Source organism: Scaptodrosophila lebanonensis, unplaced genomic scaffold (assembly GCF_003285725.1).
Source record: "Scaptodrosophila lebanonensis strain 11010-0011.00,11010-0021.00 unplaced genomic scaffold, SlebRS2 tig00000061-arrow-pilon, whole genome shotgun sequence".
In the NCBI taxonomy this organism is placed as follows: domain Eukaryota; kingdom Metazoa; phylum Arthropoda; class Insecta; order Diptera; family Drosophilidae; genus Scaptodrosophila; species Scaptodrosophila lebanonensis.
Window position 1 is genome coordinate 6534387 of NW_022060554.1, and position 240082 is coordinate 6774468.

The 240082-nt window shown below is 38.6% G+C and overlaps 28 protein-coding genes, 2 long non-coding RNA genes and 7 other non-coding genes across 53 annotated transcripts; 22 read left to right on the plus strand and 15 right to left on the minus strand.

Moving 5' to 3' along the window:
* The first annotated feature begins 1607 nt into the window (after positions 1-1607).
* On the plus strand, positions 1608-3598 carry LOC115624695. The gene is made up of 4 exons (XM_030519508.1): positions 1608-1716; positions 1775-1860; positions 3252-3384; positions 3438-3598. The coding sequence occupies exons 1-4, from the start codon at positions 1608-1610 to the stop codon at positions 3506-3508; spliced, it is 399 nt and encodes a 132-aa protein (XP_030375368.1). The 3' UTR covers positions 3509-3598.
* A 22-nt stretch (positions 3599-3620) lies between these two features.
* LOC115624694 lies at positions 3621-4395 on the plus strand. Its single transcript, XM_030519507.1, has 4 exons — positions 3621-3750; positions 3833-3918; positions 3975-4110; positions 4169-4395. The coding sequence occupies exons 1-4, from the start codon at positions 3636-3638 to the stop codon at positions 4240-4242; spliced, it is 411 nt and encodes a 136-aa protein (XP_030375367.1). The 5' UTR covers positions 3621-3635; the 3' UTR covers positions 4243-4395.
* On the minus strand, positions 4395-5093 carry LOC115624696 (extensin). Its single transcript, XM_030519510.1, has one exon. The coding sequence runs from the start codon at positions 5085-5087 to the stop codon at positions 4491-4493; it is 597 nt and encodes a 198-aa protein (XP_030375370.1). The 5' UTR covers positions 5088-5093; the 3' UTR covers positions 4395-4490.
* Positions 5094-9395: 4302 nt separating this feature from the next.
* LOC115624693 lies at positions 9396-10285 on the plus strand. Its single transcript, XM_030519506.1, has 5 exons — positions 9396-9455; positions 9529-9689; positions 9743-9831; positions 9904-10036; positions 10094-10285. The coding sequence occupies exons 2-5, from the start codon at positions 9566-9568 to the stop codon at positions 10162-10164; spliced, it is 417 nt and encodes a 138-aa protein (XP_030375366.1). The 5' UTR covers positions 9396-9455; positions 9529-9565; the 3' UTR covers positions 10165-10285.
* Positions 10286-10623: 338 nt separating this feature from the next.
* On the plus strand, positions 10624-11137 carry LOC115624881. Its single transcript, XM_030519727.1, has 3 exons — positions 10624-10762; positions 10837-10919; positions 10979-11137. The coding sequence occupies exons 1-3, from the start codon at positions 10654-10656 to the stop codon at positions 11135-11137; spliced, it is 351 nt and encodes a 116-aa protein (XP_030375587.1). The 5' UTR covers positions 10624-10653.
* Positions 11138-14511: 3374 nt separating this feature from the next.
* Positions 14512-15212, plus strand: LOC115624953. Its single transcript, XM_030519805.1, has 4 exons — positions 14512-14607; positions 14665-14747; positions 14803-14938; positions 15000-15212. Exons 1-4 carry the CDS (start codon positions 14574-14576, stop codon positions 15077-15079), a joined length of 333 nt encoding a protein of 110 aa, XP_030375665.1. The 5' UTR covers positions 14512-14573; the 3' UTR covers positions 15080-15212.
* Positions 15213-15639: 427 nt separating this feature from the next.
* On the minus strand, positions 15640-17950 carry LOC115624742 (caspase-1). The gene is made up of 3 exons (XM_030519569.1): positions 16823-17950; positions 15877-16288; positions 15640-15822 (listed from the first exon to the last, which is right to left on the minus strand). Exons 1-3 carry the CDS (start codon positions 17907-17909, stop codon positions 15759-15761), a joined length of 1563 nt encoding a protein of 520 aa, XP_030375429.1. The 5' UTR covers positions 17910-17950; the 3' UTR covers positions 15640-15758.
* Positions 17951-19534: 1584 nt separating this feature from the next.
* LOC115624662 (organic cation transporter protein) lies at positions 19535-27631 on the plus strand. 2 transcript variants are annotated; one of them, XM_030519448.1, is made up of 11 exons: positions 19535-19641; positions 22786-23589; positions 25245-25584; positions 25698-25942; positions 26062-26182; positions 26244-26337; positions 26411-26431; positions 26985-27085; positions 27156-27236; positions 27295-27405; positions 27463-27631. In XM_030519448.1, exons 2-11 carry the CDS (start codon positions 23084-23086, stop codon positions 27556-27558), a joined length of 1716 nt encoding a protein of 571 aa, XP_030375308.1. In that variant the 5' UTR covers positions 19535-19641; positions 22786-23083; the 3' UTR covers positions 27559-27631. The 2 variants fall into 2 exon arrangements, with proteins under 2 accessions (XP_030375308.1, XP_030375309.1); XM_030519449.1 differs by lacking the exon at positions 26411-26431.
* Positions 27628-28417, minus strand: LOC115624663 (transmembrane protein 186). The gene is made up of 2 exons (XM_030519451.1): positions 28371-28417; positions 27628-28309 (listed from the first exon to the last, which is right to left on the minus strand). The coding sequence occupies exons 1-2, from the start codon at positions 28411-28413 to the stop codon at positions 27681-27683; spliced, it is 672 nt and encodes a 223-aa protein (XP_030375311.1). The 5' UTR covers positions 28414-28417; the 3' UTR covers positions 27628-27680.
* A 270-nt stretch (positions 28418-28687) lies between these two features.
* Positions 28688-30642, plus strand: LOC115624722 (aquaporin-11). The gene is made up of 4 exons (XM_030519543.1): positions 28688-28836; positions 29455-29662; positions 29753-30166; positions 30259-30642. The coding sequence occupies exons 2-4, from the start codon at positions 29485-29487 to the stop codon at positions 30456-30458; spliced, it is 792 nt and encodes a 263-aa protein (XP_030375403.1). The 5' UTR covers positions 28688-28836; positions 29455-29484; the 3' UTR covers positions 30459-30642.
* Positions 30643-32353: 1711 nt separating this feature from the next.
* On the minus strand, positions 32354-36039 carry LOC115624600 (nipped-B-like protein). The gene is made up of 4 exons (XM_030519341.1): positions 35934-36039; positions 35686-35876; positions 34904-35623; positions 32354-34832 (listed from the first exon to the last, which is right to left on the minus strand). The coding sequence occupies exons 1-4, from the start codon at positions 35994-35996 to the stop codon at positions 32441-32443; spliced, it is 3366 nt and encodes a 1121-aa protein (XP_030375201.1). The 5' UTR covers positions 35997-36039; the 3' UTR covers positions 32354-32440.
* Positions 36040-36195: 156 nt separating this feature from the next.
* Positions 36196-37382, plus strand: LOC115624948. The gene is made up of 6 exons (XM_030519799.1): positions 36196-36332; positions 36391-36535; positions 36604-36729; positions 36788-36937; positions 36993-37255; positions 37311-37382. The coding sequence occupies exons 1-6, from the start codon at positions 36205-36207 to the stop codon at positions 37318-37320; spliced, it is 822 nt and encodes a 273-aa protein (XP_030375659.1). The 5' UTR covers positions 36196-36204; the 3' UTR covers positions 37321-37382.
* Positions 37383-37542: 160 nt separating this feature from the next.
* Positions 37543-41128, plus strand: LOC115624578 (origin recognition complex subunit 3). The gene is made up of 3 exons (XM_030519313.1): positions 37543-38438; positions 38917-40154; positions 40926-41128. Exons 1-3 carry the CDS (start codon positions 37614-37616, stop codon positions 41020-41022), a joined length of 2160 nt encoding a protein of 719 aa, XP_030375173.1. The 5' UTR covers positions 37543-37613; the 3' UTR covers positions 41023-41128.
* LOC115624577 (valine--tRNA ligase) lies at positions 41121-45864 on the minus strand. Of its 2 annotated transcripts, XM_030519311.1 has the most exons (8): positions 45816-45864; positions 45528-45757; positions 45196-45363; positions 44581-45135; positions 43818-44525; positions 43441-43458; positions 42344-43370; positions 41121-41793 (listed from the first exon to the last, which is right to left on the minus strand). In XM_030519311.1, exons 2-8 carry the CDS (start codon positions 45702-45704, stop codon positions 41294-41296), a joined length of 3153 nt encoding a protein of 1050 aa, XP_030375171.1. In that variant the 5' UTR covers positions 45705-45757; positions 45816-45864; the 3' UTR covers positions 41121-41293. The 2 variants fall into 2 exon arrangements, with proteins under 2 accessions (XP_030375171.1, XP_030375172.1); XM_030519312.1 differs by lacking the exon at positions 43441-43458 and having other exon boundaries at positions 45528-45858.
* A 147-nt stretch (positions 45865-46011) lies between these two features.
* On the plus strand, positions 46012-70963 carry LOC115624987 (probable lysine-specific demethylase 4B). Of its 7 annotated transcripts, none has more exons than XM_030519849.1 (9): positions 46012-46600; positions 57844-58359; positions 58432-58770; positions 58834-59156; positions 59225-59481; positions 59562-60011; positions 60723-61196; positions 63286-65500; positions 68297-70963. In XM_030519849.1, the coding sequence occupies exons 2-9, from the start codon at positions 57910-57912 to the stop codon at positions 69507-69509; spliced, it is 5721 nt and encodes a 1906-aa protein (XP_030375709.1). In that variant the 5' UTR covers positions 46012-46600; positions 57844-57909; the 3' UTR covers positions 69510-70963. The 7 variants fall into 7 exon arrangements, with proteins under 7 accessions (XP_030375709.1, XP_030375711.1, XP_030375712.1 ...); XM_030519851.1 differs by having other exon boundaries at positions 59565-60011; XM_030519852.1 differs by lacking the exon at positions 68297-70963 and adding an exon at positions 66521-67078.
* A 1274-nt stretch (positions 70964-72237) lies between these two features.
* LOC115624526 (1,4-alpha-glucan-branching enzyme) lies at positions 72238-76268 on the minus strand. The gene is made up of 4 exons (XM_030519245.1): positions 76129-76268; positions 74998-75167; positions 73994-74934; positions 72238-73223 (listed from the first exon to the last, which is right to left on the minus strand). Exons 1-4 carry the CDS (start codon positions 76218-76220, stop codon positions 72357-72359), a joined length of 2070 nt encoding a protein of 689 aa, XP_030375105.1. The 5' UTR covers positions 76221-76268; the 3' UTR covers positions 72238-72356.
* Positions 76269-76988: 720 nt separating this feature from the next.
* On the minus strand, positions 76989-79174 carry LOC115624688 (serine palmitoyltransferase 1). Its single transcript, XM_030519494.1, has 6 exons — positions 78857-79174; positions 78299-78795; positions 78099-78228; positions 77840-78037; positions 77412-77780; positions 76989-77357 (listed from the first exon to the last, which is right to left on the minus strand). The coding sequence occupies exons 1-6, from the start codon at positions 78902-78904 to the stop codon at positions 77193-77195; spliced, it is 1407 nt and encodes a 468-aa protein (XP_030375354.1). The 5' UTR covers positions 78905-79174; the 3' UTR covers positions 76989-77192.
* A 992-nt stretch (positions 79175-80166) lies between these two features.
* Positions 80167-88379, minus strand: LOC115624530 (heterogeneous nuclear ribonucleoprotein U-like protein 1). Of its 2 annotated transcripts, XM_030519252.1 has the most exons (10): positions 87980-88379; positions 87009-87752; positions 86093-86923; positions 85557-86035; positions 84726-84854; positions 83365-83536; positions 81739-82589; positions 81504-81678; positions 80516-80586; positions 80167-80447 (listed from the first exon to the last, which is right to left on the minus strand). In XM_030519252.1, the coding sequence occupies exons 1-10, from the start codon at positions 88128-88130 to the stop codon at positions 80274-80276; spliced, it is 3777 nt and encodes a 1258-aa protein (XP_030375112.1). In that variant the 5' UTR covers positions 88131-88379; the 3' UTR covers positions 80167-80273. The 2 variants fall into 2 exon arrangements, with proteins under 2 accessions (XP_030375112.1, XP_030375113.1); XM_030519253.1 differs by lacking the exons at positions 80167-80447; positions 80516-80586; positions 81504-81678; positions 83365-83536 and having other exon boundaries at positions 82375-82589.
* Positions 88380-88725: 346 nt separating this feature from the next.
* Positions 88726-88797, plus strand: Trnaw-cca. The gene has a single exon. It is a non-coding gene; the product is annotated as a tRNA-Trp (tRNA).
* A 1431-nt stretch (positions 88798-90228) lies between these two features.
* Trnag-gcc lies at positions 90229-90299 on the minus strand. Its single transcript has one exon. It is a non-coding gene; the product is annotated as a tRNA-Gly (tRNA).
* A 191-nt stretch (positions 90300-90490) lies between these two features.
* Trnaw-cca lies at positions 90491-90562 on the plus strand. Its single transcript has one exon. It is a non-coding gene; the product is annotated as a tRNA-Trp (tRNA).
* A 432-nt stretch (positions 90563-90994) lies between these two features.
* Positions 90995-106593, minus strand: LOC115624631 (GTP cyclohydrolase 1). 4 transcript variants are annotated; one of them, XM_030519390.1, is made up of 5 exons: positions 106395-106593; positions 96652-96861; positions 92996-93161; positions 92822-92938; positions 90995-91501 (listed from the first exon to the last, which is right to left on the minus strand). In XM_030519390.1, exons 1-5 carry the CDS (start codon positions 106591-106593, stop codon positions 91372-91374), a joined length of 822 nt encoding a protein of 273 aa, XP_030375250.1. In that variant the 3' UTR covers positions 90995-91371. The 4 variants fall into 4 exon arrangements, with proteins under 4 accessions (XP_030375250.1, XP_030375247.1, XP_030375249.1 ...); XM_030519387.1 differs by lacking the exon at positions 106395-106593 and adding an exon at positions 97504-98028; XM_030519389.1 differs by lacking the exon at positions 106395-106593 and adding an exon at positions 97573-98028 and having other exon boundaries at positions 90997-91501.
* Positions 91651-91721, plus strand: Trnag-gcc. Its single transcript has one exon. It is a non-coding gene; the product is annotated as a tRNA-Gly (tRNA).
* On the minus strand, positions 94384-94455 carry Trnaw-cca. The gene has a single exon. It is a non-coding gene; the product is annotated as a tRNA-Trp (tRNA).
* Trnag-gcc lies at positions 94609-94679 on the plus strand. The gene has a single exon. It is a non-coding gene; the product is annotated as a tRNA-Gly (tRNA).
* On the minus strand, positions 95057-95128 carry Trnaw-cca. Its single transcript has one exon. It is a non-coding gene; the product is annotated as a tRNA-Trp (tRNA).
* Positions 99409-100207, plus strand: LOC115624632. Its single transcript, XM_030519391.1, has one exon. It carries the CDS (start codon positions 99466-99468, stop codon positions 100123-100125), a length of 660 nt encoding a protein of 219 aa, XP_030375251.1. The 5' UTR covers positions 99409-99465; the 3' UTR covers positions 100126-100207.
* A 1648-nt stretch (positions 106594-108241) lies between the features above and the next one.
* Positions 108242-111585, minus strand: LOC115624536 (general transcription and DNA repair factor IIH helicase subunit XPD). Its single transcript, XM_030519260.1, has 8 exons — positions 111434-111585; positions 110916-111376; positions 110735-110865; positions 110453-110673; positions 110018-110399; positions 109460-109741; positions 109123-109401; positions 108242-109027 (listed from the first exon to the last, which is right to left on the minus strand). Exons 1-8 carry the CDS (start codon positions 111436-111438, stop codon positions 108476-108478), a joined length of 2313 nt encoding a protein of 770 aa, XP_030375120.1. The 5' UTR covers positions 111439-111585; the 3' UTR covers positions 108242-108475.
* Positions 111502-111822, plus strand: LOC115624539. Its single transcript, XR_003995475.1, has 2 exons — positions 111502-111644; positions 111706-111822. It is a non-coding gene; the product is annotated as an uncharacterized LOC115624539 (long non-coding RNA).
* Positions 111823-112121: 299 nt separating this feature from the next.
* LOC115624537 lies at positions 112122-113305 on the minus strand. The gene has a single exon (XM_030519261.1). It carries the CDS (start codon positions 113124-113126, stop codon positions 112215-112217), a length of 912 nt encoding a protein of 303 aa, XP_030375121.1. The 5' UTR covers positions 113127-113305; the 3' UTR covers positions 112122-112214.
* A 204-nt stretch (positions 113306-113509) lies between these two features.
* Positions 113510-121344, plus strand: LOC115624709 (SR-related and CTD-associated factor 4). 3 transcript variants are annotated; one of them, XM_030519530.1, is made up of 9 exons: positions 113510-113642; positions 113924-114532; positions 114690-115010; positions 115131-115283; positions 115346-115450; positions 116452-116788; positions 118572-119810; positions 120037-120303; positions 120362-121344. In XM_030519530.1, the coding sequence occupies exons 1-9, from the start codon at positions 113613-113615 to the stop codon at positions 121219-121221; spliced, it is 3921 nt and encodes a 1306-aa protein (XP_030375390.1). In that variant the 5' UTR covers positions 113510-113612; the 3' UTR covers positions 121222-121344. The 3 variants fall into 3 exon arrangements, with proteins under 3 accessions (XP_030375390.1, XP_030375391.1, XP_030375392.1); XM_030519531.1 differs by lacking the exon at positions 114690-115010; XM_030519532.1 differs by lacking the exons at positions 116452-116788; positions 120037-120303; positions 120362-121344 and having other exon boundaries at positions 118572-118799.
* Positions 121345-122537: 1193 nt separating this feature from the next.
* On the plus strand, positions 122538-137233 carry LOC115624705 (macoilin-1). 3 transcript variants are annotated; one of them, XM_030519520.1, is made up of 11 exons: positions 122538-122667; positions 130063-130437; positions 132070-132214; positions 132279-132405; positions 132462-132588; positions 132654-133465; positions 134059-134331; positions 134401-134505; positions 134569-135275; positions 135924-136116; positions 136175-137233. In XM_030519520.1, the coding sequence occupies exons 2-11, from the start codon at positions 130358-130360 to the stop codon at positions 136717-136719; spliced, it is 3114 nt and encodes a 1037-aa protein (XP_030375380.1). In that variant the 5' UTR covers positions 122538-122667; positions 130063-130357; the 3' UTR covers positions 136720-137233. The 3 variants fall into 3 exon arrangements, with proteins under 3 accessions (XP_030375380.1, XP_030375383.1, XP_030375382.1); XM_030519523.1 differs by having other exon boundaries at positions 132654-133231; XM_030519522.1 differs by having other exon boundaries at positions 122626-122677.
* A 1579-nt stretch (positions 137234-138812) lies between these two features.
* Positions 138813-139320, plus strand: LOC115624882. Its single transcript, XM_030519728.1, has 2 exons — positions 138813-138974; positions 139037-139320. The coding sequence occupies exons 1-2, from the start codon at positions 138902-138904 to the stop codon at positions 139318-139320; spliced, it is 357 nt and encodes a 118-aa protein (XP_030375588.1). The 5' UTR covers positions 138813-138901.
* LOC115624730 (high mobility group protein 20A) lies at positions 139079-140712 on the minus strand. The gene is made up of 2 exons (XM_030519556.1): positions 140242-140712; positions 139079-140189 (listed from the first exon to the last, which is right to left on the minus strand). Exons 1-2 carry the CDS (start codon positions 140694-140696, stop codon positions 139463-139465), a joined length of 1182 nt encoding a protein of 393 aa, XP_030375416.1. The 5' UTR covers positions 140697-140712; the 3' UTR covers positions 139079-139462.
* Positions 140713-140846: 134 nt separating this feature from the next.
* On the plus strand, positions 140847-147909 carry LOC115624576. The gene is made up of 4 exons (XM_030519310.1): positions 140847-141450; positions 141508-142404; positions 142697-143760; positions 143888-147909. The coding sequence occupies exons 1-4, from the start codon at positions 140964-140966 to the stop codon at positions 147869-147871; spliced, it is 6432 nt and encodes a 2143-aa protein (XP_030375170.1). The 5' UTR covers positions 140847-140963; the 3' UTR covers positions 147872-147909.
* A 2296-nt stretch (positions 147910-150205) lies between these two features.
* On the plus strand, positions 150206-151402 carry LOC115624828 (PIH1 domain-containing protein 1-like). Its single transcript, XM_030519674.1, has one exon. The coding sequence runs from the start codon at positions 150250-150252 to the stop codon at positions 151228-151230; it is 981 nt and encodes a 326-aa protein (XP_030375534.1). The 5' UTR covers positions 150206-150249; the 3' UTR covers positions 151231-151402.
* Positions 151403-228139: 76737 nt separating this feature from the next.
* Positions 228140-228432, plus strand: LOC115624970. Its single transcript, XR_003995503.1, has 2 exons — positions 228140-228246; positions 228313-228432. It is a non-coding gene; the product is annotated as an uncharacterized LOC115624970 (long non-coding RNA).
* Positions 228433-240082: the final 11650 nt, after the last annotated feature.

The window sequence follows — 240082 nt, forward strand, 5'->3', positions numbered from 1 at the left end:
TTAATTTCATTAATTAATTAATTTTTTAAAATATATTTTTTTGTAATTTTATTTTTTGTGGAGAGTACAGGGTATTTTACTGTCGGGCTTGCTCGACTGTAGCGTTCTATCTTGTTCAGCTCTGATGCATGCGGAGAGAGGATGAAGGGTAAAACTCGATTTTTGTGTCAAAAAATTAATCACAAGTTTGATCGTAAGTCACGTTGTACGAAACAAAGAAAGAACCAGACCCAATACTTCGATTAAAATAGGACAAAATATTGACTGCGTAATCACGAATTTTGGTTGGCCAACACGGTCGTCAAAATCCGAATCCCTAAGACCATTTTTGAAAAAGTATTTCCGAGTCCGAAAACCAACTTAAGATTTTTTTCTCATTTCATTTTTGTACTGGCGAAATGGAACTTTTACTGGTAGTCGGTAAGAAATTTACATTTCCATCAAACTAAGCTCGGTCAAAAGCAAAAACACGAGTCCTGTACCTTAAACCTCCTAATACCGTTCTTTGTTATACCTTTGCCAAAAAAATATGGTAAAAATTTTTCATCAAAATGACGAAACGATAATAAACCATATACACAAGAATGGAATGCTACAATCAGACAACTCTTAAATCCCCTGTAGCTATTATCACCAAACAAAAACTATATCTATTACAAATTTTCAGTTTCATAATTTTTATATATATATTTTGACTCTGAACGGGGAGCAGTACGGTCACAATGCTGATGAGGCTTACCCTGGCATTATACTGTAAAAACACCCAAAATATTATTGTATTTATTTTATTTTATTTTTCGAAATCGAATAAAATAAGAACACAAACTATATTAAATGAATTTCACAATTATTATACGAGTATTCGTCTATATACGATTTATCTTATCTATACAAAAAAAAAAATCAAAATTAACAAATCGCTTCAAGATTTATTTAGCTGTAAATAATACATATATTCAATACAAAATTTGAAAAAAAAAATGTATATCATTATTTCCAAATATTCCATTAAAACATTCTATTAAACATTTTAATATTTGACTAAAACAGCTACAGCTAAATATCATGGACATATTTTTTTTCTTTTTTAATTATTATCTTGTGATATTTTATTTATGAAACCACTCATAGATTTTTAAGACTATGTGATGATGTTAGCTACGTGATTCGAACTCCCGTGGAAGTATGCAAAAACAATTCCAGCTAATTGCCCGTTCGGATTGAGCAGTATTTTGTAAGAAAATTGATAACTTGTTGGCTATTCCTCTATTTCTATTTAATGTAGCATAAAACAACGACCATAACCTTAATTGTTCAATACTGTATGCCTAGTCTAAGACTTTAAAAATGCGGCCAAAACAAATAGTTAAAGAAACGTGAGCGGCATTTGATAGCTAGGGCAGTGACCAAAATATATTAACTGTAAATGAACTCAAGGCAACTAACTGTACATGTAGTTAGTTACATAGTAATGGGTCTTAGAATTTATGTGGCTTTGCTACCAACATTTTCAGCCAATCGGCAATATATAGTAGTTGCTTTGCGAGTAATTTCATAGCCTCATTCATAACTATTCACATAACATAAAAAATCGAGCACAACTCAGTATGATCTACACCGATGACTGCTGTTGTTGCATTGAATTGAGATGCGGTTGCATCATCATAGCCATTATTGAAGTTCTCCTGCGCGGCGCGGATCGTTACTTTGTAGATCGTAAGTAGGTACGCCTCCTACGACAATGCATTGAATTATAAAGGTCTACTTCTCCAAGGGGATACCTGGCTTGGTTTTGCATCTCTGATCATTAGCGGAATATATGTAATTTGTTGCGTACTCATGCTTCTTGGTGTCCTGTTGGTAAGGCTTTTTTGCATTTTTATATTTTTGGAGATTCAAGCGGGTGTATACATACATACACTAAATTTATTATAGGCTGTAATCCAAGTGTCTTGCTTACGTGAAAGGAAGTTTTGATTTAACCGTCTAACAGTATACATTTTAAAAATCTGTTTGTTGGCTCTGTTGAAGCCCCTGGCTATATTTGACTATGAATCAATCAGTAGCTGTATAGTATAGTCGAAATCATAAATAAACATTTGTTTTATCTTTTCAACAAGGCAGTCACAAACAACTCTTACATGGGATCATTTTATAAAATCATAATTACTAAAAAATGGAGTTAAATTAATTAAAGACAGGGAATTCCTTTTTGCTGTATAATATTTGTTGATATAACTAAATCAAAACTGAAGCAGAACTTGGAACGAAAAATTTTAACGAATAACGGTTTGATTTTATTGGACAGCTACTCACTAATAGCTGGTTTAAATGCAGTTAATTAAATTTATTAAGGTTAAACAAAACAAAAAAGAAAAAGAAAATATTCATACTCCAATCGCAGCGCTCGTACTTGTACGTTGAGATTATTATTACTATTTTGTATTAATATTCTCTACTTTATTTTTTTTTTATCCAAATCGGAGGGATGCTCCACCAGCACCTTAACTGTTTATTTAATTTTAATCTTCTCATCTTAACTATCGTTAACAAAGCTACGGGGGTTCTTGGTTATATTAAACGATGGTCCACAGAATTTAATGACCCCTATACCACTAAGCTACTTTACAGTGTTCCAGTACGGCCAAAGCTAGAATGCTGTTCAAGAGTTTGGTGTCCTCAATATAAATTGTATCAGGACCGCATTGAGTCGATCCAGAAACAATTTCTTCTTTTTGTATAGTTCTTGGATAGTTCTTGGTCTTCTGTTTCTCCACAAATTGATTATCGGAGATGTTGATTACGCTATACTCTTAGGTAGTATACATTTTTCTGTACCTACCAGGCCAACAAGAAACTTTTTGCCTACTTAACAGATGCACTAGTGATTACGTCATGCACAAGGGCGTAGGCAGTGGGGTGGCCGGGGGAGTAAAAAAAATGTCGCCATATGAACTCGACCAAACATTCATTCATCATTATTATCGCCTTAAAATGAAACTAAGTTGGATTTGTTGAAATCTTTTTATTAATCATATGCATCACTTATTATTTATTTATTATTTTAACGCATCGTGCATTATTCAATAAAAATTTAAAATCTTGCTAAATCCCCCCTCCAGGTCGGATTCGTTATTAGATATTTTTGTAATTTTTATAGGCTATTTTATTTCGTTAGTTTTATTTAGCTTAAATAAATAAATAAAGAAATTAAAATTGTTGCAGAATTACCCCCAATTTCTCTCCTACAGACTGTTTCCCTTCTTCTTTTACCTTATTTATTGGTGGCCTTGTTGCGGACGATTATTATAATATGGGAATGCAGTAACATGGCAATGGATGGCATTATATATAATTATATCATATTTGATTTAATTCAAACCGGTGAGACTGTTTTATAATACTTGAAGTAATAATCTTTATCAAGCCCTCAACAGTACTGGGAGTGTACTTTTGCCTGGTAGTTTATTCCTACTATTCGCGGTTGTCTGACTCGGAAGCGTCCTGAATGTTTCCAAAAGAAGGAAATATATGTTTATATTCGAGTATAAGTTTTCATTTTCTGAATAAAATTAACACAAATTTTTGCTTTGAACATTTTGACACTAAAATCATTTTTATTTTTTATTAAGAATATGGAAATTATCTATGTAAAAAAATGTTGTTTTTGTATAAATTTGAAAATAGCTTGCATTATTATAGCAATTTTTGATTGCATTCTCACATCCTTGGCTCACAAATTTGATGCTCGTAAGTTGCACACAAATCACATATCCAAGTATCTTATATGATTAACTAGTGTACTTATTTGAAAATGAAACTCCTTTCTCAGACGCTGATGCAGTACCCCATGTGGCTACTATTATCTTCCTTTGCCACTTTATTAGCTGCATATTGCTCCTCCTTGGTGGTATTTTAGTAAGTGATCAACTATAGATCTGCGTAATACATACTATACTTCCTCTTCTTTCTAGGAAAGGCCTGTACTCTTGCTCCTGTACATGCGCCTTACTGTCCTGCGGGTATTCTGGTCTTTGGTATTTTGTTTCTTGGCTGTTTGTGTAGGAAAAATTGCACTAGTGGCCATTGCCATTGAAACATTGATGATCAGTAAATATATCTCAGTATATGTTGGTCCTAGAAATACTAATAAGAGATTCATTTGCAGCGACGGGCGTTTATTTTTGGATAGTTGTCAACTCCTACTATGGACTGCTGGGTGGACATCAATATATTATTTAATAAGGAGAGCTCGCTAACTTTTGAAATTCAACAATTTGAATAAAAACTCACAGAGATTTTTATTTCAAATTTGGATGCTTACCAAAACCGAGTTACGAGTAGCTATCTTTGGCTTGAATCACCATGCAGGGCCTTCAATAAAAAGTTTATAATTTGGGATTTTGTTAATGCCGAAAACTTTATATTTTATATTGCACTATAAATTATATTTACATAGAGCATGGCACATTTTTACACATGCCTTATCACTAAAACTGTTCGATGGTACGCGGTGCTGGTGGTGCCCCGTATTCCTCGGCGGGTGCTGGGGGCGGCCCGTATTGGGTCGCTGGTTTCTGTTGCTGCTTGTACTTGATGAAGTAGACCTCCGGCTTGCTAGGCTCCGTAGGCGCTGGCGATGGCAAAATGATTGGTTGCTGCTCCTCCGGCTTCTTCACCAGCACGTAGACCAAAGTCTTGTGCTCGTCCTGCACGGGTGGGGGAAGCACTTGACGCACCGGCGTAGGTGGGTTCGGTGCCTTGATGAATATGATTTTGTAGTGCTTCTTGGGCACGGCTGTTTGTATGGGCGATGCAGCCGGGTACAGCTCTGGCTCTTCTGGCGGCACATGCACATAGACATTTTTTGTCACAATAGCTTCAGCGGTTGGAGCCGCTGGTGGTCCGTAAAATGGCGCTGGTGGACCATAAATAGGTAGCGGCTGTGGTGGTGCAGGTGGTGGTCCGTACTCTTTCTGAAGCGCTGGTGGAGCCCCATAACGTGGCTTGGGCGGCTCCGGCCGCGCCAAAACGACAGCCAAGCTGCTCAGTGTCAGGAAAAGTAGCACAAGTTGCTTTTGCATCATGTAGATGTTGATGAATTGATGTCCGAAACTCGAATGACTCGGATGTGCGGGTCAATTGTGCATTATATACAACAAGCGCCACTTGATCGCCGCAATCGTTTGTATAACCCCCTTTCGTTGTTTTTGCATAATATTTTTGATGGCTTCCCAATCGCATCGCGTCGGTGGCGTCCGCTCCGCATGCGCCATGCATACAAATGACTCCACGTCATCATCGTCATCGCGTTTGTCGACAGTGCCGTTGTGCCCATTTTATTTTCGATATTTCGATAATGAAAACGAAATTGCTAAAGTAAATGCTGGCCTTTTGCCCAGACTCGGGTCCCAGGCCCACGTCTGACTTCATGCCCGCGCACGTTCTTTTTGGGCTGGACTTTCCGCCTTTTTGGCCGTTATTTGCTAAATGTACGAACATACATATGTACAGACTATATACATATGTATGTTTGCATAGATATGTACGTCTGTTGGTTCATATGCCATAAAAATTCCTCGATTACGTTGCTTATTGTATAACTTTTTGAAGTGCGAGACATAAATATCATTCGGCTACTAGCGGTCATTGGTAAAGTATTTGTACATATACTATATACCATGCACTCACATACATATGTATGTGCAATGCACAGTGCTATCCAGAAAATTGAGAATGCAGTACTAAATATACTTTATAAAATATGAACTAATTCATTTCACATTGGACAGCTTGGTATTTATGATGCTATTGATAAAGTTTTCCTTAAAATCAAACAAACAAATACAAATGCTAGAATGGGTTCAACTCTAGTAGCTTTGCGGGAAGTGACCCCACAAAGTATATATATGTACATATTCTTGAGCAGTATGTCATGGCGAGTCGATCTAGCCCTGTCTGTCTGTCCATATGAATACTCAAAGACTTTAAGAGCTAGATACACAAAACTTTACAAAAAGATGCCTTATGTATGTACGCTGTGCAGTTTGATTTATTTGTTTGATGTACCCCACAGTCCCACTATTAATGATTTTCCAAAACTCCCTTAATTCATGGAATTTGTGATTACCTTCAGATAGTGATTATGAGTGTGTAATACACACAGTGTATGTCAAGTTTCATCGTAGAGCGATTTAACATTCCAACAGGCAAGACCTTCTCTAGACGGTCTTCATATTTTAACTTGCACAAAAGAAGCCGTTATATTTTTTTCATTTAAGTCCAGAGAGTTTTTTCTTAGAATTGTATGTTTTTTATTTTAATGTATGTTTGAAAACTCTCAGATCACTCATTCAAGTGATATTGACAGTTGAATGCAAAAAATAAAAAAAAATTCCTCAAATTGTCGCCAAAGAAAATGGTTTTGTTAAATTCACAAAAGTGTGTTTTTAAAAAAGTGGGCAAGCTCATAATTTTGTGGTGAGTAATTACAAAATTGTACTTGAGTTCTATATTACAAATAAAACAAACAAATAAAACGCGCAGGTTTTAAGCTATTTTCTTTCAAATGAAATTTGTCTTATAAATTTTGTCCGATCAATTGGGGTACATAGTCAATATCACTATATCTACAACTATTCAACGATTTTCAAATTATAGAAAAAGTGCAGCAACAACAAATAACATACAACAAAAAATATAAAACAGTTGGGGACAGCACATAAGTACACACAATTAATTAGAGATGAGCATTGTCGGTGCTTTTTGTTCGAGGCACATCGCTGCTCTGTAGTGCTGTGCGAAACATCGATGTAAAATCGATACATCGATGTTTTGCAATTTTTTCCAAACATCGATGTTTTATTTCCGATTTTCGATGTTTTTTACTACTTGTAAAAAAAACGCGGGAAAAGCTAGGTAAGTAAAAGCTAAAATTTGCATTTTTTAATAAAACCCCTAATATAATACAGAACAAATTACTAATATTATAGATGGATATTGGTGTTGGCAGTGCTTGGAAATGGAGAAGTTTTTAAAAGAATCTAATAGCAAAGGTAATTTTTATCTTGCAGCTGCAGTCTTATTTGTGTATGTGTATTTTCATTATTTGTACATATATTAATATGTTGTTCTATGTACTTAGATTGTAATGCAAACTCAACCGAAATGGATAAGGAACCTGAGGAAGGTGGTCCTAATAAACGGGTAAAATATGGAAAGTCAACTGTGTGGAATTTCTTCAATAAGTCTAAGGATGGCAAGTCTGCTAAATGCTTTAAATGTGGTAAAGTGTATCAAACATGTGGCAATACCACCAATTTATCTGCACATTTTAAACGAATGCATCCTACGTTGACAATTGAAGAACTACCAACGACCTCAAGCTCTATTTTGTCGTTTATAGACAAAAAATACGAAGCATTTTATTTACAGATCTCAAATGATAAGTCCCTTAAGGCATGTATATGCAAGTACCTCTGCGTTCCTGCAACGTCCACTGAAAGTGAGCGCATGTTCAGCAAAGCTGGACTTATAGTTAGCGAAAAAAGGAGTTCGCTTAAATCAAAGAATGTAGACATGCTCATTTTTATTAACAAAAATGAGTGGATCTCAAATAATTAGTCATGAATTATATTTTTTATGTTATGCTTTTCATTTTGTTATACTTATATTCTTTCAATTTATGAAAATATTGTTTTGTTGTTTTATCTGAAATTAGTCATTAACTATAATTTTTTATGTTATACTTTCTCTTGTTTTTAGTTTATTATTTGAAGTTATAAAAATATCGTTTGTTTTAAACCCTTTTTTTCCTTTATAAACAGACAAATCAAAACGAAGTGCCCTATGATGTATATTAATTTTTTTTTGAAAATTTGTTAGTGGAATTTCGATGCATCGATACATCGATGTTCTTCCTCCAAAAAAATCGAAACATCGATGTTGGCAAACATCGATGTTTCCCCACCTCTACTGCTCTGCCATAGTAGAAAGAGAAATAGAATATACTTGTAGTTAATAAATATATAATTGCAAGCAAATTGGAGAGAACGCTAGAGTCGAAAAAATTAATTAATTAATTAAAGGGAATAAAAAATTTTATTTAAATTTAAGAGGGTATACTAGTTTCGTGGGAATGTTTGTAAGACGCAGAAGAAGGCGTGGCAGACCCCAAAGAGTATATTTATTCTTGATCAGGATGACAAGAGGAGTCGATATAGTCATGTCCGTCTGTCTGTCCGTCTATCTAGCTGTAAAAACGCAAGGATATCAGAAAGTATAGGAGCTAAAATAACCACATTTGGTATCCACACTCTCCTAAGCCCAAGAAAGGACAAGTTTGTTGATTTTTTCGAGTGCAACCCGCAATCAGTGATTTTTCATAACTCCCGTATCTCTTGGTAATTACATGCGGCTTTTGATTATATGTCCGTATGCCAACTTTCATCTTGATAGATCAATTATAAAGAAAACAAGAGAGAACGCTACAGTCGAGCAAGGCCGACAGTGTAATACCCTGTACCCAGGTAAACTTTCGTCACTGAGTTATATGCGCCCACAGCAGCAGCAAAAAGAGGAAGAAGAAGAGCGAACTTGTTGCTGCAGTTTGGGGAGGTTGTACTGGCGAGAATTTGTTTCGCTAATAACTTTTCTTAGAATTGACAGAATTGAATAACATTTTGAACAACAGTAGACAATTATATATAAATGATGTGTGCAAAGTTGGTTTAGGTAGCATTTGAAATGTGGACGCTATTGGCGAAATTCTGTAGCGAGAAGGGGGGAAAATTAAATTAAATTAAAAGAAATCTCCTTTCTTGGACCTAGGAGAATCTGGATGCCAACTTTGGTTATTCTAGCTTTTATAGTTTCTGAGATCCTTGCGTTCATCCAGGCGGACAGACGGACGGACGAGCATGTCTAGATCGATTTCTCTCGTCATGCTGATTCAGAATATATATACTTTATGGGGTCGGATCGGAGATGCTTCCTTCTGCATGTTACATACTTTGCACAAACCTAATATACCCTTTTTAACCTATGGGTACAGGGTATAATTATAGCAATAAATGCAATCTCTGCTCAGCTGTGGTTGTTGTTGCTGCTTTGATTTAATTTAGTACTGCACACATACAAGCTTAGACACGATTCTGATATAAATGTAAGCTGTTGAAACTGTATATAGAAACTTTTGTGTTTATGTATTGAATATTTTATATTTTATTAATTAAATGATTTCAATTTAAAAAAAATTTTCTAGTTTTAAAAAAAAAATGTATGTGATGGGTACAGGGTATTTAAGAGTAGAGCCTGCTCAACTCTAGCATTCCTTTCTTGTTTTAAATCCTACTTTGCATTTGAAATCATTATTCATGAGTTATCGAAAACAAAACATACAAACACAATATTTTCAGCGAGTAATCAGGGAGTCATACAACATTACTATCTAAAGTGTAAGCGCAGCGACAGCAAAAATTTTAAACAAAATGTAAAATCGTCATTCTATGGCGCACTTTCATTTTTCAGAACTACAAATCGCATACACTGAGCAAACGCCAGGAAAATGATTTACTTACAGTTCTGCTGTTTCTGTGTTGATCTACGCATTGGAAGTATAATAATAGGGGTTCTGGACTTTATTCTCGATATCATAGCTACCATTTTCATAGCTATTTTCGGAGAGTCTGGTAAGTAAATATCTGGCATGTCAAAGTTTAAACCAATCACGCTCCATTTGTAGGTATACCCGACTTATGCCATAAGCTCTTCCTTGTGTTTATGATTATACACATGATCAGCATCATATTTTTAATAATAGGCGCCATAAAGGTAAAAGGGGCAAATGTCAAAACTTTAATTCAAATGCTAATATATATTTGTGATCATGCTTTTATCGTACAGCTAAGACCCAAATACATGCTGTGCTATGTACTGGTCAGCCTAATCAAACTTCCACTCATGATCATACTGCTGATAGCTGATATAATACTAAGGATATGGTATCCAGTTCTCTTATTTTATATCATTATGTTCGGTATGTATTCTAAGGTTGCGCTGCTATGACTTTGCTAATTTTATCACCACCTTTCAGTTGTCGGATTATATTTCTGGCTTGTCGTATATTCGTTTTATGCCGCAGTCGGAGGTCAAATATTTATGTGAAGCCTACACTCAGATTTATTAAATTCAATGTATCTAGTTTTTCATCAACATCTCGAATATGTAACTATATTAATGTAAATTTATTGAATTTATGGCAATACAAAATTTTGTTGTAAGATTCTGCGTACTTGTTGCTTTGATGCGTGTATGTGGCCTGTCGGGACGTTTTCACCCAACAAAAGCTCAAGCAGAGATTTATGGAAATAACTTCCTGTACTTGGCTTTATCTACTTATCTATTCATACTGATGAAGAATACATACATATATATTTTGTCAGCCACGACTACATACACTAATATACCCTTTTCTGACTTTAGTACAGGGTATCATACATAGCTAGAAATAAACGTATTACATCTTAATTAAAAGACTAACCTTTTGCCTTAGATTTACAAGTCAAGTACTCAGCAATTTTATGTAAATAAAAAAGATTCCCTAGTCCAAAAACAGCACGAGGAAATCTTTGATCTACCAATACAATTATCACCATGGTGCGTGTTAAGCGTTTCTGTTTCTGCATTTCCCTGCGAATGGGCTCTATCTTAATAGCGTTAATTGATACGGCAGTCAATTTGCTTTTGATCAATTTTGGAAAAGGTAAACAATGGAAAGTTCCTAAAAATCATTAATGCATATATAAAACCATTTAATATTCAAACGCCTCCACACAGATGTCTCCTCATACCATATAGAAAAAGCTGTTGCTATTTGTCATATTATTGGTTGTGTTATGCTTATAGTTGGGGCCCTAATGGTGAGTGAAATGATGAAGATGCATCTCGTAACTTCTTTCCAATTGTAAACTGTGCACAGAAAGCTCAAATTTTACTGGTCTTCTACTTAATAACAAGCCTGATAAATAATATTATATTGATTGTCTATACCGGTTTCGTGTTCACTGAGATAGGCCGCGCTGCTTTGTATTTAATGGTCCTGCCTACAGCGATAATAGTGCGTGAGTTTTGCCTATAGATATATATGCCACATAAATATCTGCTACTATTCTCTAGCCCTCAATATATACTTTTGGATTGTTGTATACTCTTTCAATGTGGAAGTTTCCAATGCTCTGGATGAATACGAGGCGGAAAATGATTAATTAAACAGTGCTCTTTATACTGTTGGAAATAAACCAATCGTAAAATGTATTGGGACATATCTTGTATTTAAAATTATTAATTCGCTAGAATGTAGATACTGGAACTTATGTATGTATGTGGGTAAATAAAACTGCCTTCAGAGCAAACAACCTTACATTTCTGGCAACACTAACTGAAATACGCAATTATTATGAGGGGAAGATCAACCACTATACTCGTACGATATTAAACACATTCATTACTATTGAAATTCTAGGAGCAAGATCATGTGAACACTTAAGACATTAAATTAAATTGAATAAGCGCATTAGTGAAAATAATTCGGTTCTGACTCATTCTAAAAAGGGCTTTGAAACTGAAAAAGTCGATCCGGAATGCAATTTGCTTAACCCATGCTACTGAGGGGTTGGGGTTGTTTCTCAAAATTATTTTAAACAAGCTAAGAAACTACACAGTTCCTTTATTCCTCCGCCTTCGTACAATCTACTTTTCATTAGAAATCCTTTTTCCCCTTTTACCTTTGATCATCCGAGGTCCAAACTTAGTCATATGAGCTGAGATTACAAAAAAAAACAAGAAAGAACAGTCGAGCAAGCCCGACAGTGAAACAGAATCACTCCCACAACAAAAATATTTTTTTTTTAATTTTTTAAGCTAATTTTAAAAAAATGAAATTTTTAATTAAATTTTTAAAAATATATTCAATACATACATTTACAAAATCCGAGGATAATTTTGTTGGCATTTTGGGTTTTCTTTTGAATTTATTACATTTATTACGATACTTTTTAAGTTTGTTTTTTGTTTAGTGGCATTCAATTGCAAAATTTGCATCAATTTTAACAGAATTAGAAGACAGCGTGCTTAGATAAGTCGATTTTGTATCGAAAACGATGGCCCTAACAGGAATTCAAAAAATTTATATTATTAGTTTTAAAAAACAAAACATCAAATATTGCCATATCTGAGCAAATAATGTGTAAAGAATTATCTGTAAGGAGATTTTAAGTAAAATATGAAAAAATCGAGAGTTTAGATCGAGAGTTGAGATCGAGAGTTTAGGTCTGGCAGCGGACGTCCAAGGATGAATAGTGGGCATTAGGATAGGAATTTAGTCCGAATATCTCTGCGCAATCGTTTTAAAACAGCTCGAGAAATTACTGCAGAATTTAAATATGGCAGTCATTAGGAAATACGTAAATGTCAAATGGCGATTAAAGAAAAATAATTTGAGGGCCTAAGATTCATTCCAACAGACTAAATTGGTGCAAATAGAGGATAAAGGTCAGGATAGGTCAGCTAATGGTTGGGCCAATATGATATTCTCTGACGAAGGCAAAATCAAGGGATTCGGAGTCAGATTCGGGAGTCATGGTTTGTCGTAGAGTCAATGAAAGATTCAGTGATCAATGCGTGCAAAGTTCTGTGTTGCATTCCCCATATAAGTATTATGATCTGGGGACTTTTATTGCTGGAAGGTACTATCAACTCTGCAGCCGATGTGGAAATAATAAAAATGGATGTTTTTCCTACAATCGAGGCTCAAAAGTGTTTTTTCAAGTCGATTGTGCACCATTCCACCGTTCGAAATCGGTAAGAACTGCCTGGATATTTTCTAACGTGGACCTGTTGCTTCAAGTTTTCCAAACATTTTATCACTAATTAACTATTTTTCTTGGCGTAGGTTAAGGAATTTAAAGATATTTTAGGTATAAAGTCCCTTTATTGGCCTGGAAACAGCCCAGACCTCAACCCTATTGGGAACGTTTGGTCCATTATTAAGCGAAAAATACGCCGTTATAAGACCAATAATATTGTAAACGTGAGAGATCATTGCATTTAATAGGTATAATGGAATCTTCGGGATTGTTAAGAAAATAATACGAAAGCATGCTTAATTGACTACAGAGCGTTGTAAAGGCAAAGGGCGGCCACACCCACTATTAAACAAAACATTAATTTTTATAATTCATAAAAACTGAAATAAAATGACAGACAAGTAATAACTACAATTTACAAATCTTTTTTCCCCGTAATAATGTGCTTTATCTGCTTTTTATGATAAGGTTTTACCATACAATAAAAAAGTTTTCGTAAAATATACTGACATCGTCATGAAATAAAATATTTGAAAATAAATTTGTTATTTGCAGAACTGATAAATCTCTTTAGTGACTTCAACAATATATAGTTTTAACATAATATTAACATTTGAGTGACATTTCTTATTAATATTATAATTTTTTAATATCCTGTACCCAAAGGGTAAAAGGCTATACTAGTTTCGTGCGAATGTATGTAACAGGCAGAAGGAGTCGTGGCAGACCCCTCAAAGTATATATATTCTTGATCAGGGTGACAAGCCGAGTCGATATAGCCATGTCCGTCCGTCCGTCTGTATGAGCGCAAGGATCTCAGAAGGTACTAGAGCTAGAATAACCAAACTCGGTATCCAGATTCCCATAAGCCCTAGGCAGGTCAAGTTTATTTTGTTTATTCTGATACACCCCCCCCCCCACTCCCCCGCAATTCGTGTTTTTTCCATAACTCCAGTAGTTCTTGGAATTTCGAAAAATTAGGTAGCTATATCCCGTTAGTGATTATGTGTCTGTATACCAAGTTTCATCATGATAGGTCAATTCTGAAGAAAGTTATAGCCATAAATAAAATCGCTGCTCAGGCGCTGCCCGCAGCTGTTGTTGCTGCTTTGGTTCAACTTTATGCTGCATACATACGCGCATATAAACACGCATAGGTACGTGATGTAAATGTATGCTGTTAAAACTAAACATAAACATGTATTCTAATTTAATTTAATTAATTAATTTTAATTAATTCATTCATTCATTTTTTTAATAATTTAATTTTTTTAATTTTGTTTTTTTGTGGAGAGTACAGGCTATTTTACTGTCGGGCTGGCTCGGCTGTAGCATTCTCTCTTGTTCTTGTTGCTGCTTTGGCTCAACTCTGTGCTGTACATACACAGCCACGCAATCCCGATGCAAATGTATCAAGTGAATATGTCACAGCCTTGTGACTGATCAATATCACTAACGGCCCTCGTCCGCTGGTCAATAACAACTTCGAATATTACCTCGAGGATGAGGAGCCGTAACTTTGTAGTACAAGTTGAATCCACCTGATTTACTTTGCCTTTTGTGTTATTAAGAAATCAAGAAAAATACCTCATATACTTGTATTTAGGTCACCCATCGAATTGAGTACTTTTCCAGATGTTCAAGGTACGCACCTGCTGCTTCTATATTGAATTAAGACTCGGTTGCATTATAATATCCCTTTTTGAAATAATGTTCAATGCGTTTGGTATCCTTTTGGGCGATGGTAAATACCACTGCAACAAAGATGTATAACCCTTACCGCAACTTCTGTGACCCTCAGAGAATGTAATAGGACTCATTGGACGATCAGTATATATGGTGCATTGTATTGGTAGCATACTGCTTTTTATTGGCGCATTTCTTGTAAGTATTCTTGTATTTTAAGTCTTTGGTCAGAATAATAATTGAACTCTTGCAGAAAATGTCGATATTTTTATTAATATACCTAATAACCGATATCTTGCATATCATCTTTGGCAGCATATTCCTGTTTGACTGGTGGCTGGAAAACCACCAACTGAAAACTGAAATAGTTATTGGGCTCGCACTTATAAGTATATAAGCTTCTAATTGAGTAGCATAAGCACTAACAGTGAGCCTTTTACGACTTTGCAGTGTGCAGCATTTACTTTTGGTTGGTAGTTTACTCCTATTATGTTCAATGCAAGTCCGAAGGTTACTACGAAGAAGACTAATTTGGATATTTAAAACAATACTCAATAACATTTACAAGACTAATCTTATTCCTTTCTTCTGAGTACACGATCGATTTTTATGCGATTTTAAAATCCTACAATGCAAAATCTATAGTTAATAAATGAAAATACATTTCTTAACAGAGCGTTGCGAAGTATCCTCATTAGTTCCTATTCTTTATGTAAAACTGGAAACTGTTAAAAGACTAAATAGCAAAATTAAGGAACTCATAGAAGAAGGAAAACGAACGTAAACAACATGAAAATATACATTTTTGATAATTCTTCCTCTTGTAATTTCCAAGATATCACTTATACTTGTATAGTCATTTGTACAGTTACATATCTGTAGAAACCTTACAGACTGAACTTACGACATCTTAAAACATGATCAGAATTTCTTCAAGATGTAAGTCAGTGCAATTTAGTTTAATTGTGTACGATCTCTAATCATAATATGATAAGTATGTATGTTTCACAAATATTTGGAATGTTAATGACGCGGAAAACTGGCACTATATTTATTTTAAGTAAATATTAAAAATAACCATTGTACCACTCACAATTTGTCAAATTATTGGAAGTTTACTCTAATTTATAGAAATTCTACGTATACATATAACAGTCTCAAAGGCACAACAGAAAAAAGGACAAATCGGTTGGTATACAACATGCTACTTCAATAATGTCCAAAAACATATTTCTGCGTCAATGTACTCGTGACTGATGGTATTTGACTGTCTCTGCAAGTAAAGGTTTTGTTAAACAAGTGTGATAATTGCATTACATATTCTTACTTTGTGTACGCCTTGACCAAAATGCGCACCTGATCCATGATAGCCGTAATATCGATAGACGCGCCCAATTTCTTCAGGGTATCGCAAAATGTTTGTATGAATGGCGAACCCTCATCCGTGCGATACGACACATAGCCCTCGAAGGTGCTATAACACTTTAATATTTCGTTGGGGCTACCATGAGGACGAGCGGCATCGGTATGAAATCCTGCCTGCTCCATGTCACCCTTGCATGCCTGGATAAAGAACATCTTGGGCTTATCTTTTAGCGTCTGGTTGCGAAGAATAGGAAATAATATTGAGTCATCTATAGAGTAATCTCCGTTTTTGGCGGCGATAATGCCGTGGCGAGTACCATGGCTCAATATAACAATTACCAATGCCGAACGCGACCTAAAGTCGTACACTTCAACTATAAATAGAGAAAGGAAAAGGTGATGTAGCGCACATGTATTGGTTCTTTAGTAAAGCCGTAGCAGAATATATGTTCGGTATACGGATTTTGTATAATACAAACTTTCGGCGCTGAGTTATAGACGCCCATAGTAGAAGCAAAAGGAGAACAAGTAAAAAAGTTAAAGTCGGGTGTCCCGACTGTGAAATACTCTGTACATATGTTTATAATAATAACAGAAATTTAAAAAATTAAGAGAATAAAAAAAAATTTTCGTCGATTTTACCTCTCTTGCAGTGCCGGATTAGCCACGTAGCAAGAGTAGCAAATGCTACGGGCCCCGCGAGTTTGGGGCCCCGTAATAAAAACAAGTAAAAAAGGTAAAGTCGGGTGTCCCGACTTTGAAATACTCTGTACATATGTTTACAATAATTATAGAAAGTAAAAAAAAATAAGAAAATTAAAAAAAAGCAAGATAGAACGCTACAGTCAAGCAAGCCCGACAATAAAATAGCCTGTACTCTCCACAAAAAAGAAAAATTAATAACTTACGCTTTTGGGCAGTACTGTGAACCGTTTGGACCGTAGCATTTTTTATTTCCTCCACTTTGCAGTTGAACTTTTCAAATGCAGATCGCAATGCTTCCATGTCCACATTTGTGCCTTTCCGGTCCTCATTTTTTTTAGTATCGAACTTCTCATGATTGAAAATATAGACAAGGGCAGGCTTTAGCTTCGACTTAGAAGTAGGCGGCGTCATTTTTACTAGTGTCGGTACTGGCTTTGGATTGGAAATGCCCTTGGCATCTAAGACAGTTGAATGTTTGGGAATGGCGCCAGTGCTAGAGTTGCTGCTAGGCCCTTGTGTTTGCGGTCTATTTGATGTTATTGTGGATGGTGAATAGCCAATGGAACGCAGTTTTCCATTATAGGGCGATATATAGGATTCTGTAGTGGAGCTTGTCCCACCGGTTGTGGTCTTTGCACGTGGTGCACCTGTTGATGTTGGATTTGTCGGTGGCCATGTACTCTTTGGTACCTGCCGCGACTGTAGGCGAATCCTTTCCACCTGTTGCGTTACTCGACTTCCACTTTTTTCTTCCACGCTCGACTCTATTACTTTTACCAGCGTGCTGTTGCTCTGCTTATCAGCGAATAACGAACTGGGTATTCTAAAATCATAATTAGCCGAGCACGGTGAATGTGGACTGGAGGCAATACCTTTGCTGCTATGCCTAAAGCTGGTAATCGAACTGGGCGCTAAGCTATTTAGTGTGCTAGGACGTCCGCGTGTCGTTGTTACGGTGGTAGTTCTTGAGGTGCCTGGTGGCATTTTATTGCCGTTGTTCGTATTTATTTTCCCAAACATTTCGATCAATTCGGCCTGAGTTGGAGTGCGCCGCGTATCTATTTGCATTACTCGTTCCTGACGCGTATGCGTCACCGTCTGACGTTGGGAAAGATAAGTGGCGGTGTTGTTGTTCTTGTTGATAATGGTAGAGTTTTGCACAGTTGTATGGGTGGTTTCTGTGGCCGCGCTAGTGGTATTGACGCGAGTCCGCGGATCCTGCGGCACCAGAGACATGTTGTTTCTGTCGGAAGAGCTATCCTTTTCTTTTTTCTTGCCAAAAAGCACCATTTTGTAGGTGCTTTTGTTTTATCCGGCCGCTCGCTTTCCAAACCGGTGTTTTTGCTTAAACGTATCAAAAGCCACTGAACATAAAGCTCTCGACGCCAGCGCGTTGTCGTCGTTTTACTCACACACACATATTCAAATATATATAGTTATAATCTGCAAGAGATAAAGAAGTAGTGGCTCTCTGAGAAATTGCGTATACGCGATATTCAGCAAAAGCAATACAAATATGTATGTATATATAAGAGAAACATAGCTATTTAAGTAAAGTTAAGTTATCAGAAGTGATATTTGTTATCAATTATTAATTAATATACACCATTTAGTCGAATTATGTGCGAATTTAATATGCGGCTTGCGGCTTTACACGACGACTGCTGATTACCGAATTCGCTTCTCTCTTCGACAGTCTGCTGACCTGCTCTCTGCTTGTTATTGTCCCTCTGCTTTGTACCTTTGTCGGTCTGATTGTATCGCCTGTCCCCTTGTATCTTTATTGCTTATCAATGGCTAACCAGTGTTTGCGTTTTGGCAAGACTGTCATACATGTAGTTGTTGTATGTACTGCGTGCATATGTATGAGTACTTGTGATTTATTTGTTAAAATTAAAACAAAAACCAACTATAAACGTACTATGTATGTGTATGTATGTACGAACATACATACATAGGGTAAATCCCGGTATTATTCACGAAATTTTATCATATATGTATGTATGTGTTATTCTCTTTCACGCTCCCAACAATATGCTTAACTTCAAACCATACATTTACACATGCACATGTACATATTCAATAATATACTATACATATATTAAAGTATCTTTTTTTTGGTAGTATCTACTTTGCAAAACTTTAAAATTTTAAGGCAACACTAGTGTTTTGACTCGAGTCGTGTTTTATTCGCTCTGAATTTCCAAGAACTTACCATAGCTTTTAACTGATCGGACACCCGACATGAGCGGCAACAATAATAACAAGACCCAAAGCAAAAGCTCTCCCTGCAAAAGCTCAAGAGCAAAGTTTTCTCTTCGCTTTTTTTATCGATTTTCTTCTTTATGCCGGCTGGCTTTTAACATGAGAACGCAGAAGCAAGCAAAAACAAAACTGACTATAAGTACAAAATTGCATCATACAGTGACCAGTTTGATCAAAAAATGAAATGAAATGATAATGACAACAGCAGTTACAATAGCTTAATTATGCGTTTTAATAACTCTCGTATCTAGATACACACATATCATATTCACGCGTTCAAAAACATAATGCACAACCCATTTGCTGCATAATTATAATTACTAGAATTTTGTCATAACTGTAATAAAAAAGAAGCTAAGGAGCACGCGAGGAAACGTGATATACTATAAAGGATTTTCTAATGAAAAATAGTTTTCCTTTTGGATTGGTTCAACGACCAAATAAAGCTGTCTTTATTGCACCGTCAGCTTTTTTATTACTGATGTTTTGAAAAAACACTTAACAAGACGCTGAAACCGAGAAAAAATCCAAAGCTGGTCCTTTTTCATTCGGTTAGGTTGGGACTTGAAACCACTGTGCAATTCGCCTGCAATCAAACAAAATGTAAGGAAAAGCTTCCGTGCAATTGTGCAATTCAGTGTCAAGGCAGGCGTCGCGTCGCTTGGTTATAAACTGCTGCCGAACCAATTATAAGCCGTAGAAAACAAAACAAGTGCCCAGTCATTTACGTTGTGGCCAGTTAATCGTGAATGAAATTGTATGATAATCGCCATAAGTTAAATAGTAAACCGAAGCTAGCAATCACTTTTAAACAAGCTGCAGTCTCTTCGTTTACTGATTCAATTTATTAATAGAAATATGAAATTTCAGTGTAGCTGCTGTCAATGATAAGATAAAGCTCACATAATGGGTCCTTAAGATTATCACTTTGTTAAGTCTGAGATAACCTTCACATGGGGAAAGTTCAATTTGCATTGGTCTAAAGCAGATGCGACAGTTCCCACTACCCTTATGAATTATATAGATGAAATTGAAATAGGTGGAGAGAAAACTTTTAGACGTCACGTAAATAAGTATAAATGCATTAAAGCTGATAACTAATTAACATACACACGCTATATATGCATATCTCTGAAACTTCAAATGACGACAACAAAAAACGTTGTCAGTCACTTGAGTACAATTACATTTATGTGCAACAATTATAAACGTTAAGATTAAATAAAAAAATATTCCAACATTTTATTCTATGTCACCCTCTATCCTTTCAAGTATTACATATTCTTGCCTAAACTATGCCATTGCTTAAATGATTGCAGCAGCAGGGTTCAATCTTGCGGCAATTTCTTCTATGCTGAAGGGAGCCTTCGCCTTGCTATTGCTGTTCCAAACCTAACTTCAGAAACAGTTGCAGTTCTAGAAAGCCACAGCAAATTTATTTTCAACTACCTTTGTTCTTGGTAGAACCTATGTTATGCTTATCTATTAACCCACAATCTAAAAAAAAATTTGGGACTGTACACCGAGGCATTTTATTTATTATACCCTGTATCTGTATATGTATACATATACATACATATATAATGGCAGAAGGCGTGGCAAACCCCCCAAAGTATATATATTCTTGATAAGCATGACAAGACGAATCGATTTAGCCGTGTCTGTCTCACCATTCGTCTGTATGAACACCAATATCTTGGAGACTATAAGACCTCAAGATGCAACATTTTGCACGCAGATATATACAGTGAAAACTCCCTTAATGGACACCTCTTGTATATGGACACCCCACTTAGGCGTACACATTTTTAGAACATTCGTTTTGGTGTAAGTTTTGAACAAGTTCGCCTCACTTGTGCGGACGCAAAGTATTTTTTGAAAAATTCCAGCTAAAGCCTCTCGTGGTTGGACGCGAACCTCCTAATGGACGTTTCAAATGCATGCTCAATAATAACGGCGATACTCTTAACCAAGTTTCATAATCCGTATTTTTAAGATATTACGGCGAGTGTCCGGCCAAGAGAGTTTTCACTGTATATATGTATATAATATAATTTTTACAAATATTTTTGATAGTGCTTATGTGTCAGAAATAAAGTTTCATGGTGATAGGTATATTGTTAAGAAAGTTATACCCATAAATGTAATCTCTACCAAAGTTCTGTCAGCAGCTGTTGTTAGACACAGTCCCGATGCACAAAAATATGCAGAAATACATCCTTTGAGTATGTTCGAATCCCAATGGATTTCTAATCCATCAAAATACATATGTGTGTTTTTATTACAATTTTGTTTATTGTTTCTTTTTCACATTTGTTAATTTTTTGATTGTGTTTAATTATTCTACACATACTAGGTACAGGGTATTTCAAAGTCACCCGACTTTAGCTTTTCCACTTATTTTTCAATGCCGCTTTTGCCTTATCGGTGCGCTATATCACACAGCTATAAGGAAGCGATGGAGTTTAAAGGCACATGAATAAATATTTGACCTTTCCACTTTCCTGAAGTTAAGCCTTTGTGCGTCTAATCATAGTATATCAGGAATGTGCATATGAAAAGTACAAGGCACCGATATTTTCTGCAAGACATAAATATTCATCAAAAAGATGATTTTTATTTGTTAAGATTTGTTTTGCCTTTTTTAAATAAAACCAACACATTACACTATCACATTCATATTGAGCACGACTTTTTTCTGAGTGTACACAGATAAATTGTCGGCACGCACATTGGCTAAATTTGTAACCGCCTAGCCCATATAACACCTAAAAAGACCCGTTCTCGAAGTGCACTCATCTGCCCCACGCAAATCGTTGCCGCTGACGCTGTAAAGAGAAATGTTGCAAACACTCAATGATGCGTGCAAGATTGCAACCAATGAGCAGCCAATTGTGTTTAATCATTTGGATGCCGACGCAGTTCACTAATTGATGGCAATCTTGTAAATGTATACTTATACATACTTTCATATCTGTACAGTGTACACATATGTATGCAGGTGTGTAAATGTAAATGCATATGTTGTAACGACCAACTGTTCTAAACAAACTGTCATAAATGTAAAAACTGTCGTGACTGCCTTTATGGTTTTACAAAACAACATTTAACACATTTACTTTAGTAATCAAACTTAATTGTGAAATGTGCGACAATTTGTATTTATTTACAAATGTTTACAAGAAAGGTGCACTCACCTCAGTCTTAACGCTTTATAGCGCTCTTTATTAATTTATCCATTGAATAATTTTTAATCGTAAATTAATTATTTTTGGTTTTTAAAAAAAGCAGTCCCAACTAGTTATAGTTAAATGATATACAATTGTTTAAAAAACGTGTTTTTCATAGTAACACTTGAGCATTTCAAAATATTAGTTTTAAACTTGAAAAGTCATTTTTAAGTTTAATTTTACTTAAATCTTAACTTTAATAAAATTCCAGAAAATAGTGTTTTTGCTTCAACAAATCCAACTCTTAAATATCCTGTACATACTTCTTCAAAAACTACACAAAAATATTTGTAAAATTATTTATTTATTTATACTGCGTACACGTATACACAAGTCATCTGTGTGCAAAATTTGGTGCCTCTTATAGTATATTCTCTGAGATCCAGGTGTTCATACGGACAAACACCACAATCCTAATAAAGTACTATATTTAGCTACGATTGCAAAATAAAAAGCTAAAATTATTATTTCTGAAAGCCGATAAGTATGTATTTGAAATGTACTTATTGTAATTATAGTTAACAGAAGTATATTATATACATATATATATGTATTTGTGCTTTTAATTTCACAGTCGGTATTATAAGGTTAATTAAGAAAACTCAAAAGAGCTTGACACTTGCTACGCGAACCGCTCTGCGTGACGCTCGTTGATTTTTTTCTTTTTTCAGAGAAATTTCTCTTGACAATGGTATAGAAGCGCATTAGTCAGGCAGTAGCTTCGTTATTTACACAGACACGCGACAATATGTTTTTGATTTTACGAATTGCCGAGCACAGATAAGAAGAGCAAGCGGCAAACCCCAAACATTTTCTGTTTTATTAGAGATCGGCGATTCCGACAGCGCTCTGCAGCGGTGCACTTCAGTGAGGAGCGAGCTCGCCCTAACGACGGTCACAGACACGGTACTTGGGCAAATAAAAAAGTGGTTACTAAACTCCTTGTGTGAAAAACTGTGACTTTTAGCCATGGCCGCGGCCCTTGATTTTGATGATATCCTAACTGAAATAGGCGAATTCGGGCGATATCAGAGACGCAATTACCTGCTCATTTGCCTGCCCGTGCTCTTTGCGGCAGCCAATAGCTTGTCGTATGTGTTCACAGCAGGCACCCCGAAGTACCGCTGCTACATAGCCGAGTGCGATGCGGATATATCGCCCGAGTACCAGACGGATTGGCTGGAGCATGCCATGCCAGGCACTTGGGACAAGCACCACCAATTTACGCCCGCGACGTGCGATCGCTACATGGCCAATGATAGCTCTTACGATCAGGCTGGACAGTGCAGTTCCTCCCAGTTCCTGCCACAAACAGAACGCTGCAATCAATTCGTATACGACGGCCAGGAGCAGACCATTGTACAGGACTGGCAACTGACATGCAAGGAAAACGCCTGGAAGCTTGCACTAGTGGGCACTATTCACTTTGCCGGCTTGGTTGTGGGCACGGCGCTCTTTGGCTACTTGGCAGATCGGTGAGTTAATTTCGAATATATTGACATATGGGAGTGTCTTGCAATTCCTTTCGATTTACATATAGCCAATCAAAAGCTAAAAGTTAGCTACTATATTAATATAGTGTGCTGACACAATGTGCTGGTGCTTTCGCTCCTACATGGACTGCCGGCATTATTGTTTTGGGTCGTACATTAGATTTTCGATGGCCTTTTGTTTAGTTCTGTTTGTCAACAGGCAGAGTCAGAACACCGTTCATTTGATCGGTTTTTCTTCTATGTTATCTTTGCCGTTAATAAGGATTTTCTTGAAGAAATAGTGCATATTCCTCATTCATTTTGTTTCTTAATTTGCTGACAACGGGATGAGATCGTCTTTAGCACCTATGTTGCTAAACGTTAAGCCGTGCTAAATAAATCAATATTATACCGTCCTGGATTGTAAGCAAACAATTGCTTTTTCAATGCCACCATTTGCCTGAGATTTTGGAAATGTGTTCTTCCTGAGTTATCCAAATCAATGTTTCTTTCTGAATGGAGAACTTGTTTAGTCCCTTATATGCTACCGCTTATGTATAACTTTTTGTTATATATTATGTCTTTAAATTATTCTGGGACAATCTCTCTTAAGTTTTAATTAACACTGTCCCGCTCTCTTTCGAATAGAACCGTATCTGCGTTCTGCTTGTGATTTGCACATAAATCTGTTCTTGCCAGCATTACGTCGCCTGATGCACAAGCCCTTCTGGGCTCTGCTGGCATCGTTGCGTAAGCTTCTACCGGCCTCTGCATTCAAGCCCTACAGAAATGAAAATGGTATTATTATACTATAGTTCAGTTTGGCAATTTTTTTTTTTTTTTTTTTTTTTTTGTTTAACAGTTGATTTAAATTTGCAATCTGTCCTAACGGACAATCAGCAAATTATACTGGAGGAACATTGGCATTATGATTTTGTATTATGTGTGGCTTTGTGGAGAGATGGATTGATGAGTTTAGCTTGTGCGATGAGGAAGGTCAAGCGGGTGGTATCTTCTCAGACGGCGGGTGGAGTTGCTGTTGTTAAGCAGGTTAATTGCGAGGGGATTGGTGTGCCTGTCCAGTCGCTCTCGTGAACCCATGGGACACCGAGTTCGTTCTGAATCTCCACGGTTGAGTGGAATGGGTGCGCATTGGAGATGGTTCTGAAGTTTGGCATTCGTTACAGATTTTTAGTCCTTGCGTTGTAAGCGTGGTGTTACATTTGGCGTCAGAAGCATAGCGATTTCCACCATATTACAATCATGCAGGATCATTGCAGAAGTAAAAATAAGAAGTGAAATGAATCAAATTTGTTCACTAATACACACCTTTTCTAAGAACGATTTTGATGAAGTGGGAAGGAGGGCCAAAATCAAAATAATAAAATTATCTCGTGTTAAATGATTAGGAGAGTCTACATTCAAAATACTTGTTGATTAATGTGGGTTGAGTTCATTACGAAATCCAGACAGGCTAGATTTTTTTTAACAAAATATATTTGCACTTAATTTTGTTCATCGTGCTTCTACTATACGCGCATATAGTATAACAATGCGTATACTCGGCTGTATTATTATATCTTGTTTATATAAGACTCATTTGTTAAGATAGGAAGATAGAAGACAACAATGTAGTCATTTCAATTAACTCTATTCAGGTTTGGACGCAAACTGGTGTTCCTATTCTGCATCATCTTCATGGCGGTAACAGGCGTGGCGCAAGGTCTAGCTTGGGACTACCCCAGCTTTCTGGTCTTTGCTCTTCTCAATGCAGTAGGCACGTCGGGCGTTTATCCTCTCGCCTTTATAATTGGCGTGGAGATGGTCGGAATACGTAAGCGAGAGATGTCATCCATTGTGCTCAACTATTTCTATGCAATTGGTGAGGCGCTGCTGGGCCTGGCCGCTTGGCTCCTACACGACTGGCAACTTATCCAATATGCGCTATCCATTCCCCCACTTTGCTTCTTCGTTTACTTCTGGCTGGTTCCCGAGTCAGTAAGTACAATCAACTCTAATAAATTAATACTATATAAAATATTTATGACATTTAACAAATTTCTGAAATATGGCGCTATAAACACACAAATGCCCGTTATTTAAAATCCTAGGTGCGATGGCTTCTGGCACGTAATGAGCACGAAAAGGCAGGTGTAATAATTAAAAGGGCAGCGCATGTAAATCGCCGTGAATTGTCGCTGGAACTTCTGGCGAACTTCAAGCAACAACAACTGGATGCGCAAAACAATAAACCGCAGCAAAAGTCACATGAAGAGCGCAAAATTTGGCTGGCCGTTAAGCAGGTCTTTGCCTCGCGCACTCTCGTCATACGCTACATCATCATGTTATACATCTGGTGAGTTGTGAATCGTTCCTTCCAACGTCCAACAACACGGAGAAAAATAATTTAAGAATTGAAAATTAGCAATTGTTGAAAATAATTGAGGACCTGAATTATGCTTCTTATACTTACAGGGCAGTCAATGCCATTGTCTACTATGGACTGTCGCTGAACTCTACCAGTCTAAGCGGCAATAAGTACTTAAACTTCGCGCTGGTCTGCCTCATTGAAATACCGGGTTATAGTCTGGCCTGGGTATGTGTTGTATCAAATAATTTCAATTAACGAGCTTACTCAACCGATGGCTCTAATACAGCTGTGTCTACGAAAACTGGGCCGTCGCCTCTCGCTGTCTGGCTCGCTACTCCTGTGCGCCATCACCTGCGTCACCAGCGGCTACATTACCCTAGGTAGGTCATGTTTCCAGTACTTCAGCCTTGTACTAATGTTAATCGAAAAATTTTCTGCCACATGTCTGCCAAGTGCAAAGTGATAAAGCCACACGTAAAGTCTTTATTATTTAACTTATGCAATTCATTAAACAAATGCACAATGTCGATGTTATATAACATATGTACATATGTATGTATGTATGAATGGATGAATTTATGTATGCACAATTCCTGAAGGAAACTTTGATTGTTTAGCTTACTATGTATGTATATTATATATACGAGTATGTATGTATGTATTTTTATTAATGCTAAGCGCACAGTAAAATGTTGAGGGCTGTTAACTGACCAACGGATAATGGGTGAGACTCGAAATGAGAAAAATAAGTAATAAGACCAAAGTCAGTAGTATTCGAATTAGTATTATTCGTTCAAGTCATTTAGATCATATACATATAAAACTGCAAAATACATTTATATACTTGTATGTATCTACACAGATAGTGTGGATATATTCTTGGTTTTGGAAATATTAAGATAAATCGAAACCATAAGTAGATCCTACAGTAGATTCACAAAACAATTACTTTATTTAAGTAAGTGTGCCACGATATTGCGCTTAGACCAAGCCTCTTATAAAACTCTGCATTGGAATTGTGTCACAGGTAACAATTGGCTGGTGATTACCCTCTTTCTCATCGGCAAGCTTGGCATTACCTCCTCATTTGCGGTCATTTACACCTACACCGCGGAAATGATGCCTACGGTATGTATATAAATATAAATATCTGCCTCCAATGAGTCTAGCCATTTCTTCTATTTCTATTTTTTTGCAGGTTATACGCAGTGGTGGTGTTGGCATAATGTCCACTTTTGCAAGATGCGGTGCTATGCTGGCGCCTTTTGTACCCCTGCTGGTGAGCTTAATGTACAGATTTTTCAACGGGCCGATGATCTAATCAAATTACTCTACAGGGTGGATATTATGAATCCTTGCCCTTGCTGCTCTTTGGTGCTTCATCACTGACAGCCGGGTTGCTATCCCTCCTGCTACCAGAGACCTTTAACAAAAAACTGCCTGATACGGTAAGATACTTGATCAGCAGTGAAATATTTTTACAGTCTACACTTATGCCTCTCTAGGTTGCTGACGCTATTGCTTTGGGTAGCAAGCGAATCGCGAGAACAAGTTCGAGCTCCAGATGCTCACATAGCCCACAGAAAGAATCGAACATTTGAATCTCGTTATTATTAAGTTCGATTCAATTTTTTGACTAAGTGCCTGGAATAAATGCGCTTTTACTCAAATTTACATAATTTTCTTTTAATATAATTAAATTGATAATATCCTTCAACCCAGCTCATTCCCCAAAAAGACCAACAAACAACTGGGGATCGGTTACAGTTCCTAAACGATGTAACAATTTGTAGCGACGATTTGAACAATTGGGATCACTTATCAATTGATAGAAACTAAAGCGAGGTGGGCCGCTCTGATCCCAAACTGTCGGTATATCATCGATGGCAATCAGCGTCTCCTTTCTACGTCCCCAAAAATCAACATAGGCCAACTTCAAATGGTCCTCCGGTTCATTTATATAAATAAAGCCAACTAGGTTTTTAGCAGCATAGCTGCCCAACGTAAGCGTAATGAGTCCGGTGACGCCAATAGAAGCACAAACACTAGCTGCATGAGTGGATATATGCCCAGCTTCCCCAAGTGCAAATGCCAGCGGTGTACCAGCGGCGGTAAGCAAAGCTTGGTAGATTTTCAATCGGTTGAAGGCGGACACAAGGCGTATAATGGGCAGTTTATATATTGTACGCCATTCAGTCGTTTTCTCAGTAGAGACCTCAGTCTTTGTTTTTATTACTGCCGGCTCCTGGACTGTGGCTATGTTGCGCCAGTTATGTTGTGGTTGTATTGCTGTGATTTTCGTTGTGCAGCTCACACTTGGAAACCAGGGCAATTTTGGGATGCGCCGCAACACTAAAAATGATTAATTTTAAGTTAGAAATTAACTGAATACCGCGTTCTTAATAGTACCCACTTATTAAACAACCTTTGCAACCAAAACAGAAACAGCTGCACATTTTAATCGATTTATTGCTTCTATCGATAGGTAACAGCTGTGCAGCTATAGCAATTTAAACTGCAAATGGCAATGCTGCAAACTAATTATGCGCGGCGCTCGCTTATTTTCAAAGCAAAGAGCACTAAACAGAAAACTGACAGCCATGGCAAGGACCCGTAAAAAGGATAATAAATAAATAAATAAGTAACTACTAAAGCTAATTTGGTGTTAGCTGGCATTGCTAGTGGCACGCAGTGAAAATTGAGCGGAAACTCTCGTATAAATATAGATCTAGTCGCCTGAGCACTCTCGCGCAAGCACCAAACAAATGTAATTTTTAGTCGTTAGCTTGTGCTCGCAACTATCCGATCACGTTGTGTGCCGTAGACACTTTGTGCCTGCGTGTTGCGTTTGCCAGATGACAATATATAGTAATCATATAGTACGTATTTGTTATTCATACATGTATGTATACACGAAAAGTGAAATTGTCTTTAAAATTATGGAAAAATTCAATTTTATTTCGCGCAACCAGCCCTATTGCATAAAGTGTGACCAATTGTAATTACATATAACTAAAATTAAAATACTTGATTGACAATACAAAGAAAATCTTGAAGCAACAAGAAAAGTACACAAAAATTTTGATTATTTTGTTGCAACTATTTATAGCGTAACTTTGGCGTAGTGCAAATACGAATTTTTTAGCGTAGATACATATGTACATACATACATACATATGTACATCTTTCTCCTGTATTAATTAAAATCAAAAATAAATATTTAAAAATTAATAAACTAAAAATTTAGAGGGAATATTGAGCATACTCGCACAATGGCTCCAGCCAATATTATGAAACCTATGCGGCGTATGCGTAATATAAAACGTATACATGATATGAAAGATGAGTTTACAAATGCAAATAATAAATAAATGAATTTTAAAATATATAAAGTTATTCCGCTTCAAACATTTTCGATATTATAAGTACAAAAGAACATTAATTTCCGGATACTTTAATATAAATGGAGGTTTTAATTCATATGCCATCCTCTCTAGAGCTACGTTAAGTAACAGCCCCTGTTCGAAATGTCGCTCGCCTCCCTAGGCATCAGCGCTGGCTTCATGGTCGGCTGGTGCATAGCCGCTCAAATCGCTCGTCGAGTAACCCGGCGCCTGCTCACCAACGAGGGCATTGTGCCGGTGCTTATGAATGAAGCTATAGCAGCCGCCGAACTGTGTGCTTGCTGCTTCGAGCTTATTATTGGTAGGTGTTTAATTTCAGAACAAGATTTCTAGCATGGAAAAAAGTGATAAAGTCTCAGAGGTCTCTAAACATCTCATCTCATCTACACAGTGGCAGACAATTTTGGCGTGGCAGCCTACGCAATCTTCCTGTTCATGCTGACCGTGTGGTGGGGCAAGGTTTGGGGCGATGCATCCGCCTGCCCCTACACCCACATGGAGGACATGCTTGAGGGGCGCACAACGTTTAAAGAAATGGCATTGCGAACTTGGGCGGAGCTGATGGGTGGCTGTTGCGTCTACCGCATTGTTCAGGTCTTCTGGTGGCTTGAATTCGCAGAAACACACAAAGGCCGGGCATTTGAGGAGTGTAGCGCTGACTTAAAAGTTAGCCCCTACGTGGGCGCCGCTATTGAGGGTGTGGCCACACTGCTCTGCCGCCTCGCCTCAAAAGCCATAAGCGAGAAGGAGCCGAAATTCAGCAGCTATATTGACTCCTTCATTGGGACCAGCCTGGTGGTGGCAGGTAAGCCAGCCCGCCCACGACGAGGCCATAAATACTTTGCCATGTGGTCTTTCTCAAAAAAGTTTACGCTTTTAACTATTTACTGCTTGCAGCTTTCAATTTCTCCGGCGGCTACTTTAATCCTGTGCTAGCCACGGCTCTAAAGTGGGGATGCCGTGGACACACAAATCTGGAGCACATCATTGTGTACTGGATTGGTGCGTGCGTGGGCGCAGTGTTGTCGGTACCTATCTTCAAGCTTCCAAAGGTGCGTCGCTTTTTGTTGGGCGAACAAAAGGAGAAGGAAGAGTAAGATGGATGATGTGGTGTGCAGGCTGAGATGACAGCAACAACAGCGAGTAGTTCTAGTCCATTATTTATTTATTTAACTTTTACGTTGTTAGTACTTTTAACTTAATATTTATAATTGTTTTTGTTAATACATATCATAAACATAATTAAAGTATATTTCTAGCTTGAATATATTAATACACATATAGCTTTTATGACAAAATTGTGGTATGAGACTATTATATAGTTCGAAATTTTTTTTCACATACCTTATTCTTGACAGCACTCCAATTTAAAACAAGAGAGAACGCTACAGTCGAGCAAGCCCGACAGTAAAATACCCTGTACCCAAACAAACTTTCGTCACTGAGTTATATGCGCCCATAGCAGAACCAAAAAGAGGAAGAAGAAGAGCGAAATTGATGCTGCAGTTTGGGGGGGTTTTACTGGAGAAAATTGGTTTCGCTAATAACTTTTCTTAGTCCGAAGTGGATAAAATTTTAAACTGAAGGAGATAACTGTACATTGATTGCGTGTTTACATAGTTTGGTGTATGTAGCTTTTGAAATGTAGAGAGTATTGACGAAACTCTGTAGCGGAGGAAGGGGGGAAAATTCAAAAAAATAAAATAAACTCGTCCTTTCTCGGACCTAGGAGAATCTGGATACCAACTTTGGTTATTCTAGCTTTTATAGTTTCTGAGATCCTTGCGTTCATCCAGACAGACAGACGGGCGGACATGTCTATATCGATTTCTCTCCTCATGCTGATCAAGAATATATATTCTATATGGGGTCGGAGATGCTTTCTTCTGCATGTTACATACTTTGCACAAATCTAATATACCCTTTTTACCCTACAGGGTATAAAAATCTGCTTAGACTTTTAAAAAGGTCTGCATACATATACAAGGTGTGTTCTAAAGTAAACAGGACTTTAAAAAAACAAATGGAACAAATGAACAAATGGTTTTTTCGTCATAATCAATTTATTTTATTCAAAATAGTCTCCTTCTGCTTCAATACAACTTTTTGCACGATCCAAAAGCATGTCGAACGAGTGTTTTAGCTCGTTGGCCGGTATGGCCGCCAGTATGCCGGTGCAAGCCTTTTGAATGGCCTCTACATCTGCATAACGCTTTCCTTTCATGGGCAAATGCATTTTTCCGAAAAGGTAGAAGTCGCACGGTGCCATATCAGGTTAATACGGCGAGTGGTTAATGGTTAAAATGTGATTTTTGGTCAAATAATCGGTCACAAGCGTCGATCGATTCTGAGCAATTTTTGGACGTCAGTCAATTTGTGCGAAACAAACCGTGCACACACCTTTCGTAAGCCCAAATGTTCGGTCAAAATGCGATAAATCGATGTTTTGGAGATGTTCAATTCCATTTCCATCAATTTCAATGATGATTTCGGCTGATTTTTGATGAATTCACGCACAGTTTCGATGGAATTTTCGGTGACCACGAATTTTGATTGGCCCACATGTTGATCATCATTTATGTCCTCACGGCCACTTTGAAAACGTTGAAACCACTCGTGCACTCTGCTACGGGATAGGCAATCATCGCCATAAACTTGTTCCATCAATTGAAACGTTTCGGCAAAAGTTTTACCAATTTTAAAACATAATTTAATGTTGGCTCTTTGTTCGAAGCTCATTTTCGCACCGATAACACAAACATACTGACACTTAAAACGCAATAACTTCACTTCTAATCGATGAAATGTCATGAAATTCTCACTGGACAATCGATAAAGAGAGCAGATTCTAACGCACCAGTCGACATATAGATAGCGCCACCAGGAGGGGTTACTAGGGGTAAAAACTAGATAATACGGGTCTGTTGCATTGCTGAGGGCATTGAAATTTCTTGTTCGAGGCTCCGTTGGTTTGAATTAACTTTAGTTCCTATTTTTAACATACACGTATTAAACATTTTATTTATCACAATAGTAGGTAATTTCATAGACAAATTTATAAAAAGGGTATTATTCTGTGCTAATTTTTCTGATCGACACTTTCAGGAGTTGGCGCTATACATCGCCTACGTCCTCGTCGTGTAACCCGTAATATGACCTCATCATTTATACGCTCGAATTGATAATCACTGTTGCCCAATGAACAGCGCTTAGTAATTAGGGTCTTCTCACTACGGTCGTAATCGCTTATGCTTGTATTATTTTCGGGATTCAGACTCGATGTATTGATTGTCTCATCAATGGTCACATTAAGGGAGTCAGACGCCGAATTGTCTGCAACCGGGGTTCCTGGGGTTTGCGGTACATAATGTTCTTCTCCACTATCGTCAGTTAGGTTTAGTTTGCGCTTCTTCAAGGGCGTCGTGTCACTTGTCTCGGGGGATATGATTTGCCCGCTCTCCTTGATTGACTCTGCTTCAGAAGCTATGCGCGCCCCCGGTTTCTTAATTTTTATTTTCATTTTCATGGGACTGTTACGCTCGATTTCAGCAACTCGCTCCGCGTTTCGTTCTTTTTTGCGGCCTGTGGTTTTTGATGCTGCTACTGGTGATTCGCTTAAGATTTCTAAAAGATCTTTTTTTGGTGTTTGCTGTAATTTCATTGATGTTGAGGTCACAGCGGCTTCATCCACTTGCGATGTTTGCTGATGCAGCTTCTGCATTGTCAGTTCAATGATATCAGCTTCCTCACCCAAATTGAAATCGCTCTTTCTGGGGGTAACCATGGTAATTTTGTCTGAATCTGTGATAAGCTCAATCATGGCAGCCTCGAGTGTGGCATCATCATCACGGTCGTCGTGTTGGTCAGCTCTTGTCGAGTCCGGTTGGGCATACATAATAGGTGCTGGCTTACTTTCGGCGACTTTTGAAGTAGTCTCTTTGTTGAGAACATCATTCTTTTTATCTTGAATTAATGCTGAAATTGGCTCATGCTGTTCTTCAAAATACTTCTCAGGTATTTTCTCTACGAAACTATCTTTCTCAAGGTCACCTTCATTGTGTTCACAGTTTTCGGAGCTTTTCAGTATATTACTTTTAGAATCGATGTTGGGCAAATTTTCGATTTGTTTATCGCCTACACCTACCTTTTTCGCTTCCAGAGCGTTGTCATGTACCAACTTACTATCAAAGCTATCCATCTGCACTGCAATATGCTCTATGTCCATATTGTTGGGTAAACGAATATCCTCAATTATCTGTATACCTTCAATAGGTCGTGTTGGTGAGGCCAGATGTTCGTTATCAAGCTCCATTTCAATAGCCGACAAACAATCTCCGGACGCAGGTATAACATCTTCTTGTACAATAACATTACGGTCTTTTACACTCTCACTATTACTATGAGGACTTGTTAGTATTTGTTCGGTATCGTCAGCAATTTTCTCAGGCCCATTTATTTGCAGTTCGTCTATATCATCACTCTTGAAATCCTTCTCTGCACCCTCTTCAGCTTTTAAGCCTTTCAGAAAATTACTTTCTCCAGTTATTTCAACACTCCGTTGCGTTTGTTTTGGCTTCGGTTCGCGAGATATATTTTCTTCCCCCTCGAGATGAGTGCTTTTATTGATATTAGTAGCTTTTGAAAGATCATTCCGATCCTCTTGGTCTTTTGCATCTATTTCTTGGCTTTGGTTCTTCTGAGTGGTTAGTTCTTCGGTAATCTCTGCACGCTGAACAACCATTTCTGCCGGCAGAGGTTTCTCATCCGTTCCCTCAAAAGTTTTACTAATGTCCACATTACGGAGCACAACCTCGCCACCTCCACTGTTGTTATTTTTTTCTGGTGCGTCTGACGTTTCTTTGTTCGGCATGATTTTCGCTGATTCAACTACCATTTGCCCAGTTTCCTTCATTTCTTCAGTCATATGGTCTTTCATATTATCAACAAACAAAGTAGGCTTCTCTTCTTGTGCAGTCCCCATCAGATCCAATCCCGGGATTTTCTCAGTTTTCGTTTTAGTGCTCCAAAAGCTTGAATTGATAATACTTGCTTTTTTCGCAACCAACGCAATATCAATATTCTCTAACAGTTGTGCAACACTTGAGGCAGCTAAAGGTTCTGTGGGATTTACTGTAATTGAAGAATCTTGCTGCAGGGTATTTTTAACAAAATAGCCATCAACATCTGCTTGGGTGGGGTTTTTTTCATTTGACTTCACATCCACAATATTCCCTAAATGTTGTGGAGTGTATTGCTCAATTGGCGTAAATGGAGTCACATCTTTTTCCAATTTGTCCAAAACAGCGGCAATGGTTTCACTGCTAATGTTGGTTGGAATAAGAGACGTAGGTGGTGGAGTTTGTCCAAAAAGCGATTGCAGCTTATCCGAATCCTTCGCATGGGGTTTAAGTGGTTCTCGAGTTAATTCGGGTGATTTGGATCGATAACGCTTGGCATGCCTATCGTGACCGCTGCAAATATTTAAATGAGCCTTTATATAACAGCAAAATTCTTGTGGCAAATGCTCGAAGCACCACCATACCTGGACTTCATGGATCTTGAACGAGAACGAGAGCGACTTCGTCGGTTGAAACGCGTTTTACTTTTACTGTCATGTTCCCGACTACGCAACCGGTCGCGACTTCGTTGCCTATCTCGGCTATTGTGACGTTCGTCTCTAGAGGATCGACTAGACGATTCATGCCATTGACTATGATTTTGTCCATGTCCACGTGAGTATATATCATTTAAGTGGTGTCTTTTTGGCTCCACATCAGATTGCTGTGTCTTTGATTTATTTTCTCCAGCTCTGTCTTTACTTTGTTGCGCCGGTGATTTAGTATATTTTTCACGTTTGACAGCGTCGCGTCTATTGTCTTCACCGAGCTGGTCCTGTTCCCGATTGTGACTGTGTTGCTTTTCTGTTGTTCTCTTCTCATTGTCTTTTTTCTGACGCGGGTCTTTGTCGTAAGAAGCTCTATCAACTGAGGGATGCTTCTTTGGCTCAGCATCTGACTTATGTCTGGATAATTTGTGGCCCGTTAATTTTTCCTGATAATCGCTTACATCCTTCGTTTTTTTATTAGGCGGCCTTTGACCTACTGACTCTGCTTTAGGTTGCGGGAGCTCATCAGCATCTTCGCTTATCTCTTTTCGGATCGTGTCCTCTGGCTTTTTAAGCAGGCGCTCCGTATTTCCAGTCTGCAAAGAACCTGGTTCGCCAAACTTGGCACGCTTACGTCGAAAACATATGTCATCCTTTCTGTAATAACAAACAGGAAAATATGAGACTATGCTCCCACAAAAACACCAGTCCTTAGTTACTCTTTCCGGAGCTCAGTTATAATTGTCTCCTTTCGCTTAATTTCTGCTCTGGCGGTTTCAAGAAGATTCTGAAGATTCACCTCCATTGTTTTTACTTTCTTATTCAGTGCTTTATTTAAGGACTGCAAGCCTGCAATTTCAACCTTAGCATCTTCGTATTTTTGTTCCCATGCCTGCAGTTCCTTTGATTTCTGTTGACCCACAAAAGCGCATTAATGAAGAAACGTCGTGAACTCGCCAAGACTCACCTGCTCTTCCACTTTTTGAAAATCGTCCAAATCATCATAAATGTCCAATTCATCGCCCAACATTTTTAACAATGCAGATGGAGGTAAATATTCGCTATGGACAACAGTGTTGTTAAATTTTATCATTGCACCAATTTATGGGCAGCACTTTGTACGTAACGCTCAATTTCAAATAGAAATTATATCATCTCATTCTCATTATTTGTCAGCAGAAATTTATTTAAATACGACATAAGCAAAACTATTTTTTAAGAAAGTTCTAGATAATGCCATGGGCGATCGTTATTCTCAACTGTATTACTACAAAAAGAGGCGACAAAAATTTGCATGTACAGTTTATATTCTAGCACTGGTATTTCTTATACTTGCATTCATTCAATGGTTTCTTTTTAATTATATGTAAGTACATTTATATAAACCTATAGTACAAATGCATTCAAACATGTGCCTCTTACAGCTCTGATGTAGCCACCATATTCATTGATTATTACTGGATAGGTATAATATTTTTTGTAATCGCGTTGATTTTAATTATAGTTTTCGTATTTTTTGAAAACTTACGTTTTCTAACTCCGTGTAATTGGATTTTGGCCTTCCTAATAGTAAGCACAAAAAAAATGTAATATTGTTACCACTTTTTCAAATACTATAAATACGAACTTTTCTTTAGATTGAATGCTTAATACTCGGCCTTGCTCCCTTGATTCCACGTCAGTATCTGCTTCATTTTGTAGTCAGTTTCATTATTTGGGCTGCGGTTCTGTGGCTTTTCATATTAATAGGGTCATTTCTACCGGTAAGGAGGTGTCTCAAAATCGACTGCTATTATAAATTAATGTTTTCTTCTAAAATAGCATGATTTAACTTTGGACGTAGTCGTGCTTTTCGTTATCGCTGTGGTGGCCATTGTAGGGGCTGTTTACTTTCTCATGCTTTATATTGTAATCAATGTACCCTATTCCTTTTTTGTGCATCGGGGATTTATAGTTCTAAGCATTGTATTGGTGCGTATGTCAACATTGTTCATACATATTTGCATAAAAAACTAACAGTTAACAGTTTGTCATGTATCATGCCCAAATTATTAATGGAAAACGCTTTGCCGAGATGCGTGTACAAGACTATTTGTTGGGCGCCATAATACTTTTTCTTGATTTTCTGTTAATGTTTTTATATTCATTCTACTTGGCACCAAAATGGTCGGACAAGTGCGACACCGAACGAAATGCTACTAGTTGGATGGTTATCAAAGAAAAAGATGACCATCGGACATATCCAACAAGGGACCCAAAAGCCTTTGAATATATGATGACTACATTGGAGTAAGCGCAAACTCTTTAAAATGAAATATTTTTCAAAATGTTTTATTACCCACAGTTACGATTAATTTCCTGTAATTCAAATGAATGCCTGAGCTTCAAAATTAAATAAAAAACCCTTGTTAGTTGATGGGTCGCACTGTTTTTGTACTTTGGGAAATTCTTACTTTACAGCACTGGCATTACTTTGGCGCATTTTCACAGCTGCTGTTGCCGGTTTTTTGTTGTTTCTTTTTGTTATTCTTATAAATGCGAATAAACTTTAAGTGGCACAACGCAACGCTGACATAAACAAAAAGTGAAGCCAGGTCACAGTTTATTAATAATTCAATCTAAGCTTGTGGTCAGTCCAATTGTTGCCATGGATCCCACAATTTCTGTTTCCAAAGGCTGTTTTGTTTATAAAAATAATGCAACCCGTGCTGGCAAAAAAACTCCCGCCAAACGTAAACACAGCAGTGTTCTTGGCCAGGAGATCACAGCTCAGCCGTTCTACTCAGCGTACTCAGAGTGCTGGCAAAAGCTGGAATCCCATATTGCGCAGCTGCAGCATCAGAGCTATTCGCGCACATTGGAGCATCTTATCGAGTACGTGAAGAAGGAGAGCGTAGGCATAGGGGACAAGGACGACGAGATTTTACCCACGGCAGCACTTCTAACAGGCATCAATCAGCCAGACCATCTAAATCAGTTCGAAACACTCACCCGGCGCTTACACTCAGAAAATGCAGCACGAGTTTGTGTGCTCCAATCCCGCGACTGTAGCACCCTCAAAGCAGCCGTCGAAGCCATGGTGTACAATTTAATCGAGGCACAAAGCGCCGGAGGTGCTCTCTCTGCAGAGGAGCTAGACTGCGATGAAGAGATCGAACGTGATCGAAAGCGCTTGCGCCGCACGCAATGCACAATGAAGCAGCTCAAAGCCTGGTATCTTAACAACTTCGATACCTCACAAAATCGTCGAGCTTTGGTTATCATACTACCCGACTTTGAATGCTTCAACACAGCCGTGTTGCAGGATTTCATACTTATACTTAGCGCACACTCCAGCTCTCTGCCATTTGTCCTGGTGTTGGGAGTAGCCACGGCCATGTCCGCAGTCCACAGTACGCTGCCGTACCATGTGAGCAGCAAAATCAAATTGCGAGTCTTTCAAACTCAACCGGCACCTGCTGGGTTGAATGAGGTGCGTATAAGGCAGATGAATTTTAAAAAAGGTGGTTACTACACGGCAAAAAAGATGTGATAGATAGCATTAAATGCACATATTCTAGATATATTGTAGTGTACCAGATTAGATTCCCTCAACATTCTTGGCTAATTGGGTGACACAATAAAAAAAAAGGTAGCTAATTAAGCATCAAGCTGAGCTACTACTATTTAGATTTATACATTTTATTTTGAGATAAAAGTAAAGTAAAAAAAAGTTGAAGTAATAGAGCAGATTCATTTGATTCGGTTTAATATTTTATCTACATATACTCGTATATAATTACAAGGGGCTTCAACCATAATTAATGTGAAATCTGTTTGCTTAAAACAATATATATTGTAAACCCAAAATCCACTCAACTAGGGAATGTATTTTAAAAACGCCAGGTTTGGTTTAATGTATGTATTTTGAATTTTGAACACGATGTATAAATGCACAACATTTTCCACAGATGCTCGACAAAGTGCTGCTCTCGCCTCAATATACCTTCCATTTATCCGGGAAGGCCTTCAAGTTTCTTACGTACATTTTTCTCTACTATGACTTCTCCATACAAGGCTTCATTCAGGGATTTAAGTACTGCCTCATGGAGCATTACTTTGGCGGTAATGCTTATGCACTGTGCACGGACTATAGCCAGGCACTGACTCGCATCAAATCCCTGACTCATGATGACATGGAAACCATACGACGCCTACCCTCATTTCGTCCTTATGTGGAAGGCATAAACGACTGCAAACGAATCATAGCCGTACTCACAGATGATGACTATTTGAAAAAAAAGTTGCCCCAGCTTTTACGCGATTGTATGCTCCATTTTATGCTCTTTCGTTGTAGCCTAGAATTCTTTACGGAACTCGTTCACGACTTACCGCGTTGCCCGCTTGGAAAACTTCGGCGTGAACTCTATGTCAATTGCCTGAACAAGCCAATCACACAGCAGACTGAGTACAAGGAATGTTGGCAGATGCTCGGCTTTCTCTCCAAGTATGAGTTTGTCACCAAAATCTCTAAATGTATTGCCTGCACCGAGCAGTTCATTAGCAATGATATTGAGCCACTGGAGTTGGGCGACGCATGCGCGTCTTCCATGCGCAACCAACTGAAGGAAATACAGCAATTGCTTACTAACGTGGTCATGGCTACCATGGAGACGTCTGGCCCAGCAGCCACAGCAGCGACAGCCCCTCTGGCAGGCAGCACGGATCTCACACATGTGGCTTCGCGGCATGAGCTAAAAGCGCAGCTATTGCAGCGCAGCAAGCAGGACAAAGAACAGCAGCCAACCACGGAGTATGCGAAAGCTTTACAACTCATCCTGCAACACATCGAAACGCATTTGGTAATGAAGTACCTACGGCCGCTACAAAACGCTCCTCCGCTCCACGAGCTTTATATTTTTAGCGACATTTCGACGGTGCGTCGCAATATAATTGGCGCGCCCCGCGCTGCATTGCACACCGCACTAAACAATCCACATTTCTATATGCAATGCAAGTGCTGCGAACTGCAGGACCAGTCGCAGCTGGTCAGTACATTACCCGATCTGTCGGTGGTCTATAAATTGCATTTGGAGTGCGGACGCATGATTAATCTGTTCGACTGGCTGCAAGCGTTCCGTTCGGTGCTGCGGGCCAGTGAAGACCTGAATGAAGATACGCAGCAGGAGCAGATCGACCCGCAAATACAGTAAGTAATACAGTAAATACAGTTAATTACAACATTTTCAAATCTGTTTTTTGTTATGTATTGGGTATTAGAGGTCCATGTTTTACACTCAAACAAATTGTATTTAAGCTCTGTACCTAAAATATATATAAAATGTATATATATATATATATATATATATATATATATATATATATATATATATATATATATATATATATATATATATATATACTATATATATATTCTTGATCGCCATGGTAAGACTATTCGATTTAGTTGCACACGGATGATTTTTAATTTAAACGATTATGTTCAATGTACAGTTTTGTATCCCATATACACATAATTCTGTTTTTACACGGTCTTTTCTTACACGGTTTGAAAATTAAAAATGTTATATATGGTTATACGACTTTATTCCATTTTCACGCTTCATTTTGCATATGATCAATGTCTTTTTTTACAAGGTTTTTTCTTACACAACTTTTTTAGGAACCAATCTACCGTGTGAAAACAGAATTAGGTGTATCAAGATAAGTATACCCCGTCATCGTCCGATTGTTTAACAATCGCCATCAACGAACAATTGGTGCAATTAAGTCTACAAGTATTTTAGTTGAGTTACAAATTAGATTTTAAACATAAATTATACAGAAAAGGCCAATAGGTAAACTTTTTTTTTGCCTTTATCCCTGCTAGTATTTAATTTATTGATCAAATAGATTTGTAAATTTCCACACCATATGGTTTCAATTGTGTAATCTTATTCTAAATAATAACTTTTTTCAGAGCACGCTTCACCCGCGCCGTGGCCGAGCTACAGTTCTTGGGATATATTAAAATGTCAAAGCGGAAGACCGACCATGCCACTCGGCTTACTTGGTAAACTTCATTCATGCAACGCCTTTTGTTGCGGTTTTACTGTTTTTTTTATCCTCTATTTGCATGTAATTTATGATCTTTTATTAAAATACCTTTTGGTAATAAATAGCCGTCAGATGTGTGTTTATTTAGCGTTTACTTTAGAAATTGTAGCTATAGGGTGCGTAAAATGCATTTAAATAACTTCGGTTTGAGACGCGAGTTTCAGAAACAATTAAAAACTATTTCAAATCAAAATATCATAAATTCCCATCGAAGGCGACAGTGGCGTCATTTTACATAAGCTTTAATGTCTCGATAGCCGCCGCTATGCGTTCGATTTCGGTGCGCGATTCTGCCAGTTTCGTGTCATTGGTTGTTTGCACCTCCACTGGCACCTTTGCGGCATAGTCCACTGCCTGCATGGCCTGCGTCAGTTTGCTCACAGTCTGCACCAGTCCATCGCGCTTCTTTTGCAGCTTAGCAATTTCCTTGTCCGGTTCTATTAGTCCCTTAAGCAGCAGATGCACCTCGCACTGGCCGGACACTGTGAGGATGGCACAGCCGGCAGGCGGGATGCTGTCAAACGACACAGTCGAGTAGGCAACTGTGCCCAGGTCGTTAGAGTAACGTTTGAGTATGTCATTGGGGGCGGCATCGGTGCAAACTATATAGGCCTCCGTCTTTGTTTTGTTCGGCAAATTGTAGTCGGAGCGCGCAGAGCGTATGATGCGGGCTGCCTTCTGCACGAATTCCACATCTGCTTCTACTTGAACGTTGCGCCATGTCGTGTTGCCTATGGATATAAAAAATGATATAAAATTGGTTGATTTAAGGAAGTAAGGGTGGACCTTAAAAAATATTTTTTTTTCTTTATACCCTATGAAAGCAGAAGGTGTGTGTACCCCCAAGGTACATATATGAACAGAAAGACTAGGCTGTCTGCTGTCCGTCCTTTTAGAAACATCAAGCTTGGTATATAGACATGCTTGGGTAAACTTACAGAGAAACTTTATTAAAGTACCACATATTGCCCAAATGGTGCAACAATCACTGTTGGTTATATAACTTTTTTCCTTGTAAAGATATGACTAAATATAGTATTTGAGTTTTGTACCAACAACTAGTTCAGTATTGGTATATTTGCATTTTTTAGTGCCGCATCATAATATTTTATCCAAATCCGAACATACATAATATTGCTGTTATAAAAACGATTCATGCAACGAAGTATGAAGGGCTGTTAGGAAAGAGGCAGTACATTTTTTTGACTCTAATTCTAATGACCCTTGGATAACCGAATAAAGAATCAATTACAAGATAATATTATACAACTGAATACTTACTTGGATAGTTGGCCACGCATATGCTGGGAGTGCTATCTGCGCGAGGCAGTCGCTGGTAGAGCTCTTCTGTGATGAAAGGCATAAAGGGGGAAAGCAAACGTAGTCCGTAGTCGAGACACACGTACAGAGTGCGTCGTGCAGCCGCCTGCTGACCAGCACTGCCGCCTTGGAAAATGGGTTTCAAGCACTCTAAGTACACATCGCACAGATCGTATAACCAGAAGGCATAACAGGCGCTGGTTGCGGCAGCAAAATCATACTGCTCAAAACCGGCGTTGCAAGTCTCGATAGCCGCTGCCAGACGCGATAGGATCCAGCGGTCCATTGGATTGGATTCTTCTAACGACAACTCGGTATTGTACTTCTCGTTGCCAGTGAAATACAACAACGCAAATTTCGTGGCGTTCCATAGTTTGTTGCAGAAGAAACGATAGCCGAGCACACGATTAATATCCAGATTGATATCGCGTGCCTGCGTGATGTAGGCGCAGAGGGCAAATCGTAATGCATCCGATCCGCATTCGGGAATGCCCTGCGGGAAGTCCTGCTTCTGACCAGCCTTGGCTTTCTCAATCTCGCGCGGATCCAAGTTGGAGCCCACGAGTTGCGCGTGAAGACCTTCCAGAGTAATACCGTGTATAACGTCCATGGGATCGATGACATTTCCAAGTGATTTGGACATTTTACGTCCGTGTGCATCACGCACCATAGGATGTAGGTATACCTCTTTAAAGGGCAGTTTTCCCAGCAGCTTCTGGCCAAAGAACACCATGCGCGCCACCCAGAAGAACAGAATGTCGTGGCCAGTCTCTAGCAGCGACGTGGGATAAAAGGCTTGCAGGTCGGCGGTGTCGTCGGGCCAACCGAATACGGAAAAGGGATAGAGGCCCGAACTGAACCAGGTGTCCAGCACATCCTCGTCCTGTTGCAGAACAATTTTGGAGGCATCTACATTAAAGCGGGATGAGGCCTTGGCTAGTGCCTCCTCCTGACTCCGCGCTACAATCCAATACTGCTCGTCATCCGACTAGAAAATAAAAGATTGGTTCGATTTCTAAAACTGAAACAATAACGATGTTGTATATATTTTATATTACCACTGTGCCCAAAGCAGTCTAGAAGATTGCGAAACTTGGTTTAACACTGACTCGTTAATATGTAGAGTTGTGTGACTTTCCTTTTCAATAGTTACACGATTGATCAAATTTAAATTTTATATGTTTTTAAGTATCACAGCCCAAAATTCAAAGCCCCAAATATACAAGCCATGAAATTAAATCTTTAAAAGTGGTATTGATCTTAATAAAAGTATTAGCTGAAGATGATCTTAATTAAAAATTGCAGTCTTTTTAAGTAACAGATTAGAAAATCATGTTTTTCAATCGAATTTCAAAAACGAGATCTGTGTTTCAAACATAAATGTTGAACGGAAACTACACAACTCTACGAATCTAAATTTATATCAAGCACTTACCGAGCCCCCCTTTAGACTGGCATCGTTGAAGGTCACATAGTAGGCGGGTATGCGATGACCCCACCACAGCTGCCGCGACACACACCAGTCGCGTATGCCATCCATCCAGTGATACCAGGTCTTGGTGTGATGCTCCGGTATTATCTTTAGTTGGCCACTGCGCACAGCTTCTGTGGCGGCCACGGCCATGTCCTCACAACTCACGTACCACTGTGGTTTGATCAGCGGCTCCACCACATCCTTCGAACGACTGCAAATAGGCACCACCATGGGATTGTTCACAGTCTCACGGTAGAGGCCCAGCTGAGTGAGCTTCTCCAGCAACACCTTTCGACATGTGAAGCGCTTCATGCCCGTAAACTCGCCGTAGTCTCCAATTATGAAACCATCGTCATTGAATATGGTGATGAATGGCAAATTGCAGCGCTTTCCCACTTCATAGTCGTTTGGATCGTGAGCTGGCGTTATTTTCACAGCGCCAGTACCAAAGTTCATGTCCACGAACTCGTCGCAAACAATTGGCAAGCGACGATCGCAGAACGGATGAATCACATGCTTTCCGTGCAGATGCTTGTAGCGCTCATCTTGCGGATGCACAGCCACAGCAGTATCGCCCAACATGGTCTCAATGCGAGTGGTGGCCACAATGATCTCCTCATCACTGCCTTCCACTTTGTAGGCAAATTTAATGAGGACGCCGAATTCTACCTACAATGGAATCTATTTAAGACTCAAGCTTTTGTAAATATTTTACTATTGCCACCTTCTCTTCGTAGCCCGGTATGCTCAGGAATGTGCGACCCGGTATCTCCACCTTGTCCACTTCAATATCTGAGATAGCCGAGCGCAACGAACAACTCCAGTTGACGAGACGGGAGCTGCGGTAAATGCTTCCTTCTTCATGCAAGCGGACAAATGCTTCCGTCACTGCGCGGCACAGTTTTGGATCCATGGTAAAGGCCACGCGTGTCCAGTCATAGGAGGACCCCAGCGACTTTAGCTGATCGTAAATGCGGCCACCCTTCTCGCGTCGCCAAGTCCAAATACGCTCAATGAATTTTTCACGGCCCAAGTCGTGACGGGAAAGTTTCTCATCTCGCCATAACAGCTTTTCCACCACCACCTGAGTCGCAATGCCTGCATGATCACATCCTGGCACCCATAGAGTCGTTCGTCCCTTCATACGATGATAGCGCGTAATGGCGTCCTCAATGGCATTGGTAAGTGCGTGCCCCAAATGCAGCGACCCCGTCACATTCGGGGGTGGAATGACCATGATGAACTTTCCATTGGGATTGGCTTCACCAATGGAGTCGCGCTGCAATCAAAAGTAGACCGGTTAAGCAGCTTAGCGTCTCGAGCATCAGCGAAGCATTACCCCATACTCTGGCTTAAAGAAGCCCTGCTTCTCCCACCAACTGTACCACTGAGCCTCCACGAACCGTGGACTGTAGGCATCCGGCAAGGCACCACTAATATCTTTCTTTTCACCCGGCGCAGTGTTAGCCGTGTAGACGGCAGCCTCTTTTGCCTCTTTCGCCTTTTTCTGTAACAATACAAAAATGACAATGAGTAAACTTTCACTAACCAATCACTGACAATAGTAATATGTAATTGCAATTTCCGTTTTTTACATTCACTTTTGAACAACAACAAAAACATAACCTGTGCAAGTACATGTAGTTAACACGCAAACATACGCTATAATACCTCGGGCTTTTCTTTCTTTTCGCTTGTTGCTGGTGCAGCAGCAGCCTTTTTGTCTAATTTCGCTTGCAGTTTGGCCAATTTCTCAGCCTTTTTAGCCTCCTTCTCCAACTGTTTAGCTGTCTTCGGAACACCCTCACCGGCTGGTGCTTCACCGTTTATATTTTGCTGCTCCGGCATGTTAGATTTAATATCTTCAGCGTAGCTTCAGTGACTGCTTCAATAATTTGAGTCTTTTATACGGATTATTTCACAATGCAAGGCTGATGCAAATTTTGTGTTATTACTCACTCCACTGCGAAATTATTACGGACAACCCACAAAACAGATGAAAACGTGTGCACTAGAGATGGACCATAACCACTTGAATGGCTTAGCCGGGACACCAACCTGAGCGATATGAGTTATATGGCAACGCTATTTAGCGACAGGTGGCAAGACTTTGCTAGTCGACTGCGATGTGGTATCTTCGTAGCCACCATCTTCAATAAGTGCAGAAATTTAGCCAATTAGTTTGTGCGTGTTGTAGTTCTGAAAAGTTGATAAATGCCAAATACAGGTAGAATAACATGTTCAACACCTGCCGCACATTATGTATAAGTGTGCGCGCTGAAGTGCAAGTGCGAAATCGCAACCAAATGCTTTGATCAATGTTCCAAAATGTTCGTAGCAGTCGAGTTGATATTGCCCAGCAAAGGACGGGCCTTCAAATTGCCGCTAATCAATGCGCACATAAATACACAATATTAAAAACATCTGCATGCTCAATTGCATAGACAGACATTCAGTTGTAAAATAACTACTGAAACGCCACACACACACTTGTTTTATAGCAGTAGTTAATCTATTGTAAATAAACCGCACTGTGCTATTGTGAATGCGCACTGTTTTCGGTCACGTACGCCGAGCGTTGTTGTCGGCGATTTGTTATTTTGCGTATGTATATTGCAACGTATAGCAGCTGCATTAAAAAGACAGAGTGTGTAAGAACAATTGAAAAACATTAGTTAACCCGTCCAGGCTGCTGTGCTGCATAAACGCTATGTAAAACGTGACACATATCTGCGGGGGAAAAGGTAAGTTATTCTCCGACCCTATCCTTAAGTAATAGCCCACTTTTTATTTGCAAATTCAGAATTTGCTAAATCGATTTTTCCAAAACTTTTTGACTGATTGCCTCAAAATGCTCTCAGTTCGGTTAAGCGCAGTGCGCGTCGCTCTTTTTATTAGCTTGTTGAGACTTTACGCGTCATTCTATTGCATACTTTTTCGCCATACCAGGAGAGCTGCCTTTGTACTACAAACCTAAGTGTTAATTGCATTAGGCTGTGGTTATAGGTTGTCTTTGGTTGGGGCCAAACATTTCCCATGCCAGCGAGAAGAGCACGCCCTGAAAACGACATCCTTGAAGCAGCTGCCACAATAAACAATGATTTGACGTGTTAATAGCTTCTTCTAATCAAACATACGACTGTCAGTGTAAACAAAATGCATTCAACTACAGCAGGCGAAAAACAAACAAATGTTTGGATACCTAAATGAAAAGCAACTGACAACCCTTATAAAAATAAAAAAAAGGCGACAGAAATTAAACTAAACTCTTGCGGCAGACAGAGACGTAGACAGGAATTGTCTTTAAAACAAAGGCCAGACGATGACAACGGCAACTGACCTGCGCCACAGAGCAGACGGGACGCTTGAGAAACATCTGTCCCTTGGCATCGTCTACCTGCACTGGCAGGACTCACAAAAGTTCAATGTACGCCTGCGCAGACGGTTCGCAAAGCGGCTTTACCCTGTTGTCTTCGTCTGGCAGCTGCGCCAGGACTTTTCAGCAGCGCGGAAGTTGTGATTTCGAACGTGAGCGTAGCTGGTTTTTGGTTTTGCACTTCCTACTTAAATACAAACGGAAATCTCAAATGTTGTAACAGTGTAGCTCCTCCCCACTCGCAACTTGTATGTAATCGCTGGGCCGATCACTTGGGTCGTTTCTCTGTCCTGTCTCGGCCTGCATGCTTGCCGCCCCGGTTCCCAAACAAGTTGCTCAGAACGCAATTTGAAACTTTTTCCATGCCTTACAGTTTGGGGTCCTGTGTCTGCTTATTGATTGGGGCGATCGCGCCTGTCTCCGGGTGGTATTGAATTACAGCCAAACCCAGCATTTTTTCTTCTTTTTTATGCTTCTTGGCTGCATTTGCACACAGGCCTGTTTGCTGGTAGGGAATATGCTGGCCTTTTTGTTTCATCGCCTGTCTCCAATTAAACAACTTAACCCACTACAAATACCAAAATTTCTTGTTTTTTGTATGCACAATTTTTCTTCTATTGCATACTACATGCCATGACCTCACCTTCCTCTTTTGTTTATTCTTTTAAAGTCTTGAGCATTTCTGAGCTGCAAAATATAAGTATGTAGATATTGAAAAAACAAACAGTTCTTGTGTTTTGAAATATTTTAACCATACATTTTGTTTGTTTTCAATTTTGGGCGTTTAATCAATTTTCTAACTTTCTCTCCTTAAGCTTTACAAAATTGTTCCACTGCGAAAAATCGTTGAGCATCCAATATGTACCAAAATAAATATACGACATCCGACTTTTTTTAAATGTGACCAAAAATATATTACATTTTAGCTTAATGTCAGTTATTAGATCATTATATGAAGATGTAGAATCTCAATTGGGTAATATCTATAGACCAGCTTTCGAATAGCATAAGCTGTAATACATATGTGTGTTTTGTTTTTCTGATGCACCCCCTACCCGCTAACTTTAGTTTTCTCATATGAACATCTAGATCTCAGAGACTATAAAGCTAGAGACACCAAATGCGTTATATGTATAGGCTCTACCAGTGGAATTTTTCTTTTCTCCATTTCATTTATTCGCAAAAAATTTGGTCATTAATTTGTGTGTTTCTATTAATTCTCAACAAAAAACAGTTCAATTGATAAGACCCGATTAAATATAAAGTATGTTTTTACATTTTATGAATGAACGGACAGTTTCTAATAACAATTGGATTGTAACATTTTTCCCCTTCCACTAATTCTTTAGTGATTTTCCATATCTACCGTAGTTGTTACATTTTTTAATGAATTTACATCCGACTAATGCTCCTATTAAGTTTTATTCTGATAGGTCAATTGTAAAGAAAGTTATAGCCATAAATGTAATCTCTGTCCAGGCTCCAACGTTTCAACCATTTCACCAAATGAAACACGAATTTATTAGTTAAATAGTAGAATCTGCCTTAACAAATTGCTCGAAAGGCTTATTTGAATAAACATACCGACCCCAAATCTAAAACGATAGAAACAGCGTTCATTCTATCCTCTTACAGCTCTTGTACCGAACAGATGCAAAATCTGTCCCGAAACGCCAAACCTACACAATGGCGTATGCCACAGGGCCAGCCAACCACACATTTCTAATCGATATGAAGGAACTCCAATAGCAACAATGAAATAAAAATACCAGATGTTTCCAAATGCGAGTTTCCTTTGGTCCTCTCTCTAATCAATGCAGCAGCTAGCATTCAAGCAATGTCGGGCATGCAGGCGGCGATTTTTGAGCTCGCCAGGATCCTGGTCCCTAACGAACTCGCCTTTTTATATTTCACTCCATGCAGCCGGTCGCATTTTGTGCCTATTACCTTTGCCTCTGTTTCGTGGCAACTGCAATAGCATCGTCAACATCTGTTGCCCGAAATGCATTTCGTGCTTGGTCGTCAGCTGCTCCTCATAAAGTACTCCCAAGTGTAGTTGTTGTAGTCCTCGGCCTTTACTTTGTATGCATGTTTGTTGCATTGGTAGGCTCCTACTTTGTGAGTTTCTTGTCCGACCCTACAATGCAGTCTGTCAGATGTGTGTACGTGTATGTGTATGTGTGTGTGAGGTTGGCACATGCCAAAATCATCAGCTGTTTTCCGCAATGTTTATAAACAAAAAGTGAGGCAGTAACCCTTAGACGACATGTCTGGGCTTATTTTTGGAACCACCACCAAGTGAGCGTCCATCCACCACCAACACACAGTGGTGGGCCTGTGGCAGTGACAGTCACGACGACCTACATTGAGACATTGGCACACTCGCTGGCGTCTGGCGAAGTGGCGCATTGGCGCATGGGGTGGTTCCGCTCACACGCACGTTTTCAATTTATAGGTGCAAGGACGATGCCACGTTGTGGGGAAGCCCCAACAAACCCCCAACAAACCTACCCCAGCAGCAGCAACAACAACAGCGCAACAGCACCACCAACAGTAGCAACCACCAACATCAAGAACGACACCGATACCGGCACCGACCAGCCGACGACCACAACGACAACAACCGGAAAACCAAGTGCGCTCTTAGTCATGTGTTTTACCCACCACCTTCTCCTTTTGGCAGAGACTGCTCCGGTCATGTGGCATGTGCCGGCATGTCATCAACATCATCCACATAACGTCTTCGTCATTTTAGGGGTTTTCCCAAAAAAAAACCAAAACAAAAGTGCTCGCTGGTGGTAGTTAGAATCGCGTCTCATTGATTGCGCTCCCATTCATAAACCATAAACATACCCTTGTACTGTTTGTTGCTTTTTTGTTGTTGTCGCATCTCTAGGTGGTTGGCTTATATTTCCGGGCATAGTCAGGTGTACTACCCATATATTTATAGATGTGCATACTACCCCCGATGTCATCAATTGACGTTAACAAGTGTTTTGTTGGTTGGCAATTCAACAAGTTGCTCCTCGGTGGTTGTTGGCCTTTGGATATTGTTTGACAGTCGGTCGGTCGGTCGGTGGGTGTTATGTTTGGTCCTATTAAGGGTAATTAGAATTGGAACAACTTACACCGACATTTTTGGCTATTGACCTATGAGGATATGCCGGTATTTTCACACAGGGTTGAAGGTCAACGTAATCGCTTTAGTTGGGTTATATAATAGTTGTAAGATATCAGAAAATACAGTAAATGAAATATCACGCTATCAATACTATTAAATAGAATAACAAATAAAATCATACGAACACGTGGTTTGTCTTCTATTTTTAGCTTTTGGAAAGTACAATATGGTTTAAAATTATTTCAACAATTTAACAACTTGTTAAAAAAAAAAAAAATGAGAAAGATTGTGAAACTAATTGGACTAAACTTCCCTAACCGATATTATTTCAATTGCAACGGACTGTTTACCTTGGAAAATAGTTCTCGGCATCGCACAAAATGTGTAATTCTGAGTATCGTCTTTAATTTTTTTAAGAATCTCACCAGATGCGTGTTCAACCAAAACATTCAAGAAATTTATAACTACGAGTCACGTAAATCGTTTTTCAATTAAACAACAGAATGGAATCTATTATTTAGAAGAAAAAAAAGATAGTATTAAACCAAACAAAAATAAACTGACAAATGTTTTCTATTTGCGTTAATAAATATTGTGTACAAAAGGCATTTAGATGTTTTTTCCAAGACGATAGTCTTGGTATATGCTCCTTAGATTTATATGGGCTTCCGCACTCTTCGTTGAAGTTTCAAATTACTTGTCAAAAGTAGAGCATTGTGTCTGTGAAACGGACACAGAAACAAATTTACTTTCTTGCTGCAGACTGGCAAAGAGCACAACACTTGAACACCAAGTGCTTTCTTCCTTTTGTTGTTGTTTTTGCTTATTTTGGCGCTGCCAGCTTTCCAAAATGGCCGTCCGTTGGAGTGAGGCGGGCTACCTATTTGGTTTGCTAACTACAAAATCAATGAAATGCATGTGAAGACAAGAACGATTGGGAGAGCAAAAGCATCAAAAAAAAAAAAAAAAAACGCTGACGCTGCGCCAAAATTGGCTAACAAATCAAATAGAAATAAAAGGCGGACATGGAAGTACAAAAACAAAAAACAGTACATAATTAGATTGCGGCAGCTGGGCGGCAATTGCACAGACGGCGAACCTAATAAAAGCCAAGGTGCAATAATGAGAGAGTCGGAAAATAACTGAGAGGGGGAGTACGCTTAAAACTAGTGCGCATGTACTCGTACATATACTATGTATGCAGAGAGCGGCAATGGTGTATGCATGAAAGAGAGCCAAAAAGTTGCTTTTGCTCGAAAACTGTATAGGCACAGCAATAACAAATAATGGCGGCCTCACGGACAAAAAGGATACCAAGTATACATACATAAATATGCATACACACATACAATATAGAAAAGTAACGAATTGTGCGTAGAAAATGGCAGCAAAACAAAGAAGGCGAATCGAAAACAGTTGTGCAATTGAGATAACAAAAACAACAGCTAGCGACGGCAACAACAATAGGGCGAACTTTCATACACATGTATGTATGTACGAGTATGTGTGTAATACACTTATGTATGTACATGCATATGTATGTCTGTATATGTATACATCAAAAAGGGGACGCGTGCTTTGCTTTTGCAGCGCCGCCGACAACGACACTAACGACGCGTGTGCTTGGCGGCCTGATCGGCACAAAAGGATATAAAACTCACACACACACACACACCAACACATAGAAGCTGCAAAAAAGCATAAATAATGTGTGCGGCTGCCGCCGCCAGCTGAGGTTGCAACCGAAATGAATTTTATGAAAAATTGTATTAAATTCGTGAATCACATTCACACACATACATACATACATACATACGTACAAAGGCGCAAAATCAGGCGCGTACTAAGCACACAAACTCACACACACACACACACATATGCATACGATGAAAATCAACAACGCGTCCAAAACTAATGAAAAATGGGGACGCGCATTATGGCCGTCTCTACGTGCGTTCGTTACGCCCGTTTCGTACTTTATGATGACGAGGACGAGGACGAAAAAGCAACGGCAAGGGCAGGACGACGTCATTGCCAGCTATTATTGTTGTTGTGCATGTTGTTGTTGGTTCCTGTTTTCGCTTTTTACAGTTCAGTCAATGACCACATTGTGTATACACACATACATACAAACATCGCGACATACGAGTATGTATGTGTGTTAATGTATATGTGAGTATGAGTCCTGCCGGAAGTTGACGCCGCTTGGTCACTCTCGTTGCTTTTTGTCAAGCTTACTAAGCCACTCATTCCACATTTCTTTCTCTTTTTCTCGCGTTCTCCATTTGCCTCTCGCATTCACGCAGTCTTGCGTTACGCTTGAGCTATTTTAAAAAAAAACAAGTTTCTGCTCGCGCAGGCTCCCCAAAACATGAGGCCACAATCAACAACAACAACAATAACTGTAAGTGCTTCCTCTTAGTCCTGCAGCGCATGTAAATGCTGCCCATGTCTTGTTGTTGCTGCTTTTGTTCTTACTGTTAACCGGCCTGCAGTTGCTCGCTGTCCTGTCACGCTTTGATCCTGCCCGGCAGCCGACTCGTGTATTGTTCGCCTCGTTCCACAAGCGTTGCTAGTTAATGACATGTTGTAAATTATATTTCTGCTGCATTTCGTTTTTTCATGTAATTAGTTTGGTTCTCTTTCCTTCCCTTTTACAGTGTGCGTGTTAGCTTCAATTGTGGGCCTTGTTTTCTTTTTTCGTTATGAAGAGACTTGGCTTTAACAATGTTAATCCACTGCTTATACACTGACATTGTGTACTGATCGAAGTGCTAAATAATTGTTTTGTAACAAACTTTACCTTCAAATGACTAGAGTTAATAAAATTGGTATCTATCCTGAGAATATGAAAGAGTATTTATACATACTTCAATTTCGTACTCTTCTCTTGCCTAATATTCCGACTCTTTTAGGATACAATTCAGTGGCACTTTAAATGAATCGAGCTTCCAATCTATACGAAGTATTTGAGGCATTTTCTAATGACGTTTGTAAAGATGTTTTTTATATATAACAAAGCTTGGCAACTATAATGGAAGGAATAGTTCCTGTAAGCAAAATTGGCTGAAATCAAATTTTTGAAGTGTTGTCGTTGCAAAGCATAGCTTTCAGATTTCTATTCGTGGTGAGCTTTTATCATAAATATCAGTTCATCCTAAGTCCCTTAAATTTAGTTCCATCATTAGAATAGAAGAAACAACGGAATAGAAGAAACAACCGAAATAAAGTGTAAATATTGAAATTGAATATCGAATTTATATTGAGTATTCAATTTGAACTCTTCAAAGATAGATAGATAATAGAGCAAAACTTCCCAAAAAATACGGGAGTTACGGAAAATCAGTGATTTCGTGGGAGAGGGGGGGTGGAGGGCAATTCCAAAATACAAATTTTCTGTGTATTCACATAAGGCATCTGGGACTATAATTTGGTGTCCCTAGCTCTTATAGTCTCTGATTATACGAATAGAAAATCGGGAAATCCCACATAGTGGTGAAGGGTGGGGGGGAATTATCTTTGGAACATCTTTGTGCAAAAATTTGTGTCTCTAGCTCTTATAGTCTCTGAGATCCAGGTGTTCATACGGACCGACGGACGGGCAGACAGGCATAGATCGCTCATCTTGTCATGCTGATCAAGAATATATATACCTTGTGGGGTCTGCAATGCCTCCTTCTGCCTGTTACATTTTTCAGTTCATGTACAGAGTATAAAAATCGTGTGCCCCAGGAAGTATACTATATTACTTGTAAAATATATAATTATGGGCGATATCTGCCAAGTCTGAAGTTAAGAATGATTGGGAAGTATACAGGGTGCGCCATCTTTTATGTCGGTATGTAAACATTGCATACCTTTGAAAATAAACAACCGATTTTCAAGTATGAGATATTTTTATTTAATTTGGTTCTGTACAATTTCTTGAACTGAGGTTTTCAACACTGGTCTACTCAAGTCAATCGGTTCACTAATGACAAAGTTATTCAATATCTACATACGGACATAAAAGATGGTGCATAACCGATCATCAATCTCTGAATACAGTTTCCTAAACCTTGAAAGGACTGATCTGCTCTACTTTAATGGAAAAAACAAATATACAAGTACTTCCTTCAATATAAAACCATACTATCATCTAAGGCATGAGTCTTGAATCAAATGGTTGATGAGGAGGAGAGATTATAGGTGCATACAGTGCCGATATAGATCGCTTAAATGTTGCGATACCTGCAACTGAGGGTTTTCAGCTGTAGTGCACAAATCTACCCAAGCCACATCCTAGATTAAAAGGGAAATAATCTATGCACAGCGATTACACTGCATAATTACAACTAATCCAATGTTGAATCCTTGCGCGCATATGCGTGCAGGTCTAGATAAAATAAAATCATTAGGACTTTCTATTGCGTACGCCATAATATATAGTGGAACGCTAGTAAAACCGAATACTATATTTATATGTACGTGTATACATATATATAGAGAAAGGAGGCGGGGTTGCATTGGCGGCTGCATTCGCATAGAGCTCGGAGCATTGCAAATTGATGCTTTGTGCATCATTCGCTGTGTCTCGTTTTTGGCAATGCCAACAATGAATTGTATTGTTATTGTTGTTGCTGTTGTTGGGTAGCCTCTGTTTGAAACAACTGCTGTCGCTTTTCTGCTTTTCTGCATTTTCCACGTTCATCCTGCCAAACTTGTTTTTGCGCTCTACACCAGTTTTTCTTTAACATTATGTTTCGGCCAAAGCGTTCGCATTAAAAGGACAACGCTCTCTGCGTTCAAATGTGTATGTCCTTCCTTATACGTACATTCATGTACGTGCATGTATTTCGTTTGGTTGCCTGTGTGTGAGTGTATGTTCTGTTCGTCACTGCCTTCGGCAACGTTCGCCATTCGCTGCTCGCTGTTCGTTGTCGCTGCCACCGTTGACGTCGCCGCTGCCGCCGCCTTCAGCAGCGCCTAACGAATAATTCGGCTTAGGTTTAGTTTATGCTCGCCGCTCAGACAGGCATGTTGTGTGTGCCACGCGTCCCGTGATTGTGTCTAGCCTAGTGTATCAGTTGGATTGAGGGTACCCCCAAATGACTGGAAAATATATATGTGCTTGTATATGTGGATATGTATATTTGTAAAGAAGCAGGACAACGACGCCATTGAGTTTCGGGCAAATGTTGCAGGACAACAATCATCAATTGCTTAGCAAAGTGTTTTATTTAAAGAAACAGCAAAAATACAATAGATTGCAAAAAATAAAATTGAATAAAAAATGTGCAAGAAATTATAAAAACCAATAGCCACATCAACACCAACAACAACACCAAATTGTGCAATTGTGCAAATACATAAAAGAAAACCCAAACAGTGTAGCACATAAAAAGGCTAACTTATAATAAATGAAAAAGTAGAATAAAGAAAATAGTTACTGGAAAACAACCATAGCCAAGAAATCAAGAGTGAATTATAAAATTGCTATAAAATATGTGCAATAAACTGCAAAGCCAACAAATTCAAGAATCTATATCTATACAACAACAACAGTCGAGTCATACTGGAGCTGGAGTTATAAACAGATCACTTATGCATTACTCCATATAGTAGATATTGGAACATTTGCCAAATTTTTGGATTTAAAAGAAAATCAAACACCGCTGTCGCAGCAGTCGCCGCCGTCACATACACATACAAGTGAGTTATAAAATTTCCTATTCACACACGCAAACATACACACACACACACACACACACACACACACAAACTCCGCATCAAATGCCACTCAGCCCCTTTTGGCCGTCTCTTCTCTCTCATTTTCTGTTTGTTACTCGTTACTCGTTGCGTGCATTTATGGAGCGCACATCATACTGTTTGTCCTTTTAGTCGTTACTTTTCCCACTCGTTGTTTCTCCTGTCGTCGTTTTCGTTGTCGTTGCTGCTGCTGCTGCTCCTTCTGCCTTCGCTTCTGCTGCTGCTACTGCTGCTGTCGTCCTCGTCATCGTCATCAATCGTCGTCGCCGTTTGGTGGTACAGTTTTCTGCGTATCCAAAATTGCGTAAATTTTCCTGCACGTTCGTCGCTAATAGTTATTATGTGCTTTTAATTGGATTTGTTAATCGGCAATTTTCTTGATATTGTTGCTGCTCATGTAAAAGTTGTAAAGGTTTGTGTGGTCTTATTGGACGCTTAACAATTTTCGTTTGTCTGCGCCATTTTTGTCTCGATTTTTTGTGTCATTGGGTTGGGTGGGGAGGTAACTAAATTTACTGCCTTTATCAGGCATTGAAATAATATTATAGGCCCTTCAAATGAACCCACAAGCAATGTATCTTTCAGAATACAGAGCAGAGAACACCAAGCCCTTATTTGTTCCATTAAATATTTTCAATGTTATATCGGAACAATTCATTTTATTTAATTGGGTCAAAGCTAATGATTAGATAGTATTTTAAAAATGATTTAAGAAGTATTGGAGCCCATATACTTGACCTTTCTCTTTCATAAAACTCTATTAGTATATTAAGGAATATAATATATTTTACATCTTAATGCAAAATAAAAACAAAAATATGGGTTAAGAACTCAAATATTATTTTTTTAACGTTTCTGGAATTCTGACCTAAAGTTTGTTTTTAAATCCTGCTCTACATTTATCAAATTGTGGTTTAATTCATATTATGCGTAAGATCAGTTTCTGGACCAAGTATTTTTGAGGCATATTAATTGGTAACATATTGGTAAAAAAAAACATTTAATATAAAACCCATTAATCCACGCATCCCCATGCGTTATGTCTGTTCAAAATCTATACCTAAAGATTTAAAATTAATAAAATAAATCCTCTTTCAGCATTAAAGTTCATTAAAAAATGCAAACCTTTTTAACTTTTCAGCTGGGTATTTAAATATTTTTATGTTATTTGTATGATATGAAACAAATATAAATATGGTTATAAATGTAAGATTAATGCACCATAATTATATTTTCCCCGCCTCAATTCCAACAGCAGTGAACAGCCGTAAAAATGCCTGCTGCATATACTCGTATACAAAAATTACAACAACTAGAGCCGCATATCCTGCCAGGCTATTTGTAGTTTGTCGATAGACTGCTGCCTCCGCCTATGCCACTGCCTCTGCCTGCTGTTACCGTACCCATCGTCGTCGCAGTCGCAGTCGCTGCCGCTCCTACCCGAAGAAGAAAGGCAACAGAGCGAGGGCCCATTGAAAAAGGCGCTTCAAAAATTGCAGCTGTTCCTTGCAGTGCCTGTGCGCCTTTGTGAGCGATCGCGCGTGCTGCCCTGACAACTGTTGTTGGCTGATGCCTAATGCTTAATAGTTGTCTGAGGCAAGCAGACTGGCGGACAGGCGGACGGGTGGACAGACAGATAGACGGCTGGCGGGCAAACAGGCTTGCATCTGTGACTGGATTAATGAAATTGAAGAATGCGTTAGCATTTCTTGCTTTTTTAATAGCTCCTCTGCTTTCCACAGATATTTTACAGCACTCTCAAAAATATAAACACACACTCGCAGCTCGTAGCTAGCAGAAAGCATTCAATGAAACAAACATCACACTGCAAAATGTCTGACATACCGCGCATTATGGTATTCCGGCCCACCTGGGAGGAGTTCAAAGACTTTCCCAAGTACATAGCCTACATGGAGTCTCAGGGTGCCCACAAAGCGGGCCTGGCCAAGGTGGTCCCACCACCGGAGTGGGTGCCCCGCAAAAGTGGCTACAGCGATCTCGATGCACTTAATGTAACCATACCGGCTCCTATCTGCCAAGTGGTGACCGGCAAGCAAGGTTACTATCAACAGATCAACATACAAAAGAAACCACTGACAGTGAAGCAGTTCGGCGAGCTTGCTAGCACCGAACGCTATGCCACACCCAAGCACTTCGACTATGAAGACTTGGAGCGCAAATACTGGAAGAATATCACATATGTGGCTCCCATATATGGGGCCGATGTGAGTGGTAGCATCACAGATCCTGATCAGGATGTAAGTAGAATTGGCGCTAGGTGTTCTCAGATGATGATGATGATGTTGTTATTATTGTGCTACCATTCACAGAGTTGGAACATCAATCGACTGGGCACCATACTTGACTTTGTGAATAAAGACTATAATATACAAATTGATGGAGTGAATACAGCCTATTTGTATTTTGGCATGTGGAAAACGACATTTGCTTGGCATACTGAGGACATGGACCTGTATTCGATTAACTATTTGCACTTTGGTGCGCCCAAGACGTGGTACGTGGTACCCCCAGAGTACGGACGTAAACTAGAGAAGGTGGCCAATCAGTATTTTCCGGCTAGCTACAAGAATTGCAATGCATATTTGCGACATAAGATGACGCTCATATCCCCGCAAATACTCAAACAGCACGATGTGCCGGTTAGCAAGGTACTATTGTCCTACTACTTACTTTCCATCCATAAAGCAATAAATACTTGATTTTGTCCATAGATCACTCAAGAATCAGGTGAAATAATGATCACATTTCCATTTGGCTATCATGCGGGCTTCAATCATGGCTTCAATTGCGCCGAATCAACAAACTTTGCCATGGAACGCTGGATTGAGTACGGGAAGCGTGCAACGCAATGTACCTGCAGCAATGACATGGTCAAAATCTCAATGGACACATTTGTAAAGCGTTTTCAGAGCGAACGGTATGAGTCCTGGCTGGAGGGTCGCGATGTGGGCAAGCATCCAGAGGATCCGCCCAATGGCGTGCCCACACCGGCACCTCTACCCCCGCACCTGGATGTCCTGCTATGCGATAAAAAGTGGGTTCCGATGCCTGACTCCCAACTCACACAACTTATTCTAATGTATTTTAATATTCTTTTCAAAGAATGAAGAAACAATGCAATCCTACAAAGGCGAAAAGTTTCAAAGAACGCAATCCCGATCTCGATTTGGATGAAATACAACAGAATCCTAATGTGCCTGACGATGTCAAGGCCATGCTGAAGGAGAGCGCTTTGACGCTCGATGCCAGCGAACTCGAGGGGGAGAACGAATATCAAAACGAGGATGCCATGAGTTTGCAGAGTCCGGCAGATTTGAAGACACGACAGGAATTGTTAGAGTACATTGACGACGGAACAGGTGGGTGGGAACCTTTAGTCAATTAGTTTTCATCTCTTACCCTTGCCTCTTTTCCCTCTATATTTCTCTCTTCCTCACAGAAGACGATGATGAGGAGGAGGATTTCAAGCGACGCAAACAAAAGCGCAGATACGATGCCGACTATGATGATGATTGGCTGGCTAGCAAACGACGCACTCACTCAAGGAACAGCAGTCGTGGTCGCAGTCCGCGAGCCAAAGACGATCGTTCCATTTCACCGGCCTCATCCACATCATCCACTTCTCGTGGAGGACGGGGTGCGCGAGGGGCTGGCAAAGTAGGCGGTAGTACGCCACGCAAAACTCCCACTAGGCGAAAAAAGGATAGCAAAGCAAACAGTAGTAGAAATTCCCCACTAGCATCGGCAACAGCAGCAGCAGCCGCATCACCAACATCAACTTCTGGAGCTGCAGCAATAACAACATCTACAACTTCTACAGCATTAGCGAAAGTGGCAGCAGAAGAATCAGAATTGAACACAACAGCGAGCGTTAAGAGCGGCGGCGGAGGTGAGCTTGGTGGCAACAAAACACAGCAGCAGCAGCAGCAGCAACATCAAAAACACGAACATGATCATGAACAAGAGCAACAACAACAACTGCTAATACAACCGCATCAATTTGCACAACCAACTAAACTAGAAACACTAGCAAACTAACAATATACAGCATGCCTACCATCTAATCATTTCCCAGCTAAACTCTCCCACACAGCATTGAATCACCAAAATTTCGAACTTTACACGCAGGCACACTCGCATTCCACTTGTCATCCTGTCACTGCTCTTTCTGTCTGCGCTCCACTTACATCCCACAGCCGCTAAAAGTTGTGTCATCGTCTAACTTTTATATGTTTAGTAAATTCATCTATCATAAGTATTTTGAACTGTGTCCAATTGTGTTTTAATTATAGAGGAGAAAATATATAAGCACGCTTTTAAAACCATGCTAAAATTCTAATCAGAACAAACTATAAAAAAATCTGTTTTACTAAACATATAAAGGTCTTGCTTTGGTATTCCGTTGCTGGTTCCGTTGGCCTGGGGCATGTTTCTCACTTTGATTTTGCCATTACTTGTTTGCCTCCACTTACCTTCCCATTTCTCTTCATATCCGTCTGTTTGTGTGTGTGTGTTGTGTTTTTAACACATTCTCATCAAACCAATCAACACATAATATTTTTAATTCTGAATAATACAAACATCGTCAACCTTTTTACAGATGCCAAACGCAGAATCAACGAACAGCAGCAACAGCTGCAATTCATGCAACAGCCACGCAAATTTGAAGGCAAAATACCAAAACTAAGTCAACAAAGCAATATAGCAACAATATCGGCATCAGCAACAACGCCACCCCCATTGGCCACATCCTCTAGTCAAGAACAGAAGCAGCAGCAATTTGTCTATACCACAATGTTGCCAGCGGCCACCACACTAAATGGCATTCCTCAACAACAGCAACAACAACAACAGCAGCATCAAGCGCCATCTCCAGCGTCGCAACAACAATACGGCGGTTGCAACAACAACAACATGACCACCGATGGCAACGTCTTTCAGCTGCAAAGTGAAATACTCTGTGATGCCAATGGACAGGCCAGCTCGGCTACGGCCACATATCAAGCAACAGCCAGTCCCACACATCAGCAACAGCAACAACAAAATGTCGCCACAAGCACTGCAACAGTTACCGGTAAGATTTCCCATTTAATGTACTAATATACATATATTTGTTTGTTGTTCGTAGTCTTTGTATAATGGTATCAAGCTATGTTCTGTTACTGCTACTATTCACATTGCAACGTTATTATTATTTTATTAGTTATCCATTAATAAAACGAACGCACCAATGATTCAAATTCGTATGATTGAAATTTGTGCGCCTTATTTATTTATTATTTTCATCTTTGTATACTCATTACTCATTTCATCTACTCACACATTTGTATACCTATTTGTGTTTTTTTTTTCTTTCTAATTTTTATTATTTATTTGAATTTGCAATTAATTAAGTTTTTTTTTTTAACATTTTGTGCCAAAATTTTTCTGCGCAATCTGCATTTCGATAAACAAATTAGCTACAAGAAAGCAAATCATAAACGGGCTGAAAAACTGAAAGATCTCACAAATTGTTTAATGCTGTCATAAGTTGAATGTGTTGGTTTTCCATTTGCGGTGTTTTGTAAAACTGTTAAATTCCTGGTTATGTAAAACGAAAACGAAAAACATACCGTATCATCGAGGCTATATCCATTCAACTATTTTCCACGCTCTATGTGTTTCAAAACCAAATCCATCAAACTTTCTATATAACAAATGCTTTTGAGTTTTATACACTATATGCATTTTTTACAATTTTAATATTATAACACTTTAACATGGCATATTTTCTATTTTCTGTATATGGATATGTACACATATGAAAAATTTTATATTCGCTGACAACAACAATAATAAATGCACAAAGTATTAAGCAAAAACAATGAACTAAAATAAAAGCGTAAATCAAACCAATAAAATCGTGGAATGCGCGTTGAAAAAGGCTCAAAACTATTGTAACAAATAATTTATTTTATTTTGTTTAAATTAGCGTTTGGATTTAGTTAGTTAATGCAATTTAATTTTAGTTAAATTATATTTAAGTTTTACCCGAAACTTTTTCCAATACATCATTGAGATGTTATCAACACTGGACGAAAAATGTTTTAAAGTGCTACCAATTTACTTTAAGTCCGAAGCGTTGCCACTTTTATGATATTGCGAGTGGCTTTGCAGGAAAGTTTAAAGTTGTCTTAAAATAATTTATGTTTTAAGTGCTTCTTGGTTTTTTGGATTTTGACAGCTCTACATGTTTGCCATTTAATTTCCTTACTTTCTAAATCGTCAATCATCTTACTCTCAAAAAGAGTCCAAATTTGCACAGCGTACGACCCCGTATCAATCGTTCAAATTTAACTGGAAAAATGAAAAGTTTTAAAGTTACCTCTTTATGATTGCCATTTAATTTCTTTACTTTCTAAATCATCAATCATTTTACTCTCAAAAAGAGTCCAAATTTGCACAGCGTACGACTCCGTATCAATCACATTAAACTGGAAAAGTGAAAAGTTTAAAAGGTACCAATTTCTTCTGAATCATCCATAAAGAAAATTTCTTAAAACAAGGTTTATAATATATATTTCCCTTTGAAATCAAATTACATTCTCGTTCTTTATCCTGTGATCCAATATTTTCGATATCTTCCGGTATCTTCCGTAAAATTTCCATTAAATCGATAGTGAAGTTTTCAACACAAACCAGAAACATGTTCACTGAACGTTTTTAAATTTTAAAAGTATTTCCCCTTGAGATCTAATACATTTACTTTATTTGTTAACTTGCAAGATTATGTTGCCATTTGTTTTTATTTCTTCTGCCTTATTTCCTGTATCTCTATAGCGTTGAATTGAAATGTATTGCAACTAAAAGTATTTATGATTACATATAGAACTTAGTAAACACAAATTCTACCAACAAACAAAGAACCAATTCACTCACGTTCTATATAAGTATTATATGCGAAACATATACATACATATATATATTTATACATATGTATGTTTCTTAATGCTATGACGATGACTCCGTCTCGTAATTTATCATTTAGCACTCCATTAATTTCAACTTATTTTGAGTGAATTGAATTATTTCCGAATTGAGTTATTGATTTATGCAAATATTACATTCAACACATCTTTTATGAACCAAACCGAATATGTATTTTCAAAAAATATAAACAAAAGACAATGTGGTCACAACTATTAGTTCGTCCTCCATCCTGCACCCGAACACCGGAGCGAATGCGATCACCACACATGCCCAGCAACAGCCCCAGTACCACTACATTACCACCACCGGCGAGGATGGCCAGACACCAACAACCATAGTGTTTGAGAACTACAACGGCGGCATGCCCTCAGTGACGACGGCCGCCACTCCCGTGCCCCAAAACAGCACGACCACGACGGCGCTAGTCAACAGCGATGGGACCATTATTGAGTTCGATGGGAATACATACGAGGAGTACCACGTGCTCAAGAGCGAGCCGGGCAGTAGCGACTGTCTGAGCAACGGCAGCAGTGCCGTGGCCGCGGACATAATCAAATATGAGCCACAGCATGGCAGCACGGACGACGACAACGCCATTCAAGTGAAGTACGAGGAGCAGAGCATGGATCAGGATCAAGAGTATGAAGAGTATCAGGTGATCAAAACCGAGGCGGAGGAAGAAGCGGAGCAGGCGGTACCCGGCACAACTACGTATACGATAACGACGACCACTCATGATGAGCTTAACGATCAGACCATAACCGAGACTGTGTCCAATGTGGTAAACAACTCAGGTCTGCCAAATATACTGCCTAAGACAGCCAGCAACGTTGTCAAGCAGAAGCGTAAACGCAAGACGCGTGTCATTGCCGAGGACGAACAGGGCGAGTACCTAGAGAAGATGAGCGTGCGTGGTCTCGACATTGCTCGCTACGAACACATTATCGATGGTGTTGCCTACTGCCTGGTGTGCGCCAAAAATGATATTTTTAAGACGTTTAAGAACAAGTACAGTTTCCAACGGCACGCCTATCTCTTTCACGAGGGTCAGAACCGCAAGATCTTCGCCTGTCCCATCTGTAATAAAGAGTTCTCACGTCCCGACAAAATGAAAATGCACAAGAAAGACAAGCACGGTGACGTGCCCATGCCCGTGTCTACACAAACAACGCCAAACAAGCCGGAAGCGGGCACTCCGGGGGCCAAGCGTTCACGTACCTCCCGCACACCACGTTCACGCAAACCCAAGGTGGGCGACAGCACTACGCCTGCAACGCCCAGTGCCACGAAAAAGCGTCTGGCGCAAATCGACCGTGTGCTGGACGATGTGCAAAACTCTGACGTGGTGCCGGTGACGACGCAACAGACAGTTACGCCGCCACAGCAACAGCAACAACCTCAGCAGCTGCAGACGCTGCCCTCCCTCGACTTCAGCGGCATGATCCTACCGGGTGGAGCGCAACTGGCATTGGCTAATCCGGGGGCCAGTAGCACTATGACCCTACAGCGCGGTTCCACCACGCCCAGTGGTACCCAGGCAGCGCAACCCACTACTACGCTCATTTATTCCAACCAGTTGGAACTGCAGCAGGCCCTGCTACAGCAACAACTGCACGGTCAGAGCATCATGATTCAGGATCAGGCGGGCAACCTGGTGCCTCTGCAGCTGGATGGCACGCAGACGATTTACGCAACGACTCCACAACGACCGCAGGCAACAACGGCCACATATCAGACGACAAGCCAACAGCAACAACAGCAGCAGCTTCAGCAGCAGTTGGTAGTGCAGCAACAGCAGCAGCAACAGCAACAACAGGTCCTTAAGGTGCCTACTAGTCAGCAGGCTCAGCAACAGCAGCCGCACTACGAGCTCGACAACGTGGCCTATCTCACCTCGACGACGGCTGCTACGCCCGCCTTGCCAACTGCCGCAGAACAGCAGCAACAGCAACAACAGCAGCAGCAGCATGTCATCGGAACCGTGCAAAGCTATCAGATATTGACGCCTGATGGCCTGCAAAGCTTCCAGCCTAAGCTTGAGGCGACGGAGTTGGGTGACTTGTGTCCCTACTCGATGAGCGCCACAGCCACTCCTCAGTACACGTTTACGACGCACGCGAGTGCACAACAGACATTGAACGCGAATGCGCTGGACACCCAGCAGCAGCAGCAACATCATCAGCAACAGTCGTCGGCGCATCTGCAACAGCTTCAGCAGCAGCAGCAACAGTTTGCCCACAATCCGCATCAGCAATTCATGGAGCTGAAGAACGAGCTGCTCATCAAGAGCAGCGATGCTTATGCGCTGGATGCCGCCTCCATGTACCACCTGCCCTTCTCGCCCACGTCGATGATCAATGCGGTGAACGATGTGAACACGTCGTCGCTGCTGGAAACCAAAGAGATTAGGTAAAGCTCTGCACTTGCAGCCTATGCTATGCTCTCTTATTTTCTCCTTTATCTCTATAATAGCGTGCTATTATTCTCTCTACTTTATCGTATTCTTCTATATTCTCACTTTCAGTTATTAGTTTCATTTGATGTACGCGCCTAGTTCAAAAATTTGTTGTGTAGTTTGCTGCGTTCAGCAACATGCTGCTGGTAATATGCGTCTAGAGTTGATATTCTTTATTTCTATTCCTATTCCTTTTCCGTTACGATTTCAATTTCTAATGTAGAGTTGAGAAACGCCGTTTTTATTGTTGCTGCTACAAAATATAAATAAAATATAACAAAGCTGCTCGCCAACAAACAACAAAAACACTTCAAGGCCTTTGTAACCACCAAATAAAACATCAATTTACACATTAACAATTTAGTTTAAAATGTATGACCATTTCATTTAGTAGATTATTTAAGTATCTTGACTCAATATATGATTTGATTATTTTACAAATAGTAGTCAACTGCATTTTAATTTACTAAATAATGATTATAAAGATTTGTATTTCTATTATTTATTATTTAGATTAGTTCTTATGAGCCTTTTTTAACGTATTCATTTTGTGCATTTATTATGATCGCATTTTGTTCTTTCTCTTTTTTTGATATTTCTCTAATTTCCTTGCAACTACAAGTACTGTGTATACATCTGTACGAAAATAAGTATATTTTTTTCTTATTCGGCGTTTGATTTGCTCGTGCACTCATTGCTTTTGTACGTATTGAAATATCGTCAATCTTATGTCTCAACTCTATTCCTTTTATTAACAACCCTATGTAATGGGCTTTTTAAAAGTTCACGTGTTTTTGTTTCTTTATGCAAAAAATGCAACAAAAAAATACATAATTTGTTTTACAATACGTTACTTCAATGCAATTTTTTCTTTTTCTTTCTTTTTTCTCTTGTTTTGTTTTATGTACACAAACCAAACCGAACCGATCAATCAACACAAAAACTCAACAAAAACCCCAATATAAAAACTATAGCTACGATATATCCGAAGCCGTGCTTTTAGCGCTCTGAAGAGCAACGCGACGGGAAAAGCAGCCAAAGAACCAAAAATTAAAATATCTATAAAATACATAAAACAATTAAATCCTGTTTCGGTGTTGCCCAAGCAAAACATACAACATGCTACATAACACAATAAAACAGCGCAAATGGAAATCGAAATCGTTTTCAATGTTAGTTTGGCGCAGAATGGAACGACATTTTAAATATACTATGCATAATATTGTATATGCATACATATATATATGTATATTTGTTTATAATTAATAAACGTATACCTGTAATACTCATTATCATCACACACCTCTATCAACACTTACTCACATCACTAAACCAGACGCATCTAACACCAATGTTATGAGATCGTCATTATCATCGAGGTCAGTGTATCAACGTCTGAACGCTACTCACAACAACATACAACAGCCACATGCAACACAACAACCACAAGCATATTTTCTTAAATTGGCTCTTTACGCGACATTTTCATTTCAATTGTTTTTAATGGGAATAACATATAAATAATAAATTTAAATGGATTTTTAGTGCAAGGTATGTGTACGTTTTATTCTCTTTATACGACATTTTCAGTTGACATGTTACTTTCGATTTGGCTTATATTTATTTTACCCGGCTCATTACATTAAGTTTGCCCATCAACTCAGTCTCATTCAGCATCTTCATTTACTTTAAAATCCTTATTGAGCTGCAGAATGAATCTTTGACGTGCAATTATAATTTTTATGCTGGTACATTTTTTTAATGATTGTATTTTAAATTTCTTAAATTTTTTTTTTTTTTTGAAATTTTGATTGTATGCGGTACATACATACATATGTCTTTGTACGTATGCCATGTTACTTAACACCTAACTATTCACATACTTTTACTAACAACAACAACAACAACACAACAAAATTTTGACAAAAACGCGCCTCATACTCTAATCATTTGCATAGGTATAAGGAAACATCATGATGCATCAATTTGAATTAATGTACATCAATATTAAGATAATTTATTTCATATGTTTTGTGTACGTTTTATTTCCTGATATGTATAACAACTTAACCTTCATTTGAATATTCTAACACTTAATTCGAAAGAGGAAGTCCTTGCATAAGAGAACGACAAAATGCTAATGAACATTTTCTTTTATTTTTCTTTTTTCCAAACCTTTTGCTTTGGCCCACAACCGACCACATAAAAAAAATGCTACCAACAACATTTTTTGCTTCTGTTGTTTGTTTATGTTTGTGTTCTTATGATTTGCACACAAAATTCATAAACATACACACAACAACAACATCAACAAAAACAACAACAACAAACGTGAACTGCATCAAACCAACAACAGGTTCTTCTAAACACAACAACATAACGTTCAAGAGGCCCTACACACCACGTCCAAACATAACAAACGTCCACAAACAAAACATGCACAACAAAAACTTCAGCAGTAATAATGAATTGCCACGACGGCCAACTGGCAACAACACCAATGTTTGCAACAGCAACAATAATCAAAACGACGCCAACAGCATGTTGCTACTACAAAAAATTTACCATGATGAGATTGTTGTCAAGGAGGCTAATGCCTTGGCACGCCGCGGCGACTCTGGCAGCAAACCCAGCGGGGCGGTCAGTTTCGTCGATAAATACGCTGACTTTGTTAAACTTAAACAACAAACGATAACCGTGCCTGACTCACACACTAACCTTGCTGTCTCATCTTCCCATTTTAAACACAGCAGTGGCAACGACACCACCGCAAGCACCACCAGCGTCTGTGTGAACACCACCAATGGCCTCAAAGTCGCCACCTCAAACGGCAGCAACAGCAGCAACAACAAGAAGGCACCTGTCATACTGCTGACGCGTGGAAACGCTGGCAACAGTAACAGCAGCGGCAAGCCCCATATCCTGAATGGCAATATCGGCAATAAGTCTGTGGCATCTTCGCCGCCAGCGGTTACATTGCTGCGCGTCAACTCGTCGGCAACGAACACGACTGGACGCTGCCGTTCGACAAACACAGCCGCTCCTAATGGCACCACCGTCATCATCACGCAGGATGCCTCCAGTATTTTGCAGCAGCAGCAGCAGCAGCAAGCAGCTCAACTGGAAGAACAGTTCGTTGATGATGAGGAGGACGATGTCGATAATGAAGATGACGATGCGGCGGCATTGAACGCACTCTCTTCCACAACTGCCCAAATCCTGCGCAAGTTCCGCATACCGAAGGGCACTGCGCTGACAGCTAAGCAGAGTGAGCAACTGCAGCAGCACAACAACTATTTAGCTATGCCCACACCCACACCCTCTCCACCTGCCATGGGTGCGGCCACTGTCGATGCAGCCACCTACATTGATGCTACCGATAATACGGAAGATATCATCGAAGAGCTCAACGAGGATGATTTAGTCGAGGAGATCATCGAGGAGGACGAAGATGAGGAGCCTCAAGAGCAATTGGTGGCACAAAACGACAGTGATGGCATCCATGACACCTGCAACACTGCCCCGACCGCAATGACAACAGCATCAGCCACCATGTTACTGCCAACCCAGCAACAACAGCAGGAGCAACCACAGCAGCAACCGGCACTTCAATTGCAAACGGTGGCCCCCAACGGCACTGTGACCTGCTTTAATTTGCCACCAAATACGATATTACTACAATCACCGGATGGCAGCATTATAGCAGCGACCACAGCGCCTCATCCCAGCAAGGCCGGCCATCAGCAACTCATAGCGCTTCCCGATTGGCCCTGCAATGCGACCGCGCTGGGCGAGACGGTTGCGGCTCCACAACCGCAGCCAACAGCCCCAGCCACACAAACGCTGCTGCTCACTGCCGACGGAACTGCCATTCCTATAATGGCGCAACAGCAACAACAGCAGCAGCAGCAGCAGCAACAACAAGCCGCAGCTGCGGCTGCCGCACAGCTCTTCGCTGCGTAGGGTTTAATGGGTGGCCAATTGGGTCGATTTTTGAACAATGCCACCATTATGCCAACCACTTATTTCTTCTAACCGTATTAATTAATTGAAGCACAAAGTTGGCCGCCTTGCAACATGTGGCATGTTGGAAAGCAACGCAACTTTCTTGCATCCTAAAATCGTAGAGTTTTTATATACTGCAACAATTTATTTTTAACTGGCAAGAAAAAAATCGTCACATTTGGCCACCGAAAAGCGTTGCTAACTTAAAAAGTCTTACTGAACATTTATGAAGAAACATAGGAAAGTTAAGTTTAACTTACAATTCATAAATTCAATATTACCATTACCGTGCATACTTCGTTGTTGTTGCACATAACATTTATTTTTCTATTGACCTAAAATTTATATGTAACTCATTAAGAATGCAAATTTTGCAAATGTTGTGTGCAGTTTCTAATCAAACGTTGTCTACACCCGCAATAAAAGTGTTGTAAAGTATCAAATGTACATTTTATATAAACAATAACATAAAAACGAACTAACTTATTGTTAGCTATAAGTCATATTGTTAAGTGGAAGGCAAAAGCAAAATCGATGGTTTATCGAGAGACACCCGAACCCAGTTAAATTTTTTGTCACCGTTAACAAAAGTTTGTACAGCGCAGGACAAAAATAATGTTAAGATATAGAACCTAGCTTAATTAAAACTATGGCAATTAACTTTTCATTATGTATTGAAACCACACTACTCGTAACATTATTTCCGCTTAATTGCTAAATATGTACTAAATACGATAATAACTTACTATATGATTTTGTTCCTTTGCATAACAATGAAAATGAGAAAGCAAAAATCAACGCAATCTTGTTGGCAACCATTTTATTTAATGTATTTCATCTAGCATTTTCGTATTTCCTAACTAAGTCAGTCCACCCATAACTTATTCTGCTTGTTACTTTGTATACAGCAAAAAACACTAGTTTTTATCATTGTTTAACGTGTTGTATTTTTTCTATGAATATATATATATATATAATATATATGTATATATGATATTTTCAATTTTGTTATGCCATTTATATATGCGTTGATTGCTAAACAAACCACATAATAATATTTATCATACATAAATACATATATGAAAAGCATTAAAGCGTAGCACTGACTTAAGTTGTTCTAAGCGGCACATAGTTAAGCAAAGTATTTTTTCATAAAGCAACCAAGCAACTACTTAAGCAAAGCAGTTTAAGCCTTTATATTATAGACACACTATTAACCTTACTTGCGTGCATACAAATATACGAGTATGTCATCATCAATCGAAGACAGAGGATACAAGCACTTTTTTGTTTTATGTATAAACGTGAATGAAAAAGTGAGTCAAACTTTTTGTAAGATAAACATTTAGTTTAAGACAAAAGCGATGAATCAAGCAATTAATTAAGAGACATTATTAGCATACGTATGTATAAATAACTACCAACAAAAATTATATATTTATTAAAAACAATAAAATAAAATTTTAAAAATTCTAAGAAAGCAAATAAAGCATATATAATTATTGATTACAAAACCAGGCGAATCATTTTTTAGCACTTAATTACATAAAAAACGGAAAAATCAGCTGTTCCTGTTACCTACTTTGAAATATTACATTTAATTAAAAATAGGCTACTATATATTGTTTATGGAGTGTACGTTAATGAGATGCAGAAGAATGGTATGTTAGGTATATACCTACAAATGTGATCAGTTTGACGTGCCGAATCCAAATCGGGTCTGTTGGTTTCAATATTTATTTAAAAAGATAATTTTATCCCTGGACTTTATATCCATCGTAATTCCTCGTCCCACTAAATAGTTCTTAGGGTTAGGTCACTAAACATCAATGTTATTGTGAACATCTGAATCAAATACTGCAAAGTATCTCCCAAATCTGAGCACAATCATGGAACTAAATTTTGTATTATTTCTTATTTGAGATAGATTGGTTATTAAATTTGATGAGAACCCGTAACTCCCAGCACGCTACTGCCATGATTGTCTATTCCTGCGAACCTATCCTCTGAATAAACTCACATTTCCAGAGTCTTACAAATTGAAAAACGACAAAATAAATTTATTTCTCTACCACTACCTTTTCCATGTTGTGTTGTTTTGGGAAATATGTAGGAACATGTGTATCAAAATCGAAAGGACGTACAAAACAGTTATTGGAAGAGTACTGAAACCATTATTTTAATCAAGCCGTTCCATTTAAATTTTAAAACGAATTTCAGCGTCTACTGTTCGAGATGTTCAAAAGTTGATGTCCCAGGTGGGTTAGCAGCAGCATAACGACAAAGTATCCGCTGATAGCGACGGGTCACTTATCAAGCAAGATATTCAACCAAAAAAAGTGAGATTCCGGAAAGCAGTTGATAACATCATTATCAAGATAAAATGATTGATCTTGTAAAAATTTCGTAAATTAAATCTAAGTTTATTGTTTGTAATAATGAAAAGTGAAATAAGCGTAAATTTTTTGCGAACAATCTACGTTTATTATTGTATTATCTCTTTCCATTTTAAAATCCCTTGGAAACGTTAGTTAAATGTGTCCAGATTCTACGCTATATACATACACTCCCCACTGTGGTGTACAACCAAATCGATGGTTACCTTCCGTAACCGACAAGTATCCAAAACATCGGTATGACACATTCTTAATTTTAACAAACAAATTCAGAATCTCAAAACATGGTATATGTATATATGTATCTCAGATTATATATTTTAATATTGTTTTCTGAATCGCAACTTTAACAAGTTATGTACAATTAATTCCGAACTTTGCTTAAAAATCGTAGCCCCTTACCTATATATTAATCGCTGACCCGCGCATAGACAACGCCCGTGCGAGCTGGGGCATAGACCTCAATAAAATTCGTGCGTCCCGCATAGCCCTCGGGATTAGATGGGTGCTTGCAATTGGCATCAATGCGATTGTGTCCACCATATTGTGGATCATCAGATGAAAGCACGGCTTGGTAAGTACCCGCCCAATTGGTGCCCACACGATAACCCGTAAAACTCTGGGTGGGATGGAAATTGAAGACAAATACAAGACCAGCGCGCTCAAAGGCAATAATCTTGTCACCCTCATGCTTCCAGCTGACATAGGCAGGGCCCGAGTGCAGCCAACCAAAGCGTTCCTCCAGCATATGCATGGCGCGATCGAATTCGTTTAGATATTTGTACTTCAATAGCCCGTCGTCCACCAAATTCCACTGGCGACGCGCATAGTGATAAGAGTCGTTGTTGCCAATACGGGGAAAATCCAGCCACTCGGGATGTCCAAACTCATTTCCCATAAAGTTGAGGTAGGCCTCGCCGCCTAAAGCGTGTGTGATTAAACGTATCATCTTATGCAGTGCAAGCCCACGATCTATAATGAGCGAAGGCTCAGACACCGTGGACATGTGTGTGTACATCTCCTTATCCATTAGCCAGAAGGCTATGGTCTTGTCGCCAACCAGCGCCTGATCGTGCGACTCGGCATAAGCCACAGTGTTTTCCATCCAACGTCGATTCGTTAATGTGTGCACAATATCTCCCATATTCCACTCATCGTCCTTGTGCTCCTTCAGTAACTCAATCCACTTGTCCGGTATAGCCATACCAAGGCGATAGTCAAAACCAATACCGCCTTCGGAAACTGGCCGACAAAGTGTGGGCATACCAGAAACATCCTGCAACACGAGAAACGAGTTAATAAGTATGTCGATCAAAAATACGTGTAACTAAATACTGGGCCAACTAGTACAAAAATCAGATAATATGCCGATCAGACTATTACAGTCGACCAGCTTGGGGGTTTCGTACTGCAGTAAAATGGTTCTCTAATATCTCTAAGTAGGTAAATCAGATTTGGGATTGGGACTCTAATCATTAAAAGGGTTATTTGAAAAATACATAATTTTTTTCATTCTCGCAATGATTAATTTCGAGTTATACTTCACAACAATGAGCCAAGAAGAACTACTATAATACAGTTTTGGGCTAAAAAAAAAAAACATTCTTAAAACAATATTTTCATTTAAGAATGAAATGTGTAATTGTTGAAGGACATATGTACATATATATCTTTTGTCCTTATTCCCTATAAAAAAGGTAAAATTTCAAAAATAAAATTTTAAGAATAATCATTATTTTATGTTCTAAAATTTAGAATCTAAATCATGGTGAATATTCGTAGATAATCCTAAGGATTTTGGTATAATGTTCGGTTTCTCAATGTTACTATAAGTGAATGATTCTTTCGCTATAAAAAAAACAAAAAATCATTATTTGCGATCCCTGCATTGGACCGTTCAGTTACTAGCTGTAAAAATGATGCACATTGGTCGGCCTTAATCTTTACCTAATTCTTTTGCATGTACATTAGCTTCCAGATTGGGTTTAGTTTGATTGTAATCCTTAAAGCGGATTCAAGCGGTGATTACAGTTTTCATCAACTAACCTCTGCAATGGTAATAACTTCGGAATCTAGTTGGTGTAGCATGTGATTAGCCAAGCCTAGGTAATTGAGTGCATCCGTGTCAACATTCAGGCCAAAGTACTCATTGTAGTCGCCACTGAAGCCCTCGCCAATACCACGCGAATGATACAACATGGACGTGACGCCATCAAAGCGGTAGCCATCGAAGTTGTATTCATCGTGCCACCAGCGCAAGTTGGAAAGCAAAAATCTGAGCACCTCGTACTCAACATAGTTGAAGAGACGGCTGTCCCACAGCGAATGCTCGCCACGTGCGCCGTCATGGAAGAAGCAGCTGTTTGTGCCATCAAACTGATTCAAGCCGTCCTGCACATTCTTGCTGGCATGTGAGTGCACCACATCCAGTAGCACGTAAAGACCAGCGGCATGTGCAGCATCGATCATACGTTTCAACTGCTCAGGATTTCCGAAGCGACTGGACGCAGCATAGAAGCTGGTCACCTGATAGCCAAAGCTGGCATAATAAGCATGCTCCATTATAGCCATGACCTGTATGCAGTTGTAGCCTTGACGCTTAATGCGTGGCACGATACGCTCTGCGAACTCGTCATAGCTGCCGACACGCGGCTCCTGAGAGGCGATGCCCACATGGCACTCATATATCCGCAGTGACTTGGGACGCTTCGGACGCGCATGCTTAAACTGATAGCGTTCGGAAGCTGGTGGCTGCCAAACATATTGCTTGTAGTTGACACCCTGATTGGCTTCCTTGGGTGGCTGACGCACGTATTTGGCCCAGGGTGAGAGGCGGTCCAGCAAATGGCCAGACTGATTTCGAATTATAACTTTGATTTCGCTCAGATGCTTAATCGGTGCGGTGCCATCTTCATTAGCCGGTAGATGCAGCTCCCACTTTCCAAAGTCCAGTTTCTTGAACGGGTGCGACTCCCAATGCCAGTTGTCTGTGTAAGAATGACGCCACATGGTATAAACTTAATCTATACAGATTAGCAAAATATACTTACTAAAGTCACCCGTTAGGTAAACATCCTTTGCTCCTGGCGCCCACTCGCGTGCTATTACCGAATTATCCGGCTGAAAATGCAATCCGTAGTATTTGTAGCCCTGCGAGAAGGTCTCCATGCCGCCCTCCAACTTGTCGATTTTGCCAATCCAATCCTGAAGCACCCCATGTCTGCAAAAATCGAGATAAATAATACATGCGTAAACTACTATGACCTTGAAGACTTTAAATTGGCGGCAATATTAGAGATGAGTATGTACATCGATATTTTGTGGAATTTAAATGTTAAAATATTCAAAGAATATTATGATCAAAAACTTAATTTAATATTAATTGTAAAAAGCCCCGAACGCTATAATAGATCTAGATCTTAAGGAGCCACAGAATATACAAATGTTACAGTTTATTACAATAATTTATATCTGAAAGCCAGAATAAATTAATATTTAATAGATGACCATAATATATAAAAATGTATTTCCATATTTTTCCCATATATTTATATGATTTATTTATTAAATATATTCATCAAAAAACTATGGTTGTGTAAAACACTTTAACATTTTAAATTTCATCAATCCTTACATACATACATATGTACATACATACCTACATATGTAAATATATAAATACATACATACATGGAAATAGGTTGTTGATGTCACGACCCACGGACTAACATTTTATTGAACGGAAACTACCACTCACAATGAGAAACTTGTGCTTAAAGATTTTTTCCTTAGGCGCTCACGACCAATTATGCGCTCTTCTTTAGGTCTCGCAAATAAACATTTATACCACCGTCATCTTTGTTACCAAGCGAGGGGCAGAAATTTCATATCTGTCACATAATTTTTAAAAAGCAATCGCTAACAGATACATAAATTATAATTAGTTTTTCCGCACACCCATTTGACCTTCAATTGACTTTGTCAACTTTCGAATTGCATGTTAAACCATGCATTCGTATTAAATTGATAGGAACATGCTGCACAACTACAAGTATCAGTATGTTGATCTTTTGCTTATCAGCTACAAATGCTGTTGGAGACGGTTTGGTGGTGGTTTGGTCCATAACGAGTATAGGGCGGCGGTCCAAAAGAAAACACAATGAAAATAGTTTAAGACTCACCGGCGTCGTATTTCGCGCTCAAAGGGTTTTAGATATCCATCGGTTGCGAGTAGCTTGTCAATGTCCTTAACCTCCACCTTCATGGCATCCATTTTTAGCAGCTCTTTTAGAATTAGCTCTTGCACTTACCGCCGGCGCCGCGTGCAAGTTGACAAACAACTGTGATGCGGATGGCAGCTGCCGGCGGTTGCAGCGCCAAGAAAAGCTTTTTACAAAGCTTTTTCATCGGCGTCAGCTGTTATCGCCATTTGGCCGTTCCACGCGCATTCGCGCATATAAACAATATTGTTTTCATGTTTTTGCCGCTTCATATCATGTGCTGATAACGACGGCGCCAAAAAAAGATGAGAGGGTGAAATAAACAACAATATGAATAATTGACATTTTTGAACTGAGCATGAAGAGGGCTAATTAAGTTCTAAGTAAAGTATTATTGACTTCCTGTACCCGTCAAAACATGCACAATGGAAAATATTACGTTTAAACAAACCATGGTATTTTTATAATTGTTTAATTTCGCACACAGTACATAAATTTGTACCATTTGCTTGTTTAGAAGTTTACTTTTCTTAGTCAAAAACCAATGCAGAGCATAAATAAATCTGATGAAAGGGGCTGGTTGAAGCATATGGCCGAAAGATCGGGACAGGAGAGGGTCCTCTAAAAGCTAAACAAATTTCAGAAAATTCTAACATTATCATCGACATTAAAAAGTAAACCAGGAAAAGATACATAAACGTATGCCAATTTTATTTAATATTCTGTTAGCGAAATGGAGAAAAAACAATTCGTGCTATATTCTATCGAATTTATGAACAATCCTGCGAGGCGGTTTTAATATATTTTCAAGCTTACCAAAATTTCATGTTAATATTAACTATTAAAAGCATTATTATTGATGTGCAAAGTCGTAATAGTTTTGCTAAATCTAACTCCAAAAATACATAAATAACAATGTATGTATGTATACTGAAATGTAAGTGTAAATGTGCTTATGACTAAAAAACGCAAGTAAATTAACACAAATACAGGAATACATAGAAGAATAATATTCTCAGTTGTGCTTAAAGCACTTCATTGGACACGCTCTCAATAATGTCATAGGCTCTGACAACGTCTGCTTCGTCCAGCAAACGGCTAACAGCAATCCGTAGACTGGGACGCACAGGTTTCCGCTCAATGTTCTGCAAGTAAGCTGCCTCAACAACCGCCACGCCCCGCGAAATGCACTGCAAAGTGAACGTGTTACTTAGCTAAATCCAAATAAAAAATAACGAATCTACCTTGTCCGCTACTTCAGTAAGCAACTTGCGCTCTGCCTCGAAGTTCTCACCCAAAGACTGCGACAAATACAAATGCTTTACAGGAGACAGTTCATTTCCACGCAAAATTAATTTGGAGAAGAGCCCAAACTTCTGCTGGACCAACCGTGCTTTTTCCTGTAGCTCCGCAAATATTTTTGGTTCACGTTCAAAACGGTCCAATGCCGAAATCGCCGCCTGTGCCAACATGGGTGGTAACGATGCCGAGAATATGTAACCTAAGCCAGACAACCGCTGATGCTCGGCGATGAAATGTGAGCCAACACAAAAACCACCAATGGTGGCCATAGCGCCCTCCATGCTGGCAGATATCAGGTCGATTTCATCGAGCTGCAGATTAAAAAGATGTTTTAATCGGATAAAAAATACGGTGTTTCCTTTTAACCCACGTCCACATTGAAGTGCTCTGTGACGCCATGACCCGTTTTGCCTAAAGTGCCAAAAGATACGCTTTCATCCACAAACATGCGTAGCTTGTACTTCTTGCGCAACTCTACAAGCTCGGGCAGCGGGCATATTTCCCCGGTATTCAAATAAATACCTTCAACAACCAAAAAGCGACGAGTTTTCGCGGCTTTTTTTGGATTCTGCGACAAGATCATTTAAATAAATTTTGAACATTTGAAAAATTCTTCAGTTAAGTTGAACCTTTTGATCACGCTTTTCCTGCTCAGCCAACAAGCGTTCCAAGTCGTTGACATCATTATGTTTGAAAAACATAATAGTGCTTCGGGATGCATCCAAGCCCTTCTGTATCGCAAAGTTCACAGACTCATCGCTGCAAATATAAAAATGCAAAGCGTATCGCATTTGTTCATTCTGATAGTTGCCCATGTAAAGTAACTTACACAAAGACAATATCGCCACGCTTCGCATAGGCGGGAATGGCACTGGCCACGGTGGAGAAGCCATAAGAATACACAATGGCTTCCTCCAGTCCCATAAACTTGGCAATGCGGTCTTCCAATTCCAAATGGACATCCATTGTGCCATAGAATCCGCGTGGCCCGCAAGAGCCAACGCCGTATTTCCGTAAGCTCTTGCAGGCATCCTCCAATATTGTTTCATCCTCCAAAAGGCCCAAATAGTTGTGAGAGCCTAAGTTGAGGCAATCGTGGCCATCGACTACAATTTGCTTGCCCACCCTAGACTGGACAAGGCGCTTTCGCAGCAGCGGATGCCCTGGATCCGTCTCGGTAACCAAGGGCTCCGGCTCATATTGTTCAATCAAGTAGTCCTCCTCTTCCTTAGTATATCGACGGCGTCCGCTGCCACGCTTATGCAGCACCAGCCAAATCACGGAGAGCAGCAGCAAAGCTTCTAAAACTAATGCAAATGTGGGCGTCTGTTGAAAGACGTTAGCAGAACTAATCATTCTGATTTCCAAAGAAAACTGAAAAACTTACGTTAAGGAATATACTGCCGATTTCGTTAAACAGTTGGATGGCAACCATTTTGAAGCAGCGATTGTGAAAAATCAATTGCAATTACACCTAGGTATGTGTCATTCACCAATGTTCGCTTATCTCGCCTGGTGTATTTGTCGTTAAAACAACACACTATGTAAATACATGTGCATATGTATGTATGTATGTAATCCAAACAATAGGTCTTAAGTTGGCCGCGCTCCAGACCACACCTACTGAAATTTATACACACTGCTAGAGGAGTCTAATTTAGATTATTTATATTTTATTAGTTTAAAACAATACGCCTCAATTCCGCGTGCGCATGCCAAAGCTGTCGCACCCCACAGCTGACTAATATTCGTGCTGCCAACTCATTGAACAAGGGCCATGCTAACCTATTGAAATTGTAAACGAAAACAAACATAAAACTCAGTTGTCTGGGCCCCACTTCATACACTTACAAAAATGGTTTTAAAATTAAATTGTTGTTACCTATTACCCTTCCATCTTCTGTAACATGGTATTGTGTTGATTGTAATTGTCACAAGCAGGTAAGAGTTGAGACCGACCAGATCCGATCACTCTCGCAGCCATTAAAACTACTTAGCTCCTTGTACCGGAGGGTATTTATTTGAAATTTGATCAGCCTAAGAAATGAATGACACAACCGCATGCCAGGACCACCGCCAGCTAAACTGCATCAGCGTTTTGCTTTCTTACTTTCGTTTTGAATAAGTTATAATACAGCTCCGGTTTTCCTTTTTTGTTGGTTACAAGGGCATTTCAAAGTTAAGATTGCTCAAGTGTACCATTACCTTAGGTTACTTCTGATTTTAGGAATTTGCAGCTTTTTCTTGTCTTATATATTTTTTAGATGTCTTTTCTTTTTTGCGAAAAAAAAAACAATGTTCCGTTTTAAATGTATTTATAATGTATAGATTGATTTTTTTTTTTGTTTTGTCTTCCAGTGTACAAAAATTAAAAACAATAATCATAATATATCGTTAAAACAAATTGTACCGTCTAAATACGTAGTTTTTAAAGTGTAAATAAAGTTCGCTACGTACGCAGCCAATGACAATTAATGTTTTGCTTTTCTTTTTCATAATTCAAAATTAAAAAAGAGGCCATTTGCCAATAAAAGTTGTGAAAGTAGATGATTTGGAATTTAAAGAGAGGTCGGTGCAAGGATGAAGGTTCTGTAGACTTAAAGTGAGGTGTATATGAGAAAGAGAGTGTGTGTGTGTGTTTTTGTGTGTTGGTTGCATTTTCAGATGCGTAGACTGGCTTAACTAAACTATGTAACGTTCGGTTCGGTTTCTTTTTATTTTTATGTAGACTATTAACTACCACGTAAAATGTGTTCATTTTTGCAAAACTAAAGTTGCCAGCTTTGCAACGAAAGATAGTCTCTCTATTTTTTCTCAGCGCCGGCGTTGGACTGTGTGGAGTATGAATATTGAGACCAATAATGATTGGCGGCGCCGCCGTCGTTGTTAGCACTGACAGAGGCAGCAGCAGCTGCATTTGCACTTCCGCTGACACTGCCAGACGCGGGTGCGGCTCCTCCTGCGCCGCCTGCTTGTTGCTGAAATTTAGCGGGAAATAAGTGAAAGTTCCAACTATGTAGGCAGGAAGGATTGAGTTGTTACTTACCGGCCACCACGACATCCACTGTTGTTGCTGTTGCGGGTCAGCACCTTGCCAGGCTTGCTGGTTGCCATAGCCTATAAAAGTAGAGAGTTGTGAGATAAACATAGACCGACAACCGTATATACAAGGTGCGTTCCAAAGTAAACAGGCCTTCTTGAATCTAGCGCCCCCTGGTGGCGCTATCTATATGTCGACTGGTGCGTTAGAATCTGCTATCTTTATCGATTGTCCAGTGAGAATTTATTGCGTTTTTAAGTGTCAGTATGTTTGTGTTATCGGTGCGAAAATGAGCTTCGAATAGAGCCAACATTAAATTTTGTTTTAAAATTGGTAAAACTTTTACCGAAACGTTTCAATTGATGGAACAAGTTTATGGCGATGATTGCCTATCCAGTAGCAAACTGCTCGAGTGGTTTCAACGTTTTCAAAGTGGTCGTGAGGGACATAAATGACGATCAACATGTGGGCCAATCAAAATTCGTGATCACCGAAAATTCCATCGAAACTGTGCGTGAATTCATCTAAAATCATCCGAAATCATCATTGAAATTGATGGAAATGGAATTGAACATCTCCAAAACATCGATTTATCGCATTTTGACTGTACATTTGGGCTTACGAAAGGTGTGTGCACGGTTTGTTCCGCACAAATTGACTGACGACCAAAAATTGCTCTCATCGATCGACGCTTGTGACCGATTATTTGACCAAATATCAAATTTTAACCATTAACCACTGCATTGCATTTGCCCATGAAAGGAAAGCGTTATGCAGGCGTAGAGGCCATTCTTGCACAGCATACTGGCGGCCATACCGGCCAACGAGCTAAAACACTAGGTCGACATGCTTTTGGATCGTGCAAAAAGCTGTATTGAAGCAGAAGGAGACTATTTTGAATAAAATAAATTAATTTTGCCGAAAAAACCATTTGTTCTGTTTTTTTAAAGTCCTGTTTACTTTGGAACACACCTTGTATATTCTGAATACCTACCCTGCATCTGATTATAACCCCAGTATTGTTGTTGGCCCGCGGTCTGCTGTTGTTGTTGCTGTTGGTATTGTTGTTGCATGGGCTGTTGCTGCTGCCAAGCGCCAGTCTGATGCTGCTGCGTTTGCTGCTGCTGTTGATGCTGAGCATAGGTACTCCACTTACCGCTCAGCGAGGACTGTAGACGATTTTTTATTATTATTTTAGGGACAAACGTTTCACCCTTCGTATGACTTACCTTTCCGCCGGGCGTGCCGCTGGACTGCTTGTATTGATCGTAGCCTGCATTCATGGCCGAATTGTTGCCGTACTTGGGCAACGCTTGGGCAGCTGACCGCTCATAGCCACCGCGACTATCTTCTTTGGTGTCGCGGTGGCCAGGCCGAAAATCCCGTTGTTGATGATTGCCACCGCCGGACCGATAGTTGCTTTGGCTACTGCCGCCGCCACTACTGTTACCCCGATTGCGATCATTGTTGTTGCCCATGCGATTGCGATCATTTCCGCGATCTCGATCGCGATAATCCCGTGAGCTGCCTCCCCCGCCATAGCCGCGATCTTCGTAGCCCCGTTGGCGATTGTTTTGCATCCAATTTTGTTGTCCGCCGCCTCCATACCCACGATTGCGATTATCATAGCCACGACCGCCTGCGCCGCCACCGTAGCCGCGATCATCATAGCGTTGACGATTGTTCTGCATCCAGTTCTGTTGTCCTCCTCCTCCTCCTCCTCCACCCCCGCCTCCAGGGTATCCACGATTACGATTATCATAGCCCCGACTTCCGCCACTGGCGCCCCCGGCGCTGGAGTAACTACCACCAGTTCGTCTGGAATCGTTCCAGCGACTGTCATTTCGCTGTCCGCCATAGTCGCGACGTCTGTCATCTCCATAACGATTGCGGTTGCGATCGTCGCGTCGATAGTCCCGACCACCCCTAGAACGCTTGTCCCGCGAACGGTCGGCATCGATGGCCTTCTTCCCCTTCTCGTTATATTTCTTTACCTCGGCCTTGGCTTCGTCGCCAGTCAACTCCGTATAGATGATGTCATCAAACCAGCCAAACTCAAGCGAGGGCAGCGTGAAATTGGCTGCAAAAAGAGTGCGAGTATTTCATCAGTATGGGACTCGATTATGAAAGATACGTACTTTACATGTAATTAAGAACATTTATCGAGTAGAAGGCGTATTAAGTTATAAAGGAAAAATAAAAAAATAAAAAATGGGCCACATTTGTGACCTTTTGTGTCACAGAGTGTATACATCCAAAAAGATCCAGAAAGAATACTAACTGGACGGACATACCAGTACGAATCCCCAATTGAGCTAAAGCGGACATTTGTATACTGGGTGATTATCGGATTGTTTATTGCGTCCCAGGCTTCTCAAGTGCTACATTAACTTTTTAAAGGATAAGCATTGTTCTCATGAGACATTTTTTAACGAGAGTGGGTAGATGAGAGATATATTTTGAAAAGCTTTAATGTTCCACACATAGAATGGAAGACCAAAAAACATTAATTTTAGGATGTCACCCATATTCTTTCTTGCACATACACCCGTAAGCTCAGTTGTAGGGGAAGAGGGGACGGGTTGGATTACAATAAAAAAAATGAAAATGAAAATATTTTTAAAATAAAGAATCTTAAATATACCATACAAATGTTCACATACATAAAACGCAGCTGCTTACAAACTAAATGGGAATTTCCTAAACTACACTATATATAACACTTGTAAGTATTATTTATAAACGTTTTCGAAATTGTTTGAACACTTTTTTTTTGGTGTACTTCACTATTTTCATAAATTGGAAATTATTATTTCGCTGCTTTTTGTTGTGTGGTTTTGTTGAACAATATTTACCTCGTAAATTATTAATTGTTGATTCTTTAACTGTAAAAGCATTTCCCTTTTCCTCTTTTTCGGCGATGCGACGTTTCAATTCATCCTCGTTTGGTATGCAAACGACGGCAATGCGTTTGAAGTCGTTAAAACCTTTCATTTTACGTCGCTGGGCCGAGGCATAGGCATTGGTCTACAAAATAATGTGTGTGGTTGGTACAAGTTGTAATTGTTGTTGCAGTTTTCTGTAGCCGTCGCTTGTTGAATTGTTGGGATAAGTCGTTTGAGAAACACGTTGATGATGATTGTTGTCGTTGAAGTATTGTGGGTGCCGGTTGGTGTCGTTGGTCGCAGAATCGACGACAGACTTCACGTTGTTAACCAAACGCAATTGTTTTGGATCTCGTTGTTGACTTATAGACTAACACATACCTGTTCTGTTACTCATTATACACATTTGATTTGTATGTATATATACAGGCAACTATGCCCGGTAGTTGATTTATGTGGGCCCCACAGGCCCAAACCTTTTCAATTCTACTCTTCTTTAAAATAGTAGAACAAACAACAGTTGACTTAATAAGGTGTTTTTATAAAAGTTGATTGTTATTAAGTAAGACAGTTATGTATATAGCAGCAGTTGTGGTTGTGGCAACGCTTAGTTCTGTGTGGATATACATATATATTTATATATAGATGGCATATTAGAGATAGAAAGACTTGTATATGTAGATACTAAAATGTGATAAGTAGTAGCCGTTTGCGGTCATTGGTATTTTTGATTTGTGTGTCTACTTACAGTGGCTTCCATGCCGCACGCTCCACAAATCCATATGCCATCCATTAACATCCTTCTTTCCATCATCATCCTCCTCATGCAACCACTGCTTATTTTCTCTACAGTCAACTGTTGCACCTAAAACTTAAACTTACATCTAAACGCATATACTTACAGCCAACAAACTTAGGCAAACTAATTATCGGACCAACTTAGAGGTCTAAACATACCTGCCCTTTTAAGGTGGCGCTGCAGCAATACGCGCATACGCTTGGGTCTTTAAATGAGCAAAATATATGATTGGATTTTGCATAATATGACTTGTACAAAACAAAACAAAAATAAATGTCCACCTAAAATGCACGGTGGACAGTTTTTCATTTCTTTTTTCTCGCAAATTTTGCAACTTTCCTGACCGGTCCCATGATCTCAAAATCATGGGCGGCACATCATCAACGCATAATTCTCGCTTTTTTGTGTTCGTTCGTTATGTGTATTTTTGGGTGTTTAGGTGTGTGTGTGTTTGTGTGTTTTGCATATATATAAAAATACATATGCGTGTATGTTTGTGTGCATACTATGCACACTCAGATTTGTGCTTTACCTGATCAAGTATGAAATTACGACGACGCTTCATGGCAATGTCTTCAAGTCCGCCCAGACTATTTAAGCATATTTCATAGACCTTGTCCCAGCGACCCTTGTGCACAGTTTTGCGCGATGCTCCATCAATCTGAAAAAGTAATAGAAACAAATAAATAAAATAATGCATCAAAATAATAAATTTTTAATTGATAAGAAAGCAATATTCTGATTTGAGTTTTGTATCCGCAAAATTACGGAAATGTAACATGATTCAAAGAGCACACATATTAAAAAAAAAAATTATTTAAAAAAGAGACAAACATACATCTACAATATCTAACAGAGATTATATTTATATAACAAAACATGCATAACAATATATACTTTCTTGCGGTCAACTCAGTGAGGCAGACCCCACAAAGTATATATATTCTTGATCAGTAAGATAAGACGAGTCTACTTGGATATGAAAATGTCCGTCTGTCTGTATGAACGCAAGGATCTCAGAAAGCATTAAAGCTAGAATAACTAAATTTAGTATCCAGATAAATTCGAATAAGTCAAGTTTGTTGCCAACAGATGAAATTATATTGTTGGAACTGTTCATGTCGCATGTTGTCAACTACTCACTATGATCTGAAGTTTAATTAAGATTAACTAAAACAATTAACGTCAGTACTTGTAGCTTTCATGTTCTTCTAGGAATCTCAAAAACACTTTGAGTTTGGTTTGTGAGAAAGGGTCTCGAAACACTAACATCTCAATATATTTCTAATGTGTTGGCTTCATTCTTAGGCGAGAATAATTCGGTTCAAACATAACTAATTCTTAAACAATCACTAAAGCTTACCGTCATCTTGGCTATGATTGCATCAGGTCCTATAATTTCATAGCGTTTTTCGGCATTCTCAGCCACGTGCTTTTGTGTCCAGTGTGTTTTACCTGCGCCAGGCAGTCCCACTAACAATATGACCTCACATTCCTTGCGCGATTCGGCACGTTGTGGGCCTGCAATCAGTTGTTCAACGGGTACGAGTGCGATCAGCACATAGCCTGGCAAAAGGGCAGCGGTCTCACGAGGCAAGGGTACCACGTCCTCGTATTCATCTTCAGCTGCAACAGATGACGCAGCTTCTTTCTCAGATTCATCAGTTTTGGATCGCTTGTTGGGCGATGGACCGTCCTCTTCATCGTCATCAGCCTGTTCGACTGATTTTTCGGTTTGTTCAGCTGCCGATGGCTCGCTTGCAGCAGACTCATCCGTTCGCTTCTCGCTGTCGCCATTGATTACGCCAATAGGTTCATCGGCTGCTTTCACTTCATCTTCGGCTGTATAAGCAAATCATTCTATTAGTTTTAATTTTTATGCACTTATTCTAAACATACCATTTGTTGCATTCTGGTTTTGGTCAGGTTCCCCGGTATCCATGGCTGTTGGGGATTCTGCTTGTTGCTTCTCCGATTGTTCAGTGTTCTCAGCAACGACGGACTCTGACGCCTCTTCTACTGTTTCAGCATCGCCTTGCTCCGTTTCCGGTTTTTCTTCCTTCTCGTCCTTCTTTTCAAGCTCATCATCGTCGGCAGTGGCCTCATCTAGCACCTTCCACTTTTCACCTTCATCGTCTTCTTTCACAGACTCTTTGCGTGGCTTGCGACGCTTACGCGTTGGTCGTTCTGCATTGACCAGCAAATTTTCTCCATCCGCAAAATTAACGATGTACTCATATCCTTTGGTAACAATATGTGGAAAAAGTGCATCCTCCTCACCTAACACACTTTTGTCAAACTCGAATGCTACACCAAGATCTTCGCCATTCAGCGTATACTTTATGTGACAAGGTGTGCTATCCAAGTCCAAATAACAGCCAATCACATCGTCCAATTGATATGGTTTGCCGTATTCCGTAAACTCGCTATTACTGGCCTTCCGGCCACTCTCACAATAGCCATAGGAATGTTCTGCCTCGCCCAACAGCAGTGAGGACTTTGGCGTGGAGAAACCAACGCGAAAGCCGCGAACATGTGGCTCATCGCGAAAATGATGGGAATTCTCCGGCTGCGACTCTTCCGATAGGCGCACTTCGTAACACACTTTGCCTTCGCGGACACCGTAATTGGCGCGAGCCCCGGACCAGATCAGCGAATATATTTCCGCATTCAAGGGTTTGGCCGACGTATAGTTATTGGCATCGATCCGTAAATGCAAATCGGAATCAACTGGGAAGGAGTTAAAGAAGCATATTAGAAATATATTTGATAAGTTTATTTAATTTACAAAAAAAAAAAAGAGTTGTCCACTTACGCCAACTTAGTCCGACTTGCTTATCTGCGATTATGGGCTCGTCCTCTGGTACAGATCGCTCTTCAACCACCTTGGAGTCGCGCTTATCGCCACTCCGACGTTTTGGCGAGCGCGATCCAGTGCGGGAGCGTGTGTGACTATGCGATCGCTTGCGCCGCTCACTGGTGCTTCGGGAGTCATCGTGCGGCTTGTCCGTCTTATCTGTTTTATCTTTCTCCTGCTCCTGGTCATGAGTGGAAGTCGCGGCAGTATCGCCATCCTGGTCGATCCCCTTCTCAAAATTATCTTCTTGATCCACATCCATCTTCTGACCATTTTCCACGGTAACTTCGGTTGCCCGTTGATCCTGTTCCCCAGATTCTTTGTATGGTTCGCCCGTCTCAGCATCTTCAGAAGATTCATGGGACTCAGTATGAACATTTTGCTCGCCTGCTGTGTTGTGTTGGAATCTTATGTCCTCATCATTATCCTGCTCATGTTCTGATTGTGGCCCAGCTTCAGCTGCCTGATCAGTTTCGCTCGCTTTCACTGCTTCCTGTTCATTCTCATAGTCATCGGCCTCAGCATGCGTTTCCACAGCTTCTTCCGCCTCGGAATCATCCACGATCTCTGTTGGCTGCTCTTCCTCCGCCAATGTTTCGAGCTCAGGTTCAGTGGCAACAGGCGCAGCTGCAACCGGCGAAGGTGATCGTGACATTGAACGTGTTCGACGTTGCCGTCTGCTCGGTGTGACTGGCGTACCGTCTGCCGCAACGGTAAAATAAAAGATTGTGTAAAATGACGTGTTCGTTAAGTGGTCAAGATGTTTGGTTATATAAGACAAATTTACAACACACAAAACGCGACGCGCTGTTGAGCCGCGTTACACACACACACGCGAGCACATTACCCGCGCAGAAAAAAGCGTATGTGCATACACAAAACACATTCACACATACATACAAACACGATGCATACACACACAAACTTACCTCCATCGCCGCCGCCGGCACCAGAACCTTCGACATGAGCTCGCAAACGCTCTACGAGAACGGCTTTTACACCTTTGGTGTCTAGACCACGCGCTTGCAGTTCGTTACGCAGGTCAACTACCTTCATCTTTTCCAGCTTCGCCAAATCCATTTTTATGTTTTAATTTTGGTTGGCGGTAGCAGCGCGTCACGCACAAAATACACACACACACGCGTGCACCGAGACACTGGTGTGGAAAAAGTTAGAACGCACAGGGGAAACGCTAAAGCGCGTGCTTTGGACGCGTTAATAATGTGTATTTAATTGTTAGTGGCGTTAATGCCTTTACTATGCATGCAAATTCAATTTGTTTTCGCGAAAAATTCACTTTTTCGGCCACAAACACGATTCGCGAATGTACAGAGCGCGTTGATGTGAAGTTGGCTGCGATTCGTAATGGTGGTGTAAAATATGCATCGATATATCGAAAGCATCGTTGTATACTTGAAATATCGATATTCGTTTTTGTAGCACTATTATCATATCTATACATGTTGGTAACATATATAAGTCATTGAGTCTTCAGATATACCAATTTCAACTGTGGTCTTTGAACGTAACATCGGTTCAGGTCAAAATTAATCTTGATTGTAACTTTTGCTTATATCGATATATTTGCTTTTTATTTTAGCGTCATACATGTACTTCAACAGATGGCGCATATGTAAAATACTTAAATGCGACCTTAGACAAGTAATAATATGTGGACTCCGTGGCGCAACGGTAGCGCGTCTGACTCCAGATCAGAAGGTTGCGTGTTCAAATCACGTCGGGGTCAGCAATTTGGAACCAGTTTTTTTTTGCTATTATTTATTTATAATCTGCAGCTACGGGCAGCGCTTGGTCAGCAAATATATTTATGGCTATAACTTCTCGTTAAATCGGTATACCATAATAAATCTTAGCATACGGACACATAGTCACTAACTGGGGGTATTTGCAAAATTTGAATTCCAGGAATTACGGGAGTTAGAGAAAATCACGATTTGTTGGTGAGAGGGGGAGGGAGGGAAATTCCAAAATACATATTTTGGGGGGAAAATTAAAAAAATAAAACAAACTTGCACAGCGTACACACATAAGGCATCTTTGTGCAAAATTTGGTATCTCTAGCTCTTATAGTCTCTGAGATTCAGGTGTTCATACGGATAGACAGACGGACAGACAGTAGCCCTGTCGACTCGTCTTATCACGCTGATCAAGAATTTATATACTTTGTGGGGTCTGCCACGCCTCCTTCTGTCTGTTACATTTTTCAGCTCGCGCAAACCTAATATACTTTTGTACATTTCATGTACAGAGTAAAAATATATATAAAAAGTAAAAACCAGTCGATATATTTGGGATTTGAATAATTTGTGGAAATATTTTGTAATGTGAAAAGTAGAATTATTATAGTCTTAAAATTTAAATAGTAAATTTGTATCCAAAGGGTAAACTCTAATGCGAATGTTTGTAATACAAAGAAGGAGGCGTGGCCAAGTCCGTCTGTCTGTATGCACGTAAGGATCTCAGGAAGTAAAGAGCTAGAATAACCAAACATGGTGTTCAAGCAGATAAAGTTTGTTTATTTTTATAGCCTGTACCCAAAGGGTAAAAGGCTATACTAGTTTTGTACGAATGTATGTAACACACTGAAGGAGGAGTGGCAGACCCCACAAAGTACATACATACAAGTATATTATTGATCAGGATGACAAGACGAGACGAGCTGTATGAACGCAGGGATCTCAGAAATTGCAAGGCTTAGAATAACCAAACTAGGTATTCAGATTCTCCTCCTCCCACTCCCCCGGAACTCGTGTGTTTTTCATAACTCCCGTAATTCTTAGATTTTGAACTAAAATGTGGTAACTCGTTAGTGATTTATGTGCCTGCTGGACACCGCCAACTTGTTTGTTTCAAATACGCAACGATGTTATAGTCTTATAATCTTCGTGCACAGAGTACAAAAGTTTTCCCAAATGTTAAGGTAGTTCTCTGTAGGGTGGCTATACGGTTTGTTGGTTGTGTAATTAAAAACGCCTTTCAATAATTAATAAAGTCATCATCATAAGAATATGATTGCCCATTTCAACTTATTAATTATTATATGGAGATAGAGGGGAGAAGTGGCTGTTGTAAAATGCCCTATCTGTTTCAATTATTTAATAATATCAAATACATACATATATATATGTATGTTTTATCAAAAAATAACGTGCATTCTTGCATCGGCCGGGAATCGAACCCGGGCCGCCCGCGTGGCAGGCGAGCATTCTACCACTGAACCACCGATGCCCATACACGGCTTTCTTCGGAGAATTGTTATTACTAAAGACGAATATTGAATCAATTGCACCCGACGGGGTTTCGTCTTTTATCTATTCAAGTGTTTGAATATAATAAAAGTAATTATGTTTTGATTTTAAATAGATTCTTTGTTTAATTAACAAATTTGTTGATCCGAAGTTGGTACCAGTTGCGCAAGAGACTCCGTGGCGCAACGGTAGCGCGTCTGACTCCAGATCAGAAGGTTGCGTGTTCAAATCACGTCGGGGTCAGGAAACTGTCTTTTTTGTTTTTAAAGGGTCAATTTTGGCAAGGTTTTGATGAAAAATATAATGGAAACACGTTTTTTTTTCTCATATATTCAACACGATTTTATTTAAAGCATTATATATTTAATTATTCGAGCAGTTTTATTTTTTCACAAGCAACAATATTTAAACGTATTTAACTTTTAACATTTTTAAACGTTTTTTTTTAAATTTTAATATATGTGTATATATGTATATGTGTGTATATATATATATATATATATATATATATATATATATGTATATGTATATGTATATGTGTATATACGTATGTATGTTTGAATTACATACTTTTATTTTGTAAATTCCCTAAACAGTTTGCCATAATGTCTCATGTTGTTTACTTAAAAATTATTATGTATATGTATATGCATGTGCAATTAAAGTGTTTATAAAATTAACGTACGTATATACCCAACACCAAAATATGCAGTGTTTTTAAGCTTGAAATACAAATGTATTATGTATTCAATATTTTATTTCATATATTTCGCTATTTAAAAATTTAAAATAAATCTTACACAATCTTTACCAGTTGACAACTGAAATGCCTGTAAACATTGCACTAACAATAAACGAGAACAAAACTATAAACATGAACTATTGGACCCTGTGTTCGTTGCGTTATTGTATTCGTTAAGATGAAATACATACTATATGTATGTATGCGCCTCCAAAAATATTACATTATTAAATATATTATTATTTTTATATTCAAGAATATTCTGTATCTTTCGTATTGTTGTTGTCTAATTCAGGTTTAATCATTACGTTTATTTGCTATTAACTAAATTTAGGAATTCTTCGCGTGTCTTTGGATCATCCCGGAACACGCCCAACATAGTAGAGGTCACGGTTTTGCTATTGATTTTCTGCACGCCCCGCATGACCATGCACATATGTCTGCAAAGAGATAAAATTGATGAAAGCCAGATTATTATTTATTCGCATTATGTTGCAAAAATCACGCTGCGTATGCGCACTTGGTGTAAAACTTAACTTAACTGAGAGGGTCATACTTTTAAAGCACATTTGAAACGAACCTGCAACAAGCATCGGTGGTTCAGTGGTAGAATGCTCGCCTGCCACGCGGGCGGCCCGGGTTCGATTCCCGGCCGATGCAATACAATTATTTTATTTTTATTTTTTGCTTATTATATGCTTTCTGCATTGAGATTCCTAAAACCACAAAACAGTGGTTAGAACGGACGGACATTAAGGCACACTAAACAGCCCTAGTCAATAACAAATAAAAATTAGGTGCACCTTTTCTTTCCATAGTGTTAGACTACCACTACTAAATAGCAAACCATATCTAATAGGCACGTAGGCTTACATCGGAAAACATCAAGAAGCAAGCCAAATGAAACAACTCATAAGCAGAAATGACGGGAAGAGAATAACAAAAAAGGAGATTAAGAAGTAACTTGCATTTGGTCTAATATGTTTGAGGACCAAAAGAAGACGTGTCAGACCCTATTTAATAAAAACAAGTGGAATAGCTAAAGTTGGGTGCCCGACTTTGAAATACGAACTCATGTAAACGGTGTATGTCTGCACATTTACATGGGAATTGGTTTTTCAGAACTACTTCAAGCAAATTGTAAAATAATAATTTAATAATGAATGTGTGGTCGACTTCATATTGTAACGGCTTCCCCTGCCCTAAACTAAACTTTTTCATGTGTAAGTTCCGGGCAGCTGAGTTTAAAAGTGGACGTTAGGTGATGAAAGGCGTCCGAGTGTTCCCATACATCAGGAGTTAGCATAACAAAAATCCATGAATTGCGCTTTGACTCTTTAACCACTCTCCCGTTAGAGAATTTGGTTAATACTGCCAATAATTGCGCAACTACAGATAATAAATATGTATATAATTCTCTACGTTTGATTTGAATTCTATCCAACTCGGTCAATTCTAAGAAAAGTTGTTAGCGAAGAAATACTATAACTTGCGCTGGGGGGGGGGTCACAAGGTAAAATGAAATGGGGAGGCTTTTAACTTCCTAGGATGCAGGGCGGCGAATACTTTTTGGAGGGATTAAAGAAGTGGGGGAATGGCAAGAAGAAGTGTCTTGACTGAGAAAAAGACTATGTTGGAAATAAATGTTTAAGAACTATTCGGACAAAGAATCAAGATGACAACAAAATTTGAGGATTTGAAACCCGATTCCTGTTTAATAATTTGATTGGCCAATGAGAGAGACTAGTGTTAATACTTACACGCCTTCAACAACAACCGCAACACCAGCTGGTTGCACCGCCTGTGTTACGGCAACAGCGATCTGTTTTGTCAAACGCTCCTGCACTTGTAAACGACGCGAAAAGATCTCCACAATACTAAAAAAGGAAAAATTGTTAAATTTATTGCTGTAAGAAGGCTGATTTTTCACTTACCGTGCCAATTTGCTTAGTCCCAGAATTTTGTTACAAGGTAAATACCCGATCGATACTTTGCCGTAGAATGGGACTAGATGATGTTCACACATTGAAAACATTTCTATATCCTTTACTACCACCATTTCGTCGTGATCCTCGTCAAAAACGGCGCCATTTAAAACATCTGTAGCGAAAAAAGTTGTTGTTTATTTCAATCTATGAAAAATCAGATGCTCAGCCACTGCTTGATATATTTTCAGGAATAGTTCTTATTGTCGCCTATTAATTTTCATTGGTCCAAGCGCTTATTTTATAATCTTAAACGATACTCAAAATCGGATCACAAGCTCCCTAGCAACGATCGGTGCAAAAATGAATCTTAGCATAACCTTTTTTTTTACTATATTGTAACCAAAATTGCTAGTTATTGGCTTTTTATAATAGCTCACCATTATCCAAAACGGTTTGCAATATCAGTTATATCGTAGGAAATATTCGTAGTTGAAAATAATATAGGCGCAGGATATTCCGTCTTCATCGTTTTTAGCTTCGGTCCATTCCCTTACGTTTGTTGTTTAGATATGCGCGGTACCCAAAGGGTACAAGGGTATATTAGTTTTGTGCGAGTGTACATGTAACACACAGAAGGAGGCGTGGCAGACCCCACAAAGTATATATATTCTTGATCAGCATGACAAGCCGAGTCGATATATCTATGTCCGTCTGTCCGTCTGTCTGTATGAACGCAAGGATCTCAGAAAGTATAAGAGCTAGAATAACCAAACTTGGTATATATATATACAGATTCTCCTGGGCCCGAGAAAGGACGAGTTTGTTCATTTTTCCCGATGCACCCCCCACTCCCCCCATTCAGGATAATGGAATACTTGGAATTTTGAACTAAAATTTGGTAGACACATCCAGATATATAAACTCACTATATATCCGTATACCAAGTTTCATTCATTATCATTCCTTTCTTGTTTTAATACTACAATTATCCACAAACTTCTGAGTCAAAATTACCCCACCAAATATTTAGTTCATTATTGGATTATACCGTGATACTATAGACTTGTGGAATTTCTAAATGAATAAATTGATTCTAATCTTATCCGGATTTTTTTAAATACGCTTTATCTTTTTGTGAGATACAGTGGTTAGGTTAATAAGGACAAAAGTTTAAACTAATAGAATTGATTTGTGTGGATAAAAAATGTCAGTAAAACAATTCGGAATATACATTTATAAAAACTATTTATACTTGGAAACCAATAAAGGCCTTACCTGTGAAGAATTATTTTAATTCTAATGTTGAAGAGTTAAATATTTCCATTATAAATAAATATATACAAAAATAAAATGTTTATAGGAAAAAAAAAGCCTCAGGAAGTGTTTTTTTCATTTGACCCCGACGTGATTTGAACACGCAACCTTCTGATCTGGAGTCAGACGCGCTACCGTTGCGCCACGGAGTCCTTATAATATGGTTGCCAAGATCAATTTCAAATAAAAACATTTTTAAATGGATTATATTTGATAACTTCACTAATTAGGGTATTATACCTACGATTAGTAAATCAATCAATATCAGCTTTCAGCCACACTAGTATTTCAAGGGGTTATAAAGAGCATCGGTGGTTCAGTGGTAGAATGCTCGCCTGCCACGCGGGCGGCCCGGGTTCGATTCCCGGCCGATGCAGCTTATTTTTTTTATAAAGTATGAATTTTTACAAGACATTTTTAGTTCCTCTACCCAAATTGAAAAGAGTATCACTAGTTATTTCCCAGCATATAAATTATAAACATACATAGGTGCCGTTTTTTAAAGCTCCTACTTAATATGAATATTTACTATGCGTTTTTAGACCATGTACTTAATTGGTAGAAGGTATACTGGTTTAGTTCGAATGTATGTAACGCTATATACTAATATTCTTCATCAGTCGACCGAAGATGACTCGCTATAGTCATGTCTACCTCTGTGCTCGTCTCTATATTTAATTTTTAGAAATGAAAAAAGAAGGATAAAAGGAAAAAAAACGATTGAAATAATCTAATCCGATTGCTAATCCGATTTGACCCCGACGTGATTTGAACACGCAACCTTCTGATCTGGAGTCAGACGCGCTACCGTTGCGCCACGGAGTCACTTTAACAAGCTTTTCCAATTGCCACATAAGTCACCGTAGCTATAGTTCCTCTTACAATTCTATGTTTTGAAGTGATTTACGTTTGATTTAATTTATGCGCAATAAAAATGCAAGGCATAACGAAGTAGCGGAATAGAATGCTTAAGTTTCTCAATTTTTTCATTGTACATACTTCCAACTCGCACTTAAGAGCTAATGTGATGGACATTGCTTGTGATGACATTGCTTAGTGCTGCCTGTGAAGTTTTCCCCCACTTGTTGTTGGCCATTCCTGCTTGAGCTTTTGCTTAAATGGCACTTGTTGGCTTCGAACTTTTTTTGCACCATTTTAACGTGTGCTCGACCGCTTACACCTACGCATTCAAAGCCTTTGCACGCAAACGCAATCCTTAAAAGCTTGAGGACGTTTCCTGTCAATTTGGCATAGCCACCTGTAATGCATATACATATGTACGTACATACATACATACGTATGTAGTAGTTTTGTTTTTGTTTTCAATGTCAGCGGCAGCAGGCGTTGAAGGTGCATGTGGATTCAGTAAAGCTTAAAGTATGTACTTTATTTAATGTCAGTTGGACTCGCATCTAAATCCAATTTAGACAATCAAGTACTACAAAATCGTGTATTTTTCAAGCATACTTTTGTACATATGTACGTACAAACATACATACAAGTACATATGTACATGCATGCGTACATTTGTGTTTTATTTTCGAAGGCTGTTAACTTTCGTTTATGTCTTTATCTTTGAATTTTTGCGTTTGTGTCTCTTTTTGCTTTCAAATGTTCAATGTTGCCGGGCCGCTTGTTTGATTTACATATGCGATTTTATTAGAACACAAACCAGCTTCGATCAGACCATTTAGGAACCGGTTTAGAGACAAATATGTACGAGTATTAGCAATTATCATGCAATAAAATTATACTGCGTGAGTAAGAATATACTTAAGTTGCAATGGCAATTAACTTGGAAATTCCCTAGGCGAGTCTTCGCGACGAAGTTATAGTAACATCTCTGGCTAGCGATACATATTTGATGCACCGGTTGTACGTCATAAATAGATACATCTACCCCATAACAGCCTATCTGCTTGATGTCACAATTGGGAACACTAGCAATTAGCTTAATGCATGGGTATGGACATGGGCGAGATAATGGTGAAGTACACTCGGATAGTGATTCACAGTTAACCGATACAAAACTAGTTTCATTTTCGGGCATGCGACTTGGGAAATGCCACGACTGTCTTATGACGCACCGAATGGATCAGTGACCAGTGCAGAAACTCCCCTGCTGCTTAAGCGCTTGGTTGTGATAATTAGCAAGACACTTTAACACGCAAATATTTATAATTACACTAATAAACAAAAAGTCGTTGCAAGTGGTAGGCTGAGTGTTTCCATACTTTCCAATTTCGGTTTTAAAGAACTCAGTTGTTGTAACACCGAAAAGGGCCATGGTAAACCCCACTATCGGACTCTGTCTTCATTATTTATTTTATCTAAGATTTCGTACTCACCCTCCAAACATTGGTCGTAGCCTTTGGTAAAGTAGAGCATTGCCTTAGCCGCACGTTCCGGTGTTTTGATCAGACCCTGGCGATCGGGATTCTCACCTAGTCCGCCAAGCAGCAGCCGATACGAGCGCGCCATGTCCGGTAGAAGTGCCTCACGCGTCGGAGGCTTGTGATCCAGCTCCAGATCATGATGGAAAGTGCAGTTCTCATGGCCTGCAAGCAGAACAAATAGGTAAGCGTCTTAGAAAATAAATCCATTCATATTTAACGCTACGCTGCTGCGATAAGAATCAGACCTAATCAGACTGCCAATGGCCGTTTCTTGTTGTAAGTAATAACAAAACAATAAAAAAAAGTCCACCATATCACATAATTCACTGAACTATTGACCCAAACGTGACTTTCTATCAGTTCAAAATTAGCTTATCTCTGCTGTTGGGCTGACTTTCGCTTAGAACATTTTCTTTCTAACTGAACATTTAATTCAATATACAACAAATTGCAAATAATTTCATGGGGGGCAATAAAATTAAATCTGCTAGATTGTTAAGGCATAGACACCATTGTGTGGGGTACACTATTCAACAGGAATTATTAACAAAATTATATTAAGTGTGATCATTTACCTCTAATCACTTATACACGTACATACCACAAAATATTAGCTGTACCATCTTAAGCACTTTAAGTTCTAGTTATTTTAAGATATGACAATATTATTAATTTAATATTAGACTTGTCGAGTCTATGATTACTGTTTGGTACTACTGTTTGAAAATAGACCCCTCACTCAGGCATCTCCAACTACATTTCACCTGCTGCTAGACATTTAAGTATTTTCTACTATACACCTACTACAATCCGGCACCGAACTACCTGGCGTTGTCGATGTGCGCGGTGTCATTGGTGTTTTCGGTTGTGTACCATCAGTTTCCGGAATAGTGCCATTCGTTTTGAGTATTAAACGTGGCCGATTTGTAGATGCAGGCGTAGTCGGGGATGCTGTGGCGTTCTCTGAAATTGCGCCCTTCTCCTCGGGTGATGGGGCTGCATTATTAGTCTCTTCGGAATGGGATAGCGCACGGTCAATCAGCGAGGAAGTACCAGAGGTGCTACTTGTTGAGCAAACACTATTGTTACGACCGCGCGAAAGGATGTGGGCCTGCGGAAAATTTGTGTCATCGATGGCATCGTTCAGCTCGCTGGCGCTCATTTCGGACAATTGTCGTGTGAAGCTCATAATGTTGTTTAAATATTTGAAGCACTTAAGCAAAAACTAAGCCAACTTTTGCGTACAGCCAAAATATAAATACACAAAAAAAAGATGTATTGAACGAATTATTGGTTGCGCTTCAACTCGTCGGCTTTTTAGACGTTGCGTCCGATTTGAAATGCTTTGCACAACTGACTGAGCGCAGCCCGAAGTAAGAAATTAAAATAAGAACTTCGAGCAGAGCTTTGGTGAGTGCCAAAGTTTGCCAGCAAGTTTTGGAGCTGTGAGCGGCTCTCAGCAATTACATGCGCGCTCCTACGCTTAAGGGTGAGCCGAAGAGAATTTCAAAAGTAGAGCGCAAAATTAACTCGAAAGCTTTGTTAAACTGAACTCTCCGTATCCCGAATGTCTTTAGCAACATGTTCCGATGAGAGGTTGCATTTGCAAATCCTAATGTTGTCATTATATTTGTTTTGTATTTATTATGCAACAAGTTAAAGCTTATTACTTTTAGGACTATTAATTGCAGATTTCAATATGAAGTATGTATTAAAGGAAGTTCAAAAATAAAACTGATTAGCTATAAAATTAAAACAACTTGCAAATAAAGATATCTTAAGTAACACATAAGGGTTATTATAGCTATGTTATATTTTAATATAACACTTTAATAGTTAATATTCATTTATATATTATTATTTTTGTGCCTTGGGTCTTTTCTTTTCTAAACTTTTCAGCCATGAAGATAAGGCTTCGTAGCAGGACTTATGCAAGTGTCCCATGACTGCCTAAACTATCAACGGACATCATAAAACTGCCTGCAATACTACCCCTTGCAATAGTGTTTATTATTTAGGAATACACTTATCGTAATAAAAATAATTGTATGCAAGTCTGCAGATTGTATTCGATGAGATATTGATAGACTAACAGGGTCATTACACTGAAACCCAAAAAAAAATAGCAGTAAATGAGAGTGGAGGAAGCCTTTGATAAAATTAATTGTTTTAATTCGACGAATTGATGAAATTCTCTCTGAAGAAAATGAACATAGAATCCGAACGAAGAAATCTGTTTAGAACTTAAAGAACAATGAACTAGATTGAAATGAGCGATGGTTCAATTCTACAGCTACTTCTGCTTTGGACCAATATATAATTGTATTGTACGGTCCTAAAAGGGCCTTTAATGGCACTTTGCTCTTTTTAACAAGAGCCATGGCACCCACCAGTCGTGACTTCTCACTGCAAAGTTGACACATTTTGTGGCGCCCATACAAGTATGTATGTAGTATGTGGCAAGTTCACATTTAAACTTGTTGCTTTCGCTGAGCGTTGGGCCGATGGGGCTGGTGGGCTGGTGGGCTTTTGTCTGCTTCCAACTTGAACCTGTCAAGGCTAATTTTTTGTGTAGACGATATAAAACCATTTTTGTTGTTGTAGACTCATTCAATGATAAATGGTCAAATATTTGCTTTTACCCAGCTGTCAAGTCCTTCTAAACTTTAAATACTCAACAGACACAGTCTGCATAAAAAAAAGAAATTCAAAATTTACTCTCGCTGGTTGTTCGTCTTCCTATTCTAGTGCCTGGTCCTGGTCACTATGGCGCACCGCATACAAGTGCGATGTGACGACTATGACGTCATTGGTGCGGTACCACGTGACCTATCCATAATAAAAAACTTTCTAAAGCGGGATTGCGCCGTAAAGCGCCTAATCGACATGGAAGAAGATTTTCTGCAGCAGTGCGTGGAGCGTGGCGAGGATCCCATGAAGCCCCAGCAGAAGAAAGATGGGAAACGTGGCAGTGCCGCAGACACTGTCAAGGATGGGGTGGCAAAGCAACCAGTTGATCCATGCGCCAGCACCAGTCCAGCCGGCACAAATGCACAAAGTATGTGTGATCCTTGTAGACGCCTCAAGACATCAGTATTAGTGGAGGAGCTCACCAAGCCTGCCACCACCAACCCGGTCTACAACCAGGGACCGCCGCCCTATTTTGACGAGGAAACCGTGTTGGGCAACACGTTACCCATTAAGTTTCGTTTTCGCCGAAAGGCCAACAAATGCGACTTTGAGAAGACTTCAAACCTAATGTGTACATCTACGGAAAATACAAACGTCGTCGTCTTGACGAACTGTTCTGACATTATGGTTTGGCCTAGCCAACGAGTGGCTCAGATGAATCGGGTCCCTGTGACTATGATATCGGGACCAGGCGATCTAACCGAATATATGCTGGAGGAGGAAACCATAATGTAGACGCATGGGTCGCATTTTTATATTATTGGAAGGTAGAACAAGAATAAAGAGTTTACAAATAAATGGGTAGACCACAGTAAAATTTTCGAATTTTCACTGATGGCAGCAATGTAAAGAGAAAATAGGGCCTACAAGTAACTACTCTTTTCGATGGTTGGTTGGTTATGTCTGGTAACAGTTTCAATTGGTAGGTTATCTACTATATCATTAATACTAGGCGGCTTTTATTCTAACTTCTCATATACATACTAACTTTTCATATAGTCATTACAATAGGCAACTGAGATCAATTCGACCATCTTAGGAAATGGAATTTGTACACCCCGTACCTGATAAAGGGTATACTAGCACATGAAACACACAGAAGGAGGCGTGGTAGCCCCAAAAAAGTACATCTAATTCTGTTTTTACACGGATTGGTTCCAGAAACAACCGTGTAAAAAAAACATTGATCATATGCAAAAATAAGTAGATGGTTGGTTCCTTATCTCTAAAGAAATATATATTCATTATTTATGCATATTTTTTAATTTTTAAACCGTGTTATATTAAAATCGAGTAAAAAGAGATCGTGTAAAAACAGAATTAGGTGTATATATATTCTTGATCAGCATAACAAGACGAGTCGATGTAGAAAGTCTGTCTGTCCGTCCGTCTGTCTGTATGAACGAAAGTATCTCAGAAAGTATAAGTGTTAGGATAACCAAACTTGGTATCTCAGAGAAAGGAGAAGTTAATGTCTTTCTTCTTTTGCACTCCCCCACTCCTCTCACGCTATTAATGAATTTTCATAACTTCCGTATTTCTTTGAATTTTTTACTCAAATTTGGCATTTACATCCTGTGTTCTCATGTTAAGTTTCAAATGATTTTTTTTAAATAATTAATTTTATTTAAAAAAAAAACAGCTTGTATAAAAACTTTTTTTAATTAGGCATATATAATATTAACAATGAAAATATAACAATATTTATTATAAAATATATAGCTTTCATAACATCTACCATCATTGATTTTAGAAATTTCGGCAATACCATTAATTATACATGTCCAGAACTTTTAGTATATACTAATACTAGTTTAAGCGTGGACGATGACACCTACAATAAATGTGTGTTCGTTGCCTTTGGAAACCCTATAAGAAGTCCGTACTCATTCAGATCCCACTCCAACACCCTTAGCCAAAGCTTTCAATTAAACATTTAATTGTTTAAGAGAAACTTGTACGGCTTTCGTCGACTCGACTTCCACAATTGTTACAATGAGTTTCATTAAATATGTTAGTGCCTCCGTGTTCGAAAATTGTTGGCAATTTAACAAGAAAGAGGGAGAGAAAGGCAGACAAAAGAGGCAACAATCGAATGCATCGAATGGGAAGTTTGTAGATACTTCCATAAAAATTAGAAAAATATTTGATTAATTAACTAACTGTTTTTATAGAACCAATTTGATGATGAAAATAATAAGATCCAGCAAGTAAATAGATGCCTATATTGGCTAGCTCTTATTGGACCTTGCTGTTATTTAGAAACGTGCTAAATGGAATAAAGTGCAACCATATGATAATAATTTTCAAACCGTGTTGTATCAAGACCGTGTAAAAACAGAATTAGGTGTATTGAAATCGACTGCAAAAAACGTCAAATTAAAGTTGAGAAAAATATTAAAATTTACTATGGCAAGGTTTACACTTTGATTTGAATATTATTCATATTTAAATCAGTGATTGAATACGTTTTTATTTAAATTTACGATGTTTAAATTGGATTTGAATATGAGCTAGTTGAGCTTTAAATTTAATATGAAAATATTCATCTGTACTAGGAAACTTTTTTATCAGTGTACTTATACTAAAACCAGCTGCAGATAATATCAGTATAAAATCTCCACTGTTCACTATAAATGTCAGAAAATGCCGACCGAGTTCAAAGTAGAGCAAAGAGAATTGGAATGTGAGCTAATTGCACAATGTATTGTGATTTAACTGGAAAATATAGGAATCCACATTCCACCAAGCCAATGTAAGTACATATTTTTTAGAATATGGTGGTAACTGATAGTATAGTGTATCTGGGAGGATGAACACAATATCATTTGATAACTGAAACATAAATGTGTCGGATACATGTAACAATAGGAAACCCCATTTCCAGGTAATTATGATTCGTAAATTCGTATACTTTGACGGATATAAAGTATGCGTATGTCTGTATGTGTAGTATAACTTCCTAATACTTTTAAAGACAAAAATGTAGAAAATCGAAAATGTTGTTAATACAAAACTTTCAAATTAATGTTAATGAAAGCTTACAATCATCTGGCGCACATTTCTTAGAATGCGTCTTAAACAATCTTTAAGATTCCATCAGACATTGCAACAGACACAATGCAACGAATTGTCCGAGTAAATACCAATGCCGTAAATCAATTGCAGCGACCCGGTGGGGCTACGGTTATATGAATTTGCAACCAGTTGGAAAGAATTGTAAGCATGCAATGCAATTAAGTACTATTAACATTTTTCATAGGGCAGGTGTTTTTCTTCTTCTTTCAGTCATTTATAATTACGCATTGGGAATAGTAGAAGAAGAAGAACCAGAAGAGAGCGTGTCTAATCTGACTTCTACAGCTGTGTGGGGGTTTTGAACTTATAGGGTTGTCGATTTTGGCGCATGAATAAATTTGAGACCAAGTGCAATTCTTAAAGTCATGGCGAAACAAACATGGCCTAAGAATTTTTTAAACGTTCAACTATGAGTTTATATACATATGTACATATTATGTATGTATATGTCTGCATGTATGCCATGTTGTTGTCGGCCGCAAATTTTTTATTGACCGCAATCGTTCAAATGTGAAGTGCTTACTACTACTATATTGTAGCTTATTACTCATGCCCATGCCAAAAGAAACCCAAAGACAGCAAAGAATAAAGCACAAAATGTATTAAAAAAATAGAAATAAAAAGACAAATCGAAATCGTATTTAACTGCCGCCGCGGCAGCTAGTATTAACAACAAGCTCTTCGAGACTCCAAGACCAAGACCAAAACCACTGCCATCGAACCAAAAACAAAACCAAAGTCAAAATGTTTCCTCGCTCACTCAATCGTTTGGCTCGCACGCCATGAGCCGCCGGCTCAGTGACCAGTAGTAGTGCTGGCTGAGGTAAAAAAAACGCATTTAACCTTCAATTCTCTATCGAAAACTAGTACAGGTCTGCACGCCCCACCCCAGCAAATCTGTAGCCGTTTAGCGCTGGCCTTTTGTTGTCGCTGGCCAAATAGCGGATTAGTGCAAAGCTTCGACTGCGTGCCTATCTACTATGTACATATGTATGTATGTATGTATGTATGTATGTTTGTATGTATCTATGTATGCCACTCATATCTCTGGCTTTAGATCTCCTGATCCGCAAGCTTAACTGCCAAGCAAAACTTTCAATGTCAATGTCAATAAATCCATTTCCATTACCTACTAATATTGGCAGTATTCTTTTTATGTACGTATACATAATACATTAGTAGTTTTTTTATGTTTCTCGATCTGTCAATGTGGTTTTCAAGCTATGTAAGTATTTCGGTACAGCAGAAATCCGAGTTTCCGATTTGCGGTTTATGTGTGAGGAATTTTATTTTATGCGAACCATTTTGCGCATCATCGGAAATTGGAGCTATGTCTTGAGGGTCAATCTTCGAAACTGATATATCTCATTAAATTCGGAATTCTATGCAAAACCGTGTAGGTGATGAAATTGCTCAGCAAAATTGCGCACGTGGCGCCAAGCCAGCTGGACAGCACGTAGGCATAGGCAGCTGTGATGTTGGTTTTGGATTACCCAACACCAGATCATGATCATAAAAGCTAATGCATTATACATAAGTACCTATGTAGAGGTGGAACCGCACGAGCAGAATTAGAAAAGGCGTCCAGAATCAAGCACGTTTAAAACTTGTTGTGACAGATAATATCGTTAAAGTTATGTATTATTGAAAACAGAAAAAAATAGTAATGTGATTTTGTAAAGTGCATATTGCTATTTGAGGTTTTGTAGTCTATGCCGATCTCTCCGAAATGTTAAATTCCTTACCCTCAAAATATACATTAAGCACTTGTTTTATTAAATGTAGCGTAACTCTAAAAATTAATCGGAAACCCCTTTTTCACAGTGCGATCTAAAAAAATAGAAAGGAAAAGGAAAAGGAAAAATTTATCCTGTTTTGATCTTAACAATCTTAAGGATTGTTTTTATTTCATACATTCAGTAAATAGTGACAGGTGTATTTGTTTATAGATACATACATACTAGATACATACTATGCATGAATGTACAAATTAGATCAGCATGACGAAGCGAACTCAAAGCGCGGTGATTGTTTATCCGTCCGTCTGTCCATCCGTCTTTCTGTCTGTTTTAAACACTACTCCTCCCTCATTTCATATTACGACTTCTCAGTAAGCGACACAGATAATATGGGGTCAGATTAATACTAAGAACATATATTATTTATATAGCTAAAAAAATATACGATTTGGAAAGGGGTTTCCTATTGTTTATTTTTTTTTAGTGAAAAAGAATTGCGTAATGATGATGTAACATGACTTGTCGATTGATGACCAAATGCAAAATAAATTTAAATTAAAATGCTTTCAAATGAAACACTTCATAGTATTTTTCAGCTTGGCTAATTCAAATTTTAGTTTACTGCCACTTTTAATGTGGCTGTGTGCTATATGTTAACAATGGATGCAATTTTAGTAACTCATTGAAAAATATACATACATATAAGAATATTAAAAGCAACAAATAATAAATTTGTTTTTTAAACCCTGACCGTTTAGATAGAAAAGTCTGTACTAAAAAGGTGTAAACTGGTATTTTTGACATCGCTCGTGCTTGATTTAAGAAAGTAATATTTCACTATTACGTCTTGATTTTGGGTGTTTTTTTTTTTATTTAGCAAGATCTCGGAGAGTATAAGAGCTAGAAAAACCAAACTAAGTTTTTCCTAAGTTTTTCTAATGTACCCCAGACTCTTCTTCTATCTGGCCATCTGTAAGAACGCAAGGATCTCAGAAATTAGCTAGAAAAACCAAAATGGGAATCCAGATTCTCCTATATCCGCGAAAAGACGAGTTTGAGTTGCTTTATCCCCACTTCCCCGCTATTAGTGATTTCCCATAACTCTCGTAATTTGACAATTACATCCCGTGTGTGTTCATCATGATAGGTTAAATGTAAAGGAAGTTCCAGCCATAAGTGTAATGCCCAAGGTCTGCACGTAGCTGTTGTTGTTATTGCTAATTTGGCTCAACTCTGTCATATTTACATATACGAACACATAGTAACGCATAATATAATATTATTGAAGCTGTACGGCTCTATTTTTTTGGTATACAATTTTATTTAAACATAAATTCATTTTAAAAATATTGAAAAGATTGAAGTGTTTTGAAGTTGGTCCCGCTGGACCCTAGTATAATATAATAATATTCAAAACAAAGTTTAAGCATTTATAATTAAAACGTGTCAATTTGAATTTAATTAAATTTAAATATGCACCCACTTCAAAGAGTGACATATACCACATTTTAATATTTTTCTAACCATTGATTTGACTAAAGTATGCTAGAAATATATATTTCATTTTAATATTTTTAACAGGAAAATAATATTTGTAAATATGAAATGAAGAGAAACATTGACTAGAAATCCCATGTCGGTTTTCAGCATTTGTAGGGTATAAATACAAAGTGTAAGAAATGGAGAAGTATATACAGTTATGCCTCACTTTTAATATCAATATTGATATTTTTTACAATAGCAGAAAATTTTTAAAATATAGTAATTAAGCCTTCGGTGTGAATCAAGCCCACGATAACATTTATGATATTTCCACACTTTGAATTCACTACATTTTTATGAAAATTGTGTATTTTTTGAGTGTAATTAATGAATTATTTAGATAGCTAAAGATCAGCCGGCTGTTGCCTACTGAGTCGGGAGTCTTATTTGCAACACTCTAAAAAGCTCTCATTGAGAAATGACTACTCTGAGATTTTTCAAACTCAATATATGTATGTACATGTATGTTTGTACTCGTATATCAATATACATATATATTTATTAATTGCTTCTGACACAACTCCTAATAAAATGAATAAATACAAAACGTTTTCAAACCGCTACTCCAAAAAAGGCTACTACAATTTAATAGACAGAATATTCGCTGCATAGCGAACCAGGAACAGGAACAACAAACACACTTACCATTGCCATTGCCCATATTGAGGATTTCCATTTTAAATTGTTGACTATTTTTGGCAGTGACTAGAGCGCCAGTACCTGCGCCGGCAACAGCTGTGGCTGGCTTGATTGTGGCAGCCGCATCCGTTGCAAGAAGTGCAGCATCTATGGCAACGTCGCCATTCTGGGAACTGCCGTTTTGTTCGTTGACTTGCGGCTTCATTTTGTTACTGCTTTTTTAATTTAATTGCGATTTGATTTTAACTAAATTTAATATAAATAAGAAAATATCTCACACACTGTAAACTAACTAACGCCCCTTTAACAAATAATTTAACTAGAGCTTTGCGTCGTATTTGTCGTATGCACGCCCGATTTTAGTTTACGCTTTTATTTATTCGATTCAAATTTGTATTGTTTCACGATTTTTGCGCGCGCTCGTTTTATTTGCTTCAGTTTCCTAAGCATCTACCCGACTAAACGGCTCGGTATTTAGTTGTAACCTTTTTATTATGAAAAATCGAAAGTTCTTTTTCAATGAGAGATACAAACACACTCTGAGCCGTGGCTTTGTCGCATTTGTTACGAGTAATTGTATTTTGTTACTTGCTTGTCTCGCGCTCTCTTTTGGCTTCTGTCTTTTTGAGTAACGGCCATGCCCGTGCGCCGTTAGTTACGAGCATGCAAAGCTTTTGAATTTCATTGTGCTCGTCGCTCTCGCAGGACCACTTCAGGAAATTGCCAATCGAACTGCTTCTACGATTATTAACCGCACTTTTTTTTTTTGATTTCGTTATCAAAACCTAAGAGTAATTTCATTAATGTTTGCAAATACATATGTGTCCATAGAAAAAAACACATCCATTAAGAATGGCATCGAAAAACATGATGCATTCGTTTTCAAATAAAATGCATCGTTAATAAGTCATTGGCAATAATAAGCAGATAGCGTAAAATTGTTATAAATTTTTTGATGTTCAATTAAAAATGCTTTATATTGTTTTTTTCTTTCTTTTGTCTTTGTTAAGTCTAAATGAATCATTAAAAAGTCGTTGCCAATTATATACAGATAGCGAAAAAATTATATAGATTTTGTATTCCAGCTTAAAAGTACAGGATGCCTTGATATTACTCCGAGTTTGCCTTCCAATACCTTTATTATATACAGACCTAAGTGCACATAAGAATTTTGTGCTTCGTAATAGCCAAATAGGCGTCCATTATGAAGGTCGGTTGAATGTATAAAGCTATCATAAATCGAATTATTTTGCTCCTTAAATTTCATATTTTCTTTACAAGATTCAGATTTTGAATCAAACGTTCAATCGTAAACAAAACAAGTATGGGGTGCTAGAGTCGGGCGATAATACATTTACAAAATTACGACTTATGGAAAATCACTTATAGCAGGGGAGCCCATTGGGAAAACCCCAAGCTTGTCCTTTTTCGAACGAAGAATATGGTTTGTGATAAATTTGGTGTGTGTATGTATAAGACATTCCTACATGAAATGTTTGATTCAAACATTTTCGGTATTCTTAGGTTCGGAAAAATGGCATGTCCATATATGTACATATGTACGCCATATCTTCTTTTGCCTGTCACATACATTTGGAATTTTAAGCATACCCTTTCGGTTGTAAGTTATAAAAACGCATGGATGACGAAATTTCATTGCATTGAAATTTTCCCAGAAGGTTTGTCCCACTACCTTGAGACAGTCGACCTCCACTTAGTCATGATGACGAGAAAGAACAATTTTGCAACCGCAAATTATAAATACGTAATATTAATTAACAGTTAACAAGATATTTAAGTGGAATTTGCATGCGAAATGTCCAAGCGCCAGCCGAAAACTTTTAACTTTTAAATTAATTTTGTTTTTGCCGCGCTGTATAATGGCATTCAATGTCATTAGCTTGGCAGCAAAAATGTTTTTTATTACAAACAATCGAACAATCACACTCACACACACACAGGCAATTTCAAACGCGCTTATACAAATACAGTAGCAGCAGATACAGCAGCTGTTGAAAAGTGGAAAGAAACTTTGCGGAAGGAAGCCGGATCAGCTGTCGCTCAATATTTGAACCGGTTCTACACATTCACAGCTCCTGCACCTCGCCGCCAACACCCTCTTTGCCCTGCGCCTGCCGCTCCAATTTTTCCTGCTCCATGCTCTCCAGCTGCGCAAGCGTTAGCAACGATATTCCGAGCTGATCCTCACGTGTAAATGGCTGAGCCATGCGTCGCAACCAACGGCGAGCCAGCTGCACGGCCTCCTCGGTACTTAGGTTGCAGAAACTGTCCACCAAGTGTTCCTGTATCCATTTGGGTAAACGCGAACGCTTGTCCTGCCGTGAAAAACGCTTGTCTGCGAATATCATGATACCATAGTCCGTTTTGCCGCGCAGCGCACGTCCTACACACTGCGCCGCATGCCGCATGGCATCGAAGGTCAGAAAATCGTTTTCGCGAATTTGAAACTGATCACGCAGGTAGTCAAGGCGCGCCTTGAGAATGCGCGATTGTGTATACACATATGGAATTCCGAACATGAGTACCGCGCGACCATAATGATGGTCGAAATCCACACCCTCGGAGACCTTGCCACGCGCCACAGCGAGCAGCACCGCGCCGCGACCACAATCGCAGGCCTGTGTGGAGTAGAGAGCATGTCAAGTACAATTTGCATACGGGTGAAGCCATATCAATTAAGACGCCATCGCCATGCGGTCGTCACGTTACTCACCTTAACATAATTCATCAGTGCATAGCTCGTCTCGGCATTGTCCTGCGTCTCAATGAACAGCAGCTTGTAGCGAAGCAATGTGTCTACAATGCCTTGATCGTACCAGGAAGCAACAACAGATTCCAAATACAGATAGGATGTAAAGAAGCATACAATGCCGTCAGGTACAGTCTTTGCCACTTCTACAAGTAACTGACCGTAGTTACGTATGACAGCGGTGTCTTCTCGAGTTTCAAACTTGGATGAAATGGTAACCTGATCATTACCCTTCGAGACAATCTGCAAAAGAATCAAAATTTAACTATATCTAGCAGCCTAATCTGGCGTTAAATCATACCATGGGCAAAAGACAAGGTCGGGCCAGTGTCATAGTGAATGAACTCATTACAACCGGATCAAAATCCAAGATCTTGGGATACATATCCATTGGCGAAAGTGTGCCGGAGGTGATGACAACCGTTTGAAAGCGCTTAAAAACTGGCGCCATGGCAATGGATGAGTCCAAGCAACTAAAATGCAATATGGGATTGGACACTGTTGGCGTTTTATCATCGAATGGCTCTACAATTATGGTGAAGCCTTTGGTATATGTTGAGACGAGCGTAGCAAAATGTGTGATCTGTGGAAAGTAAAAGAAATGTGAAAATTTGGTTTTAACATAAAATTGGAAGAAATGTTTTCAAAACAGCAATAGTCATAAACCAATTGGAACAAAACTTGCAATTTTAACTAAGAAAAAATATGGATTATATATAAAGATAAATTTATAATGAAATGTATTACAAATTCAAGTCTTTCAAGCCTTTCATGTTCTGCAACATTACGAATCCTATTCATACGTTTTGTAACCTTATATGAATATATACAAAATTTATTTTATTTTTTTGATCCCTACCAAAGTTAATGCGCCATATTCCGTCATGTCGGTGATTTCAAGCGTCCGCAGCAAACTGCTCAAACGCTCAGCGCAGAAACGCAGGGGTTTCCGTTCTATGCAAATTTTTGATGAAACATCTTTGAGAAATCCGGCGGGCGACTCCTGTACCACATGATGGACTCGCAGACGCGTCTTAATGTATTCAATGAATCGTCGAAGAAAACTGAGAAAGTGATCGGCATTGCGAATATTCCCAGGCACAACTTCTTTAAGCACATCATTGGGCAGTACTGGATTGGCCAGTATCATGTCCGTGTCTCGCTGTACGCTGGCATCCTTGAGACCCTGCACCATGCGTTGGTACTCTTCGTTCAGACGATTTGTATCCTCATCCCGTATACTAAAATGTTTTTTATTGAGAAACGTCCTGTGTTATGTTCGAATATATCTTACTCTTGGACCAATTTTGTCAACTGATTCAAAGCATTAGTACTGCGCTCCACTATTCGTCTGTTGATCTTAACACTCATCGAATCAATGCAGACATTGTCAATGTTGTGCGCCTCATCGAAAACTATACAGGATTCGCGCGTCATTTCCTTAGACACAACCTGTGCTATTTTTGGATCAAGCAGATAATGGTAGCTATAAACCACAATATGTGCATGTGCGATCTTTGGGAATACACAATAGATTATGCCATAGGACAAATACAGCAAGGTTTTGATGACTCACTGCGTAACGTGCCAGAAAATAGGGACACCAGTTTCGCGAGCGGCCATATTCTTTGAGATCGTCTATGCTGTAGATGCCGACGGGTAAAGTTGACTCCTTGCCCTCCAAGCTGAAGCCCTCAAAGTACTGGCCTGCAATAAAAATATTCAAAAACGTTCAACCTGACTATAAACACACATACATATTGGCGTCTCTCCACCATCCATCTCATGCCGGTCCCGTATGTAGCTTGCCGTCAACCCATAACACTTGCCATCCACAGCTTTGCCCTCCCGCTCCTTGCTCACCTCCGGATGTATGCACATGTTTTTACGTGAGCTAAGCACCAGGCCAGTAAATCCGGGCGGGATGGGTGCATGACGCTCGTAGTATACCATCAGGTTTTGCAACTCTGCTATAACCTTTTCGATTTCAGGCACTGTGCGGGAGCAGTAGATAAGCTTGCGCACCGTTTCCGGATGCTCTATCATGTAAGCAACAATGAGCGATAGCAATGTGGCGGTCTTGCCGGTACCCGACGGCATTTCAAGTAGACAATGTCCTTTGGCATCCAGACTGCGTTTAAGCTCCAACATATATGCATATTGCTCTGGATAAATATACTCGTATGGGAAGTAAACAAGTAGGCCGTCAACGCTGAGTCTGTGGTCGGAACACTTGATTAGTTTAACATAAATTGGGCTTCAATGCTCTTCATACTTCATCTCGTGTACAAATTTTTGTTTGGTTTGCACGCATGCCGGTAAACTAGAGATGGACAAAACAGGAGTTGCGGTAAAACTGCTCACTGTTGTATTTGTTTAATAACTTTTAACTTGAAAAGAAAACCCAGTCAAATTAAAAAAAACCAACGTTATATGATAAATGCACATACATATATAAGTATTGGCAAATGGATACATATTTATTGGTATATACTAGTGAAAAAGTGTTAACGGAAATATGAAAATATTGCACATCTCTAATTACAGGTTCGCCGATATCATTAAGAGTTCTGGCAGGGCAGTTCGCCGATAATATGTAATTTTAAATGAAACCTCCTAACACAAAAATTATACTTGTACATACATACATATGTATGCATATAATAGCACCTAAATTATTATTTTTAGTTATAAAAAAGCCGTCCATCAGGTCTTCAGATTCAGTTTTCGAGGTAAAGATATTGTTTTGCTTAAAGAGATTATTATCAGATAGACAATTTCATAACTTCTGGAGGAGATCTCAATTCAATATTGGACAAGTAGCTTCGCTTACAGGAGCATCGGTCAGCTAACTAACAAAATTTTGGTAACTACCAAAACCCATAGTTTAGTTACCAAATCACTCTTGGAGCATGTCGACTGAAATGCAACACAAAGTTTTCTTGATGGATAGACGGAGCAGATAGGATAGATTTTTGTATCTTGTATATTTGTACTCCAAAAAATTAAATATATGTATATATAGTACATATGCGGTCGTATGTAAAAGTTTTTGCTCAACTGTTTTGAGTTGACGTTGCGGCTATCCCATCTTCGAGCAGTATGTACTTCTCCAGCACTTGATACATCTCGACTTTGGCCTTGATCTTGTGTCGTCGCGATAGTTGGCGCAAATAGGCGGCCACCGATTTGCAAAAGAAATCATCCTCATCATGCAATGAAGACGCTGCAATCGTTGGCTCCTGAGGTGGCATTTGCTCCGTTTTACTGGTGCCCGCTAATTGAGAGGGTTCCCGCTGTAGCGCGACATTTGGCAAGGGCATACACACCATGTAATTAAGGTCCGGCTGTGCCGCAGTGGTTGGCGTGATAGCAGTGCCTGACGATTCCTGTTGCATTGCCATTACCGCTCCTGACACTGGCAAAACTTTCTGCTCAGGGGCTTCAGACTTGGCTGTGTACGACTCGTTGCCATCGCCATCATCTTCGACCAGGACAGAGTATGTCTCCGATTGCGTAGTTTGCGTATCCAGTTGGGCATCATAGTTGTGGTCACTCTCCTCAAACAATGCATTTGACTCTAGTTGCGCTTTGACCAACCTTTGAGAATGCGTCTCAGACTTAAGCCAGCTCATGGGGGTGTTTTCATGCCTGCTCCGCTCGCGCCGCTTGCGGACGAACTCGCGGAGAAAGTCCATCTGGCGAAAAAAGTCATTGCGACCAAATTCACTGCTCGGATGTAGACGCATTTGCTTAAGTTCCCGTGAGTAGCGGTCACGCAGGCATGTCCATCTCCGTTTTGCATCTGCAACTGAAATGTTTAAGCTGTTGGCCACTCTGGACCACTCCTCCTCCTTACGATGCATTCGAAAGTCAGCATGTCTGTGATCATAGAGTGAGGGAGTCTCCTGTACTTTGTTTATTAGCGTAATATCGTTTTCTTCCAGTGGCTTATGACTCGCACTCATGTAGACAAATTTTTTATATTTACGTTTACGATGTGCAGTACTATATTAGTGGTACACTGAATTACATAGTATGGCGTTGCGCAGACCTGCTACTTGGTGCTCCAATGACGTCACAAATCCATGGTTTATTTTATTTTCGTAACTACACTGTGAGAGTATAGAAGTTTCAACATATGTATGGCTATACGATACCATGTAATTCACTACGCAAAGGTCTTGTGTTTGGGTTGCAATATGGTTAGTACGAATCGATAGAAACGCTGTCAGTTATCGAGTCTGGCAGCCATCTTGTGCACGATGTATCGATAACATCGTTTTTTACATCCCTATTTTTTCACGTTTTCATTGTGCTTTGCCGTTTTCATTGTAAAAGTCGTGAAAATTAGGGAATAGCGCGTTAAAGTAATTAATTAAGAGTATATTAATTAATTTTGCGAACCCAATACTAGGCGACATATAGCCAAAACTAGGCGGGAAACAGTAAACATGGATACTGTTGTCGCTTTCAACAATGAGGTAAGCTGGGGCTTGTGCAAAAAGACGGAGCTAAAGTCGGTTGCCGCCGCTGCCGCGACCACTATGTGAAAAATGTATTACAAAGTAGTTGTATAAAGTGCGGTTATACAATGCAAAAAAGGCACCGTGCTGTTCAACCAACAACAAATAATAGGCCTTTAGTGAAGACCATGGTGTCGCGGTGTATCAAATTAGGTCTTGACAATTGTCGGTGTTCATGCAATGTTGCATTTGGGCGTAGGCTACTATTACTTTAACCGAATTCCATTGTATATTTGCAGCTCTCTGGGCTCTATGACAGCCGACCGCCTATATCCAAGGCAAAAATGGCCGCCATTACCAAGTCGGCAATGCGTGCAATCAAATTCTATAAACATGTTGTGCAAAGCGTGGAGAAATTTATACTGAAGTGCAAGCCTGAGTATAAAGTGCCCGGTCTGTACGTGATTGATTCTATTGTTCGGCAGTCCCGACATCAATACGGGACCGAGAAAGATGTGTTCGCACCACGCTTCCAGCGCAATCTCACGGAGACCTTTGCCAATCTGTTTCGCTGCGCCCCCGAGGACAAAAGCCGCATCATCCGTGTGCTAAATTTGTGGCAGAAAAACAATGTATTCAAATCGGACGTCATTCAACCGATATTTGATTTAGCCGATCCCAATCACCCGATCTATCATCAAATGCCACCAGTCGGGGGCATGGGTGGTGTGTCAGGAGGCGTAGGCGCAGGTCCTAGCAGCAGTGGAGCCTTGACCCTGGCTGACATATCGAGTGGCGCCAATGGTCTCAATACATCTGGCTTGAGTAGCTTGGAGCTGAGTATGAGCAGTGGTATGGGTGGTCCACACGGTGGTGATGATAAGCTCGGCGGCATGCCTGATTTATCTGTAAGTTGACAAGCGAGCCTTGCCCATAAATTTAAGTACTAACCAAAGAGCTATGCATAGCCTTCTGCAATCAAAAACTAACGCACTTGTCATTATTATTGTATTTGCTTCGAATTAACCATGTCTTGCACAATTGCTAAAATCGCTCTCGTCACAGCTGAGCCATGAAAAGTGCTCGCGTGGCATGCATGAGAGCATTGGAGGCAGCAGCGCCGGTAGCAACCGCCGCCATATGGACCAACACTATATGAAGCGTCAACACACAATGCCACCTTCGTGTAGTTCCAGCTCAAAATCACGCTTTGATAGCGCCGGTGGCTCAAGCAAAATGCATCATCACAAATATAGCAAAAGTTCCCATGAACTGTTGGAGTACGATGTGCGCGAGATCATTGATGATGAAGATAATATGTTGGTGACCGATGATCATCACTGCTTGGGCGATGATTCACCGCCAACTTCATCCAATTTGCTAGACGTAGGCAGCGTTTATGTTCTTATTTCAGTTGCAATTTCTTTTTGGTTTTCTTCTTTTTTTTTAATTAATTGTGGTTGATGCCTTTATAAATTTATTAATAATAACTTGACTTCTTTGCAGAACAACAATTTGAAACAGTTACTCAACGATCCCAACGTCCTTCGCCAACTGCAAACATTGCAGAGTTTTCAAAAATTTAAGCAACAAGAGGAGAATCAAAAGCTTCGTTATCAGGATGACAGTTTGCAGCAACATTTGCATAATGTTTTAAAGGTGAGTTTATTTAATTTTTTCTCTTCATATGGCCATGTACATAGAACATTGTCTTTTAACAGGGTACTGCGGGGATACCGCCAGGCATGGGTATGGGCATGAGTATGAACGATGTGTCCGATATGAACAAAGATGTGGAATTTGTATCTGAACAACAAAATATTGAGGTATTATATGCATTTTCTTTTCGTATGCTTTTATATGACTGCATATACATATATATTATTGTACATATAACAGTCACACTTTCATAGCGAACATACAAATAGAACAGTTTATGAATTTTTAAAATTGTTAAATTGATTGTTAAAGTTTGACTTCAGCCATGAAAGTTTGTCTGTAAAGTGGGAATCATTATCGCTGTGTATGTTTTTGCATATGATATAATATCGATTCAAAAAGATAGATAGGCCATCAAAGTTAACACGCAAAAATTTACATATTAAAACAAAATATTTTTTATTTGTGCTGACGTGCAGGTGAATGTAATCACTACGATAAGTTTTGCCTATAATTACGTTTCTTAGCTAACTTATACTGACAAAGTGCAGTTGAAGATAAATATCATTTGAAGCTTGCCAATTAAAAAAGTTTACATGAAGACAAGTTATTCAAATCATTAAACGAATTTATGGGAATAGATCTCGTAAAATACGCCAGAACTCTTTCAATTCGTATTAGTTTATTGCAATATTTTAAAATTTAATAATGGTAAAAAAAAGATGAACAATGAAAAGGTAAGGTAATGAACAAAAATTCCGGCGGAATCGAACAGAAACCATAACATCATTTGCTTAGCACACTGGTAAGTTCTTCATATGATAAAAACAGAAATTAAAGACCCTACTACTACAACAACAAATCAAAACAATTTGCTTGAAAACGCAACAAGATTCTGATCCAGGAAAAATGCCAAAGTTCCGCAATGCAGTCCAAATGAAAACGAAAGCAAGCACACGTCAACACGCCAAGATTGCAGTAAAAAATATTTCATTTTTATTTCAAGTTTTTTTTATTTGTAGCATAAGTTCCTAATCCCAACAATCCGACCCAAAATATCCCGTACAACCAATGTCCAAGAAGTCCTCATTATTTAATTTATGCTTAAACTTAACGGTTATATCACATACCTTTTTCTCTTGAATCTCTTGCCAACTTTAAATTCTAGGTAATCAATCTGGATGGCGGAGATTCGCGTAGTCCGACGCCAGACCGCGAGCGTTACAAGCGTGGCAGACGCAGCAGCCGCAGTCGTAGCCGTTCACCCCGCGATGGTCGTGGAAGTGGACGTGGTGGTGGAACTGTTGGACCCAATGATCGAAGTAGCCGTCGGCGATCATCGCGTTCCAGATCCCGCAGCCGTTCGCCTCGAGGCAGTCGACGACGCAATTCTCGTGATCGTGAACGAATGGAACGAAGTGCACGCGACAAAGAGCGTGATCGCGAGCACGAGCGTGAGCGACGCAAGAAGGGACTGCCGGAAATTAAGAAGGAGCACTTAAGTGGTAACTATGAGTAATAGCACATCACTAACGGGAATTTGAATTTCTGTCAGTGAAAGGCTTTGCGTATTGCATGCACTTATTGCAGTGCTGTTACTAGCTCTGTCTAGGATGTGCACAGCCTTTTATTGATGTCTATGTTAATCTTAATTATTATTTTTTCATTTTAATTTTCTTCTCAGAATGAGAATATTTATATACTCTTTATTCTGCAGCTCCGATTTGGCTCGGTTGACGTGTGTGTTTTAGCTTTAGCAAAAAATTCTACTGCAAATCTGGCATTTTTCATATGAGAGTACACCCCTGTAGCGTTTTTGAGCAAATTTGTTGTTGAAACTATTTAAGCTAGTAATTTAATTTTTAAAAATATGTTTAATTTTTACACCATATAATTACGTACATTTATCATGCGTACATAAACTAGATTGGCCAATTGGTGCGAGTAACGAATTAATGGCAAAACGAAGAGGATGCGTCCCTGACTAAAGCTACAACTGCACGTACAGCCTAGCAATTTTTATTTCATTACCCAGTGGTCTCGATTTATGTGACTAAACTTAAAAATTAATAATTTAATTCAACTATGTGATCCAGTTATACAGGAGCAATACGATTATGCAATACCATCCCTCAGTCTTATCTCCACAATATTTTAAAAATATTTCATGGAATGAAATAGCGCAACCCTGGTAGTCATGTCTATCAACTGTAGAATGTTTTCTTTTAAGCATTTATATCTTCCCGATATTTCCAAACAAAATGTCATATAATCTTCGGTTTTAAATCTATCGAAATTAGCATATGCTACCTAATATTATGCATTTAAAAATTGATTTACAAGTAGTCTTACCATTCTCTTATGGCAGCCACTTTTTGTACTTCGTACAACAATTTTGCACACAGATGCCTTATATAACTATGCGGAACAAGTGTACATAAAACTTCTTTGCACTCCGTTATTAGCTATTTTCTATAGCTCCAGTAATTCTTGGAATTTTTTACTCCAATTTGGAGTTTACATCAGGATAGTACTTTCGGGTATGCTTATGTGTGTGTCAAGTTTAATCGTGATAGGTGAATTTGAAAGGAAGTTATGTAAATCAAATATCGGTTTGAGCTGGGCTCGCAGCTGTTGTTGCTGCTTCTTTGGCTCAACTTGTTTACACACAGATACTCATAGACATACTTAGACACGATGTACACTCCTTTTCCGTGATTTAGAATCCCGTAATCGATCAAACAAATTTTTTTATTACCATTTCGTTTATTATTATTTTTTTAAATTTGTATGCACAAGGTATACTTCCTTGATGATCTTGATACAAAATTTAATAACAATAATAGATTGCATCTGCAGGTATCACAGAATTTCTGATCATCTAATCAATCAGGAACCATTGTGCTTTCGAAATCTTAAACTATTAGATTATTAACTTACACCCTGCTACATATGCTTCATAGGTAACATATGTGTCCTTTAGTTATGAAAGTGACCACAAAATTCAATTCAGATTATAAAACTATTTTCATTTCTGAATGAAACAAATCTGATTTCTTTGCTAAAGGCAATAAATAGTTGGGAACCATTTTTTTTTTACTGTTACATATTTTGCTGGAAAAATGAATTGAAAAGCCAAAAGTTTGCAATTGTAAAATGCATTATATGCAAAAATATGTCACATTTATCAGTCCACTGCTTAACTTCACTAACAGAATGCATAATTATGATTTCGGCCATTCACCCACCTTGACTTACATTTTTGTATCCTTCTTGATATTTTTGCAGTCTGCAGTACAACACTGTGGGTCGGTCATCTCTCAAAACTGGTCTACCAGGAGGAGTTGTCCGATACTTTTGGCGAGTATGGCGATATCGTGAGTATCGACCAGATCGTCCCACGTGGGTGCGCATTTATAGTCATGAATCGGCGTCAGGACGCGCACAAGGCCATGCAGGGGCTAAAGAACCACAAGTTGCAGGGGCGAGCAATTACCATATCGTGGGCCGCTGGAAAGGGTGTAAAAAGCAAAGAGTGGAAAGACTTTTGGGATCTGGAGCTGGGTGTTACCTATATACCATGGAATAAACTGAACGTGGACACCGATTTTGATAGCTTGGAGGAGGGTGGCATGTTCGACGAAGACACGATGCCAGGTTGGATGAAAGACAAGATAAATCAAGTCAAGAATGTCAAGGATAATAAAACAAACCCTGCTGCTGGGCCTGCAGAGTTGCCTAAGCCACTACCACCTGGTCCCCCAAATTTGATCTTTGGCATAGATACTACGCAACCTCCACCTGTGGCCCAACCACTTGGTGCGCCGGGTGCGCCACCGCCAACCTTAATGGGCATGGTTCCTCCCGGCCAGTTCTCAATGGCACCGCCAATAGGAGCTCCGCCACCACGAATGATGGGCCCCATGGGTCCCATACCCTCAATGGGTGGCATGCCTATGCCACCGAACATGATGATGATGCCTCCCTCAATGATGCCACCAGGATTTGCTGGCCTTCCTGGCGGTCCACCACATCCACTGAGCTTGCCTCCGCCAGGTGCACAATTTCCGCCGCCTGGAGCGGTGCCACCACCAATGTCTAATCCACCACCTCCTAACGTAGCTGCTTGTGGCAATGTGTCGAGCGACGATCAAATGGACATTGAAATGGAGGTGGAGGAAACGCCGCAATCGGCGCCACCGCCACCACAGCAGCAGCCACCAAACTTCAATCAGCCTCCTCCCATCTTTTCGGGCAGTGGTGCACCGGCGAACAGTGTGGAAGCTGTTGTGGCAGCCGCTGCTAATGAAATGTTCCAGCGGGAGCGCGGACGTGGTGGTGGCGGCGGTTCGCGTTGGGGTGGACGTGATGATGTAAATGACGGACCTTGGCGCGGCGAAAATGGTGGTGGTCCACCGCCTGTGGGTGGTGGGGGCGCTGCTTTCAATGAAGCGCGTGCTCGTCTTAATCTCAATCACATGGAACTGGGTATACAGCAGCAACAGCCACAGCGATCAGACTTCATGGGTGAGTAGATGAATACAAGTAATAGCTCTTAAGAATTCAATATACGAATATTATAAGTAAAAACGCTGTACGGTATTGAAACCTAAGTCTGACCAGATTTATCTATATATCTAGCTAAGCATATTCATCTCAGATGTGTTACAAATATGTATACAAATTTGATCTAAGATCCTTTTTTGAGAAGACTTAAAAAGAACTAACATTTTTTAATTCTTTTTCTGTGCAGACTTTGATAATCGCCCTGGTGGACCTAGAGGCATGGGACCACGTCCGGGAAATTTAAATGGCGGTGCAGACTTCCTCCAGCCAAACATGAATCAAAACCGATTCAATCAACCCACTAGTCTGATGCAAATGCGCATACCGCCGCCAATGGCCTTTAATCAGCGCATGGGCGGGCCAAACGGGGGAGGCAATGGAGGCGTGGGACCCATGTTTATGCGTAACCAGGGCGGTGGCGGAAATGGTCCAGGTGGGCGACAACAGGGACCAGGTAATATTTGACGATAAATAATAAATGAAAAAATCTCACCCCTCTTTCCGTCCTTTAGGTTTCTTTAATCCGCGCAATCCCTTCAACGATAATCAACGTGTACGTGGCGGTGGTCGAAACATAGGTAGTCGTGGTGGCGGTGGTGGAGGAGGGCGCTGGAGCGATGACGAGGATGATGGCAACAATTTCAAACGTCGCGGTGGACCTGGTGGCGGCGGTGGCAGTCGCTTCCGTGATCGCGACAATGGCGAGGACAGACGTGGAGGCAATATGCGTGGACGCGGTGGTCCACGCGATGAAAGGGAACGTGGTGGAAATAGACGCAGTTCCCGCGATGACAGTAATCGGCATTCCTTTAGTTCTACGGATGAGAACAGCAAGCCGAGCCCTGCTGCACCAGCACCGACAACCTCGATGTCTGTCCCATCACCATTGCCAGTGGCTACAAACACAACGACAGCAGTGTCTGGAGATACAGAAGAAGACTGGGATCGTGAGCTACAAGAGTACGATGCCAGAATGGAGGCAGAGAAAATGTCTAAAAATGATTCTACATCTGCTGTTGTCAATGAGTCAGCAGTAGATGAGGCAGCAGCAACTTCACAGACGAGGGATAGCGCGCCCACATTCGTCAAGCCCCAAGTGGAAGATAGTGTCGAAGAAGTCACAACGAAACCGTTGCCATCGCCTGCCTGCACACCACTCTACGATGAGCTGCCCCCACCAGCGGCAGCGCCACCAAAAATGGATACGAACAGAGCCCCGACGCCGGAAACCGTCAACGAGGCGCCGCCTACAAACACTACACAGGCCGTTACTGAAACTACCGCTCCTTCGACAACAGACACGGAACCGGTTATGGAGTCACAGCCTGTGTCTAGTGAAGGAAACATGGAACCGACTGAAGCAGCCGGGTAGAAGACCAACAACTACGAGTAATCATATTTTGATTTTAGTGCTACTCAAATGTGTAATTGTTGATTTCCTTATATTTATATATGTAACCGGACCATACATACATACACACATCCAAACATTTTACATTTAGAGATTACGCATTTGTTGTTGCCTCTATGGACACGCCCTTCTTATTTAATATTAAACAATTCTAACGTATGGATTTCCTGGCCAACGTGTTGCTATCGATTTTAGGTACTTGACCATCCCCAAGCTGTAATATAGCACAGGCTGGACCGCAAATAATCACAAAACCCATTAAAAATAATTAATAAAATAATTAGCAAAAGAATAGACAAACAGAGACAACAAAATAGCTCGGCAACAACATTGAAATGTTTTAAATTTGTTATATATTTAAACTTAAGCAATTATTTAACACTTGGATTGTTTATATTGCGCATATTCTACACAAACATATAATAATGTACAATTTAAATACAATATCAATACTATTAAAAGCATAATGGGTAACTTGCATTTCTTTTTCAATTCTGTTTTTATTAAAATTAAATGCAAAACTCAAATTTTGCTCATTTCTAGATTCACATCACCCGTGCATTAAATTTACGTACAATTGTATATAGATTATGTTCCACCGATAATTAAAACTATGTTATTATGGAATTCTTTATAACGAAAACATGACCTTTAAAAGCTAATGACGACTAGTTCACAAATCCATTGAATTGTATTTAGTTTCCTTTGAGCTATATATGGCGATTTAATTAAACCAAATACACGTACATATTGGTAGGGGCTAAAATTAAAAATGGAATTTTGCTTTCTGAATTATATTAAATACATCACGTTTCACCACCAGTGTTTATACATCTTCAATAACCTTTATTGTTCCATTCGGGTTTACTGAGCTATTCGTTATAAAAGCCTTCGAAAATTTAATAATTGTCCAATCGCCCTCTAGCGGTGATTTAATAATGATTACAAAATTGATCTAGCGCTGCCAACTCGGCATATCATAAAATGTGCCATGAAATATCGAAATGTAACATTTTCAGCTTGTTGGCATAGACATGCAAGTACAGTGAAAATTTATCAAATAAAATGGTACGCTCTTATTAAGTGTGTGTTAACTAGTAAGTATTTTTCTATAAACGAGGAATTTAAGTATAAATATATAAAGGTACCTACGAACTGTACGTTTCGATGTGAACACTTAGTTTTGAAATACCTTGAACTATCGAAATTACTAGATTGCACAGTTTTCGGCTTTGCTCTTAGTCGCTTTTCACTGTAGTTATATTCTCATTGGTTTGCGTCGCGGTCGCGTCATTAAAAAGCGTTCGTGTTTCGATCCCTAATAAAATAAAGTACGGCCCCAATCAATATTCATATTGTTAAATATACGCGTTTAATACTATAAGCAACATGTTGTGTTAATACAATGTATGAAAAAGTAATTTTGTTGTGCGAAAATACATTTTTCTTCGTTAAAGAATATTTTGTGCTCTGCCACGGTCTCTAGCTGGCTTTCGTCGGTGAACACATGCACGTACACACATACTGGCGCGTACGCATACATACATGCATATGTATATATGAAGAGCGCAGCACTAAGCAGTTGTGAGAAATGTGCAAATTTTTATAAAAATGTATATACAAACTCTAGAAAATAGGTAGAAAAACTTGTACGGCGTTTAGTGAAATAATCGAATCATGTGTACCGCAAATCGTACACACGACCAAAGCAGAGCATAAATAACGTGTGCAATTTTCGCCGTGTAAAAAATCATCAGTGTTTTCTGATACTTATGTATGTATATGCATGCATACATATGTGCTTGTGTGTGTGTGTGTGGAAGGTGAAGAAAATATAGGTGCTCATAGAGCGCCGCTGCTGCTGGCGCCGTCAGCAGACTACCATACACATACTAACTAGTGCAAAACGTAACCGCTGGCGACGTCAGCAGCGACCAGTGAAGCAGCATCCTTATTTCGTTTCCTGTCGCGCGCCTCACTGTGTTTTTGGAGATGGTGTGTGTGTGTAAAGCTTGACTGTGGATGCTGTTCAGCTTTGCTCCACAGCAACCACCCCCGCATTGTGTTGGCGTCGTTGCCGTCATTATCGTGAAAATTATTCGAATTTTTAACAACTTTTCACTTTTTCTTAGTGTTGTTGTGCCTACCTTCACTAAGTTTTGCAAGTATTTTTGCTATTTTCGTATATCAAGGTTATTAAGTTTGTTGATCATTATCGCAGCCTACCGATTAAATATCCAGGTTCGTTCGACATTGCTGTCAAATAACTCGTACATGTGTATGTATGTACACACATCTAAAAGTTTATTTACAAGTTAAATAAACAAAAAATGACATACTTAAGTGTAAACAATGTAAGCACAATTTCCCTTAAAATTAAGCCATCAATGGAAAGGGTCGTGCACATCTGCAGTAAAATTTTGTGTGTATTGGTTACGAAATGTTATAATATTTCCCTAGCGGTTTTTAATTAAAAAGCATGCGCGCACACATTATGCAAAAAGCAAAGACAAGAATAATACAAAACACAGCAGAAACATTTATGGCATCTTATCAAAAGTTCTTTAGCCTCTTGTGTGTTGGGTTCTCGCACACTCTCATTCGACAACAAAACGACAGCGAGAAAAATTGTGACGATTTGTTGGTTTTGTTGTTATTATCGTTTCTAAATGCCGCACGCACTAAAACAGCTGAAATTTCGTTTTCGCATTTATATTAGAGGTGTGCGTGATGAGTGCGTGATCGTGAAAAGAGCACTGATCGTTTACCGATAGATTTTTTTGTTAGATTATGCGGTTTCAGTAATCGTAGTGATTTAGAATGATAGGCTGATTAGACCATTGCGTGTACAATACCACCTCGTCATAAATTTCAAAATGCAGATGTACCCTAGAGTGTGTTCATTTAAAATTTAAAAAATACTAGTCGATCATTTAATAATAAAGTCGTAAGGTTAATAAGGATCTCTAAATTTAGGAAATAGTTCAATCATTCAAAAGAAGACTCCAGAAAGTATATATGTATGTACATGTGTATGTACAAATGTATGTATATTATTTGTACCGCATTTCAATTACATACCAAGTTTTGTTACTGTGACCAACATGTCTAGAATAACTCATCATGAGGATCAAAAACATTGTTGTGGGGTATTTTTGTTCGGTTAGCTAGTGTTATCTCAGACAGCACTTTTCTCAAAAAATGTCGGGCACGAAATGAACTTTTAGAAACAAGCACGTGCACGCATGACGACAATTTTACTAAACACGGCCCAACACGAAATTGTTATAACCATTAAATGTAAAAACCAAAAATATATCCATATTAAGCACTTCAAATTTGTATTAAGAAATAGTTGCTTATCTATATTTGAGCTAAGCCAGAACTCGTTCACTTTTTTGAAGAGGTGACAGGTATCTTGAGTATATGCATATGTCTTAATATTTGCCTGAGCAACTTAAATTTTATTTTTCCAGTAAATTAACACACAAATTCCTGGGTCAACAGCACTACTAATAGTATATAGTAAATATTGCAATAACTATTCTTGACCTGCCCAGAAAAATAAAGTTGAATTATTAGTGTCCATAAATTAAAAAAGTCGTCTTGACTATTAGGTGTTTGGCTTTCTGATTCAAATATTAAATCGCTATTCGCCCTAATTCTCTTTTTATCGGAACTTAAAAAATTCCTATCCTATCCTATTTGCTCGTGCCTTTTTGGCTTAAAACGAACACGAACACGCGCGGCCACGCACGAAATCGGAATTTGCAACACGAGCACGCGTGCCGAAAACACGGCCCGTGTCCAACTCTTACTGATTCGGCATATGTTCCTATATTCCTGATCATGTTTCTACATGCATTAACGGGTCAATTTACAACGATAGCAATATATTAGCACCGGCAGGCAACCGTTGCCTTCGCATATATGTAGACATTTCCGACATAAAAATACACATAGACACAGAGTCCTGCGCAGACACCTCATATATTGGCTATGAACACCCTATTTTTTTAGACTGCGCTGACTGCAAATTATTTTTTTAACAATATATTTAAGTTTTAGTTCCCATTGCCTTCATGTCCGAGCTCTCATACATACATACATGCATACATACGCTTCATTATGCGCTCCACTTTTGGATGCTATTTATAGAATTTGGCCGTATACATGCATACAAATACAAACAGACGCGGATGCGATACATACACAACGCGGTGCTCCTATTCGGCTGCTTCCTTTAAATCTGCATAGTTCCGCTTCCGTCAAGTTATGCTTGCCATGAGCGCCGCTGCTTATTGCGCAGTCTCGGCGCAACAGCGTGAGGTTTTGTCTGTATGTGTGTGTGCGTGCGTTTCAGAATCCACAAATTTACCGGGCTTCCATGCACACAATATCTAGCAAAGCCCACATCCACATGTTGAGGCTCGTGCAGTTTTGCTGCTTCATCTTTCTCTATATGTACATACATACATACATGTATGTTACGTGTATCCTTTCGGCATGTTTGTTGTCTGCCTTGTGCATACTCACCGATTTTTCCATTGATTTGTGTCGTAGTGACTGTCTATTAGAGCCACCGCCGCCTCCGTCACAACACTTTGATGTTCATCCTTATGCATTTGTATGTACTTGTATGTACATCCAAATATCCCTCATATGTAAACACACACACATATGAAAGTTATGGTATAAGTTGAATTTAGCGACGGGTCGTAATATTCAACTTTACATGAACTTAAAATGTACAAGGGTTTATTAGGTTTGTGCAAAGTGGTGAAGAGAGAATGCCCGACAGTGAATACAAGTAATAACTTTTTTACAATTGACCGATTTGGAACAAAAGTATATCAAATATATATATATATATATATATATATATATATATATATATATATATATATATATATATATATATATATATATATATATATATATATATATCTATATATATATATATATATATATCTATATATATATATATATATATATATATATATATATTACTTGTGGCAAGTTTGGTTTATGTAGCTTTTGGAATGTGGGCAGTATTGACGAAATTCTGTCGCTACAGAAGGAAAAAGGGAAGAAAATTAATAAAAAAAAAAACCTCGTCCATTCTCGCCCATTCTCGACCTAGAAGAATCTGGACACCAATTTTTGTCATTCCAACTTTTATAGTTTTTGAGAAGCTTTTGGGTGCAGGGTATAAACGGAAATTATTTATGAGCTATATGTACATGCATGCCTATGAACATACAAGTATGTATGTATTATCCTATTCTATTTGTACTCTTTTTAATATGTATCTTTTCGGTAAAGGGTACATACATATGTATGTAACTGCCTTCAGGGTATCCTGTATTCGAACCATTTTTTTTCATCACACGATAAGAAATAATAACAAATTAGCATTTTTGCCGTATTTGGGGAATTTTATTAATTTATTACTAATCCAGTTTGTGACTCTCAATGGCCGAACATTTATAACTTGAAAGGGAAGTTAATAATTAGTTGATAAACGCGCAAACATACATACATATATATGTGTGTGAATAACGTTTATGAAAGGCTTCAAATAATCAACCCATTTGCGATATTGCTCAAACCACTTATTTCGGCCTTGTACCGGAAAGGTACAAAAGTAAAAGGTTTGTGCAAAGTAAAAACGGTAACACGCAGAATGCGGCGTGATAAGACGAGTCCAATCGCTATTTCCGTCTGTAAAAACGAGGAAAGTATAAGAGCTAGAATAACGAAACTTGGTATCTAGATTCTCTCATGACCGAGAAAGTACCAGTGATTTTTTTCGGACGCACACCCCCATGCAAGTTTTACTCAAATCCAGGTAGTGATTATTATTATTACTAATAGCATATTACGTTTCATCATAATAGGTATATTTAAAGGATGGTATGTCAGTCAAATGTAATCTCTGACCAAACTTTACGCAGCGGTTGTTATTTTTTGCCTCAATTCTATACTGTACACAATCCCGATATAAATTTATTGATATGGGTTTAAAATAAAAATAATTTATTAAATTGCAATTATTTTTTGTGAGAGTGGGTGAATAGAAAGTATTTAAGATTAGAGCCCCCTCACCAGTTCCATTCTTGCTTATTATTGAATTAAATTGTTGTACCCAAAGAGTAAAAGGATATACATAACAATGAATGTAAAATCGAATTTAATTCTCTAACTTGCTTATGTTTGTGAGTGTGTGAGACTGTTTACTGCCCTCCACCGATTTGATTTGTTGTGTTGTTTCTTGTTTCTGAATATGCATTTATATATTTAAAAATCGTTGAATGCCAAGTCATAGCTCCAGTTATGTTAAAAATGTACCTCAAACTTAAAAAAAAAAAAACCTTTTCAAACAATTTTTCAAGAGCTTATAAACAAGAATTAAGTTAATCGGATGAAAGCCCGTTTCCGCCATTTGGAGATCGAACTTTCCAAACTTGCGTCCAAGTTTCAACTTCCTAGCTCTTGCCATTTGGGCTGTTCGTTGATCGCCAAACATTCAGTCAGTCAAGCCAAACTATTTTACATACATACATATATAGATTGATGTTCTATACCATTTTGCAAAAATCAAATTTGTAAATATTTTTGGTAAATATTATAATGAACATTCTCCAATCGTTACAGTTGTATGTATACCTTGCTTTTTAACGCTACTGCATCTAGCCTTCTCGCTTGCTTACATAAAAATTTGAAAGAAATTATATTTTGCTGACGTCTAATGTGAATGTGCTAATATATATAATTGAATATGTGTGTACTTATATACATACATACATAGATATAGTATATGAATTATAAGTGTACGGGAGAACTTGTTTTGTTTGGCAGGCAATATTCTGTATGTATACTCGTTCAAATGTATTGTAATTGTCTATTATTATTGTTTAGCTTTTATATTTACATTATTGTGTGCCCAAAATTTGCATTCTATGTGCTTTTAAAAATGTACATATGTAAACGCATGAAGGTATGTTTGTACATATGTACACACATATATAATTATATATAATAATATATATATAATATATAATTTAAGTTTAATATCAATGTTAACAAGAAGCTTAACTTTGTAGAGTGCTTTTCTATGTACAGTTTTGGTTAAAGAAACTGCATAGGTATAATATTAATTTTTCCATTTTTAACATACAATTAAAAAAAAACAGTTATTTTCGAATAACTCAATAAAGTAATGCAGGCATAACATTTGCATCCCCTTTCAAAATAACATGAAAGACATGATTAAATAAAAGCAGCAGCAACAACAACAGCTGCGGGCACAGAATGGGCAGAGATTACACATATGACTTATCATGATGAAACATAGCATAAGGACACATAAGGGAGTTATGGAAAATCATAAATAGCGGGGGAGTGCATCTGAAAAAACAAACAAACTTGAAAAACCTAGATACCTAGGGCTTAGAAGAATCTTGATACCAAGTTTGATTATTCTATCTCTTACTCTTTCCGAGATCCTGTTCAAAAATATACACATATATGGGGGTCTGCCACGCTTCCTTCTATATGTTATTCGAACAAAACTACTATACTCACATCGGGGGAGTGAGCACAGAGAAACAAACGTGGTATGCCTGGGCCTTAAGGTGAACCTAAATATCTGGTTCCTTTTGAGTACAGGTTTTAAAAAGGATGTATTTGTTGGTAGCCGCGGCTAATCTCAATTTGTTTCTATGGTTATCTGTCAGCCAGTGTGCATCTCTGAAAATTATCTGATTTATCGAAATATGTTGCCTTTTCAAAATAAACCTTAAAGTACTATAGTTCAATTATTAAGCAGACGTTTGATTTCAAATAAAACGCGCCATAGGCAATCCTGCTACACATGAAAGTTCAAAACAGCAGTGTGCGCCATTTTGTACAATAAAGCACAAAATCAAATTCCAGTCACAATAGGAGCGACAGTGCATGTGCATTTATCGTGCGCTCATTCTCACTCCCTCGTTTGCAACTTCCGCAAAGCTTTTTGTGACGTACCTGCGCAGTGAGAGAGAAAAAAGTGAAAAGAAAAAGCAGTCTTTTAAGTCAAATCTTCAGTTCCTTGCACTTAATATTTATTTATGTATGTTATGTACATTGTTTATGTTTTGGTTTTCATTTCAGATGGTGACATCTCGCTTGCACCTGAGAATATTTTGCATTAGCCGTAATTGTTCGAGAAATCAAATTTACCATTTAAATTTAATTTTTCGAATGGTGTAATATTGTCATTTTAATGCATGTGTATATATGTGAATAGCTTTCACATATTACCCGCAGTTAAGTGTTTATTTTATTATTTTTTTTTTACAAAAATAGCTTGACCGCATTTCAAAAGCAACTGCAATGTTGTCGCCCCCGTCTTTTAATTAAAAACACAACGCGTTGTTGTTTTCGGTGTTTTGGGTTTTTGTTTGTTGTTGCTTGCGATAGCGTAGCAAATAAGTAATAGTGCAAAAGAAAATAAACTGCTTAAGTGTAAATCCATGTGCATATACATACATACATATGTATGTATGTATGTACATACATCTGTACATACATACATATTCATGTATTTAAATCACCTGTCGTGCCTACAGCAATAATAATAATGTAACCCTTTGGGAGAACAAAAAATAAATATTCTAAAAAAACAAACTACGCACACAAACACACAAGCGTGCACATGCTTGAATGTGCATACATATGTCTGAATGTATCTTCATATATTGCACACATACATATGTATGTATACATATTAATTCAATGTCTATCTCTCTCACTTCTTAGACAGCGCAACATTGAAAGCCGGCTCAGCGTGTGGTAATTTGTGATGAAATGACGCCGGCAGTCGCACACACACCGATGCCCTCAACAAGAATCACAAATAGCACAATACATTTATCGGAAAGTGTAATAATTAAGTAAAAAGTGAGTGCGCGACGAATTCAAATCATTTAAAACAATTGGATACCACGATTAAATAAAAGGAGCGGAGAAAAGACGCCTAATTGTTGATTACGGTGCAAAGGTAAAAATTACCAAGTTTGAAGGGAAAATTGAGGAAGGCAAACTGTTCAGCAAAATGAAGCGGCGCAATGCAGATTGTGGTAAATTACGTCGGCCGATGAAACGTAACAAAATCACAGAGGGCATGTATAGTAGGTGAGTCTTTTTTTTTTAATTAAGAGTCACCTAGCCGCGAGGCTTAAGATTAGAAGGGCTGCTTCTAAGCTGCAACGCATCTCACATGCCTATATCCATACATACATACATATGTACGTACATATGTTTGTATGTAATTTAAAATTTCGGACGAATGTACATATGTACATATATGTATGTATGTATGTACATACATAAGTCAATAACAAAATATACATACATACATATGTACCTCGGCACATACATACAAGTACATACGCCAAGTAGCACACGTGTGACCGTTATGCCAACACAATTGCAAAAACAGCTCGTCGTCGCGTCTGAGCTTTCGTAATTTTGTTTGTATGCGGGCTCCTGCTTGTTTTTATGTGCTTTTTTAATATTATTTATGTTTGTTTACTTTTTGATTCTTTGCTGTACCCATGTGTGTACAATCGTGTGTATTTGTATGTCGTTTGCGCGCGCGCACTTCCTCGCCTTCTACTAATCGCATTTGACAATTTATTGACTGATTGATGCTGATGGCAATACGCTACTATTGTTTTTGCCTCACAATGTTTAGGTTCTGAAGTTTCATCTTTTGCATCAAGCTTAGATAAATTAATTATACCAACTAATGTGAGGATAATCAACTATAACATTTGCATAAATATACATACATACATATGTACATATGAATGTACTTGCAACATCTACATATTCGAAATATTCTAATATTTAGATACTTATGTAGGTACATATGTATGTATGTATGTATGTATGTACATAAGACTAGTATTTTCTCGGTAACATATGTACATATGTATAAATATTTGTACACAGATTTTTACGATATCGCTAGTTGCTTTCAAGTTGCAGAAGATAGCGTACTTACTAGCATTAATAGGTTTCAAAAGGTATTCATGAAAAACAATGTAATAGAAATCAGCTGTTCAAAGTAGTGTTCCCAGTGCTCTGAAGTACGCAAGGTTTAATTTGTTGAACACACGATACTCTCTAATTGCTAATGTTCTTCGAAAGTTTCAACTTTCGACTAATCTGGTATTAGTTAAGATGTTTACGAGTACATATGTATGAATATCGATAGAATAACATCGATTGTTTAGGTACTATGTACATAGTATGTGCATCTTTTTGTCATTTGTCATGCTCTGTACATGAAACGTACAAGAGTATATACATATATTAGGTGGCAGACCCAACAAAGTATTTATGTACATTCTTGAACAGCATGACAATACGAGTCGATCTAGGTCTGTCTGCCCGTATGAACACCTGGATCTCAGAGAAACTAAGAGCTAGAGACGCCAAATTTTTCACAAAGGTGCTTTATGTTGGTACGCTGTGCCAGTTTGTTTTATTTTTTTGAGCTGTTATACACCTATTACATAAGTACAATCGATCAACATTTTTTTTATTTTCTTATTTTTTTTTTTTTAATTTCTATAATAATTCTAAACATATGTACAGAGTATTTCGAAGTCGGAACAACCCGACTTTAGCTTTTTCTTACATTTTTCGTTGTATGTATATTTATTCGCTGCATTGCTGTGAAATTTTCTTTATATTTAATATACATACATTAATTTAATATACATATTTCATCTGTTATTTTATGTAATATTTTTGCAGCACTACTGTTTTATACATGAAATTTCTCATACTTTGGGCCATTGTTATGGTAGCCGACTTTATGTTTATGTTTCGATTTGAGTTTCTATGGCCGTTCTGGCTATTGTTGCGATCCGTTCACGATTCCTTCAAATATAAGGGCCTGGTAAGTACAACTAACTGAATTCTGAGACCGAGGAGGAATTTAAAAGTTTAAAACTTAATTTCAGGCATTTTCGGTGTTATTCGTATGCATAGCAATAACATCGGATCTAGTGTGCTTATTCTTTATACCCGTGCACTGGCTGCTTTTTGCAGCCAGCACATATGTCTGGGTGCAGTATGTATGGCATACAGGTACGTATAAAAACATTGTAATCTATTCAAGCTAGTTAGCTCACTCTTCGTTACAGATAAAGGTATTTGTTTACCAACGATAATACTCTGGATGTTGTTTGTCTATCTGGAGGTTGGCATACGATGGAAGGATAGTCGTCATATGCCGCATTTGGATCTATGTCGACCATTTGCAGCGCATTGGTAAGTATATTCTTGTACAGACGTTTTTTTTTATTGTTACTATTACGCATAATTTATCTCTACAGCATTGGCTACCCTGTTGTCACACTCGGCTTTGGCTTCAAAAGCTATGTGGGCTATCGCATGCGTCAGCGCAAGCAGCGCGAGGTAGCCAAAGAGAATGAGTTCTACATGCAACTACTGCAGCAAGCTCTGCCTGCCGAAGAGGCACCTGAGGATGCACAAACGGCGACCGGAGCAGGAGCAGCGGCAGCTGGCACTGCTGTCCTGGCCAATGGCAGCGCCACGCAACATGCTGCACAAGCAACGGTGGCAACTTCGTCCTCATCCTCGTCTAATGTTTCAGCAGCTCAGGCGAACGGCATTTTGGCAACACAAGCGCAACAAACACATCATGAACATCATCACAGCGGCGGTGGCAGCGGCAACAGTTCCACCGCCAATAACAATAACAGCAGCAACAGCAATCACCATCATCATCACCATCACAATAATAATAACAACAACCACCATAGCAAAGATAACAGTACAAGCGATAACAGCACAACGGCTGCATTGACATCTGCCGCATCGCCGGCGGCATCCGCCGTATCAGCCTCGTCGTCTTCAGCAACGTCCAAGCAGGGGGCGACAACAACTGCAGGTGCCACATCCACTTCTACTATTATGTGTACTATTCCCACTATTTCTACTACAATAAGTTCAACGTCGTCGTCGCCAGATAAAAGAGAAGACGAGCAGCAACTTCAACGCACAGCACTTTCTTCCATTGGCAGTGCTCTTCAAATTTCTAACAGTAATGGTCAAGGCGACAACATGACGTCTTTTTCTACTGCCGAGAAGTTGTGCAGTAGCGGCGGCGGCGACAGCGCTGATGGTATTGGTGGTTTTAGTGGTGGTAATAATGTTTAATGATGGCTCGCAACATATCCAAGAAAGACAACAACAACTTATTTGTATTTTCGCTTGACTAATCCAAAGACAAATCGTCGACTCTAATTATTTGTGTTTAGAACCCACTAACAAAGCTAGTGCCTCAGACTTTTATTAATTTATATTTATAGTTTTATGACTTTTTTAAAGACTGTGGAGTAGTTAAGAGATATAACTGGATATTATTTGAAGGTTTCGTATGAATGCCACCCACATTTGCTTAAAACAACTTTATTCATTCAAATGTTTTTATCCTAATGATGTCACTAATAATTGGGGCAATAGCTCTTTATTTTTCTATTCACGGTTGCATTTTTCACCGTGTTTATCAAGTCCAAACGGATTAGTCTATTAGTATATACACACATCACATTTCCCGCAACAGAGCTTATCCGAAATATCCTTCCAACCAACTAATTAATGCTAGATGCTCATTGTTCTGTAAAACACGTGCACGAACTTACAAAAAATTTGTGGGAAAAAAATCAATAAACCACAATTATATATGTATATATCATTTCTATACCAAACTTGCAGCAACGTCTAATGGTCACATTAGCGGAGGAGGTGGCGGCAGCTCAAGAAACCATCGGCGCTGCATGGACAAGGACAAACATCGCAATAAAAGCGACGCTGATAATGAGCACAATGCGCGACATAGTGGTAAAAATAGCAACAACAACAGCAATCACCAAGGGGATGGCGGCAGCAATGTGGCAACAACAACAAGTAGTAACAGTAAGGAGAAGTCAGACTGGGATAGTAGCAATGGCAACTATCAACAACAACATGGAATAAAGGAGAAACATGGTTTGTGGCAACCAAAAGAAATGTTAAAAGTTCTTGTAAAATTAACGTTCTGCAATATATTTATGCCAGATAAAAAAGTACATAATGCGGGCTCAAATGGCAACGTCCTGCAGTTTGAGGGAGAGGATACGCTAGTTGTAGAGACAGCACCTGTAGTGGTAGAGAAAACAAAGGGTGAGTACATTGGTCTCGGACTGTAGTCGGTGGGAAGTGACTGAATATTTACATAATTTGAAGGTCGTCGAAACCGTGGGAAAAAGGATAATGTTTCCAAGGACAATCAGCAACAGCAGCAGAACAACAATGGCAACAACCACAACGCTTCAGCATCAAGCGTCAACAGCAACAGTAACCATAACAGCAACATAAACAATAATAATAACGATGCCAGCTCTGTTTCATCGTCGGCTAGTTCTACCTCGGCTAGCTCAAGCAATGCCGCTGCTGCTGCTCTGACTCAAATAGCCTCAAAGGTTGTATCGAAAATCTGTGAAACATGCCTTAAGCTTGAGGCAGACATAAAGAAATATCGCTCTGAAATAAGCAACATGAAACAAATTGAGAACGAGCTTCGCCAGAAGCTCGAATCCAACTTGACCACCAAGTCCTGTTTGCAGGCCAAACAAAAGGAATGCGATGAGCTGGAGAAACGCATACAGGAGTTGAACAATGCACGGCATTCGGACATGTTGAGCTTACAGAATGTGGAACGTCGACTGAACGAGGAGCGAAGACAGAAGCAATCGCTAGAGGCTCAACTGGGTAACGAGAAGAAAGCTCGCAAAGCAGCCGAGGAGAAGGCAGCGCGTCCTGAGTGCAGTGCCCAGTGCAAGCAGCGGCGCCAGCAGTTGGACGAGGAACTCAAACGCTTGCGTGCCGAGCTAAAACAAGCAGAGGAAGCCAAACAATTGGCTGTGGAGCATGGACGCAAGTTCGAGCAAGAGGTAATCTTCACCCAATCCATTGCAAAAAACACATTACAAGTATTTTAAAACAGTGCGTTGTAAGTGCAATATTCATTAATTAGTTCACAAAGCTCTAAGATATGTTACCAAGAAAGTATGGACCTGTTAGTTTTGAGTCATTTAAGGTTATTTTAATGAAACCTAGTTTTCTGAAAATATGTCGGTGTCTAGTTTTATTATAAAAAAAGAAAAATATCAAGTAGCCATTTAGCTTCGGGCCTCAGGCTTATATGTATATCCAAGTTAATGTACTCCCTCACTTTAAAATTTCATGTGACTTAGTTTGCCAACTTAGTTTGCATAAAAAAGTTAATTTTAAAACTTAAAACATAGTAGTATTAGTATGGTAGTCGGATTTGTTAATTTAAGTATATTTTGTGAAGATAAAGGTACTTAAATACAGATACTATTGCCAAAATCTTCCGGCAACTTAAATGGCAGCCAATCCGGCTGGTTGTGTCAAAAAAAAGTTGTGGTTTGCTGCATCCGTGTAGGGAGCAATATATATCCTATTATATGTACACATAAGTCTTTTTGAACGGGTTGCCTTATATACTTAATTTTTGTAGAACTTTTGTCTATTTTTAAGCCCAGTTAACCCAGACTAATCTTGTCACACTTTTGCAGTATCGCATGCTGGAGGTCAAGGTCCGCAATCGCGAGTCCTCGCAACCGGATGCTGATATGTTGATGAGCGCACTTTCGGCCATGCAGGACAAGAATACAACGCTCGAAAAGAACCTGTCAGCAGAGACGAGAGTTAAGCTGGACTTATTCTCAGCTCTAGGTGTGGCCAAGCGGCAGCTCGAAATTGCAGACAGTAAGTGCCTCTATAATCCATATTAAAGCCTTCATAATTCTAAATAAAATTTCTACAGGTCATCGACGCTCCAAGGAGGATGAGGTCATTGATCTCAAAGCCAAGATTGCGCAACTTCTCGCTGTTATGCCCGATCCGTTGTGCATGAGCACAGGTCCCCATGGACCCAGTGGAGGTATGTTGCGCATGAACGACACGCCGCCGTTGCAAACGGGTGGGGGCCCATCCTCCCCTATGCTTAGTAGTCTCAACGCTGCACAGGAGTATCAACAGCATCAGCAGCATCAGCAGCACCAGCAGCATCAACAGCATCAACAGCATCAACAACATCAACAACAGCAGCAGCAACTCCAGCAGCAGCAACTTCAGCAACAACAACTGCAACAGCAGCAACAACTACAGCAGCAGCAGCAGGCGGTGCCAGTCTCGCAGCAGCAAATTGTACCGGTTAGTGTGGCCACTGCACTGCACGTAGCAGCTGCAAATGCGGCAGCCAATGGTGGCGTCTCCACGTTGGATCCGAACGCCAGCGTGTACACGCCCAAGACAGGCAACATGATGGTTGCACCTGTCGGCATGAATCCCAACGGCACAGATGCCTGACGCCAACAGCAAAAGCAGCCGTTGTCGTCGCAACAGTCGTCGTCGTCGGCCGCATCGCATATGCTACTTAGACGACAAGTTTGAGATTAATATACTTTTAACAACAACCATAAAAGCAACAACAGCAGCAACTGATGAGCAACTCCAATTGGACTACAATAGCCACCATCAGTTCGCATATGATATCTAAATGTCCGTATTTAAGCATAAGCAATTTTATTTGAGTCCACGGGGCCTCTAAATACAACAGTAATCCCCATTTCCCACTTTCCACAAAATATTTACAATAGTATGGCACTTACAAATTTTAAGGCTGCCCACACGTTTAAAGGACATTAACACTGCCCGTTCATAGGGATGGAGTATTTAATGCAGAACCACATTCTGCTATGACTTTTCGTAATGATAAATAATGATGAAACAATATGCGTAATGTGTCAGTAAAGAAGATTAATTATTAAAATATGTACAGCTACTGAAATGAATACACCATCAGCAGTTGCATATTTCCTAACGGGTTAATTTTTTTTGTTTATAAACCATTTTATTTTCAGAAGCATTAAGTTAAAATCCGAAATCCTTCTAAAATTTGAAATTTGAAGTTCTAATTTAACAATTTAACTGAAAGATGATTTGTTTATTTAAACTTAACGTTTGAAGCTACTTCCTCCGGCTATCAGCCTTTTTTATTTTAATCGAGGTCAAATTTCCACTCATGTGGTTGCTACATGAGTTATCACTGAATATTTTAATGCTAACATATTTTCGTCGAACATCCTTTTTATTATGAATACATTTAAATTAAATTGAATTTACAAAGTCTTTAGTTTATGCGAAATCTACCCAAGTATATTAATTTTGTAGACCAAATTACCAACTAAAATGCTTCTTAGCACATTTAAAAAGAGCCAGTAATTAATGTCGAAAGAAATCTCTGTATTAATGTTAAGAGTGCGTGTACTTGGATTGCAAAGTGCCACCTAGAATCGATTGTCCCTTCCAAATTCCTTTACACACCTCAACCGTACACATGTTTACCAGCCGGCAGAAAAGTTAAACTTAACAAAAATTGACTTGATTTAAAATAAGCCCACATTACATTTGAACAATTTATAAAAATAACGTAAATGCAAAATTGAAAATGCGATTGTATTTATTTTCACAGAAAACAAAGTATATTAGCTGTTGTAAACGTTGATTGAGTATTTTAGCGACGGCTTTGAGTGAAACAAGCTATTTAATTTTGCCCAATTAGAAGGTTTCCTTACATTAATGAAATATTTTGGAAGTCTGCGCCCTTGATTTACGCATATCTCATTAAATTATTTTGTCATAAACATTAATTTTACGCTATGATCTAGAATTATCTTTTTGAAAATATGATTTTAAGTTTTTAATTTATTTTTTGTTTAAAATTTGCTGTTCCTATTAAAAACAAAACCACAAATGCAACTGCATTGAAGAGCGCTTTAGTTTATTTATGACGAAGTAAAACACGAGTAAAGAAAATAAATCTTTTGTCGCTGAATAATGGAAAAAATACTTTACACTTTTTCAGTTATATATTGATTGGGTTAATTATTTGTTAAGTTTTGTTTTTATCAGTTGATAAAATTGCAGATTACAAATATTTGTAAAATGTTGATATTTTATATTAAAAAATTAATATCACTTATCATTACATTTTAAGGGTTGAAAAGTTTATTAGCCACCGAGTTTTTGCTTCTTACGAATTGAGCTGCATTGGATTTCACTATTTACTAAAACGGAGAACTTTGCTATTTGCTTATATGTACTCGTATATGCATTTATGACATATAAAACGTGATTTGGAAAAGCCGAATGACAAAAACTATATTGGAAGATTAAAAGTAGTAAAAAGATATTTGAGTACACAATCTATTGGAAGAGATGGGGCTGTTCAAATAACTAACTAATGCAATAAGTTTCTTCACCTGAAGCTTTACAGAGTTCAAGCCAGGGATATGTAAGTATTATTTCAGCATGAATTCGTATTTTATTTAGTATATTAAAAATGTCCAAGTTACAGTTGAATTTATTATAAATTTGTTATAGCATAGTAAACTGGGTCATTGAAGTCAGTAAAGACCAATTTTCAAAAATTTTCCAAGTCATTTGGTTCGTAGCGTATATTTAGTCTCAAAAAAAAAACAACACTAAAATGATTTACGCGATGCTACAGGCCGTGTCAACGGCGATTTACACAACCTTCTCCACATTGTGGCACATTGAACGTAAGGTCTTATATGTATATAGTTAGTCATTTTAAATGCAGAACGCGGTTGTTATTTTACAGAGCTGCTTATAAACTTTATGATGTTCTGTTTTTTTCTGGTGCTGCGCATTGCCTGTCATCCTTTCATGTTGATTCCAATGCTACTGGGCGCGGTCTATTTTGTGCGCAAGATGTTGCAGCGTCGTAAGGCTCAGATGGGAACCGAGCTTGCGGCTAGTCGGATAATGCCGGCGCGCACTCCTCGGATACGTTCCTATCGTAGCGCTGGAAGCTTGTCGTCACGCAGTCGTGATAGTATTGCCAGCGGGGGCAACGCCTCCGAGGAGGAACATATACATACGTAAATTATTTCCAAGTTGTAAAGAATTTATTAAAAGAAGAATATACATAATGTAGATGCATATTATTTTCCAATTAATTTTATATTGCTAATAGTTGAACTTTGCTGATAAACTCTTATCGATTCAATACTGTTTGTTGCAGGGCTCACGACTTTTGAAGATCAGTAAAATCTACATTGAGTAGCAAATCTCGCGCTAGTTGAAATGTGGGATCATTCTGACCCGTAGCTGTAGTGGTCAAGTCTGCCAGGTGCTGCATATACCTATCAAGGTTATCTTCTGTTGGCCCATTGATACTGAGCGCGGGCAGGCCAACGCCGCGCAGTGCGAGTATTAACTTTTGACGCAACGCCTTGTTGTAGGCTTTTAGGATTTTGGTTTCTTCCTGCAATTCGGCCACTTCGCCCGTAATTTTCGCGCTTCCGGCCTTTGTGTTTTCCACATGCTGTCCGAGAACATCATTTTGCTGCTCCAAATCGGTTTTGGTTTTGCGCAGGGTGCGTAGCTCAATTTCAACATTTCGGTTGTGATCAAGGAATTCGTTTGTAAAGATGGGTATTTCTGTTGCTGTGTAAGGGCGGGTAACTGCCGGGGTGTGGGCTGCGGATGGCGGGAGGGTCTGCAAAACCGACAGGTCATCCGGGTTTGAATTAGTACCAGATTGACGCTTGACCTCCGCACACTTAGGGCCTTGTTTTTTGCTAGTACCAGCGCCGCTGTTGTTGGTGCTAATGTTGTTGTTGGACTTTTCTTTGTTTCCACCAATCTTTTGGTCCACTGTCGCAGAGTTATTGGACTTATTGATTTTGGCCAGTTCACTGTTCCAGATATCGGGATGCTCTTTTAAAAATTTATTCAATTCCTCGTGATATCTAGAAATATAAAAGTTGAATACAAAATCTACTAAAGTATTCTTACGCTTACTTGGCTCTATCCTTGGCTGCTGCATCCAGATACGGAGCCTTGCGCTCATCGGGCAACGCTTGCCATTCCTCGCCAATCATCTTGGTGTGCTCCAGGGCAGTACGGTTAGGGTAATCCCGTCGCAGCATCTCTCGGCGGTCGTTCATGAAGCGCACATATCCATTTAATGGCATTTTGGGTGCACCAGCTACATTTATGCGTCGTTGCTTCAGTTTTCTGATATCTGGTTCAATGCTGGTGTCAGTGCCAGCTACGGTGCGACGAGCTTTAGGACTGCATTTATTTTTTCCTGCTTTTCCCGCCGGCTTTTCATCTGTCATGCTAATGTTGTTTTCGCCATGGCCCACTTCACCAAGATTTATTGACTTCGAGAGCTGCTCTTGCATAGCTTCAACAGTGGAATCTTCAGACACACCTGTGGGTTCTTCGGCAGTGTTTGTTTGTTCTTTTTCCATTTTTTCAGCACTTAAACTCGGATTTTCCGTCATAGCTGCAAAATGAATTCAAACATACATACATACATAAAGGCAATAAGAGAACGAGGGCTGCTGATGCAAATTTAGAAAAGCCGACTCAACGATGTGGCAACTCTGCCGACACAGCGTTTTGATAAGAAGAAGCACGCACACGTGCAACTGGAGTAAACGATTTTCCTTTCTTAAATTCTGCATAAGAATATATATAACTAAATATATGTGAAATATAGAAATTTAATTTGTAAGATGGCCATACAAGCGAATAGGCGCAAGAGAAAACATGAGACCGCCGATGGTATAGATGATGGTGAAGGGGCAGTGCCCAAAAAACAGATGAAGCAGTTCCACACGCCAAAAAAGGAAAAGGCTGAGCTGGGAGAAGCCGAACAGGAACAGGCCGATAGTGGGCTGGCTGATGTCGATGAAGTGGATACAAATCACTCTCCAAAGAAAAAGTCAAAAAAAGCCAAAGCTGCCACAAGTGTAGAAGCAGCTAAAAATGTTGACGGTGGTCAACAGGTGGAATTACAAACGCCCACCAAAAAGTCAAAACGCAAGCATGGGCAGAAAAATGAAGGTTCTTTTGAGGCCATGGAATTAACTGAAAATGGCTATCTTCATGAAAACCTTGACTCGGGTACTGGCTATGAGGAAGAGCCGAAAGTGCGTTTTCCAAATGACTTCAAAATGATGCACTTTCGCAGCCGGCTACGGACCAAAAACTTTATTACCGGTGGGTGTATAGATATAGATATAAAGGCATAGGTATTAACGAAAATTCTTTACACAGAACTTCGTCATTTTTTGTATATGTGTGACACGCGTCCAAAAATTGTGGCCAAGTACATTGAGAAGCGTGGAAAACCGTTGGAACTTGCAGAGGCTTTCGAACGCATCGATAAAAGCAATGTGCTTCACCTAAGCTATCTGTGTGAAGCACTGCAGCGCGTTGTGATGGAGATACTGGTCAATCAAAAGAGTCACATGGAGTCTGCGGCACATGGTTGTCGGTACTTTTTAAAGGCCCATGGTGCCGTCGTAGAGCAGCTGTTGCAGTCGGCCAACCCGAAACATCGCCGCAATGCACTTAAACTGTTGACGGCCATTGTGTGTGTAGAACCCCAACTTGGTCGGCAAGTGCTTAGCTCCTACGATACACTCTCCAACACCAAAACAGGGACGCATTTGCTCTCTCATTCGCGTTCAGATTGTAACGAGGAGGACACGGTGCGCAAAGCCTACATACACTTTGTACTGGCTTTTCTTGTCGACGGAAACACGCTGCTAATACGAAATATACTGGACAAGGGACACCTGATCACATTGCTAGCCGGTGGTTTACTTTACGACGATCATGTGACAGTGTGTGTGGTGCTCAATGCCTTGCGACAATACGTGCTCGAGTGCCCAGAAATTTCCAAGACGAAGAAAATTCTTGTATTCGATGCTGAATGCTGCAAGCATTTACGGCGTCTCTACGACTGGCTTGGCCCAAAGGCCCTTATTTCGCACTTCAGTGGCAAACGCATAAACAATTCTGAGCTAATGCAGTTGGCTGCTCCCGAAGAACGGGAAGCTGTGGCTACGGCCACACACTCACTTCTCCTGATGCTATTTACTTCTCGTAAGCACGGCATCGCCTTTGATGCTGTGACACACTACCGCCAAAAGCACAATTCCCTACAAGGTAAGCCAATGGTATTGTTACAAAATTTATAGTAGCTTTCGTTTTAAGTAGACGAGTTATTCAAAAGGTAATTTTAATAATTATTTCATATCATATCGCCTGTTTTTTGTTTAAACTCCAGAACTTTTTGTACTGCATTTAAAGTTTTTAGGCATTTGTAATGTCATATAAAATGCAGCTTTATTTAAGCTTTATTTATTTGTTAAATTGGAAAGGCCGAATGCAATCCCAAACCTTTTAGTTTGTAGTGGTATTGTGCATTAAACTTCTTCATAAACTATTTCTTTTGCAGGAAAAATGATCGGCACACTTCACCGTCCTTATGAAAATTGGCGAAAGATTGAGTTGATAACGGAGACGTTACGCGCTTGTCCAGAACTGGCACGCCATACTGTACGCAACTATGCGAGCCTACTAAGTCCCACCAATGCTACAATGAGTAACTTAACACATGCGGCCGAATTGCTCACAAAAATCATTCAGTCTGTGCCTCCAGAGGCCATTGCGCCGGCCATGCAAAAAATGACATTGACGGACTTGAGCTACTGGATCAAGGAAGTTTGCTTGCCTATTGAGGCTTTACTCATAACGGTCAGTCAACAAATATTAAGGCACAAAGACTATTGTGTGCGCATAGCAGTCAATCGATTACTGCTTGCCATGATGACCCAATACAGCAATTATATAAGTGCGATTGCACGGCGTGAAAAATCCAAGCACGCAATCAACTCGCTGCGTCGTTTCAAATTCGAACTGTTAAATCATGTGCTCGTTAACTTCCCCACTGTGGAAAGCATACTTTTCTCTCTCTCTATCTCCATAAATGATCAGCTGGTGGAGTCCGTCAATGTGCTGGAACATTTGTCTGTAACTTTGGACTTGGTGCTGCTTATGTGCAAGGAGAATCGCGCATTTGTCAATCGAACGAGTAAAATTTTGGACTATTTGGATGTACTTCGTCCTCTTTACGAACTTGATTTTGATGATCTGAAAAAAGGGGTCACCAAGGAAATGCAAGTTAAGAACGATACGCAGCCACTATCGAAGCAGCTGGACATAGTGTCGAAAATGAAATTGGAAATAAAGTCCATTAAGACGATCTTACTGTTGTTTCCAGGAACGCTTCAGCCACAGGAACAACTTTTTGAGAAGGTTTTGCGCTCCTTTGTGCGCGCCTATCTCCTCCAGGACTCAGAGCTTAGTGCTGAGGCTGGTAATGTACTACATCGCCTCTTTTACAATACTGGCATATTCGATTCCTGTCGCTATGAAATCGATCTGTGGCTGGAGGCATTGCATGGCTTCGATTCAGAAATAGTGGACAATGTGCTTTCCATATTGTTGAATGTTTTTCGGGTGAGTTATTGCGACATATGCGAGAATTGTGGTGAATCGGAAGAAATCGTAGAACTGGAAGGATTTAAAATTTGCCACTACAATTTACAGAGAGGAAGTTCAAATGTTAATTTTTATTTCGTTGCAGCTAGATTTTAGTGTGGTGGAGCTACCTGAGATAATAGTGCGTGAAACCGCTAGCAATGTGGAAAATTTGGAGCAACTTTTTAAACAAATCGAAGAGGGACAAACGGTGCAGGCCTATGTTGAGACATTAACGCTGAGCAAGCTGATGCCCTTGATACTGCAGGGTGTGTCAATTGAGCCACCCTACGATGCCTACTTCGAGTTGGTGTTTGTATTGCTCTACCACTACCATACAAAACCGGAGCAAGTGCAGCAACTCTATTCACAGCACTTGCAAATCCATAACAATTACATGCAGAGCTGGTTACAATTGGAGAGTGCGCAATCGCAACCGGAAATGCTGGATGCAAGCGTGGTCAAACAGTGGCCCCTGATGGCGAATTTGCAGGAGGCACTTTTCTCTGCGGAATCGCCGAAATTTGAGAGTTTATTTAAACCAGCAAAAAATAATAGTTTGCAGTTTAAATTGAAGCTTGAAAATGGAGAGATTGTGCATCTGCATCATAGCTTGGAAAATACATCACGCATTATGTTGTATGTCCAGGTGTTGCTGTTCCATGTAGCCCAACTTATGGCGAAACAACAACTGAGCTTTAAGATATCCGAACAGGCCGCATTATACATGAAGCGATTACTGCAAATTGCCGCTCAATTGGATCTGAATAAGCCAGAAACGCATGAGAATGAGGAGGAGCAACAAACGCATGTGCAACGTTTGTTACACTACATATATGGAGTGCGTCTCAGTCAAATGCAGCTAACTAAGCTCTTCAGTAGCGAAAACAATGACCAACTGCTGCACTATGTTCATTTTTTGCGCCTACTAACGGAACACTGCCGCACGCTGCCCAACTTTGCCTCATATACCGGAAACTATCGCTTGAAAGTAGTTAATGCATTGGATATAGCACTGAGCACCAGGAAAGAAGTTGGCGAAGAAGCCATACAGCTGCTCGAATGTGTGGAGTTGGTTAAGGTATTTGAACTCAATGCCGAAGAATGTATGCAAATGTTGGCGCTGCTGACGTCAAAGCTGCAATCGGCCGACTATTTTGTTCATGCGAAGGCAACACATTACTACGAACTGTTGCTGCACTTACTGAAGCGTTTGGCTGCACTGCAGCAGCCTGTTGATTGTCGCGAAATCATGACCAAGTTGCGTCTCTATTATGCGGACTATTGTGGAGAACTATCTGGACTAGTTGGTGAGCAGCAGCTTGAACAATTGGAGGTGGCACTATGCGACTTTCTTCTGCACTATCATCATCATATTGCAGACTGCGATGCAGAATTTTTTGGATGCTTCTTTGGTGCGGCGCGAAAGTTGAGCAAATCGGCCGTACGCTTGGCTTCTTTGCTGCTGCAGCGAAATGAAAATTTGGCTCCAAAATTCAGCACTTTACTGTTGGAACATGTGGAGCAAAAAGAGTTGATATATCCTTTGTTAGATGTGGCGTTTAGTTGTAAATATACTCTGGAGACGAACTTGCTGCAACGCTGCTATCAAGTATACAAATCTGGCCTGCTTAAATCCATAGAAAAGCCTCAAAAGGCTGCACTTATTTATCGCGAGAATGCTGAGGCCAGTGCCGCTCTCATTGCTAATTGCATGCCAAAATCAGAGTGTGTGGATTATTGTAACAAGCAGCTGAAATTTGATGCTGTGGAATTGTATCAAATGCGGGTGCTACACGAGATTTATAAACAAGCATTTGAAGCGTCTGCCAAAAATGTGAAGCAACAGTCTGCAATATTTGTGAACTATATCAGTATACAGGTGCAAATGCTGTCTCTGGACTTGAAGAAGCAGATGGTGCAGCTGGAAAAACTGGAGCAGTTAGCTTACAATTGCTATGAATGGTGGCAGCAAATGCGCAGCGAAGAGATGCAACAAGCGCTGGACTGGAGTCGCTTGTTGAATTCGCCTCAATGGGTTAACTTTTGCAAGAGCTGTTTGAAAATGGCTCTAGCGAAGGAGGAGCAGGCTGCTGACGAAGCCAGAGACATTACAAATGGATTGCTGCTCAAGCTGTTGGCCTATTTGTGTGAACATCTTTACGAGGACTTTAGCGAAAGTCGGGAGCAACAAGAAAACACAAGCACGCCAGCTTTGCTTTATGAAATGGTGTGCACGCATTCTTGTTGCCTAGATCATCTACTGGACTATGCCAGCACCCCGACTGCAGTGAAAACACATGTGCTGCAGTTGCTCGAGACGCTGGCACGTAAGGCGCCACAGGCTTTACAGTCTGCGCATATACCCATACTGCTAGGAGCATATCAGGCGCGTCTGACCCATGCGGATCGCTTTACCCTGGCACTGCTGGAGCATTACGAACGGTACGATGTGGGCCTGGCAGCATACCGCCCTTTCATTTGGGGCGAAAGCGCCGAGGCTTTTTATGCTTTAAGAGCCACAGAAGATGAGCGTTCCAAACTGCAGAAGCAGGAAACAGCGGTGGCCCAAGTTATGTCCTTGATTGTTCCCCAACAATGCAAATATACCATAGAAAACTATCCGGTGTGGCGGGCACTGCATTCCAGCGAGCAGTTGCCCGAAGTGGAGTTTGTGCATCCACAAAAGAAAGCGTTGCGGTTTGGCAACAATACGCTGGAACACCAAGTGGAGCAGGGACAGCTAGAGTTTGAGCAGTCGGTGCGTCGGCTATGCCCCAAACGTTCGGATGTTTTTGAGAGTTGTTATGATCCCGCATTTATTGTGCCGCTAATGGTGCACTGTTTTGCTCCGGACTCTGTGGTGCGGTCACTTTGGCCTGTACAGAACGGATTGCTGGCGCTGAGCTTCTGTGCGCTGTCTTCTTTAGACAAGGACATGCGATTGGCAGCTGCCTGTTGTCAGCAACGTTATCGGGTACATTTCGAGCAGGCCAAATTCTTTGAAAAACCCTTGTGGACACAGGCTTACGACAATATACAGGCGGGGTTGAACGATCTTCGTGAATCCTGGTTGGCGCAGAGACGCACACATGGAGGCACGCCCCGTGTACCTCTTATACCCGCCCTCTTCATTGCACGCACGTTTAATCTGAGCACGGACCCCACTCACTTACTGTACAAACGGTTAATGATGTATCTGCAGCTGAAGGAGAGTTTCAACTTCCAGACGATACCGGAATTCAATGTTTTCTTTTACTCGCAAGAGGTGGAGCACCAGCAGTATCGCGAGTGGATTGTGGACCTGCTCCGTTCCGGCATTAAATGCAGTGGCGATCTCTTCCTGCTTGTGTCTACCAACACGTTCAAGGTTCTGCTTAGTTATTTTAGCTGCAACTTATCAGGGCTGGAAGTGAATCTACTAATATTGTCCCTGTTATCGACTTGTGCCAAAATACCCGGTGCCGTCAAGATCATGCTGGAGCATGTAGGTATCCTCGCCTGGTTGGCGGGTGTCATCCGTGAAACTGAGTTTTATCATTTCGACATTATCGAGGGTCTCATTACCATTGCATGCAATCTGTGGTTTTCGATGGCCGCCAACCGAACAGAGCTGCTCGACTATTCAAATTTGCAGATTCGGTTGCACCGTGTGATGCTGAGTTTCTTGCCGCTGCTCTCGGCGCGCATATCGGTGGCTGCACTAGCAAGACTGTTGAATGTGCTCCAGAAGACGTCGGCGGTCAGTGGACAGTATATGGCTCTGTCTGAGAAGCAGCTCGATTTACTGATTGACTGCGCCGCCAGGCACTGGCCCGAGCAAATATCAGGAGTTCGATATGTGCGCAGTTTTGGAGGAGCAGGTGCCTCTAAGCGGGAAGAATATTGCCGCTGGTTAGCCAACGAACAACAGTTGGATACGCATGGCGTGTTGGCACTGTCCAGTTTGCGTTCATATGTCAGCGATTGGTGGCAGGCGCACAATAATCCAAACAGAGGTTTACAGACACTAAACGATGGTAAAGGAGAAGCACAACCACAAGAGAATCAAAAGGTGCAGCAGCAGGAGGCAACAAAAGAATTACAGTAGCTATAAGGTCGCTGCAATTAGGCAAAGTTTTAAATAAATATTTGATCTATTAAACAGTGTTGTCTTTCATTTCTAATGACTATTCCCATTTTATTGTTGAGAGAGGGTCATGTTAAGCACTAGAGAGCAGCTTGATTCCATCGGAAAATTTCTTTAAGACATTACACCTAATTCTGTTTTTACACGGTGGATTGGTTCCTAAAAAAGTCATGTAAAAACAAAATCGTGTAAAAAAGACATTCCCCATATGGAAAATGTACCGTGCTAAATGGAATATAGTCGTGTAACCATATATAAAATTTTTAATTTTCAAACCGTGTAAAAACAAAATGGAGGTATTCACGACTTTTTCTGGAACCAATCTACCGTGTAAAAACATAATTCAGAGTACTCAGTACTAGAGTTGGGCACGGGCCGTGTTTTTTGTCGTGGCACTTCGTGCCACGCGTGGGCCCGCGTGTTCGTGTTGTAAATTCCGATTTCGTGCGTGGCCGTGCGTGTTCGTGTTGAGCCAAAAAGGCACGACAAAACACGCACGAGGAAACACGAAAGAACACTAAAATCGATGCTAGCTGAAATAAATGATAGCTTAAATAACGATTTAACACTTGAATCAGAAAACGAAGCACCCAATAGTCAACACGACTTTTCTAAATTTTTGGACACTAATAATTCAAAAAAAAAAAAATTAAATTGGATAGGTCAAGAATGGATATTGAAATAGATGTTTATATAAGTAGTGTTGTTGATCCAGGAATTTGTGTGCTAACATTCTGGAAAAAAGCAACAAAATTTAAAATGCTAAGGCAATTATCAAGGCATATACTCAATATCCCTGTCAGCTCTGCGTGCGTGTTTCTAAAAGTTAATTTCGTGGCCGTGTCGTGTCGGGCCGAAAATAGTCGGCCCGTGCCCATCTCTACTCTGTACATATAGTACACTGCGCGTCATCAGGTTAGCACACCTACATCAGCCGAATATAATTGCTTCTGATTTTGTTGTTGTTACCTTTAAGCTACTTTTTTGTTTTCTATTTTTCTCATCTTTGTATGCACTGTCACCTATAAAGAGAACATGTGATATCAATATACCGTTATATGATTTTTATACCCTGTACCCGTACGGTAAAAAGGGTATATTAGGTTTGTGCAAAGTATGTAACATGCGAAAGGAAGCATCTCCGACCCCATAAAGTATATACAAGTATATTCTGAATCAGCATGACGAGAGAAATTGTTCTAGACATGTCCGTCCGTCTGTCTGTCTGGATGAACGCAAGGATCTCAGAAACTATAAAAGCTAGAATAACCAAATTTGGTATTCAGATTCTCCTAGGTCCGAGAAAGGACGAGTTTATTTTATTTTTTTGAATTTTCCCCCTTCCCCCGCTACAGAATTTCGTTAATACTGCCCACATTTCAAATGCTACCTAGACCAAACATTTTTTACACATAATTTATATATAGTTATCTACTGCTGTTTAAAATATTATCCAATTCGGTCAATTCTAAGAAAAGTTATTAGCGAAACAAATTCTCTCCAGTACAACACTCCCAAACTGCAGCAACAAGTTCGCTCTTCTTCCTGGTTTTGCTTCTGCTATGTGCGCATATAACTCAGTGATGGAAGTTTGTCTGGGAACAACACTGTATACAATTTCTTACTTAAAAAGTCAGGATATGGTAAAAATAATAAATGCGGTAATAAAGTGATAGCCGATGCTGATAAAAGAGTTATTTTCAGAGAAGCACCTACTGTTGAAAGGGTGATAAGGAATGCGCCACATTTGAAAAGATTGAAAAAAAAACCTTAACGATGCTCGAAGGGAAATACTATTAAATCAAATTCTATTATTTCCATGATCTTCGAATGGAGAAGCATCAGTTGGATCGCCTTGGCGGTGTAATGCTGGGGGGAGCTATCTTCTATTATGGTACGTGCGAGTTGCAATTTTTGAACAAATTGTATCTATGAGATCATTCTCAACAAGGAAGGATCGACTCATTATTAAAATTATAAAGAAATTTTTAAATTAGTTACTATATAAGTTTAAAAATATAAAAATAACGTACATATACTGACGATGCTACGGAAAAATCCTATTATCAGGAAAGTGGGGGGAAAATCAAAAAAATAAAAGAAACTTCAACAGCATCAGTCGGACAGAAAGTCCTACAAGGTTGGCTCAGCTCGTCTTGTCATGCTGATCTAGAATATACTTGTACTTATATATTTTGTAAGGTCTGCCAATATTGCCCAGAATATTCTGTCAAATAAGAATATACTTGTATAACATTGAAATCTCTTTGGTTTTTCGTCACAAAAATTTGAATTAAAGAAATTGTAATACCTTAAAAGATTTTTGGATATTAATAACAATGTCTGGCCCGTCGAAATTTCTCAAAGGAAGTGACGCGCAGGACCTCTGTTTTGTGCGTAATGAACTCGAGGAGAACATAAGTCAGTTGCTCAACGGCGCCGGGTCATCTGGAAACGTGACACCTCGGGAGCCCTTGATAGTACAACCCAAGCCGGGGTTCTGTGTCAAAAGCTTCAAAGTGAATACCAATGAGAAATTCTTCATGAACGTTTGCCAAGCTCCCGAGGTGCCATCTCCAAGAGATGTGACCGAAATCGAGCTTATTGAAATATTGCAATCGCCAACACCGGACTGGCGTGTGCCGATGAGCCTGTCGGAGCCACGAAATACCAAGGATCGTTCCGGCAACACCGTCGAAGTTTGCGACATAGCCATAAACCCAGGCTTTTTGAAAAAAATCAAGAGATCGCAATTTTTCAACAATTTCTTTTTGAACCTCGTTTCCGAGGCACTAAGTGAGAAATACAACATACAAATATCAATGGAAAGGATTATCATACTTAATAATCGCAAATTTATTGACACGCTCGTCTCGCACCGTGTGCGAAACGATGATGACAGTGAAAAATACGGACATACGGACGGATGTGGAGGGCAAAAACAATTGTTGGTGCAGGAGATTGATGAACAGGAGTTGGAAAACCTTTCAAAAAAGAGCGAAGATGTTCGTGCAGATAACTCAGTTAAATTAAAAAGAGCCATTCCTAAGGTTAATTCCAAGAATTTTGAATATAAGCTTCGTGCTAGAGTTAAGGATGATGTCGCAGAAGAAATTTATGCTGAACTGTATTTGCCAAACTGCATATCTTCACAAGAACTGAGCGTGGATATTGGCGAGGATCGGATTTTGGTCGAGTCTTTAAAGTATGGAATAGTTTTCGACAAGTTTCTCAATTATCGCTTGCACCAAGAGCGTGCTCAGGCACTGTTCGATAAAACAAGTAAAATGCTTCAGATACGCATTCCAGTTATTGAATAACATTTTCCCTATCCCAAAACATTGAACACATTTCCAATTTAAGCGATGTACTATACTATATACTAATTTTATTGAACTTATGTGTGGTTTCTTTATTGCAATCGCTATTTCTTTGCATGATCGTTATAAATAAAATGAAGGAACGAGCCTTTGGATCGGCAAGGAAAATCCAGGGAAAATGTGTTTAAATTCTGTCTGCCCGTTGAAAAGAAAGGTACCAAGGAACAATTTGCTAATGTTGACGCCATTATTATGTAATTTTTTCGTGGGGTAGAGGAAAGGCGTGTTGCTGGCAGCCACGAGGGTGGTCATTTGTATAGCGAGCCACAAATGTAACCGTAGCCGTAGCTCGGAGTTTTTGACAGTTTCCGCGTCATTTTTCTATGGCATGTCGTCTGGCAATGGAAAGGAGCCGCACCGGTTGGGAAGCCCAGCCAGGGTCATTATTTTGGCATTATGTGTAGCGACGGTTACGGTTGAGAGAACTGGCGAATCGACCCGACTCCGACATCGCGTCCCTCACAAACATTCGTAAATGTCATTAACAGTTGTAACTGCTTCGGGCCACGCCTCCAAGTGGGGCGTTGGGTGGCTGATGGCGTTTTCACACAAAATTACTTCTTTTATGCGTCTGACATTCATCATCATCAACAACATTGTGTGATTGTGTGTGTGTGTGCGTTGCCCTGTAAACGCCATGAAATATGCTATATAATATTTTATTTTGATTTTTTTCTCTTTGATGTTGTTGTTGTTGCTGCACTTAAAGTGTAGTAGCCTTGCAAATGTTGATGTTGCTGTTTAATTTGCGCACATTGTTGCAATTTGTGGTCAAGAACTAACATACAAAATAAATTACTTCTAAACACAAACAGTAAGTGCTGGCATCCCAACAGTTGCCTCCACCTCCATGTTTCGCATTGTATTGCTTTGTCTGTTGCATGTTCTCGACCACAAATGACAGTTAACAAATTTGCAACAACATTCAGCAAAGTTCTCCAAGCATTTGCCTAGGACTTGCCCGGTAACCTGAAGTCTTGGGCTGGGCTCTTGTCCACCCAAAGCCCCAAAAAACATTTTGTGAAAACTTAATTACCGTGTGCTTAATAATGTCCTTAGTGCCTCAACCATAAGACAACATAGAAGTGTGCAAGAAAAGAGGGCATGAAATTAAAATTCTTCATTCCACTATTTACCCAATATGTGTTTTTTGGGAAAGAGGGATAAAAAACTGGCTTCTATTATTAGAGCCGAAAGTTATTTAAATTGACTCGGTTGGAAACTAATTACTTATTTTCACAAGGGCTCAGTAAGTACCTAAGTCCGCCGTATTCAGTGCCTTTTCTTTAATATTTTGGGCTATGAGCAATATACCCTGAACATAAATCAAATACACATATACTTACATAGATAATCTAAAGATGTAAAAAGTTGCATATACACCTCTTTTAATATATTGTTGTTTTATGACTGTAAAATTATTTGAGAAACCTAGAAAAATTGTGGCGGTCGTCCAACTGTGACCACAAAGTGCAAATAAAATAACTCATTTCAAATAAAAGCTCATAAAGCTATAAAAACTGATCAATAATTGTCATAGGCATAAACATCCGAAATATATGTACAAAGATATAAAATTATAATTCAAGTCTTCAATGATATTTTTAAAATAGCCTCCGAATTAGCAAATAACGTATCACTTGAAATAACTATGCCAAGAATAGTGCACAAACAAAAAATTAGACCCTTGATTCTGTAATATCCTTCATTTCCCAAGGATTTTCGAAACAAAATAATGCTACTTTTTATGAAATTTAAATATGTTTCATTCGACGATACAAAAGCATATATTGTGAATATACTCAGAAAATGCAAAATACAAATTCATTCATCAAAAGTTAGATTGTGGCAAACCCAAATCAATAACTCCAATGCCCTAAACAGATCCAAAAGTAATGTTCAAGTTCTTTGCCAGCTCTCTGATGGTTAATTTGCGGTTATTGATACATTTTTCATTCAATTTATTCAGTTTTTGATGAAGACGGCCTGCCACTAAGTTCGTCATCTTTGATGGACTCACGATCTCTTCTAAAGCGAAGTGGCATGGTAAGCGGCTATTTTCTTTGAAGTCTCATTGCCAAAAAAGAGTCCCAACATTTATAAGGTTTTTGCATCTATTTTTAACGCAAAATTTAATACAAATTGTAAAACTGTAAAAATACTCAAGCTGACGTAACAATCACACAAAAAACAAGAACTTAAATTAGTAGACTTAGAGCGTCACCAGATTGTTGTATTGGGTCGTTTAGCAATCTGGGGAAAGTCCAAAGATGGCTCCGATCTACAATGACTGAATATCGTTTAAATTGTAATAAAATAAGATAATTCAAATATAACAGTCTTATTAGTATATACATATACGTGGTTTTCAATATTATTACATACATAATGTATGATAAGCTTACACAGGCAGTTAATTGCCGAAAAAAATGGTGATTTTTCTAAAAACTCAAGGAAATGTATAATTTAATTTGACACATCAAAATTTATATATATGAATATCTTAATAAATTGGAATACAGTTTTACAATAAATTGGCTGCGTACGCCTTTGGACTGACATATACTTGTAGTACATACATATGAGAAAAGAAGACGGCCGATGTATGCACAGGATATGGGCATAGCTTACCAGACTAGCTACGAAACCTGCACCAACCGGGTCAGCGATTCTCTACTTTTCAGTGTATCTCCGATCTCAAATTTTCCCCCAATGGGTCAGAGACTTACACTACATGGAATGGATGTGGAATAAACTACCACAATGTTGCGGTAGTTTCAATTAAAGAATTCAATTTAAATTTCTTTTAAATAATAAGTAACTAACAATCCAATTGTTCGAATTAATATATTAAATTGAACCTTAATGTTATAAAATAGATTAAGTACGTTAATCAAATCGTCTTAAATTTGTTTTCAATAAAAGTTGTACGTTTTTGTGACGAGTGCAGTAATTTATAAGAATTTTTCTTGACGCACTAGGAAATAATAAAAAATAAATGTTACTCTTTCATAATAAATAATTAATTTGATAAAATACATTTTTTGTTACGAAAGTGTTGAATTTAATTTTACTATATTAATTGAATAAATAACTTAATAAATATAGTGTCAGATCATGGGCGAATGTATTATCAAAAGTTATAAATAACAGTGTTTTGTGCCACAAAGATCGTTAGATAGATAGTTTCTGACGAGCCTGGAAATGGCCTGACTATGCTTTAAGCGTATGTGTGTGTGTGTGTGTGTCCACAAGTCGCTGTTGAGTGTGTACAGGAGTCCACAATTGCTTTGACCAAGGCATGTAGGCACGTTTCTCCCATTGCCTTCTTGGCAGCGGAATCTTGAATTAACCGCATGCAACGCCCGCCTCGTACTAGGTAAGTGGGGGCAAGCAGTACTTACATACTTGTATATACGTTCATATTCGACATGTTGTGCGGTGCGTTGTGTGGAGTGTGCTGTGCTGTGTGTGTATGTGTGTGTGTATCTGTGCATTTGTGCATGCGAGTGTGCCTTAGTGGTTGCCACTTGGCGGCCAATGCGTGGGTGCCACAACGTCTGCGGCCAGCAGCCCGTGTTTGTTGTGTTTTGGTTTATTTGTTGCGGCTGCAACGACGACGGCACTAATTGTAAACTTTTCTATAAATTTAGCCCGCGGTGGTTGCGCGTGGATGGCTGAATGGTTGCTGGTGGCTGTCCAACGACTGCTGCTTCGGTTGTCAATGCATTTTGTTGGTGTAATTGCCTCGTAATGTTTGCTGTCAACAAAATAACAGGCTGTACAACAACTACTATACAACAAAAACAACAACAACAATCAAAGTAGCACTGCAACTTTTTGAGATCGATATCATGCCCCACTGTTGTATTTTGTTTCCTGCGCTCGTTCGTCAATAAAATTGTTATTAAGTGTAATTAGCTTCGAAATTGAGTTATTTATGTATTACTCGTACTAAGTTGTCTATGTAATGTAGTCTACAAGTAAATGCAATTTTCTGTTTCTAGAAAAATTTATGTACTCTACAGGAACAACTGAAGCAAATGATGGATGAGTGACCAAATGGGTAGGCTGTTACACCAGCTAATTGGTTTAATCCGAAATGCACAATTTAATTGCTATTAATTGACTTTTAATTTGTTTATAAGTGTAACTTACTCGTATTCGTTTAAATCGAAGTAAAACTTGAAAAAGGCAAATTATGCCTTCAGGCAACATTTGTACATACTTTGTAAGATGTATCTGCAATGTACACATGTTACTTTTTTTAAAGTTATTTTGAAATGGAAACATTCTACTAATTATGTACACATTTTAATCGGCATGGATTGATTTTATTAGTTATAACAAGGCGCAAATATATTTATTATATTGTGACGGCATTTTTGGCCAAACATGAAACAAAAGTCATCGATCGCTCAGCTACCGTATCCAGCAGAATTGATTCTCTGAAGGAACTGAAGGCCATCCAGGCCGTGGACTATAACAAGTCTATTGAATATAGAAATACGGGTTGACCTACTTGTATTTGCTTAACAGAAGTCTGTTTTGAAGACGAAAATAAATTATATATTTATATAGAATAAATATCATTTTTTTAACCAGGCCGGCCCAAATAAACGACCCCATAATGTTCTCCTGCCTGACCCTAGAAAATACGAATTTTTAATGGTTTTGTAATCGCCATTTCCTTTGCTACCCAATTTCAATAACGTCTTTTTTTTTTTTTTTTTTTCTTTTTTTACATATATACAATTTATTAAACTAGTTTTCTACTACCAATATGGCAGCTTAAGCTAGTTGAAAGTTAGGGAATACAAAAGTTGTCTATAGTAAGCATCTATAGGACGCACTTATATCTATGTACATATATACAATATTTACAATGTTTTACATGAAAAATGATTATATTTTATGATATATACTATGTATTTTATACAAGGGCTCTTGTGGGGAGATCCTTTGGATGGCACTTCTTCAGTCTTCTCTTCTTAGGTTTGGACAGGAGCCGCCTCGCTAGTGCGTTGGGGTGACTGCCGAGTCGCTTCTCGTAATTGCTTGCGTGCATTTGAATGACATCGCCAACCTTGGGGACACATAAGTCTCTTTCGATGTCCCTAGTGCGCATATACCAGGGAGCGTTGCATATTTTTCTGAGTATTTTAGCTTGCGCAACTCTTATTTTATTTAGGTTCGATGCAGCGGCAATGCCATAAATTGGTAGCGCATACTTCCATATTGGACTTAATATGGACTTATATACTGTCACCTTACTGTGCAGGGACAGCTTGTTGCATGGTGCAAGCAGCCATGCCATCTTTCCGGCTTTCGCCATGACCGATCGCTTGACCATTGTTGTATGCTTGCTGAAGTTGAGTCTTCTGTCCAGAATTACACCAAGATATTTGTGCGAATTTGTATGACTGAGCGTGGACCCCAACATTGTGATATCTCCGCATGACGACGGCCTTGTTGTAAATGTGACATTCGCACACTTGCTGGCGTTGATACCAATGTTCCAATTCAGAGCCCACTTCTCGAAACTACTTACATACTGCTGTAAGGCTTCCGAAGCTACATCGATATCTCTGCTTCTGGTAAGCACCGCAGTGTCGTCTGCGTAAGTAGCTATTAGTGCGTCATCCTCGTATACTCCAATGATCTCTTGCGGTGCAGGCATATCAGCAGTAAATAATGTATACAGGGTAGGACCGAGAACACTGCCTTGGGGCACTCCTGCACAAATTGAGCGCCTCGTGGATTTCACTCCATCAACAGCAACTCTGAAGCTTCTGTCCCTTAGAAAGCTTTCGATGAGTTGAAACAATTGAGGAGTTAGCATGCCTTTCAATTTGCAGAGGAGACCATCATGCCACACTCTATCAAAAGCTTGTTTAATATCCATAAACACAGCCACTGAGTACATCTTTTGCTCCATGGCTTCCAGGGCGAAGTTGACCACACGGTGGAGCTGTTCCGGTGTTCCGTGACTTCTTCGAAAACCAAATTGCCATTTTGGAATTCTGCGCGTCACGGCTTCGAGCTGGAGAATCCGGTCCAGAATCACACGTTCCATCATCTTCCCGAGGGCAGGTAGCAGACTAATCGGCCTATATCCATCTACTTCAGTATGCTGTTTCTCTGGCTTTGGAATCATCGTAATTAGCGCCATTTTCCAGCAGTTTGGAAAGTGCCTCAGCCTGAGTATGTTATTCATGAGCAAGACAATATACAGCAGAGCCCTTGTGGGGAGCAGTTTCAGCGTCCTGTTGTCTAAAAGGTCTTCTCCAGGCGCTTTTTTTACCTTTAGATTTTTTATCTGCTGTACCACTTCTTGAAGTGTAACTGGGCTTGCAGGCAAGGCCATTTGGAATGGCATCTCCAGCCTAAGCTCGACTACCCTTCGCCTATCTGCTGTTGTAAAGTCAAAAGGCTTAAATCTTTCCTCTAGGCTGTTTGCAAAGATTTCAGCTTTCTGCTGACTGGAGTAGCTCCATCCACCTGTAGGATCCTTAATTGGAGTCTTAGGGATGACCAGCCTCTTAAATCGCCTCGTAAGCTTCCAGAGCGAGTAATTAAATGATGCATCTGGACCAGCACTTTCCAATATGTCATCAATTCTGCCTTGTCTGATTTTAGCAAGCTCTTTTTGCAGTCGATTGGACAGTCTTTTGTAGATTTGATGAATGCGAGTATCTCCAGTTCTTGCATATTCTTTCCTGACTCTTCTTTTCAGGCTTAAGAGCGCAGCAGCCGTTGGTGGTAGACTAGCTTGACTATGTTGGGTTGGCAAGCGTAAAGTTTTCGGTGCAGCAGAAGACGCAGCCAGTGAAATGTTCTTCATGAGGATTGATATCGCGTCTTCGATATCCTCTGGGCTGTTAATTTCGACGTTCAGGTTAATTCTTCTTTCGAGATCGGCTTTAAAAACATCAATACGGGAGCCAGGTGGTAGAATATATTCCCTCTTGGGATTATATTGCGGTGCATGATGTAGCGTCGCTACTACTGGAAGGTGATCCGATGCGAGCTCATATTTTGTTTCAACGGTGAGTCTGTTTAGGGCAATCCTGTTGACAATAAAGAAGTCTAGTGCAGAGGGGTTAAGCCGTGTGTTGTAAGAGTAGAAAGTTGGCTCTCCAGTAGCAAGAACTTGGCAAGTAGTACTAGCTATGGCCTCTTGCAAACACCTTCCTCGCCTGCAAGATCTGGAATTACCCCACCATTGGTGTTTTGCATTAAAATCACCGCCTACAATAAACTTATCTCCTAAGGTTGCCAGCAATAGATCAAAGTCGGCCCTGCACCAAGCTTCATTGGGAGGAAGATACAGGGAGGAGACTTTGATGCTTCCACCATTCGTCGGTATAGTTACGCTGGCCGCTTGGATGCTTGTTTTTAGAATTGGCTCATTCTGTGAATGAGCGATACTTGATCTAATGATGACTGCAGAACCACTTTTAGCGGTGCCACTAGGATGATTAGCGTAGTACTGGTCGTATCCTGGCAAATATGCGTTCAAGCCAGGACGCATATGCGTTTCGGTTATTAACATGATATCGATCGAGTTTGAACTTAGGAAAAGCCTGAGTTCATCATTGTTTTTGACCAGGCCCCGTGCGTTCCATAATCCGATTTTTAACAGCGGATTTAACATTTGGATATTAGTTTTTGTACCAATTCACGGAAGGCTCTATTGGAATCCATATTTTCCTGTATGAGCTTATACATTTGATCCATTCTTGCGTTTAGATCTAAAATCGCCTTTTCCAGCATACTAAATTTGTTGTTTAGATGCCAATCTTCGGCGGAACTGTGTGATCGGGGCGAGTTTTGGTTTGTTGGCGCGCTGGTACGTTTTTCTCCAATTGGCCTAGCTGCATCAGCATAAGAGAAGCCACTCTTAACAGTAGAGTTTGAGATAAACTGTACTTTAGTGCCTTGGTTATTTGGGTAACTCCTATTGCTACCGATAACTAGTCCATCTTTCGGCAACCTCACAGCTGGCTTAAGTTTTTTGGCTAGATCAATTCTTACCTTGCAGCCTCTGAAGCTCGACATGTGGTCTTCGCCGCAATTAGCGCATATAAATTCCCCATTATCATTCAGGTTACATGATTTTGAGCCAGTATCATGGTCCCCCGAGCATTTACCGCAAACCGGCTTTTTAAGGCAATAGTTCCTCGTGTGCCCGAAATCTTGGCATCTGAAGCATTGTACCAGCTCTTTACTCTGTTTGGCCTTTGATATTGTAACCCTGTGTCTACCAATTTGAGTTATTTTTAGTGCCTCAGCAACGTTGGGTGCGTTCTGGAGGTTAACGTAAAACATATTTTGTCTTGTTTTAACATTATTTATGTCCTCACCATCCTCCTCATTAATTTGAATGTTACGCCAGTCCGGTTTTCTGGGGCAATATATATTTAAAACTGTAAAGCCCTTGTCGGTAAAGGTGCGCTCTATTAATTGCCTGGGTACATTGGGATGAATATCTCTGAGCACCAATCTGCAGGGTTTGTTCTCCTTCAACTGGTGGTGCCAGAATTGACAATTTTGATTGGACAATAATTTGATTATTGCACGAAACGCATTCGAATTCTTCGTATAAATACGCGAGATCCCAGATTTCGATGTGCGTATGTCGTAATCGTTAGGGGAGACAGCAGAATTGAGCGCCACCTCCAGCTTATCCAATTTGTTGACTTGTGGCACACATATAGCAGGAGGCTTAGGAATACTACTTCCCTGCTGGAAACGGCTGGCTTCATTTTGCTGGCTCGATGGATCTTCGGAATCTGGCTCTTCCATTTCCATAATGGAATCAGCTTCTTCCGAAAGGGCTGCAAATCTATTATTTTGAAGCGCTGGCGGAGAGGAGGACGCAGTTCGTTGTCCCTGGGTTGTATTGACAGGAGTTGGCTTATTTTTTTGAGCCGATTTTAGTGACTCGACGGCTCCTTTCCGCTTCCTATTAATACCGGGTACTGGCATTTGAAACGAGCAAAATTTGTCCAGAGTTGGATTTGCAACTAAGTTTGTGATTGAAGCCGGTGTACTCACAACGGCGGGTGTGGAGCACAAACTGCCATTTGATGTCGCTACTGTAGTATACATTGATTGAGAGTTCACCACAGAAAATGTTAGGGTACTTGTAGTCGATGTACAAGTGGTTGAGGCAATCCAGTTACTGGTTGAGATTGACGGCTTTAAGTATGGTTTTCCCATTGACATATGCAAGTCCTTGGTTATTTTTGCTCTCAGCTCCGAAGGTGATTTACCAGAAATTTTTCTCATCTCCACGTACTTCGGCAGCTTATTGACTACTTCCTCAGCTGCTCCGAGAGCGGCCGAGTCTTCATCAGCATTCATTTACGTGAGATAAGATGACTTGCAAAACAAGCAAAGAAGAAAAATTCTGGGCTGTCTCTGCTCCGATGACGTGTATACGTCAGCAGAGCAGCCCCATACAGCAGATTAATTGTTGATTGGAATCCAAGAAAATAAGGATACTAAACGATTGCCAAAAAGCCAAGGTGAAACTAGGTTTCCGGGTGGTTTTTTTTAACGCACTATACGCGAAATAATTGAAAAAGAGGAATTTATTACAATTTTTCACGGAGCGCACAATGATCAATAACGTCAAAGCTAGATACTTACTTAAATTAATGTGTTATCATTCGAGCCTTTTTTTCATTTTGTAGCTCAGTTTGACATTTTGAGATAATAGGTACTATGTTTTCCGATTGCGCTTCGTTATATCATTTAAATATCTCTCTTAATGGGTGCGTGGATTAGTTGGGATTTATCGTATTTTGCTGCAGTTACCTTGAATGGAATTACTGCTAACATTAAATTTGTTTATTTTTGTCTAAATTAAATGTTTAAGTTATTGTAATTTACTTTGATGTGTAGATTGCGCGGAACATTCTCTTGATTATGCTTAGTTTTTACATTCTTCCCTGAAAAGGGTAAGCGGATCGATCCAAAATTATGTTGTGTGTTTTTATAAGTACAATATTATTTATATATATTTGTTAATTCTTATAATTTTTCTACACATACGAGTATATACATTTCAAAGTAGGGGCACCCGACCTTTAGCTTTTCTATTCTAGCACTGCATTCTTGTTGAAATATGTGATTATTTTATAAGCACTTGTGCCATATCTTTTGATGTGAAACTTCTTGTATCACGGTTTTGTCTACTGGATCGGCAAGGTTTTGTTTAACAGCGCCAGCCAGATACACGTAGTGCGTGGGTCGTTGCTTGATTTTCCTTAGAATTTACTCATAACCCTGCTGGTGATTTTTGTTGTAGATGTTGTTGTTGTGCTCGCGATTAAAAATTTCGTGTGCGAAATAGAAAGCGATACCCGAAAGCGATAACCATTTTCTAGCCATTCTTTTCAACCCAAATTAACATTAGCCAACAATCATTGATCATTGATTATCACCTTACCAATCTACAAAAAATTAACTCGATAAAGTTTCATTTCAACGGCGTGTCGGTTGAGTCGGTTGAGTCGACCCTGGAACTACCTTTTGAGATTTCAAAACACTTGACAACTTTGTCAAGGCTTTTCTAGCAAGAAGCATGTGCGGTAAGCTTGAGCTTTGTTTGCACATTCATCATCATGAAGGCGGCGTCTAAGTTTGCATTTAAATTGGTAATTAACACAAATGAAAACGAAAACCCAAAACAATGCCAACAAAAGGACATAAAAAAAATAGAGCAGCAGCCGGCAAAAGAAATGTGGACTGGCAGGCACAAAGAGCGACACAATCTGCCAGAAAGCAAAACGAAAAACCGGAAACAACTTATTACGGAAACAATCAACTACACAAAGATACCAAACGTGCCGTGAAGGCTATGGCCATACATTGCAGACGAGAGCAAATATGGAGGGCCGAGGCGGCACTGAACTATAGGAGTGGGGTCGGCGGTGTTTTGCAAATCTCCTTTGAGCGCACAATTGATTGTCGTGTTGGATGAAGCCGAAAGCAGGAGAGGAACGACAGGAGATGTACAAGTAGATGGCAAGTGTCAGGAAAATGTCAACGAACGTAAAGACTATAAAATTTATACACTTTTTCTTGGAACTGCTTCGGCCGCGTTATCATTTCATTAAATCAAAAAAACGAGTAATGGGATGAACGACAAAGACAAAGTTCATTGGGAGCATCCAATTGAATGTAAATAAAGAAGTGACGGCCATGGAAATGAATATCAATGGATCCGTATGCACTTGCTATATTGGCTAACGAATGAGAGCCAACAAAGAAAGGGAGGCAGCTCAAAAAGTCGTTTTCGTTGTGCTGGTCAAATGAGTCGAATAACCTAGGATGGCAGTCCAAGCATATAATGATTGGCTAATCGATATATGCATCCCAAATACTATAATGTTTGAAAATCAATTATTCAATTTTGGAACACAGCCTGCGATATCTTAGTAGTCGGATGTAATATCCAACAACATGTAAAACTGTTCAAAAACGGGTCAACCGCTTACAACCATGCGCGTAGGCAGGATTTCGGTAAGGAGGAGCATTATATTTAAGCCAACGGGGCAAACATTTTATTTGTTGACAATTTTCACTTGCTTTCTTATCATAAGTGTGAGAAGGCAGCCAACAATTTAGTAATATATCAACTTTCCCGGTTTCAACATCATCGCAGAACGGGATCATTTCAATGAAAAATTACATCCCTTGTAGTTCCGTCTAAATTTGATTGATTTGGTGTTGGTTTCGCACTACCTTTTACAGCTGCCCGCTGTCGAATACAAATCAGAACTTTTACAAGTTACAATCTTACTTTTGTCACAAAGTGATTTAATATATTATTATTTATATTGCTTAACAATTAACCCAAAAACATATGCCGACATGTTTAACGGTTTGTAACCGGATTTTACACAGCATTTAATAAAATAAAATTATTTGAAAAACTCTTTTTAATACAGATAGGCACACTTCTCAGAAGATTTCTAAAATAATTTCTTATTTACGCTTACTTAACAGCCCGATGGGCTATAACAATTTTTAGTTAAAGCTTGTTAGAAAATATCGATTCGCTTGCCAAGAAACTTGTTTACATATGTACAAGTATATGGTTAAAGATCGTGATAATCAATATCAACAGCTATGCCACAAATTTGCAAAGAAACTATTTCGATAAGCATTTCCATTTGGAGAAGCCAACACTTTATATATTTTACTCTAACTTCATTGTCTTACTCAAATTAAATACTCGAAAGCTTTGACCCAATTTTCTTTTTATATATGTAGTTATTTTGTGTTATTATATTAATTTATCACTATATTCGCCGAATTGTAAATCAGTTGGAACACAATTCGACATCGTGCATAATAAATTTATTTTTTAGTAATTTGTTTGAAACGCTTTTACAATCCCGCCTGGGAACAAGTTTTGTTCTTCTTTATTTTATAAATATATATATATATATACAAATTATATAATACAAATTAATATGCATTAAAAATAAACAAAAATTTGTGTATTCTTCTACAATAATGTGGGTATAATTATTGTTATTTTTAGAGTGGGGGTTCAGCCAAGGAAACACTGGAATATACCTAGCAATAATAATACGAGAATACTTTAAGAAATATTTTTTACAAATTAACTTTTATACGAAAGACAATATACTTGACAGCTCCCTTCCCGCCCCAGCCCTGCTTCGTTAGTCACGTGTGAAATGAGAAACTCCTTTTTTTGCAGTCGTTTAAAAAGCTTTAAATAGAACAGCTTATCTTCCAATGGAAATTAAAAATATTCTTTAATTAAAAAATGTTACTACGTGTTCAAAGCCTTGTTTGTGAACGATAACTCCGTTTTAGTTTTGGATGCTCATTCAACCATATACAAATTCGTCTTAATTGTTATAGAAAATCTGAAAATATTGAAATAGTATTACTGTTAGACCAAGCTTCAGCGCAGGCAGCGCTGTCGTTAGCAGTAGACATATAATTATAGACGAATACACATATGTTAAATTATACATTGCTCTGGAAAGCGCTCAATAAATCGTAATTCTCAATAGGGGGTGCCACAGAAATCCCTTTCAATTCAATTTCAAAAATAATTATCGGTGCCACACTAAAACACTAATAAAGACATTTTTCCACATACAAAAATCATTAAAATATAAACCTAGTTTTTCTCAACAATTTGCATTCAAAATATTTTGCATTTATGTGTATATTATTAAATTAGAAAATTAACAAATTTCTTGTTATAACACTAGTATTCATATTTAAATCCAAAACAGCGGAACAAATAGAATATTACATTATTCGAACATCACATTTTAATGACTTAAATCTTATTTTGTGAGTCAAAAGAAAGTTAAAAAAAATATATACAAGTATTCTTGTCTTAAATAAGTTCCAATAAACTTTGTATAAATTAAACGAACTTGGGGAAGGTTCGTTTTTGTTTTAAAGGCATCGACAGATCTTTGTGCCTCAACAATTATAATTACTAAATTTGTAGTGCTCTAATTCAAGTAATAGGTTGTTTTTATTGATTCTTAGAAACTATAAATACGTAAACATAAAAAAATGTCTAATTATTCTTTAATTGCTTTTTTGTGTTTTTTTTTTATTTTAAACGCAAAACGCTGGCTTTACACACGCGGCCTTAATGAACTATTGCAATTATAATGAATGTCCAAAGCATAAATCGATAATTTATACAGCTCAACAGCCGATATGAATGGACAATATAGGGCTTAAAGGGCTTTGTCATTATTATTCCTGGCCCTAATTCATGTCTCTGGGAAGTAGAATTTAACATGAGCTTTCAATTTCAACATTTTTTCAAGGTCTTGTTGCCATTTGCAGACATTCGCAGACTCTACACACACTCAGATAGTCAGGCAGCAATATATCACAAGTCAATTTCCTATATCCATAAATCATGGCAAGTTCAATTTGTATGCAGAATCGAGGTACAATGGGTTGGTGGTTGGCTGGAGGGCTGTAAGGCTGTAAGGCTGCTGGCTCAATGGTTGGTTGCTTGACCATTTGTCTGGGAAGTTTCCGCCATTCGCTGCGACAATTATAAATTGTAACCTTGCTGGTCTGACATAATCGCGATGACTTCTGACGCTTTATGCAAGTGGAATTAATATTTTGTCTGTTCGTATGCTGGGGAAGTGGGGATGGAGCATGATGTGGCTGCTCTGATTGAGTTGCATGCGATGTGAGCTCATGTTATAGTACAAGCAGTTTAGCAGCTCATGATAAAAGCAATGCAATCCATAGACCAACCGAGCATAGCCCCTGTAACTACACCAACGGCTTTCGGACATTCTATTGTGTGGACCCAAAACAAGCATTGGACTGGCCGGCAGGACGAGTACTGTGTGTTCGAGTACAACCCACAGCTCAGTTATCCATACGTGCAACGAGCCATGTTGTATGTTGCTTGGTCGGCCTATTGTTTGGCCAGCCTTGGTCATGTTCGTTAAATGAAGAGTGCACAGTAATTGCAAACAGACGTTGCTCCTACTTCAGGTGCGGACTGTGTGTGCGAGAGTTGTTCTCTGTAAAGGACATCGCATCCTCTGCTGGCGAGTAAATAAAACTGTGCAGACAATTAAGTTAGTTTGCTCTGCCATATTTCTTTTTCTTGTATTTTTGCTAAGTTCTCCAAGCTGCCAATTTTACGTTACCTTTATGGCCAGTTTTCTGGTCAAGAAAATTCACAAATTGTTCTTAAAAGGTTTTGTGGTTTCGCTTAAAACTTTAGATTGTTATTGCATGCTTTTAGGCTTTTCCCCCATAGCTCCAAATTTGATCAAATGTGTGAATGCTTTTGGCATGTGGTTTGAATTGAGATGAAAATGAGTTGAAATCAAATTACATGCAATTTTAGTGTAATTGGTAATCTGAAAGTGACATTTCAATTGAAATTTTTCACTGCGTCAGTTTGTTACATTTGAATACTTATAAGAGAATTATTATCTAAAAATAAATCAGTTTTCTACGTTAAAAATTTGTCTTAAAAATTCTTTCTTTCTATCTTCTGTTTGAAATATTCGAAGGGCAATAAATACATGACACACAAAACTAGCTTACATTCAGAATAACATATATTTGATTTATTTATTTATATATACAACATTTTTTATTATTAAACTAGTATCCTAGTACGATATTGGATAGAAACTTGAACAATTTCTAGTACATTCTTCAGCAGAAACTTGTCATTTTGAAATACCCCCGCTATTTTATAGGGACCCTTAGTTTTTTGGGATCAATTTCCTAGCAAAATCGTCAATTATCAATTCTCAGCACCACTTGGAACAGATGGCTATATACAAGTAGTATGTACTTATTTTTAAAGAACGGGGTTTTTGCAGTCGATTCATATTTTCAAAGGAAACAATTTTCGGTAGAAATACTCCCTAATAATAACAATACGATGAGTCTTAAATAGAAATTTCCATTAAATATCTGTCGTATCTTTCTTCATAAGTATGCCAGCCCTAAATGGTAACCCTTTGAACTGTAAATGGCCGTTTACCAGCCTCAACCTCAGCCGCAGCCTCGCGCCGCAAACTCACCTTTTAATGAGGCAAAAGCTGACACCGCATAATGGCGCGAACGTCAATGGCGAGACCCGGCGGATTGCCATTACTGTCATTGTGAGCTATGCATTGACACGCAGGACACGCAGCTTAGAGAGCTTTGAGCAACAACTATGAGTAGACAAAGCCACCTGCTGGCTGGTTGACTGACTCTGCCAGTGGCTGTCCTTATGACCAGAAGGAAGAGAAAAGGCAGGCTTTATTGTTGTTTTAATTAGTAAACTTAATGTCACTTTGCGGCCTGGCACTTTTCATCAACAAAAGCTCAAGCAAAACTCCTTAAAGTGACTGAGTGGGAGGGGAATGGTAATTAATGTGCGTTAAAATTCAATTCGTACTTCCGTCTGCATTAAAGAATGTGGCAAGAAATAACTTTAAAAACCAAAATTCGCTTGCAAGTAAGTATTTAATAGAAAAATATTTCATTTCTGGCATACAACTTTTTCAGCATATACCAAAAAAATGTGTGCAAGCATTTGCCTCAAAGCGTTTAATATTTGGTGTACATGCTCATGCCTCAAAATCAAGTTCGTCATAAACACTGTGTGTATATATAGATATAAATACAAAAAGAAGCAAAGAGCTGCTGTCGAGGCGAGAGACGAGCTAGCTTACCAGAAACCACAAAAATGCATGTAGCCCCTAAAAGTATGCAGCATCGCAGCGCTCGAGTTACACGCATGCTTATTTACAGTATCCTAGCTACAAAAACAAATACAACAATAATAAAAAGCAATAAGGACTCAAATACGTAGACAAGCAAGCAGGTGTTAGACTATGCCTTCACTAACCGCATTGAAGCCGGGCTCCTGACTCGTGCAAAAGTAGCAGAAACGTCCGAGTAGTCCTTTTTTAAGGAATATACGAAATTGTTTTATAGCTGAACACGGTACTGCCGGTCGGTCAGTCAGTGCCTATTCACAGCAGTAACAACAACATGGAGTAGAATTTGTTTATGACCAACTTGCTCTCTGGCAACGGATGTGCCTTTAAGCTGTATATCCGTTTCTCAACCTAACTGTAAACGTTCTGAAAATATCTGTGTGTGTGTGTGTGTGTGTGTGTGAAGGAAGTTTTTGAGGATGTAGTTTCATGTTGAAGCGTTTAACAAAGCGCCGTAAATTGCATCAGGCGTGCAATTGCAGTTCCCATCCTCGCCCTTGCTGAAAACTGTACTCCACCATAGAATGCTTAAAATTTGTATTTGTGTGTGTTTGTGAATGTGTGTATGTGTGTGGGCAGCAATATGAGCCAGAGTTAAAAGTTCCTGTCTATGTATGTATGTACGTCTACCTAGCATTTTATTGGGGTTTTCGTTAAGTTTCTACTATTTTATCATTCTCATTGTTGTTTTTGTTCTTCGTCTCGGTTCTTTGGTATGCTGTTGTTGGCCATTGGGGTTCTTTGGTAAACTTTTATTGCACCAAGTTGGCCACAAATTTAAGCATCAACATCGATCGGCTATGCTTTTAACTTGCTGCACAATTCGATTATTGGTCTTGTGCTGCTCGACAATAGGCGCAAATGAAAAGAAAATCGCATAACTTTTAAAGGAAAATTGAAAATGAAAACGGCTCATTAGTTGATTTAGGCTTCCGCACAAGTAATTGGCTGAATGTAGCAACAATTTTTCTTGTTGCTATAAGTATGTATATTCGCTTCTGAATTTGGTATTCTACATGACAAAACCAAAAACACAACTGTAATTATTGAATTAATTTAGTGACAGCCGCATCTTATTCTTAGTGCTTATCTATGTAGCTACATAGGTTGTAATTAAATACTTTAATAATAATCAAATACTTTTCAGTAAATCTAGTTTTCAAACATGTTTTTCAGCTTCGTGTTAAATATCTGTTCAATCATGAAATTGTTCAATTAAAAATATAGTTAATAGATTACTTTCTTTAAAAGATAATAGATATCGAACTTGGACTTTCGTAGTATGACTAGGTAAGGAAAATTAAAGAATATATCTATATCTAACTGGCACAAAACCCGATGTAAAATATTGCCAATGTACTTGGGCCTCGCTGTCAGACCAAGTAATTCTTCTAAATAGAATTGCAGCTGCTTCAAATTTTGACGTTTCATTTTGAAGCTGCGACAAATTGGAATGGCGGCATATATTTACTTAATTATTTATCGTAGAAATTACATCATTAAAATCTGGGCCAACCCTAGCACGACCATATGAATCAACGCACTATTTACATACTCCTACTTACATTATGGCCTAATCACCTTCAGCTTGCTTGGCTATGCCTGCCCAGCATCTTGTTAGACAAGCATACCTCAACTTCAACACAATTTTCTAAGTGTTTGCACTAAAAAGCAATTAAAATTTTACACGAAAATTTGTACAAGACAATTATGACCGGCAGCCACAGCAACGATCCCGACATTAGGCCAAGGCAATAAAACTACAAGCCGACCCAGAACGGCCAGTCCGGGCCATATGTCAGCCACGCCACAGGACCGCCTGTCGCTTAACTGCCTACAAGGCATAACACCCCACAATTTCCACACATTTACGAGATAGGCTGGCGGCAAGGTACAAATTTTAAAGCCGCAGCGACTGCTAAAGGCAGAAGTAAAGAAAAGAAAAATGGATAGAGAAAAGAACTCATACCACGGACTAAGCGCAAATTGAATTGTAACCAAAGTCGTGCCACTGAGCGGGATATAAAAAACGGCGAGGGGCTTATGTTATGGCTAAGCAAAGTCTGGCAGACTCACAGTCTGGCCAACTGGCCGACATGCTACCCCGAACCCATTAGTTGTCAGCAAGTTATGACTCTATTAAAAAAGCTACGCCTCGCTGCACTTTGTGTTTGGTTTTGCGGAAGTTTTGGCGCTGCACTGTAGTTGCTTTCAACGTGTTGCTCCTCCTCCCCAACTCACCTATCGTCAGCGACAAAGAATCTATACGACTGTGCGTACAAGTTGGCAACATTAATAAACATTGGAATATAAAATACTTAGTTGCCCTGCGGGAGTTTTGATTACAGCCCCCTTCAATATTTGTATCTCTATACAATCCATGCACAGGTATTCGTACTTCCTACTCGTATGTAGTATGTTCGCTATAACTGATTTGTGCAATTTGAGTTTCTGCTACTGCTGCGCATTTCAAAGTACATAATAGTATAGCCTCAAGGTGTTTCCATCGCTCCTAACGTAAGCTAGATATGTTCAAATGTTTTAATTAAAGTTTATGATCACTCTCTGGGTTGTCGGCTGCCGCATAAATTGAAGAATTAAAAAAAAATTACTATATATTTAAATAAAAGTTGAAATTTTATAGCCCATTCATGATTGTTGGCAAAAGCAGGTCCGCAGAAATGTTTGATACTAGATGGCTTGGTTGGACTAAAGCCATGGACAGACGTCCAACTCGAATTCGTCATAGCTATAAAACGTTTGTTGAATCATAATTATTCACACTTTTACGCAGATAGCTCTCTGCTACAACAAATCTCTTTAATCAACAAATTTTAACAATTTATTAATTTATAACTTAATTGGATCCAAAATGTAGTTTTCTAACGAATTTTAAGGCAAATTTGATGTAAATAACTGAATTTAAGTTGGCTTTCAAACTTATTGTGTTGCCGCCAAAATCATATTTTCAAATTTAAACAAGAGAGAACGCTACAGTCGAGCAAGCCCGACAGTGAAATACCCTGTTCCCAGACAAACTTCCGTCACTGAGTTATATGCGTCCATAGCAGCAGCAAAAAGAGGAAGAAGAAGTGCGAACTTGTTGCTGCAGTTTGGTGGGGTTGTACTGGCGAGAATTTGTTTTGCTAATAACTTTTCTTAGAATTGACCGAATTGAATAATTTTGAACAACACAAATTATGTATAAATTATGTGTGCAAAGTTTGGTTTAGGTAGCATTTGAAATGTGGACGCTATTGACGAAATTCTGGAGCAGTGGAAGGGGGCGAAAATTAAAAAAAAAAAATAAACTCGTTCTTTCTCGGACCTAGGAGAATCTGGATGCCAACTTTGGTTATTCTAGCTTTTATAGTTTCTGAGATCCTTGCGTTCATCCAGACGGACGGACAGACGGACGGACAGACGGACGGACAGTCGGCCGGACGGACATGTCTAGATCGATTTCTCTCGTCATGCTGATTCAGAATATATATACTTTAAGGGGTCGGAGATGCTTCCTTCTGCATGTTACATACTTTGCACAAACCTAATATACCCTTTTTACCCTACGGGTACAGTGTATAAAAACATGCATGCTTGCTCTTGTTCGGACAAGAACAAATAAGTCATATACTTACATGCACGCACACAAACGCAAAATACTTTTATTTTCTCGCTCAGGACGAAACGTTCCGTAAATAATCAGATCAACATGGAAACAAAAAACTGATTCTTGGTTGAACTGAGAACGATTTATTCAACATACGTAGTGAACGGTTCAGTTGTAAAAATTTCCCAAAAAGGTCCGTAAGTAACAGTTATTTTGTGACGTATAGTAACGGTTATGTAAATGTGTAGACATACACCCTTTACGTGAGTTCGAATACCAATCCCCAAACAGGTATAATTTTTAACTTTCTTGATTTTTGTGTAAATTTATATACAATTTTCTACACAGATGTATACTTATTGAACGTCGAGGCACCCAACTTTAGCTTTTACGCTTGTTTTGTTCCTCAATATAAGACATATCCTTGAAGAATTTCACATACTTACTTGAATTCTATTGTTTCACATACACCACACAACCCATTAAGTTCAAGCGCAGATATGTCTGCATGTACAAGTATTCTACAGAGTATTATCTAAAGGCAAACACAAACGCCGCAGGGAGCAACAGTTTCAACGAGTATTCACATCCACTGCTCCTATGGACAACTCATTAAAATACAAAGTAATTTTCCACACCATAGAATGCCTGACACATATATCACGATATACTACATATATGCACTTGTTGGGCAAAGTTTAGGCAGCAGCCGCAACAACTTGTGCAAAATAAAAACAATTTAAATAAATTTTTGATTATGTTTATACCGCTACCCTAGTCAAAAATCAAGTCATGCTGAAAAAACGCCACCAACGCTTGACACAGAATTTTCCTTTTGTTTGTTCGGCACTTGACTTGAGCTGGGACTAGGGGCTGTTTTTCTTTTCCTCTTTGAGGATTGGAGTAATATGCAAAATATGATTCGTGCTCTGGCAAATTGTTAAAATTGCTGTCATGTTGGTGCGGGTGAAGTTCTACCATGATATGGGGATTTTTGCAGGAGACTACTGGTATTTACCCATATACATACAAGTACATACATACAAATATAAGAATGTATATTTGAACTCTGTAGTTAGATGCTTAGAAGGTCCGACCCTCTTAACCGGCCGCAGTCAACCAATTCATAAATTTGCAGTTGGTCTGCGAGCCAAGATTTGATTTTTCACTTCCACTTTTCACAATTTTATGCTGGCATGCTATGCTAGTCATAGATTTTCTTCGCTCGTTAGTTTTTTTCCGTTTTATCTCTTATTTCGAATGCGGATAGTAGCAGACTTGGAAGCTTCATGGAGAGCAACCGGCATCATGACCGCCATCGCCTTGCGCCGCCTGTCATTTACGTTCACATTTTTTGACATTCATTGGCCTTTTTTTTGCGAGCAGCGCCACTCAAAACTTAAATAGAAATGAGCGCATGAAGCGTGAAATTAAATTTGATAAATTCTATTTGCTTGAAGAGATGGGAGAGTTTGGGTAAAAAAAAATATTTCCTTCGTCTGGCCAGGCCATTGGTTTGCTTGCTCTTGTTGGCCATAAATTTAGTGTATCGAATGGCTTTTTTACGCTTCGTTTTACTCACATTAATGGTGCATAGGTGGTCGCTGAATGTATTTTTATGGCCAACTGGGTTATATCAGTTTTAGGCAGACTTTTATGGTTCTGTTACCAAGCCACGACAACACTTGGACTTATCTTGAAACTTAAATTCAAATGGTTCAAATGTCGGCTAAAAAATATACAGATTCAAATCTATACAATTGTAACATTGTTGCCAATTTAAATATAATTAATAAAACGAATGTTTGTCAAAAATGCATTTGAAAAGGGGATGTTTTTTAAAAACTATCAGGTATTGGTATTGGTAAAAAAATTTCAAATTATCGTGTTATGGACAAATCTGCAGGCCGATTCGCAACATAATAAAAAAAACCAATTGTTTGCCTATTAAAGATATACTTAGATTTGAGGCACTGATTTTGCCACTGAGAAATAGAGAGCTCGAAATACTAAAATTGAAAAGGTTTTGGATTAAAGTTCAAAGCTCAGCAAAGTTAGTTAACTTCATTTTAGCTAGCTTGACATTTGCATTACTTCACTGTCTAAAGTGACAATATGTTTATGTCATCGGTACAAAAATGTACATCGAACAAAGTGCAAAAAATATATTCATTTTCGATTTGTTTTCGAAAATTTTCAAATTATGAAACAAGAGGATGGTGACATTAGAATATGTCGTGTCAGAGTTTACGAGTGGTAACATGATTAAAAAAAATGTGTATGTCAGGAAGACACGTTTTTAACAAAAATGTTAAGCGATGTTTAACAAAAATGTTAAAAGTTAATTAAATTAATTAAATTGATTAAATTAATTTAATTAATTAATTAATTTAATTTCTTAATCGTAACAAAACTGAACTGAAACAACTGTAGAGTTTTTAGCTTCATTATAATGGAATTTTCTATTATTATTTTTACAAGATTCTCATATCATTATTTTATGTTATGAATTAAGATTATAGAATTAATATAATAATATAATAATTAATATGAAAACATTAAAACAGATATTTCCTTAAATTTAACCAAGAAAATAGTGCTTTTAAAGCCGGCTTGTTTTCTTAGCTTGTTTTGCCTTGGATTTAGTTTATTTTAAGCTTTATTTTTTGGCAATCTAGCTGTTTTTGCTCAAAAAATTATGACAGCACTGGACTGGAGCCACATGTGTTACAGAAAAGGTTGTCGTTCGAGCCGACAAAACCCTGAAGTAAGAAGTTTCACTACAAAAATGGTCGTGGTTGCTTGGATTTTGACGAAGTGTTAACTATCAAAAATTTGTGATTATCGAAGATTCAGTTAAAAATGTGCGAATTTATCAAAAAATTGTCAAAATTGCCGGTGAAATGAATTGAAATTGAATAATTAATATCTTAAAAGCACAGCCTGGCCTCCAGGTTCTAGCAATAAATTAATTTTGAATTTTAGGATTATTTCTAAGTTACAATAATATAAACAAATTATAAGTCTGAAATCCATGATTGAGTGGATTTTAATTAATATCAATGTTTTTTCTACACGAGAATGCATTTGCTGATGTAAGGAAAGCGTTATGTGAACGTAGAAGTGATCCAGAAGGCTTGTACCGACATCTTGAAGGCCATCTCGACCAATGAGCTAAGACAATTGCGTTTTAGTCCAAAGGCGACTATTTTGAATGAAATAAAATTTAATTTTCAAATAATTATTGTGTGTTTTCTTATTTTTAAAGGTCCTGTTTACTTTGGAATGCACCTTTCAATCCATAAAACAAGATAGAACGCTACAGTCGAGCAAGCCCGACAGTAAAATAGCCTGTACTCTCCACAAAAAGGAAAAATTAAAAAAAAAAAAAAAATTTAAAAAAAATTAAATTATTAAAAAAAAATGAATGAATTATTTAATTAAAATAATTAATTAAATTAAATTAGAATACATGTTTATGTTCAGTTTAAACAGCATACATTTACATCACGTACCTATGCGTGTTCATATGCGTGTATGTATGCAGCACAAAGTTGAACAAAAGCAGCAACAACAACAACAGCTGCGGGCAGCGCTGCCGACAGAGCTGCAGGCAGCGCATGAGCAGCGATTTTACTTATGGCTATAACTTTCTTCAGAATTGACCTATCATGATGAAATTTGGCACACGGACACATTAGTACTAACTGGATGTACCTACCAAAATTGATTTTTAAATTCCGAGAATTACGGAAGTTATAAGAAAAAATACGAATTGCGGGGGAGTGGGGGGGTGTATCAGAAAAGAATAAACAAACTCGTTCTGCCTAGGGCTTATAGGAACCTTGATACCAATTTTGGTTATCCTAGCTCTTGTACTTACTGAGATCCTTGCGCTCATACAGACAGACGGACAGACGGTCAGACGGACAGACGGACAGACGGACATGGCTATATCGACTCGTCTTCTCATCCTGATCAAGAATATATATACTTTGTGGGGTCTGCCACGCCTCCTTCTGTGTGTTACATACATGCGCACAAAACTAGTATAGCCTTTCACCCTTTGGGTACAGGCTATAAAAAGGGGAATGGATAGATATTGTTCATTATTGCTTATTGGGAACTTTGTGATATAAGTAGATAAAATAATAAATAAATATTTATACACCTAAAACTGTAAATAAATAGGCTCCACAGTTTTGAAGAAAAGGTTTATTTCTTTCATGGCGAATTAGGACTTCTTCTTTTTTAATTTAATTTTATTCCTTTCAAGGATTGTAATCTCTATCCTAGCGTTGCAAGTTCATATTTGGTTACTTTTAAGTTAGTACGCTAGTAACAAAATATTTAGATCTATATCAATATACCTTAACAATACATATCATAAAATTTTATCTAAATACATTCAATTTAATCTTATTTGTTATATTTATTAATTTATAAAGTAATATTTAAAAGTTACATATTTGGTTATATTTAAATTTAAAGTGTTTTTATTTTTGGTTATTTTTTATTGTTATTAGTTGTATATATATATGTTTATTTTCATTTAGTTGTTCTTCGGAAATTGTGCTTGAATACTAATTCTAAAATGTTTTTCACTACTGATTATTTTTATGTTATGGGGTAACTCGTTCCACAGACGAACAGCGAATATGAAAAAGTGCCGTTCTGAGCAGGATAATCTATGCCTAACGCGAACTAAATGATTTGTTCTACTTGATGAACTAAATGTTATTTTGTCATACAGATAATTGGGTAGTTTTTGATTTATGATTCTATGCAAGAAAATTAGGGTCCTAAGTTTTACCCACGAGTTAAGGGTCATATTAAAAATGTTGTTAGCGTGTGTCGTTATTGGGTCTCTTCTTTAAATGTTAAAGACATTGTGAAATACCGTTGAGGCTACTCTAATTTGGTCTGGCTTACGGCACACCGTTTCCAAGTATTTCAACTCCATAAAAAATGAGGATATCAGGTACGTTTTCATTAGTCTTTCAGCCCCAGGATCACATTAGCATGTTAAACACTTCCTCCTTAATATTGTTATGCAAGAGCTTTTGCTAACGTTTGGAGGTTTGTTATAGCAAACAGTTTTATTCGCAACATCGAGGAACATCAACTTTTGGCACTTTGCTTGTTTTTACATGGGCCGCTTAGTTGTCCACCCACTAAATCACCTGTCTCTGTTATTCGTTCGGTTGCGAAGCTCTTTACAATAACTGCTTTGTCTGACAACAGGCAAGAAATACTAATAATAACAATCAGGCTTTTGCTGCTGTACTGCTCTCGTCCTTCCTCTCTTCACTCTTCTCTTCACGAGAAGCGCAACATTTTGCACCGCTTTATGCACATTGTTTATGAATTTTCGCGCACGAAAGTTTTCGGTGAGCCGTCGCTGTCTCTGTCGGCGTCGGCGTCAGCGTCGCCGCCACCACTACTGCTTGGTGTCGGCTTTGCTACGGCCTGTGTTGTTGCTACTGCTGAATGGCTTTACGATTATTAACCCATAAAGTATTCATTGAAGTGAGTTGAGTGCCCACAAAAGGCAACACGGCCGGGTGAGATGGCGAGCAACACGCAAAAGCACAAACCCAAATGGAGGCAACACCACCAACAACAAGAACGGCAGCAGGAGCAGCAGCAACAGCAACAGCAACAGTGGCAGCAACAACCTTTGCTACACAAAGGCGCCACAAGTTGTAGTCAATAGTCCGTCCCCGTCCATGTCCGCGTCCACGTGGAGCACACGCGATTGCCGCTGCTGCTGTACATATCTCAGCCCCTTTTGCATTCGGCCTGCAACAACTGTGAGCCATTTTCGGGTTTTCAGCGCTCACCCCATGCTTCTCCTGGTCCTGTTATTGGCGTTGTTGCCGACTGGCTGCCTGCTTTCGCGGCCTCTTCTGTTGAGTGCTTTTCATTGGTTTCGCAGGCTCCTTTATCTGCTGCTGTTGCAACATTTTGTTGTTGTTTCGCTTTTGCATTTTTGACTGGGCTCAATGCCGGCACCTCCCGCACGCTGCCACCATGACCTGCTGCTTCTGCAGACCTGATGCTTTTCAGTGCCTTAATTTATGCAGCAACAAGAGTGAATATTAAAAGTTTTCAATGTTTTTGTACCTTTTCGAGACAGACGCCCCCCCTGTGGTCTTCGTCGTGCGATGTCTTTGCGCGTGGGTTAAGAAGAGCTCTCTGATTATGATTACTTTTTCGGGCACATGCTTAATGAACAGGGGCCAAGTGGTTGCCTGGAAGAAACATATTTCTCGGCTCTATAAAATTGTATATGATATTGAAAAACCGTTGCCCTACACCGAGCAATCTGAGCTATGATTGTGAGTACAATAATATTTGATATAACATTCCACATTCCACCTGAAAGATTGATTACAATAATTTCTTTGAACAAATTTTTATATCTATTGGTTTCTTATTAAATTCTGTATATGAAAGGTACAAGGATCCGTTCGTTTAGCCGCCTGTCCCTCTCGGCATAGACACAATCCGCATAAACTCTGTCTCTATGTGTTTAAAATTTTTTAATTTTATTTCATTAACTTAATTAAAAAGGAAATAAATTTTAAAATAAAATCTTATTTTTTAAGTGTGGATCCTGCTTAACTTTGCTTCTAATCTCGTGGAATGTAATTGTATCTTCGCATTTTTAAGAAAAATGAATACGGCCATTTAAAATGATATGTAAAGCAAACTATAATCATAAGAAACAATGCTTTCTATATGAATAGAAACCTTTGCCATACTTATGATAATTTGTAAAACTGGTCACATCTTCATGCGTTTGGTTAAAACATTAGCATCAATAATAGAACAGATATATATTAAATCGCCAATATTGCATTCAACTCACTTCTAAAATGCCATAATTTTAAAGTTTTATAAAAATTAGCCTGAATTATTAACAACTCGACCTCAAAGCATCCACATATCCACCGACGCACATATTCGTAAGCACTGAGGCGCTCATGCTGCATATATTTTCAGTTTTTACAGAAAACTTTACAAAATATTTGCATTTATGCAGATCCTTCGGGCAGGGAGCAGACACACACAGAAGTGTGAAACCCTTTGAGACAGACACACTGTCGACTTTCAACAGAGGAGGAAAAATAAAAACAATGAGCAGAATGAAAAAGAAAAGCCAAGCAAATTTATGAAATTACTCTGCGGTCAGTGAGTAATGAGTGTAAAGCGAGCTGGTGGTTTGGTGATGGCCATATTCATGTCCAACCTTGATTCCAACGGCACAAGCCAGTACATTTTAAGTAATATAAATGGTTTGCACTTCGGATACAGTTTTAAAGAAATTTATTAATTAATTTCAATTAAATTAATATCTTGTATTGTTTTAGCTTCTTAAATATGAATTTTACTCGAAGCGTAGAATGGAAACACAAAGTTTCTGCGAGGAAGAAAGCATCTCCGACCATATATATACAAGCACGTCCAGACAATTTGATCTAGACGTGTCCGTCTGTCCGTTGAGATGATGGAATTTAGTACATGTATGCAGTCTCTCCTGATCCCTAGGTAACATACAAACTACAGAATTTCGTTTATACTGTCGATTATCCTAAAGCTATATAAATTATAGCGTGCATATGTAATTCTCTACCACTGCTTATTATAACGTTGTATTATTAAATAACTTTATTTTATAATATTTTATTATAATATAAACCATAGTTTTTGTATATGTATCGACAGCACTATTTGTTGATTTACTAATTAAATAAATACTCTGTACAGGAAGTATACTAGCCCTGTCTATTCGTCTGTCTGTAACAGCTAGGGACACCAAATTTTGCACAAAGATGCCTTATGTGTGTACCCTATAAGAGTTTGTTTTGTTTTACCGTTCGTATAGTCACCTATATCTCGGAGACTATAAGACCTACGGATACCAAATTTTGTTCTTATATGAATACGCTGAAAATGTGCATTTCCCTCCCTCCCCGCTGTCCTCGGCAATTAGTGATTTTCTATAGCTTCCGCAATTCTTGGAATTTTTCATTAAAATTTGACAAATACATATGTCAGTATACTAATTTTCATAATGATATGCCGCCGCAGCTCTGTCTGCAACTATTGTTGTTGTTGCTGCTTTACCTTGCATGAGGCAAGCACAGACACACACATATAAAAGGTCTAATAACGAATGGATAATATGGAAAAGTAAACTTTTAACCAAACGTTTATAGCGGTGGGGTAAGGAAGGTACGTCAATAAAATAAACTAGATTATTCGCCAGGGGGGTCCATACCTCAGGTCTAATCAGCATACCCTTTCAGCCTTCGCGTAGATCGAAAAAAAAAAGTGGCATCCATTAGGATCCATTGTGCATTTTCTAAGTAAGGCACTTTATTGGAAAGTCAATTAAACAGCAAACATTTGGCATTTGCTAATATCAGCATCAATCAGCAAGTGCAATTAAGAATAGCTACGAAAATAAGTTATAAGAGGCGCAAGCCAAACATTAAAATCGATGGTCCATGATAAAGTCATCATCACACGCCACAGCAAGAGGCAAGTTGGTGCAGAAGGAAAACTTTGCAAAACTGAATTTGCAGCTTCAGTTGCGCGGACGAGCATTTGAAGGCATTTCTTGTTTGAAGCGCATGCGCAGCTTTGCAGCGCGGGTTTTAATTAAACTCACGGGCGCAATCGTGCATCGAAGTTTTTAATTACAAACTAGCTGAGAAATGAAGTTGATTTTGAGCTTGAGCCTTAGACTATGAGGGGCGTTGCTGTGTGAATAGCCACAGAGATGGGCTATCAGAAAAACGCCTACCAATTGTGACTGAAAATGGGCGTGTGTGGTCATTTTTCGCCGTTGAGTGGAAATTGCAATTGCCGGCCCGATGTCTGTGTAAATAAGCAATTATGGGGTTTAATAACTCAATGGGCAACCGGTTCAGTGTTTGGTAAAAATTTCTCACCGACACAGGCACCAGGTGATGGACCTCTGGACCTCTGTACCAACTGGCTGGCAGCTGTTGATTGCCCGCTGACTGCTAATAGAATTTCCCAGGCAACTTATTTTGCAGCTAAAATAGTCCACGTAAAAGTTGTAAGCGCAACAAAGTTGGGGCACAAAGTGAGTAAATGAAGCCACTGCCCCGGCCACAGCAGCCGCCCAGCTCCACGCTACCCTCAATTTAAAATGAAGCTCATGAAAAGTAGTTAACCTCATGCGGCTGGCGCCAAAGCGCCAAAACCACAGGCCAACCCTCCAGAGCCGAAAGCCGAAAGCCAAAGCCGTTAACTACAGCACAAAGTCAACGGCTGCGTTGGTGGCGATGGGTGCGAGAGGGGGATGCGGGTTGGATGCCAGCACGGGGGTTGCTAGCATTAAAGTAAGCATGAAATTAAAGCTAACCCAAAAGCTGATAAAGTGCAGACCCACCGACACAGGGGCAGGAGGAATGGCGCATATCGTGTAAATGTTGCGCGTTTCGTGTTGGTCTGTTGCAATGTTGTTGCATAAAATTAGCAGCTACGAGTATAATAAAAAGAAGTGCGCATTTTATTTGAGCTGTTGTTCTGCGAAAACTAAATTGGAGCTGAGGACGTGAACAGCTACAAATTTTGGCAGAGATGGTCCAAAAGCAGGATTAAAAGTGTTTGTAATTGGTGTTCATTAATGCGAACTAGAGCTGGACTTAAGATAAAAGGTTCGAATATGATCAAATTGTAATTTAATAATAAAAAAAAAACAAACAGAGAAGTATATTTTGCTCACTTGTTTGCTTATGTTTAACAAATCAAACTTGCCCATATTCCCATTTCAATTTAGGGCACCTGAACGTGGGCTATCTTATGAAAAACTTTTTATAAAATATAGTACAGATACTCATTTTACCCAAAATCTGTTGGTCTTACTACAAGTATTGTTCGGGTGGTTGGTATCTCCCAGTAATACGATGTTTCATGTTGATAAAGTTTAGCCTGAAGGATGGTTTATTTAGCATTGTATCTAAAAATACCAGTCTTAGCAAGATACATTAATCAATACATCTAGACAATATCTTTGTTGATTCTTTTGATTAATTATTGATTTAAAAAGGCACCAAGGAATATCCACTGAATATCTGGAACGTAGATATTTATAATCCTAGATTTCTCCTGCATGCATGATTGTTTTTGTTTTCGATATCACAATCATTGAAATAAAGCTTGTTTTGAGTTAAAGGACTGTATTATACAACCTTTTTTAAACTGTTTCAGACCTTAGCGTTCTACTCTTAATGAAAAAAAAAAAAAACACCAATAAAATGGTTTATTGTTTTAGGAGCGCGTAACAAAACCACTAAAAGCATATCAAGATGAATCGAAATCGCGATGTCTGTCTCCTTGTCCTAGGCTTTAAAATTCAGATACGATGTTGCTAGGTAATTTTATCAAATATCTATCATAGAAAGAATATGAGTCGCAAAAATAAAGATTATATAGTATATAGTACATATCTTCTCACTTTATTGGTTTAATTAGAGCATAGCCATTATTATTTTACACTAGTCCATTTATATTAACATTTCTCTGTTTATTTGTTATTCTAATTGCGTTTTCGTCCTCATTTGCATGTGAATAGGGCCAACATTTTATTGTACTAATTTTCTCAATTTCGCTCACTGTATAATATCCTGAAGTCGTGCCTTGCACATATTCAGATGCACTTGTTTGTTTTGTCTTTAATTTTGAGCATCAGTTTTCCTCGGTACCACCTTTGTTCGCCCCATGTACCACAATAACTACGTGTCTTCCTTCCTTGATGCTATTTATTTTCTTAACATTCATTGCCTTTTGACTTTGCGTTTCTTTCATTCACTCGTTTGGTTAGCATCCTCAAAATTACAACACCCAGAGGTGTAATTGAATCCAATGAGCAAAAATTTCAGATTACTTGAAAATGTTGCGCGCCACGCCGTGCAGACGTACTTGTATTCCGCAAAGCGAAGAAAACTAGAGCAGCCTGTGGTGCTCATTTTGGCGGGAAGCAATCAACGGCAGCCCAGTAAAAATGCAGTGGAAACGAAACGAAACGGAAGTGGGAATGGGGACGGGGACTCGGGTGTTTGTTGGTGTTGGGGCTGCTGTTGCCTGCTTTATTTTATTGCAAATGTTTTATTGTTGCGTCAGATGCTATTTGGACGCGCGGCGTCTTTAATAGGTGTGCTCGCTTTAGGGGTTGTGTTTTACCCTAAGAAACTCCACTCTGAACACAAATGAGTTGCACATTTTTCTGAATTCTATGCTCTCTGCCCTGTGGCCAACATTAAAGTGCACGCCAAAGGTGCCTCTCCCATCCGGACGAAGGTGTGCCGCCCTCACATCACACCTTCACCTATGTATATATACATGTATAGGGGACGGCAAGGACAAAAAGAAAGCACTTTTCACGCACATATGCACACAGGCTTACCCAAATATTTAGAGACAGAATTATGAAAAGAGACGGCAGAGAAGGACACTGAGTATTTGAAGTGCTGGCATAAGTATGAGAAAAAACTGTTTGCAAAAAAATGAAATACTGAAACATTGTACAAAATGGCGTTTAAGCTGCTTTTGCAACTAAGCAGCAGCATCAACAGCTACAACAACAACAACATCGCCGTCGCCGTTGCTGCCGCTGTTTCGCATCAGTCTGGTGATTTATGTGCACTGTTGAAGGTTCAAATAAGCGTTAAGTTTTCATTTCCGTTGGCGTCCAAGCACCCACCGAAGCAGACGCAAGTGAAATATCTTTGTAGAAATGAAACTGAAAAAGAAATATTGTTTTTTGGCAACAACAAAACCAACAGCAGCAGACCATCAGTAAAAAAAGCTCACATTATTACAAAACAAATTAAGAGAAATGTTAGAACAAAAGCGCATGTCCATGCAGAGATGAAATGAAGGTGGATCCGAAAGCATTAGCGAAAGGAAACAGAGCGATAAAGAAATTTCACTAGCTCGTAATTATCATGGATGGGTTGTACACATAGCCCAGTGAATATTCTGGGTTCAATATCTATTGCAACGGTATTTTCAAGGCTTCTCGAGCAAAAGGGAATTCTTTAACAAAACCAGCGGATACAAAAAAACACAGCTCATATTTTTGGCGAGTGAGCAGTTACTCGATACTTACATACATATGGATTAAACTATTAAAAATTCAGTGTATTGCGCAAAATGAATAAATTTAACTATCACCACTGACTCAGCATATATTATAGTAACTTTAATTATCACCCCTAACTGAACTTCTATTATTGAAACTTTGTGTGGATGTACAAGAATGTGGGATTTAAAAATCTTAGCCCTGGCAATATAAGGAAACAACCGCCGTACTTTGCTGTTGTTGTTGTTTTAGCACAACCCCGTACTGCTCTCAAAAGCACAGATACAAGACCGTTGCAAATTGGTCAAAAACTTACAATTTTAAAATACAAACAAGAATCGGATTATAAAGGAAACACACATAAGGAGGTGTGGCAGAACCAACCAAAGTGTATGGTATATTTTTGATCAGCAAGAGAAGACGAATCGATATAGCTGTGTTCGTCTATCCGTCCGTTCGTCTGTCTGTATGAACCCAAAGACCTTAGAAGGTATAAGAGGTAGAACAACCAAACTTGGTCCGAGAAAGGACAAGCTTGTGTTTTTCTTCTTCTGATGGACTCCTCTGTTTCCCACTATTAGCGATTTTCCAGGTTTTGTAACCGAACGGTAGAAGCATATTATAGAAACGTTCAGTGTTTTAACGAACAGCGTCGTGGGAGATTAATCGTTCTTCAGATATCCGACTAAATTTGGCGATCAATTATTTTAGAGCTCATTTATACATTTTCATAAAAAAAAGTATTTAAATATTAAAACACATCATATTAATCGAATCGAAGTTTTTCATTTATTTTCATATATGGCCACTCCACGAAACGATATCAGGAAACGTGGAATGAAATTAATAGTAATAAGTATCTATATACACATACAAGCAGGTCTTGCTCGTCTTTGCTGGGCTAAGTATTTTTATACCCTGTACCCAAAGTGTAAAAGAGTGCAGTCGTTTTGTGAGAATGTATTTAACACACAGAAGGAGGCGTGGTAGGCCGCCAAAAGTACACGTATATATATTCTTAATGAGGGTCGCAAGCCGAGTCGATAAATCCATGTCCGTCTGATCTCAGCATGTACAAGGGTTAGAATTACCAAACTTGAATTCTACGTTCCCCTAACCCCAAGAGTTTTTTATGCACCCCTTCCTCCTCTCCCCCCCTATAAGTGACTTTCCATAACTGTCGTAATTCTTAGAATTACTTCGTAATTACATCTAGTTGGTGGGTATGTGTCCGCCTGTTAAGTTTCATGGAGATATATCAATTGTTAAGACAGTTATAGACATAAATGTAAGCTCTGCCCAACCGCAGCTGTTGTTGTTGCTTTTGCAGCTCTGACTTAATTCTGTACTGCACGCATGCATGACTATCAACACGCATAGACATGATTTTGGTCAACTTATATTGTAAACATGCTTGTTCTATGTGTACTTTCATATGTAAGTGAATTTACATTCATTATTATATTTATTTCTTCTATGCTTTAATGGAAATTTAAAAAATCTATTATCTTCAATTTTTTCATAGAGTATATAAAAAAAGTTTAAAGTTAATCGAGTTTATAGTTTCTCTAAATCACTTAATAGTGCCCATGTACACTAGATACAATACACTAGAAAAGAAAACTTGAGTATAAATTGCAGTGTTTTAACTCTAACTATTGATTGAACGTAGCATTTCGTGTTCATGGGGAACCTCAACAATTCACACACTATTGTAAGCCTATAAAAGAAACTATATATTTTGTATTATTTCTTAGAGTACGTAGACAAACCAAGTTTGAACGCAATCGGTAAAAGCTCAGATTTTCTGACAAGCGTCCTCTTACAAGTTGATATAACGTGACTACGAGTGTAAAAATATAGTCGGTGTTTTAGAATATACAAAGGCATTCCACTTTAGTTAGCCAACTGAGCTTGAGAAGCTTTTATTTCAAAGCGCTTCACTCGTTACGATGAAGCGCGCGAAGCATTGACTAATAAATTTACATGCTTGTTAAAATATCTTTCAGCTGCTAAATTACAGTACTTGCCAAGTTGGCGTGACAGCCACCCTCACTACACCGTTATACTTGTACTCGTCGGCGAGCAACCCTCGCCTCAAACCCGGTGGCAACCCCCAAAAGCGTTAATCAATGTTGATATGCAGAAAATGATATTTCACACGCACACCCACACGCACTGATAGAAGTTAACTTGCAAATTTTATTTATTGCAACAGCAATACTTGGCCGTTGACTATGGACTGCTGCTCAAGACGTGTTGCGAGAGCGCGGGCGGTGCGGCTGGGGCCAATTTATCAAGCATAACAAGAGGCAATTAATTTTGGCGGGCGCGTTTGAGGGCTGCCTCCGGGGCAGCTGCATTAAAAATAAACTTTTATAAATCAAACGTAACGAGCGTGTAACCTGACGGCCAGGTATGCCAGACAAGCCAGCCAGCTTACAGCCCGGGTCCTCGGGGGTGTCGCTTTTCATTAGACGTGCGTTGGCCACGCACTTTTGGTATTTTTACCGTTTTTCATTTTCTGGCGCTGCAACTTTTCAAATAAAACTCAACAAGAGTTTTGTGAAAATATTTACAATTCGCAGAGCATTTTTGTTTGGCAGGCGTGACTTTGCCTTTGTTTCAAGTTTCCCTGCCCTGAAGGATCGACCGCGCTGGCTGGCATGGCGCCACGTTGCGTATGAGTTATTTATTTTTGAATTATTGGCATTTGAAACTTTTTTGCGGGGCACAGAGGTGGTGTCTGTGTTAATGTGATTCAGCTTGTACTGTTATTGTTGCTGTTTATGTTGCCGCTCAAACCCGCTAGATACTTGGCACTTGGGGAGTTGCGTGTCTGGGCTTACGGGGCATGTTCATTCTGACACTTTCGGCTTGGTTGCTTTTTATTGGATTTTGTTTCGAAAGCGTTTTGATTTGGTGTTTATCGCTTACACAAATCAAAAATGTAACGTGCTAAGCGAGTTTATAATGATCACGATGGGTGGCATTGCATTGGGAAATGTTAATAATTATCTTCAGTGTGTCAATAAATCTCTTTCGACAAATATTACATAGCCAAAGTAAACCAGAAATGTATTTCTCGCATTTCGGAATGGGAAATAACACATTTCTCATAGAAAATACTGAGGAGAAATATATTTTTAGTGGGTATACTAGTTTACTTGGAATGAAAGAGGCTGGAAGACCCCACAAAAAATATATATTCTTCATTATTATGACGAGATAAGACAACGAAGCCCTATCTGTCCCTCTCTCTGGCTGTCTGTTTTTCTCTGTAAGATCTCAACAAGTCACGTATACGATACTTGGTATCCAGGTTCTTCTTAGTACATCCTTGATAATTTGCCAACTAAGGAAAGGCTAGTTAAAGGCTTATACCCTGTAGCAAAAGGGGAAAGGGTGTAGGAGTGTGGTTGACCCTCAGTATGACAAGACGAGACGATATAGCCATTTCCGTCTGTGCCTCTGAGTGTGAGTGCTTGCATAAGCAAACTTGGGTTTAGTTTTTTTTTTTTCAGGAAACAACTCCCAATAATGAACAATAATTAATAATTAAAATTCTTACAAGAAATATTACATAATTACGGTACAGTACATAATCATCATCATGACAGTAATTATCCGCAGGAAATTAAACTAAATTTTATAGTTTCAGAGTTTCAATGCCAGAAACTAACTAACTGCAAATTAACTATGATAATTATTGCGTTTCGAGTCGATTATTTTCACTAAACAAAAATGAAAGGTATGGTAAATCCATAAGTTATTGACTAGTTTATTATCTTGGAGTTCAGGACTCCAATTTTGATTAACCGAATTGTTTTCGGATGAGAGTTTGAAGTTAAGCTGTAACACTTGCTTTTATCAATTTTTCCCTGGTCCTGATTTTTGAATTTGACAATAATGAAGAGTTTTCAATGGCAATTTCCATAAATGTGTAGCTTGTATTTGACACTTGTTACAATTATTCTCAATGTTTCCTTCTCTAGTGCGGGCTTATAAATAAATTTAGTAAGTATATATCTTTTGTACGTAGCATAGTATTTGTAGGAACTTCTCCAGTTTTGTGTTTATAATATAATTTTTTGACCAATCCATTGGCAAATCTTTACGCCACATTTTTAAGCAACGGATGCCATTTAAGGAAATTTATTTTCAGTACTTCACAAAAAATGTACATAAGTACAGCTCTTGAGAATTGGCGATCAATTGGCTAACGAAATCTGCTATTTGAAAATCAACTGGTAGACTCCGCATAATTTACGTTTACATTGCCACTTCAACGATTAGGCGAATTGGGTGTTTAAAGGTAGTTTCAACATTCATTTCAGCGTTGAAAGGCAACATCAAGCAATCTGACTGCGAGACACTTCCTCAAATTAATAAAATGATGGATGCACTTCCCCAGAAACTCTTTGCAGCAATAACGCCCTGAGATTATTTTCTGAATAAATGCATCCCTTTCTCTATGTGTCTATTTACGAATGCATGAAACACATTTGCTTTGTCCATATCTTTTAAAAAGCACCTTTATTGTGTTCCTATTTCAGACAAAGTGCATGCCGTCGACACCCCACTTCATTTATCATTCATTTTGCGTTTGTGCTCTCAGGCCTTTGCTCGACCATTCACAAACAATACGACAAATTGGTATTTGTGTTTTTGACAATATTCGTTTGCGAAACTCTGTTGTCTCGATGCGAACAACAATACATACATATATAGTATATACTACTATATATTGTTCTTTTTTGGGGTTGTTGCATGAAATGCTTTTAAACAAAATATTTGCACAGCAATTCTGATGGACGCTATCTAGTGTATTTGTTATGTACGAATGTAGGTTATAGTGGTATGTCTGTCGTTTAAATCGGCTATTAATATTACACTTTTGTAGCGCTTAAATTTTCCATTTGGAGCTTATATGATAGATCGATTTTTGTATATTGGCTTTTGTGTGTCAGCGTTTTTGCCTTTTCAATGGGCATTTGGAATGCGGAATGGATTTCGTTTCGGATTCTGCTGTTGCAGCTTGTAGGTTTTGCATTTGGCGTTAAAATTAATTGCTCAAATTGTATTAAATGTTTCGCACGACCTCCCTGCAAACGGCAATTGCAGCACAAATTTTAATTGAAAGCCTTTGTTTGGCTGGCTCGTTGGCAGTTAAATCGCTTGCCAATCCGCAATCCGCAATCTCAACATAAAAAGCTGTGTGGTGCTTGTTTTGGGCGCGATAAACGGATAAAGATAGAGCGCCAATGGAAAATGAAATTTCTCTATAACTAATTGCTTTATGCAATATTTTGTTTTAATTATTTTACCAATTTCAATATCCATTGCCACTACACGATTCAATGTAAATATGCACACATGAAAACGTGCATTTATTATTGAAATGCTAAAAGAGTGGCAGAATTTGGTGCTTAGGAATTATGGAAATGTTAAAAGTACTATATTGTTTGTAATCATGAACAGAAAATGTATGATTATAAACATTAAAATGGCGTTTTTTCACTCTTTACCCTAGAAATATAAACGCCAAATTGGCAGAAGGTTAAATGGCAGACAAGACAAACTGTGTACAATATACAAGTAACCGGGAATTTGGGTATATCTTTCAAAATTGTTGTACATCTTTTTTTTATCACCATCAATGTAACTCCCTCCGCATGGAAAGTCAGAAAAATTCATTCTGGAATGACCTTCAGTACCGTCTTCGATTCCTCTTGAATCTCGTACATCATGATAGAACGGTACCTCGGAGTGCCAACTTTTTTTAACTTGTTGTTCATCAGTGGATGTTCTTGGTCGGTTTGGATGTGGTTCGTCTTGAATGCTTTCTCAACCCTCTTTGAATATTTTGTGCCATTTATATATGTACTTGTATTTTTGACATAGTCGGGAGCTTTCTACAATATTCTTAACGTTTTGGCTGCAAAAATTCCAATCAATGCTCAAAATGATGAACATTTTAAAAATCGAAAAAATCAATTTAAAATGTTTGCAAAGCGCAAGTCCATATATGTCCACTTATAAGCAATAAAGAATTGGTGCGAATTGAATTAGAAGTGGATCTCTGTTAGGACTGGCGTTTCTGAAAATCCCCTATATCGGGGAAGTGGGGGATTTATCAAAAAAATAAAACAAACTCGAATAGAGTACACACACACGGACATGTTTCATGTCCAGAGTATAAAAAGAATTAGGAACATAACATAAAAGGTATCTTTGTTTCTATGCACAGAAATCAGACAAAGCAGGAACAAAAATAGGAGCTGTAGGCAGAGCTTTTACAGAGATTATCAGAGATTATATCAGGATGGAACTTTATTTACGGAAACATAAGCACCGGATTTAATTGTAAAATGGGGTAAAAAATTCCAAGAATTTCGGGAGCCATAGAAAACCAATAATAGCGGTTATTCTAGCTCTTGCATTTGCTAAGATCCTTGCGAATCAGAGCATCTATTTGAACAACACCTTAATAACCAACACATTAATAGATTGTTCAACTAAGGGTAGAATATTCGGATAGCTGGCAGTTGACCGATGGAGCAGATAAAGTATTTTTAAGAATGTAATCACCTTTGTTATATTTAAATAGTTGATAAATCTGGATTTAAAGACTGCAAATTTAAAAATGCACTTGTATGCTTTGTAGCTACGGCATCAGACTGAATAGTTTCCTATTTTATTTGCCTACCAGGGCTATACTTTAAGGCAATTAATACATTGGATTGTAATCGTCAAGGGTATTCAATAGTTAAGTGAGATAATAGTCGACTCTCGACGTATTTAAATGTTATTGGAAAACGGATAAGGCAGTCAGGTCAAAACATAGCCACGAAGCGCAAACTCAAATTAAATTCTTAGCAAAAAAATAGCCACCATTGCTGGGCAACAGCATGTTGTCCATTCAAGTTTTTCCTGCATGCAGCTGGACTGACCCGACTTTGGTCATGACAACGACGACGACTACAAGAATGGCTTTGGCTATGCCATGCAACAGTTGCTCTGTTTGCAAAAAGCAAATTGCCACATGCAGAGCGATAAGAATTTAATTTTATGCACACTGGCGCTATAGAGAAGGAAGGTGGTCACGCAGATGCAGATACACTTCAACATATTCAAATGGGGGCAGCATACACAGATACACACGATATCATACGAGCTAAGAAGTTTGCTTCGTCTACGCCGAAGCTTATATCCCTAACTGCAACAAAAACATTATTCCTTCATTGTTATTGGTCGCCAAATATATGCCATACTGTGACCGTACTACTTATCTCTACTTATTCTGCAGTTGTCCTCTTTGTTTTTTTGCCCGTTTTTTTTGCAGAACTTCCAAAAAGTGTTATTCCAAATATATAAATTTTATTTTTATTTTTTTATAAATAATATGGCAACACAATTTTTGGAGAGCAGTCAGTTACCTAGTTGTGTAAAACAATCATGTTTCTGATTTTGACGGCAATTTTGCTAAACTTTCAGAGCTTGCAATATTAAGAAGAAAATATAATGGAAAACGTTAGTCAAGGTATAAAAAAATTATAATCCAAAAGTGTTTTTAAGCGATAAAGTGTGTTCATGTATTTTTTTGTGTTTTTTAAAAGTCAACCTTTATAAGTTGCTGCTGTGTGGAATAGTACTTTTGAATGGCAAAGAGTTGCAAAAAGTTATAAATATTGAAGTAATAGCCAATATATGAATGTGTATTATGGAGTTACTTAAGAACTCCTCCCTAATTAGCGCGTTTTCTGGATAATTGCGTCTGTTGAAGCGAAACTCCACAGCTGAGGAAGGAGTAGTGGTTGAAGCAGACATAGAGAGACATATCGAGACACTTGTTTTTCGTCGTGCTGATCATACGACTGTTCAAAAAAGGTGAACTTTTAATTTGTTAGAAAAGTATTTATATATTCATCAATATCCATTTTCAAAGTAAACCCCTCAAATAAAATGCAGGTCGATCTTCGGTTCTGACTTTATCTCATCAATTGTGACTAAATGTTTTCCTTTCATTGGTCTATTCAGTTTTCGGAATATGAAACAAGATAGAACGCTACAGTCGAGCAAGCCCGACAGTAAAATAGCCTGTACTCTCCACAAAAAAGAAACATTAAAAAAAAAAATTAAATTATTAAAAAAAATGAATGAATTAATTAATTAATTAAATTAAATGAGAATACATGTTTATGTTCAGTTTTAACAGCATACATTTACATCACGTACCTATGCGTGTTTATATGCGTGTATGCATGCAGCACAAAGTTGAACAAAAGCAGCACCAACAACAACAGCTGCGGGCAGCGCTGCCGACAGAGCTGCAGGCAGCGCATGAGCAGCGATTTTACTTATGGCTATAACTTTCTACAGAATTGACCTATCATGATGAAATTTTGCATACGGACACATTAGTACTAACTGGATGTACCTACCAAAATTGATTTCAAAATTCCGAGAATTACGGAAGTTATAAGAAAAAACACGAATTGCGGGGGAGTGGGGGGGTGCATCGAAAAAAAACTCAAACTCGTACTTTCTCGGCCTTAGGAGAATATGGAAACTAAGTTTGGTTATTCTAGCTCTTATACTTTCTGAGATCCTTGCGTTCATACGGACAGACAGACGGACAGACGGACAGACGGACAGACGGACGGACGGACGGACGGACAAGGCTATATCGACTCGGCTTCTCATCCTGATCAATAATATATATACTTTGTGGGGTCTGCCACGCCTCCTTCTGTGTGTTACATACATGCGCACAAAACTAGTATAGCCTTTCACCCTTTGGGTACAGGCTATAAAAATCGCGGGGAACCAAATCTGGTGAATACGGTGGTTGAGGCATGATTACGCTGTTGTTTTTGTTAAAACATATTCTGATCCATTTTTTCAAAAGTCAAAAATCGAAGAACAACAACAAATTACTAATCCAAATTGGCTGATAATCTTAAATACTCTGTACCACTCCCCCAAAAATAAAATTAATTAATTAATTTAATTAAATAGAAAATATTCCATACATACATTTACATTTACATCAGAATCGTGCCTATGCGTGTTTGTGTACTTGTACATATGTATGTGTACATTACACATTACATAATTATGTCAAAGCAGCAACAAATACAGCCTGGTTATATGACTATAACTTTCTTTGTAATCAACCTATCATAATGAAACTTGGTATACAGATATATAATTACTAACTGGATGTGACTAAATTTTCGTTTAAAATTCCAAGAATTTATAGAATATCGCGAATAGGGGGGGAGTGGGGGGCGGGGGTGCATCGGGAAAAATGAACAAACTCGTCCTTTCTCGGGCTCAGGAGAATTTGTATACCAAGTTTGGTTATTCTAGCTCTTATACTTTCGGAGATCCTTGCGTTCATACAGACAGACAGACGGACAGACAGACGGACAGACAGACAGACAGACAGACAGACAGACAGACGGACATGGCTATATCGACTCGGCTTGTCATTCTGATCAAAAATATATATACTTGATCGGGTCTGCCACGCCTCCTTCTATGTGTTCCATGTACACTCGCACAAAACTAATACATCCATTTACCCTTTGGGTACAGGGTATAAAAAATATATATTTTAGTAACCAATCTACCGTGTAAAAACAGAATTGGGTGTGTATAGTATATATCGACAATAAAATGTACACAGCCGGCGAAAATGCACCTTTTCTTTTAAACAGACTACATATTTACCTACATCACGTGGTCTAATAATCTACCTTATTAAAAATTTCGTACAAGCGAAAAACAATATACCATTGCACTTTTAGGTGAAGGGTATTAAACAAGAAAAATGAAAGAAAAGAAAGAAAATGTTTAAAATACGACACATTCTACTCGTATATGTAGATATGAGATTTCAAAATGGGGAATACAACAAAACGTAAAAAAGTATAAAAGGCGCTGCTCCTGCTCCACTTCATGCTCCGCCCTGGTGACAACAATTCCGAGACCGAGTCCTACAAGACCGAACACTTTGAAGTATGTCAATGCGTTTTTGCAGGCGCGACGCCGACTTCGTGTAAAATGCGCCACATGTGCAACATTTCGCACGACACCAACTGCCTCGGCCCCCTCGTCGATCATTCCACCCCTGCCCTTGGTGCGCCTGTCTGTGCCTGCTTAGGCTCGGATAATTTATGTGGTCGTCGTCTATCCATCTGTTCGTCTGTCTGTCGTTGGGCCAGGGCCACATCTTTGATCAGACCGACGCGACTTGCAGGAATTTTCAACTTAAAGTCGGGGCGCCAAAGCGAAAGTGACATTTTACTAATTTAGCATTTTGAATGCGTACATCTGAAACATCAGAGATTTATTCGCAAGTGGCACGCTATACAAGTAATGTGATTACCCGACTTTAATTAAAGCGTCTTTTTTATATTGGCAAGCAAAATTTATAGCTTGCTTAATAAATGAACAAACATGATGGATGTGCTTGATTGACGACTCGCTTCCCGTAGGAGAACTAAAAGTCCATACCAGCCAGTTAGTGCTCAATAAAGATACAATCTGTGCAGCGACAAGGTAAGGTGAACAGGACATCTCACAGAACACCGTCTACATTTCATGACAATCGGATGTATACATACATACTTGTACATGTACAATAAGGCCAGATATTGCACTCAAATAAATCGGTGGAAAAATGACCAACAATTGCTCAGAATGTATCATTTGAATGACATCATTAACGGTAAACAACTAAAGCGGATTGCACAATAAAGTGATTGGTGAGCTAAAATCGAAAAAAGTCGTTTGGAGAATTCGAAAGTATAGACAATAAGGAGTTTTTCAACGAGAATTCTTTTCGACGAGGAAGGGTCAATGCTGTGTGTTCTTCTGGTACTGGAAAGCGTTTTAGCGCAATATTCGGCCCAAATACCGTGATAAAAGAAATTGACATTTGCTGCACTTTCATAAGTAAGCTCTTGCGACTGGTTTCTTGACCATGTTAACGTTTAATAAATTAATAAAATGTTAAGCCTATAATTGTTTTAAAAGTTAGAATTTGAATTGGATTGCAACTATCTTCGAACATCATACTTTCTGAAGCCATATTAAAGAGCGCACTTATTTTATTATGCTACTTAGAATTAAAATACTTGTCATTCTACGTTTGAACTGTTTATTTGTTTTGTCGCTAAGGAAAGACAAAAGTCTTTCCATTTAACATTTGAACCGTATTAGGCCGTTCATATCATGTGCTTTAATTGGCTCAGTGAGACTATTACCTTTTTGGATTCCATTCCATTCGCTCATGAAAGTAAAATGTCCCTATGGTCTTTGGAGCTATCTCAAAAGCTTGTAGAACATGCGTGCAAAAAACCATATTATACTATTAACTAATTTTAGAAAAAAAAAATATATATCTATGCTCTTATTTTTATACCCTGTACATGAAATGTACAGAAGTATATTAGGTTTGCGGGAGCTGAAAAATGTAACAGGCAGAAGGAGGCGAGGCAGACCCCACAAAGTATATATATTCTTGATCAGCATGACGAGACGAGTCGATCTAGCCCTGTCTGTCTGTCTGTCCGTCTGTCCGTCCGTATGAACACCTGGATCTCAGAGACTATAAGAGATAGAGACTCTAAATTTTGCACAAAGATGCCTTATGTGTGTATTCTATACGAGTTTGTTATATTTTTTTGATTCCCCCCCACATCCCCCCCTATGGGGGTTTTCCCGATTTTCCATTCGAATAATCACCTGTATCTCGGAGACTATAAGACCTAGGAACACCAAATTTTAGTCCAAGATGCCTTATGTGAATACGCAGAAAATGTGTATTTTGGAATTTCCCTCCCTCCCCCCTCTCCTCCGCAAATTGCGATTTTCTCTAACTCCCGTAATTCTTGGAATTTCGAACTAAAATTTTTCAAATACCCCCACTTAGTTATTATGTGTCCGTATGCCACTATAGTAGACCGATTTAACAAGAAGTTATAGCCATAAATATATTTGCTGCTGCAGCGCTGCTCGACTTTAGCTTTTTTACTTGTTTAAATGTCCTGTTGGCTATGGGAATTATCTTGTGATACGAGTTAAATAATTTAAACAACATAAGTCTCCAAATGTTTTGATGGTGAAACCTAGAATTTAAGCTTAATGTTTACCTTACCTACCTTACCTACTATAAGTTCTTTTATTTAACCAAATTACTTATCGTAAGCGATATATTGAACTAAGAGTTTTCCTTGGGATTGGAAACGATTTCTGTGAATTGATTTCTAGAACAAATAGCAAAGCAGCATTAAATACCCAAATGGATTAAAAATTGCACTTAATTAAAAGTGTGCAATACTTTTTGAGTAGGTTATTGAATGATCATTTCTAACACTTTATTCGTTACTTTTTGATAGTAGTATTTATTTTTGCATATTTATTTAAGATTATATATTGCAACAAGTTGAAATGATGCGATATATCGGCGGATTCTGAAAACATAGCTAAATTTACAGAAAATATGGCCCAAACATAAATATTTCAATTTTACAAGTTCTTTCGAAGTCATCTGCAGGTTTATTTTCTTACTATCTTTTTTTTTGCATTCCATGCAGCTGCTTTATTTCTTCCATCAACAATCATTTAATCATTCCTTCAGTTTTGCCATTCGAATCTAATTGACTTCAACGGCTTGACTAGCACTTTATAAATTCCAGTTCCTACACACAAACACACACACACTCACCACATTCACACTTCTTGATGGTCTACAGTTCCAGCAGACGCAAAGCAAAGCCAAACTAATTCAAATTCAATTAATTAAGTCCACACTCGGCATTGCGCCGTTGGCGTCCAGCCAAAATAGTTTGGCCATACACACACATACATACAAATATATATAGTATATATATTGATCATACCCACATACCCACCGAGTGAAATCAGTGAACTGTTTTAGGCGATAAACGAACTTGCACTTCTTCTATCGCCAATCACAACCAATCGCGCACTTGGCACACATTCTACTTGCCCGTCGCTTGGCCAAGTTGTGGCGCAACATTTTTGGAAGCCGGCAGCAATTTCTCTTGTTTGCTGTTATTTTTGCTTTTTATTATTTGTTACCATCAATAAATGCTGCAGCTGCCTGCAGGCTGTCTTGCCAATTTACAAACGTTTCAGTTTATTGTAGTAATAAAACGTTTGCATGCATAAATCTTGAACCGATTACCGAGTGTCTATTTGCAACATAAACCTACTTGTATAACTAGGCGACTTATATATTGCTGCCTGCACATGTTTATTCCCATGTTTTGGCAACTATACAGTCCGATAGCAAACTCTGGCAGGAAATTAGGCAAATGCTGTTAATAAAAGGAAATGAACTGAAAATGAATAGATGACCATTATTTTTAGCACCATTTGTTGAGTCAGACCTTCTGAGAAAATATTCAATATTTTGATATTATGGCACAATTCTAACTAAGACGTTATATAAGGTTCGATTTAATATATTTTCACAGTCATTGGTCGATTCAGAATACATTGAAAGCAAAAAATAGATTATTAATGTGGGACCTGAGATACATATAATGGAAATAAAAGATCCAAGGCTCCAATATATTGAATTATTATATCAGTCAACGATTGCAACGTTTTTAGTAATTAGGTTAGGTTTAGGTTGAATTGATCTTAATAATGTGCAAAACTATCCAAACCAAACATAGTTAACACAAATTTTTCCCTCTCAATTTTGTCCGTCCTGAAAGTCACCATAAAGATTTGAGGGACAAGGGCGTCTACAGGAGGGGGCAGGGGGGGACCCACTAGAAAAAATTTTGCCATATAAAGTCGACCCCACGTTCATTATTATGACGCATTATTTCGCCTTAAAATGGATCTGAGTTGGATTTGTTGATGTTTTTTCATATGCATAAGTTATTTTTTAAATGCATCGTGCATTATTTAATCAAAATTTTAATTTTTTGGCCCCACCCTTTGGTAAAAGCTGCCTACGCCCTTATTGAGGGATATTCGAAAAAGCAGGAAGAACTGTTAAATGTGCACCCATGGGTGCGAATAGTTCATGGCAACTTAAAAGGCAAACCCCTTGATGCCGAGCAATAACAAAGAAGGAGCTACGGAATCGTAAAGCTTTCTTCCTCAACTTCTGCAGAAATCATTAGATGGTACTCGTAAGTACTTGCCTCAGCATAGAAACTATAATCCTTCTCAGTTTTAGGACTTTTTGTGGAAATACACATTGCGTATTCATATAAGGCATCTTGGACAGAAATTTTACTGTCTATCTCTTATGGTCTCTGAGATCCAGGTGTTATAATTATAATATAATTATAATATAATTATAATATATTATGCTGATGAGGCATTTATATTTATTTATCAACACCATATTGTAGCATATGTGCTGTGATACAAACCTACTTCTAAGTACACTCAACTTTTTCAGTTACTTGGCATAACTTCTTCGTAATACTTTGAAGTTTAAGTTTCAACTTAAAACACATGTCACGTGCTCAGCTGCTGTTGCTTAGAAGTTAAACAACAACAGCAATTGCACAATCCAGCAATTCCTGACGTTGAAAGAGAAGTAAGACTTGAGGCAGACCCACGCAGGAACACTTGAGCCTACAAAGAAATAAGCAATCTTTAAGTAGAGCGTACAACAAAAGACCGGAGGGAGAGAATCACAATATAATCAAATGGGAATAAAATCAAAACATTGTGGCCAAGTAATTTGCATGCGCAAAACCGGCAGCCGACATCAAACTACCAACGACTAACAACCAACAACCAGAAACCAGAAACCATCGACCAAGACCAAGACCAACTACTGGGTCCCCAGCCACACTTGAAGACAACCCCGACGGCGCTCTGCGTGGCTGACTGGCAAGCAAAGTGTTTGAAGACACTTGTTGGCATCGTGCCAGCCAACAACAGCAACAAGACACATACTACATACAAATGTGAAGTTGCAGCACCGCGTCGCGCCGCAAAATGCATACAAAACGGCCAAGACGAAGTAGAAGGCAACCACGATGACGACTGAGATGATGATCATGGCCGACGACAGCATAACAAATGAACATTTAAATGAGACGCAGGCGAATGCCAACGGCGGCTCCCGACGCCTCCAGGCCCCGGACCACATTTTCTTGCAATCTGACGCACTCGAATAATGCGCTGCCAGTTTCAGTTGGTGGCAGGCAGGCCTTTCGAAGCTTTAATCAAGCATCAAGTGTGCGTGTGTGTCTCTGTGTTAGAAAAGTTTGTATTTTAATAGTCCGTCCGAGTGGCTGACTCCTTGAATACTGACTTCTGACCAGTCACTTCATTCAGGCAACGTCATTTTCGCCATGTCTTGCGCGCTTTTTAACAACCTACTCAGAGCGTCTGGCGTCAGCTGTTTTGGGCTGCCATGGAGGCTGTTGCCTCCTCGATTAAGCGTTTTTGTCAGACGCAGATTGCTTTTGCCGGCAGCTGCTGGCTGCACTGCATCATCTCGGCCATGAGTTCTTGAAAAGTTTAAATGGGTTTTACACAAAACTTTTTGATATGCTACCCCTTTTCTGCGCGTAAAATGATTTTTCTCCATCCCCTCTTAACCATTTCTTTGTAATTGTTTTCCAGAAATTGTTTCTACGCTTTAAAGAATTTCCGATTAGCTGATAACGGATTGTGAGGATATTTTATTAAATTTCCACTGTTTAATTTGGTAAATAACCAACAAAATAGGTCTATTCCCAGCAATATACATGACGAAATAAACTGTATATGTGAATAACAACTGAAATTACGGTTTTGAAGGCGATATCCAATATTATTTATTATTTGATTCATTTAAAGAGTCAAAAACAATTTTAACAGATTTACCAGATAACCATCTGACTTAAAGTAATTGTTTACCAAACGAATAGAACGTTAAAGTCGTCCTTCACAGTTATTCAAATCAAATAAACTGCTGTATTCTATACCAAAATTGCTGGGACAATATCGCATATTTGCATATTTGTCTAAGATTTTTGAAAAAGTGTATTCTAGTTAAGTGAATTTTGGACCGATTGGTCCAAATAATAAAAAAATAATAAGGCTATGCAGAAGTTACTCTTCAGAAGAGAAACATAAATCTCTTCACAACAAAAATCTGAAACTGAAGATCGTCCAAGCCCATGTCTTCAATTTGCTGCCACAAAAAAGAGAGTATTATGCCTCTGTTGCACACTATTGACCGGAATAGTCTTTCCAGCAATATTGCCACTGCTCCGATATACCCAATAAACGGCCACACTCTGATGCACTGGCTTCTCGAAAATCACGTGCGGCCTTTCCGGTCCCCAGATGAGACTGTTTTGTTTGTTAACATATTAGCCGAGATGAAAAGGCGCTTCTTCAGAAATCGTTATTTTCTTTAGCAATTTCGTTCATTCCGAGCTGCTCTAAGACTCAAAGTGAAGAGTGATTACGAAGCGGATGATCGTGTGGCTTTAAACGGTGAGTCAAAAGCGAAAACTGTCAGGTTTTGGTGCAAAATTCGAATCCGGCTGGTGCGTCAAATGTTGAGCTGTTGAGATCGATGGCGAGTCGATGTTCCAGGACTAAGTCTACGGCAACCATATTCCTGTCACTGCGTGGCGCGGTGGGCCCCGCATATCGACCAAAATGTCGTTTCAATAAACGCTCTACTTAGGCTGCACAATATTGATTTTTAAACCTTGTTTAACCGTAAAGTGATTCAATTCGTTCCGAGGAGATATGGTTCTGACTTCTGGTAAAGATTTCCAGTGGGTAAGAACTGTGAAAATAATAAAAATTAATTTTTAAAAACTCTATGTGGACCACTCTATATGCATCAGGGAAAGGATTTTTTTATGTTCATCATTTCTTGTTTTTTTTTCCTGCTGGTGTGGGTACAGAATAAATATCTATTTTTGTTTTATTTTAGTAAAGATACATAAGATTCGAAATCTAAGTTCGATTATTTAAGCGTGTGTTGGGTTTTCCACGTTTCTGTTCACCCTGCTTTGCATAAACATTTAATGGCTAGTTTAGCAATCTCTCGTTTTGTTCCTTTACTGAAGTCAATCACTTACCGCTTGGCAGCCTGAATAAGCTGTGGAGTAGCGAATAAGAACAAAAACTTAGCAGCGACACTTACTTTCATACTTTTCCACAAACGACATGCCCATAACGGTTGGAGATGCCTTCCAGCGACTGCCTGCCCAATTAATCCAATGCGTAACGACAGCGAGTGGCACAAATAGCAAAGTGGAAACCCGGTTCTGGTTGCACACAATCATGAAAGAGCTCCTGCCACCGTGTGGTGCAATCACTGGTAATTTTCAGCGCAAATTCCGACGACGGCGGCGACGTTGACAGCGCCATTCCCGATGGGTTCCCAGCGGCAGCGACAGCGACAGAAGAAGCAGCAGCAGCAGCATCAGCAGCATATCGTATGATCAAATGTCACAATCAATTTCAATTTGGCGCTCGCATTGAACTTCGTTAGCAGTGGAGTCAGGAAGCCAACGAATTGCCGCTTGACTGAAGGAGCCTCAGATGCCAAGACAGGCCTAACAACTTAGCCGTGCTGCTGCACTTCTTCTAATCAAGTATAGGACTCCATGAGAGAGCGCCTGCAATTTTATTAATTTGTATGAGCTGGGGATGTTGCTTGGATGGCATACGTGTATTCTAGAATTTCGAGACTGTCAATTTATTTTTTGCATTGTTTCCACTTAAATGTATCTGAAAATTGGCCTCGCATGTAAATTGCTAATTCTCTGTTAAATAAATGAAACCAGAATAGTCATTGGTATTCGCACAGCATGCTGTGTGGCCCTAAGCGTGTCCATATTGGGAGCACGCCCAGTGGATTGCCGACCAGTGTCGGCCTCTTTGGACTAACAATTATGGCTACTACTAATATTGATACATTTCAGCCGATAAGGGAATATAAAAGTCTGCATGCCAATGTCAATTATGCAGAAAAACTTTAGACCCTTGTGAAGGTACTTTTATTTCTTGTTGTACTTGCAATACTTGCCATTCGACGATGCGTTTTTAGAACATTTGCTTATTTGCCACAACGCGTCTTGTCCTTTGTTTGCTTGCGTCTAGAGTCTAGACAATTATTCCGACTTGTTCTACCCGTATCGCATAAGAAGAGATGTTGCTTGGAGTTTGTTTGTTTGTAATGGCCAGCTGTTGTTTCGACTTGCAGATGTGCCTGCTTCTGTTCGAAGTTTTTCCCACTACGCTTTGTTGTAAAATTCTGCAACTCGCCTTAAGTATCCCCTGATAAGTGACAATAAAATGTTGAACAAAACCGGAATTATCATTGCACTTGCTTTTGCTTGAGAGCTGCAATAGTGTTTCTAGTTGAATGCTATAATCGTAACTAGGTTAGGGCTTAGTTCCAGTTTTCAGGTGTTCTTTGTTAGTTAAAGTTGACATAGAACTTTCGCATTTTAATTTTATACCTAATTCGCAACTAGTGTTGACGGACAATCTAGAAAAATCAAAAACTTGTTTTCAGGTGGATACCACGGTAAGAGACGGGTACTGAGGAAGCCCGGGAGCTGAGACTGACTCGTTTTCTACAGTTGCTGATGTAACTACAGGCGGTGGTGCTTACATTTTTAAAGAAGCTCTAGTAACATTCTAAATGGGTTTAGACACTACTGTTGTGTTTTTTTTTGAAAGCAGGGGGATCGATGAACGGTGCCGGGGGAACCCGAGCTGGAAAAAATCAACTTTCTGGGAAAGCAGACAATAAATTCTATATTTAAAGTTTGATTGCAGGTCACTTAACCTTTCTAACTACACTCGGCTGAAAAATAAAATTACTAAAAAAGACATTAATGTAAGTTGATTATAAGTATTTTTCCTACCTAAGCTGTTTATACTTGTTAATAATTTGAGTAAAAAAGTCAAAAAAATACTGCAGTTTTGGAAAATCAGTAATAGCGGGGGAATGAAAGGTTGCCTCAGAAAACAACTTGTCCTTTCTCGGGCTTTGGAGAATGTGGATTTGGTTATTCTAGCTCTTATAATTTCTGAGATCCTTGCGTTCATAAGATGGACATTTCCATATCCAAGAAATGCAAATAAAATGTATATAAGAATATGTACATATGCACACGTATGAAAAATTGAAGTTGAATTAAGTTTTGCAACAGTGAATTAGGGAAGCATTTTAAATGAATTTAGCTTACCAATTCACTTGAATAAATTCTCCCATCCCAGTTTGAAAGATATTGGGCGTATATTTTGTACCGAGTCTTCCTACTTATTTTTGTAGAGACAAGAATTTATCTTAAGGCTACCTTCTTTATTATGGCAACCATTCATTTCACATGTACTTACGAATGTGCATTTGGCAGCCATATTCTCTGCGTCTAGCAAATCCCACATGAATAATTACAGCACACGCACTTCATTTAATTTCGGTTTTCCGTGGCACAAATCCTTGGCTAAACCCTTTTCTGCTTAAGTGGTGGTGGCAATGAATGCGAGAAAGAACATGAATGAAAATATTTAATGAAGAAATTTATAACAAAGTTTTACAAATGACAGCAGACTGTGCGAACCGGGCGTGGCAGAGGCACAAAAGCAGGCACTTAGACATTTTAAAAATTATGAACATTAAATCTAAATTAAGCTAATCAATTAAAGCAGATGAATGCATGTTATGGGCTTGAGATTGCCGACTATTGGAGCGGAGGTTGCGACTCCTGGGAGTACGCAGTACAACCCTAGTTGTTGGCTCCATTATTCCAGCTCGCTTGTAAGTTCAAAGTACGCGTCGCGTACCACACTTCTGAGCCATTTGGCAACGCCGTGCAATTAACGAGCAATCCGTCTGTTGGCGACTTGGTGCGCTAGTGAGCCAGTTGGTTGGCCACTTGGTTGCCGTGGCCAAGAACTACCCCTTGGTAGCGCCGCTGCAAATGACCGACATTAAAGGGGGCTGTCGGTTGCGTTTATTGGCATGCAATGCCCAGACTGTTACAGGACTAAAGTCCTATTTAGCTAAACAGCCAACCCTTTTGCTGTCGTCACTGCTTCCTAACTCTTTCAGCCGTCCTTTAAGGCACCCATCGTCAGTGCGTGTTCCCGTGGCGTTTGCGTTCGGTGCGCAGCTATTATAGGTCAGTATTTCCTAGTTGTGTGGCGTTGTTGTTGTTGTTTTAGGCACTTGATGTTTGCATAGTAGTTCTTAATGATTGGAAATTAATTTGACTGTATCGGTGGCATGGGAAGAGGCACGGAGACTAACCATTTCGCAATGTCTAGTAAAAACAAATTGTTGGCCATTAGCAGTAGATGCCGGAGCAGTAGTTCAATAAACATGGTAGTATTATAAAGGTATTTCTTAGAGTAGGAACACAATGCTATTTATTGTGTGTATAGTGGAGCCGAAGTCGTTAAAAGCAAAGTAACTGAATGTAATTATTTTAATGGGCTACACGTCGTGTTAAGCATGGACCAGAAGAATTTTGTATTTGGAGTATTTGGTTGAACGTTAGTTATTGCATGTATACAAGGAAAAAGCTATAGGACATCAGGTTAAGGCTGCACAAATCCTGCACAGTCCTTCGTAGTACTTTTGTCCATTTTTAGTGCCCTTGGGCTAATGGTTTTTACTTATTTAATTATTTCATCGACAAACAAAGCTGTCACTGTAAAAAATATCAATACAAAAGAGAACTGAAACTATATAAAACGAAAGAACAAAAAGCCTATAGAAATTATAAAGAATATCTAATAACGAACCCGACTCGGTGGGAGAATTTTATTTGCCAAACGGCCAGCTACTCCCTCGATTCACAGCAGAGAGTAGTGAAAGACGTTATTAGACCTAAAAAATAAATGGAGATGAAGAAATAGCAATAAAAAATGTAGAATAAGTATGATTATTATAAAATTAAACAACACTTAAATAATGAAAGATAAAATATAATTAACAGCTACAAGATGGAGATTCACTAACCCGGTGGGGACAGGTTTATAAAATAGAAGGCTCAATAGAGAGCTCACTTGAGAGCACAAAGTCAGTATATGTAGTATATAAAAACTATATGATTTGGAAATAGTTGTCTGAGCAAACAAATGTATTTTAAAGATTGTTTTTCTCAAACTAATCTTAAAATGGTGTATCGTTTGCGGTTCATGACAATATTTGTGTTGCACAGCTTGGCGATGACAAAGATTTTCTTAGCGGGCTTTAGTAGAACTTGTTTAAAAAATGTGCAACCTTATACCTATTTAAACCTTTAAATATTAGACTTACTTTTAAAACAAGAAAGGAATGCTTGAGTCGAGCGGGCTCAAGTATACATATTATTTAAATTAAATAAAAACAAGTGGAGAAGCTAAAGTTGGGTGTTTCGGTTTGTAAATTCTTTGTACATATCAGTAGAATAATTAAAGAAATTTAAAGCAAATAAAAGTGGACAAAAAGTGATACAATTGTAATATTAAAATATTTTTCTGTTCGGTTACATACATTCGCACTACACTATTGTCCCATTTTACCCTTTGGGTACAGGGTATAATTAGATATAGTGTTTTTTGTCAGTTAGCTGTGTTCATTTATCATTTATCAAAAGCGATCTGATCGAATCACTATAGCGTGTAAACTATCGGTCGTATTTGAAATAACTATTAAAGAAATTATTTCCACAAAATTTAATATATTGGATGATTTAGTATTATCCGATTTCAGATTGCTGCATTATATAGTTGCCAAAGGAATTATTTTGTTTAAAGACGCGTATTTTATACGAAGATAATTTATTAAAAGTGGATATTGGGAAGCATAGTACTTGTGTTGATAAATATAACCAATGATACGAATGAACTAATGCGTTGGCGATATTGTGTCGTACTACATTATGATATACCTATGTAAACACACTTATACATAACTGGCGGTTTGGCAAATAAAATTCCCCCACCGATATTTTTGTCATTTTTATAGGCTTTATTATTTATTGAGTTTTATTTAGCTTAAGTTCTCTATTGTATTGATTTTTGTATGCATTGTTTGTCGATGAAATAAATAAATAAATAATAAATCATTGACATTTTAATGCTACGCTTGTTAAAAACATGACAAGCTATTTATTTGGGTATAAGCAATTTGTGATCCCCATAAACAGAGCAGTGTAATTGGGCGAATAATAGTTATGGTTCAACTATAAATTCACGCAATTTGGCTGGCCAAAAATTTCAGCAGAGAACAATGAAATTTAATGGCTTGTTCAAACGAACTGAAAAATCAACAAATCGACAGTAAAATGGCGCTGCCGCCATTCTCGACGTTCTCGTCGTTGCCGCCAGTTGAATGAGCCTAATAAAATTAAGTACTAATCCTTGGGAAAAACCGCGAACAATTTAAAATGATTGTAAGTAAATTTCCCAAAACAATTAAATTTTCTGCTCGGAATTTCCGTCGAGCTAGAAAGAGGTAGAGAGCAGAGCGGAGCGAACGATGGACGCAGAGCTAGAGAGACAGATAGAGAGAGTTAGCGATGGAGGGAGAGCGACGAAGAAAAGCTGCGCAGGCGTCTGCGTCCGCATTGGAAGAGAGCATCGGCGATTTTTATAGCATGCGAGAAATTTTGTAGTTTGGTTTTCCTCAATTACAACTACATAATGCAAAACTATTTGTGGGCACTTTTGAGGCATAAACTCTGGCAAGAAGTTAAGTTTTCGGAGTGGCCATAAAACAAGCATACGAGTATACCCAACATTATAATGAGTTCGGGCTGCCTAGCCCTGCATTTTCCAATTAAAGTTGCCATTCTTGCTGTTGTTGTAGTTGTTGTTGGTCGCTTACGTTCTTGTGCGCCATTGAAGTGGTAGCAGAAGCTCAGTGCTGTACAAAAGGATAATCCATTTAACAGCACAAAATTGTTGCACACGAAGGAATAGTTGGGGGAAACTGAGATGGAAAGTAGGGAAGGGGCGCTTTTGGACAGACAACATTGCGCATAAGTGGAGGACTAGTCGTGTGGAGAACGTTGCCTGTGAATGGTTGCCAAGTTGTTGCCAAGTAGTTGCCATTGCATATGAGTAAAGAAATTGTTTTATTACCAAACGTTGAAAGCGTGTTGACTGAAAACAAAGGTGCGCACAATAAATTACATTGTTACTCGTAGAACGCGCACGGAACTTGCCGGCACAGCATGTGTATGGGTGTGTGTGCCGGGCAGGAAGTTAGCAACAAGCGCCACGTTAATGAAAAGGATTTCTCATGTGTCTGCTGCGCCAAAACAGCGACGCGTCCTGTCGGTCTCACTCCCGGTCGTCGCTGCTTGTTAGCAACCCATTTATGTACTTGTATGTGTGTATGCCTTTAGTGGCAAGTTTTGCGCCCTGTGGGCGTGCTCTTGAAATGACTTTACTCTCCGGTTATTTAATATTTAAAGGCTGGCCATAAAAGATTTTGTAGCCTTCGCTTCTAAATTCGCTTTGATGTTTTTTGGCCATTAGTTGTGGCTTAGACTGAGCATAAATAATCAACCAGGTTCATTAGCATGTCTGGTAACATTAAGATCTTGGATCTTAGTTTTGTGGTTAGTTTTAGGGGCAGTCAGTGTCTACACATAAAAGACTACTGTACATACTCGTACATGTATGCCTGCTGTTTGGAATTCTGTATTTGGGAAAAGTGTAAATGTGTCGTAGGCCATCAAAATGTCAGAGTATTGATAAATGTGATGAAGGGCACAAGCTCGGGATAGGGATTGTAGAGGATGCAAGCTGACAGCTGACATGACAACTGAGTGCAATCTTAACTGATTTTGGTTTATGTTGACGGGCATGTTTTTAAACATTGTGTGTGACTGTGTTCGTTTCCCTGGCACTTTAAATTGCAATTATAAAATGTGCAGTTTCTAGTTTCCTTAATACCCAGTACCCGAAAGTTAGAATGGGTATATTAGGTAGGTAGAAGGAAGCATTTAAACTACGACCACTAAATGTATTTATAGTCCTAATCAGCATGACGAGACGAATCGACATTGCTTGAGGAATCGTAAGATTAATCAATTTTTCGACACAATAGATTCCAAGGGTCGAAAAGCCAAATCCTCCTCCTTTAACAATTACAATAGAATAGTTATAAAATCATGGAATAGTATATTCATTGCATGAGCAAATATGGCATACATATACTATATATTTAGCAGATCGAAAGTATTATGTACCCTGCCCTACTTTCTGCTGCAAAATTTACTCTAAGAGGAATAATTTTTGACCACGGATATCTGTGACCTGCCAACGGAACGATTGGTGTTAACGGAGTTATATTGTACGTTACACCTAATTGTCAGTGAGCTCTTCTTAACTTGGTGCATTTCTTTTGTACTTTGCTGTGCTCTGTCTTTTAGAGAATTGAATCACTTACTGGAGAATAAATAAAATGACAGCACAAATCTTTCAAAATTACTGCATGAGTTAACGTCAACTGTCAAATTGGTGAATGGAGCGGGCAGGGTGAGGCAAGGAATTAAAAGCGTTAATATGAATCGTTTCTCAGCGTGCGGCACAGCTGAAAACAGTGCCTGGCAGGTGTACCGGCCGGAATTGCATATTAACAAAAGCATTGAGCCAAAATGTCGAGCACCGGCTGCTGCGCCTTTATTTATGCAACACAAAAAGCGAACAGCGAACAGCAACAACGTGCAGCAATAATGGCAACACAGAATAGCGCGCTTCGCGGCCTTTATCTGCTCAATATGATGCTTAAGTTGCCGCTTCTTGAGATTGTGGGCAGGAGGGTTTACATTCACAGACCAACAATTAAACGCTCAACGCTGCACTGCTTCTTTGAGTTGCCTTTGTTCTGCGCGCTTTTGATTGAAGCGACGAGGGTAAAAAAGTGAAGGAACACGAAGTACATGGAGCGACGCCTTTTTGTTGTTTTTGGTTATTGTTACTGACGACGATGTGCTTTTCAGCACACCTGCGTCCATTGGACTTTGGGAAGCTGGGAACTTTGTTGCAGGAAGTGCAGCCGTTTTGAGCGTTATACTCGTATTCGTGCGGAGTGACAGGCAGCTCATTGTTGTTGCTGTCGCATTATTTGTTATTGTGACAGATGCTAAAAAAGGCACCAGCTTCAACAGCTTCAAAAGCATTGCCATGAGCCACACTCTTAATAATTCACAAACACATTTGCATATGACATTTGCCAGGCATACAGAGCCGAACAAGCGTGTACAAAAACAGCTCAGGGTCAATGTAAAAAGTTCAGGATGGGCTCTTGATTTTTTGATGGCGCGTTTTATAACTCAATTTTAACAGCCGGCCAGGCATCCAGGCATCCAGACATTCAGACATCCAGGCATCCAATCTATTGAAGCAGCCAGACGACGATCTTCTCTGCGCACATTAAACTTGCATGGCGACCATCAAAATGCCATTTAAAGATGGCATATCAGGCATACTTCGTGTTGTCTCAGACTCGGCCATTTTTTCTGTCTAGACGTGTGTTTAACAAAAATCAAAGAAACTTTAAGTTATTTTCAACTTCCACTTTGTCTGTTTTGTTGGTGCACGCAATTGCATGCATTTTATCTGCCTTTTAACCCACATTTGTCCACTAATAATTGGAGGAATTCGGAATTTCGATTGCAAATTGCCGTAATTTGTTTTTTCATTTATGTTGCTGCTGTTGACGTTTCGGAAATTGTTTTAAATTGCTTACACAGTCTAAACCTTAGATTACTGTCACATTAAGTTTGCGTTGCTTCTGTTGTTTTTGTTGTGTTGGCATGTGCAGGTGCGCTTCGAGTGATAAATAATGCACACGTGTCGTATGCGTAATTTGGCTTATCGATTCTTTTTCTCGCCGTATTGTGCTGAAAGTGAAAAGTGGCCGTGTTGTTAACATAAGCGAGTTGTCCTGGTTTCAGGTTTGAGAAAATGATTCCACTTTAAGTTCCTTTTTTTTGTATTTATCCAACTTTTACTAAAAATATGAACAACTTTAGAGTCAACAAGTGTTGGCCAGAGCGTGAAAATAGTAAGGCCGCTAGCAATGGCCATAACCGAACAAATGCTTCAAATGTTTTTTGGAGACATATTCTGCAATAGAGCAATAAGCTGTCTAAGAGCTTTTCCCTTTTACCTTTTCAAAACTGGATGCAACTCTTAAATACCTTGTGCCCACTCCAACAAATATAAAATTGTTTAAAAAAATAATATAAAAAATGTATTGAATAAAATAAAAAATGTTCAATCTTAGTTATTCTACTTAGCTTTTGTCCTCCTAAAGACACTTGCATTCATCCAGACAGACGTACGGACAAGGTTATATATACCCGTGATGTCATACTGACCCTTCGGATACAGGGTAAAAAAGAAGAAGGGGTACGATTCTGCTAAGGTTCGGGGGCTAAATGATCATAAATATCAATGACATTCTATAGCATGAGAAATTTATATATGAGTGAAAACATATATACTTTATGGGGTCGGACCACCTTCCTTCTGACTGTTACACACTTTGCAAATATCTGTAGAAATAATTGGAAAAGAGCTTTATTCAGCATTTTATGATAAATTTATGATTATAAAAATATATGGATTCACTTCAAAATAACAGGAGCTTATGATTAAAACATTTTCATCACACCCGTACTTTTAATCCTAATTCTATGCACTTTAAAAGCTTTCTTGATTCAATTTAGTGATTAAATTTTGTATTTTGGGCTAAATAGCCACATACTCAGTTTAATAACCAAGCTGAACCAAAAACTGAGCCAACAACAAAAACTTTGCGTAATTACAACACTTGATGTGGAATTTGTAATCAAAAATGCCACAAAAGCCACCAACGAGAAAAACTAATAATAAACGCTTAATAAATCGTCTATCAAAGCGGCCAACACTGCAGACAGTGGGAGGGCAGTGGTTGGCCAGGGTTGAGTGGCCGAGATGCGTGCCACTGCACCGGCAACGGGCGCACAATGCTGTCGTCTATATGATATACGGTCATAGTCATAGTCATAGTCTGGGTGCATGCATGCATGAGTGTGTGAGTTTCAAACTTCAATAAATGCGAATGCGCCAAAAAAAAAAAGAAATAATAAAAAAGAGGCGCTCATAAAAGTTTACGTCGTTATTAAAACCGCCGGTTATGCTTGAGATGGGGGAGGATGGAAGTGCTAATAAATTTTATACCACAATGCAAACCATTTAAATGGAGTTAGTACAAACCTAATGGCTTAGAGGTCAGACGAGTGGGTGAGTTAGGCTTCAGCCAGTAACTGGCGCATTTTCAACACCAACATAAATCATAATTTGTAATTACATTGTTCGATACAGTTTTACGTGCAGCCGAACAATAAAAACCCACGTCTAATGACACACCGAGCCATAAAAATGACCATGAAAATACTACTTGTAGGATGCTTAGCCAACACCGACTAAGCGCTGCAGCGTAGCAACAAAGTTGTGTCACCATTTCTGCCATGGAGCTAATAAATAGAGTGTTGAAGCGGGGGAGGGAAGAAGGGACAGATTCCTGCAACTGACGAGCTGCTGGCTGATAATTTCGTAATTAAAACGCACTTAAAGAGTGCGGCAAATGCATTTTTATTGAGTTAGCAGTCGGACAAATAGTCGGTTTGTTTGGTCAGTTGTTAGTCACTTGTCCAGCCAGTGGCGAGTTGTGTGTACTTATGTATGTGTGTCTTACAACAAATTAAAACAAAGTTATCGCACAGCACAAATTTATGCATAACTAAGTTGGAGTCGGGCCCGAAATTATGGGCAAGCGTTGCCGGTCGTAAAAAATCGGCAGTGCAGTTGTAAATGCTGAGTACGTGTAGCTAGCTGGCGAGTTTTTATGCCTGATAAGTCAGCGAAACAGGCAATAACGATCCAAAAACACAAGTGGGTAGCAACATTGTTTTCGTGGCCAGCAGATGGTGCAGAAGCTCTAGCGTTACGTGTGCGGGCGTTACTTTTAGTGGGTAAAGGTTAAGTAGCATAGTTGGTAAAGGTTAAATAAGAATGAACACTATTACAGACTAGATTTTAGATTCCTGATGGAATATCACATTGTGATAATCCTGTAATCCTGAATACTGTAATCCTGAATACTCTTTTTTATTTTTATTTAATATTTTGGTTCTATTTCAATAACGAATTGAATGGCGTGAGAATACGAAAAATTTAGACGTAGTTCTCGTATGCTATGAGACACAAGACCCACTCATATTCATACAAACTCATTTCATTTTCAATGTTCCACTTATTCAACTCAATTCAATTCGATTCCATTCTTTTCATCGTAGCTTATGAGTGAAGCCATGCAGCTGTATACAAGTAGTATACACATATATGTATACTTATGGTGTATTTCATCCGGAAACATATTAAATGTTAATGAAACATCTGAAGTGGCCAAAGAAACGCACAAAATATAAGTACTTCATACATACAATTCACAGACTTGAATTACCTGAAATAAATTAAGGTCAGGAAATGCTTACCGTCAATTCTCAGGAATTACCCTTAAAGTATCCGAACTGCATTATAAGTAAACTGTGCAGATATAGCGTTGTGTTCGTGTTGACAACATCGAAAATAGGAACAAGTGCTGCAACAACAACATCAACAGTGGCTAGCTACAATGTCACGCACACATATTTCCTGTCACTCTAGTGTTTATTTCCTCACTTCGCGTTACGTTTTTTTTTTATCGTATCCTTGTTAACACGTGCGTTTTTATATTTATTTCTGTTGTTATTGTTGTTGTTGCTTCTGTTGCCAGTTGCAGTTCGTCAACAGCGGGCCGTGGCATTCAAGCTTATCACCCACGATCTCAACAGGAGGCTAGACTGCTGTGCGTATTCGGGCTCGGTAGTGGGGGAGTAGGGTCCTCTGCTAGAAATATTGCACAAAAAATATAATATAATTATACGTTAGCATGACATGTTACGTGCAAACGTCGTGGGGCGGACCCAAACACATTTCTCTCGCCGTGTCCACGTGACATGGGTGCGAGACACCGCATTCCTGTGCATGGCATTGGACACGATGCACGGATGCTCTTAGAGGAACCTTGAAACTATTTCAGAGACCAGAACTTAAGGGCAATGACATAACGACGTATTACTTATTGACCATTCAAAAAACACATTCTAAAAAACAAATGCGTTAAAAAAAGATTTAAAATTTGTACAAAACTGAAAGCCCGATCCCAATCATACTTGTATAGTTGCGAAGCCCAAATTACTAAGCACTGAGCAATAATAGCGGACCAATCGGTACGGCACCAGCACGGTTCCGTGGCCCCAGAGATTAACTCAAACCAACGGCCCCACAACTTTAGCTATATATTTTCTGCATATTCGTAGGTCTGTATATAGTCAAAATCAAATGTTGTAAAAGGTATTTTACGTAATTTTGCATCGTTCGTTTTGTGACCGCAATACAAAATAATGACCTTACCTTTTTAATGAATAGTATCTATGTAGTTGGTGGAGCTGCAATCGAGAAAACGGTTGGTTTGTCATTTTTATACCCTGTACCCGTAGGGTAAAAAGGATATATTAGGTTTGTGCAAAGTATGTAACATGCAGAAGGAAGCATCTCCGACCCTATAAAGTATATACAAGTATATTCTGAATCAGCATGACAAAAGGAATCGATCTAGACATGTCCGCCCGTCCGTCTGTCCGTCCGTCTGGATGCACGCAAGGATCTCCGAAACTATAAAAGCTAGAATAACCTAAGTTGGCATCCAGATTCTCCTAGGTCCGAGAAAGGATGAGTTTATTTTATATATATATATATATTTTTTATATATATATATATATATTTTTTTTTTAAATTTAGTGTAATTAGCAATACTACCAATAATTTTGTGTTCCTTCACAGTTCCGCGTTTAACAAAGTACATTAAAATTAGATTTCGATAGAATTAGCAAGCTTGACAGTTATATACCTTGTACCGAAACAAAGTCCGCCAATGTGTTATGTTCGCGTATAGCAGAAGCGAAAATGTATAGCGCTACTTTATATTTGGACGAAATATGTAATAAAAGTAAATAATTACTATATATACAAGTATATCAATTATGTATGAAAGATTTAGTTAAGGTAGTTTTGGAACTGTGGACAGTATTGACAAAATTCTGCAGCATCAGCCCAAAATTTGGCGCTTCTGGCTCTAATAGTCTTTTATAGCCTCTAGTTGTTCATACAGGTAGGCGGTCAGACAGCAGACAGCGCTAAATCGACTCGCCTAAACCATATACCATTTGTTCCTTTTAGGTACAGGATATAAAAAGACTCTACATACCAAGTTTTGACAGCTTAGTCGCAGTCGTGTCTAAAATCGATTCTTCCTACGGGTACGTGTACAGGGTAGATAAATAAAGCGAAACACAAGGAGACCCTTGGTTAGACTAAGGATCTATTGCCGTTAAAATGAGAGCACTTAGACCCTATAGTACTTTTGTACATAGACTTCATATTCATTCCCTCAATAGAAAATAGCCATAAAGCTCAATATACAATCATGCCGAACAATTGCTTCTAAGAAAAAACTTGCCAAATAATTTAAGCATACTCCCACGTGGTTACTACAGCCCTCAGTGCAATTTGATACCTTGAAATAGCTTTTAGATAAACTTTTGGCTTTGAGGCCATTAATCAATTAATTAGAAATTTTATGAATATTTAAGCTAACGTACAGAGCTGGGTCGGCGTAATCGTTGGGGAGCGACTTCCGTGCCTGGTTCACCTTTACGGGCTACTCGGCGCAATACGCATGAATATTTTACGCCAAAGGAGTTAATCCAAAAGTTATGTGGGGGCTGTTCCACCCAGACTAAGAGTGAAGGGCAACGCGGACCGGCATAATCGAGCGAATGATGACGAGTTGCCGGCGCTCCACAGATGATGATAATAAGCGCAAGTTGGAATAATGAGTTCGGCAAAGTTGATGCTGCTGAAAGCGAGCGGCAAAAAGTTTATGACTAATTAATTAAATGCGATATAAAAATTTGTTGTTGGTCTTGGCTGCTGTTTTATGTGTTGTCGAAGCATGAAAAATGAGCGTTAAGAATTTTTCTCAGCAAGAAAAACAATTATTTTGCATTTTTCTCTTTTGTTTGTTTTTTTTTTTTGTTTTTTTTTTGTTGCTGCAGCATCGCAAAAAACACTCAAAGTTATGTGCCGAGTTAAAATATTTTGAAAAAATGCTTGGGGTATATAGCTGGAAAAGTGTTGGCCAAATATGCAGGTGTATGGGTGTCTCTTTTTTAACCTCTCGTGACAAAAGTTTTTAATGAGTTTGTCAATTGCGCTGCAATGAAGCTCGCAAAGCGGGCACCTGAAAGATGGTGGGAGTGTAGATGACAAAGACGTGGTGGATGGTACGGGAAACGTTACGTAAAGGTCGACTCTTTGAGAATATTTACAGCACTTTTACTTGCAATACGTGCAACAAATGATTTACGTTTTTTAAGGCGAATCGGTTGCACTTAATACTATTTGAAAAGATTGCAATTAAGTATGAGAGTTCCTGATAAAAAAAACTATCGGTTAAGTATAAGTATATTTATGTCCGGAAGAATCTATGATTTTCCTTTCTCTGTTTTCCCCGTTAGTTATCTTATTAGCTATTAATTAGATCTATATTTTTCTCTTCTAATTACTATTTCTAAGATAACTTGTTTATTACAGCTTATATCCTCTCTGACCACATCTGGCTGTTAATCTACGCATATTGGAGGCTTTAATATAATAATCAATAAATACAGAATTAAACTTAAGTTTAAGGAGACAATCGGAATGTATTTGATGCTTATTTATTTAATTAGTTAAGTAATTTATTATTTTAGATCATCTCACATACACATATATAAGTATACATATATCTGGTATAATCTATTTGCCTTTCATTACATTTCAGCAGGTAATATTACACGTTTCTCACATTTATTTTTTATAGAAATATAACCGGGCGCGCACACAATTGCGAAAGTGTATGCCAGCAACAGCAATAATTTTGAGTTGTTGAACATTGTCAGTTTGTGGTCTACAATCTACTGATTCTTTCTGTGAAAGGTATTTAGATTTCATGGATTAAGATCCGATTTGACTGCATAACTGGAACATATAGTAGGTATTTCTGCTTGCTATTCAAATGGCAGGCATATCTAATTTCCAAGGGCATCTTCCCGTCACTCACATGCCAACCTCATTCACAATAGCTGTCAATGCCAAGAATATCCCCGAAATTGTCGTTATTCTATGCGTTATTTCAGTTTCAAGCGTACACATACAAGTACATATGTAGTAGCTGCCTTCCCCAATAACAACAACAACAACAACAGATGCACCCATTAATGGTCAATTTCATTTCGATTTGATTGTGAATTGCTTGCTGTGTTTGTAATCGTGTGTGTGTCTGCGCTGGACTCGCAATTACCACAGCCCCCTGTGGTGCCTGTTAAATGCGTGGCATTGTTGGTGTGGCGACTGCTGTTCCTGTCCAGGCTCAGGCTCAGGCTATTGCTCAGGCACAGGCACAGGTTGAGGTCCCGATTTGTATACTACATACGTAATCAATTATTGAATGTTGTTTAGGTAGATTGCAACTAGTCGTTGGACCGCTGCAGGACCTCATGTAGGTTTGTCAAATTAGCGCATCGTTTGTATATTTCAAAATTTGCAGCCGTGCATAAAAATTGTTAATTTTGAAGTCAAGTGGCCCCCGGCCTCTTCGGGCTTAAGCATGCTGTAGAATGCGACACAGTATTAGCACAGTGGGTGACCTGGCCGCATCCGAAATTAGTTGGACTCGGCATCGTCAGTTGTATTATTCGAAGGCCGAAGTTCAATCAACTTCGAGTCAAAATTGAATTAGAATTTGCGTGCAGTTGGGCGCCATGCCGCGGAGTTCCAGACTTGATTAATCATAAATTCATTAATTTCTGAGGCCAAAGCCATGCCCAAGCATGCTGTTATGCAAATTAAACAATTAACATTTCAATGTACAGGATTACAAACAACATAATGCAATGTTTGGAGGAGCCGCGGGCTAAGCAATACCTCTAAATGCACGGGTAATTACGAGAATGTGGCTGTTCGAGTATTTCAGTTCGAGATATTAATTTTTTTGTAGTGTAAATAAAAACTAGTGTACCCTCTTACCATTTGGGTACAGGGTATTATGAAATTATTAAATGATGAGAGCTTGGCCTACTTACTCTTTCGGTGATGGCTTTAATGGTGTTTTGTTACTTCTTGTGCTTCCTGTTTTTGCTTGCTGGTACCATCGTATGGGAATAGTGATAGAAATTTAAGAAAAATAAATAAATAACCTCGTTTTGTGAGTCGAGATTCTACTCTCCCCTAGGGGGAGTGCGAAGGTACTCCTTTGGAGTGCAGTAATCGGTGACTGAAGGGATGAGGTCGTTTCCCAAAACTATTTTAGACTGTCCAGAGCAAGCAGCTGCCAATTGGTTGGTTTCTCCCATGCGAAGAGCTGCTTCAGTGGCGGACTACAATCAGGTTTGTCTTCACTTGGGAATTAAAATATAAATTAAATTCTGTACAATCAGTCTTAAGCTAGAAATGAAATAAAACGGACGCATTTGTTAATTCTTCGTGTTTTATTCAAAATCGTCATTTAATTTTTCATTGTTGACCTTAGGTTTCTTAGCCCCGTCATTTAATAGACTCAAGTAGTGTAAAAACTACGTAATTATATGTATATATAGTACTATGTGATCGTGTGTACTTTGAGGACATTTCAAAATATAATTTTCTTCTTTTCATCATCATAAGTATTAGCGGATTGAACCTCAGCTTTAAGTTGTTATACTCTGTACATGAAATGTACAAGAGTATATTAGGTTTGCGGGAGCTGAAAAATGTAACAGGCAGAAGGAGGCGTGGCAGACCCCACAAAGTATATATATTCTTGATCAGCATGACGAGACGAGTCGATCTAGCCCTGTCTGTCTGTCTGTCCGTCTGTCCGTCTGTCCGTCTGTCCGACTGTCCGTCTGTCCGTCTGTCCGTCCGTATGAACACCTGGATCTCAGAGACTATAAGAGATAGAGACACCAAATTTTGCACAAAGATGCGTTATGTGTGTATTCTATACGAGTTTGTTTTATTTTTTTGATTTTCCCCCCCACTTCCCCCCTATGGGGGTTTTCCCGATTTTCCATTCGTATAATCGCCTATATCTCGGAGACTATAAGACCTAGGAACACCAAATTTTAGTCCCAGATGCCTTATGTGAATATGCAGAAAATGTATATTTTGGAATTCCCCTCCCTCCCCCCTCTACCCCGCAAATCGTAACTCCCGTAATTCTTGGAATTTCGAACTAAAATTTTGGAAATACCCCCAGTTGGTTATTATGTGTCCGTATGCCAAATTTCACTATAATAGACCGATTTAACAAGAAGTTATAGCCATAAATATATTTGCTGCTGCAGCGCTGCTCAAGCGCTGCCCGCGGTTGTTGTTGATGTTGCTGTTTGGTTGACTGCGAAAATGCTTACACAGACACGAATAGATGCGCATAGGCATACATACACTCACATAGACGCAATTGCTATGTAAATGTGCAATTATACACCCTTTACGTGAGTTCGAATACCGAGAGAGGTAAAATCGATCAAATATTTTTTTATTTTCTATAATTATTGTAAACATATGTACAGAGTATTTCAAAGTCGGGACACCCGACTTTAGCTTTTTTACTTGTTTTAAATAGTAAATTAGTAATTTATCAGCCTTTTACAAATATAATTGAATGCTTTTTATTATCGGCAAACACACACACTTTCGTTCAACATGTTAAGAACACACTTTAAGAACATATCCACAACATATTGACGAAAATATAGTAACAAATTTCAGAAAATAACTAAATTCGCCATTAAATTATCTAAACGATAAAAGTTTTCAGCTAGAGCAAATTACAGATACATGTGAAATTTGATTAAAATCGCTTCAGCACTATTGTAGTTCATTCAGATAGTTACTATATAACAAATAGAATAACAAAACTTAGTAAGTTTTATCGTGATAGCTCACTTCTCGGGATAGTTATAGCCAACATTGTAATCTCTGCCTTGACTACACTTTGCACTGCACCTCTGTACACTGAATGTATGCTTTTGAAAATGTTTGTTTCATTTAATTATATTCATCAGATTAATTTAATGTTGAAAAATGGTAAAAATAATGCATTTATTTATTTTTTTCAATTTTTTTTTGAAGTGAGTGTTTATTCTCTAACCTACCATTCCATTCTTGTTTTAATACGGGTACAGGGTTTTAAAAGTCGTTCAGACCTGGGTACGAGGCCTTTTAGTCGTTTTGGATAGTGTTGGTACAGAACATCTTCAACGGAATTGTTTCTTGTACCCTTGATAAATTGGTTCATTAAAGTTAACAGAACCTTACAGGATTGTTTAGTTAGGTCTAGGCTCTAAATCATAAATCCCCTAAAAGACAAACGGTGCATCAGATTTATTGGAAGTACCCGTATTGTGGACGAAATCGCTATCAGAATGACAACCTCACTTCACTGTCCCACTACATTGGTTCTAAAGACTTCAGGCCGCTTATGTCTCTGGCGAACGCAAATCGAGTGAGTCTATTTACACGATGCCAAAAACCAATGAGCCCTGCAGCAGCGACAGCGGCAGTACTACTAACAACAACACCAACAACACCAACAACAGAGGCAGCAAACAAGTCAAAGTCGTAACCACCGACGTTTTGGATTCGACAGCGTCGAACAACCGCAGACGCGTCTTTTGTTTGCTTTTGCCGGGCCATGGCATGTGGGCCGGACCGGGACTCTGTGCAGCAATCGGAATGGAATGGTTTGCAATCCTACTACAGTTTAACTCGTCGGGGTACTAAACTTTTATTTCTTAAATTCAAATCGTTTGTGCTGCCCCACAGAGTCAATATGCGGGCAGACTTTGGTCAGTGGGGGTAGCGAGGGTCTCTATCGTTGGGGTCATCACACAGACACACACACACACACACACATACACAAACTGTCACCGCCAATGTAACAGCCGCTGCTTCCTGTTTTGAAAATCGGTTTTTGTTGATTTGCGCGCCAGTTGTTTAGCCCCAAAACATGCAATGACGCCAACGTTGGCGTTAACGTGCCATTCCGCCATCCCGCCATTCCACTAGTCAGGCATACATACTCGTACAACTGCTGTCAAAACAGGAGCTGAGCTGAGCAGAGCTGAGTTGAGTTGAGTTTTGTTTGTTGTCCGTTTGTCAATTACAAACTTTTATTGCAATTTACTTTTGTTTCAGGCACTCGCAGTTGGTCGTCATCATCGTCCTCGGTCCAGCTGTCGTTTAGGCTGCTGGCCATGGCCTCGTCCTGTGCTCGTCCTCGGCCCAGATGCTCCAGCTCACTCCCGCCCGCTGCCGTGTAGACTCACTGCTGAGGCTGTTTCATTGTTTGACTGTCGGGCGGATAGTGCCACCGAAGGCCCCCACGACATTTTCTGTGTTTTATGTTCAAGTATTTAATATTGTTTTCGATGAAGTAATATCCATTTGTTGTTTGATGAATTGTAACGGTTGTTCGTGCAATCAAATAACGAGAGCGAGGCTTATTGGAATTTCATTGATGTTTGCTTGTTGAGTGACCATTTGTGGGGGCATTTCTGGTGTTGAATCTTTGTTGATTGCTCTTGTTGATTTGGCTATTGCCGTTATTGTTGGTTTAGGGGCATGTAAAAGATGCGCGAGTGTGAAGGAGTAACATATGTATGAGTCTGTTTTTGTCTATTGTGCGGATTTTGTAATTGACGTTTACAAGTATTCAGAGTGACGTGAATTCACGAATATATTTAAATCAAAAACTGAATGTGCACAATCGCACAGGATCGAAATAGGATATTTTTCTCACACATCTACTAATCGGTCATTTTATTTTACGGCATTTGCGGCTAATTTTTATACCCTGCACCCAAAGGGTAAAAGGTATACTAGTTTTGTGTGAATGTATGTAATACCCAGAAAGAGACACAAAAACCTACCGCGGCCGTTTAACTGTGTCTCTGTATTTAGGGTCTTCTAAAGTAATAAAGCCAGAATAATAATTCTTCTAAATCCGATCCCTATTCCTCTGATTGATTTTTCATAACTTCTCTTATTCTTTGAGGTCAACGATCAAGAAAGTTAAAGCCATAATTCAGTTTCTTCGGAGCCTATCGGAGGGTTAAAACGCTTCGGAGTTTTAATTTTCTAAGTCCAAAATTCTTTTTCATCTTTCATTGCTTATCATTAGGTCCTCAATTCATATTTCCTTTTATATAAATGCGTTATCTTTCTAAGTATCCTGACTTTAACCTGCAGCTGCTTCTTCGTGAATGTCGTCATTAGGTAAAGTAATTGATGTTTTCGGAGCTTAGTTGTATTAGCCGTATTATTGTATTAACCGTGTGTTCAATCTGTGATTCTTTCTGTAAGACCAAATTTTTTTCGTAAAAGTTTTGTGCGAATGTATGTAACTCGCAGAAGCAGGATTGGCATACCCTCTAAAGTATATATATATGTATACATGGGCGTAGCTAGGATTTAATCTAGGGTGGGCAAAATTTTTTTGACCGATTTTTTTATTATCAAATTATTTTCAGTAGAGAAAAAAACATTAAAAATAGGGAACAACTAAATTAAAAATAATATAATAAAATAATGTGTATTTTTTCTTAAAGATAATAGGAACGATAAACTGAGATACAAATTGGAGAACTTCAAGTTCTACATTTTACTATAATATTTACTTATTATATTTAACTAAAAATTTAAAATAGTAATCGCCTTTTATCACAACCGGTCTAACACGTTTTGAATAAATGTATCCTGATTTTGGACTACCCATTTCCGGTGTACGCTTAACAGACATAGGCCTGGTGGTTAAACAAAATGTTTAAAATGTAATAAAGAAATAAAACAAAATGTATTACATACCGTTCAATCGAGACTCTCCCATAGTTGAGCGTAGCCAAGTCTTTACTCTTCTTAAAGTACTGAAAGATCTTTCAATTGTTGCTGTCGTACAAGGCAGGGACATAGCAATACTCAGAGCGGTTTTAATACTAGCGAAAAACAGTTCAGTTTCTTTCCACACTTCGCAAAGCTCTAGCTCTGACATATTAACTCCTTTTTTTTCCTTCCACAACTTGTACCATAGCTCGGCCTCTTGGTCAAACTCAACCAAATTATAAAACTGTTTAAAACAGTTTGCTTTCAATTTAAACTCTTCAATATTAAGCTTAAGCATATTTTCAGGATGGAGCAAAAGTAAAGAGAACGCAGGATTTTTTTCTTCACAAAATCTATTTTTTAAAGCTGTGTAAAGCGAGTCAACATACGGGATATAAATCGACCATTTCCAATATTCTGAGGGTGTTGACGAAGGATGATTTTGTCTTTGGTTCTGTCGTGCAACTAATCTTGGTATAGTTATATCTGCACCAATTTGGCTTGCAATTTTATCTGCAATTTGTAAAATATTTTCTATTTTTTTCTCCAAAACAAGATCTGTTATAATTTTTATATGTTCGGCACACTGCAATAAGTCCAAACTTTTGGATTGTAACACATTTGCAACCGGCGCTATCAGAGATGAATATTCAGCTATAATCACCAAGCATATTATAAAAACCGGCTTCATTGCAGCGGAATGGAGCTGGAATGCAGACTTTTGAGTTGCAGAGTTACCTTCCATAGAAAGTTTTTCCAAGCCGTCGACGATACTTATAAAGTTTTCTTTAAAAAGAGCAATACTTTTATACTTTTGTGACCATCGAGTTTCGCATAGCAACGGTATATTAGGAGCATACTTTCTTCTTATGCATGATTCTCGGAAAAAATTTATTATATCTTTAATTGTAGATACAGTGTTGCGTATCTCTGGTACTGCGCTTAAATCATTAATAACCAAATTGAGCCTATGACTGGCGCAATGAAAATACAAAGCTTTTTTATAAGTTACTTTTAAAAGCGTTTGTACACCTCCAATTTTACCAGCCATAGTGGAACATCCATAATAGCCCTGGCCAACAAAATTTGATTGATCCAGTCCTTCTTTTTTATAAATTCATCAATTACTGAAGCTATTACTTTCGCATCCCTTGCAAAGTGTACTGAGCATTTCTGTTTCCATTTTCTAAATGATATTTTAAAATATCATCCCCTGCTTTAGCAGTAAACGCCTGAAAGAGAATGTAAATTTAATTCTCTAATATATTGCAAAATTAAGTACATACTAGCTGTTATACTCTGTACATGAAATGTACAAGGGTATATTAGGTTTGCAGGAGCTGAAAAATGTAACAGGCAGAAGAAGGCGTGGCAGACCCCACAGCGTGACAAGACGAGTCGATCTAGCCCCGCCTGTCTGTATGTCCGTCTGTCCGTCCGTATGAACACCTGGAGCTCAGAGACTATAAGAGATAGAGACACCAAATTTTCCACAAAGATGCCTTATGTGTGTACGCTATACGAGTTTGTTTTATTTTTTTGATTTTCCTCCACGCTTCCCCCCCCCCCCCCCCCTATGGGGGTTTTCCCGATTTTCCATTCGTATAATCGCCTATCTCGTAGACTATAAGACCTACGGACATTGGAATTTCCCTCTCTCCCACCTCTCCCCCCCAAATGCGATTTTCTCTAACTCCCGTATTTCTTGGAATTTCGAACTCAAATTTTGCAAATACCTCCAGTTAGTTATTATGTGTCCGTATGTTAAGTTTCATTATGATAGACCGATTTTACAAGAAGTTATAGCCATAAATATATTTGCTGCTCAAGCGCTGCCCGCAGCTGTTGTTGATGTTGCTGTTTGGTTGACTGCAAACTTGTTTACACAGACACGAATAGATGCGCCTAGGCGTTCATACACTCACATAGACGCAATTGCTTTGTATATGTGCAATTATACACCCTTTACGTGAGTTCGAATACCGAGAGAGGTAAAATAGATCCAATTTTTTTTTCTAATTTTCCTAATTTTTTTTATTTTCTATAATTATTGTAAAAATATGTACAGAATATTTCAAAGTCGGGACATCCGACTTTAGCTTTTTAGCTTGTTTTTGTTTTTAATTTTTCTACGTTAAGAAGAACATGATTATGTTTTGTTTTGTACATGGATTTGTTAAGATATATTGAGGAAATAAACAGACAAAATTTGGGTTCATTTGCTTTGCTAATAACTTTTTTAAGAGAACCAACGCTCAATGGTTGCAAACATGTACTAATTTTTGCACGCCACTGTACAATCGGTTAGTGGTTATGTGTCCGAATGCTAAGAATACCTCAATTATGAAGAAAGTTATAGCCATAAATGTAATCTCTGCCCGCAGCTGTGGTTGTTGTTGCTGCTCTGACTTCATTTCGGACTGCACACATGCACGCACATAAACACGCAAAGACACGATGTGATGTAAATGTATGTTGTTGAAAGTGCACATAAGCATATACATATGTAGACATGTGTACACTTATGTATGTACAAGTGCGCGTTGAATATTTTTTATTTACATTTAAAAATGTATTAAATTGATTTAATTTTTTTTAAATCATAAAAAAAAATTTGTACACCGAATTTAAGAGTTAAGCCCGTTTGACTCTAGTATTCTTTCTCGTTCATTTAATGTAGGTGTCGTTTTTATCTAATTTTAGTACGATTTCTTAATTGTATGCCTGAAAAAGTTTTTACTCGTGAAAAAATCTAGTTCATACTTTTCATATTTTTTGCCTTCTCGCATAACACGTTAATGCTGTGTTTACAAGGGCGTAGGCAGTTTTTACCAAAAGGGGGCCAAAAAATTAAAATTTTTATTAAAAAATGCACGATGCATTTAAAAAATAACTTATGCATATGATCAATGAAAAAACTTGAACAAATCCAACTCAGATCCATTTTAAGTCGAAATAATGAACGTGTGGTCGACTTTATATGGCAAACATTTTTTTGCCTCCCCTGCTTACACCCTTTTGTGTTTATATTTACTTAAAGCTTATCCTACTTTCCTCAATTGAAAGTAATCACGTTTGTACATAAAATATAGAAAACTGGACTTTAAGATTCCATGGGACCAAGCTTTTGCCTGAATAACTGAGTTGAACTCACACATTGACTTATACGCATATATTTACACAAAATACGTTATGAAAATCCAATTTGAAATAATTTGTCAACGCCAGTGCCAACCCAGCGACTAGCCAACCCAACGGCCAAGTCTGCTAAAGCAAGGAAATGTCCTTAAAACCGAAAATGTGAAAAATGAAAATAATAATGAATGAAAATGAATTATGAACTATGTGCACACGCTGTCGGGAACTGTGGCTACTCCCTTGATCTCTTCAGCGACAACTGTGTACGTGAGCAGCAAGTAAAATATTAAAGAAAAGGAATAAAACGAAAGTTCGGAAAAAATTGTTGTGTGCCTGAGTATGTTAAGTTCGAGCACGCGCCACGCCTACAATAAACCGCAAAAGCGTGCCATTGCCAGTGCGCACAAATATATGCAACACATATTTCACAGTTCGAAACAGGCCGGGTGCGACAAAACAGACCCCAAGGACTACTACAACAACAAAAACACAGCAACAACTTTCACGCATTGTCAACGCCCACACTCAAAGCATGACTACTGAGAATGAGAGTAATGGCAGAGAAAGGGAGCTCAACCTGCTCCTAGACAGTCGCCAAAAATTTTGACTTATGAGCGCTTTGGGCGTAAGTTACACTTACTATTCGCCGCAAAGTTGTGTGTATTTGCTTTGCGGTCTGTGTGTGCAGGCTGCCATGTTTATTTATAGTCCCTTAAGTTGCCGTCCGCTACTTGGTACGACTTTGTTGACTGCTGCTTATGACGATTTTATGTGCTATTAAACATGGCTAACGCCAAGCGTTTTGTTGGCTTGGCAATGGTCGCAGTCCCGATCCCTGTCTCTGTCTGGCTCTTGGCGGCCATGCCAACAGTTCGTATATCTGCTTCTATGCGACAACTGCTTGCTAATCTGTTGATAAATAAACAAAATACGCGCCATGATAGCTCTATTCAAAAAGGGACATACTGCTACGTGCTGTTGGCACTCTTGATAAATACGTAGCATTTTACCTGTGGCACGGGCGTGAATTTTTCACAATTTTATTTCTTGCATGCCACACACGTCGAGGCACGCAAATGTCTCGTTGTGTTAGTTGCTGTTGTCATCCATCACTGTAGCTGCAATGCAATACGAACACAATAAAGGAAATAACGTCGCGCCAACTACAAACAATTGCCTATTTTGATACAGGGTCCGCCATCTTTTGATGCTGTTCCCAAAACAGTCGTCCTTGATATTTTGGGATATACGATAAGGATAACATGATATACATGTAGAAAGGGAAACGATGAACAGACCAGTATTCGGGGAAAGTAATAATATATAAAGTGGAGTGAACACAAGTCTAGTCAGCCAAACTTCAATATCACAATGTTCTACATATAATACCTTAAATACCTTGTACAGCTTTAAGATAGGAATTCATAAGATATGTTTGTTATGGAATATTTTTGTTGTGTACCTTAAATATGCTTAGTACGTTTTGGAATTAGATTATGATATCTGTAGGTGAATAGATTTAAGTTGGTGGCATTGCTGGAACAAACGAACCATGTATTTGCGCAGGACATTTGGGATATTATTTATCAAATAGTAATGCAGGATAAGCAAAGGGTATTCAAAAAAAAAAAAAAAAAAAAAAAGACATAATCGACCTTTCTCGCTCAAAACAAGTATACGCTTTTAATATGTGTGTAACCACAATATTAAATCAATGCATTTAAGAAATTTTTATTTTGTATCATGGTTTCGGTATCGTAACACATTCCTTTCCATTGAAATAAGTTGGGGGCTTGCATAGAGGTGCTCCTGGGATTACGAAAATAAAGGTGAAAAGCCAAAAGTATGCTTGCATGGCCCTCGTCGAAGTATATAAACAAACTAACCATACTTAGTTAAGTTTATTTCAAGGTGTTATGTGATACCACTTTTTGGTATTTTGTTACGGATACATCACATTTCATTTGGGCTAATTTCTTCGACCGATCAGTTTGACGTAATATTAGATGATATTCGAAAATTTTAATTTAATTCCTTTTAGCAGCCACATTACATCTGTTCATTAAAAAAAACTATGTTTTAAAATTTATATATATATTCGATCTCGCCCTGTCTGTCTGTCCGTTTGTCCGTCCGCCCGTATGAGCACCTGGATCTCAGACACTATACGAGCTACAGACACATAATTTTGCACAAAGATGCCTTATATATGTATGCTATATGAGTTTGTTTTATTTTTTATTCCCTAAAAAACAAATTGTGAAGACTTATATAAGATTGCGATATGAAACTAATGGTTTTAAGTTGTTTTATTTGTACTGTTCTCAGCGGGGGTTTCGAAGAAAGGCATGGTGAGTAGTTGATGATGAGCACTTTAGTATTGATTGCATAGACTCTTACGTTGAATAAATTTGTTCCCTGCCGTTAGGAAGAGGTCTTAGTGAGCAATTCTGCTTAAATCTCTCAGTTAAATAGTCCGACGATAATGAGAAGAATCAATGCTTACCGTTCATTTAAGGAGGCTGTGATGCTGTGAAATGTTAATCGCTTTCAATCCTTACAAAAATGTGAATTTGTGTGCCGAAGGTACTAGATGTATCTAAGTATTTTGTGTCTCTTTTAAAACCTGATTTGAAATTGTGCATTTGAACGTATTTCCGATTGTGTTCAACTGAAAATATAAATCTTATAAAATGCATTTAAATATAAAGCTAGTGCTAATGTCTCCTCTTGAGGCGGGTGATAGGCCGATCGACTGTATGATGCCATTGTCCCAACGGGTGTGCCTGTTGATTTAAGCACTCCCAACAGTGGAATACCCTAAACCCAGGTAAACTTCCGACACTGAGATATATGCACCTCTAGCAGAAGCAAAAGGAAGAAGAAGAGAGAACTTGATGCTGCAGCTTGTGGGCGTAGTATTAAATTATTTAGATGAACAAAAGGAGGAACAAAAGTGCAAAGTTTGGTTTATGTAGCTTTCGAAATGTAGATGGTATTGACGGTAATCTGTAGCGGGAGAAGAGGGGGGGGGGAGGGGGGGGTAATTCAAAAAAATAAATGAAACTCGTCCTTTCTCTGACCTAGGAGAATCTGGAAACCAACTTTGGTTATTCTAGCTTTTATAGTTTCTGAGATCCTTGCGTTCATCCAAACAGTCGGACGGACAGACGGACGGACATGTCTAGATCGATTTCTCTCGTCATGCTGATTCAGAATATATATACTTCTCCGATCCGGAGATGCTTCCTTCTGCATGTTACATACTTTGCACAAACCTAATATACCCTTTTTATTCTACGGGTACAGGGTATAAAAATACACACTAGTCCTGAAATATCTAACTGTTTTTAAGGCAAATAGTTGTCATTAGGCTAAATAGATTTTGTTCATGTAACTTTATGAACTCAGTACATAAGAAGGGTATCTGTTCGCCCATATTATAAATTTATAATAAAGGTGAAGAAAAAGAAAACTTGTAACAACTATTGGAGGTGGGGGAAAAATAATGTGTATTATATGCAGAACCAACAAGTTGCTAATTCTTAATAATATGGTAGTATGCAGCGTTTTAAAGTTATAGTTTCATTCGTTACTAGTAATATAACGACTTCTAACAGCAATGCATACCCCAATCGTGCTGACAAATTTGTTGCTAGTCACTACCATGAAGGTACCGGATTTTATTTGCCTACCACCCTATGTGATATCTGGCTCAAATTGTATTATTAAGTGATAGCAAAAATACTATTTCTTTATCTAATATCTAAGTAAGTAATCATTTTTTTTATACGTAAAGTGTGTTATAATTATTTACATATATACGTTTTGCGTAGGTAATTTGCAAAATAAGCTGAAAGAAGGATACCTTTGTGCTACCTTTTGTTCTTTAATAAGTTGCCACATTACACATTAAAATATTTTGAAAAGTAAAGATTTCTCTTCATTTTATTGCAGCCTGTTGCAGTATATGCATACCCATACTTGATACATTTTGGGTAAACTATGTAGTTTGAACGGCCAGAAGGATAAGTGGTAAATCAAATGTCGTACGTACCATACATATGTATAGACATATATTCATATACGTGTGTAGTACATATACAAATCTTAATCGCGATGTCTGTCTCAATCAGCTTTTCGCGTTATTAGCAGCTTCCGGGCAGATCAAGATAGGCCATTAGCTCATTAAAATTTTTCTCTCGGAAAATGTTTTAAAATGTTTTATTAAAGAATATTAAAAACGTGATTTTTAGTGGAAAAATGTGTTGCGAGTGCTGAGCGGGAGCTTTATCGCTCAAAGAACGCCAATCTCTATTGAGCAATATTCTGGCTATCATAAAAGCCTCAGGCGCTTAATTTTAAAAGTATGTCATGGAGCTTATAAAAAAAATCTTTTTTGAATTTTAATTGTTCTTTTTGGCGAACTTTAGTATAATATCACAACAGTATGCATTTGAAACTTCTGAGGCGTCAGTACATATCTTCTAATATGTTTTATTTTTAGCTTTACGATCTTTAGTGTTAAAGCAGAAAGAAATTCATGAATTATTAATTAGTGGAGAAAATGCTGTTCAGCCCACGCAATTGAAATGCGTAGTTCAAATGCATTTGAATCTTAAATAAAATTCAGCAAGGCATCATTATCAGACAACTTCAGGCACGAACATTCGCCGAGTATTTAGCCGCATCCGACAAACCTTCAAACGCATGCAACCACAATGCGGGTAGCAGAAACAACAACAGCAACGAACGCGGCATATCCAAAATATCTAACACATAACAACAAGACAATGCACGATTCGTATTCGTACAGCATTAAAACTCACACACACACACACACACACACATAAATGCATATGCGTGTATGTATATGTAGTCCCGGTGCATCGGTGGCAGAGACAAACAAATATGCAACGCGCCAAATCAACAGCAGAAGCGGCAGTGGCAGCTGTAAACGGATGTGAAAATGTTTATGCACATAATGAACAACCGCCATGTTGGCACACACGCACACGGATGCTGAGCCCTAGAGATAGAGGAAGAGGGAGGGGTAGAGACGTTCTCATGCCTGGCATATAAACGTTTTGTTGCACATGCATCGAAATCTGTTGGCTGCCAAGCCCAGGCAGCATAAGCGAAAATTATGCGCCCAAATATCTGTGTGAGTGGGTGTGGTGTGTGTGTGTTTGTGTTTGTGAAAGCGAATATTTCAGCAATTGCAAATGGCGCACCCACCAACCCTCAAAATGGCGGCCCAATTCACATTTCCTAACAGATTTGCGTCGGCAGCCTATATCTTGCGCCCAATTAATATGCATTTGGAACGCAGTCTGTCATCAATATTGTGCATACGCCGCATGGACTTCGTTTTACTGTCGTGCGTTCGAAATAGAGTTTTAGTGAATTTTGTAACGTTTTAGTAACCTAATTTCAGACTGCAGATATTTACTTGCTTCTACAAGTATATAGATTTGATGCTTTCCAGCGCAGCCACTCCCAATCATTTGTCAGCAACGCTTGACAATCGGTTTCGGAATCAGCAGCTTCATAAAACGTCACGCACTGCACATGCGACTTGTTGGCAGCTTATAAAAATGATGCCATTTCTGCTTGCCTTGCCACGCTCATAAGTCAGCTTACGGGCATAGGGAAAAGCTATTGTAAGACTGTGTTCGCCATGACATACGAAGGGAATGAAAAAATGGCTAAAAGCTTCAAACAAAAGACTGCGACGTCACGATGCGTTGCAAGTTAAAGTAGATTTCGTATGGCAACTCATATTTGACATTATTACTTTGTTGCATAAGACAGCAGCTGGCTAAGCGACACGCACACACATTTCCCATACTAACACACATACGAATACATACACGTACATACTAAAACACTCACACAGTCTCATGCACCTTGCAGCCAATAAGTTCGCAACAGCCGTTGCCATTGCAGAAAAATTTCTGTCGCAGGACATCTACGAGTATGTATATATATATATATATCCATATATGCAACTACATACTATACTTGTATGTATGTAAGTGTGTGTTTGCGTTTTCTCTGCAGTTACAACTTAAAGCTTTTAATAAAAATGTCAACTGCATTGAAGTGCAATGAGTTGGTAAGCTGAACAAAAAATACTCGTAGGATTTGCGAAAAAACGTGCCTGAGGAAAATGCGACAAAGTGGAGTGATCAAAAAAATCATGGTTGTCTTATGTAATGGCATAATGCCAGTTGCTTCAAATACATAAAAAAATATATGCTGGATTATAGAAGTAGAACATGGCTTTACAAAAAACTAATTGTGATTGGTGTACTATATATGTATATATAGGCAATCGCAAATCAAGCAGATAAATATATATGAAAAGTTCAGTTGATAGTCGTCAAAAATAACGAAGAAGGTTAAATAGTTTTGAAGGCGCAACAATGCCTTTTTATTTCATCCGATTTTCTTTCATATGAATACGAAAACTATTCAATATTGGTCGCATCAATAAATATTAATGGGATTAATAATTCTAAAATTAAACATGGTTTTGCAGAATATACATACATACTATATACATATGTACATAGCTAACTACTTCTAGTTCTGCCCAGTCGAAACAATATGGTTTTAGATTCCTTTATCTGCCATAACTTCCTTTTGATGACTGCTCCGACCATATGGACGCAACTCGACGGCTCCTTTTAATGTGAGCTTGCAAAAAAATTCTATTCAACTGAGAAATTTTCGAATGCTTTTAGAAAATTCACTAGGCTGGTTTATATAAATTCGTTTTCAAACTGAGAGCAGCTGCCATACGAAAAATTACATATTTCTGAAAACAGCATGTCTGTCTATCTGCCTGGGAGAACGCCTAGAATTAGCTAATTTGCAGATTAGATTGCAACATCCCATGGAAATTGGTATGTGTCACAATAATCAGGCTGTATTGTTTAAAAATATTTTCGCTCTAATCAGAGCTTTATAAAACTCCGATATATTTATAAAGTACTAACAGGTCTTGCCCGTCTTTGCTGGCTCAGTATTTGTGCTTACTTTACTGTTTATTTACTAGTATATGATATTTCTCTACCGACACTAGGGTTCGTAAAATGTTTGCCAACATCGATGTTTCGATTTTTTTGGGGGAAGAACATCGATGTATCGATGCATCGAAATTCCACTAACAAATTTTCAACCAAAAATTAATATACAACATAGGGCACTTCGTTTTGATTTGTCTTATTTATAAAGGTACAAAAGGGTTTAAAACAAACGATATTTTTATAACTTCAAATAACGGACGGACAGACGGACGGACATGTCTAGATCGATTTCTCTCGTCATGCTGATCAAGAATATATGTATATACTTTATGGGGTCGGAGATGCTTCCTTCTGTATGTTACATACTTTGCACAAACCTAATATACCCTTTTTACCCTACGGGTACAGGGTATAAAAATGAGCATGTCTACATTCTCTGATTTAAGCGAACTCCCTTTTTCGGCTTTGCTGAACATGCGCTCACTTTCAGTGGACGTTGCAGGAACGCAGAGGTACTTGCATATACATGCCTTATCATTTGAGATCTGTAAATAAAACATTTATCATTGTGAACTTATCAAAACCGATATTGTTATATAAAGTTTTACCTTCCAGTAATCTAAAGGGCTAAGGCTTGAATCCAAATTATCCATGTTAAAATACTGACGTAGAGTCAAAATGGAGTCAACGCGAGAATTACGAATTGTATGCGATTTGTTCATTTCCAAAAATTGAAAAAGTGGCTGCGGTTGCGGCTGTGTTGTGGATATTGGTGTTGGCAGGCTTGGTCCAAAAGGAGGCGTTGTTGAGTGATGAGAGCTCATTTTCCAGAAATTTTTCTGTTTGCATTACAATCCAATTAGATAGAACAACATATTAATATATGTACAAATAATGAAAATACACATACACAAATAAGACTGCAGCTGCAAGATAAAAATTATTTCCATTTCCAAGCACTGCCAACACCAATATCCATCTATAATATTAGTAATTTGTTCTGTATTATATTAGGGGTTTTATTAAAAAATGCAAATTTTAGCTTTTACTTACCTAGCTTTTCCCGCGATTTTTTTTCAAGTAGTAAAAAACATCGAAAATCGGAAATAAAACATCGATGTTTGGAAAAATTTGCAAAGCATCGATGTATCGATTTTACATCGATGTTTCGCACAGCACTACTGCCTTGAGCAGTATCGTGCAGGCCGGCAGAGGCGGTGTGCAGTTTTGAGCAGGCAGGCAGCGGCCGAGCGCATACATATATATGTATGTATGTATGTATGTATGTGTGATGTGTGAAATTGGAATATGAAACACGGAATATATGAAATTGGAATATGCCACGAACAATAAAAAGCACCGATTTTGCCCATCTCTGTTTGTGTCTGTGAGTGTCACTGTGTGTGTTTATGGACCTCGTGTGTTGGACCTAGAATTTTCCAAAAATAATACTGATACTGATATAATACTTGACCCTAAATTGCAGCTTGGGTGGTGGGCTGTTACCGTTTGGGTGGTGGGCTGTTTACGCGGCTTCCTTTTATGCACCATGAAAGCCCCAATTATTTAGTTTCGAAGAAAAAAATCAAAAAATGAAGCATGCAGCTTTGTTTGTATTCTTTTATTTATTTCAGAAACCAAGTTTTAGGTCAATCGGTTTAAAAATATGGATTTTTCAAAGAAACTTTGGAGCTCGTTTTTCCACCCTTTGAGCTCGAATTTTCCAAAAACCCTTCTTAGTGGGCACCTACGAAATTTCAGCTTCCTATCTTTTACCGATTGGGCTGTGCGTTGATCACCAATCAGTCAGGACAAACTGTTTTGTATATAGATTTACAAATGTATGAGCAACTTGATGTTACATTTAGTTGCATTTTAAAGAGCTTAAATATTCCAGTTAACTCCTTTAAATAATACACACAACAAATGCACTGCGCATCATCAGATTAGCGCCCCTGTATATTCTCAGTTAATGTGTAGTATTATGTAAGCCATTTAAAATAGAATCTTATAATTTGTATCCAACAGACTCTTATCAATTCTTCTTAAATGTTTCCACTGCACTTAATTTAATTTTCAAAAATTTCAGATTTCAAGAGTTTGTTGTTGTTTATTTGAAATATTTTTAAGCAAAATTTATAATATGTAGTCCCACGTTTATTAACAATTACTACATAGATTTGATTAGGAACTATACAGTTTCCGCATGAAAAAATCTTTCCCTAATTAAGAAAAAAACTGGTTATTGTTTTTCTATGTTTGCCTGTTTTTTCTGTAAGCTTCAATCTTTGATTTTCCATCCATAAAAGATAAGACTGTTCCTCTAATTAAAATGAACTAATTGATTAGGCAACAATAAATCTTAGGCGAGATAACTAACTAATGACTAACAATGACAACTATGGTGCTATATTTTCTCAGAAGAGAGGGACGGAGCCATTATAAGGATCAGTAAAACACTAAAATATTACGAAGATTCAAGTACCAGGATGCATGGGGGCGCTAATCTGATGACGCTCAGTGTACTCGTATTTGTATTCTGACAATACAGATGTGCTTACCACCTATGGAAAAGGCGAAGTTTGCTTTGTATACTCACTCGTGGGCCAAAGAGCTTTTTGAAATTAATCAGCATAATTATGCTGGCAAGGTTGGCTGCAAAGGTCCCAGCATCGGGGTGGTGGGAACATTCACAACTGCCTTTCTTGTCTTACTTACCGTACCTTATTTATTAATTAGTGATTCGTTAGTGCGCGCTCGTGCTGTCTGTTTTCTCCAAGGAAGCGCCGCCTTGTTCAGGCATAACTTTCGCTGGCCATAAAAACAAAACTTGCGCATTTTAATTATGCCCAAAAACAAAACACGCCCAATATGTAAACAGACAGAGCAGCATTTACCTGTGCTTAATTAAAACAAATAGACACACATTCGGTGTGCTGCGCTGATCTGTGCCAGTGGCTCCGAAGTTGGTCACATGTCCTTGAGCTTGGCCACAATTTATGCGAGCACCGCACTTGTGGTCGCCGTCACCGAACATTTTATTATTATGCAGCGCTCGTTTTTAGTATTAACTGATATAGCTGGCAATTTCCATAAGTCAACAGCGCAGACACAGGACACAGGACACATAGACTCGTGGATACGCGGACATCTGGACACACAGACGGCCACTGGCAGGGGACATTCAACGGAGTCAGTCGAGCGACGGCAGCAATTAAAAGCTCTGAACATGAGCCAGGCAGCCCCAGTAGCTTCGACTACGGTCTAACTAAACGTCACTTTCGGTTAGGAGATTTTTCGGAAATTCTTGTTTTTTGTTTTTCCCTTCCCTCTCTGCTGTGTGTCTTTCGGTATTTTTGTCTTTTTGCATAGCATATTCAAATCAGTTGCAACGCCCAATTAATGTAAGCCGTAGCAATGTTGCATACTAATGAGCAGGGCAGCCTCCGCTGGGGCAGGGTTGGACTCAATCATCGTTGGAATTCTCCGCTATTTGCCTAGGCATAGCAAATGAACTCTTGGTACATGGAGTTTTTAATTAAGACATTCGTGGGTGCATTTGAATGATTGACAATATAGTTGATGTAATACACCAAACCCTCCCGAAAGCATTTAAGTGCTTATGATTTGAAAAGAGCAGATTCCTATCCCATTCGATTATGTTATCTAGATGTATTGAATTAGGTATTTTACCAACAACTTAGGTTCACAATTTTTTAAAATTAAATAAATAATAATCTCTATATATATAAAACAGTTTGTCCTGACTTACTGACTGATTGGCAATCAACGCACAGCCCAAACGGTAAGAGCTAGGAAGCTGAAATTTGGACACAAGATCCCTCTTATAGTGAAAGTGAGCACTAAGAAGGGGTTTCGGAAAATTCGAGCTCCAAAGGGGGGAAAACGAGCTCCAACGTTTGTATGAAAAATCTACAATTTTTATCCGATTAACTTCAAACTTAGTTTGTATATTCTCAAAAAGAATACAAAAAAAACTGTATACTTGGATTTTCAATATTTTTCCTGCGGCCTGAATAATAATGATTTTCCGGTGGAAAATTCGGTAAAGGAAAAGCTATGTGCAATCAACGCACAGCCCAAACGGTAAGAGCTAAGAGGCTGAAAATTGGACACATGTTGTCTTCAGTGGTGTAGGTGAGCACTAAGAAGCAGTTTTGGAAAATTCGAACTCCAAAGGGGGGAAAACGGGCTCCAACGTTTGTATGAAAAATCTACAATTTTCATCCAATTAACTTAAAACTTAGTTTGTATATTCTCAAAAAGAATACAAAAAAAAACTGTATACTTGGATTTTCACCATTTTTCCTGGGGCATGAAAAAAGGGGGGTTTTCCGTGGAAAAATTGAAACACAATCAACACCCCACAGCCCAAACGGTAAAAGCTAGGAAAATTGAAATTTGGGCTCAAGTATCCTATCATGGTGTAGATGCGCACTAAGAAGGGATTTTGGAAAATTCGAGCTCCAAAGGGGGGAAAAGTAGCTCCAAAGTTTGTTTGAAAATTCTGCATTTTTGAATCGATCAACTTTAAATTTAGGTTTTATAATCTATAAAAGAATACAAACAAAACTGCATACTCGGTTTTTCAAAATTTGTGTTGGAGCTTGAATTATTGGGGTTTTAATATTTATTCATTTTTTCAAATGAAAAGTTTGTGTTATAAATTTTGTCAGATCGATTTCAAATTTGGGTAATATAATCTACGTAACTAAAATTACAACTTTGCATTTAACGATTTTTAAAATATGCATTTTACAAATGCAGGTAGAACAAACAATACAAAATATCAAACAGTTGGGGACAACTAAGTATACATACACACACACACACATACATACATACAAGCAGCTGTTCGTGTAGTTGCGTGTAAACGGTTGAAGTAGCCAAAGCAAAATGTGAGACACTAATGTGTGAATGTTCATTTGTACACATGTATGTACATACATACATACATATGTATGTACAAAAGTACATTCGTCTTGCACTGACAGGGCAAGAAATGTTAATTAATTAAAAATTATTAACATTATAACATAAACATTGTTATGCTATTTTTTCTTTGTTTAGTACATTTGGCATAAGGGATTTTAGGACAACGGACTACAAGGGCGTACGCAGGTTGGGCAAGTACAAGTATGCAGTGGGCTATCGAACACTGTTGTTTAATTGTAAAAAATAGTTTTCTATGGTTTCAAATCAAAATTTTTAAAACAACAACAACTTCAAGTTATTGGCTCGCAAATCTTCTTTCGTTTTGATCATTTACGCCTGTTCATTACATACGCAAAATGCCAAAAGTTTACAGTTACAGTACACATACAAATAAATTTGTATGTATGTATGTGTACAGTGTACAATCGAATACAGTATTATAATCAATAACTCTCAAACGATGTTTTTCGATGTATTTGTATTCGACATGTATTACGATATATCAACACAAGTATCGATATTTTCGATATATCGCATTTAATTTTATTATTGGGGTTTTAATATTTATTCACTTTTTCAAATGAATAGTTTGTGTTATAAATTTTGTCCGATCGATTTCAAATTTGGGTAATGTAATCAACATAACTATATCAACAAATTGGCATTCAACGATTAAAATATAGCAATATGTTTTTTACTTGCCATATATCAAATATCAAATAGTTGGGAACAGTGTGTGCCCATGCATACATACATATGTAAAAGCATATGTATCTATGCCTGTATATGTATGAAGCATGTAAATACAAAACAACAACAACAACTTCAAGTTGTTGGCTCGCTCATCTTCTTTCGTTTTGACCATTTAATGTTAATTGCAAAGGCAAAACGCCGAAAGTTTACAGTTACCGTCGCTAAGCAACGACTGCGTATGCGATAGTAAAGCAGAAACCGAATAACGGTGCTACGCATATTCTGCTTCGCATTGCGGGCAGATGTATGTATGTATATGATTTGTTCTTATCGATCTCAATAAATAATTCGATTTTATTATTTAAATATTCTGCTTATTGCATTCAAACTTCGATATTTTGATGGTATCGGTGGCTTCAACTATCGAAAGTTTTACTCTAGCAAATTGAGATGAGAATTGTCAGTGCTTTTTGATCGTGGCTCATCGCTGCACGGCATTGACACGAGTGCCGTGTTTCATATTCCGAGTTTGTGCGTGACCGTATTGACTCAAATGTGAATTTAAAATTAGGATATACCCTTATAATTATTCCCCTTTTTTGCACATAGTCTATCTTAAAACGTTGCGCTATCTCTATATATAAAACAGTTTGTCCTGACTAATTGGTGATCAACGCACAGCCCAAACGGTAAAAGATGAAATTTGGACTCAAGTATCCTTTCATAGTATCCATCATAGTATAGGAGCACACTGAGAAAGGCTTTTGGAAAATTCTAACTCCAAAGGGGGGAGGTTTAAAAAAATATTAGTTATAGTGGTCATGTTCGTTTAAAGAAATAGTTTGGCAAGAACAAAAATGTAACGGACTACTGAACAATTTTTTGTCAAGAACAGAAAATGTTCATTTAAATACCTTAAATGCCTTCCTACTGGTAACTTATAAGGTGAAAACATATGGGTAGGTTATGCACACACAAAATAAATACAATTGGAAACATTATATTGAGCCGGGTTAAGACGGGCAATACCTGCTAGTTAATAAATAAATAAAAATAAATTTTTTTTGTTTTAATGCTACTTATTTCAACATAATTATACTCTCTACATGAAAGACCTAGGGACACAAAATTTTAATCCGCGCTACATTATGTGCACATGCGCGAATTGGGTATTTTGGAAATTCCCTCCCCTCCCCTAACCCAAGCAATTCGTGATTTTCTAAATACCAAGTTTCATTATGATAGGCCGATTAAGCAGGAAGTCAGAGCCATAAATTCAATCTCTGCCCAAGCGCTGCCCACAGCTGTTGTTGTTGTTGCTGCTTTGGTTCAACTTTTTACTGCATACATGTTCACACACACGAATGCGCTTCTGCCATAATGATTGCGGAGTGGTTCGAATCAGAGCCTACCGGAACAAACTCACGTTGCTGATTGTACATGTATGTTAGTATAAGATGTGACAAAATGTAGCCGAGTTCATGTAAGCCCAATCAGAAAACTATAAAAAAGAAATGCTTGGATATTGTGATATATTTATTTATATTGTCACTCACACTTATATCCGGTCACTCTCTTCGGAGGACACTTTTCCTAAAACATTCGATTGGCGTATAAAGTATTTAAGTATCCCCTTATGCGGACACTCCCCTTGAATGGACAAAAAGTGGCCGACCGTGAGTGTCCGGCCAAGAGGGTTTTCACTGTATATGTATGTTATCTGCCAACTTTGAACAAATCCTTATAATTGTGAGGCGCTGTGTTTAAATTTACGTTTAGACTTAATTAAATATTAATTCGGAGGTACAAATGAAAAAAGAGTTTTTGTGTTCCAATAAATGCTTTAACCAGAAATGCTTAGGCATCAAAATTTCTTATCCGTAATATTTCGCGTCTCAAAATCCTATCATTTAATTCAACAAAAATCGGTGGCTGATTTAGTTCGATCGAACTAAAAGTTCTGGTGCGATTTTAATTAGTGATTAGATAGACGGTTCGATAGAACAAGAAATGATGATGCAAAACGTGAAATAGAAGGCACTACCGACTGAAGACGCAAATAATCGCAATAATAAATATTTGGGAGTAAAAATGATCAAGCTGAAAATTGTGCAAATGGCTTTACAGCTGTTGTGTTTCATTAAAGCTTACTTCACCTAATTTTAAAATCAACATTTAGTTTTTATACCCTGTACCCGTAGGGTAAAAAGGGTATATTAGGACATGTCCGTCCGTCTGTCCGTCCGTCTGGATGAACGCAAGGATCTCAGAAACTATAAAAGCTGGAATAACCAAAGTTGGCATCCAGATTCTCCTAGGTCCGAGTAAGGACGAGTTTATTTTATTTTTTTTAATTTTCCCCCCTTCCCCCGCTACAGAATTTCGTCAATAGCGTCCACATTTCAAATGCTACCTAAACCAAACTTTGCACACATTTTTTATATATAATTGTCTACTGTTTTTTAAAATTTTATTCAATTTGGTCAATTCTAAGGAAAGTTATTAGCGAAACAAATTCTCGCCAGTACAACCCCCCCAAACTGCAGCAACAAGTTCGCTCTTCTTCTTCCTCTTTTTGCTGCTGCTATGGGCGCATATAACTTAGTGACGGAAGTTTACCTGGGTACAGGGTATTACACTGTCGGGCTTGCTCGACTGTAGCGTTCTCTCTTGTTGTTATTCGAAAAGTGTACATACTTAGTTTTATAATAAAATGGATTACTTTACAAAAGATTTTTTAAAATTATGGAATGACACTCACAATTATTTTCCACTTTTGACATTTGTCTGTGGCACATGATGTCATAAAAGGCACATACTACTTATACTATATATGTATATATATGTATGAAGCACATAAAGTATGAGGAATTTGGGAATATCACGCATACACATGTCGCGTTAAACGCAACAGCTGTGCCGA

Excerpts from the sequence above, each read along its gene's own strand:
- LOC115624693 (XM_030519506.1), top strand. The coding sequence starts at position 9,566 with ATGATTTACTTACAGTTCTGCTGTTTCTGTGTTGATCTACGCATTGGA. Across the intron at positions 9,690-9,742 it reads AGCTATTTTCGGAGAGTCTG|GTATACCCGACTTATGCCAT; the intron begins GTAAGTAAATAT and ends CTCCATTTGTAG. Across the intron at positions 10,037-10,093 it reads ATTTTATATCATTATGTTCG|TTGTCGGATTATATTTCTGG; the intron begins GTATGTATTCTA and ends ACCACCTTTCAG.
- LOC115624631 (XM_030519387.1), bottom strand. The coding sequence starts at position 97,888 with ATGAGCTTCACACGACAATTGTCCGAAATGAGCGCCAGCGAGCTGAAC. Across the intron at positions 93,162-96,651 it reads CTACGACCAATGTTTGGAGG|ATGTTTTAAATGGCGCCGTT; the intron begins GTGAGTACGAAA and ends TTTTCGCTACAG. Across the intron at positions 92,939-92,995 it reads GGACTAAGCAAATTGGCACG|TATTGTGGAGATCTTTTCGC; the intron begins GTAAGTGAAAAA and ends TTCCTTTTTTAG.
- LOC115624694 (XM_030519507.1), top strand. The coding sequence starts at position 3,636 with ATGGAAATTATCTATGTAAAAAAATGTTGTTTTTGTATAAATTTGAAA. Across the intron at positions 3,751-3,832 it reads GGCTCACAAATTTGATGCTC|ACGCTGATGCAGTACCCCAT; the intron begins GTAAGTTGCACA and ends CTCCTTTCTCAG. Across the intron at positions 4,111-4,168 it reads CATTGAAACATTGATGATCA|CGACGGGCGTTTATTTTTGG; the intron begins GTAAATATATCT and ends ATTCATTTGCAG.
- LOC115624953 (XM_030519805.1), top strand. The coding sequence starts at position 14,574 with ATGTTCAATGCGTTTGGTATCCTTTTGGGCGATG. Across the intron at positions 14,608-14,664 it reads TGGTATCCTTTTGGGCGATG|AGAATGTAATAGGACTCATT; the intron begins GTAAATACCACT and ends TGTGACCCTCAG. Across the intron at positions 14,748-14,802 it reads TTTTTATTGGCGCATTTCTT|AAAATGTCGATATTTTTATT; the intron begins GTAAGTATTCTT and ends GAACTCTTGCAG.
- LOC115624828 (XM_030519674.1), top strand. The coding sequence starts at position 150,250 with ATGTCTGGCCCGTCGAAATTTCTCAAAGGAAGTGACGCGCAGGACCTC.
- LOC115624663 (XM_030519451.1), bottom strand. The coding sequence starts at position 28,413 with ATGTGCAGCTGTTTCTGTTTTGGTTGCAAAGGTTGTTTAATAA. Across the intron at positions 28,310-28,370 it reads TTGCAAAGGTTGTTTAATAA|TGTTGCGGCGCATCCCAAAA; the intron begins GTGGGTACTATT and ends AATCATTTTTAG.
- LOC115624742 (XM_030519569.1), bottom strand. The coding sequence starts at position 17,909 with ATGGTGCTTTTTGGCAAGAAAAAAGAAAAGGATAGCTCTTCCGACAGA. Across the intron at positions 16,289-16,822 it reads TCACAGTACTGCCCAAAAGC|TTGAAGTGTACGACTTTAGG; the intron begins GTAAGTTATTAA and ends CTCTATTTATAG. Across the intron at positions 15,823-15,876 it reads TTGGTCAAGGCGTACACAAA|AGACAGTCAAATACCATCAG; the intron begins GTAAGAATATGT and ends CTTTACTTGCAG.
- LOC115624696 (XM_030519510.1), bottom strand. The coding sequence starts at position 5,087 with ATGATGCAAAAGCAACTTGTGCTACTTTTCCTGACACTGAGCAGCTTG.
- LOC115624632 (XM_030519391.1), top strand. The coding sequence starts at position 99,466 with ATGGCGCACCGCATACAAGTGCGATGTGACGACTATGACGTCATTGGT.
- LOC115624722 (XM_030519543.1), top strand. The coding sequence starts at position 29,485 with ATGTCGCTCGCCTCCCTAGGCATCAGCGCTGGCTTCATGGTCGGCTGG. Across the intron at positions 29,663-29,752 it reads CTGCTTCGAGCTTATTATTG|TGGCAGACAATTTTGGCGTG; the intron begins GTAGGTGTTTAA and ends TCATCTACACAG. Across the intron at positions 30,167-30,258 it reads GACCAGCCTGGTGGTGGCAG|CTTTCAATTTCTCCGGCGGC; the intron begins GTAAGCCAGCCC and ends TACTGCTTGCAG.
- LOC115624948 (XM_030519799.1), top strand. The coding sequence starts at position 36,205 with ATGGGCGATCGTTATTCTCAACTGTATTACTACAAAAAGAGGCGACAA. Across the intron at positions 36,333-36,390 it reads TGGTTTCTTTTTAATTATAT|CTCTGATGTAGCCACCATAT; the intron begins GTAAGTACATTT and ends TGCCTCTTACAG. Across the intron at positions 36,730-36,787 it reads TAATAGGGTCATTTCTACCG|CATGATTTAACTTTGGACGT; the intron begins GTAAGGAGGTGT and ends CTTCTAAAATAG.
- LOC115624730 (XM_030519556.1), bottom strand. The coding sequence starts at position 140,696 with ATGGAAAAAGAACAAACAAACACTGCCGAAGAACCCACAGGTGTGTCT. Across the intron at positions 140,190-140,241 it reads GCAGCCAAGGATAGAGCCAA|ATATCACGAGGAATTGAATA; the intron begins GTAAGCGTAAGA and ends TTATATTTCTAG.
- LOC115624530 (XM_030519252.1), bottom strand. The coding sequence starts at position 88,130 with ATGGATTTGGCGAAGCTGGAAAAGATGAAGGTAGTTGACCTGCGTAAC. Across the intron at positions 86,924-87,008 it reads GCAAGTCGGACTAAGTTGGC|TTGATTCCGATTTGCATTTA; the intron begins GTAAGTGGACAA and ends ACTCCTTCCCAG. Across the intron at positions 84,855-85,556 it reads CAATCATAGCCAAGATGACG|ATTGATGGAGCATCGCGCAA; the intron begins GTAAGCTTTAGT and ends TTACTTTTTCAG.
- LOC115624695 (XM_030519508.1), top strand. The coding sequence starts at position 1,608 with ATGATCTACACCGATGACTGCTGTTGTTGCATTGAATTGAGATGCGGT. Across the intron at positions 1,717-1,774 it reads GGATCGTTACTTTGTAGATC|GGGATACCTGGCTTGGTTTT; the intron begins GTAAGTAGGTAC and ends TACTTCTCCAAG. Across the intron at positions 3,385-3,437 it reads ATTTGATTTAATTCAAACCG|TACTGGGAGTGTACTTTTGC; the intron begins GTGAGACTGTTT and ends AGCCCTCAACAG.
- LOC115624705 (XM_030519520.1), top strand. The coding sequence starts at position 130,358 with ATGAAGCGGCGCAATGCAGATTGTGGTAAATTACGTCGGCCGATGAAA. Across the intron at positions 132,589-132,653 it reads CGACCATTTGCAGCGCATTG|CATTGGCTACCCTGTTGTCA; the intron begins GTAAGTATATTC and ends TTATCTCTACAG. Across the intron at positions 134,332-134,400 it reads TGGAATAAAGGAGAAACATG|ATAAAAAAGTACATAATGCG; the intron begins GTTTGTGGCAAC and ends TATTTATGCCAG.
- LOC115624577 (XM_030519311.1), bottom strand. The coding sequence starts at position 45,704 with ATGCCGGAGCAGCAAAATATAAACGGTGAAGCACCAGCCGGTGAGGGT. Across the intron at positions 45,364-45,527 it reads AAAAGAAAGAAAAGCCCGAG|AAAAAGGCGAAAGAGGCAAA; the intron begins GTATTATAGCGT and ends GTATTGTTACAG. Across the intron at positions 41,794-42,343 it reads ATGCGTGGCCAACTATCCAA|GCAACACGACATGGCGCAAC; the intron begins GTAAGTATTCAG and ends TTATATCCATAG.
- LOC115624882 (XM_030519728.1), top strand. The coding sequence starts at position 138,902 with ATGATTTACGCGATGCTACAGGCCGTGTCAACGGCGATTTACACAACC. Across the intron at positions 138,975-139,036 it reads CACATTGTGGCACATTGAAC|AGCTGCTTATAAACTTTATG; the intron begins GTAAGGTCTTAT and ends GTTATTTTACAG.
- LOC115624576 (XM_030519310.1), top strand. The coding sequence starts at position 140,964 with ATGGCCATACAAGCGAATAGGCGCAAGAGAAAACATGAGACCGCCGAT. Across the intron at positions 141,451-141,507 it reads GACCAAAAACTTTATTACCG|AACTTCGTCATTTTTTGTAT; the intron begins GTGGGTGTATAG and ends TTCTTTACACAG. Across the intron at positions 143,761-143,887 it reads TATTGTTGAATGTTTTTCGG|CTAGATTTTAGTGTGGTGGA; the intron begins GTGAGTTATTGC and ends ATTTCGTTGCAG.
- LOC115624536 (XM_030519260.1), bottom strand. Across the intron at positions 110,674-110,734 it reads ATTTTCTGGCACGTTACGCA|ATCGCACATGCACATATTGT; the intron begins GTGAGTCATCAA and ends GTATTCCCAAAG. Across the intron at positions 110,400-110,452 it reads TTGACAAAATTGGTCCAAGA|TATACGGGATGAGGATACAA; the intron begins GTAAGATATATT and ends AAAACATTTTAG.
- LOC115624526 (XM_030519245.1), bottom strand. The coding sequence starts at position 76,220 with ATGGATGCCATGAAGGTGGAGGTTAAGGACATTGACAAGCTACTCGCA. Across the intron at positions 75,168-76,128 it reads GAGCGCGAAATACGACGCCG|ACATGGGGTGCTTCAGGATT; the intron begins GTGAGTCTTAAA and ends CGATTTTTGCAG. Across the intron at positions 74,935-74,997 it reads TTACCTAACGGGTGACTTTA|ACAACTGGCATTGGGAGTCG; the intron begins GTAAGTATATTT and ends ATTCTTACACAG.
- LOC115624709 (XM_030519530.1), top strand. The coding sequence starts at position 113,613 with ATGGATACTGTTGTCGCTTTCAACAATGAG. Across the intron at positions 115,284-115,345 it reads ATTTGCATAATGTTTTAAAG|GGTACTGCGGGGATACCGCC; the intron begins GTGAGTTTATTT and ends GTCTTTTAACAG. Across the intron at positions 115,451-116,451 it reads CTGAACAACAAAATATTGAG|GTAATCAATCTGGATGGCGG; the intron begins GTATTATATGCA and ends TTTAAATTCTAG.
- LOC115624881 (XM_030519727.1), top strand. The coding sequence starts at position 10,654 with ATGGTGCGTGTTAAGCGTTTCTGTTTCTGCATTTCCCTGCGAATGGGC. Across the intron at positions 10,763-10,836 it reads TTTGATCAATTTTGGAAAAG|ATGTCTCCTCATACCATATA; the intron begins GTAAACAATGGA and ends GCCTCCACACAG. Across the intron at positions 10,920-10,978 it reads TTATAGTTGGGGCCCTAATG|AAAGCTCAAATTTTACTGGT; the intron begins GTGAGTGAAATG and ends AACTGTGCACAG.
- LOC115624537 (XM_030519261.1), bottom strand. The coding sequence starts at position 113,126 with ATGAGTGCGAGTCATAAGCCACTGGAAGAAAACGATATTACGCTAATA.
- LOC115624662 (XM_030519448.1), top strand. The coding sequence starts at position 23,084 with ATGGCCGCGGCCCTTGATTTTGATGATATCCTAACTGAAATAGGCGAA. Across the intron at positions 25,585-25,697 it reads TCTGGCTGGTTCCCGAGTCA|GTGCGATGGCTTCTGGCACG; the intron begins GTAAGTACAATC and ends TTAAAATCCTAG. Across the intron at positions 27,086-27,155 it reads CCGCGGAAATGATGCCTACG|GTTATACGCAGTGGTGGTGT; the intron begins GTATGTATATAA and ends ATTTTTTTGCAG.
- LOC115624987 (XM_030519849.1), top strand. The coding sequence starts at position 57,910 with ATGAAACAAACATCACACTGCAAAATGTCTGACATACCGCGCATTATG. Across the intron at positions 60,012-60,722 it reads CGTTAAGAGCGGCGGCGGAG|ATGCCAAACGCAGAATCAAC; the intron begins GTGAGCTTGGTG and ends ACCTTTTTACAG. Across the intron at positions 65,501-68,296 it reads CTGGAAACCAAAGAGATTAG|CAGTGGCAACGACACCACCG; the intron begins GTAAAGCTCTGC and ends TTTTAAACACAG.
- LOC115624578 (XM_030519313.1), top strand. The coding sequence starts at position 37,614 with ATGGATCCCACAATTTCTGTTTCCAAAGGCTGTTTTGTTTATAAAAAT. Across the intron at positions 38,439-38,916 it reads CACCTGCTGGGTTGAATGAG|ATGCTCGACAAAGTGCTGCT; the intron begins GTGCGTATAAGG and ends CATTTTCCACAG. Across the intron at positions 40,155-40,925 it reads CAGATCGACCCGCAAATACA|AGCACGCTTCACCCGCGCCG; the intron begins GTAAGTAATACA and ends AACTTTTTTCAG.
- LOC115624688 (XM_030519494.1), bottom strand. The coding sequence starts at position 78,904 with ATGGTTGCCATCCAACTGTTTAACGAAATCGGCAGTATATTCCTTAAC. Across the intron at positions 78,796-78,856 it reads TCGGCAGTATATTCCTTAAC|ACGCCCACATTTGCATTAGT; the intron begins GTAAGTTTTTCA and ends GTCTTTCAACAG. Across the intron at positions 78,229-78,298 it reads CGTGGCGATATTGTCTTTGT|CGATGAGTCTGTGAACTTTG; the intron begins GTAAGTTACTTT and ends TTATATTTGCAG.
- LOC115624600 (XM_030519341.1), bottom strand. The coding sequence starts at position 35,996 with ATGTTGGGCGATGAATTGGACATTTATGATGATTTGGACGATTTTCAA. Across the intron at positions 35,877-35,933 it reads TTCAAAAAGTGGAAGAGCAG|AAATCAAAGGAACTGCAGGC; the intron begins GTGAGTCTTGGC and ends GTGGGTCAACAG. Across the intron at positions 34,833-34,903 it reads TCAAGATCCATGAAGTCCAG|CGGTCACGATAGGCATGCCA; the intron begins GTATGGTGGTGC and ends AAATATTTGCAG.